This window comes from Schistocerca nitens, chromosome 4 (genome assembly GCF_023898315.1).
Source record: "Schistocerca nitens isolate TAMUIC-IGC-003100 chromosome 4, iqSchNite1.1, whole genome shotgun sequence".
Classification (NCBI taxonomy): Eukaryota; Metazoa; Arthropoda; class Insecta; order Orthoptera; family Acrididae; genus Schistocerca; species Schistocerca nitens.
The window spans coordinates 374,854,610-375,114,176 of NC_064617.1; the positions used below are offsets into that span (position 1 = coordinate 374,854,610).

A 259,567-nucleotide genomic window follows, 5' to 3' on the forward strand; every position below is an offset into this window, starting at 1 on the left:
AGAGTTGAAAGTATATGTGGTAAGCGATCTGACGACGGGGAACTTATTTTGTTTCAGAGACCCCCATTTAGCTTCGTTTCGTTGCTTCATACAATCTTAAATAATACAGATAACTCATATGTTGAACATTTAGCCACATGAAGAGGAGATGTGGTGGAAAATATTTCTGAAATAATAATGAAATGTTTAATAGTAAAACAACGAAAGAAATAAATTTTAATTATGTAGCACTACCAGCCCTTCTAAGGAAGTTCAAAAGGCACTGAATCTCCGATGACATAACAGCTAATGTTCAAATGTGTGTGAAATATTATGGGATTTAACTGCTAAGGTCATCAGTCCCTAAGCTTACCCGCTACTTAACCCTAATTATCCTAAGGACAAACACACACACCCATGCCCGAGGGAGGACTCGAACCTCGGCCGGGACCAGCCGCACAGTCCATGACAGCAGCGCCTGAGAGCGCTCGGCTAATACCGCGCGGCCATAACAACTAAGGGAAGAACTGAATGCGAAACCAGACGCTGAACCAAATTTGAACAAGGAACTCAAACTTCAGTGTGAACAGAAGATAAAGGAATATAGACAGCATAAATTAAGTTGTAGTTAGTTTAATGCGGTTCTTATAGCCCTGTTGCCTCTGCCTATAAACCCATTTGCAGTTATTATGTTTCCAGTGCTTCTTATATATTACACCCAAAACAGGTTTAATCACACTTTTTCTCTTGATTCACTCATAGTTTCATTTCGAATTTTCGTGAGCTCACTGGTACAGTACCGTGTGTATAATAATGACCTCATGGGAAAATGAGTTGCATTCAGTTAAAGCAACTGAATTAGTGATTCACGATGTTCCGATGATAATGAGAACATATTAAATGAACTATGCCGTTAATCGTCGAGATATCTGTTGTTTTGTAATCAGCATACAATGTTTACCCAAAATCAACTGTCGGTAACTGGCACGGAACTGTCATGTTCCAATTTACAAGTTCACGAGAACTACAGAGGAACGCCAAAGCCATTTGACGACGGAGTGACTTCGCCTTGTAGTATCTTCTCCATTTCCTTCTAAATTATACGATATTTGGCTTAGGACACCCCATAAAAGCATTTACGGTCTGCGACGTTGTTAAACGCCAAGTTTTTTCGAAAATGCCTATTCAACGTATTTCTGAATGTTATATGCTTATTCTTCTGATCAGTGCGGCCGTTATGTTTCGCTGCCTCACAACTGCAGACAACACTAAGAATCACGAGTGACTGTCCAGTATACTGCTAGTTTTTCGTTGATCTTCTATGACGGTGACGGACTGCTGAGAATAAAGCCTTCAAGCCGTCTGTGAAGAGATACGAGTTTTCTTAAAAAGGAACTGGCTGCACCACAAACTTGTGAAACCCGGAGCTGAGTCTCAGCCCAGGTAACCTACATAGCATTTTCATAACCCATCCCCCACAATCCGGATGGTTCACGGAGATGTCTATCTGTGAAAAGAGCAGTGTTTTTGGAAGAATCTTCTTAGAAAGATAAATATTTATCCAGCTGTCGCTTTTCATAGGCTAGCATGAGAAACGCCATTGATTCAGCAGCTACGTTACGACAGAACGTTCCATTAAAACTTCTAGAAACAAGCGCTCCTATTGTTTCATAGTATTATTTGCCATTGAGTGTCCGCTTTCTCATTTTACATGTGAGCCTTTCAGTAGGTCTCCTGTACAATCACATCATGGTGTGGGTAAATGTCCTAGCTTCCTCTTCACGCCACTGTACTTTTGGTTAATAATAACGAAATCCGCAAGAGTAGGAATTTGTCCAACCCCATTACTAAACTTTTACTATATTTAACTCACAAATCTGCCACTATTGGCCAGCGAGATTCCTTCTTTGGCAGAAACTGCTAGGTTTCAGAGAGATAGGTGAGAGAACTCTTACTGGCCAACAACAGAAGAATAAAGACGACTAGTGAGGTGAGCGAGCATTGCTGTCGTATAGAAGGAAGTCTCCTCCTTAGCGCTGAGTATAGAGGGTGTACTGAGCTCACAATCTGTAGCCGCTACAGTTGCTGCCGTCTACATTCACGGTACAAGAGTTTGGTAAGAATGGGCTAGCATTGAAAACTATGATGTGGTAGGGACGCGATGTTAGTTAACTCTCATCAGGACACAACTGCACAGTCTTAACATATCGCAGCCAGATAGCTCTTTCATTATGCACTCTGGCGATGTTACTGATGTTCATATCCATTTTTCCGTGTTTTTCCTGTAATTTGCGGACCGTACTTACAATATTTGGTCGAATGTGTGAATTATTCTCGTAACTGTGCCTTTATTGTGCCTACCCACCTAACTATGCCTTTATTGTGCCTACCCACCTGTGCCAAGTTTACATTTTACAATTTTAATCCCTTGTCCAGTTATAAAATGTTCATTCAGTTATATCTCTGGGTAGCTCATATGTTAATGTTTTACAACTAAGTACCTGAATATTATAGTGGCCTCTTGCTTCTGTTATTGACAGATGATCCATCCCTTCATTAATAAGTCCATGCGATTGGTGTTGTACCCGTATCTTCACCACCCCTGCTATTTATCATCCAGTGAGACGCTTCCATTTTCGAGACCCTACCATTTCCTTTAAATTAATTTGCCTGATCGTATGGCGTGATTCCCTTCTATGTAGGTCACTGGAGATCAGACTTCTACGAGCTCAATTGATGATATGTGTTTTTCTAGTCTGTTTTCTGTTCTGTAAGAAGTTAAATGCGCCTGTACATTGAAGCAGACAGACTAAAACTTACCACTATTGACAGCAGGATAGTAGATTCATCCTGTGTGTAGACTACAATTCCAAGGTTCGAACATAAGCCAAAGACTTAGACTTCTTCTGTGAACATACGTACCTTTTGAAAATCGGCTAGCAGCTAGGAAGTTGTGTTACAGGCAAAGTGAAAATTAAACTGCAGGTGGAATGTATCATTTGTGTTCAAGTTTCTGTCGGCGAAGGTTCCAGCTTTCGAAGAGGCTTTTAGAGTCATCCACATTTAGAAGTTGGGTTTTCCGACAAACTACACTCCTGGAAATGGAAAAAAGAACACATTGACACCGGTGTGTCAGACCCACCATACTTGCTCCGGACACTGCGAGAGGGCTGTACAAGCAATGATCACACGCACGGCACAGCGGACACACCAGGAACCGCGGTGTTGGCCGTCGAATGGCGCTAGCTGCGCAGCATTTGTGCACCGCCGCCGTCAGTGTCAGCCAGTTTGCCGTGGCATACGGAGCTCCATCGCAGTCTTTAACACTGGTAGCATGCCGCGACAGCGTGGACGTGAACCGTATGTGCAGTTGACGGACTTTGAGCGAGGGCGTATAGTGGGCATGCGGGAGGCCGGGTGGACGTACCGCCGAATTGCTCAACACGTGGGGCGTGAGGTCTCCACAGTACATCGATGTTGTCGCCAGTGGTCGGCGGAAGGTGCACGTGCCCGTCGACCTGGGACCTGACCGCAGCGACGCACGGATGCACGCCAAGACCGTAGGATCCTACGCAGTGCCGTAGGGGACCGCACCGCCACTTCCCAGCAAATTAGGGACACTGTTGCTCCTGGGGTATCGGCGAGGACCATTCGCAACCATCTCCATGAAGCTGGGCTACGGTCCCGCACACCGTTAGGCCGTCTTCCGCTCACGCCCCAACATCGTGCAGCCCGCCTCCAGTGGTGTCGCGACAGGCGTGAATGGAGGGACGAATGGAGACGTGTCATCTTCAGCGATGAGAGTCGCTTCTGCCTTGGTGCCAATGATGGTCGTATGCGTGTTTGGGGCCGTGCAGGTGAGCGCCACAATCAGGACTCCATACGACCGAGGCACACAGGGCCAACACCCGGCATCATGGTGTGGGGAGCGATCTCCTACACTGACCGTACACCACTGGTGATCGTCGAGGGGACACTGAATAGTGCACGGTACATCCAAACCGTCATCGAACCCATCGTTCTACCATTCCTAGACCGGCAAGGGAACTTGCTGTTCCAACAGGACAATGCTCGTACGCATGTATCCCGTGCCACCCAACGTGCTCTAGAAGGTGTAAGTCAACTACCCTGGCCAGCAAGATCTCCGGATCTGTCCCCCATTGAGCATGTTTGGGACTGGATGAAGCGTCGTCTCACGCGGTCTGCACGTCCCGACGAACGCTGGTCCAACTGAGGCGCCAGGTGGAAATGGCATGGCAAGCCGTTCCACAGGACTACATCCAGCATCTCTACGATCGTCTCCATGGGAGAATAGCAGCCTGCATTGCTGCGAAAGGTGGATATACACTGTACTAGTGCCGACATTGTGCATGCTCTGTTGCCTGTGTCTATGTGCCTGTGGTTCTGTCAGTGTGATCATGTGATGTATCTGACCCCAGGAATGTGTCAATAAAGTTTCCCCTTCCTGGGACAATGAATTCACGGTGTTCTTATTTCAATTTCCAGGAGTGTATGTCATACAAAACGTAAAGCCAAATATCAGTTGCGATAACAGGGTCGTCAACTGGAACTAACCCTTTACACTGAATGCTCGTTTATTAAGCATGCAGACGGAGCTCAACTATCTGCCTCAGCAGAGGGTGAATTTATACCGCCTGAGTCAATCACCCAGAGGACGTATTCTTACGTCATTGTAACTTTGAACATGTACATACCATCGGCGACTATGTACAGGGTGGTCCATTGATAGTGACCGGGCAAAATATCTCACGAAATAAGCATCAAACGAAAAAACTACAAAGAACGAAACTCGTCTAGCTTGAAGGGGGAAATCAGATGGCGCTATAGTTGGCCGGCTAGATGGCGCTGGCATAGGCCAAACGGATATCAACTGCGTCTTTTTTAAAAATAGGAACCTCATTTTCTATTACATATTCGTGTGGTTTTAGTTGGACCACTTTTTTCGCTTTGTGATAGATGGCCCTGTAATAGTCACAAACATTTAAGTACGTGGTATCACGTAACATTCCGCCAGTGAGGACGGTATTCGCTTCGTGTAAAAATGGATCGTTTACCAACTGCGGAAAAGGTCAATATCGAGTTGATGTATGGCTGTTGTGATCAAAATGCCCAAAGGGCGTGTGCTATGTATGCTGCTCTGTATCCTGCACGACATCATCCAAGTGTCCGGAGCGTTCGCCAGATAGTTACGTTATTTAAGGAAACAGGAAGTGTTCTGCCACTTGTGAAACGATAACCACGACCTGTATAAAATGATGATGCCCAAGTAGGTGTTTTAGCTGCTGTCGCGGCTAATCCGCACATCAGTAGCAGACAAATTGCGTACGATTCGGGAATCTCAAAAACGTTGGTGTTGAGAATGCTACATCAAAATCAGTTGCACCCGTACCATATTTAAATGCACCAGGAATTGCATGGCGATGACTTTGAACGTCGTGTACAGTTCTGCCACTGGGCACAAGAGAAATTACGTGACGAGGACAGAGTTTTTGCACTCGTTCTATTTAGCGACGAAGCGTCATTCACCAACAGCGGTAACGTAAACCGCCATATGATGCACTACTGGACAACGGAAAATCCACGATGGCTGCGACAAGTGGAACATCAGCGACCTTGGCGGGTTAATGTATGGGGCGGCATTATGGGAGGAAGGATAATTGGCCCCCATTTTATCGATGGCAGTCTACACTACTGGCCAATAAAATTTCTACACCACGAAGATGACGTGCTACAGACGCCAAATTTAACCGACGGGAATAAGATGCTGTTATACGCAAATGATTAGCTTTTTAGAGCATCCACACAAGGTTGGCGCCGGTGGCGACACCTACAGCGTGCTAACATGAGGAAAGTTTCGAACCGATTTCTCATACACAATCTGACGTCCCAGGATTTCTTTCTGTGGGGAAAGTTGAAGGATATTTGCTATCGTGATACACAGACAAATCCTGGCAACATGCGTCAGCGAATTGTCAATGCATGCGCGAACGTTACGGAAGGCGAACTACTCGCTGTTGAGAGGATTGTCGTTCACGTATTGCCAAATGCATTAAGGTTGACGGGCATCAGTTGAAGAAACGTCTTACTGGTGCTCTTACAGTCATGTTCTTTGTAAATTTGACTCGATTTTGTAATCACCGAAAAAACATCACATACCCTCTTTATCCGTGAAGTTTAATCTTACTTCCTCTTGCACTTGGAGTTTCTCTTTTTTGTCAGGCAGTGTTTTGTACAGGCAAGCAAAATTCTACTAAATGCTATTCCTCCAGATACATGTCCCAGCACATACCAGATATTGATAATCTTAAATTATAATTACAGCAGGCATGATTCGACCGGGAGACTTCACGTCGACAGTGACCTGTAAACGTTTAGCGTTGACGGAAGAAACACAGCAGGCGACGGTATTCAATTGCCAGCGTATAAGAAATTTAAACGTCGAAGAATAATGTTGAAAAACCAGTGGTATTAATTCCAAGGTGTAAGGTTTCAAGAGTATCGAAACAAGTGATAAGTTTTCTAAAGACACTAATGAATGTTTATCCTTTAAAATCGCAACTTTGGTGTTCACATAAAAGGTGCCATTTTAATTACGACCATAATAATGAAGAAACATGAGCAGTTTGAAATAAACATACTACATTCTTTCCGATCATGTGTGATAGTCCTTATCATAACTTGGAGAGGTGAGAATTGAAGAGAATTTTGCGAACGACTGTAGCTCCTCCGAAACGCTGCAAGAAGACTTACGCGAAAGAAGAATTCCATCCCTGAAAATTTATAGATTTTTGCGTCATTTTTGGTAGACATATTTCCCATTTAAGTTTCAAAAACAAACAAACTACGTTTAGTGGTACTAACATTTATTTATTTCGAAGCGCTTATCTAATTATTTGGCCATAGTAGGGAATCAACTATTTAGCGTTCAAAAGACACTGCGTGTACAAAACCAATCGTTAGAAACAAAGATACCTTCAACACACTGAGAGCCTTTGCTCGTGAAATTAGATGGGAAATATAATATCGAATGGTAATCACTCATATTATGCACCATGTAAGTTAAATGACAGTATTAAATTAAAATTTATAATACTGATAATATCAAACATATTAGGTAACGAACGCACACATCATTAAAATGTTCAAGTCGTATGAATTGAATACTAGAAGTTGAGAGGAAACGATCATTCAGAGCCAGGTGGCCGTTTTGAGCTAAATACTATTTACGACAAACACTTGTAACAGGTTAAGATTTTTCCGTTTGTTGATCGTATTTAGTACTTTTGTGCATTTTACAGCTTTCAATATAGGTTATTAATACTTTTTTTCTATGATTCACAAATGACAAGATGGTCAGCAGCATACCTCTTTCTAACTCAAAACGTACAGAGCATTTCGTCACAGTTACAACGTATACAATAATGGTTTAATTGTGTCGACTGACCACAAGTGGTTTGTCAAACGCGGAAAACAAAAATATTCCCAATCGGAAATCAATTACGCAATGAAAATGCCAGAAACTGTCACTTACAGAATACTTTCTACACTCTATTTACCACACCCGGAGCGGACTCTCCCCTTACAATAAAGAGAAACCTTCCGAATATCTTGTTCAGACCTTGGGTACTATTTTGTCTTTCTTTCTTTTAATTTTTGTCCACTGAGGCACATGGAAATAAAACTGGAATTTAACGTTCCGTGTGAGAATTTAAGAGCCAGGTTAATAGGTTTACAGCAGAGCACCAACGTACCTCTAAATAATCTCCGACATCTGTTTCCAACACGGATGCGGCCGTTCCTACACCTGTGTCTTGGTATGATGACTGCATGATTTCTGGTATTTATTAACTGGAAACGCTGCGTTGACGCCATAGTTATAAGTGTTAATAATATCACTAAGGAACACAGCAAAATATTGAGCTTCATCGAGAGCCGTTGAGAATAAGCATGCGGCACGTAGCTGTGCACTCTTCGTCTGTCGCCAGCAAGCTCACAAGTACCCGGCGGAAGTGTCGAAGGCAGAGGTTTCGGCAACATTTCCTTCGTTTCCGGGAAGACAGCAAACATCTCGAGTGTCGTAATCAGTTCTGTCTCCTATCTCGTAGTATTACGCGTAAGACGGTTTTTCACAGCTCACTGCTTCATTGATCATCTCTGCGGACAGTTTTCTAGATGATTACGTACAATTAATATAGATGTAATTTAAACATAAATATCTGTATGAAGTTACGCTTTCAAAACGAATGGGGGAAACGATAATATGTGGTGGTATTGGTGTGTTTTTTTTCAGTTACTAACATTAGCTGTTAACTACCTGGGTGGTATCTTCACACAACGCTCTGTCGGGAATGTAAAATTATTTCAGTTTTTTAACTTTACCTTTGTCAGCATTCCATATAAATGTATTATTTAAATATTTTTATCGTGTATAGAACATAAGCGGGCAGGTATAGGTATTTTTTTAAAATCTTTGCAGCTTTAGTATCTACTGACGGGATTTGCATTTTAAGATCCCGTCGAAGACGAAGTCGTTAGAGCACAACCTCGCATTGGAGATGAATGGGAATTCAATGGACTGTGCCATTTCCGAAGAAACTAAACCCGACAATCACGACAATTTTTTGGAGACCAGGTAACATCTAAATCTGGTTATTTGATTCTCCATTGACACCTTCAAGCTACAATTGGATTCATACTTCTTTTATTTCATGTAAATATAATGAGCAATTATGGCATCAGTTACGAAGAGCACAAACATTCAGAATGTTCGCCATAAAAAGTTCCTCGGAATCTAACTAAGCCACTAAACGTGTAGCCGATAGGAAATAGCCAAGAATGAAATATTGTATTTCATATACTAGCCGTCGGAACATTTTGATTAATCAAAAGACAAACTGACAAGTGTCAGTTTATCAGTTGATTAATAAAAATGTTCCGATTGGCGGATGTACAACATCGAGTCAAAAAGAAAATACATTTTTCTTCCTCAATGAAACTAGTAATTCATTTGGCTAATTTTTGGCGCTCCAGGTGTCTTCCTGGCGCTTGTTATTATTTTCATCTGTGTGTTCTATATCCAACATTCTCTGTTATACGTATGTTGTGTTATATAAATTACGTCCATTCATGGCCTCCATAGGAGATGCTATTGTACGTACGTAAAAGACGTACTGTACTTAAAATTATTATTTAACTTTTGCGGGTACTATATCATTGCGTTTTATGTTTTCAAAATGCTTTAAAAAGTGATTAACATTGCAAAATCACAGCTTGTGTGAAACGCTGGTACATTAATAACCGGTGTTGAATCAAGCATGTAAACATGCATGCATTATATCGTATATTGCCGGCCAGTGTGGCCGAGTGGTTCTAGGCGCTTCAGTTTGGAACCGAGCGACCGCTACGGTCGCAGGTTCGAATCCTGCCTCGGGCTTGGATGTGTGTGATGACCTTAGCTTAGTTAGGTTTAGGTAGTTCTAGGGGACTGATGACCTAAGATGTTAAGTCCCATAGTGTTCAGAGCCATTTGAACCATTTTGTTGTATACTTTCTGGATGTCAGTTTGTGCAGTGGAGTTTCATGCCTGTTACACTTGGTCAGTCAGTAGAGGGACAGTTAATGCCTTTCGTGGATAATGCTGGAGCTGTCGTCCGATGATATCCCATAAGTACTCTTTTGGAGACAGATCTGGTGATCGAGCAGATCAAGAAAACATATCGACACTGTAAAGCATGTTGGTTTACAACAGCGGTATGTGGGCGAGCGTTATCACTTTGGAAAACACACGCTGTAATGCTGTTCATTAGTGGCTGCTCAACAGGTAGAATCACTAGATTGAGGCGTGCTAGGGTAATCGGTGCAGTTACAATGAGCACTGTGTCCAGATGGCGCATCAGCCCAGTAAACAGGAGACCCGGGTTTGAACCCCAATCTGGCACAAATTTTCCATCTTTCCCATTGATCTGAATCAAAAGCCTAGAGAATCATTTCTTTTGTCTCCATGGGATTATCCCTACAAAACATGAGGGTAAATCTCGACATTAAAATTAACCGCCACTAAAATTATTTAAAGTAGGTTACATTTGATCTGCGTAGCTGGCAGGAACTGTGTCGTTGTTTCTATGAAAGCTTTGCCTCGTGAGTTGACTGCAGTTCCTTTTTTAAAATCTACGTACTTGCGAGGTAAGGTGATCAAGATAACGTGGTTCTGTAACAATTATTTTATGAAATGGATTTTTGCCCGAAACGTAATCACCTGTAACAACTAAGTTTACACAGCATACACATAGGTGTATGGACGAGGTACCTTGTTTACAAGATGGTTTTGTAAACGTCTTATCTCTGTATTCAGTCACAATGGGAATATAAACTTGTTATCACTGAAGCAGTTTCCCACAGTAACTTCTGTAACCCCCAATAATTCAGAAGAAATTCATACTTTGAGCTCATAGCTTTCACACTCCTAAGCTAGTTTCGCCCAGAACGACCACAGTAGAACAGTGACATGGCAATAAAACAAGGCCACAATAGCAACTTCTATTCAACCATAAACTAATGAACAATTTCTTTTCCTCTGCCAATGACATTGATGTCATCATTAAATTGACTACTATACTAAACTCCGCCCGAACCGGCCTTGGAAGGCCCAACAGTACCGACCGGCAGCTATGTCATCAACAACTCACGGGCGTCACTAAATGTGGATATGGAAGGGCATTGTAGTGCAACGACGTAGGTTTTGTATAAATTATTTTCTTTGGACATATGACCATGTGCAGACTTCGTCACCTACGTCAGTTACAACACACTTCAAAATTATTTAAACTCTTTTTAAATTTGTCTCTGAATGGTTCTTGAACGAAACTGTAATTAAAACACCATCATTTGAGTCGTATGCGCAGAATTACGTCACTCAGGCTAATTGGTTTACGCAAACTTTTTCAATTTAGATGTCGTTTGTTTCTTCTCAGAAATTATACTAATGCAAGGGATCTGATTTAATAAATATTAGAACCAAATGGAATAAACTTTCGAGATTCAAACTCGCGATGAAAGTTGTCAAAATTAATAATCTTGTCATATAAATTACGTAACATAATTCTTCATAAATAAATTCTCGGAACACGTATTTAAACTTTAGTAGCATCAACTTGTTTATTATCTTCCAACAATATAGACGTGAACCTGAGCCTTGACATGACAGAACTGAACATTTACAACATGATTAAACTTTCTATGACGTCATTGTTGTAGAAACATTACAAATTCTTAATTTTCAATTTTTAGAAGCACGACGCAACAACTCGGTTTCAGGATCTTCCGTTGCTCTTTGGTTGTCGACCCGCGACGTATAGTGGCCACCAATTTTCTCTCTCTGGTCCCGGCAGCGAAGATGCTATCTCCGTTCGTTGCGCCGCCCTCTCCGTACATGAAACACAAAAAATAAATACAAAACTTTAGGTAGTTCACAGCCATTACAAATATTACAAATATATATAAACAAAACACTAAATTAAATTTATATTCACCTTCAAACTGGGCTGACACTGGTGGATGGGTGACGCTTCAATTTCGCGTTCCACTACATACTCCACCCACAAGCTCAGTTTGTCAGGTTTTAACCGTAAATTAAACTTCTTCTATATACAGTATTTAACTGTTCATACTATACGTTTTTCTCACATTTTCCGTAATCTAGAGTCCTTGCTCTTAGATAAATTTAATCCTTTTATGACAATATTGTTGCGACTATTCGTCATTTACTTTTAATTGTGCTATTATGGTAATTCATAACCGAATATATGGAGATTACTCCTTTTCATTTAATAGTTGCTAGTAAATAATAATTTAGTACGTTCTTTAACGTTGTTACATTAGGGCAGAGCGTTCAAATTGTGATAGGTTAGTTTCAGTTTTATTTATTTACTAGAGTTATTCTTTCCAAAAATGTATATTACTAATAAGTTTCTCACAATAACTAATAGTACTATTTACTTTACGTCGTTCTTTTCCCTAATGATTTATGTATGCCTGAGGTCAAGAAGAAATCAAGCAAAACTTTCTTTAGAACCTCGGCACGGCTTTCTTTACATTCGGACACTTTCTTAGGTAATGGCAATTTATTTAGCAGAAACAAGCGAGAGCCCCGTTTGGTGTGTTCTACATTAACACTATACAAATCTCTATTAAAGGCACTCTGCTATGTTCTCGTGAGCCATATAGCTCTGGGCGCCCATGGTCCCTAAAAATTATTAACCATCCCCTTTGGTTGCTACTATCCGAGTAAATAAAAAATATTCAAAATTCCTTCTGACCTAATAACAAAATTTCTTCCATATAAAACCCCTTTTAGTTATCTTTCCCTTTTTGAAGTACCGGTAGATTATTGTACAGCACTTGTTTAAACGTTCTGTTATTTCTTTAAAATAACACGTAACTATCACAAAACACTTCACATGAATAAACTATGAACGCTCGTCCATATGTAACATATACTAAATATTAACTTATTTAGGAATGAAGGGTTTCATTTGATCGACACTATATAATCCTTTAATTACACCTGATGAAGGTTCCATAAGAAGTAACGCTTTGGGATGTACAATCTTATGTACAACATATGGACCTTCAAAGATAAAGAAGAATTTTCTACATTCGTTATTGATCTTCGAACTTTTAGGATGAGATCGTACTAATACAAGGTCGCCCTTTTCTTGTTCGGATGGACAATTCGTAGAATAACATTTTTCTTTCCTTTACATAATACGGTAACCTACTAATCAGGACTCGTATTACATGACTTTCAATAATTGGTTCTTCAATTAATTTAGCACGGTTTAAATGCCATTTGAAATAATTCCTATAACCTCCCCACCGTTTAGAATAAGGAGGAGGGTCTAACAACTCTAAAGTTAAGTGTTGTTGTTTTCCTCTTGACGAATAATTTTGTTTAAACTGCTGAACGAAATCATCCCAGTGCCTACATTCAGTTCTATGCAGTACTGCCCATTCCGCAGCTTCTGCTTCTAAATGTCCTATTACAAATTGAATCCGTTTTTAATTACTCCATTTGGGAGATAATGAAGTTTCAAAAGCTTTAATAAACATTATAAGGTGAAGTTCGCCTCCTGGTTTGAATACAGGAAATCGATTTGCTACATTTGAATTTGTCGTTATATCATCCCAACATTCTGCGAGAGACATAGTTGGATTTTGTTTAGATTGCAGAGACGGAGTTGCGTCGGATTTGCTTGCTGTGATTTCTTTATTTGTATTGTTGTCGTCCGAGCTAGCAAACACGATGCGACTGTTGTCTCTGATTACGTTATTACTTCTACTGCTTGAAATGTTTTCATTATTATCTAATTCCGATTACTGTTTAGTAATTTCCTGTATTCGCATTTCTGTATTGGATACGCGGTTAGCAAATATCGATTCTTCACTGTGTTCACGATGTGAACGCTCTGTACCTTCGTCAATGTTATTATCTTTGGAAGTCTCAAGGTTACTGCATATTTCGGTAATTAAAAATTTCATGTTTTCTATTTCAGTATGATCTTTTTCTACTCGATGAGTTAATGTCTCTAATTCTACATTATCTATTGAAGAAATCTCTACAGGTTTGGTAAAAACCTCTTTAATAGATTCCAATAATTCTCTACGAACAGTTTCTGTTTGCATAGAAATTTCATCTCGTAAATTATCGTTATTTTTCTCTATTTCATTTACAACTAAGACATTGACATTATGTAGTCTCTTCGTTAAGTCAGTAATATCATTTCGCATGCGAGCTTTTTCCTCACGTGATTCCTGGATATGTTCTTCTAACCTTTTACAATTATCAGCAATCTTATTACTAAGTCCTACTTGGTTTTCCTGCATTTCAACTTTAGAAGCCTCTATTTTATCACTTAATTCTCGACTGGTATCATTAAGATGTTCCTGTAACCTGTCTGTCGATTTTGTTAGCTCCCCTTTAAGTTCATCTTTTAATCTAGCCGTAAATGCTTCGTTAGACTGTTTTAATTCTTGTTTTAATCTAGCAGTAGATTCTTCGTTAGACTGTTTTAATTCCTGTTTTAGTTCCTCTCTTAATCTAGCAGTAGATTCTTCGTTAGATTGTTTTAATTCAGCTAAAAAATCCCCGTTAGATTGTTTTAATTTAGCGATCGCCCTAAAAAGGGATCTCATGCTCCTATCGGACACAGACTGCTCTTCGTCTGACATTTCACTTCCCGACATTACTGTAAGATATTAACTAGTTACACACGCAGACTTGTAATCAACAATCCTATTAAAAGCACACTCCCTATGTACAACACTCCACTTCCAACTTGAAACAAACTCACCGGACACTAATATTGTAGTTTGTAGTTCTCCGTGATCAGTGTGCTGCTATGGGCTGCAGAAGTAACAGCCGTCGATGCAGCCGCTGAGATGCTGCGGCCCCGCTTCCGCAACCGGCAGGACGCTGAGTCGAACACCTGATACGTCACTGGCTGCAACCACGCCCGGCCGCACCGTAGACAGGCGAAGCCCTCAGCAACACCTCTAATACCAGCCGGAGGAACGCCTCCCAGCTGACGCACTGGGCATGTTAGTTTAGGGAGAAAAAGGTTGTCGGGGTTTGCAGCATTCAGCTGCTGCCCAACAGATGCGCCTTCTCGTGGAATAACTGCGTGACCGTACTGCTTGGCTGCGCTCCGACGGCTGCCCACACCCGCGAAGTCGCCGCTGGCTGGTGAAGGCTCCACGAAGACTCGCGTTGACTTCCGAAGGACTCTTGATGTTTTAATTGTCTCCTACCTGTGTGCCTTAGTTGCTCACAAGTCCTGTTTATAAGGTCGCCACGGTGTAGTGTAACGATGTAGGTTTTGTATAAATGATTTTCTTTGGACATATGACCATGTGCAGACTTCGTCACCTACGTCAGTTACAACACACTTCAAAATTATTTAAACTCTTTTTAAATTTGTCTCTGAATGGTTCTTGAACGAAACTGTAATTAAAACATCATCATTTGAGTCGTATGCGCAGAATTACGTCACTCAGGCCAATTGGTTTGCGCAAACTTTTTCAATTTAGATGTCGTTTGTTTCTTCTCAGAAATTATATTAATGCAAGTGATCTGATGTAATAAATATTAGAACCACATTGAATAAACTTTCGAGATTCAAACTCGCGATGAACGTTGTCAAAATTGATAATCTTGTCAGATAAATTACTTAACATAATTCTTCATAAATAAATTCTCGGAACACGTATTTAATCTTTAGTAGCATCCACTAGTTTATTATCTTGCTACATATAGACGTGAACCTGAGCCTTGACAAGACAGAACTGAACAATTACAACATGATTAAACCTTCTATGACGTCATTGTTGTAGAAACATTACAAATTCTTAATTTTCAATTTTTAGAAGCACGACGCAACAACTCGGTTTCAGGATCTTCCGTTGCTCTTTGGCTGTCGACTCGCTACGTATAGTGGCCAGCAATTTTCTCTCTCTGGTCCCGGCAGCGAAGATGCTATCTCCGTTCTTTGCGCCGCCCTCTCCGTACATGAAACACAAAAAATAAATAGAAAACTTTAGGTATTTCACAGCCATTACAAATATTACAAAAATACATAAACAAAACACTAAATTAAACTTATATTCACCTGCAAACTGGGCTGACACTGGTGGATGGGTGACGCTTCAATTTCGCGTCCCACTACAGCACGTGGTCAGCACACCGCTCTCCTGGGCGTGTGTGAGTTTACGAGACCGGCGCCGCTACTTCCAATCAAGTAGCTCCTCAGTTTGCCTCACAAGGGCAGAGGCCACCCTGCTTGCCAACAGCATTCGGCAAACTGTCTCACTCTCGAAACAACCGAACCACATATATAAGAGAAGCAGAATCGCTGCCAGGTAGTCAGTTTAAGTCGTCGCTATAACTTGGGAGTGATAAAAAGTGAACCACTGCGATTATTGGCTATTACTACGGACTTCAGTCAGTGTTGTGCTTAGTGATATTAGAAATACGTGGAAATGGTTCAAATGGCTCTGAGCACTATGGGACTTAACATCTGAGGTCATCAGTTCCCTAGAACTTAGAACTAATTAAACCTAACTAACCTAAGGACATCACACACAACCATGCCCGAGGTAGCCGGCCGGGGTGACCAAGCGGTTCTAGGCGCTACAGTCTGGAACCGAGCGACCGCTACGGTCGCAGGTTCGAATCCTGGCTCGGGCATGGGTGTGTGTGATGTCCTTAGGTTAGTTAGGTTTAAGTAGTTCTAAGTTCTAGGAGACTGATGACCTCAGATATTAAGTCCCATAGTGCTCAAAGCCATTTGAACCATGCCTGAGGCAGGATTCGAACCTGCGACCGTAGTGGTCGCGCGGTTCCAGACTGTACCGCCTAGAACCGCTCGGCCACCCCGGCCGGCAAATACGTGGAGTGTGCCTGTGTGTGTTTTAGTGCAAAGTCTACTAGTGTTGTATTTTTCAGTGCGAGTAAAGTGCTTGGGCCGTGCTGGTCCCGGCTTATGCGTTGGTTTAAACCTTGGCTGTTACTCTGCGTTTGGTTTCCCGCGGTTATTGCGGTTATGCCGTGGTTCTTCCCCTTTCTACGTGTGGCAGCAGCGGTGTGTATCGATATTCGCACCTTGTACTATCTTTGGTCTGGTGCTTATAGTTTCCGGCTAGCTGGTGTGCGGCAGTCGGTCGGTTGGTGTGCATCAGCCAGGAATTACCGAAACCATTCTGTTCACATTGTGCCGTTGGTTTTGATGGTTGGCTGTTCGGGGTATTCCCGTGAGCAACAGCGAGTATTCGAGTTGGTGAAAGTTTGGTCACCATCCGGTGGAGTTTAACTGTATTTTTGTTGTTTGAAGTCCAGCGGAAGTTTCTGCCATGTGGCCGATAGCGTTCCGGTTACCTGCCCTGGCCACTGACTTACAATTCAGGCAGTGTCCTTTCATCGCCGTGTTGTCACTGTCCAACACGTGTGTGTAGATTTGACAGCATATGCATACTTGGTGGTGGGCAGCTACGACTTTTACATCTTGGCATTGGAGTTCCTTGTGTACTGGTTGGGTCCTGTAGTTGCAGGATCTTTTTCCGGATGCAACGATGTCGGAGATTTGATGTTTTACCTGATTCCTGACATTCACAGCCCCACTTCATCGCTACCTCGGAGATGCTGTGTCCCGTCGATCGTGTGCCGACTATAAGACCACGTTCAAAATTACTTAAATCTTGATAAACTACCATTGTACTTTGGCGCTTCAGTGTAGTTAAAGTGTGAACTGGAACCCGTGTCTATCGTAATCTGCTGGGGCTAAAATGCAGAAGAGATAGCGTTTCTTTCTCACCGCGGAAATGTAATAAACAGGATCGGTAACAGACGTCAGTCTGTTGTCAAGTGGCAGTGTGTCAGACTGGAGAAACATCCTGTAGGGTGCTTAAATTCCCCGGTCTTTGGCATGCAGAAGCAGCGGTACTGAAGCAGAGACTTCTGTTGAATCGCTTTATTGGGGCGGCGTTGTCTGGGTGTTGTCCTTTCTTTCCGTTACACTTTACAAGTGATCCATTGCACTGTACCCATGTTTAAAGCCACCTTGTTCCTTGGTCTGCGAAACTCTGTTGTTCTTGATTGGATAGATATATTAGTCAGTATCTAGCACATTGTCGAGAGGAGGCTGATAGGTTAATAGGTTAATAGTTTTTAAATGCTATTTATCGCCTGTTCACCAAGAGCTGGCACGAAAAAGAAACAGTTTCACGTGATCGATCACCAGCTGTTCCAGTGTAAGCAGTGGTGTCGAAAATCCTTCGCACACGGTGAGCAATTGGTCACCGGGTTGAAGTCATAGTGAAACACTGAACTATTATGAATCTGGTCTACGATGTAATGAAAGAAAGTGTAGAAAACTGACAGGTGGTGTACAGATTCAAACATCAGAGATTTTAATAACAATGCCAGCTCCAGTAATGTTATAGGACAGAAAAAATTAAGTTCATTCCCTCGAACTTGAAACTACTTACATTCAGGTTCATAACAAAACGCGTTTCTGCCTCCTTTATAGAGCAGCCTGATTTCTACATTCGAGTTTCAACTGTTTTCACCACATGGAGGATATATTTATGCCACTCTTCTGCAGTCGCTGTTCTTTAACTTCCGACATTTAATATCTTCCGTTTTTTGCTGCAACATAGCCCCTGATTCTCGGCCAAACTAACTCGATGGCATTTAATCCGGAGACGTACGGAGGAATTCAAATGACAGTTTTCGCTGCAGTTTTAGCCATTTCATCTACTGCGTATTCGTTGTGTGGTACTCTGTATTTTTTAACGATTTCTGTCCTTTCTTTAACATACCGTCTTCAAAAGAGATATTTATCAATTTTAGGCATTCTCATATATCTTGCTTATTGGAATTAGCATTAGTAACTTTTTCTTCTCAGTGAGAATGGCACGTTGAGTTACTAAAAACAGTAACTGCGTTTTCCTGAATCCAAGGTAGAAGTTCTTGAAAATGAAAGGAAAAACTATAACTGTTGGTTGGACACAGAATTAACGAATGCTGAATCTGATTACAAACCACAGTAATACAGAACTGGTCTTTTAAACGTGTGAGCTTTACAAGTTCAAAGATCATCGCTGTGTAGCAACTCACACTAATGACAGCCTCGCAATGGACACGGCCACGCAGAGCGAGCGTTCCCTGTATTTTGTTCACTCCTCGACGGCAGCCCTGTGGTTACGCGCCTTGTGTTTACAGGCCTTCTCTCGTTTAGGTGAATGGAGTATATCGCCCAGACTAGGGCCGGCCACAAATTCTGCACACGTGCGGCGCTGCTGCCCATGTACAACTACTGGTCACAGTAACCAGGGAAACGGAACCGTCACCCTTCGTTTAGTCTATGTCTCTAAGCTGTCAACGCTTCGCCTTACCCATTAGCTGGGATACACTGTACCGGGGCAATTTTGTGCTCTTTTCACAGTGTGCAATATAATCATGGGAAGCTATTGTGTTATTACATCACCTTAACAACAAACTTCACAGCTTTAAAACAAAACATGAAAACAAATGAACTATAATTATGCCAGGTTGGCTTTACGCCCACATGAGGTACCTAAATACACGTCATGGTATGGGTTGTTGTTGTTGTTGTGGTCTTCAGTCCTGAGACTGGTTTGATGCAGCTCTCCATGCTACTCTATCCTGTGCAAGCTTCTTCATCTCCCAGTACCTACTGCAACCTACATCCTTCTGAATCTGCTTAGTGTATTCATCTCTTGGTCTCCCTCTACGATTTTTACCCTCCACGCTGCCCTCAAATGCTAAATTTGTGATATGGTATGGGTATTAAACATGTATCTCAAAAATAAAAGTGTACTTTTTAAGCATGTAAGCATGTCCTTGAACAACCGGTTTAATACCAAATTTTCCATAACATGGAACACGATGACGCACATTTAGTAAATAACAATTTTAAGTTAGAAAAAGAAAGGAATCCGAAACATGTTTATCATTGGTGATCATTAACGATAAAGTTAAACTCGGGCACAAGAATAGGGCACATTTATAAACTCAAGCAGTTGGGAAGATTTTAGTCACTAATATGCGATCGAAACTTTGATTTACTGATTTTCATTATGGAGAAAAATCTTTCACACACACGTAAGTAGGTCAGAAATGGACATTCTCGCAGCTTCGTGATGCCGGCGTGGAAATTCTTACTGTGGGAAGTTTTCGTAGAATTCTTTTGTACTTCGTTATGCAAGGAACTTGTCCGTCAGCTCTGTACTGCAGTGCAGGTCCATCAGTTCCATTTATACATGATTCGGAGCACCCTCAACTCATGCTGAGAACGGTCGTGCAAAGCAACGGATGGCAGGAGGCATACTCGTAACACCTGCAAATCGTGCTCGAAATGACTCCTTAATTTTTGCTGTTATTGACACTTGTCCTTGAACTCCAGCACTTTCGTGGATCCACACAAGGGTAGGGAAATGTGCAATGTTCTCGGGCGATGGTTGGCTCTACCAAAGAGGAGACTTTTTCTCAAAAGCAGAAATTAAATTATTTTCACCCAGCAAACTGACGTTCAGTCTGTTCACGTGGGACGCAATGTGCACGAGAAATGCAAAATCTGATATCCAGCAAGGGTCTTCTAATTTAGGTTCACTCTTTCCCATCTCATGTAAGAAGTGTACTACGGCCAAACGCTAATCCAAAAATCTTTTCACTATATTACTTCGACTGCGCCAGTGCACTTCTGCATAGCAAGGTATGTCGCGGCACTCTTCTCCTTATTCCTCAAAGAACTGCTGAAAGTGGCGATGCGTAAGCCCATGTGTTTTCAGACAGTTTACACTATCACAACAATTTGCATGACGATTACTAAAGTTAGCGATTTTGCGCAAAGTGCCTCTCGCTGCAGAATGCAGTGAATTCCATACAACATCTCTTCTGTGCGTCCTATCATTTTGCCCATCAGTGCTATGAGCCCTCTTTGATGGCCTCGCATTGCCTGTGCTTCAACGGTAGTCACTAAGGTTAACAGATTCCAGTTCATACCGGCACCATCAATCGCTTGCTCCACAGCTTGAAGTATGCCTACACCTGTCGTAATTCCATTCAAAGGCACTAAGTCCAAAACGTCCTCTGTTACACACAGAGCCTTATCGACACCTCATATGTATATCATTGCCTGAGCTGTACATCTACATCTACATCTACATCTACATCTACGTGATTACTTTGCTTTTCACAATAAAGTGGCAGGCAGAGGGTTGAATGAACCACCTTCAAGCTGTCTCTCTACCGTTCCACTCTCGAAGGGCACGCGTGAAAAACGAGCACTTAATTTTTTCTGTGCGAGCCCTGATTTCTCTTATTTTATCGTGATGATCATTTCTCCGTATGTAGGTGGGTGGCAACAGAATGTTTTCGCAATCGGAGGAGAAAACTGGTGATTGAAATTTCATGAGAAGATCCCGTTGCAACGAAGAACGCTTTTGTTTTAATGATTGCCACTCCAATTCACGTATCATGTCTGTGACACTATCTCCCCTATTTCGCGATAACACAAAACGAGCTGCCCTTCTTTGTACTTTTTCGATGTCATCCGTCAGTTCCACCTGATGCGGATCCCGCACCGCAAAGCAATACTCCAGAATAGGGCGGAAAAGAGTAGTGTAAGCAGTCTCTTTGATAGACCTGTTGCACCTTCTAAGTGTTCTGCCAATGAATCTCAGTCTTTGGTTTGCTCTAGCCACAGTATTATCTGTGTGATCGTTCCAATTTAGGTTATTTGTAATTGTAATCCCTAAGTATTTAGCTGAATTTACAGCCTTCAGATTTAAGTGACTTACCGCGTAATCGAAATTTAGCTTATTTCTTTTTGTACTCATGTGAATAACTTCACACTTTTCTTTATTCAGCGTCAATTGACACTTTTAGCACGATACAATCTTATCCAAATGATTTTGCAATTCGTTTTTGTCATCTGATGACTTTACAAGACCGTAAATGACAGCATCATCTGCAAACAATCTAAGAGGGCTACTCAGATTTGTCTCTTATGTCATTAATTTAAATCAGGAACAATAGAGGGCCTATAACACTATCTTGGGGAACGCCGGTTATTGATTTTGTTTTACCCGATGACTTTTCGTCTATTGCTACGAGCTGTGACCTTCCTCACAGGAAATCACGAATCTGGTCGCACAACTGATGCGATATTCCATAAGCACGCAGTTTGGTTAGAAGACGCTTGTGAGGAACGGTGCGAAAGCCTTCTGAAAATCTAAAAATATGGAATCAATTTGATATCCCCTGTCGGTAGCACTCATTCCTTCATGAGTATAAAGAGCTAGTTGTGTTTCACAAGAACGATATTTTGATTACGTGTCAATAAATCGTTTTCTTCGTGATGCTTCATAATGTTCTAATACAATATATGTTCCAAAACCCTACAGCAATTCGACTTGAGTGATATAGGCCTGTAATTCATCGGATTACTCCTACTTTCCTTTTTGGGTATTGGTGTGACTTGAGCAGTTTTCCAGTCTTTAGGTACGATCTGTTCTGCATCCAACGCAACAGAGAAAGCAACGAAGTCATTAGACTTATTTATTAACTGCCTGTGCACATCGTCGGCCATAATACTTAGACGTCGTGTTACTGTTTGGAAAGGCCGATTTCTTAAAATCTGCTAACGTACGTGAGGCAAGTTCTGCAGCATCAGTGAGACAATCTTTCTTCCCCTTCGTCGGAATTTACGGGGTTAGGTGACTTGTGTGTACAGACGTTGTGTCTACTCCCTCCTATGACCCATCAGGGCCTCATTGCTTCCACGCCACGAAGCGTCGCCGATGTTATCCGTGCCAGAGGTGGACATACCGGCTAGGTGGTCGTAATGGTTTGGGTGATCAGTGGGATCATGAAACATAATTGTTTAGGAGGTCACGCTAAGCAGAACACAGACCGTCTGCGACGACTTTCTTAATGAGCAGCAGAAGGTACGTCGGCGTTCCTTGCAGCCAAGTGCCTATTGGAAACTAATCATATAAGTAAACTTATGATGTGCACTTCTAAATCAAGCACAACATCGAGCAGATCAAGTAAGACAATATCATCAGCTGAGTACTCAAAGGCATGGTAGCGATTATTGAAAACTACCAGAAGGAGCGTAATCATTCACAGCCGAAGTTAAGCTTCCACGGCTCATGGAAGTTTCACGGAGATTTGGTTATATATTCAGGTTTTTGGGGTAACTAGGGGAGCCTAAGCTCTCTATAGAAAGTGACACAGCCATTAAAATCATAAAACATTTTTTGCTTAACGATCGGGTTATACGGTGCAGGGGCAACAACATCCACATTTCAGACACACTACGTTTTCCTAGGTTCTTTTCCAATTCTTAACAATAGTGTATTTGAAATATTACTATCAAGGTATACGGTCCTTATGTTACATTGAGGGTTATAGTACCTCCGGTTGATTAAAGATTTGTTTTCGCTCTCTCATGGGATAGATCACTCCCGTAGCGGTGAGATTAGGATTCAGCTTCACGCAGCAGGTAGATCCATCGAGAGTTGCTGTAGCCAGGAGGGACACCAGTGTGGTCCTGACAATAGCTTTTCTCCGTCCTTCCCACTCTACAACCTATTTTTAACCGTCTTTGCAGGCTGTTTTCATCTTTTAGTAATTGACCCACAAGGTGTTAACAGATAGATAGGTGAAGAGGGATAACACTCCGACCGTGACGTCAGCTTAATGATATCACGCGTTTCGATAAGCATTAGCTTTTTAACTTAATGGTACTGCTACTTTGCCATCAACTTCTCCAAATAAACTGTTGAAAATGATACACTGAACACTTGTCTCCACATGTTCATATCCATTCTTCTGTCTGCGTGCGTCTGTAGCCTCGTGCTGTGGTCTTAATGTAATTCAGATTGAAGATCGTTAAGCTAGTTTATAGTGTACAAGGTTCCTCGTCTTTTAATGACTTCTGCAACATACACCTACTTTGCTTACTGTAGTCAAACATTCGTCTTCCTCTACAATTTTTACCATCCAAACGTTCCTCCATTTCATCTACATCTAAGACTCTAGTGTACAAGCGACCCTAAGGTGTGTGGCAGAGGGAGCGATGTGAACCGCTGTCGCTTCCCTTATTCCTGTTCCAGTCTCCGATGGTTCGCGGGATTTCTGATTCCTCGTAAGCTTTTGTGGAGCTCGAATCTCTCTCATTTTATCTTCATGGTCTTGAGAAAGCAAATACTGGTTGACTCTTCAAGGAATATGCGCTCTCGGAACTTCAACAGTAGATCACACCCTCTTGCAGAACGCCTGTCCTGCACGCTCTGGGAGTGGAGTTGACGGAGTACTCTCGTGACGCTTTCACTCTTACTAAGTGAACCTGTAACGAAGCTTGCTGCTCTTAATTGTATCGTTTCGAATTCCTCTCTCTGTCCTATCTAATACGAATCCGTGACTGACGACCTGCTCTTATTTGTATGCACTCTAATTCTTCTACCTATCCTATCTGATATAGATCGGTCACTGACGAACAGTATTCATGTACTGATCGAACGAGAGTTTTGTAAGCTACTTTCTTGTTGATGGACTGCATTTCTTGATGATTTATCAAATTAATCTCAAACTGCCATCTGCCATACTTGCAGTTAATTTTATGTGGTTTCAGTTTCATATCACTCCGTATTCATACTCCTAGGTAATTTATGGTTGTGTGTCCGCCCCGCTACCGGGGGAATGTCAATCCAAAGGGCCCGGGTTCGATTCCTGGCTGGGTCGGAGATTTTCTCGGCTCAGGGACTGGGTGTTGTGCTGTCCTAATCATCATCATTTCATCCCCATCGACGCGCAAGTCGCCGAAGTGGCGTCAAATCGAAAGACTTGCACCAGGCGAACGGTCTACCCGACGGGAGGCCCTCGTCAAATGGTTCAAATGGCTCTGAGCACTATGGGACTTAACTGCTGAGGTCATCAGTACCCTAGAACTTAGAACTACTTAAACCTAACTAACCTAAGGACATCACACACATCCATGCCCGAGGCAGGATTCGAACCTGCGACCGTAGCGGCCTCACGGTTCCAGACTGTAGCGCCTAGAACCGCTCGGCCACACCGACCGGCAGGCCCTCGTCACACGACGTTATTATTATTATTATTTCTGTGATTGTTCTGCAATTGTGTAAGCATAGAGTAAAGGGTCTTTCTCTCCATGAATTCGCAATACGTCCCATTTGTTTATGTTGAGGGTCACTTGCCACTCCCTGCCCAAGCGTCGATCCTCTGCAGCTCTTATTCCATTTCAATACAATTTCCTAGGTTGCGACTTCTCTGTATACAACAGCGTCATCTGCAGAAAGACTTCTGGGCTTTCCGACGTTATCTGTTAGGTCGTATTCAGATAGTGTGGAAAGTAATGGTCTTATAATAGTCTTCTTTATCACATCCGAGGTTACTTCTACGTCTGAAGACTTCTCTCCGTTGAGAATGAAATGCTGCATTTTGTTTGCTAGAAAATCTTCAATCTAACAGCACAGTTGATTTTATATTTCGCACGTCAAGGAGCACACGTCTACATGGGGACCCATCTCTAGTGCTTTCTGTGTCTAGAGGACGAATAGAGCGATCTGGATTTTACTCGATCGTTGTTTCGTTCTCCTACAAAGGACATTTTCGCTCTCCAGAAATGTCTAATGCGCGAACAAAAAACGTGTTCCAGAAGTCTAGAACAGACCGACCACAGAGCTATAGATGCGTAGCTTTTTGCGTCTTTTCAACGACCCTCCTCGAAAATGGGAATGAATTGTGCTTGATTCTTTGTTCCTACTACCCTATACAATGGCTCGAGCCTACCTGTCTACAGCTAGTCTACAGCTGGTAGGTTGAAATCTCCACCTAATAATATGACCCGCTGGCCAATGACCACAGATGTTAAGTCCCACAGTGCTCAGAGCCAATAACATGACCAGGAAGTTTACTCCAAATTTTCCTTTCAGATGTTGTGCCGCTACTGCTACTGAGGCAGGGTGCTTACAACAGCATCTGATGATCAAGTTTGATCCACTTTCAACTCTTATATTCACCCAAATTATTTTACTCTCTGAATCGGGGCCAATATCGCTACATGTTACAGTATTTTTCATTGCTGTAAATACCTCTCCACCACCAGCGTTCAATCTTTCTATATGATATACATTCCATTTGTAGTTTAGAATTTCATTGCTACTGACATCTGGCTACAGCTAGCATTTGAAAAAAAAAAAAAAAAGTGTTCCTTGGTGCCTCAGGACCTGCCCTGTCAACCAAAACCATCTTTAACTATGGTTTTGCCATAAATTTTAGTTCTCACTAACTCACTTCAGGACTTCAGTACAGCAGCAGTCGCCAAATCGAACAGAAGCAGGATTAACGGCCTAAGTTACTATTTTATAGACTGGATTTACTTTGGTTTTTATTTTCAGAAGTTTGTGTGGACAAGTGAACTGCATATTTGTATTTTACTGCGTAGACTTTCTTTGCCCTTTCCTCTTAGTGTTAATTGGCGGGAAATCCAATTCTGCTAGGTTGGGAATTGCGCTATAGGTTGAAAATACTAGTTGGCTGATTATGGGTTACTGAGTCAGCCCTCATAGTTAACCGATTTTCCCCTACAGTAGGCAGTCAGAATCCAAGACGGCATACCTGGGGATATTGAACCAGATAAGAGAGTTTCCACATATTCCCCGGTCCTTTGAAGTGAGAAACCAAGATGATGTACCTAGGTATATTGGGACATCCTGCACATATGTCACATTACATGTCATAAGTTTAAAATGGTTGTAAGCTAAAAAATCATTGGTCTCACATGTTACATTTCAGTGCCCACTAACCTGAAGTTTAAAATTAAGTGCTGTTTGAATATTTACTTTAAGATACGATGTGAATAACTGCGTCGTAATGTAACGTCTAAGCAATTTTCCCCACACCTCTGACGTCACTCATTTCCATTTGTGCTAAGTTTAAGACCACCTGTGCTATTATCATATTTAACGTTTAAACCGCTGAGGCCACTGATAGTATACTAAACTAATGTTTATGTCTATTTAAATAAATACCACACTGCTGAATGCTCTCATGCGAGCTGCCAAGTTTGCTCTGATGGTGTATTCAAATGTATGAGTGCTACCCCATCCCATGGCAGAACGTGGGATACTAGGCCACGCTGCATGTTTGTGAAATATTCCCAAGCCCTTAGTAGTCAGAATTTAAGGCGGTGCGGCTAGGGGCAGGGCCAGGATAGGCTAGACTCAGTTCATGTGGTCTGTGGAGGGTAGCTCAGCTTGATGCACTGAAGTGGCTATAGGCTCAATTCATTGGGCGTTTCTCTACATGTGGCTCTCTCTGGCTACACCTCACATATGCGCTGTATGGAGCTGGGCCAGCAACCACCTCAATGCAGGGAGCAGAGCGAAGTCCAGCACTTTCAGCCACCCCCAAAGACAATGGACACCGAGTCACAAATTTAGAGTACAAGGTCCCATTTAACTGAAGTATATATTGATGGGAGATTAAAAAATCTGAAACAGTAATTCCGAAATCCTGCTCTAGTATACTGTTCATGATGACGTTGCAGTCATTTCCATCACCCCTCTGATGCCACACCCCAAGTGATCGAAGTTAAAATAGCGGTGGAAACGTTGAACCTACAAGAGTCACATGTTGAAAAATCATAGGAAATTTAAACTTTCCCGATATTTAAAATGATTAAAATGACAGCCCAGCCACTCTTTTCTCAGGAATATAAAAAAGTTCAAGCATGTTTATCTTCTCAGAGAACATATAGTTGCTCAGAATACAAAAGTGAGGTCTTACGGTTTTTTCTTTAAAAATCACCATAAAAATTTGTGGCTTTGAAACGAACAATAATCTACGTTATTCATACCCAACTCAAATCCGTTAATAAATTTCTTTCTCTACTGTTATTTCATCCCTCCCTCTAACATATATAGGGGCTGTCAGCGGATACATGTCGTCGTTCTACAACAATATATAAGTAAAAGGTTTTAAAAAATGTTATAAAATGTACATGGCAGTTGAAAAAATTAATTTTTGATATAATAAAAAGACATATATTCAGTTGTATAGCTTAAAACGTAAAAGGTGGATCCGTTGATCAATTAATAGATTGAGACAGACTAAATGACAAATGAATGTTTTACAAAAATGAATGTTTACGCGGTAAGTCACATAAATCGGAAGGCTTTAACTGCAGCTAAATACTTAGGAATTACAATTACAAATAACCTAAATTGGAACGATCACATAGATAATACTGTGGCTAGAACAAACCAAAGACTGCGATTCATTGGCAGAACACTTAGAAGGTGCAACAGGTCTATCAAAGAGATTGCTTACACTACTCTTGTCCGCCCTATTCTGGAGTACTGCTTTGCGGTGCGGGATCCGCATCAGGTGGAACTGACGGATGACATCGAAAAAGTACAAAGAAGGGCAGCTCGTTTTGTGTTATCGCGAAATAGGGGAGATAGTGTCACAGACATGATACGTGAATTGGAGTGGCAATCATCAAAACAAAGGCGTTTTTCGTTGCAACGGGATCTTCTCATGAAATTTCAATCACCAGTTTTCTCCTCCGATTGCGAAAACATTCTGTTGCCACCCACCTACATAGGGAGAAATGATCATCACGATAAAATAAGAGACAGGTGAACATTTGCATAAGTTAGAAGGTAAAAGTCGATATGCTGAGTGATTAAGGTAGAGACATCGATAAGTGAGGTGATGAGTTGGCCTCCATTGCCAGGAAGAGGGATATTATGGCAATTCAGAAGTTGGGGTAGGACATAAGAGGCAGCTTTTGTGGGAGGATGTTTGGAGGAGGAATTCGGGAGAGGGAAGAGAGATTCCATGTGGATCAAGCTTTAGGATGTGGATGGAGAGGAGAGGAAGGGAGCCCTGACTGGTCAACGTGGGATGCAATCTGTTAGTTCTGGTAGCATGGATGTAAGTGCGGGTTTCCTGGTTGCGTAAGGGAAGGTGATTTAAGTTTTGATCGAGAAGGATGTGGAGAGTATGGACGTGTAGCAGTGGGTTAACTTGGTGGTAGAGGCCTAACAGAGTACCAGGAGCTGTTATCAGGGGGGAAAGGGCACGGCCGACTTCCTTCCCCGTCCTTCCCCAATCCGCTGAGACCAATGACCTCGCTGTCTGGTCTCCTCCCTCAAAACAACGCCAACACACCATAAAATTTATGAACAGCACAAGACAAAACTCATTTATATCGTCGTAAGAGTAAAGTTAAGTAATGTGAAAAGTAATTCATAACTGTAAAAAAAATAATAAAAAAAACCTGAGAAATAAAGTGATCTTACGAGGTTAACAGTTTGGAATGTGGACGCTTGCAACATTTCTGCGTATAAAAATGTCAATAGTGCTATGGGTAACACTCCAGCGCCACCTCTTGCATGTATGCAGAACACAGCCGTACACAGCGCAACCTCAGTTCCAGTGATTCATGACAGCCTGTCATCCATTTTGTAAACACAACCTGAAGACATGTGTCTTGCGTCCCTGCCTAGTGTACTCCTTTGTCAGCTCCCACACTAGCTCCAGGTAGCAGTGGTGGGAGGAGGGGGGGGGAGGTGTTCCTGTGTGTTGCAGAGACGCAATCTGCTGGGCACTTCTGCTATATGAAAGTGCACAACTACCTCCATAGCCCCCGAATCTTGAGCGATTAAACCTTTAAGTAAAGTTATCAAAAAGGGAGATAGGTAATGACAAAATATGAATGCTCTGATCGTTGTTTTCTGTATGTACTGCCATATTAATACAATGTTATGGGAACTTCACCAGGCATAGACAGCAAATGTAATACCGTTTCCTCATCTCTTTTCGAAATATTTCCTATGAATAGCTGGTATGGAATTTCTGTTTATAATAGTAACACCAGCAGACTTACATATAGCAAACATACATCCACTTATACACTTGTCTAAGTCCTACTCCTCATTGTAAACTTTAACTTCGAACTCGCATGTGCCAGCACCATCAAAGAGCGGTGTAGCATCTGCTCTTCACATATCGAGTAGGTCCATGGCGATCTTTATTGCAGTGTTCAAGCCGCACAGGTTGAAAACAAATGGCCTCTTTAAATATATGCTCCGTCTTTGGTCTTGTGATGTCAGCTTTATCGTATCACCTTCAGTCATGTTGACAATGGTTGCATTGCTGCTGCAAAAGTTATCGATGTGTTCGTCTACATCTATATACATACCCCACAAGACACGGTATTGTGCAGGGTGGAGAGTGCCTTGTTCGATTACTGGTCATTTCCTTCATGTTCTATCCGCTAACGAGGGAGGAATTATTTATATGTCTCTGTACAAGCCCTAATTTCTCTTATCATCGAGGTCCTTAAGCAGTCGGTGGCAGTAGAGTTGTTCGGCAGTCAACTTCAGATCCTGTATCCCTAAATTTTCTCACTAGTGTTCCGCAAAATCACAGTCGTCTTCTTTCGAAGAATACACATTTCAGTCAAGCAGCATCTCTATGTCACTCGGATGATAGTCGTATCTACTGATAAAAAATCTGGTAGCACGTACCTGAATTACCTCAATGTTTTCCTATGACCCGACGTGGTAGGGATCCCAACCGCTCGAGCAGTACTCATGAATGGCGTCGCACTAGTGTTGTACACGTTAACGCCTTGTTAGGTGACCCGTACTTACCAAAATTCTTCCGTTAAATCGAAGTTGACCATATCCCTTTTCTACAACTGTCATTATGTGCTTGTTCTATTTCATACGCCTTAGCACTTTAGAGATTTAATCGACGTGACTGTGTCAAATACCACACTACTAATGCTGTATTAGAACATTATTAGATTATTTTTCCTACTCAACTACATTAACCTATATTTTTCTACATTGAAAACAGGCTTCCATACATCACACACCAGTAATTTTATCTAAGTAATCTTGTATCCTCCTGCATTCACTCAATGGTGACAGCTACCCTTATACCACACCATCATCAACAAACAGTCATAGAGTGCTGCTCACTCTATCCGTCAGATGATGAATAAGAGCGGTCCTGTCACACTTCCCTAGGTACGCCTGACGATATTCTTCCCTCTGATAAAGACTCTCCGTCGGGAACAATGTACTGGAGTCTATCACTCAGAAAGACTTCGTGCCACTCACATATCTTGGGACCTATTCCATATGGTCATACCTTCGTCAAGAATGTGCAGTGGGGCGCTGTGTCAAACGCTTTCCGGAAATCTAGGAGTATTGAATCTGCCTGTTGCCCTACATCCATGATTCGCACGATATCACGTGCGAAAAGGGCAAGCTGAGTTTCGCACAAGCGCTACTTTCTAAAAAAATGGTTCAAATGGCTCTGAGCACTATGAGACTTAACTTCCGAGGTCATCAGTCCCCTAGAACTTCGAACTACTTAAACCTAACTAACCTATGGACATCACACACATCCATGCCTGAGGCAGGATTCGAACCCGCGACCGTAACGGTCGCGTGGTTCCAGACTGTAGCGCCTGGAACCGCTCAGCCACCCCGGCCGGATACTTTCTAAATTCGTGTTGATTTGTTGAAAGAAGCTTCTCGGTCTGAAAAATATTTATTATATTCAAAATGAGAACCTGTTGAGGAATTGTGCAGCAAATAGATGTTATGGATAGTGGTCTATAATTTGGTACTTTCATTCCTCCGTTCTTCTTCTGCACAGAAAACACCCACGCATTTTTCTGGTCACTCAGGACTATGTGCTGGGCAAGAGATTTGCGATAAATGTAAGCTAAATAAGGCATCTAAGCAGTCGAGTAATCACTATAAAGCAGAAATGGAATTCCATCTAGACTTGGCGATCGTTTTGTTTTCAACTCTATCAGTTGTTTCTATACACCAGGGACGCCAGTTACTGTTTTCTCCTAGCGGAAGTCTGTGCGACAGCTAAGCGATGGTATGTTTGTACAATCCTCCTGCGTGAATTATTTCTTAAAACTTCAGCTTACCTCTTACTGTCTTCTATTGCCACGCCATACTGGTCAGCGAGTGACTAGATAGAAGCCATCGATCGGATTAGTGATTTGCCATAGGGAAAAAATTTTCTTGTCTTCTTTCCAAGATATTTTGCTACGTTATGACGTTGGTATTTGTATGGTTTCGCATCGATCTGTTCACAGACGCCCGAATTTCTGCTAACTTGGGTATATCGTAATTTCCGAGTTCTTTTTTTAGGACCGAGACTACAACAGTCTGTACTTCCTTAGCATTCTACGATGTTTCTTTATTAGGCACTGTGGGATTTTTCCTATCCTTAATCCACTTACTCGGCCCATATTTCTGCAGAGGGCAATTGTCAAACAGTATAAACTGTGCCCATAATTCGTCTTCGTTCCTCACATTGTAACTTTACGCTCCCTCGCAGGTGGTAGCTCGCCGGCGTTGCCTACGACCGGTCTCATGTTGTTTAGAGTAGTGGTAGCCTGCCTGTTGGCACACAGCGAGTTCCTTACCGACTTACATGCAGACTTTGTTAAGAAAAGTCCGTGATTGCGTCTATGCGCCCATCCCCTACATTCCTGAGCTGCCAGGAATGCTTTAGCTTAGCGGCTAATCCGTTTGTTTGTGACGGAAATAACTTTAAGTATCCCGGTCAAGCGTCGTAAATCCAGATGAATTGAAAGAATTTCTCTGATGTAAGATCTCCCAGGTTCTTTAGAAAGTAGCTGCGTACCTCAGCTATCAGGCAGTCCCCCGCCCGTAGCAAAGTCCGTTACCCGTACATCGCCTGTCGGTCTTCAGTGGCTTAGGGAAACTCTCGCCATAACAGGGGGCCGATTAACTGGAACTGTTTTGTCCAGGGCATTTTCCGTGAAGCACTGCAGCGTTACGGATATAACTTCAACTCAGTACAACTTGGGTACAAGTATTAAGTTTTAATTACTAAAATAAACGTGTAAATGCTGTACGACAGTATTCCACCGATGCATCCACTATAAGTTACGTATCACAAACTGTGGCAAATACAGGGTGGCGCACGAAATGTGTTACCAATTGTTTCCTTCACAATTTACGACGCACATTAGATATCCCGCTGGGATCTCTACAGCAGTACCAGCAGAACTTGGAAAAACAAACGAGTTACGAAATGACGTGTAATTCACGATACTGCCGCTAGCATACTAGTAAGCAGCAATGGCTGCCATTGGAAGACTGACAACACAGCGACGATCAGCCTTTGTGTTACTTTTTCATGAAACGAAAAGCCTTGTTATGACTCAGAGGCGTTTTCGACAACAGTTTAACACACAATGGGTCCCTTGCAAGAAGACCATCCACAGGTTGTACAGGAAGGAACAGTATTGGAAGCGAAGTGACTTCGGCCTAAGCCTGTTTGTTCGCTGGAGAATATTGAAGCGGTGCGAGTTCAAATGGCTCTGAGCGCTATGGGACTTAACATCTATGGTCATCAGTCCCCTAGAACTTAGAACTACTTAAACCTAACTAACCTAAGGACAGCACACAACACCCAGCCATCACGAGGCAGAGAAAATCCCTGACCCCGCCGGGAATCGAACCCGGAAACCCGGGCGTGGGAAGCGAGAACGCTACCGCACGCGCGGTACGAGTTGCTGTACAGAGAAGTCCCGGGAAATCGTGTAGAAAGGCAGTAGTGCAACTGGGAATATCCAGACGCTCCGTTCAACGCATTCTTAAAAGTGACCTCCATATGTACCTATACAAGATGACCTGTGCGCAGAAGCTCACTGAAGAACAGAAGCAGCAGAGACTACTGTTTGCTCAGTGGGCGGAGGAAAGGGAAGAAACTTTCAACAACGTTTGGTTTTCAGACGAGGTGCATTTTCATTTAGACGGTGTGGTTAACAGACAAAATGTACGCTTTTGGTCCACTGAAAACCCACAAGTGCTTCATGAATGACAACATTATGCTCCGAGGATTACAGTGTGGGCAGCAATTTCCAGTCACGGACTTATTCGACCCTTTTTGTTTGAAGAAACTGTGAACAGCGAGCGTTATTTGAGCATGTTTTTCAATAGCTTTATTCCACAGCTTCTTGCTACTGCCTTGCCCTTCAACACGCAGTGGTTCATGCAAGACGGAGCAAAGTCACAAACTGCAAACATTGTGTTGGAGTTTTTACACGAGCATTTCGACATGCGGATTATTTCAGTCAGATTTCCAGGTCGCTTCAATGACGGACAAAATTGGCCTCCCAATAGTTCAGACCTCAATCCATGTGACTTTTTTCTTTGGGGGTACCTAAAGGAAAAATTTTTCCCAAAACGTCCACGTGATTTAATGGAGCTGAGAAGACTTATTCTTCAAGCTTGCAGTGAAACTGTGGAAGAAATGTGCCGTAGGATAATCACTAACTTCAGTGTTCGCTTGAAGGAAGTTAAGAAACGAAATGGTGGATATTTTGAGCATGTGCTGAGTTAGAACAAAACTCCATGGACGGCTCTTCATTGTAGTATGAAGAAACTGTGAACAGCGAGCGTTATTTGAGCATGTTTTTCAATAGCTTTATTCCACAGCTTCTTGCTACTGCCTTGCCCTTCAACACGCAGTGGTTCATGCAAGACGGAGCAAGGTCACAAACTGCAAACATTGTGTTGGAGTTTTTACACGAGCATTTCGACATGCGGATCATTTCAGTCAGATTTCCAGGTCGCTTCAATGACGGACAAAATTGGCCTCCCAATAGTTCAGACCTCAATCCATGTGACTTTTTTCTTTGGGGGTACCTAAAGGAAAAAATTTTCCCAAAACGTCCACGTGATTTAATGGAGCTGAGAAGACTTATTCTTCAAGCTATCTCAAAGGAACATATTTCATTTTATTCACTAATGAAATATGTTCCTTTGAGATTGTATTGACAATAAAGTTTATATTCATAAACAAAATGGTAACACATTACGTGCGTCACCCTGTACTTGGCAAGGAAATGGGAAAATTATAATACTTTTATTAAACTGTATCTCAACGGTCGTACCAAAGTACTGTAAATCAATAGGAGTACTGCAGAATTGCTGCATTAGTCAGTAAATAAGAAGCCAACAGCTGATAAACCCATCCTTAGACTGCCACGAACAACCTACTGATCAGATGTGCACTGAGGTGATAAATGTCACGTGATACCTCCCAATATGCTGTCGGACTCCCTTTTGCCTGTCATAGTGCTGCAACTCGATGTGGTATGGACTCAACAATTCGTCGCATGTTCCCTGCTGAAGTATTGATCCACGCATCCTTTATAGCCGTCCGTGAATGCGAAAATGTTGCCCGTGCAAAATATTGTGCACAGACTCACCACTGCACTACGTTCCATAAATGTTTGTTAGGATTCATGTCGGGGGGTCTGGGTGGCTACATCACTCGCCTGAGTTGTCCAGATTGTTCTCCAAACCAATCGCGAACAATTGTGAGCCGGACACATGTCGCATTTTTTTCCATAAAAATTCCATCATTTTTTGGAAATATGAAATTAATGAATGATGGCAAATGGTCTCCATGTAGCCGAACATGATCGTTACCAGTAAATTATCGGTTCAGCTGGACAAGAGTACCTAGTCTATTTCATGTAAACACAGTCCATGCAATTATGGAACCACCAACTGCTTGCAGAGTGCCTTGTTGTCAGTTTGGTTCCAAGGCTTCGTGGGGTCTGTGCCGCACTCGAATCCTACAGTCAGCTCCTACCAACTGAAATCGGGACTCATCTGACCAGGCAACAGTTTCCCAGTCGTTTAGGGTCCAACTTATAGGGTCACGAGCCCAGATAGGCGCTGTAGGCAATGTCGTGCTGTTAGTAAAGACACTCGTGTCGACGCTGCCATAACCCATTCACGTCAAATTTCGCCGAACTGTCCTAAAAGATAGATTCGTCGTACGTCCCACATAGATTTCTCCTGTTACTTCACTCATTGTTGCTTGTCTGTTCGCACTGACAACTCTACGCTAACGCTGCTACTCTTAGTCGTTAAGTGAAGGCCGTCGGCCACTCGTTAACTGTGGTAAGAGGTAATGCCTGAAGTCTGTTGTTCACGGCACATTCTTGACACTGTGCAGCTCGGAATATTGAATTCCCTAACGATTTCCGAAATGGAATGCCCATGCGTTTAGCTCCAACTACCATTCCGCCTTCAAGACAGCTAATTCCCGTCGTGCGGCCATAGCCACGTCCAGAACCTTTTCACGTGAGACTCCTGAGTACAAATTAGAGTTTCGCCAACGCGCTGCCCTGTTATGCCTTATGTACGCAATACTACGGCCATCATTGTTCGGCATGCACATATCACTAGTACATGATTTTTTTCATTTCCGTCAACAATGACCGTAAGTAACAAACGAAGCTGTCAGGGGAGACTTTATTTTTACATACTGTCTTTACATATCTAATCAGCAAGATGGTCATCACAATGTGAGGGTGCGCTCTACCCGAAACGCATCGTTTTAAGTTATTAGTTCGTCAGCTGATGGCTTCTTATTTAATGACCAATACAGCAACTGTGCCGTACTGATACAGATTTGCTGTATGGTCACATTATTCTGCGTGACTATATGTCACAATTACAAGCAATGTACTGCAACTAGTACGATCACGATGTCACCGACATAAGTTTAATTAATGGTTTCCTAGGCATTGTTAGACCGTCGAACCAGTCACGATTGATTTCTACATTATTTACCAACAACTAATAAGAACTGTTCGCAGAAATGCTGTTCACTGGAGGGACATACTAAGGGACAAATGATCAGTACAGAGTTTGGAGTAGCGCTTAATAAGCAATTCAGGAAGTTGATTTGACACCGTAACTTCCGAGTAGCACAGTCAGATGAGTGACTACACTTGTTACGAGCAGAGATGGTTCTAGCCTTTCTATCGCTTTACCTTGAGGTATAAAGTCGAGTCTACTAATTACTCGTACATTGACGAACTTATACATAAAAACAAATGTAGAGACTATTCGTTTGTTATGACACTTACGAAAATACGACATATAATTGGTTATTCAGTTTATATTTACAGAAAATTCACTACCAGCCGCTGAGAGTCTCAAATGTTTAGAAATCTGTCACTGATATGAAATGCTGCCTCCTTAGCATTTTCGTATAAGAGGGATGAGACCAATCAGGACGTTTATAAACGTCCTGAAAAACGAGGTATTATTGAAACATGGGGGTAATGCATATGTTCCGTTGTGTGTATGAAGTCATTGTAGACATTAAGATCTGTGTTCTCATACATCCCAGATACGTTTTATTTTTTGGTCCATCATCTCTTATTCTATTCTGTTGTCTTTCGATAAATTCTACATGCCTATTTCACTTACAAAATGGAGAATGAGAACAATATCTCACGAACTCTACAACAGAGTGGTTGAAAATGGCTTTTCTTACATTAATACCGCTTTCTATATACATTATACATTTGGGACCACGTATGTCGTTGAAAAACCAAATGTAAATGTGAAGCAAATGCAAAAGCTTAAGAAAACGGACGCAAACTGACGATTGATATTGAGATTTATGGTTTATCATATATATATACTTGATATCAATGATGATTGTGACCTTTTAATAGGCTCTGATGTGACAGTTTCATAAACAAATAAAAATTAAACACTCCATTTTATTCCATTGACTAAAAATTGAGTCATAGCTTCATAATTTTGACTGTTCACAAAGCATACCAAGAAACGTTTTTCATGCACTAAAGACGCTATGCCAAGTATCGTTAACGTGTTGTGCAGCTGGTGAGCCGTTCAGCCTGCAACAGAAAAGAAAACGTTCCTTAAATGTCTTAACCACATTAACACAGTAGAATTTACATCGAAAAATTGCGGAAGTTATCGTTTCATTTTTCTGCTCCCTCCAGTCACACGTATATTTCAACATAAACCACTAGAGCAATATGTAACAAGAAGTACGAAGCATTCAGTCGAAAAATACCTTTCCCTGGTTAAAAACCTTAAAAATAGGTACCAAAATTAATTTTAAATTTGGTAAATCGTGCCTATAATACTTATTAGACTGCGATTACTGAAACACAGTGTTATAATTTGAGCATGTAACGCTAATTAATATGCAGTCGGTGAGCCGTTTAAGTATTGTGAGAGTGTAATACCGAAGGAGAGTTACTAAATAATAATCAAAATGATATAATTATAGATTTGAATGGATGTTGGCTAAGGACCTCAGGACAGAGAACGTATTTTGCTTCACAGACCCGTTAATGTAGTTGGCTTCGTTACCTCATATATCTGAAATATAAAAAGTGACCATAGTTATGTACAATGGCAGTGATGCGGGAAAGTTTGTTAACCAACAGCGAAAAAAATTTAAATAAAAAAAAACAATGTGGTTGTTGTTGTGGTCTTCAGTCCTGAGATTGGTTTGATGTAGCTATCTATGATACTCTATCCTGTGCAAGCTTCTTCATCTCCCAGTACATATCGCAACCTACATCCTTCAGAATCTGCTTATTGTATTCATCTCTTGGTCTCCCTCTATTATTTTTACCCTCCACGCTGCCCTCAAATACTAAATTGGTGATCCCTTGATGCCTCAGAACATGTCCTACCAACCGATCCCTTCTTCTGGTCAAGTTGTGCCACAAACTTCAATTCTCCCCACGCTTATTCAATACTTCCTCATTAGTTATGTGATCCACCCATGTAATCTTGAGCATCCTTGTGTAGCACCACATTTCAAAAGCATCTATTCTCTTCTTGTCCAAACTATTTATCGTCCATGTTTCACTTCCATACATGGCTACACTCCATACAAATACTTTCAGAAATGACTTCCTGACACTTAAATCTATACTCGATGTTAACAAATTTCTCTTCTTCAGAAACGATTTCCATGCCATTGCCAGTCTACATTTTATATCCTCTCTACTTCGACCATCATCAGTTATTTTGCTCCCCAAATAGCAAAACTCCTTTACTACGCCGGCCGAAGTGGCCGTGCGGTTAAAGGCGCTGCAGTCTGGAACCGCAAGACCGCTACGGTCGCAGGTTCGAATCATGCCTCGGGCATGGATGTTTGTGATGTCTTTAGGTTAGTTAGGTTTAACTAGTTCTAAGTTCTAGGGGACTAATGACCTCAGCAGTTGAGTCCCATAGTGCTCAGAGCCATTTGAACCATCCTTTACTACTTTCAGTGTCTCATTTCCTAATCTAATTCCCTCAACATCATCTGACTTCATTCGACTACATTTCATTATCCTCGTATTGCTTTTGTTGATGTTCATCTTATATCCTCCTTTCAAGACACTGTCTACTCCATTCAACTGCTCTTCCAAGTCCTTTGCTGTCTCTGACCAAATTACAATGTCATCGGCGAACCTCAAAGTTTTTATTTTTTCTCCATGGATTTTAATACCTACTCCGAATTTTTCTTTTGTTTCCTTTACTGTCACCCATGACTATTAAATTTTCGTCTCCCTTCACTATCTGAATAATTTCGTTGATCTCATCATACATTTGATCAATTTGTTCGTCATCTGCAGAGCTAGTTGGCACATAAACTTGTACTACTGTAGTAGGCGTGGGCTTAGTGTCCATGTTGGCTACAATAATGCGTTCACTATATTGATTGTAGTAGCTTACCCGAACTCGTATTTTTTTTAACTTCATTATTAAACCCACTACTGCGTTATCCCTATTTGATTTTGTGTTTATAACCCTGTATTCACCTCACCAAAAAGTCTTCGACCTCTTGCCACCGAACTTCACTAATTCCCACTATATCCAACTTTAACCTATCCATTTCCCTTTTTAAATTTTCTAACCTACCTGCCCGATTAAGGGATCTGACATTCCACGCTCCGATCCGTAGAACGCCAGTTTTCTTCCTCCTGATAACGACATCCTCTTGAGTATTCCCAGCCCGGGGATCCGAATGGGGGACTATTTTACCTCCGGAATGTTTTAGCCAAGAGGACGCCATCATCATTTAACCATACAGTAAAGCTGCATACCCTCGGGAAAAATTGGGTAATGCATGTTTTTAGAGACAAATGCACAGAAATTTAAACCTGGAGTTTGTTGATAGATACAGGAACGAGTACGGCCGCCACCACGGAAGTGATGTCTGCACGCAAGCTTACCACAACAGCGGCCGCAGGCTCATCTGAAGGACCTTTCGACACAAGTCGTGTCCCTGATGCTGAGCACGCTGCGACAAGCTTGACGCAACAAGAGGAACCCTCTTCACACATCTCGTCCTTGACCAAACTCCGAGAAGTGTGCAGACATCTGAATCAAGTAAAGAATAAAATGTTTGGACCATTTTTACCGGAGCTCTGCAAGCACGTCGATGAATCAGGTACAAACTTTGCCCTACGAGATTAATGTTAATATTAACAAAGATGCATACTTCTTATTGAATTATTAGGATGGAACTTAAGTTTGTATCGTTATTGTTTCGCTTGTTGGATTATGGTTGCTACGTTTTTATTAATCGATTTTTACTTATTATTTGTAGTTCACTGTTGTTACTGAGTTTACACAATGTCATTTTGTCATTTGGAGATTGTGAATCGTGTCGTAGTGGCCCCATATCAGTTATAGGGCCCGCACAATAGACATGCAAGGTGGGCTGCCGACCTCCCTTCAATAGCTCATATCAAAGTATGGCCAGTGAATGTTAACATCAACAGACCTTCTGCATAAACAGGGCACTACCTCATGAAATTCTTGTGACAGAGTTCCACCAATTGGAATTAATGTGACTAAGTGTAGCACTCCGCACAATCAGTGTTACAAGCATGCCAGCAAAGTGAGACCAGCAATGCGTACCTATAGCTAGGACGGCTCTGGCCAATACCTACGCCAGCTCCAGCCCACTAGAAACTCGCCGTATTCTTCTCTAGAAATTTGTATCTTCTTGGGTGTAACGCCACTTTGGAATTGTGTAGTGTAGTATTTAGCTTGTTATTATTTCTTTTCACTGTCTTTTAACTTTTATCTGGTTTTGCTCTACAAGAATTATTGTGTTTCTTGTTGTTCTTGAGATTGGAAATCAGTGCACGCCAAGAAGGCGTTTTAGTTAATAAAGTGTATTCAAACTTGATCGTTAGTTCTTTCCTGAAGACAGTAGGACACTAGAAACGGACTTGTGGACGCTAGAAAAGAAGCGCCAATTAGAAAAATCGGAACATTTTCGGCATATTATTTGTTTCAGTTCAACAGAGGGGCTACAGCAGCGGTGGCAAACAGAAACATTTGCACCGATAATACCATCCCGCAGAGCATGGTTCATGGGAGAGGGGGGGGGGGGGGAAACCATGAAGGAAACAAAATTTTAATCTTGTAACTCTATGAGCATCCTATCGGTACATTAAAACTCTGAAAAGAGGAAGCTGACTTTTAAATATAGGCGACAGGCATTAAGCGACTAAGGAATGTAAAAAATAGTATATCTCAGATAACATAGCAAATAAGGAATGAACTGAATTCGCAAGCACACGCTGAATCATGTTTTAGCCAAGAAATCAATTTGACTACACCGTGAACAAATGATAAAGGAATGAGGACTGCATAAAGTAAATTGCATATCTACTTTTGTTGCCGTGGCCAGTTTTTTTTTGCCTGTATACGCGATTGGTGTTAGTATTCATTCTGCAACTCCTACATATTACATGTAAAAAGACAATTTATCAAATATTCTGTCTTGATTTATTCGTCGTTCTAGTTCGCCTTCCCATAAGTTCAATGATGGTACAGACCGCCTTGCAGGTAGGGCAATCACAGCTTTGAGTAGTCATCTTAGATATTAATAAACCGCTTCAGTTGTATTTAGTCGTTTATTATTAGATCACTACCGATTTCGTGGCGCTAAAAGCCTAATCTTCAGGCGGAAATATAACTAAATCAACTCGATATGCCGCCTTTTAGCCGTGTTCTGACGGACAACAGATTTTGGGTGCAAGGGTTCCGAGCTTTTCAGTTCTAATGTTTTTAGTTGTATGTTCACCAGAAGACGCGGCTTTTAGCACCACGAAACAGGTAATGATGCAATAAGAAAGGACTAAATACAGCTGAAGTGGATTGTTAATACTCAAGGTCAATGATATTAGCTTATGTGTGATATTGGTCTGAAGGTGATGTATGACATAGGCAGTTTAAGCAAGTGAATGTGTTGCTCGTGCAATCCTGGACGGATGGTGATGATTCTGAGAATATTCCTTCATGAATAACGCTGTTAGTCGACGAGATGTCTCTCGTTTTTGTGATAAGCATACAACGTTTACTCAAATGCAGAATTTGGTAGCCGGCACGGAAACTGCGCTTTCCATCTTCCTTCTTCACTAGAACCGCAGGGAAGGGCATACCATTTTCTGATGACTGAATGATGTCATTTTGTAGCATATTCTCTCTTTTCTTCTGGTTAATGGGGCATTGAACTGGAGAAACACCCTATATGAACCATTAGTAAGGGGGATGAAACCTACAAGGGTTGATATGGTATTTCGTATTGATTGGTCGGTCTGTCTTCTCTTCTCTAAGGATTTACAACGCGCCTGAAAATTGACACAGAAAGGCTAAAACTCCCGTCTTTCCTCGCTCATATTTGTAGACGGACGTTAGATTTATCCTTTGGTTAATAACAATGTTGCTTTTTTTCTCCACTGATCAACGAGTATAGGTTCAGTTAAAGTTTTGCACATGCCTTAGGAACGAGTTGCGTAGATTCATGACGATTCATGACTTTTAGCTCTTCTTGTCCACTAGCAATGATTATGATCGTCGTCAGTGTATAAATTTCACCTTGGAAAATCAGTATCTTTCGGAAATGGACTAGAGTATCACAGTTTGTCTGAGGGTCCAGACAGTTGACTAGAACTGGTGTCGTTGCTGACGGTGTGGTAAGTGTGTGTTCAGTGGTAGACAGTCGCTCAGGGCAATTGTTCCTGGGTGAACTAGTTGGAGTAGCTGCGTCAGTCCCGAGCTCTCCTCTTTCTTTCAGTCTATGGATGCTTTTGACGGCTCTGCGAAGTTACAACTAGGGATAATATCTGATTGCTTTGTTGTAAAATGACAAATAACAATGACTGTGTGCTGTGCAATTATTTGCACAACGCTGATTCCTACTGGCTAGAGGCATTTCGGTTTTGCAGCCTTCAGCACAACAGCCCTGGAATCTCGGAACATAATCGCATGTAGGTGGAGAGAATAAACATCCAATTTCCCAGCCCCAGAATCTGCTGGTAACTTTACAAGTTGTTTGTAAATAATGACGTAGATGTGAATTTCCGACGTCTTAGCAAGTGTCGTCCACGAAGGTTTTCATTTGCGATAGCTTCACGTCCGTAAAGGGTCACCTCGTTTAGTTTTTCCTGATTTGGATGGATGGACGTCGGCTTTAGTCAGTTGCTATTATCTAGGTGTGCATAGGACTTCGTAAAACAAAAAGAAAAAAAAATTCCATACCTAACTCGTATCTTGCTCCACAAGACAGTACCGTTTTGAAGCGCGGCAGACCTGTGAAGGCTGTGACAACTAGTTCGGATATCCAGAGCTTGTGAACTCTCAAATAAAACTCATCGTGCAATGCTCAACTGGCAGGAATTTCTGCCACCTGTCCTTCCCCCTTCCCCCTTCCACCTGTCTTACGGGAAAAACTCCTAGGTACGATCAGGTCATCGAATACACAGATGTGTTGTTTTCTTTTCTCTAAACTCCTGTTTTCCTTCGCAGTGATGGAATAGGTGACGGCTCCAGATGGACTTCATTGTCCTGATCTTTGTGTCTGGTGCGACAATTCCGTTACCTCGGGGTTTCCGACTCCATTTCTAAATGTTAGTTTGCTTGTCGAGGTCGACGCTAATGGTCGACGAACCTTTTCCTGAATTAACTATACATCCTCCCCCTGGCTTGATTGGACAGTCAACGCTGCTACATCCAACGGTGCGTTACATATTTCCTGTTACTACATGCATGAAAAAAAGTTTTGCATCACCTCGGTTCCAATAGTTCCGGAACCTGTACAGAAAATTGGAATAGAGATCAACATAAACATCACTTTCGCCCTTTTTATTGCTCTTGAAAACCACACATTGGATGTTGTACCACCATAGAGCGAGACCTTCAGAGGTGGTAGTCCAGACAGCTGTACACGCCGGCACCTCTAATACCCAGTAGCACGTCCTCTTGCATTGATGCATGCCTGTATTCGTCGTGGTATACTGTCCACAAATTCATCAAGGCACTGTTGGTCTATTGTCCCACTCCTCAACGGCGGTTCGGCGTAGATCCCTCAGAGTGGTTGGTGGATCACGCCGACAGTAAACAGCTCTTTTCAATCTATTCCGGGCATGTTCGATAGGGCTCATGTCTGGAGAAGACGCCGGCAATTCTAGTCGTGCGATGTCGTTGTCCTGAAGGTTGTCATTAACAAGATGCGCACGATGGAAGCGCGAATTGGTGTCCATGAAGACGAATGCCTCGCCAATACACTGCCGATATGGTTGCACTATCAGTCGGAAGATGGAATTCACGTATCGTACTGCCTTTACGGCGCCTTCCATGACCACTAGCGGCGCACGTCGGCCCCACTTAATGCCACCCAAAAATAGTAGGGAACCTCCACCTTTCTGCACTCGCTGGAGAGTGTGTCTAAGGCGTTTAGCCTGGCCGGGTTGCCTCGAAACACCTCTGACAATTGTCTGATTGAAGGCATGTGCGACACTCATCGGTGAAGAGAACGTGATGCCAGTCCGGAGCGGTCCATTCGGCATGTTGTTGGGCTCATCTGTACCGCGCTGCATAGTCCCTTGATTGCAAAGATGGACCTCGCCATGGACGTCGGGATTGTAGTTGCGCATCATTAAGCCTATTGTACACAGTTTGAGTCGTAACACGACGTCCTGTGGCTGCACGAAAAGCATTATTCAACATGGTGGCGTGGTTGTCAGGGTTCCTCCGAGCCATAATCCGTAGGTAGCGGTCATCCACAGCAGTAGTAGCCTCTTTGCGGCCTCAGTGAGGCATGTCATCGACAGTTCCTGTCTCTCTGTACCTCCTCCATGTCCGAACAGCATCACTGTGGTAGACTCCGAGACGCATGGACACTCCCCTTGTTGAGAGCCCTTCCTGGCACAAAGTAACAATGCGGACGAGATCAGACTGCGGTATTGACCGTCTAGGCATAGTTGAACTACTGACAACACGATCCGTGTACCTCCTTCCTGGTGGAATGACTGGGACTGATCGGCTGTGGGTCCTCGTCCGTCTAATAGGCGCTGCTCTTGCATGGTTGTTTACATCTTTGGGCGGGTTTAGTGATATCTCTCAACAGTCAAAGGGACTGTGTTTGTGATAACAATATCCACAGTCAACGTCTATCCTCAGGAGTTCTGGGAACTGGGGTGATGCAAAACTATTTTTTATTTGTGCATATGGCACATGGCGAGGTCCTGATGGTTTTCCATGACCGTCATCAGTACTGGAATCGGCAATCTATTGAACGTAGTTCGGTGCATTACTCCCTGGAGCATAGCAACTGTGTTCTGGCGTCGCTTGATGAAAGTAACGCTTGATAGATATCTCCTGCCACGTTCCTTATTCGGGGTGACACTTTGTTGGGTTCTGGCGTACTTGTTTTCAGCGAGTGACACAGCACCTAAACAGTTTATATATATTTATTACTTTGCCTTCCCTGTACAGCGTAGGACTCTCTTCTTTAATTTTTCTTCTGCTATAAGGGCGTGCCGCTGATTTTGAAGGAATGTTTTGTAATCTACATCTGAAATTCGTTCTAGCTAATGCCTGTTCACCGTTGTTTCTCTCCAATACTCTGAATAAAAACAAACATGAGGAAGACATATCACGACACGCCAAGCATCGTATATTACGACACGGTTAAATTGCTTTGGTCATTTCATCGGATACGCCCAAAAGCCTCCCAAAAACAGCTGCATGCCTGACGCACATCCACCTCACCGAAGCTTTTATTCCGGTACTTCGAAAATTTGGACTCCAAGAGAAATGTGCTGTTTGAAAAAAAAAAAAAATGGTTCAAATGGCTCTGAGCACTATGGAACTCAACTGCTGAGGTCATTAGTCCCCTAGAACTTAGAACTAGTTAAACCTAACTAACCTAAGAACATCACAAACATCCATGCCCGAGGCAGGATTCGAACCTGCGACCGTAGCGGTCTGGCGGTTCCAGACTGCAGCGCCTTTAACCGCACGGCCACTTCGGCCGGCTCTGTGCTGTTTGAATTCAAGTTCTTACCCTTAAAGGAGATTGGTTTTTTCGAGCCATATTATAGTCATGCCGAAGTCTACGCCTGAGATATCCGCCTTTTCTCGGTTACTACGTCACGTGGAATCAGGAACTATGTACCATTAGCGACATTAGGGTCATCAACCTGAACTAACCCTTTACAGTGAAACAACATTTATTAGGTACACACTAAAGAACAGATGAAACTCAATTACCACCCTCAGAAGAGTCTTATTTATACATATTCTTTGTACGTATAGGTATAAAAGGTAAACGACTGAGGACGAAATACGACACGCATCAACGTTAAACAGATACTTATAAGAAATTCAAATGAAGAACAATGTGATAGGGCTGAAGGTGTAAATTCGCGGTGTGATAATTGAAGAGAATGAAACAAGTGGTACGATCTGTTTTGTCAAGTGATTAATAAACCGTCACTCCTTAAAATGACCACTCTACTCTTCCACTGACATGTGCCATTTTAATAATGATCTTAATAATGAAGAAACCTGAGCTCTTAAAACAATATCGTATATTCTTCGCCTTCATGTATTGTAGTGCTTACCATGGTGAGGGGAGAGAAGTGAATGACGACCAATTTGGAGCGGACACCTCTCATGAACTGCACAATTGTTACACATAAGCCGTAAGTCACTTATTTGGTCACAGATATTCAGTCACGCTGGCCTTTGTCTGCCGTAGGTATCTTTGCTCAAACGAGAAGTTACCAGTCTTTTCCTAACGCGAGTGGAGTGCTTTGGCCGGTTCTGCTTAGCGGCAGGATTCGGTTCTGTACCACCTTTTACTGCCCGACAGAGGCACATCATCATTCTTCATTTACAGAGCAGCAAGTAGTAGTAAATAGTCCGGCTTACGTTTGTGTAGTGTGAGTATGAAAGCAATCGACCAGCAAACATCGCTATAAAACACCGAAGAGCCGGAGAAACTGGTACACCTTTCTAATATAGTTTAGGGCCGCCGCGAGCACTTGAAATTGTCATAACACGTTGGGGCATAGACTCGACTAATGTCTCAATTAGTGCTGGAAGGAACTGACACCATGAATCCTGCAGGGCTGACCATAAATCCGTTAGAGTAAGAGGGGATGGAGATCTCTTCTGAATAGCTCATTGCAAGGCATACCAGATATGCTCAATAATGTTCATCTCCGAAGAGTTTGGTGGCGAGCGGAAATGTTTAAACTCAGAAGAGTGTTCCTGGAGCGATTCTGTAGCAGTTCTTGACGTGTAGGGTGTCGCCTTGTCCTGCTAAAATTGCCCAAGCCCGTCGGAATACACAATGGACATGAATGGATGCACGTGATCAGACAGGATTCTCACGGACCTGTCACCCATCAGAGTCGTATCTAGACGTATCAGGGGTCCCGTATCACTCCAACTGCACACACCCCACAGCATTATAGAACCTGCACTAGCTTGAACAATCCCCTGCTGACGTGCTGGGTCCATGGATGCGTGAGGTTGTCTCCATACCCGTACATGCCCTTCCGCTCGATTCAATTTGAAACGATACTCGTTCCACCAGACAACATGTTTCCAGTCGTCAACAGTTCAATGTCGGTGTTGATGGGCCAAGGCGACGCGTAAAGTTTTGTGTCGTGCAGTCATCAAGGGAACACGAGTGGTCCTTCGGCTGCGAAAGCCCACATCGGTTGTGTTTCGTTGAATGGTTCGCACGTCGACACTTGTTGATGGCTCAACATCGATATCTATTGCAATCTGCGCAAGGGTTGCACTTCTGTCATGTTGAACGATTCTCTTCAGTCGTCGTTGGTCACTTTCTTGCAGGATATTTTTCCGGCCGCACCGCTCATGGAGCATTAATGTTTCACCGGATTCCTGATATTCACTGTACACTCGTAAAATGGTCGTACGGGAAAATTCCCACTTCATCGCTACCTCGGAGATCCTGTGTCCCGTCGCTCGTGCGCCGACTATAACACCATATTCAGACTCACTTAAACCTTGATAAGCTGCCATTGTAGCAGCAGTTACTGATCTAACAACTGTGCCAGACATTTGTTGGCTTATATAGGCGTTGCCGACCGCAGAATCGTATTCTGTCTGTTTACATACCTCGGTATGTGAATACGTATGCCTATGCCGGTTTCTTTGTCGCTTCAGTGTACTACGTGGAAGTTATCGGATCTTTGTGGACACTTCTATCGATTCAGAACACATGTAGTTCTGAATTTGTCTTTGTGCTAAGCATATGTAAAGTGAAGTTATTTCCATGCAGCCTTTCTGATTCAGATATTCAGGAGATTTGTAATATTATTTCTCTCCTGATTCTAAGAAGTTCGGAAGCAACGTAAGATAATTCACTTCGATGTTCATTCACCGCCAAGATGCCAAAGATGTAACTAATTTATTGGTAAATTGTTGTTTATCTATTGCATTCAAATTTCGCAAATTCATTAATTTATACCTTTACATGATATCAGAATTTGCAGGCACGTACATTTCCATCCATGTCAGAATCCTCCTCTACTTTCGTGGGATGGTATGCCTCTTGCATTTGTATTGCACTTGATTCAGGATTACACTGCACGTGTGTTCCCCATTAGAATTTCTTATTTAGTAAAAAAATGATCAGTACACATGGTAAGTTGGTGCCGATGCAATTGGTCTGAGATTTCGTGCTACTCAAACTACGTAAACGCTAATAACTGCATGTTCACAAGTGACTAGGGAGAGTAGGTGACTTACGACAAATATGTCTATCCTTGCACAAATCGCATCTTTACGGTTAGTTTATTACACTTGTAATTTTTTAGTATGTGTTTAACAGTGTTACGTACTTGTTCAATATTCAGTTGTGTTGTTTCAGAATAACATTATCCCTTTTCGTTATGATTTCTGTTAGTTTCCTTTCTCCTGCCATTAGTTAAAAGATCAAATCGCGTTATCATTGAGTCATATTCACAGTACGGAGGTAGATTGCAGGACATGAGGCGTTTTCTTCACATTGGCTGATCGCTCGTACATATTCAATATAGGAGGGCCGCCTACGGAATAAAATACAGAAGAGACGAGACGGAGGCTCCGGCATCTTAGAATCATGCTATTCAGATGAACTGCTCGGGGAAAATACAATCTAATTTTGAGAACGGAATTAGCTGCTCCGAGAAGAAGCAAGAAGGTGCACAAGACCCGAAAGACATCCTCGAATTAAAGGGTTTGTACAACCATATTTTAAGCTCAAAAACAAACTACGTTCTGTTCTGCTAATATTTATTCGTTTGAACCGGTTTCTGGCTTATTGGGCCATTGTCAGGAGGCAACTGATTGGGGTCCACAAGAGACACTTCTGTGTAGAGAACCCATAGTTAAGATGAGAGATACTGTCAACACACACAGAATCTTTGGTCGTAACGTTACTTGAGAAATGTGAGATCAAGCAATCATCACTCACATTATGCAGCTAGTAAGTTAAATTACAATATAAAACGACAATTTATGATCTAGTATTAAACTCAGTACATAAAGAAAATCCACAACATTGAGCTATGTAATTCGTAAACATATAGTAATGAAGGTTGTGAGGAAAACTATTCAAGGCACTGATATGACAAGTCCACTATCATGTTACTTTGTGGATATGAATGTTATCACTGGGACTGAGGTCTCAAAAGTGTGTTACTGGCTGATTGGATCATGTGAAGCTTAACAGTCGATATGTGCTCAACTGTAGCTGATCATCCAGAAGCAGGTAGCGGTTTTAATCTAAGTGGTTTTAATAGTCTAAGTTTTCTCCATTTGTTGCGTCTATGCCATACTGTTCTGGTTTATGCAGTGTGAATATTTTTGGTGTCTACATTCCACGAATGACAAGTTCGAAATAAGCACATCTCTTCGTAAACCGTGTGGTACAAAATACATCTAACAAGCATGCCAGAAACTAACACTGACTCTTACGCAGTACTTCCTATACTCCAAGGACTAGTGCGGATACCCCTATTTATGAGTCGCTATTTCTTTCAGCAAATTACGAGGCGTGCGGGAAGTGAGGCAGTGAGCTTTTCAGTTGGGAGTAAACGAGAGGGGACTGCTAGTTCAGGAGTCTACCTTACAACCAAGAAAAACCTCCAGAAAATCTTGCACAGGAATTAGTGATCGCATCTATTTTTTACTTGTTCTCTTGACATTGTTGTCCGTTATTAAACAAGAAAGAAGGAAAGAGGCAAACTGCAATTAGAGGTTGCATGTGAGAACTCAAGGGTCAGTTTCTTAGGCTTACAGCAGACCGCCTACGTACCTCTATATCTTCTCCGACATCCGTTACCAACACGAATGTAGCCGCTCCTGCATCTGTTCCTAAGCATGATGGCAGCACCTGTGCTGAGACTATTTAACCCAAAACGCTGCGTTGACGCCGAAGATATAAGCGTTAGTAAAATTACTAACAAACAGAACACATACTTCAGCTTCATCTTGGAACGTTGAGAATAAGCATGTGACACCACTGAATTACTTTGTGCGTTCTGCGGCTGCAGACACCCAGCTTCCAATTCTGTGGCGGAAGTGTTGCAAAACAGGGGTCCCGGGGAGACCGCAGCAGCTCCACTGTCGTAATCATTTCTTGCGCCTTTCTCCTTGCTTTACGGCCGAAACGATAATGTGCGATAGTATTAGTATTTTTTCCGTTATTTACATTAGACGCATTCTACTTGTGCGCCATCTTCACACAGCGCTGTTAATGCTTCGATCCGTTGGAGATGCAAAATGCTTACTAACAAACTATATTCAGTTTTTCTGTTTATATTTGGCAGCATACATAGTGGTATTCCTGCTAGTCCTAGGAAGTGTTGCAGGCCACTGTGGCCGAGCGGTTCTAGGCGCTTCAGTCCGGAACCGCGCTGCTGCTACGGTCGCAGGTTCGAATCCTGCCTCGGAGGAGGAGGAGATTACTGTTTAACGTCCCGTCGACAACGAGGTCATTAGAGACGGAGCACAAGCTCGGATTAGGGAAGGATGGGGAAGGAAATCGGCCGTGCCCTTTCAAAGGAACCATCCCGGCATTTGCCTGAAACGATTTAGGGAAATCACGGAAAACCTAAATCAGGATGGCCGGAGACGGGATTGAACCGTCGTCCTCCCGAATGCGAGTCAAGTGCGCTAACCACTGCGCCACCTCGCTCGGTTCCTGCCTCGGGCATATATGTGTGTGATGTCCTTAGGTAAGTTAGGTTTGAGTAGTTCTACGTCTAGCGGACTGATGACCTCAGATGTTAAGTCCGATAGTGCTTAGATCCATCTGAACCATCTAGGAAGTGTTGAGGGAAGAATGTTAGTCTTACTCCAATAACTATAAATTGGGATTTTAATCCTGTACTGGTTACAGTTAATAGTTAGGAAGCATTTCATTGAAATGTATTATTTGAATACTTTGTCATGTATAGAACATACTGTGGCAGGTACAAAAAATATTTATGTATAGTGCAATATTGGTATTCAATTGAAGAAAAATAGTGTTGAACGTACCTTAGATTATGAGGTCATTAACTCAAATCGGAGAAGGACGGAAAAACAATCGACCCTTAGGATATTTACCATATTGCAGTGCCTGTGTTTTTCCGTATTACGACGCAATATTCCTTAATAAATGAATACGTTTCCCGTCCGGCTTTCGTATCCCTGCAGTGCGAAGGTGCAACGTGATTCCGTCTGTGGAGCGTCCGCATTTGCTGTATTTGCTGTGTTCGCTGTCAGCGGCTTTCACTTACTTGTCACTCAAGTGTACTAGAACCATGACTAAACTTTTTCAAAAATCCACACTACGTTTCGTTTTCTATAATGATTATACGCGACTAAAAGCTTTGCAAGTAGAACGCTTCCTACCTTCTGGGAATCCATTTGTCCATCTTAAGCAGCACGTTGTACGTCAAAGTCATCAACTATGCGGCGAGGGAACGAATAGTTCGTGACACCAAACACGGACTACGCTTTTGCCACGCCGACGGTACTGTCGACGCTGTTACTGTCGATCACGCAGGCTTGGGTACCATAATAGTCTTCGAATTATTGTTCGAGCTCCCGGATGAAGATGTTACTGCGGCTTTCCGCCGCTATGACACTGTACATGGTCCTACTGCCGATCGCTCAGCGCAGTTCCAAACGTATCCGGTTCTTAACTGTGTGTGACAGATCACCATCGATCTCCGTTGCCACCTGCCGTCTCGTACACAGGTCAGCGCGTGCAGCGCAGCCTTTATTTACGACGGGCTGTTCTCGGTGTGGCAAAGAAGGCCACCTCGGAATTGCCTGCTGCTACTGGGGCACCTCCTACTCTGACGACGGTTTTACGGATCACCTACGCACCCGCTCTCTCTTCTCCGTTTGCCGACCGTCGTCATCCTGACCATGTACTAGTACCCCTTCGAGGTGCCACGGATAACTCTGGAATCGACATGTCACCCTCACAACCTGATGCGTCTTAGGCGCCACTACCAACAGCGACTGCCGATCCCCTCGCAACCCATGATATGAGCGTCGCGCCGCTCATCGTCCCCACGACGCCCTCCATCCCAAACAGCAGTGACTCTTTCCAGTCTTCCGACACAGAATGGCGGACAAGTAATCAACGTTCACCTAAACGGCGCTAGAGTAGGTGTCGTATGGTCTCGGAACGAGGAAGCTACCCCCCCCCCCCCCCTCTTGACGCTTCATGGCCGCCCGGCCAGACGAGCCTCAGAGAACCTGCACGACGAGAAGAATAACGACAACGCGATGTCGGTTATAGCGATGCCAGCACCTACTCCGCCGGCTCGACCAGGAGCATCTGCTCCGATGGACCCTACCGCTACGACTGCCGCTGAGATGTTATCCACTCCTACAGAGGAGGTGGAACATATGGATGCCACAAAGGCAGCACTCTCGACGGCGTGGAGTGACACCGACGATGACCCGCTGGGGACGGGTTTACCCCAGAGGGAAACCTTGTTACGATGCCAACGCCGTCAGAAGGCTTATAGTACGGCTCGAGGCTACCTCGTGCCATTTCAGTCTCTCTGAACGAGTGCCGCTCCAGACGTACCATACTGCAACGATTAACTATAAACTTCCGTAAAAAAAAAAATATAGCTGCACCAAGAGACAATATGGGAATCGGACGTCAACATCACATTGCTACAAGAAGTGCACTAGACTACACTTCCGGATGTCGCTGACTGTACCACTTATCCCTCACCTGATGACGACCTTGTGCGTGACGTAGATATCTATGCCCTCGACGGCATCCCGGTAGCTGATATCAAATACCAGAAGCGTGGCGATCACCGTCGTGGGGACATGTATCGTCAACACTTCACCCACGGACACGACAGAGCATATTTCTACTCAGAAGAATCCGCCTCTTTACTTCTTGGTCACTGTGACCATTGTATGCTTGGAGGGTGGTTTTAATAGTGTCCTGCACCCTAAGGATCAAATACTCCATTCCAACACCTCTCATGAACTCCACCTTGTCCTCAGTGCTATGTTGCTCCGTGATAGTTGGGAAGCTGGGCATGATGACGGACCTGAACATGTATAACAAACAGGTCACTCTGCGAGTCAGAGGATTTACGTCTCTTGAGAACTAACATCTGTACTCCAATGTGCAGAACTTCGGCCCGTGGTCGTTTCGGACCACTGTGCCTACATCTGTAATATTTTCTTCCTCGAACAAGTGGACTGGCGCAGTCGTGCGCCATGGAAGTTAAACACCTCTCACCTTCACAATAGCAAATGCCTTCAACACGGTACCGAATACGTGACCCATCAGTGAATGTCACTTGCCGACGTATCACAAAACCTTGACTTGGTGGTTATAATGTGCCAAACATGCAATCAGATGAACCTTGATTCGTAATGGCAAGGAAGTAGCTGCGTGGTGCCAGATCAGTACCGGCTATTACTACGCCTTTGTCCGCAGCGTAGACACTCAGACGCCCACCTCTGAAACCCAGAGCGAACACAGCAAGATTAAGGCGTAAATCGTAATACTGGCACGCCGTAGGCTGCAGAGGCTGCGGTAAGGAGCATACACCAAGTTTCGGCGGAACAGGAACACCCCACCATGGATAGTACCACCTCCGATGTGAAACGACGACGACAGGGACTGGTTACCGAGGTCTACACGTGATATTATAGTTTTCTCTATCAGGGGGCGCGTACCACCACCCGTGTTCACGGGGTTGTGTTATCACCCTCACCGGCTACTGGACGGACGAGCTAACAAAGCTGGTTACTTGCAATTAAAGTGCTTTGAATAAATCGCCTCGCGATGGAATTACATAGCGGCTTCCTTGCGCTAATGGCGTAGCTGTGGACGAGTGTTTAATAAACTGTTGACAACGCTGTACCATCATACTTTGTCACGGTAACCATTATACCCATTGACAAACCGACAAGTGGAATGACGGTTGCACGTTACCATCCCCTAACTCTGATTCATACAGACAAAAATGTTTTTCATGACTCCTTGAGACCTGTTGCCGCAAGAAATATCCTTGCGTTCTATCCCCGTAACTGACAACTCTGGGTGACCCATTTAATACACAAATGGCTACAGGGGGATGTTGCGATTTAATCGCACTGGGAGCAGTGTGCACACTCCGCACCATGGTGGTTGCCATTGACATTGACTACGCATTCAAAAAGGTGCGGCATAGTTTTCTATTCTCCCTCATGGTCCGAATGTGGTTTCCACCCATATTTATTGTTATCAATTAACTCCTTTACTGCAACGTCGAATTCCTGATGGCGGTCAGTGGCTGTGTGGCGGGACTAGTGACCATATGCCGCTCTCATAATCCAGGAGCCACTCATCGGGACCCTGATGACCCTCCTTTCTTGTCTCACTTGACACCAGCACACTTTTAGTTGTCGTGCATATGCGGATGACCTCCTCTTAGTATGCACGTGGGCCGAAAGACGAAATGTACTCGATCTGATATCAACGTACGTAACTGCAGGGTGTAGCATCACCAATGTGGCTAAAATCTCGGCGATGCCCGTTGGACGCGGCATCTTATAGGACAACTTAACACGCCTCCTGTGTACACAGAACCTTCGATTCCTTGGTGTCATTTTCACCTCCACTGCCCATTGCTTTGATGCCATCGATTTTCGTCGTGCCCTTCAAGTCACCCGCATGACAGTATGAAAAAATGTCCTCTGCCAACTCGATTCATTACAATATGTGAAATACGTCAGTCAACTTGTCCAGGATGGTCCACATCATGCCGATGTTCCATTGCCATCAACTTTTGAACGTACGCACAGCTTGCTCGACATTCTTACAGCCACGTCTATCTACCTCTCTGTCTACGACGTCACACCTCTTTGCTTACTTTCAGTTTATCGTCTTTAAGGCTGCTGGTATTTTCATTGCCCCCACACCTTGTGATGAAAGACTTTTCATGCCTTGTCCCCCACCGCCCCTTCCGCCGCGACAAAAGCAAAATCGGTAGAAAGGTCTGCGGACTCATTTCGCTAGTTATGTATCTAATGTTGGTTCCACCGGAAGGGCGGCATTTCCGTTTTATTTAATCTTGAACCAATGAAGATGTTTTGTTCAACCTGCTTCCTATAAAAAAAATGAGATTAAAGTGATAAGGTGATCGCTCGCGGTAAGCGGGTAATCGTCTTTTTTTTTTTTTTTTTCCTTCTTCATTTTGTCCGATATCGTTCGTTGTGTTTGATCTGGGCGGACGTCACAAGACATCCGTTCAAGTTGATCGTTGGTTCCTTTTCTCAGTTTTCTTATTACAGAGGGCTGACCGAACACGCTGAGCTATCGTGACGGCTGGGGTTCGAGCTCCGGTCCGACAGAAATTTTCATTTTCGTCATTCCGTTACACCGCTGATGGTTGTTCACATTTGTAGCTGAGAATGCATTTCGTACAGCCATTGACTCTGTCTTTTTAAAGAAACTAACCCGACACTCCTCATTACCAGGTAGAACGTAAACGAGGGTGGCCAGACTGTGACTGATATTCGACGGGGCTCTCAAGCTACAAATGGCTTTAATCATTAAGTTTCTGTCTCTAATAAATGTAAGGCTTGAAACACTGTGTGTAACCGGTAAATTAATAAACTAACAAGATTTGGGGTTCCTGAAAAGCTGGATATGTTGAAAGAAGAATCGTAAGAAAAATACTGGGACTGGGACCTTGAAGTAATTGTAATGTCGAATTCAAATTAAGATCAAACAGAGAGCTCTATTTGAAAATGAAAAACATAGCTGTGATAATAAGGAAAAGAAGAATCAAATCTTCAAATGTGTGTGAAATCTTATGGGACTTCACTGCTAAAGTCATCAGTCCCTAAGCTTACACACTACTTAACCTAAATTATCGTAAGGACAAACACGCACAAACCCATGCCCGAGAGAGGACTCGAACCTCCGCCGGGACCAGCCAGCCGCACAGTCCATGGCTGCAGCGCCCCATACCGCTCGGCTAGTTCCGCGCGGCAGGAAAAGACCACCCTTTAATGGCCACATATATTGAACGGATAGTAACAGACCAAACAATCAGCTCTTCAACTTTCTAAAGATCTGCAAATTCAAATCCACGTGGTTCCACGAAACTGACAAACACCGTAATGACAAGTACAGTGTTTCGTCTGATCATTTTTACCGAGTGCTCTTGCCTACCTTACTTCATCTGTTAAGTTATTTTTTAATGTAGAGCTTCTTTTACTGTCCATTTGATCCTATCCATATTCTCAGTGGCTTACCTTTCATTTTCTGATAATGATTTGATCCAGAAACATACCTACAAGAAATTCTGTGCCTACGCCCTTATTGGCCTAAATATGGATGGGAGGGATCTGAAACATGTTCTTCCCGAATGCGAGTTCTGTTTAGTAGAACTGGGCCATTTCTCTCAGCCATACGTCTCGACATTACGAGCATTGTGACGCGTCCTCTTACATGTCGTATTTGCCTTATTTTGCAATTTTCTCTTCAGTTGATCATTTTGAGAGTACAGTTTTACACATACAGTCAGAAGTTCCTGACTTTCCATCTCCCAACAGATATGAAGAGACGAGGGAGCTTCTGAAGGATATCACACGCCAGCTGCGTCAGATGTAGTCTATGAACACTAAGAGATTCTATAATCCGTCTTATTCTAACGTACCAACACCTTCCCACCCCTCCTTCACTCACCCAGCTTCCACTACAACCTGGTCCATACCTATGCCACTCCCACTCCCAAACCCCTGCCACAAGGATAATACCACAGTGAAAGATCCAGGTGCAAGATCTGCCAAATCCACCCACCTATCACTTCTATTCCAGTCCTGTCACAGGTTTATCCTATCCCACTTGGGGCTGGGCCACCTTTGAAAGCAGCTTTGTCATTTACCATCCCTGCTGCAATCATTGCACAGTCATTTATATTGGTATGACTACCAACCATCTATCCACAACAATGAATGACTACCGGAAAGCTGCGGCCAAGAGCAAAGTAGACCACCCCGTGGAACAACTTACAGTTGGACATAGCAAGTTTGGTATATTGTACCACCAACAGCCCCCCGTGGATGTGTGGTGAGGCGTATGAAATAACGTTAAAGAAAAGTAATTAGACAGATGTGGATTTCGGCTATGAACCAGGAAGGTCACTGTATGGTTAAAGGCTGCTGCCCAATAGGCAATTATTATTTGTGGTGACTTTGTAAAAAATCATGTCTACTTTTATTTTGTATTCTGAGCCGTTACATACGTTCGTTCTCTGAGAGAAAAAATTTGCTTTAGTTTTTGAATTCTCTGGCTGAAGTTGTATGGCGCTGGTCTTTTTAAACTTAGGAATTTCTCAGAATAAGCATTCGCATGTCAAAAACACTATGTAGATGTGTGAGTTATGCCATTATCACATTCTTTATACCACAGTTCGAAAGATCGACACAGTAGTTCAAGGAGTATCAGCTGTTACTTCGCAACTCTCCTTTCTTTTACTGGTTCACAAAGTAACCATGAACATACTGTAAAGGGGATGTTCTTTGAACTTCTTCGTGGTGTAAATTGCATAAACACATTAGATTTCGTGATACGTCCCCACAGAACTGTACTTATGAGTGTCCCTCTCGACTCTGTCATTGAGGACACAGTAAATCGTGTTACTCGCGGTTAACCTGTTCATAGACGTGTAAATGCGTATAATCGCTATTATCTATTGTGTTGTGAATATGCATTGTTGCTCAGATGCTGTAAGAGCTGAAGACAAAATGCTCGTCCAGTACAGAATTAATAATGAACTTTTGGAAAGTCTACATTGACTTCTCGATAGCTTTTACTTTTCACAAGGGTTTACTACCACTTCCGTGTAACTGTATCGCCGATTTTAGAATATTACCACTGTCGCTAATTAGCACTCTCAAGACAGACTCACAATAGTGTGCTTACTACAGCTACCATTCACATTGTTTGCAGTGGCAAAAAGTAGTTCATTCACCGTATTGCACGTTTAATCCAACGATTTCCTCGTGCAAGCGATGTTGTACGGTAAACTACTGTGTAGAAGTGATGAAGCGTGGGCACACTGTGAAATTTGCAAAGTGGGGTGATGTAGTTAGTAGTGGGTACAGAGAGGTGATACGAGGTTGAGTTTCATATTGACTTGATAAGTTAGGAAGTACATAAATACCAGTTCAGTTATTCTAATTTTTAATATATATCCTGATCTGTGACGTAGAAAATTGCAAAATAAGTATTTTGAGATAAGTAACTCATGGATGTAAATCAGTGTTTGAGGTGGTATGAAATGTTCAATGAGTTGCGGTGTGTGGCACATTTTGAAAACCTGGTATGATTCATAACATACAGCTTTCTGCAACATTTCCCCATTTGGAGCTACTATCTAGTAAATAAACATCCTAACTTGTAGTAATTTATCCGTCGTGGAAATGTTTGAGGAACTGGGTCTTTCCAGGCAAGTAGATTTTGTCTCGTCCCAAACCGGTTTTCATCTTGGACCATATTGAAGTGATAAATAAATAACGCAAACACAGAAAAATTATGTGACTTACACATGTAATATGTGCACAGGACATAAAAAGGTGACGAAGACAGTTTACAGAGGAAAAACTTACATTTCTTATGTTACATAGAAATAATTAGATTGGCTAAAACCGATGAAACAATTTTTTACGTGGTTATACATTTAACAAGTCATGAGAAATAAGTTAAATTTACAACTGGAATCTAGTATTTGTAATGAAATCTTAATTTGACAAAAGGGTAAAAGACAACTGGGTATGATCACTTAACACTAAGCTGGCATTCTGTGTCAATTGTTTGTCAATTTCTAACATTTTCTGTAGCGCCATCTTTCTGATTTTCTTAACAGAACGTAAAATTTCACTCTGTAGATAATAAAGAATGGTTTCCTGTTAAAAAAATAATCGGCTAAGATTGAATCGTTCTTGCTTAACCTCCAGTTCCTTTCGTGTTTGGATAACCTGAGAGCCACAACTCTGCCTGACTGACGAGTATATATTTTTCCACGTTGCTGGTATGTGATTTTATACATGCCAGTCTGTGCCAACTATTGCAATTTGCCTTCACCACTGAATAAACATTGTGATAGAAAGCTGATATTATACAATTTAGGTCCGTACATACAACACCTTAACTTACTTTTGTAAGGATGTATGACCTGTCGCCAGTATATGGATGTTGCACCTGTTTTTGTAACTACTGACTGATTAATGGTGGCCAGTGTACAGAAGTAACGTAATGTTTTTTTTCATAGTAGATTGTTGATCGGGGCAGAGTTATGCTTACTGTAAGTGTTATGTGTGATTACCTGTGACTTTGCTTAAAATGGTGATTCAGATAAAAGAACTGATGTGAGGTGATACACCATCCTATGGACAGCTGCATATATGTGGGTGTGTGGGTGCTAGGAGCTTTAGGGAATTACCGTATCTGGTGTTATTGTTTTTACGTAAATGCTAAATACGCGTATCGTTTGGCTAATATCTACTGTAATCTCCAAGAAATTTATAGAAGATTCTTCCAGTTTGACTGTAAACTGAATTTTCTTATTTTGTAAGTTCAATTGTTGTAGTAATGTATCTAATTATCTAATGGTAATGGTCCACAAACAGAGAACATATTCACTGTATCTGGAGCACTCCGTCATTTTGAAATTCAGTGGCTCTTTCTGTCAGAAATTTTTTTTCAAAATTTCAAATAAAAATTTTAGAATTTTAAAGATGGCTGAAGCAGCAACTGTTAAAAATCTTCTCGTAAATGATAACAGCCAAACAGTTGCAGGATAAAGTTTTGTTGAAATCCGTGACCACGGTCTCGGTGTATCTAAATATCATCAGAAGCAAAAGTACACTAAAATCACATCCTGCAGTGGTGATGCATAAAACAATCGTGCCAAAGGCGCCACCAGTAGTTAAAATTAAAATATCAGCTCCATCTGTACAGCATAACTATGAAGAGATGATCGATGCGAACGCGGCATACTATCAGTACTTAGCCTGTGAACCAGCGTGAAGAGGTTGTGAAAGCCCTCTCTCGGTGAAACTGTCTGCCCTAGTTCTTCCACACCATCTTCACGCTGGTTCACAGGCTAAGTACTGATAGTATGCCGCGTTCGCATCGATCATCTCTTCATAGTTATGCTGTACAGACGGAGGTAATATTTTAACTTTAAATACTGGTGACGCCTTTGGCACGATTGTTTCATGCATGATTTTAGTGTACTTTTGCTTCTGATGAAGCCAGGATTTCAATAAATCTTTATCCTGCAACTGTTTGGCTGTTATCATTTACCGCGAAAATTTTAGGTATAGGACTAACAGTTAAACGCATAGGTAGGGCATCTGATTCACTATACTGCTTATTTTGAAACTGGAAGTAACTCTCTTTTAAGGTAAGAAGGCGAAGAGCGAAACTGCACTACAGTAGAGAGCCGCCGCACGACGCGGCTGTATGTAGTGCATCGAATTGGAACTGCAGCGGTGTGGCAATACGAAGCTTAGTTTCTATGTAGTCAGTCGGCAATCTCCGAACAAAATGGACGAAAGTAAAATGGATGTGATAATTTCTTTGTTACGTGAGGCAGAAGACTATAGATTTAGGGAACCTTGGTGATCTTGCAAAGAGTAGCGATGCGGAGATCTTTTCGCTGTCAGATTCAGCAAAATAACAGGAAATAAATACTATACCAGGCCCAGAATAATTACCAGGCACGAGACTTCGACTGCTTCACGCAATTATTAGAGCTGAAGCTTCGCCATTAGAAACGTATTTGACGAGATCTTAACCTGGTACAAACAGATGACCAACTGAAAAAAAGTATACGTTTACAGAAATAAAAGAGCCCGAAGAGTTTCAGAAATTACTGTGGAATACCGTGTCAAAGATTTAGGAATTGCTATCAGAAGATCTGCCTCGATGTGGAACATATAGAGAACGTGACTCTCGCCACTTGTGCCTTCCACAATTTTCTCAGACACAATACAGTGTTGTTTGACAGTAAAGAGTCTCAAGAGATACAATTATGAAATCTTACTCATTACCCCATGAACCATGGACCTTGCCGTTGGTGGGGAGGCTTGCGTGCCTCAGCGATACAGATGGCCGTACCGTAGGTGCAACCACAACGGAGGGGTATCTGTTGAGAGGCCAGACAAACATGTGGTTCCTGAAGAGGGGCAGCAGCCTTTTCAGTAGTTGCAGGAGCAACAGTCTGGATGATTGACTGATCTGGCCTTGTAACATTAACCAAAACGGCCTTGCTGTGCTGGTACTGCGAACGGCTGAAAGCAAGGGGAAACTACAGCCGTAATTTTTCCCGAGGACATGCAGCTTTACTGTATGATTAAATGATGATGGCGTCCTCTTGGGTAAAATATTCCGGAGGTAAAATAGTCCCCCATTCGGATCTCCGGGCGGGGACTACTCAAGAGGACGTCGTTATCAGGAGAAAGAAAACTGGCATTCTACGGATCGGAGCGTGGAATGTCAGATCCCTTAATCGGGCAGGTAGGTTAGAAAATTTAAAAAGGGAAATGGATAGGTTAAAGTTAGATATAGTGGGAATTAGTGACGTTCGGTGGCAGGAGAACAAGACTTTTGGTCAGGTGATTACAGGGTTATAAATACAAAATCAAATAGGGGTAATGCAGGAGTAGGGTTAATAATGAATAAAAAAATAGGAGTGCGGGTTAGCTACTACAAACAGCATAGTGAACGAATTATTGTGGCCAAGATAGACACAAAGCCCATGCCTATTACAGTAGTACAAGTTTATATGCCAACTAGCTCTGCAGATGATGAAGAAATTGATGAAATGTATGACGAGATAAAAGAAATTATTCAGGTAGTGAAGGGAGACGAAAATTTAATAGTCATGGGTGACTGGAATTCGTCAGTAGGAAAAGGGAGAGAAGGAAACATAGTAGGTGAATATGGATTGGGGGGAAGAAATGAAAGAGGAAGCCGCCTTGTAGAATTTTGCACAGAGCATAACTTAATCATAGCTAACACTTGGTTCAAGAATCATAAAAGAAGGTTGTATACCTGGAAGAATCCTGGAGATACTAATAGGTATCAGATAGATTATATAATGGTAAGACAGAGATTTAGGAACCAGGTTGTAAATTGTAAGACATTTCCAGGGGCAGATGTGGATTCTGACCACAATCTATTGGTTATGAACTGCAGATTGAAACTGAAGAAACTGCAAAAAGGTGGGAATTTAAGGAGATGGGACCTGGATAAACTGAAAGAACCAGAGGTTGTAGACAGTTTCAGGGAGAGCATAAGGGAACAATTGACAGGAATGGGGGAAAGAAATACAGTAGAAGAAGAATGGGTAGCTCTGAGGGATGAAGTAGTGAAGGCAGCAGAGGATCATGTAGGTAAAAAGACGAGGGCTAATAGAAATCCTTGGGTAACAGAAGAAATATTGAATTTAATTGATGAAAGGAGAAAATATAAAAATGCAGTAAATGAAGCAGGCAAAAGGGAATACAAACGTCTCAAAAATGAGATCGACAGAAAGTGCAAAATGGCTAAGCAGGGATGGCTAGAGGACAAATGTAAGGATGTAGAGGCTTGTCTCACTAGGGGTAAGATAGATACTGCCTACAGGAAAATTAAAGAGACCTTTGGAGAGAAGAGAACCACTTGTATGAATATCAAGAGCTCAGATGGCAACCCAGTTCTAAGCAAAGAAGGGAAGGCAGAAAGGTGGAAGGAGTATATAGAGGGTTTATACAAGGGCGATGTACTTGAGGACAATATTATGGAAATGGAAGAGGATGTAGATGAAGACGAAATGGGAGATACGATACTGCGTGAAGAGTTTGACAGAGCACTGAAAGACCTGAGTCGAAACAAGGCACCGGGAGTTGACAACATTCCATTAGAACTACTGATGGCCTTGGGAGAGCCAGTCATGACAAAACTCTACCATCTGGTGAGCAAGATGTATGAGACAGGCGAAATATCCACAGACTTCAAGAAGAATATAATAATTCCAATCCCAAAGAAAGCAGGTGTTGACAGATGTGAAAATTACCGAACTATCAGTTTAATAAGTCACAGTTGCAAAACACTAACGCGAATTCTTTGCAGACGAATGGAAAAACTGGTAGAAGCGGACCTCGGGGAAGATCAGTTTGGATTCCGTAGAAATGTTGGAACACGTGAGGCAATACTAACCTTACGACTTATCTTAGAAGAAAGATTAAGGAAAGGCAAACCTACGTTTCTAGCATTTGTAGACTTAGAGAAAGCTTTTGACAATGTTGACTGGAATACTCTCTTTCAAATTATGGAGTTGGCAGGGGTAAAATACAGGGAGCGAAAGGCTATTTACAATTTGTACAGAAACCAGATGGCAGTTATAAGAGTCGAGGGGCATGAAAGGGAAGCAGTGGTTGGGAAAGGAGTGAGACAGGGTTGTAGCCTCTCCCCGATGTTATTCAATCTGTATATTGAGCAAGCAGTAAAGGAAACAAAAGAAAAATTCGGAGTAGGTATTAAAATTCATGGAGAAGAAGTAAAAACTTTAAGGTTCGCCGATGACATTGTAATTCTGTCAGAGACAGCAAAGGACTTGGAAGAGCAGTTGAACGGAATGGACAGTGTCTTGAAAGGAGGATATAAGATGAACATCAACAAAAGCAAAACGAGGATAATGGAATGTAGTCGAATTAAGTCGGGTGATGCTGAGGGGATTAGATTAGGAAATGAGACACTTAAAGTAGTAAAGGAGTTTTGCTATTTAGGGAGTAAAATAACTGATGATGGTCGAAGTAGAGAGGATATAAAATGTAGACTGGCAATGGCAAGGAAATCGTTTCTGAAGAAGAGAAATTTGTTAACATCGAGTATAGATTTAAGTGTCAGGAAGTCGTTTCTGAAAGTATGTGTATGGAGTGTAGCCATGTATGGAAGTGAAACATGGACGATAACCAGTTTGGACAAGAAGAGAACAGAAGCTTTCGAAATGTGGTGCTACAGAAGAATGCTGAAGATAAGGTGGGTAGATCACGTAACTAATGAGGAGGTATTGAATAGGATTGGGGAGAAGAGAAGTTTGTGGCACAACTTGACTAGAAGAAGGGATCGGTTGGTAGGACATGTTTTGAGGCATCAAGGGATCACAAATTTAGCATTGGAGGGCAGCGTGGAGGGTAAAAATCGTAGAGGGAGACCAAGAGATCAATACACTAAGCAGATTCAGAAGGATGTAGGTTGCAGTAGGTACTGGGAGATGAAGAAGCTTGCACAGGATAGAGTAGCATGGAGAGCTGCATCAAACCAGTCCCAGGACTGAAGACCACAACAACAACACAACTCATTACCCTTATAGGAAGTAATTTTGTAAATAATGTTTTCCATTTAAGACATGAATTCAAAGATTAGATCAATTCCTCGCAAGATATTTTGGTCTGGCAAAACGACACCGAAAAGACGATGTCGTCGAGGAGAAAATGAAAACTAAAGCACTAAGCACATACTCATAAAAATAAAGACCTAACTGTTTTTTAAAAAAATGTAAAAAAAAGTTATTTGTAGGTATTCCTATGTTGTTTACTCCCATTTCCTTGGCAGTTTTTTTCCAAATGTTGCTTTTTTCTGGTACTATTTGTATAATGTTCATCTTGAAGCTCTTGTAACCCTGGATATTCAGTTACACACAGTTAACTTTTCCTCGCCTAGCACCATTTTAGTAAACAAAATTCCGTTTCACGCGTCAAAGGAGCTGCGGTTTGGATGACGTGTACCGTCGCGACGCTTGCTGTACCTCACTGGCGGAACTGCGCGACGCCGCACTGCGCCCCATAGCTCGCCAGTTGGTCGGGCTTTGCTTCACGCTGCTGCTCTGCGCCACTGACACTGTTGTTGCTGGTCTCATTCGACTTCGTATAAGCAATATTAGGTGGCGCTGCGCCGCAGCGCGCTCCTGCACTGCACTTCAGCTCATTGCGGTCTTACCTTTACACAAATTTGATTATCAGCGATTATGCCATGTATTTCTACAGCCTTCACTTTGGAAGTGTGCAAAATATCTATTAATTATACATCCGTCAGTAGTAACACATGTAAGTAAGCTGGTGGCATTAACGATACTAGTTTAGAACTGGGAGGGCTTTGTATATTATTAATGTTATCAGCAAGAGCCATAGGAATGTTTGACATGATGTTTAGATTTAAAATTACTTTTAGTTTTAATGACACAGTCTAGCCCCTTCGCTAGTAAGTAACAATGAACAGAAAGCAATGTAGTACTGGGTGTACTTTATGTAATTTAGGTAAGCCATACAATATAGGTGCAATAGGATTCAGCAGTATGGTGAAGTAGTTTGGATTAACTTTCTGATGTTAACACTCCCTGTGGAACTAAATATGTTGCGTTGCAGTTAGCTTCTGTTGCTATAGTCATTAGGGTTGAGGAGACCACACCCTGCCTATCTGACCCATGCTAATTTAGGCAAATATGTGACCAATTTCTGAAAAAACTATTTGATGCATGACCTTAATATTTTTACTGTATGCTAATAGAGTCAACTGTACTATAATTTACCGTATCCATTTTATAGTTTTTAAGAAATACTTTTTTAATAAACTGCGGAAGCTATGGCTCTCAAAGTTATTTGTCACTGATTTGTTGTGGAAGTGGGACGATGACGATTATACTGCTGCTTACCTAGTGTATAGTTAAAATAGTCAGTGCCCTATCTGTAGTGCAGTAGCTGTCACATTAATAACTGACTTCTATCTTTTCAGTCCTAAAGTATGGAGATTTCAGTAATGAAAAGTAGAGTTAAGACGGTGGTTTTAATGCTTTAGGTTTTCTACATTGTCTCTACTTCCCTCTGACACAACGCACGTAACGTTCATTCAACCATGTGGAATTGTCAGGAATGTCCTCTTTTGTGATGTTGTTGCATCTTGTTCAGTATTGGCGGACCATGGGAGACCCATTCATCACTTTATTGTTCGTATTGTTAACACCAAATCTCGTCACCCATAGTGATATTTTCCCGAAGAGAACTGTCCGCGTTTTCGTTTTAGTCAAGGTACGGCAGGCGTCCACGAGTAATTCTTTTTGCTCGGGGGCCAAACTTTGCTCACACTTCCTCTTCTTCAAAACACTGTATAGAATGCTTAAACCATTGACTTAGAGATGTTCTGTACATTGCTTCAATGCCTTTTGTGACACTTTGTACAGCCTGAACACAACTGATTCGTCGAATACACACTGTTGTTTACAGCTGTTAGTTCAAGCTACCGCTGTAGTTACTGCTCTGCGTCGCTTACACTCAAGTCTGGGATCTCTTAGGCCTGATGGTGTATGTTCAACACTGCATTACGTATCAGAGGATAGTGCGCTGTACTTGGAACAATCGTCTCCAAGGTTCGAAACCGCGATAAGGTGTACAGTCCCGATGCATTGACATGGTATGACAAGAACCTGCAACGTTGTCTCAATGAGGAGTATAGTCTAGAGCATAGAGGTCCGAATCTCGATGTCAGGACTGTTGCTCCGATCTCTTGGTACGAAACACGGGATCAATACTAGATCCCTCTATATCTTGGGGTAGCAGTCTTAGCAGCCAATTTTGAAAGAAAAATCTTTTTTCTGCGGACTCAGTTCGAGATCTGGGGCCCAATGGTGCTAAGCAGAAGTACAGCAGAAGTACAGATTCAGAGATCGGCAAAATTTGCTACAAACTAACGACACTGGAATTTCCACTCACGCCATGAGATGCAATCACAAAATATGACGGCAGTAAAAAAAATTATAGTGATATTAGTTTCATAACTCAAGTTCAGAACCGATCAAACTCTACTGCCTGCGTGATGAGAGGTCACGCTTGTGTACTATTCTGAATCTCCATCCTCCCCTGGGGGTGAGAACGGAAGGGAAGATGAGACGTGGGCGGACGAGAGGGTGATATAATGAGTAGGCGACCTCTGCGTGAGATAGTCTAGTCAAGGCGTTACATTCCACAAACTGCACTTAGGAAATTTGTCCCAGCATTGAATTTTCTATGATGCTCGTCATCACGGTGGTGACTGTTGATAAATGATGATCGTTGTCATGGGGAGCCCAAATGGGATAAAGTGAACAAAGCGCATGGTGAATTTAATTAATTAATTTATATACTGCTTCGAAGTACTGTAACATTTCCGTAAATAATACTTGCTCTGTCTAACGAAACGACAGGAACGATCCTATGATGCCATGTCTGGTACAGTCGTCGGAAGTAATTATTTTTTAATGGAGCTGTCCGCAATCCGAAGTTTTATTGGGACAATAGACTGGTCTAGTTCGTAAGTGATATACAGATGGTGAGTTCTTGGTTCAAACTCGAGAAGTGAGTCACCCATGTACTTAAATCATGGTCTAATTTTAACATAGAATTAGAAAGACTGAAAGTTGATTGTCTCACACACTCTAAACGTCACCAGAATAGCTGTGACGGAATAACAGGCAACAGCTGGAAAAGGGTGTCAGAAACTGCTACTAACTAAATTATTTTTTTAAAAATGTATGTTCAATGTTAAAAACATAGTTGACGACCAGAATAACTGTCAACAGTATTTCATAAATCATCAGTTCTACAAATGAAGTGTCGTTGCTTAATACGCAATTAGTGTTGTGAATTGACGATAATGCTGCAAGTTGTTTAACTGGTAATTAACTATTTCTGTTCGCAATGACCAGTAATTTGTTTTTTGTTGACATATTTAATCTGTGTGATTACAGAAATGAAAAAGCCAAGTATCTGAATATATAAAGTATATTTTAATAAGTTACAATATCATCATATAATTCAAGATCACATTCTTCATGCGATTTATTAATAGATTCATCAATAGATTCATGACGACGAGTATTTGTCATCAGCGTGGTTGGTTGTGCGGCTTCATCAGTAGACTCATCAACGGCTTCGTCAACAGATTCGTCATTAGATTCTTTAATAGGTTCGCCACTAGGTGAGCTTGTCATCAGCTTATATGGCTGTGCAGTCGAACCTGTTGACAACATAAATATCATATCGGTTAAATGAATAATGCTTACCTCCACAGACAGTATAGTGAAAACAAGCAAAGTAAACTCGTAAAAGCATCACAGTGTCACTGTTTTAACCCCATTCTAAACATTATCATCATCAGTGGCCATTTTACACCCACTACTGAATAAAACCGTCCTGCTGCTCCCAACAGTTTCCAGTCTCTCGTTTCCATGTTACAGTAGGTCGGTGTCTCAGTCTTCTCTTATTCGTTGGAATTCAGCAAAGAACTTATTTCGTTCATCTACACATTCTGAACACATACATTTCATTTACATTACAGTCATAATTAAGTCACCACCGCTTTTGTGGCACTAAAGCTACATCTTCAGGTGAAGATATAACTAAAACGTTAGAGCGGAAAAGCTCGAAACCTTTTTTCCCCAGAATTCGTTGTCCGTCAGAAGAAAACACCTCTAAAAGCCGGTATGTCATCGAATAAAACAGCCGGTACTGTTCTAATAATAAAGGACTAATTACCGCTAAAACGCTTCACTAATACCCAAGATGACTACTTACAGCTGTGTTTGCCCTACCTGCAAGATTGTCTTAGCCCCCCCTTTTTATCGCCCACTGGGCAACCCACCGTTTCCTACTCGATCTGTACTATTTTCCTGCAACAGTTAATAACAACTAAAATACATTATTTAAAAAACTTCCCAGTTTCAAACATGGTCCCTTAATACGGCTTAAATTTTCATTTTCTTTGAAATAATTCACAGTAATAAAGGAAATTTTCCCGTGTTCTATGCCAATGCCTCCATCGATTTTTGCATAGAGGAAGAATATTCATTGGTTTCTGTTGACATTTTATCACCTGTGGAGATAAAACAATAAACATCATAGAGTGGAAGGTGCGTGGCAGAGAGTCTTAAATACATAAAGTAACAGCAACATGCATCAGATCACTTATGTTCTCCACATTAACTTTTGAGAACATTTCTTCTCTATTATTCATGATCAGATGCACCTCTGTTTTGTATCTGTCCTTTCTGCTGCATCAATTTTGGATTGATGATCTATACCTCGTAGATTAACTAGATTAAGTTCTACTTGTAGATCATTTCCGTCTTTATGGGGTCCAATTCCTATTTTAATAAGCTACCGTATGTACATTTATTTAGCCCAGCCCAGAGATCACTTCCTCAGAATGCTAAGTTTATCTCAAACAATTCAAAATTATGGATATAATTCAAAAAGTATGAATATTATTGCACGCCGGTCGAAGTGGCCGTGCGGTTAAAGGCGCTGCAGTCTGGAACCGCAAGACCGCTACGGTCGCAGGTTCGAATCCTGCCTCGGGCATGGATGTTTGTGATGTCCTTAGGTTATTTAGGTTTAACTAGTTCTAAGTTCTAGGGGACTAATGACCTCAGCAGTTGAGTCCCATAGTGCTCAGAGCCATTTGAACCATTTTTGAATATTATTGCAAATCAGTATAATGAGTCATGGTGGCAAATTAATAACGCGAATTCTTTACAGAACAATGGAAAAACTGCTAGAAACCAACGTTGGGGAGAATCAGTATGGACCTCGGAGAAATGCAGGAACACATGACGCAATACTGACCCTACGACTTACGTTACAAGATAGGTTTAGGACACCAAACTTATATTTATAAGATTTGTAGACTTAGGGATAGCTTTCCACAGCGACAACTGGAATACTTTATTTGAAATTCAGAGAGGTTAGAGGGGTAAAATACACAGACCGAAAGGCTATTTGCAACATGTACAGAAACAAGACGGCAGTTATATGAGTCTATAAGAATGAAAAAGGAAGCAGTGATTGCGAAGGGAGTGAGACAGGGTATTAGCCTATCCCCGATGTTATTGAATGCGTACATTGAGAAGCCAGTAAAGGAAAGCGAAGAAAAAATTTTAGAAGGAATTAAAATACACGGAGCATAAATAAAAACTTTGAGATTTGCCGATGACATATAATTCTGTCAGGGACGGGAAAGGATTTGGAAGAGCAGTTGAACGGAATGGGCAGTGTCTTGAAAGGGCGATATGAGATGAACATCAACAGAATCAAAAAAAGAATAATGGAATATGGCCGAATTAAACCGGGTGATGCTGAACGAATTAGATTAGAAAAAAGAGACACTTAAAGTAGTAGATGGGTTTTGGTATTTGGGCAGTGTAACAATTTAAATGGTTCAAATGGCTCTGAGCACTATGGGACTCAAAATCTTAGGTCATAAGTCCCCTAGAACTTAGAACTACTTAAACCTAACTAACCTAAGGACATCACACACACCCATGCCCGAGGCAGGATTCGAACCTGCGACCGTAGCAGTCCCGCGGTTCCGGACTGCAGCGCCGGAACCGCTAGACCACCGCGGCCGGCAGTGGAATAATTGATGACGGTCGAAGTAAGGAGTTATAAAGTGTGGAATGGCAATGGCAAGGAAATCGTTTCTGAGGAAGAGAAATTTGTTAACTCGAATGTAAATTTAAGAGTTAATAAGCCTTATTTTGTGAATTCGTCCATTGCTTTTTGGTAGAACAATTCCGTACTTAGGACACTGTTTTTGTTCTACTGGAGAAGAAAAACAGTGTATTTCTTTTCAATCTTAAATGTTACAAAGTCTTTTCTGAAACTATTGGTATTGGGTGTTGCCATGTATGTAAGTGAAACATGGGCTATAAACGGTTCAGACGAAAAGAGAATAGTAGCTTTTAAAATGTGGTGTTACAGAAGAATGCTGAAGATTAGATGGGTAGATCAGATAACTATTGAGGAGGTACTGAATAGAACTGGGGAGGGAGGGGGGGGGGGGAGAATTTGTGTCACAACCAGACTAGAAGAAGGGATCGGTTGATTGTAGACGTTCTGCGACATCAAGGAACCCCCAGCTTAGTGCTGGAGGCAAGTGTGGGAGGTAAAAACCATAGAGGAAGACCAAGAGATGAATACAGTTACCAGGTTCAGAAGGATGTAAGTTGCAGTAGTTATTCGGAGATAAAGAGGCCTGCACGGGGTAGAGTAGCGTGGAGTTCTGCATAAAACCGATCTTCCACCTGAAGACAACGACACAGTACAAAAGGCTGAAGATGCATCTGAAAACTGACAGTCATAGAGGCTCAGAGCTCTCCGTTTCTCTTGGGCTGCCAAAGGGACGGCGCCTACTCGTTATCAATTTTTTTTCCAAATTTATTGTATTCGTAACGCCTTCACCAGAAATGAAACTGACGGAAATAGGAACTCCCGATGGCCTAGGTTAAAAGAAAAAAAGGAGCGTTTTTTGCCCGGATCGGCCGAGACATTAGCCGTTTATGTAAGCGTCGATTCCGTGCCGAGATTGGCTCCTAGGAAGGAGTAGAGACAGGTGATGCAGGGGACAGGAGATCGTAACATTATGCAGAAACTCTTAACTTTATTTTCAGTTTTTACCTTACTTGCTTTTCAAATAAACTGAAACAATGCTCATTATATTGTGTCTACTAATATTTTCACAAAAGGCATGAAAAGGAAAGACAAATTTGGGACTGCAAATAAATTTCGACGAAGCGATTATAAGTCGTCCACGAGAACTTCGTATACAAAAGTAAATAATTTTATTATTTTACAATTGATAATTTGCACGCGATGGGATAATATTCATCATAAAAATAGGGGAAGTTGTAGTTTACTTGCCTTTTGCGCGCGTTGTAAAATCCTCATTTTTGCCGTTATACTTTTTTTGAAAGTTTCTAATTGAAAACAAACTTCGTTTACGTTCCTAAAAAGTTGTCTCTTGTCGCATAGTTTGACAACAAAATCATGCGTAACGGATCACTTCGTCAAATATTGGTGAGGATAGCTCGTGACTAACAATGGAATGTACTTCAATCAAGTCTTCTACGAACATTATGTCTTTTCTTCTCGCGAAAGATAGAACCAATTTTAAAAACTTTCTGGCCAATCACCTTAGCTGATGGTAAAAAATAGACGTTTCCAGGTGGCATCAGGGGTGTGAATTACAGGGGGGAAACGCTTTAATACTGTACGATGACAATCTTTCTTCATCTTGAGAAATCCCGCCGTATAACTGTGGATCTCTTGTTCTCCCCTCTAGTTGATTAACATAAAAGATTGGTCATAGGGCTTCATAATGTCAAATACAATACAGTACGGACTATCTCGTTTCATTTGTGGTGTAAGTAAACTAAAAATAAAAACATTAAAATAAAGCTTCCGTAAAGGAACTCGAACACACGACCATTAGATTACCCTTCTGCCCTTTTCCGCATCTCCAACCACTCCCTGGAAGCTACACCGACATAAATGGCATACCTCATCCAGCACGCAGCAATACGGCTATTTTTTCTAAATGCTTGGCGGTCTGGAGCTCCGCTTTCTGTGACTCGTTTTTTTCCAAGTGTCCGTGTGAGTCAGGAAAAAAGGTGCAAGCATTGAGGGACGTCGGTATTAGTGATTCCGCACAAGAAACTTCGTATAGTAAATTCCCTGTTCCGAATTGTTTTCACGATAGAATATTTGATGTACTTTATTATTTTCTGTATTATTCAGACATTGTCATTGTTTACGATACACCACATGAGTGTAGAGGAAGTTAAGGAGAGCAATTTGATACAAGAAGGGAAACTCCCTGAAATTGGCCTATCAAATCTACCTAAGCTACAGTGCATTAGCATCTTGCGAGAGCTTAAATATAGTCGAGCTCTATTCTCGGAAAATATTAGTCCTAGAAAAAAATGGATACTACCTTTTCTTGTAGGAAGTTTAATGTAGTATAATATTGTACTGTGATACGTTTTCCCTGTAGATTGTGGTTTTCGTGTTATTCAAGAAAAACGTACTAAAGTTGTTGAAATGCGTACTATCTCGTAAACCATTCGGAATAAGTCATATGATCCTATGAAGTTTTCTGTTCAGAATTACTAATACTGCCATTCGTCAAAACATTTACCTTTCCTCCTGACTCACCTTGTACTTAGATGAAATCAGTGATGAGTAGCCACACCCACTTGTTAGCCAACGCTTCGTGCGCCAAGTTTAGCTGTTTACGGCCAGGCTTGTTACATCACTTCCTCTGTGGTGTCAGCCTCGCCCCCACACCTCGTGTTGAGTGTGTTGTTGCCCAGCCACGCGATCATAAATCGTGTGGATATTTTGTACACGGACACATCTCCTTATGTATAGAAGTATTGGTCCTTCAGCAATAAACAGAGTTGTGTGACATTATTGCAAAATTACAAAAAAGAAATTAATCCAAGATTACCCTTACACTTTGAGCTATAAGAGAAACTGAATGCGAAACAGGGTAAGCAGACTTAAAAAAAATTGTAGAAGAGCTTTTACTTTATCTTCTTCACACTCACTTTAAGAAATACTTAATAACTGCTTCAGCAATGTCCAATGTAGTTAACTGAGATCAAGTAAAAATCAGACTTAAAGGATAAGTTGAGTTAAGCGGATGTGCCTAGATTTTACACTACTGGCCATTAAAATCGCTACACCAAGAAGAAATGCAGATGATAAACGGGTATTCATTGGACAAATATATTATACTAGAACTGACATGTGATTACATTTTCACGCAATTTGGGTGCATAGATCCTGAGAAATCTGTACCCAGAACAACCACATCTGGCCGTAATAACGGCCTTGATACGCCTGGGCATTGAGTCAAACAGAGCTCGGATGGCGTGTACAGGTACAGCTGCCCATGCAGCTTCAACACGATACCGCAGTTCTTCAAGAGTAGTGACTGGCGTGTTGTGACGAGCCAGTTGCTCTGCCACCATTGACCAGACGTTTTCAACTGGTGAGAGGTCTGGAACATGTGCTGGCCAGGGCAGCAATCGAACATTTTCTGTATCCAGAAAGGCCCGTACAGGACCTGAAACATGCGGTCGTGCATTATCTTGCTAAAATGTAGGGTTTCGCAGGTACTGAATGAAGGCTACAGCCATGGGTCGTAACACGTCTGAAATGTAACGTCCACTGTTCAAAGTGCCATCAATGCGAACAAGAGGTGACCGAGACGTGTAACCAATGGCACCCCATACCATCAAGCCAGGTGATACACCAGTTTGGCGATGACGAATAAAGGCTTCCAATGTGCGTTCACCGTCATGTCGCCAAACATGTATGCGATCATCATGATGCTGTAAACAGAACTTGGAGTCATCTGAAAAAGTGACGTTTTGCCATTCGTGCACCCAGGTTCGTCGTTGAGTACACCATCGCAGGCGCTCCTGTCTGTGATGCAGCGTAAAGGGTAACGGCAGCCATGGTCTCCGAGCTGATAGTCCATGCTGCAGCAAACGTCGTCGAACTGTTTGTGCAGATCGTTGTTGTCTTGCAAACGTCCCCATCTGTTGACCGAGGGACCGAGACGTGGCTGCACGATCCGTTACAGCCATGTGGATAAGATGCCTGTCATCTCGACTGCTAGTGATACGAGGCCGTTGGGATCCAGCACGTCGTTCCGTATTACCCTCCTGAACCCACCGATTTCATATTCTGCTAACAGTCATTGGATCTCGACCAACGCGAGCAGCAATGTCGCGAAACGATAAACCCCAAGCACAATAGGCTACAATCCGACCTTTATCAAAGTCGGAAACGTGATGGTACGCATTTCTCCTTCTTACACGAAGCATGACAACAACGTATCACCAGGCAACGCCGGTCAACTGCAGTTTGTGTATGAGAAATCGGTTGGAAACTTTCCTCGTGTCGGCACGTTGTAGGTGTCACCACCGGCGCCAACCTTGTGTGAATGCTCTGAAAAGCTAATCATTTGCATATCACAGCATCTTCTTCCTCTCGGTTAAATTTCGCATTTGTAGCACGTCATCTTCGTGGAGTAGCAATTTTAATGGCCAGTAGTGTATAAATAATGAACAATTTTCAGATACAATTCACCCGTGAGTTTGAAATTCATTTTAGTCTATTTTAGGTGCTGCTCAGTATGCATGAAAATCAATACTTAGCACCGCAATTCAAGTACCTACCGTCTTATAGCATTCACAAATTGAATGTCAGTTGTTTAGTACCCTTGCCCTTTCACATTACAAAAAAACGTTGGGAAACTTGCAATAAAATCTTCTCCGGATTCGTGCCACGCCTATCCGCAGTGTGTTTGTTATGTTTCGAAAACATAGAGAAAACTGGGAAGAAGAAGAAGAAGAAGAAGAAGAAGATCGGAAAAGAGGAAAATTGATAAGGGGAGAGACGGTTGTTGAGAGCGTGGTAGTGGTAGTTGAAGGACTGGGCACTTGGCGAGACAAAACGTTGAGAGATGGACTAATGACATGCTGTGCTGAATTCCTCTTGCTAAGCAAAGGTGAAAGGCCTATTGGCGGACGAATGAAGGACATAACGAAGTAAGAAGGACAAAACTGAAATGTGTAAAGTGGAGTCTCATAGTGTAACGGGAGACCTAGAGGGAAAGGTAACCGAACAGAAGAACTCCCATCAATGATAGGGCTGTGTTAGGGAACGTCCAGAAAAATTTAGCTCATATGACGATTAATAATGTTCCAGTGAACTTGAAGATGAGAGCCTCCAATACTTTTGTCCGACCAGTAACAACTGTAGAAACACTGCCGCGAGCTGGACTGTTTGCAGTGGGGCGTAACGGCTGGCGCCGCTCGCTGTCGCGCAGCGAAACGCCAATTCAAACCCGACCATAGATAACTACTAGTTATTCAGTATTTACCATGACGCACAGGAGAAAGGTCGAGAAAGCTATAACGCCAGACAACGGCTACCGAGATACATCCCGCGAGACGTGATATGGATTGTTACACGGGTGGAGTAAGTGGAAATGTCGGACAAGTTAATAAAGTGCAACATTTGGCCGCATCATGTCCTTCGTCGCTCGTCGGGCTCTCATACGAAGTAGAGGATAATGACTTCATCAAGAAGACAGAAGTGGAAAGACGTCATCTATGTCCTCCGTATGAAGCAGGTCGGCGATGAGGATCTCTCGTTCAAGCAAAAGCTTAGAGACGGGGCGCCTACCTTCGATGTTCGTCGTAGCGAAGAGGATGTCACAACACGACAGAAGGCGAGGATCCACCAGCGCTGCCGCCGGAGGACTACTGACAACATCCAGATCCAGGGTGCCGTTGTCGGCTCCGATAAGGTCTTATGAAACAGCCAGTCACTAGCTGTCACACTAGGTTATCATAACAGGAAGAGGGGAGTAAAGACGTGGCGCGACTGACATAAAGTGAATTAGGGTATAATTTCGAAACATATTTATTAAGATAAGCTTTTGACGATGTTGGCTGGAATACTCCCTTTCAAATTCTGAAGGTGGCAGGGAGCGAAAGGCTATTTACAATTTGTACAGAAACCAGATGGCAGCTTTAAGAGTCGAGCGACACGAAAGGGAAGCAGTGGTTGGGAATGCAGTGAGACAGGGTTGTAGCCTCTCCTCGATGTTATTCAATTTGTATATTGAGCGAGCAGTGAACGAAGCAAAAGGAAAATTCGGAGTAGGTATTAAAATCCATGGAGAAGAAATAAAAACTTTGAGGTTCGCCGATGACATTGTAATTCTGTCAGAGACATCAAAGGGCTTGGAAGAGCAGTTGAACGGAATGGATAGTGTCTTGAAAGAAGGATGTAAGATGAACATCAACAAAAGCAAAACGAGGATAACGGAATGTAGACGAATTAACTCGGGTGATGCTGAGGGAATTAGATAAGGAAATGAGACACTTAAAGTAGTAAAGGAGTTTTGCTATTTGGGGAGCAAAATAACTGATGATAGTCGAAGTAGAGAGGATATTAAATGTAGACTGGCAATGGCAAGAAAAGCGTTTCTGAAGAAGAGAAATGTGTTAACATCGAGTATGGATTTAAGTGTCAGGCAGTCGTTTCTGAAAGTATTTGTATGAAGTGTAGCCATGTATGGAAGTGAATCTTGAACGATAAACCGTTTGGACAAGAAGAAAATAGAAACTTTTGAAATGTGGTACTACAGAAGAATGATGAAGATTAGATGGGTAGATCACATAACTAATGAGGAGGTACTGAATAGGATTGGGGAGAAGAGAAATTTGTGGCACAACTTGACTAGAAGAAGGGATCGGTTGGTTGGACATGTTTTGAGGCATCAAGGGATCACAAATTTAGCATTGGAGGGCAGCGTGGAGGGTAAAAATCGTAGAGGGAGACCAAGAGATGAATACACTAAGCAGATTCAGAAGGATGTAGGTTTCAGTAGTTACTGGGAGATGAAGAAGCGTGCACAGGATAGAGTAGCATGGAGAGCAGCATCAAACCAGTCTCAGCACTGAAGACAACAACAACAACATTTATTAAGATGTACCAAGTACAGACAATCTTAACAAAACAGTAATAAACTGCCGCATACTGTAAAAAGAGACTAGACTTGAACAGACTGTGAATCAGAGTCAATACCCAAGCCGATGAAAAACGTGTAAACTAATAGCCACTGATATGGCAGATCGAAAGACGTATCAATCATATTTTTTTTTAGAATTCCAAAAATAACTGGAAAACATATATGCCGCAGAAAATCATTAACTGACATTAACAGAAATACTAGCCATCAGGCAGCAAAATTACCCGCTCCTCATAACAGCGTTAATTTCAAACCATACGAAAGGATTTAACGAAACCTTTGAAATGTACCAATATTCAAAATGGGATACTAATAATTAACATCAGTGCGTTAAAATAACAGTTAGGAAAATCATTATGTGAAGCACTCAGTAAGCCAGTCTTAGCCAACTATTTGGAACAATACGTCCAACTCTTTGAAACGCGCAGCCTCCAAGAATCCTTGACAGGCAATTAACATGACTGCATTAAAATGATCCCGTCAAATGCATCGTCACCTTGAGTACTTCAGGAATTAGACTTTGCAGAATAAGTATGTACTTAAACAGTACCTTGAAGTTTAAAACACGAAACATATCTTCCCTTGTTCTCTGCTGGGTCACAAGGCGCCATGTTCCTCTAACAGTCACAACAGATCCGCTCCAGCTGTGTTTCACGAAAGTTACATCACTTCCGCCATAATTTACTTTTTCATCACGTTGTGCATCCACCACCTTCAAGTCTGAAGAGCAGTAGAGTGCTCCACCGGATAAGTCATAACTACAGTGTGTAAACTTTTAGATGGCAGACCTCTCCCTAGTCCTGAATCGGTAAACGTCGGGAGACTTCGGTAGGCACGCAGTTTCGACTGCTGCCAAAATTACGTAGCTGACTGTGTTGTACAAGGTAGCCATTGTCGTCGGCTTCGTTATTGTTTTGCGCTGTACTGTTCTGCGTGTCTTTATTGTGCAGTTGTGCTAAACATGATCAAAATGAGTGAAGAGGCAGTTCCTGGCCCATCTCTGGAGTCGCCAACAACCCCTACCGGTAGGCCTACGGTTAGAAGGAAACCAGTATTACGTAGCGATGCTCGCAAAATTATGTTGCGTGTGATTGAATGCTGCGAAAGGGAAAGGGAGCAGAGAAAATTGCTTCACCCCATTTACAAATCTTCATTGAGAGCTGCTACATACACGGTGTGGCCGTGCGGTTCTAGGTGCTACAGTCTGGAACCGCGTGACCGCTACGGTCGCAGGTTCGAATCCTGCCTCGGGCATGGATGTGTGTGATGTCCTTAGGGTAGTTAGTTTTAAGTAGTTCTAAGTTCTAGCGGACTGATGACCACAGCAGTTAAGTCCCATAGTGCTCAGAGCCATTTGAACCATTTTTTTTGCTACATACACAGGACAAAGCATGCGTAGCATTGGAAGATTCAAACAGTTTTCCAAGAATCATCCTGGCTTATCACCACAAACGCCTAGCAAGAAAAGGTGAGTTTCCATTTCAGATATTTTGTTCGTGATCACTTTGAAGGAGCCCCCTATTTCGTCCGAATTACCTTATATTTCATTTTTCCTTGCTACCGTATTGCTGGTTACTGTATTATTTCGAAACACATTCATATTACTGTACATTTCCAAATTCAAAACGTACAGAGGGCAGACATACATACATTCATTTATATACCAGGGCTATTCCGAAAGTAAGGTCCGATCGGTCACGAAATGGAAACGACTATGAAAATCCGATAAAGCTTAGCACAGATGTGTTGGGTAGTGTCTCTAGTATAACCCCAGTTAGCACCACGTCTCTCTTCTCATTTCTGAGCTCGCAGTGAGTGCGTAAAGATGTCTAGAAAATAGTGTCCGCCGCCAAGTACGAGGGCCTGGTGAGAAATTTCCCCTGAAGCTATGCAGCTAACATTACATAACTGTCGTGCTGTTTCGTCTTCAAGACAATTCTCAGCCGCATTCTGCAGGGGCAATGAAGATGCTCCTGCATCGTTTTCAAATGGAAATGTGAGATTACCCACAATACAGCCCGTAATTGTCTCCCTCTGAGTTTCAGCTCAGGTCACATGAACCGCTGGTTATGAAGACAACATTTCGGCACAAGACAACGAGCCGCAGGCCAGCGTAGAGAATTGGCGGAGAGCACTGGCGGCTGCCTTCTATAGCGAGGGTATGGGAAAGTTGGTACAACGCTACGATACACGTCTAAGTCGGGTCGGCGACTATGGAGATAAGTAGCTGCAAGGTGTATCTAACTGTTGCAAATAAAACATTTTTGATATTTACCGTGGTTTCCATTTCGCGACCTATCGGACCTTACTTTCGGAATAGCCCTCGTATATAGAGATTGACCGTTACGTTATACTATATGACCTGTTTAAGTACATTTAAATTTCATAATTAATAGTTTAACATTGCGGGGAATGAAATAAAAAATTGCGAGCAGTGGGAATCAAACCCGGGTCCGCTGCATGACAAGCCTTTACCTAATCAGTTGGGCTACGCATGCAACAGTAATCTAAATGTTGAAAGATTGTCTATTACTCTTTTCGGGCGTCCGGAGAATAACTCACGAAAGTTTCATTGCAATCAAATGAACGGTTTGTGAGCGCATAGTAGATAAACATACATACATTCATTTTTATATACACTGTGTTACAGAAAGGTACGGCCAAACTTTCAGGAAACATTCCTCGCACACAAATAAAGAAAAGATGTTATGTGGACATGTGTCCGGAAACGCTTAATTTCCATGTTAGAGCTCATTTTAGTTTCGTTCTTCCACCTACGCTCAATGGAGCACGTTATCATGATTTAATACGGGATACTCTACCTGTGCTGCTAGAACATGTGCCTTTACAAGTACGACACAACATGTGGTTCATGCACGATGGACCTGGTGCACATTTCAGTCGAAGTGTTCGTACGCTTCTCAACAACAGATTCGGTGACCGATGGATTGGTAGAGGCGGACCAATTCCATGGCCTCCACGCTCTCCTGACCTCAACCCTCTTGACTTTCATTTATGGGGGCATTTGAAAGCTCTTGTCTACGCAACCACGGTACCAAATGTAGAGACTCTTCACGCTCGTATTGTGGACGGCTGTGATACAATACGCCATTCTCCAGGGCTGCATCAGTGCATCAGGGATTCCATGCGACGGAGGGTGGATGCATGTATCCTCGCTAGTGGAGGACATTTTGAACATTTCCTGTAACAAAGTGTTTGAAGTCACGCTGGTACGTTCTGTTGCTGTGTGTTTCCATTCCACGGTTAATGTGATTTGAAGAGAAGTAATAAAATGAGCTCTAACATGGAATGTAAGCGTTTCCGGCCGGACACATGTCCACATAACATATTTTCTTTCTTTGTGTGTGAGGAATGTTTGCTGAAAGTTTGGCCGTACCTTTTTGTAGCACCCTGTATAGATTTCAATGTACATGACGATTTCAGTTTCGTTTACGAACACCATTTAAAGCGAGTTTTACTTCCAAGCCTTTCGTCTGCTTTCGTGTAAGCATGACGCGCAATTTATAGTGCCAGCACTGCAACTGGTAGGCGTGCCTTGTCCCCCCCCCCCCCCCCCCCCCAGCGGCTCCTCACTCCTCGCCAGCCAATGCTTGCTTCCTCCTCTCCCCGCACTCCCCTCGCAACTCTGCCGTCTTACAGTTAACACACTGTATTAAGCTAGTGCTAATGCAGTTCATACACCAGGACTGAGACAGCTAGGGCACGTAAGACCAGTACTTGCACACTGCACAATCCACGGTCCGCCCAAGTTCGCTCCTATATCGCAACTGTCCACTTTCGTCCCAGCCGTCACTCCCAGCCCCACCCACCACCGCGCCTTCTAGCGGTAGCCGGTGCCACGTCATCTCGTCGAGCCATTTAGAAGCACAGACCATGAAATGCACCCTTACAGAAACAGAAAGTCAGAAAATAGGCGGCACCAGTGCCGATAGGGCACAGTACGTAGGCTAAATACTACGAGGTGTAGAATCCCAATCACAAGCGTCGTAAAAACCTTAGACAGAGACAGAGGACGTCGGGGTTTTCTCCAGAGAATTTAATGGCAAAGATCGTCTGCTTATAGACGGATGAGCAGGAAACTACCTGGATAGCTACTTATAGCGTCAAATGTGATATGGAGGAAATGGGGCAGCAACAGCACACACGCATGTGGACTATCAGACCAATTGTGTGATGGGATTGAAGAGTTCCTAGATAACAGAACTCAGCATGTCATTCTCAATGGAGAGAAGTCTTCCGACGTAAGAGTGATTTCAGGTGTGCCGCAGGGGAGTGTCATAGGACCGTTGCTATTCACAATATACATAAATGACGTTGTGGATGACATCGGAAGTTCACTGAGGCTTTTTGCAGATGATGCTGTGGTGTATCGAGAGGTTGTAACAATGAAAAATTGTACTGAAATGCCGGAGGATCTGCAGCGAATTGACGCATGGTGCAGGGAATGGCAATTGAATCTCAATGTAGACAAGTGTAATGTGCTGCTAATACATAGAAAGAAAGATCCTTTATCATTTAGCTACGAAATAGCAGGTCAGTAACTGGAAGCAGTTAATTGCATAAATTATCTGCGAGTACGCATTAGGAGTGATTTAAAATGGAATGATCATATAAAGTTGATCGTCGGTAAAGCAGATGCCAGACTGAGATTCATTGGAAGAATCCTAAGGAAATGCAATCCGAAAACAAAGGAAGTAGGTTACAGTACGCTTGTTCGCCCACTGCTTGAATACTGCTCAGCAGTTTGGGGTCCGTATCAGATAGGGTTGATAGAAGAGATAGAGAAGATCCAAGGGAGAGCAGCGCGCTTCGTTACAGGATCGTTTAGTAATCGCGAAAGATAAAGACAGCTCGGTACGGGCTTTCGTTGAAGTTTCGAGAACATACCTTCACCGAAAAGTCAAGCAATACATTGCTCCCTCCTACGTATATCTCGCGAGGAGACCATGAGGATAAAATCAGAGAGATTAGAGCCCACACAGAGACTGGAATAGAAGGGGGAACCGATAGGGGTACTCAAGATACCCTCGGCCACACACCGTCAGGTGGCTTGCGGAGTATGGATGTAGATGTAGATGTAGACGTGTGGAGGTGTGGCTGCGCCATGCCCCGGGCTTGCTTAACAGCAATGTAGAGAAAAAGCTGTATCTGTTGCTGCAGCTGGGTATATACAAACATAGCCTAAAACTGAATATGGGGGGGGGGGGGGAGTGGGAGGGGGAGGACAATTAAAATGTGTTCAAATGTGCGTGAATTCATAGGGGACCAAACTGCTGAGGTCATCGGTCCCTAGACTTACACACTATTTAAGCTAACATATGCTAAGAACAACACGCACACACACATGCCAGAGTGAGGAGGCGGGGGGCGCAATCCGTGACATGTCGCCTCTAACCCCGCGACCATCCCGCGCGGCGGAGGACAATTAGTTAAGCCTCTCGTAGTAAGTGGAATGGGGGCTAAAAGCACGGAAGCCAAAATCCCTTTGATTATTGGACTCCGAATGTACATTTATAGAAGTCAGAAAGACGCTACACACAGAATATCTTGGAAGAAAGCAGAACAGAACAGGACCGCAATACACCTACGTAACACATTAAATGTATTCGCAGTTACGAACTTGGACAACCGTCAGCAGGAGAAAGGAATGACGCCAATGAACATTTGTGCCGGACTGAGATTCCAACCTGGATTTCCAGCTTATGGCGAGCGTTCGCTTGTATTATTCTGAATTACGATGCTGTGTTGCTTTGAACATGCATGTCTGTCGAAATGAACTTTGCATCGTAATTCAGTAAATTTCACCACTTCTTATCACAACTTGTTTCTGTCTCTCTCTCTCTCTCTTTCTCTCTCTCTCACGCACTCACTCTCTCTCTCTCTCTCTCTCTCTCTCTCTCTCTCTCTCTCTCTCACACACACACACACGCGCACACGTTTTTGCATGCACACAATTATTATGGAAAAATATGGACAAAATTTGCCGAACTTAAAGAATTTCTCGTCCAAAATACTAGTATTATGCTCAGATATAGAAAGGCAGCTCAGAAACATACACACATATGTGCAGATAGAATTGTCACAATTTTATTTAAATATTTCAGTATTTATTTATCAAAAATACATAACGCTGTTGACAGTTGTAGTGTAAATTACGATATTCCCTTTTCCAAACGTCTTTATTATTTATCAAAAATACATATGAGCTTTGTCAGCAACATGCACACAACGATTTTGTCAAGTGTTACGACGTTATCTTCACGTCTAACTTTAATATGCATTTGGAAAAAAACAATGATTGGTGTTTGTATAAGAATTAGTGCAGGACACAACGACCCCCTCCACCCCCCCCCCCCCCCCCCCCAAAGTAGATGAAAGTATCACTAAGTTGTGTGTATTTCTGATCTATTACTACAAAAACCGCAAATTGCCTAAAATCATACGCTAAGCAGGAAAGGCAATGATAATTTTCAGTTCCCACTAAATAAACACGCATTCAGAACTCAACTCAATTAGTATTCCAGTCAGAAGCTGACTGACATTTTGAAAACCCCATAGTATGTACAGATATAGACAATACTTGTTGAACTTAATGTATTTCCACCCCTAAAAAGTTGTATCATTTTAGAAAAATACATAAACCTTTAGAGCAACTCAGACACACAGCTGCGCAGACAAAAATCTCATAATATCATTTATACATTCAAAATATCTGTATCATTTACCAAAATTACGTGATGTTTTTGATAATACTGGTGGAACGTATGGTATTTCCGCATCCAAAATGTCTTCATTATTTATCAAAAATCTATAAGCTTTGCAGCAACATGCACACAACGCTTATGTCAAGAGACACAATGTTATTTCCACATCTAACTGTAATCTGCGCTTGGAAACAGGCAATGGTTGAAGTTAGCAACACAAGTGGTACAAGAAATAACCCCCCCCCCCCCCCTAACGTCAACAAAGGACATCTCTGCCATCAACTGTGCAATGTCTACATCTAAATCCTACTTGTTCTCCTACTTTCATGAAATATAATTTTCTTTCATCTATGTTGAAAACAATTTTCAAAAATGTGCAAATGATAGAAGCAAAGGATACAGATCCGCAATTTTTCTGTGATCACAGTTTTTTGTGTCACCTCTCTTGTGAAAACTAAGTAAGTAACTAAATAAACACGCTTTCAGAACTCAACTCAATTTGTATTCCGGTCAGAAGCTGACAGTGTGTGTGCGTGTGTGTGTGTGTGTGTGTGTGAGAGAGAGAGAGAGAGAGAGAGTGTGTCCCATAACCAGACAATGGGCGTCAGCCTGTGGATGGTCAGAGGTAAAGGTAGAATTTATGCTTGAAATATGATGGTAGACGGCCAGCTTAAGGTTCAAAATGTTATTTACGCGTCGAAATTGCCTGCCTTATTGTTCTATAATAGACCAAAACATATGCGTCTAAAATAACATGCTAATCAAGCACTGCAGAAGTAGCTAAAGGTCCTCTTACGCCTAAACGAAGTTTCGTTTGCTTAGCATATTATTTTGGATAATGTGTTTTGTGCAGCTATAGAACAATAATAAAAGTAATTTCGATGTGGAAATATTTATGTTGGGGAAACCAATGTGCCCTCTTCCATGGTTCAAAGATCGAACATCGCTTGCTGCGAAGTTGATCTTTAGACGTGAAAATAATACTGTGACACTTAACATTGTGTGTGTACTGTGGATGTAGCTCACGTACTCTTGAAAAATAACACATCATATCAGATGAGCAAATTTTGTACATTGCTCCAGTATGGTCAAAGTCTTAATGTAATTTTGATAAATAATAGAGATAGCTTAGGTGTGGAGTTAACATTGTACACTTGACATAAATAATGTGTATGTGAGTTATTGACGTAAATTATGCAGTTTTCACATATAATGCTAACATTTTAATAGTGCTAACACCGTAAATCACAAGCATTGAAAACATCCTTACCTAATTTTCACAAATAATACAGACAGTTTAGATAACTATGGAAATAACATTGTTGTGCTTGTGAGTGTTGCTGACAAAGATTAATATGTTTGATAAATAATACAGACATTACAGAATTGGGAATACTGTAAGATACGCTAATCGACAAGATCTTTATTAATTTCTGATTCTGTGTTCATGCACTTGTAAGAGGGAGGGGGGAAAGAGAGAGAGACAGAATGACAGGTTGTGAGAAACTGTGATGAAATTTACTGACATGGCAGAACATTTCTTGACTTAACTGTGTCAGATGGCTGCTGACAAAGCATCTCTCAACCTGTACGACTCTCAGCCCATTAATTTGATGTCGTGAGTACAGTGCTAAGCACCAAACATTAGGTTTATACGTAACCTAGAGTGTGCCGTAAGTCTTGTAGTTGTACTACCAGCATCTTCGCTATAAAGGGCTCTTACTTGAGAATCTGCCAGAATTTTCTGTACATCTGACTCCCATTCAAAACAATGGTTCATTTTCAGTCACGGGCTGCAATTAATCAGTTGTGCTATCGCCAAAGCTAAATGTTGCATGAAATCTTGATTTCGTGAAATCTAATTGTTTTTGTACGAAGTTGGAGATAATTGTAATGCATGTCGTAAGAACTACCGGAGGAAACGATGTAGAACGAAGCTTTTCTGAGTCCTCAGATGTTTCTGTGTCATCTCTTTTATCAAATGGAGTGATAACTCCTAAATTCCAACCTTGGCAAATAGGAAATCCATTTGTTAGCAAGGAAAATCTGGTCGTACGACCATCATTTACAGAATTGTTAATTAATGTTATCAGTTTTGAATATTATTTTCCGTCAATCACAAGTAAGAGATTTTCTGTAATATCTTTGAATCATAAAGCGTTATTATTGTTATTAGTTTCTATGTCACAAATGATCATTAGCCACTTTATCTTGTAAACAGTCACATCGTTATGATGATGACTGACAACAACCGTAACCTTTGGCTGTAATAAAAGTTTTCATAGCTGCTGATGGGACATTACTAAGATCTTCCATAAATATCAATCACAACTAACTTAAACAATACACACGCTTCTAATGACAGCCAATATCATACCCTCATTGGATCTTAGTTCTTAAATTTTCTTCTGTAACTGGATCACAGTCTGAAGATCTTGTATGTGCAACGTCTTAATTGCTGTCCTGCGTCACCACATATCTTTTCACGTCTCTTCATAAATACTGCAGATAAAAAATGCATTTGTTTCTCAGAATCGTAGTGGGCCTCGACATCTGTTCATGTCAAGAGCTGCTTCCAGGTGCAAAACAGCTATTCCTCGATGCTGCTGACCCATGCTCTCGCCCTGTCAACTAATTAAAGTTTTTCTTAGACAATTCAGATAACCTATAATCTCTGGTAAGATCATTGGGGATTTATGAGTTTCAGTGATGTTCATTGAAACAATAAGATGATCCTGACCCTATAGAGTCACCAAGGTCACATCGATCCTCTTAAAAGGAGAAAACTATTTTCTTGCCATGCTCTGCGGGCTGGTATTAAAGGTGCAAATGTTTCTGTTTGCCATCGCTGCTGTAGCCCCTCGGTTGAACTGAAACAAAGAATATGCAGGAAATGTTCCCCTTTTTCTAGTTGCCGCTTCTTTTCTAGCGTCCACAGCTCCTTTTGTAGTGTCCCACTGTCGGCAGGAAAGAACTAACGATCAAGTTTGAACACACTTTATTTAACTAAAACGCCTTCTTGGCGTGCACAAATTTTCAAACTCAAGGTATACAAGAAACACAATAATTCTTGTAGTGCAAAACCAGATAAAAGTTAAAAGACAATGAAAAGAAGTAATAACAAGGAATATACTACGCTACTCAATTCCAAAGTGGCGTTACACCCAAGAAGATATTAATTTCTACAGAAGATGAGGGCGAATTTCCAGTGGGCGGCAGCTGGTGTAGATATTGGCCAGAACTGTCCTACCTACAGGTACACATTGCCGGTCTGACATTGCTGGCATGCTTATAACACCGATTTGGCGGAGTGCTACACTTAGTCACATTAGTTTCAATTGGTGGATCTCTGTCACACGGCTTTCATGAAATAGTGCCCTGTTTATGCGAAAGGTCTCTTGAGGTTTACATTCACTGGCGATGCTATGATATGAACTATTGAGGGGAGGTCGGCAGCCAACCTTGCAAGTTTATTGTGCGGGCTCTCTAACCGATAACGGGCCACTGCGACACGATTCACAATCTCCAAATGCGAAAATGACAATGTGAAACTCAGTAGCAACAGTTAACTACAAATAAGATATAATAATCGATTAATAATATCGTAGCAACCATAATCCAACAAGCGAATAATTCAATAAGCAGTACTCATCTCTGTTAATATTAACATTAATCTCGTAGGGCAACGTTTCTACCTGGTTCAGCGACGTGCTTGCAGAGCCCCGGTAAAAATGGTCCAAACATTTTATTCTTTACTTCACTCTGATGTCTGCACAATTGTCTGAGTGTGGTCAAGGACGAGATGTGTGAAGAGGGTTCCTGTTGTTGCGTCAAGCTCGTTGCAGCTTGCTCAGCATCAGGGACACGACTTGTGTTGAAAGGTCCTTCAGATGAGCCAGCGACCGCTGTTGTGGTAAGCTGGCGTACAGACATCACTTCCGTGGTGGCGGCCGTACTCGTTCCTGTACCTAACAACAAATCCAGGTACATATTTCTGGGCATTTGTCTCGAAGAACATGCATTACTATATTTTTAATGTTATGTTGGAAGAACAAGCAGTAAAGTGAAGTGACCATACAGGACGGAATGAAAACGGTTCTACCTAGGCAGTGGCGGATACATATGGCTGGTGCGCGAGGTTCCCCTCAACCCCTATGCGGGGACGGTAGCATTGCCACAAACGGCCGTCCCCGCCAGTCAGACCGCACGGTATTCAATTATATATTTCGTGATTCGACTCGGCCGAATAGAGTAGTTGTACTTTCCTAAGTAGCATTATCATTTAAAATTCAACATACTTTCGCCATCACAACTACTGAATCATAACGGTAAAGATCTGGCACATAATTTGAACCAATGCTTAACCTAAATACCGTTTTTTGAAGAACAATCTCTCTTGATGATTAAAAAAGAGACTAATGGGCGAGATTCTTCAGTACATGCAAACGAGCATAAACGCTCTTAATGATCGAGATTCTGTTATGCAAGCGTTGTCTGTCTGTCCTAGATCTGACTATCCCATTTTTCACAAGCTGAACAAGATATTTGCTTGTCTACCTACATTTATTGCTGCAATAGTTATTCACCACTGCGACGTACAAAGACATGGCTGAGGTCGACATTGAAGGAAGATCGACTTAATGGCTTAGCTCTTTCGAACACTCACCCTGACATTGACTGTCCTATTGGCGAGGTAATTGACCAATTTCAAATGAAGGATAGGCGCATGAAATTAATCATTTAAGGAAGAGGACCACAATTGTAACTCTTCTATAGTGTAAAATGGCCTTGTCTTGTATATATGTTTAATCAGTTTATATAAAACTTTCTTAAACTTTGAGTGTGACTTGATTATTTTTTATTACAGTAAAAGTAAAGGTAGCCCAACATATTTTTATCGCCCGCTCCCTGAGCCTTTTATGTATCCACTACTGTACCTAGGACACAAAGTCACCTCCTGATGTTCATAATTTGGGCTTGGTGAAAATAAGCTTTCACTATAAATGACGATATTGATGAAACATGTGTGCTTGCTTTTATTGTGCTTACTTGAAAACATTCAACAAAAAAAACAAAACAAAAATAGGAATATAATAGTGAAATTGTCACTCATTGTTTTCAGCCTTAATTTGAATTCTCCCTTCGAACCTATGAATCATTTACTTTTGATTCCTTTCTTTATTTGCATCTGTAACATACAGATTGAATATAATAGAGGAAGGATTTAATTCCTGCATCTTGACCTTTTTATCTGAATACATCTCTTTCCAATCGTAATTCTCCCACTAGAATTTCATACCTATTGTATATCGTCTGCTTTTCCTTCAAGATAATAACTAACGTTTTATTAGTTTAATTTTTGGAGCACCTCGAACCGTGCTAAACTTTTTCTAGGTCAGCTGCTTCCTAGACAGTATCATGATTTTTATTTGGTGTTGCTTCCGTTATGAAGCATAAGAGCCAAATTTCCGTTACACTCTTCAGGTTTATACCTTCAACCTCAATTGTTCGTTTTATCCATCTGACAACCGTGCATTTTATATCACATTTTTCCTACGTCCGTTTAGCCTTAGGTTTCTTGAAAATAATACTGATTCATTCGTAAATGACTGGTGCTACACTACATCGTGTAATTTTTTTCTGCTCTTCTCTACGTGCACCTGTATTATATCTTGTAGTATCGAAAATTTTTTGTACTTTCCTTTCTACATCCTAGATTTGCCTACGCAACATTGTGATACCCCTTAATAACGATACATATTGCTCCTTAAAGAAACAAACTGCTGTAGTATGCACTATCGCAATATGTATTTCAGAGCCTTAAAGTGCTTAAAAATATCCTCACCGCTCAATACTCCAAGATTTTATTACTGGCAGTGACAGCTATGTAGAATGCTATGTGTGTCTTGACACTTGCTTTCATTCCTTCAGAATTTTGGAACTGTATCCGCCAATGACATGCAATTTTCACAATTGATATATTATTAAAACATCCCCATTTGCACCATAAATGTTCGTATAAATTTACTGTTAATAGATAACATTAAAGTTTTAGTCCTTTCGAAATTACGAGGGGCGTTCAGAAAGTAGCTCCGATCGGTCGCGAAATGGAAACGACTATGAAAATCCGATAAAGCTTTGCACAGATGTGTTGGGTAGTGTCTCTAGTATAACCCCAGTTAGCATCACGTCGCTCTTCTCATTTCTGAGCTCGCAGTGAGTGCGTAAAGATGTCTAGAAAATAGTGTCTGCCGCCAAGTACGAGGGCCTGGTGAGAAATTTCGCCTGAAGCTATGCAGCTAACATTACATAACTGTCGTGCTGTTTCTTCTTCAAGACAATTCTCAGCCGCATTCTGCAGGGGCAATGAAGATGCTCCTGCATCGTTTTCAAATGGAAATGTTAGATTACCCACAATACAGTCCGCAATTGTCTCCCCCTGAGTTTCATCTCTGGTCACATGAACCGCTGTCTTTTGACACAGACAACGAGGTGTAGGCCAGCGTGGAGAATTGGCGGAAAGCACTGGCGGCTGCCTTCTATGATGAGGCTATTGAAAAGTTGGTACAACGCTATGACAAAAGTCTAAGTCAGAACGGCGACTACGTAGAGAAGTAGCTGAAAGGTGTAGCTAATTGTTACAAGTAAAACATTTCTGATGTTCACTGTGGTTTCAATTTGGCAATCAATCGGAGCTTACTTTCTGAACAGGCCTCGTAGATGCATATGGTAGCACATGTGAGCATCACCATATTCATTACCTGACCACAAAGGCGTCGTCATGTTAACGTCGCATGTATGGAATTTCAGTAAGTTGTAACCACCATGTAGGTGCTCTACAGTTTTTCACACACACACACACACACCAAGATTATTCTTCTATGACTTTATAAATAAAGGACGACTGTGGCGGTTAGGTTTTCAGTAGCGCTACTGGCAAAGAGATATGTGCTATATGAACATTACTAAGTGCCACGAGTTTACAAATAGAAAACACGATCGATGTTCTATTAGTGCAGGGTGACACTGAACTATACAAAATAAAATTGTCATGACTTCTGAACGGTTTGCGTTAGGATGTTCAGACTGCATGGTTGGCCGGGAAGCACGATGGGAAGTAGTATGCGTATGCGTGGCTTGCTTTAGCGACGCAACTCACTTTCATTTGGATGGGTTCGTCAATAAGCGAAATTGGCGCATTTCGAAGACTGAGAATCCGCATTTCGCGACCGAGAAGTCTCATCACGCTCAACGGGTGCGGTGTGCTATGTCCAATCACAGAATAATGGGTGCGATTGTAATGGCACGGTTACTACCGAACGGTACGTGTTGATTTTCAAGATGATTTCATCCACCACTCCACCCCCCCCATCCTTATATCGACAAAATGTGGTTCACGCAAGAGGGAATTTTAGCCCATCGAAGCAGGAAAATGTTTGATGTCCTGGAGGAGCACTTTGCGGAACCCATTCTGGCCCTGGGGTACCCTGAGACAGTGGCATGGGCCCCGATTGGTTGCCAAATTCTCCGGATCTGACCATATACAACTCCTTGTTGTGAGGGTATATTAAATACAAGGTGTACAGCAATTACCTCAAAACGATTTCTGGGTTGAAAAAGCCCATTCAGGAGGTCAGGAGGTCATGGACAGCGTCCATTATCCGATACTTTAGCGGGTCGTGCACAAATCCGCTATTCGTCTGTACCACATCATGTCCAATTAGGGCAGGCATATCGATCATGTCATAACCGAAATTAGAAAATAATAGTGTCGTTTGCATGTTGAAGAAAGTTTGTACACACCGCAGTTTGTCACTAATTTACGTTTTCCTTTTTGCACTGTTTTCACACACTTCAATAATTGTCTCCCTCTAAATGGCAGAAACAGCAGCTGTAAAATATATACATTGCGGAAACATTTAAAGCCATAGCGTTTGCGGCTGTATTTCACTTGATACCACCAGTTTGTATGACTCAGCACCAGGTGCTGACAATTAACGGCATCCAGTATTTTGTCAACATCATTCAGTACAGTGGAAGAAAACTGAAAAATGAAACCTAAAGAAATAAATAATGTACCTGATATTCAAGGTAGCACTATAAGTAACAAATATTCGAATGATGTTCGATTGTTTTTATTGATCAACATATGCTAAATGAATATTTAACACATAAAACCCATTGTCGTGTAGCTTCCTGTACTGTCATGTACTGTCACTGCTTGAATAAGACAGACGTTTCGAATGCGGTAAAGTGCAGATCCAGGGAAAGGTAACACCACACGATATCGAAACGTCAGTCTCATTGACCCGGCAACAGTTATTTTGTAGCAAGATGCGGCTTGTCTGAAAACCTTAATGTTAACTTACGCAGGCGCTAAAGCCTATACACCTACGAAGAACCTCATTTCACGTAATTTTGCCATCAACACAGTCAGCATCTGTGTGTAACAAGGAAAGTACATACCTGTAGGATTCATAATTTTACAATAGTGTCCTAGAGTCCGTCTCGCTATAAAGGACACGGAATTATCTAATAAAAGAAGGTTCTGACACACTAATAGGCCAAGCTCCGTGTCAGAAATATTGTATGTCACTCCCGTCTCTGGTTCCACGCTGGTTACTGTTGACTGTGCACCGTAAGTGTTGGCTGTGTTCAAGGTCACAGCAGTTACAGCTTCAGTAATGGCATCGGCGTCTTTAGTCACTAGGGTAGCAGTGACGGTCCCAATCGATTCCGCTGACAGATCTGTGTCTGCAGCAGAGAAAAGTGAGCAATTTCAATATGTCATCGGAGTGAAGCAGAAGACGAACGCATTGTGGTGCAATGAAATTTAAAATTTTACGTGTACAGTTAATCTATGACATGATTTCTTACTAGATATACTAGGTTAGCGAAAATGTCCGAGGAACAGTTTGAATAGTTGAGAGGATGAGACCATGAATCCACATCACCGACGAATAGCTGCATTGCAGCTGGAAGCAGCTCATGAGGGGAAAAAATGTGGAAAAGGAGCATTGTCAATCTTTGAAACAGATGTATCTCTGCAACATTAATCAAGAGACATCGAAACATATGAGAAGGGACCGAACAGTAGTTAAGACGTCGTATATCTAAGATTTTCAGACAGTCGTCCAGTGACATGAAAATTTAAGAACTAACGCTCCTATTTGAGTATGTTATTGCCTGTTATTAGAAGTGCGTCGGTTATTTTCGTTGGTATTACAGTGCTTATCGATTTTTGTCGAAGATCTTAGTAATCACCATAAGCTGCTATGAAAACATCAATTATATCCGCAGTCTACGATTGTGTCAATCATATTTAAGAAAATGATAGTCTTCAAGATGCCGTGGCTAATGATAATTGAAAACATTGAAAGTAGTGGCAATAATAATGGTTTTCAAAGTTAAAGTTTTGGTAGATACTACAGAAAATGTCTTACTGGCGTTTTACGCTATGTAACAACCATAACTGATAACATTAATAAATGTTTTTGCTGTAGTTATTCGTAGCACAATGTGAGTTTCAGTACAAACCAATATATTCTCGAATTCCGGAATTTGGAACTTTTGAATTATTATTCCGTTTGATAAGAGAGATCACATGAAAACAACGGTGAACTCTGAACAGCTGCAGTTCTGCATCGTTTCCTCTGGTAGTTTTCATGATATTCGTTAAAATTATCTCCAACTATATAGAAGGAAAATTTGGTTTTGTGAAGTCAAGGGAATAGTTAGATGTGCGAATAGTTCAGGTGATTAATGGCATACCAAGACGGTGAATGAAAACCTATTTTGAACTGGAGTCAGATACTCAGTCAAATTTGACAGAATCTTAAGTAAGACCCCTGCTGAGCCAAGTCGTTAGTAGTACGTGTACGACTACAATACTTCTGACACACTCTTCGGTGGGTGTAAAGGAGGTGGACCGTGCTCAGTATTGTACCCACCACATCACATGAACTGGTTGCCTTGTGTTACGATTTGCGAAATGATTTTTTGGCAGCAATCTAATAGTTTTTCCAGGAAAAATTCTTCACCATCAGTAATTTCCACCTCCTTTCCTCACAACCTGTCCCTCTAATGCTACTCCCCCACTTCACTCTCTCTCTCTCTCTCTCTCTCTCTCTCTCTCTCTCTCTCTTTCTCTCCCTCTCTTCACTTCCACACATACGCAGTGCCGTATGATTGTTAGCCGCGCGTGACGTATGCAATCCAAACTCCTATTTACACGTAGTGAAGTGGTTTCTCATTCATATACAATGGATTTGCAATACTCCACATACGAGAATTTGGTGAGTTCATGTACCAGGATAAATGAAACCACGCCTCATCACTTAAAAAAGGTTTCATTAAGAATATTGAACCCATTTTGTTGAACGAAATTTTTGAACCATTTGCAATAATGCAGTCTCTTGCCATGATCAGTATTTTTCATTTGTTGCACGACTGTCACTTTGTATGGGAAAAGTTCTAATTTTTTCCTTACAGCTGTGTGGGCGAGTTTTCTTACTGACTTGTTCGAAGTCATGGATATTTTATCGGAAATATCGAGTTGTTTATCCTTAGAAAAACCCTAGGACTACCACTTCTCGGTGCATCTTCACTGAACCCGCACTTCGAAATTTGTTAATCAAATCTCGCACAGTATCGCGATGTGGGAGTGTTGACTCCGGAAAACTGAACTAAATGTTCGACTAACTGAAACTGTGTATTTACCGCTAGCTTTGAATACTTGTTCGACTAAAAACACACGTTCTTCATTATACCAGTGACACAAAGGAAACGAACGAACGAAGGAACTAAACTTAAACGTTAACGACAACACGTAACGACACACACCAACGGTGCTACTGAAGCTGGCTAGCATAAACGAATCAGTGGAATGTTGGCACACTCCACTTGAAGGGAAGTAACACATGCAGGCCAACAATCATACGGCACACGCGGCTAACAATCATACGGCACTACGGAGAGACTTTTTGAGCACCCCATAGTATGTAAAGATATAGACAATAATTGTTGAACTGAATGTATTTCCACCCCTAAAAAGCTGTATCACTTTTCAAAAATACATAAACCTCTAGAGCAACTCAGATACACACCTGTGCAGACAAAAATGTCATAATATCATTTATACATTTAAAATATCTGTATCATTTACCATAACTACGTAAATTTTTTGACGATACTGGTGTAACGTATGGTATTTCCGCGTCCAAAATGTCTTCATTATTTATCAAAAATGTATAAGCTTTGCAGAAACATGCACACAACGCTTATGTCAAGAGTCACAATGTTATTTCCACATCTAAAATCTGCACTTGGAAACAGGCAATGGTTGAAGTTAGCGTCACAACTGGTACAAGAAATAACCCCCCCCCCCCCCCCCGTAAACAAAGGACATCTCTGCCATCAACTGTGCAATGGCTACATCTAAATCCTTGTTCCCCTACTTTCATGAAATATAATTTTCCTTCTTCTATGATGAAGATAATGTTTAAAAATGTCGTGCAAATGACAGTCGCAAAGGATACAGGTCTGCAGATTTTCTGTGATCACGGTGTTTTGTGTGTCACTTCTCTTGTGAAAACTAACTAAATAAACACGCATCCAGAACGCAACTCAATTAATATTCCGGTCAGAAGCTGACAGTGTGTGTGTGTGTGTGTGTGTGTGTGAGAGAGAGAGAGAGAGAGAGAGAGAGAGAGAGAGAGAGAGACTAACTGTGTCCCATAACCTGACAATAGGCGTCAGCCAGTGAATGATGCAGTCATCATGCAAGTCACAGGTTAAGGTAGAGTTGGTGCTTCAAATACGATGGTTGACTCCCAACTAAAGGTCCTTAATGTTATTTACGTGTCTCAATTGACTTTCGTGTTTTTCTATAAGAGTACAAAACATATGCGACTGAAATAATACGCTAATCAAGCAGTGCAGAAGTAGCTGAAAGGTCCTCTTAGGCCTAAACGAAGATTTGTTTCCTTAGCATATTATTTTGGATATCGTGTTTTGTGCATCTATTGAACAATTTTAAAAGCGATTTCGATGTGGAAATATTTATGTTGGGGAAACCAATGTGGCGTCTACCAAATTTCAAATATCCAACATCGCTTGCTGCGAAGTTCAAGTTAATCTTTACACGTGAAAATAATATTGTGACACTTAACATTGTGTGTGTTCCGTTGGTGCATCTTTCGTACTGTTGAAAAGTAACACATCATATTAGATGAGCAAATTTTGTACATTACTTCAGTATGGTCAATGTCTTAACGTAATTTGATAAATAATACAGATAGTTTAGATGTGGAGTTAACATTGTAACTCTTGACATAAATATTGTGTATGTGAGTTACTGATGAAAATTGTGCAGTTTTCACATGTAAAGCTAACATTTCAATTGTGCTAATACCGTAAATCAACACCAGTATCGAAAATACCCTTACCTAATGTTCACAAATAATACAGACAGTTTAGATAACTATGGAAATAACATTGTGGTGCTTGTGAGTGTTGCTGACAAATTTAATATGTTTGATAAATAATACAGACATATCAGAATTGGGAATACTGTAAGATAGGCTAACCGTCAACATCTTTATTAATTTCTGATTCTGTGTTCACGCACTTCTAAGAGGGAGGGAGGAAAGAGAGAGAGACAGAATGACAGGTTGTGAGAAACTGTGATGAAATTTACTGACATGGCAAAATATTTTTGACTCAACTGTGTCAGATGGCTGCTCACAAAGAATCTGCCAACTCGCACGACTCTCTGCCGAAGTCATCCAATTCATGTGATGTCGTGAGTACAGTGCTAAGCGCCAAACATTAGGTTAATACGCACCCAAGAGTGTTCTGGAAGTATTGAAATTGTACTTCCAGCATCTTAGCTATACAATTCTCTTACTTGAGGATCTGCCAGAATTTTCTGTGCATCTGATTCCCATTCAATGCAATGTTTCATTTTAAGTCACGGGTTGCAATTATCATTTGTGCTATGGCCACAGCTAAATGTTGCATGAACTCTTAATTTCGTGAAATCTAATTGTTTTTGTACGAAGTTGGAGATAACTGTAATGCATGTCGTAAGAACTACCGGTGGAAACGATGTAGAACGAAGCTTTTCTGAGTCCTCGGTTGTTTCTGTGTCATCTATTTTATCAAATGGAATGATAACTCCAAAATTCCAACCTCAGGAAATCGGAAATACATTTGTTTACATGGAAAATTTTCGTTGTGCAACCATCATTTACTGCGAAATTGTTTATTAATGTTATCAGTTTTGATTATTACTTAAAGTCAATCACAAGTAAGAGATTTTCTGTAATATCTTGGGATCATAGTCTTTGGAAAGCGTTATTATTGCTATTAGTTTCTATGTCACCAATCATCATTAACAACCGTAACCTTCAGCCGTATTAGAAGTTTCAATAGCAGCTGATAGGAGATTACTAAGATCTTCCATAAATATCAATAACAACTACCTTAAATAATTCACGCGTTTCTAAAGACAGTCAAGAACTTAGTTCTTACATTTTCTTCTATAATTGGATGACAGTCGGAAGATCTTATATGTGCAACGTCTTAATTGCTTCCTGCCGATAATGTTCCGATTTTTCTACTTGGCGCTTTTTTTCTAGCGGCCATAACTCCGTTTGTTGTGTCCTACAGTCGGCAGGAAAGAACTAACGATTAAGTTTGAACGCGCTTAATTTAATTAAAACGCCTATTGGCGTGCACTAATTTCCAATCTCAAGAACAACAAGGACGACAAAAATTCTTGTAGTGCAAAACCAGTTAAAAATTACAAGACAATGAGAAGAAATAATAACAAGGACAATACTACGCTACACTATTCCAAAGTGGCGTCACACCCAAGAAGATACAAATTTCTACAGAAGACTACAGTGAGTTTCTAGTGGGCTGGAACTGGCATACGTATTGGCCAGAGCTGTCCTAGCTATAGGTACACATTGCCTATCAGACTCTGCTGGTATGCTTATAACACTGATTTGGCGGAGTGCTACACTTAGTCACATTAGTTCCAATTAGTGGATCTCTGTCACACGGCTTTCATGAAGTAGTACCTTGTGGATGCAGAAGGTCTGTTGATGTTTACATTTACTGGCGATGCTTTGGTATGAGCTATTGAAGGAAGGTCGGCAGCCCACCTTGGATGTCTATTGTGCGTGCCCTCTAACTGATAATGGGCCACTACGACACCATTCACAATCTCCAAATGACAAAATGACAATGTGTAAACTCAGTAGCTACAGTGAACTACAAATAAAAAATAAAAATAGATTAATAACAACGTAGCTACCATAATCCAACAAGCGAAACAATAACGCTACAAACTAATGTTCCATCTTAATAATTCAATAAGAAGTATACATCTCTGTTACTATTAACATTAATCTTGTAGGGCAACGTTTCTACCTGGTCCATCGACGTGCTTGCAGAGCCCCGGTAAAAATGGTCCAAACATTTTATTCTTTACTTGATTCAGATGTCTGCACACTTCTCTGAGTTTGGTCAAGGACGAGATGTGTGAAGAGGGTTCCTGTTGTTGCGTCAAGCTCGTCGCAGCTTCCTCAGTATCAGGGACACGACTTGTGTCGAAAGGTCCTTCAGATGTGCCAGTGGCCGCTGTTGTGGTAAGCTTGCGTGCAGACATCACTTCCGTGGCGGCGGCCGTATTCGTTCCCGTACCTAACAACAAATCAAGGTTAAAATTTCTGGGCATTTGTCTCGAAGAACATGCATTACCATATTTTTAATGCTCGATTGGAGGAACACACAGTAAAGTGAAGTGACCATACAGGACGGAATGAAAACGGTTCTACCTAGGCAGTGGCGGATACATTTTGGTTGTGCGCGGTGCGAGCGGCCCCCCCCCCCGCCTCTTCATCACTTGCTGGGGCCGATCACATTGCCACAAACGGCCGTCCCCACCAGTCAGATTGCACGCTATTCATTTATTTATTTCGTCTTTCAACTCGACCGAATCGAGTTATCGAGTAGTTGTACTTTCAAATGTAGCATTATCATTTTATATTCAACATACTTTTGCCATCACAGTTACTGAAACATAACGGTAATGATCTGGCACATAAATTGAACCAGTGCTTAACCTAACTACTTTACTTTGAAGAAGAATCATTCTTTGTGATTAAAAAGAGACTAATGGGAGAGATTCTTCAATACAAGGATACGAGCATAAACACTCTTGATGATCGAGATTCTGTTATGCAAGCGTTGTCTGTCTGTCCTAGATCTGACTATCCCAGTTTGCACAAACTGAACAAAATATTTGCTTTTCTACCTGTATTTATTGCTACAATAGAAAGAGGTTTTTCATCACTGCGACGTACAAAGACATGACTGAGGTCGACAATGAAGGAAGATCGACTTAATTCGCTTAGCTCTGTTGAACACTCACCCTGACATTGATTGTCCTATTGGCAAGCTAATTGACCAATTTGACATGAAGAAGGGGCGCATGGAATTAATCATTTAAGCAAGAGAACCACAATTGTAACTCTTTTATAGTGTAAGATAGCATTGTCTTGTATGTGTGTATAATCAGTTGAAATAAAACTTTCTTAAACTTAGAATGTGACTTGATTATTTTTTATTATAGGAAAAGTAAAGGTAGCTCAAGATATTTTTATCGCCCCCTCCTTGAGGCTTCTCTGTATCCACCACTGTACCTAGGACACTGAGTCACTTACTGATGTATATAATTTGGTGATGATGAAAAAAAGCTTTCTCTATAAATGATGATATAGATGAAAGATGTGTGCTGGCCTTTATTGTTCTTACTTATAAACATTAAACTGACGAAAAAAACTGGATCTAGGAATATAATAGTGAAATTGCCACTCATAGTTTTCACCCTTAATTTGAATTATCCTTTCGAACCTACAAATCATTTACCTTTGATTCCTTTCCTTATTTGCATCTGTAACATACAGATTGGACATAAGAGAGGAAAGGTTTTATCCCTGCATCGTGACCTTTTAATCTGAATACATCTCTTTTCCAATCGTAATTCTCCCACTAGGACTTCATACGTATTGAATTTCGTCTACTTTTCCTTTAAGCCCATAAATAACGTTTAATAATTTTAAATTTTGAAGCATTTTGAACCGTTGCCAAGCGTTTTTTCTAGGTAAGCTGCTTCCTTTACAGTATCGTGACTTTTATTTGGTGTTGCTTCCATTATGACTCGTATCAGCCAAATTCCTGTTACACTCTTCATATTCATGCCATCATTCTAAATTGTTCCTTTTTATCCTTCTGATAAGAATGTATTTTTTAATCACATTTTTCCTATGCCCACTTAACCTTAGCTTTCCTGAAAATAATATTGATTCATTCGTGAATGACTTGTACTACTGTATATCCGTTTATTCCTGAACATTTTTTTATCTCCTCCTTTCTATGTCCATCTGTATTGTATTATCGAGAATTTTTTTGCACTTACCTTTTCATATCCTACATTGGCCAACGCAACATTGTGATAGCCCTTACTAACGATACATATTGCTCCTTAAAAGAAACGAACTGCTGTGGTATGCACTACACTACAAACGATCGAACAGCGGAGGAGTGGTACTCAAGCGTCAACTTTCGGTTACAATATCTCCGGATGTAATTAACATTTTACAACGCAACAAACGGCACTGATTACGTATTTGTTTATATGTTCAGATGTGTCAACAAAACTAACGGGGTTCCATTTAAAAAAAACGTAGGTTTGTGTTAAAAAACATACTTCCATGCATTTTTTTATGGTTTGTATTAACGAATTACACTAGCCCCTCTCCTCACGTTCGGTCTGTGGAATCGATTCGTCAGTATTTGATAAGGTTTACGAAATGTATCCAGCGGTAATGTTAGGTGACTCACCCTATATATATATATATATATATATATATATATATATATATATATATATATATATATATAGCGGTAAAGCATTTGCGTGTACAGCTGTATTTCACTTGATACCACCATTTTGAATGACTCAGCATCACGTGTTGACAATTAACGGCATCCAGTATTTTGTCAACATCATTCAGTACAGTGGAAGAAAACTGGACAAGTAAACCTAAATAAAGAAATAATGTACCTGATATTCAGGGTAGCACTTTAAGTAAAAAATATTCGAATGATGTTCGATTGTTTTTATTGATCAACATATGCTAAATGAATATTTAACACATAAAACCCATTGTCGTGTAGCTTCCTGTACCGTCATGTACTGTCACTGCTTGAATAAGACAGACGTTTCGAATGTGGTAATAGTGTAGATCCAGGGAAAGGTAACACCACACGATATCGAAACGTCAGTCTGATTGACCCGGCAACAGTTATTTTGTAGCAAGATGCGGCTTGTCTGAAAACCTTAATGTTAACTTACGCAGGCGCTAAAGCCTATACACCTATGAAGAACCTCATTTCACGTAATTTTGCCATCAACACAGTCAGCATCTGTGTGTAACAAGGAAAGTACATACCTGTAGGATTCATAATTTTACAATACTGTCTTAGAGTCCATCTCGCTATAAAGGACACGGAATTATCTAATAAAAGAAGGTTCTGACACACTAATAGGCCAAGCTCCGTGTCAGAAATATTGTATGTCACTCCCGTCTCTGGTTCCACGCTGGTTACTGCTGACTGTGCACCGTAAGTGTTGGCTGTGTTCAGGGTCACAGCAGTTACAGCTTCAGTAATGGCATCGGCGTCTTTAGTCACTAGGGTAGCAGTGACGGTCCCAATCGATTCCGCCGACAGATCTGTGTCTGCAGCAGAGAAAAGTGAGCAATTTCAATATGTCATCGGAGTGAAGCAGAAGACGAACGCATTGTGGTACAATGAAATTTAAAATTTTACGTGTACAGTTAATCTATGACATGATTTCTTACTAGATATAGTAGGTTAGCGAAAATGTCCGAAGAACAGACTAGTTGAGAGGATGAGAGCATGAATCCACCTCACCGACGAATAGCTGCCTTGTAGCTGGAAGCAGCTCATGAGGGGAAAAAAAATGTGGAAAAGGAGCATTGTGAATCTTTGAAACAGTTGTATTTCTGCAACATTAATCAAGAGACATCGAAAGATATGAGAAGGGACCGAACAGTAGTTAAGACGTCGTATATCTAAGATTTTCAGACAGTCGTCCAGTGACATGAAAATTTAAGAACTAACGCTCCTATTTGAGTATGTTATTGCCTGTTATTAGAAGTGCGTCGGTTATTTTCGTTGGTATTACAGTGCTTATCGATTTTTGTCGAAGATCTTAGTAATCACCATAAGCTGCTATGAAAACATCAATTATATCCGCAATCTACGATTGTGTCAATCATATTTAAGAAAATGATGGTCTTCAAAATACCGTGGCTAATGATAATTGAAAACATTGAAAGTAGTGGCAATAATAATGGTTTTCAAAGTTAAAGTTTTGGTAGATACTACAGAAAATGTCTTACTGGCGTTTTACGCTATGTAACAACCATAACTGATAACATTAATAAATGTTTTTGCTGTAGTTATTCGTAGCACAATGTGAGTTTCAGTACAAACCAATATATTCTCGAATTCCGGAATTTGGAACTTTTGAATTATTATTCCGTTTGATAAGAGAGATCACATGAAAACAACGGTGAACTCTGAACAGCTGCAGTTCTGCATCGTTTCCTCTGGTAGTTTTCATGATATTCGTTAAAATTATCTGCAACTATATAGAAGGAAAATTTGGTTTTGTGAAGTCAAGGGAATAGTTAGATGTGCGAATAGTTCAGGTGATTAATGGCATACCAAGACGGTGAATGAAAACCTATTTTGAACTGGAGTCAGATACTCAGTCAAATTTGACAGAATCTTAAGTACGACCCCTGCTGAGCCAAGTCGTTAGTAGTACGTGTACGACTACAATACTTCTGACACACTCTTCGGTGGGTGTAAAGGAGGTGGACCGTGCTCAGTATTGTACCCACCACATCACATGAACTGGTTGCCTTGTGTTACGATTTGCGAAATGATTTTTTGGCAGCAATCTAATAGTTTTTCCAGGAAAAATTCTTCACCATCAGTAATTTCCACCTCCTTTCCTCACAACCTGTCCCTCTAATGCTACTCCCCCACTTCACTCTCTCTCTCATTCTCTCTCTCTCTCTCTCTCTCTTTCTCTCCCTCTCTTCACTTCCACACATACGCAGTGCCGTATGATTGTTAGCCGCGCGTGACGTATGCAATCCAAACTCCTATTTTCACATAGTGAAGTGGTTCCTCATTCATATACAATGGACTTGCAATACTCCACATACGAGAATTTGGTGAGTTCATGTACCAGGATAAATGAAACCACGCCTCATCAATTAAAAAAGGTTTCATTAAGAATATTGAACCCGTTTTGTTGAACGAAATTTTTGAACCATTTGCAATAATGCAGTCTCTTGCCATGATCAGTATTTTTCATTTGTTGCACGACTGTCACTTTGTATGGGAAAAGTTCTAATTTTTTCCTTACAGCTGTGTGGGCGAGTTTTCTTACTGACTTGTTCGAAGTCATGGATATTTTATCGGAAATATCGAGTTGTTTATCCTCAGAAAAACCCTAAGACGACCACTTCTCGGTGCATCTTCTCTGAACCCGCAATTCGAAATTTGTTAATCAAATCTGGCACAGTATCGCGATGTGGGAGTGTTGACTCCGGAAAACTGAACTAAATGTTCGACTAACTGAAACTGTGTATTTACCGCTAGCTTTGAATACTTGTTCGACTAAAAACACACGTTCTTCATTATACCAGTGACACAAACGAAACGAACGAACGAAGGAACTAAACTTAAACGTTAACGACAACACGTAACGACACACACCAACGGTGCTACTGAAGCTGGCTAGCATAAACGAATCAGTGGAATGTTGGCACACTCCACTTGAAGGGAAGTAACACATGCAGGCCAACAATCATACGGCACACGCGGCTAACAATCATACGGCACTACGGAGAGACTTTTTGAGCACCCCATAGTATGTAAAGATATAGACAATAATTGTTGAACTGAATGTATTTCCACCCCTAAAAAGCTGTATCACTTTTCAAAAATACATAAACCTCTAGAGCAACTCAGATACACACCTGTGCAGACAAAAATGTCATAATATCATTTATACATTTAAAATATCTGTATCATTTACCATAACTACGTAAATTTTTTGACGATACTGGTGTAACGTATGGTATTTCCGCGTCCAAAATGTCTTCATTATTTATCAAAAATGTATAAGCTTTGCAGAAACATACACACAACGCTTATGTCAAGAGTCACAATGTTATTTCCACATCTAAAATCTGCACTTGGAAACAGGCAATGGTTGAAGTTAGCGTCACAACTGGTACAAGAAACCCCCCCCCCCACCCCCCCCGTAAACAATGGACATCTCTGCCATCAACTGTGCAATGGCTACATCTAAATCCTTGTTCCCCTACTTTCATGAAATATAATTTTCCTTCTTCTATGATGAAGATAATGTTTAAAAATGTCGTGCAAATGACAGTCGCAAAGGATACAGGTCTGCAGTTTTTCTGTGATCACAGTGTTTTGTGTGTCACTTCTCTTGTGAAAACTAACTAAATAAACACGCATCCAGAACGCAACTCAATTAATATTCCGGTCAGAAGTTGACAGTGTGTGTGTGTGTGTGTGAGGGAGAGAGAGAGAGAGAGAGAGTGAGAGACTAACTGTGTCCCATAACCTGATAATAGGCGTCAGCCAGTGAATGATGCAGTCATCATGCAAGTCACAGGTTAAGGTAGAGTTGGTGCTTCAAATACGATGGTTGACTCCCAACTAAAGGTCCTTAATGTTATTTACGTGTCTCAATTGACTTTCGTGTTTTTCTATAAGAGTACAAAACATATGCGACTAAAATAATACGCTAATCAAGCAGTGCAGAAGTAGCTGAATGGTCCTCTTAGGCCTAAACGAAGATTTGTTTCCTTAGCATTTTATTTTGGATAACGTGTTTTGTGCATCTATTGAACAATTTTAAAAGCGATTTCGATGTGGAAATATTTATGTTGGGGAAACCAATGTGGCGTCTACCAAGTTTCAAATATCCAACATCGCTTGCTGCGAAGTTCAAGTTAATCTTTACACGTGAAAATAATATTGTGACACTTAACATTGTGTGTGTTCCGTTGGTGCATCTTTCGTACTGTTGAAAAGTAACACATCATATTAGATGAGCAAATTTTGTACATTACTTCAGTATGGTCAATGTCTTAACGTAATTTGATAAATAATACAGATAGTTTAGATGTGGAGTTAACATTGTAACTCTTGACATAAATATTGTGTATGTGAGTTACTGATGAAAATTGTGCAGTTTTCACATGTAAAGCTAACATTTCAATTCTGCTAATACCGTAAATCAACACCAGTGTCGAAAATACCCTTACCTAATGTTCACAAATAATACAGACAGTTTAGATAACTATGGAAATAACATTGTGGTGCTTGTGAGTGTTGCTGACAAATTTAATATGTTTGATAAATAATACAGACATATCAGAATTGGGAATACTGTAAGATAGGCTAACCGTCAACATCTTTATTAATTTCTGATTCTGTGTTCACGCACTTCTAAGAGGGAGGGAGGAAAGAGAGAGAGACAGAATGACAGGTTGTGAGAAACTGTGATGAAATTTACTGACATGGCAAAATATTTTTGACTCAACTGTGTCAGATGGCTGCTCACAAAGAATCTGCCAACTCGCACGACTCTCTGCCGAAGTCATCCAATTCATGTGATGTCGTGAGTACAGTGCTAAGCGCCAAACATTAGGTTAATACGCACCCAAGAGTGTCCTGGAAGTATTGAAATTGTACTTCCAGCATCTTAGCTATACAATTCTCTTACTTGAGGATCTGCCAGAATTTTCTGTGCATCTGATTCCCATTCAATGCAATGTTTCATTTTAAGTCACGGGTTGCAATTATCATTTGTGCTATGGCCACAGCTAAATGTTGCATGAACTCTTAATTTCGTGAAATCTAATTGTTTTTGTACGAAGTTGGAGATAACTGTAATGTATGTCGTAAGAACTACCGGTGGAAACGATGTAGAACGAAGCTTTTCTGAGTCCTCGGTTGTTTCTGTGTCATCTATTTTATCAAATGGAATGATAACTCCAAAATTCCAACCTCAGGAAATCGGAAATACATTTGTTTACATGGAAAATTTTCGTTGTGCAACCATCATTTACTGCGAAATTGTTTATTAATGTTATCAGTTTTGATTATTACTTAAAGTCAATCACAAGTAAGAGATTTTCTGTAATATCTTGGGATCATAGTCTTTGGAAAGCGTTATTATTGCTATTAGTTTCTATGTCACCAATCATCATTAACAACCGTAACCTGTAGCCGTATTAGAAGTTTCAATAGCAGCTGATAGGAGATTACTAAGATCTTCCATAAATATCAATAACAACTACCTTAAATAATTCACGCGCTTCTAAAGACAGTCAAGAACTTAGTTCTTACATTTTCTTCTATAATGGATGACAGTCTTAATTGCTTCCTGCCGATAATGTTCCGATTTTTCTACTTGGCGCTTTTTTTCTAGCGGCCATAACTCCGTTTGTTGTGTCCTACAGTCGGCAGGAAAGAACTAACGATTAAGTTTGAACGCACTTAATTTAATTAAAACGCCTATTGGCGTGCACTAATTTCCAATCTCAAGAACAACAAGGACGACAAAAATTCTTGTAGTGCAAAACCAGTTAAAAATTACAAGACAATGAGAAGAAATAATAACAAGGACAATACTACGCTACACTATTCCAAAGTGGCGTCACACCCAAGAAGATACAAATTTCTACAGAAGACTACAGTGAGTTTCTAGTGGGCTGGAACTGGCATACGTATTGGCCAGAGCTGTCCTAGCTATAGGTACACATTGCCTGTCAGACTCTGCTGGTATGCTTATAACACTGATTTGGCGGAGTGCTACACTTAGTCACATTAGTTCCAATTAGTGGATCTCTGTCACACGGCTTTCATGAAGTAGTACCTTGTGGATGCAGAAGGTCTGTTGATGTTTACATTTACTGGCGATGCTTTGGTATGAGCTATTGAAGGAAGGTCGGCAGCCCACCTTGGATGTCTATTGTGCGTGCCCTCTAACTGATAATGGGCCACTACGACACCATTCACAATCTCCAAATGACAAAATGACAATGTGTAAACTCAGTAGCTACAGTGAACTACAAATAAAAAATAGAAATAGATTAATAACAACGTAGCTACCATAATCCAACAAGCGAAACAATAACGCTACAAACTAATGTTCCATCTTAATAATTCAATAAGAAGTATACATCTCTGTTACTATTAACATTAATCTTGTAGGGCAACGTTTCTACCTGGTCCATCGACGTGCTTGCAGAGCCCCGGTAAAAATGGTCCAAACATTTTATTCTTTACTTGATTCAGATGTCTGCACACTTCTCTGAGTTTGGTCAAGGACGAGATGTGTGAAGAGGGTTCCTGTTGTTGCGTCAAGCTCGTCGCAGCTTCCTCAGTATCAGGGACACGACTTGTGTCGAAAGGTCCTTCAGATGTGCCAGTGGCCGCTGTTGTGGTAAGCTTGCGTGCAGACATCACTTCCGTGGCGGCGGCCGTATTCGTTCCCGTACCTAACAACAAATCAAGGTTAAAATTTCTGGGCATTTGTCTCGAAGAACATGCATTACCATATTTTTAATGCTCGATTGGAGGAACACACAGTAAAGTGAAGTGACCATACAGGACGGAATGAAAACGGTTCTACCTATGCAGTGGCGGATACATTTTGGTTGTGCGCGGTGCGAGCCGCCCCCCCCCCCCCCCCTCTTCACCACTTGCTGGGGCCGATCACATTGCCACAAACGGCCGTCCCCACCAGTCAGATTGCACGCTATTCATTTATTTATTTCGTCTTTCAACTCGACCGAATCGAGTTATCGAGTAGTTGTACTTTCAAATGTAGCATTATCATTTTATATTCAACATACTTTTGCCATCACAGTTACTGAAACATAACGGTAATGATCTGGCACATAAATTGAACCAGTGCTTAACCTAACTACTTTACTTTGAAGAAGAATCATTCTTTGTGATTAAAAAGAGACTAATGGGAGAGATTCTTCAATACAAGGATACGAGCATAAACACTCTTGATGATCGAGATTCTGTTATGCAAGCGTTGTCTGTCTGTCCTAGATCTGACTATCCCAGTTTGCACAAACTGAACAAAATATTTGCTTTTCTACCTGTATTTATTGCTACAATAGAAAGAGGTTTTTCATCACTGCGACGTACAAAGACATGACTGAGGTCGACAATGAAGGAAGATCGACTTAATTCGCTTAGCTCTGTTGAACACTCACCCTGACATTGATTGTCCTATTGGCAAGCTAATTGACCAATTTGACATGAAGAAGGGGCGCATGGAATTAATCATTTAAGGAAGAGAACCACAATTGTAACTCTTTTATAGTGTAAGATAGCATTGTCTTGTATGTGTGTATAATCAGTTTAAATAAAACTTTCTTAAACTTTGAATGTGACTTGATTATTTTTTATTATAGGAAAAGTAAAGGTAGCTCAAGATATTTTTATCGCCCCCTCCTTGAGGCTTCTCTGTATCCACCACTGTACCTAGGACACTGAGTCACTTACTGATGTATATAATTTGGTGATGATGAAAAAAAGCTTTCTCTATAAATGATGATATAGATGAAAGATGTGTGCTGGCCTTTATTGTTCTTACTTATAAACATTAAACTGACGAAAAAAACTGGATCTAGGAATATAATAGTCAAATTGCCACTCATAGTTTTCACCCTTAATTTGAATTATCCTTTCGAACCTACAAGTCACTTACCTTTGATTCCTTTCCTTATTTGCATCTGTAACATACAGATTGGACATAAGAGAGGAAAGATTTTATCCCTGCATCGTGACCTTTTAATCTGAATACATCTCTTTTCCAATCGTAATTCTCCCACTAGGACTTCATACGTATTGAATTTCGTCTACTTTTCCTTTAAGCCCATAAATAACGTTTAATAATTTTAAATTCTGAAGCAATTTGAACCGTTGCCAAGCGTTTTTTCTAGGTAAGCTGCTTCCTTTACAGTATCGTGACTTTTATTTGGTGTTGCTTCCATTATGACTCGTATCAGCCAAATTCCTGTTACACTCTTCATATTCATGCCATCATTCTAAATTGTTCCTTTTTATCCTTCTGATAAGAATGTATTTTTTAATCACATTTTTCCTATGCCCACTTAACCTTAGCTTTCCTGAAAATAATATTGATTCATTCGTGAATGACTTGTACTACTGTATATCCGTTTATTCCTGAACATTTTTTTATCTCCTCCTTTCTATGTCCATCTGTATTGTATTATCGAGAATTTTTTTGCACTTACCTTTTCACATCCTACATTGGCCAACGCAACATTGTGATAGCCCTTACTAACGATACATATTGCTCCTTAAAAGAAACGAACTGCTGTGGTATGCACTACACTACAAACGATCGAACAGCGGAGGAGTGGTACTCAAGCGTCAACTTTCGGTTACAGTATCTCCGGATGTAATTAACATTTTACAATGCAACAATCGGCACTGATTACGTATTTGTTTATATGTTCAGATGTGTCAACAAAACTAACGGGGTTCCATTTAAAAAAAACGTAGGTTTGTGTTAAAAAACATACTTCCGTGCATTTTTTTATGGTTTGTATTAACGAATTACACTAGCCCCTCTCCTCACGTTCGGTCTGTGGAATCGATTCGTCAGTATTTGATAAGGTTTACGAAATGTATCCAGCGGTAATGTTAGGTGACTCACCCTATATATATATATATATATATATATATATATATATATATATATATATATATATATATATATATATATATATATAGCGGTAAAGCATTTGCGTGTACAGCTGTATTTCACTTGATACCACCATTTTGTATGACTCAGCATCACGTGTTGACAATTAACGGCATCCAGTATTTTGTCAACATCATTCAGTACAGTGGAAGAAAACTGGACAAGTAAACCTAAATAAAGAAATAATGTACCTGATATTCAGGGTAGCACTTTAAGTAAAAAATATTCGAATGATGTTCGATTGTTTTTATTGATCAACATATGCTAAATGAATATTTAACACATAAAACCCATTGTCGTGTAGCTTCCTGTACCGTCATGTACTGTCACTGCTTGAATAAGACAGACGTTTCGAATGTGGTAATAGTGCAGATCCAGGGAAAGGTAACACCACACGATATCGAAACGTCAGTCTGATTGACCCGGCAACAGTTATTTTGTAGCAAGATGCGGCTTGTCTGAAAACCTTAATGTTAACTTACGCAGGCGCTAAAGCCTATACACCTATGAAGAACCTCATTTCACGTAATTTTGCCATCAACACAGTCAGCATCTGTGTGTAACAAGGAAAGTACATACCTGTAGGATTCATAATTTTACAATACTGTCTTAGAGTCCATCTCGCTATAAAGGACACGGAATTATCTAATAAATGAAGGTTCTGACACACTAATAGGCCAAGCTCCGTGTCAGAAATATTGTATGTCACTCCCGTCTCTGGTTCCACGCTGGTTACTGCTGACTGTGCACCGTAAGTGTTGGCTGTGTTCAGGGTCACAGCAGTTACAGCTTCAGTAATGGCATCGGCGTCTTTAGTCACTAGGGTAGCAGTGACGGTCCCAATCGATTCCGCCGACAGATCTGTGTCTGCAGCAGAGAAAAGTGAGCAATTTCAATATGTCATCGGAGTGAAGCAGAAGACGAACGCATTGTGGTACAATGAAATTTAAAATTTTACGTGTACAGTTAATCTATGACATGATTTCTTACTAGATATAGTAGGTTAGCGAAAATGTCCGAGGAACAGACTAGTTGAGAGGATGAGAGCATGAATCCACCTCACCGATGAATAGCTGCCTTGTAGCTGGAAGCAGCTCATGAGGGGAAAAAAATGTGGAAAAGGAGCATTGTGAATGTTTGAAACAGTTGTATTTCTGCAACATTAATCAAGAGACATCGAAAGATATGAGAAGGGAACAGTAGTTAAGACGTCGTATATCTAAGATTTTCAGACAGTCGTCCAGTGACATGAAAATTTAAGAACTAACGCTCCTATTTGAGTATGTTATTGCCTGTTATTAGAAGTGCGTCGGTTATTTTCGTTGGTATTACAGTGCTTATCGATTTTTGTTGAAGATCTTAGTAATCACCATAAGCTGCTATGAAAACATCAATTATATCCGCAATCTACGATTGTGTCAATCATATTTAAGAAAATGATGGTCTTCAAGATGCCGTGGCTAATGATAATTGAAAACAATTAAACTAGTGGCTATAATAATGGTTTTCAATGTTAAAGTTTTGGTAGATACTACAGAAAATGTCTTACGGGCGTTTTACGCTATGTAACAAACATAACTGATAACATTAATAAATGTTCTTGCTGTAGTTGTTCGTAGCACAATGTGAGATTCAGTACAAACCAATATATTCTCGAATTCCGGAATTTGGAACTTTTGAATTATTATTCCGTTTGATAAGAGAGATCACATGAAAACAATGGTGAACTCTGAACAGCTGCAGTTCTGCATCGTTTCCTCTGGTAGTTTTCATGATATTCGTTAAAATTATCTGCAACTATATAGAAGGAAAATTTGGTTTTGTGAAGTCAAGGGAATAGTTAGATGTGCGAATAGTTCAGGTGATTAATGGCATACCAAGACGGTGAATGAAAACCTATTTTGAACTGGAGTCAGATACTCAGTCAAATTTGACAGAATCTTAAGTAAGACCCCTGCTGAGCCAAGTCGTTAGTAGTACGTGTACGACTACAATACTTCTGACACACTCTTCGGTGGGTGTAAAGGAGGTGGACTGTGCTCAGTATTGTACCCACCACATCACATGAACTGGTTGCCTTGTGTTACGATTTGCGAGAGGATCTTTGGCAGCAATCTAATAGTTTTTCCAGGAAAAATTCTTCACCATCAGTAACTTCCACCTCCTTTCCTCACAACCTGTCCCTCTAATGCTACTCCCCCACCTCACTCTCTCTCTATCTCTCTCTCTCTCTCTCTCTCCCTCTCTTTTACTTCCACACATGCACACACACACATACACATTCACAAGCACACACACACATACACACAAACACACGGTGTGTCTTTGCACTCATCATAAATACGGGGTGTTGAAAAAGTCTCACCGCAGTGCCATATGATTGTTAGCCGCGCGTGACGTATGCAATCCAAACTCCTATTTTCATATAGTGAAGTGGTTTCTCATTCATACACAATGGATTTTGAATACTCCACATACGAGAATTTAGCGAGTTCATGTACCAGGATAAATGAAACCACACCTCATCACTTAAAAAAGGCTTCATTAAGAATATTGAACCCATTTCGTTGAACGAAATTTTTGAACCATTTGCAATAATGCAGTCTCTTGCCATGATCAGTATTTTTCATTTGTTGCACGACTGTCACTTTGTATGGGAAAAGCTCTAATTTTTTCCTTACAGCTGTGTGGGCGAGTTTTCTTACTGACTTGTTCGAAGTCATGGATATTTTATCGGAAATATCGAGTTGTTTATCCTTAGAAAAACCCTAGGACTACCACTTCTCGGTGCATCTTCACTGAACCCGCACTTCGAAATTTGTTAATCAAATCTCGCACAGTATCGCGATGTGGGAGTGTTGACTCCGGAAAACTGAACTAAATGTTCGACTAACCGAAACTGTGTATTTACCGCTAGCTTTGAATACTTGTTCGACTAAAAACACACGTTCTTCATTATACCAGTGACACAAACGAAACGAACGAACGAAGGAACTAAACTTAAACGTTAACGACAACACGTAACGACACACACCAACGGTGCTACTGAAGCTGGCTAGCATAAACGAATCAGTGGAATGTTGGCACACTCCACTTGAAGGGAAGTAACACATGCAGGCCAACAATCATACGGCACACGCGGCTAACAATCATACGGCACTACGGAGAGACTTTTTGAGCACCCCATAGTATGTAAAGATATAGACAATAATTGTTGAACTGAATGTATTTCCACCCCTAAAAAGCTGTATCACTTTTCAAAAATACATAAACCTCTAGAGCAACTCAGATACACACCTGTGCAGACAAAAATGTCATAATATCATTTATACATTTAAAATATCTGTATCATTTACCATAACTACGTAAATTTTTTGACGATACTGGTGTAACGCATGGTATTTCCGCGTCCAAAATGTCTTCATTATTTATCAAAAATGTATAAGCTTTGCAGAAACATGCACACAACGCTTATGTCAAGAGTCACAATGTTATTTCCACATCTAAAATCTGCACTTGGAAACAGGCAATGGTTGAAGTTAGCGTCACAACTGGTACAAGAAATAACCCCCCCCCCCCCCCCCCGTAAACAAAGGAGATCTCTGCCATCAACTGTGCAATGGCTACATCTAAATCCTTGTTCCCCTACTCTCATGAAATATTATTTTCCTTCTTCTATGATGAAGATAATGTTTAAAAATGTCGTGCAAATGACAGTCGCAAAGGATACAGGTCTGCAGATTTTCTGTAATCACAGTTCTTTGTGTGTCACTTCTCTTGTGAAAACTAACTAAATAAACACGCATCCAGAACGCAACTCAATTAATATTCCGGTCAGAAGCTGACAGTGTGTGTGTGTGTGTATGTGTGTGTGTTTGTGTGTGTGTGTGTGTGTGTGTGAGAGAGAGAGAGAGAGAGAGAGAGAGAGAGATTAACTGTGTCCCATAACCTGACAATGGGCGTCAGCCAGTGAATGATGCAGTCATCATGCAAGTCACAGGTTAAGGTAGAGTTGATGCTTCAAATACGATGGTTGACTCCCAACTAAAGGTCCTTAATGTTATTTACGTGTCTAAATTGACTTTTGTGTTTTTCTATAAGAGTACAAAACATATGCGACTAAAATAATACGCTAATCAAGCAGTGCAGAAGTAGCTGAAAGGTCCTCTTAGGCCTAAACGAAGATTTGTTTCCTTAGCATATTATTTTGGATATCGTGTTTTGTGCATCTATTGAACAATTTTAAAAGCGATTTCGATGTGGAAATATTTATGTTGGGGAAACCAATGTGGCGTCTACCAAATTTCAAATATCGAACATCGCTTGCTGCGAAGTTCAAGTTAATCTTTACACGTGAAAATAATATTGTGACACTTAACATTGTGTGTGTTCCGTTGGTGCATCTTTCGTACTGTTGAAAAGTAACACATCATATTAGATGAGCAAATTTTGTACATTGCTCCAGTGTGGTCAATGTCTTAACGTAATTTTGATAAATAATACAGATAGCTTAGATGTGGAGTTAACATTGTAACTCTTGACATAAATATTGTGTATGTGAGTTACTGATGAAAATTGTGCAGTTTTCACATGTAAAGCTAACATTTCAATTGTGCTAATATCGTAAATCAACACCAGTATCGAAAATACCCTTACCTAATGTTCACAAATAATACAGACAGTTTAGATAACTATGGAAATAACATTGTGGTGCTTGTGAGTGTTGCTGACAAATTTAATATGTTTGATAAATAATACAGGCATATCAGAATTGGGAATACTGTAAGATAGGCTAACCGTCAACATCTTTATTAATTTCTGATTCTGTGTTCACGCACTTCTAACAGGGAGGGAGGAAAGAGAGAGAGACAGAATGACAGGTTGTGAGAAACTGTGATGAAATTTACTGACATGGCAAAATATTTTTGACTCAACTGTGTCAGATGGCTGCTCACAAAGAATCTGCCAACTCGCACGACTCTCTGCCGAAGTCATCCAGTTCATGTGATGTCGTGAGTACAGTGCTAAGCGCCAAACATTAGGTTAATACTCACCCAAGAGTGTCCTGGAAGTATTGAAATTGTACTTCCAGCATCTTAGCTATACAATTCTCTTACTTGAGGATCTGCCAGAATTTTCTGTGCATCTGATTCCCATTCAATGCAATGTTTCATTTTAAGTCACGGGTTGCAATTATCATTTGTGCTATGGCCACAGCTAAATGTTGCATGAACTCTTAATTTCGTGAAATCTAATTGTTTTTGTACGAAGTTGGAGATAACTGTAATGCATGTCGTAAGAACTACCGGTGGAAACGATGTAGAACGAAGCTTTTCTGAGTCCTCGGTTGTTTCTGTGTCATCTATTTTATCAAATGGAATGATAACTCCAAAATTCCAACCTCAGGAAATCGGAAATACATTTGTTTACATGGAAAATTTTCGTTGTGCAACCATCATTTACTGCGAAATTGTTTATTAATGTTATCAGTTTTGATTATTACTTAAAGTCAATCACAAGTAAGAGATTTTCTGTAATATCTTGGGATCATAGTCTTTGGAAAGCGTTATTATTGCTATTAGTTTCTATGTCACCAATCATCATTAACAACCGTAACCTTTAGCCGTATTAGAAGTTTCAATAGCAGGTGATAGGGGATTACTAAGATCTTCCATAAATATCAATAACAACTACCTTAAATAATTCACGCGCTTCTAAAGACAGTCAAGAACTTAGTTCTTACATTTTCTTCTATAATTGGATGACAGTCGGAAGATCTTATATGTGCAACGTCTTAATTGCTTCCTGCCGGTAATGTTCCGATTTTTCTACTTGGCGCTTTTTTTCTAGCGGCCATAACTCCGTTTGTTGTGTCCTACAGTCGGCAGGAAAGAACTAACGATTAAGTTTGAACGCACTTAATTTAATTAAAACGCCTACTTGGCATGCACTAATTTCCAATCTCAAGAACAACAAGGACGACAAAAATTCTTGTAGTGCAAAACCAGTTAAAAATTACAAGACAATGAGAAGAAATAATAACAAGGACAATACTACGCTACACTATTCCAAAGTGGCGTCACACCCAAGAAGATACAAATTTCTACAGAAGACTACAGTGAGTTTCTAGTGGGCTGGAACTGGCATACGTATTGGCCAGAGCTGTCCTAGCTATAGGTACACATTGCCTGTCAGACTCTGCTGGTATGCTTATAACGCTGATTTGGCGGAGTGCTACACTTAGTCACATTAGTTCCAATTAGTGGATCTCTGTCACACGGCTTTCATGAAGTAGTACCTTGTGGATGCAGAGGGTCTGTTGATGTTTACATTTACTGGCGATGCTTTGGTATGAGCTATTGAAGGAAGGTCGGCAGCCCACCTTGGATGTCTATTGTGCGTGCCCTCTAACTGATAATGGGCCACTACGACACCATTCACAATCTCCAAATGACAAAATGAAAATGTGTAAACTCAGTAGCGACAGTGAACTACAAATAAAAAATAAAAATAGATTAATAACAACGTAGCTACCATAATCCAACAAGCGAAACAATAACGCTACAAACTAATGTTCCATCTTAATAATTCAATAAGAAGTATACATCTCCGTTACTATTAACATTAATCTTGTAGGGCAACGTTTCTACCTGGTCCATCGACGTGCTTGCAGAGCCCCGGTAAAAATGGTCCAAACATTTTATTCTTTACTTGATTCAGATGTCTGCACACTTCTCTGAGTTTGGTCAAGGACGAGATGTGTGAAGAGGGTTCCTGTTGTTGCGTCAAGCTCGTCGCAGCTTCCTCAGTATCAGGGACACGACTTGTGTCGAAAGGTCCTTCAGATGTGCCAGTGGCCGCTGTTGTGGTAAGCTTGCGTGCAGACATCACTTCCGTGACGGCGGCCGTATTCGTTCCCGTACCTAACAACAAATCAAGGTTAAAATTTCTGGGCATTTGTCTCGAAGAACATGCATTACCATATTTTTAATGCTCGATTGGAGGAACACACAGTAAAGTGAAGTGACCATACAGGACGGAATGAAAACGGTTCTACCTAGGCAGTGGCGGATACATTTTGGTTGTGCCCGGTGCGAGCCGCCCCCCCCCCCCCCCCTCTTCACCACTTGCGTGGGCCGATCACATTGCCACAAACGGCCGTCCCCACCAGTCAGATTGCACGCTATTCATTTATTTATTTCGTCTTTCAACTCGACCGAATCGAGTTGTCGAGTAGTTGTACTTTCAAATGTAGCATTATCATTTTATATTCAACATACTTTTGCCATCACAGTTACTGAAACATAACGGTAATGATCTGGCACATAAATTGAACCAGTGCTTAACCTAACTACTTTTCTTTGAAGAAGGATCACTCTTTGTGATTTAAAAGAGACTAATGGGAGAGATTCTTCAATACAAGGATACGAGCATAAACACTCTTGATGATCGAGATTCTGTTATGCAAGCGTTGTCTGTCTGTCCTAGATCTGACTATCCCAGTTTGCACAAACTGAACAAAATATTTACTTTTCTACCTGTATTTATTGCTACAATAGAAAGAGGTTTTTCATCACTGCGACGTACAAAGACATGGCTGAGGTCGACAATGAAGGAAGATCGACTTAATTCGCTTAGCTCTGTTGAACACTCACCCTGACATTGATTGTCCTATTGGCGAGCTAATTGACCAATTTGACATGAAGAAGGTGCGCATGGAATTAATCATTTAGGGAAGAGAACCACAATTGTAACTCTTTTATAGTGTAAGATAGCATTGTCTTGTATGTGTGTATAATCAGTTTAAATAAAACTTTCTTAAACTTTGAATGTGACTTGATTATTTTTTATTATAGGAAAAGTAAAGGTAGCACAAGATATTTTTATCGCCCCCTCCTTGAGGCTTCTCTGTATCCACCACTGTACCTAGGACACTGAGTCACTTACTGATGTACATAATTTGGTCATGATGAAAAAAAGCTTTCGCTATTAATGATGATATGGATGAAACATGTGTGCTGGCCTTTATTGTTCTTACTTATAAACATTAAACTGACGAAAAAAACTGGATCTAGGAATATAATAGTGAAATTGCCACTCATAGTTTTCACCCTTAATTTGAATTATCCTTTCGAACCTACAAGTCACTTACCTTTGATTCCTTTCCTTATTTGCATCTGTAACATACAGATTGGACATAAGAGTGGAAAGATTTTATCCCTGCATCATGACCTTTTAATCTGAATACATCTCTTTTCCAATCGTAATTCTCCCACTAGGACTTCATACGTATTGAATTTCGTCTACTTTTCCTTTAAGCCCATAAATAACGTTTAATAATTTTAAATTCTGAAGCATTTGGAACCGTTGCCAAGCGTTTTTTCTAGGTAAGCTGCTTCCTTTACAGTATCGTGACTTTTATTTGGTGTTGCTTCCATTATGACTCGTATCAGCCAAATTCCTGTTGCACTCTTCATATTCATGCCATCATTCTAAATTGTTCCTTTTTATCCTTCTGATAAGAGTGTATTTTTTAATCACATTTTTCCTATGCCCACTTAACCTTAGCTTTCCTGAAAATAATATTGATTCATTCGTGAATGACTTGTACTACTGTATATCCGTTTATTCCTGAACATTTTTTTATCTCCTCCTTTCTATGTCCATCTGTATTGTATTATCGAGAATTTTTTTGTACTAACCTTTTTACATCCTACATTGGCCAACGCAACATTGTGATAGCCCTTACTAACGATACATATTGCTCCTTAAAAGAAACAAACTGCTGTGGTATGCACTACACTACACATGATCGAACAGCAGAGGAGTGGTACTCAAGCGTCATCTTTCGGTTACAATATCTCCGGATGTAATTAACATTTTACAACGCAACAAACGGCACTGATTACGTATTTGTTTATATGTTCAGATGTGCCAACAAAATTAACGGGGTTCCATTTAAAAAAAACGTAGGTTTGTGTTAAAAAACCTACTTCCATGCATTTTTTTATGGTTTGTATTAACAAATTACACTAGCCCCTCTCCTCACGTTCGGTCTGTGGAATCGATTCGTCAGTATTTGATGTGGTTTACGAAATATATCCAGCGGTAATGTTAGGTGACTCACCCTATATATATATATATATATATATATATATATATATATATATATATATATATATATATATATATATAGCGGTAAAGCATTTGCGTGTACAACTGTATTTCACTTGATACCACCATTTTGTATGACTCAGCATCACGTGTTGACAATTAATGGCATCCAGTATTTTGTCAACATCATTCAGTACAGTGGAAGAAAACTGAACAATTAAACCTAAATAAAGAAATAATGTACCTGATATTCAGGGTAGCACTTTAAGTAAAAAATATTCGAATGATGTTCGATTGTTATTATTGATCAACATATGCTAAATGAATATTTAACACATAAAACCCATTGTCGTGTAGCTTCCTGTACCGTCATGTACTGTCACTGCTTGAATAAGACAGACGTTTCGAATGAGGTAATAGTGCAGATCCAGGGAAAGGTAACACCACACGATATCGAAACGTCAGTCTGATTGACCCGGCAACAGTTATTTTGTAGCAAGATGCGGCTTGTCTGAAAACCTTAATGTTAACTTACGCAGGCGCTAAAGCCTATACACCTATGAAGAACCTCATTTCACGTAATTTTGCCATCAACACAGTCAGCATCTGTGTGTAACAAGGAAAGTACATACCTGTAGGATTCATAATTTTACAATACTGTCTTAGAGTCCATCTCGCTATAAAGGACACGGAATTATCTAATAAATGAAGGTTCTGACACACTAATAGGCCAAGCTCCGTGTCAGAAATATTGTATGTCACTCCCGTCTCTGGTTCCACGCTGGTTACTGCTGACTGTGCACCGTAAGTGTTGGCTGTGTTCAGGGTCACAGCAGTTACAGCTTCAGTAATGGCATCGGCGTCTTTAGTCACTAGGGTAGCAGTGACGGTCCCAATCGATTCCGCCGACAGATCTGTGTCTGCAGCAGAGAAAAGTGAGCAATTTCAATATGTCATCGGAGTGAAGCAGAAGACGAACGCATTGTGGTACAATGAAATTTAAAATTTTACGTGTACAGTTAATCTATGACATGATTTCTTACTAGATATAGTAGGTTAGCGAAAATGTCCGAGGAACAGTTTCACTAGTTGAGAGGATGAGACCATGAATCCACATCACCGACGAATAGCTGCATTGCAGCTGGAAGCAGCTCTTGAGGGGAAAAAATGTGGAAAAGTAGCATTGTCAATCTTTGAAACAGATGTATCTCTGCAACATTAATCAAGAGACATCGAAACATATGAGAAGGGACCGAACAGTAGTTAAGACGTCGTATATCTAAGATTTTCAGACAGTCGTCCAGTGACATGAAAATTTAAGAACTAACGCTCCTATTTGAGTATGTTATTGCCTGTTATTAGAAGTGCGTCGGTTATTTTCGTTGGTATTACAGTGCTTGTCGATTTTTGTCGAAGATCTTAGTAATCACCATAAGCTGCTATGAAAACATCAATTATATCCGCAATCTACGATTGTGTCAATCATATTTAAGAAAATGATGGTCTTCAAGATGCCGTGGCTAATGATAATTGAAAACATTGAAACTAGTGGCAATAATAATGGTTTTCAAAGTTAAAGTTTTGGTAGATACTACAGAAAATGTCTTACTGGCGTTTTACGCTATGTAACAAACATAACTGATAACATTAATAAATGTTTTTGCTGTAGTTATTCGTAGCACAATGTGAGATTCAGTACAAATCAATATAATCCCGAAATCCGGAATTTGGAACTTTTGAATTATTATGCCGTTTGATAAGAGAGATCACATGAAAACAACGGTGAACTCTGAGCAGCTGCAGTTCTGCATCGTTTCCTCTGGTAGTTTTCATGATATTCGTTAAAATTATCTCCAACTATATAGAAGGAAAATTTGGTTTTGTGAAGTCAAGGGAATAGTTAGATGTGCGAATAGTTCAGGTGATTAATGGCATACCAAGACGGTGAATGAAAACCTATTTTGAACTGGAGTCAGATACTCAGTCAAATTTGACAGAATCTTAAGTAAGACCCCTGCTGAGCCAAGTCGTTAGCAGTACGTGTACGACTACAATACTTCTGATACACTCTTCGGTGGGTGTAAAGGAGGTGGACTGTGCTCAGTATTGTACCCACCACATCACATGAACTGGTTGCCTAGTGTTACGATTTGCGAGATGATTTTTTGGCAGCAATCTAATAGTTTTTCCAGGAAAAATTCTTCACCATCAGTAATTTCCACCTCCTTTCCTCACAACCTGTCCCTCTAATGCTACTCCCCCACCTCACTCTCTCTCTATTTATCTCTCTCTCTCTTTCTCTCTCTCTCTCCCTCTCTTTCACTTCCACACATACACACATACACATTCACAAGCACACACACACATCCACACATACACATTCACAAACACACACACAGATACCCACAAACACACGTTGTGTCTTTGCACTCATCATAAATACGGTGTGTACAAAAAGTCTCCGCAGTGCCATATGATTGTTAGCCGCACGTGACGTATGCAATTCAAACTCCTATTTTCACATAGTGAAGTGGTTCCTCATTCATACACAATGGATTTTCAATACTCCACATACGAGAATTTAGCGAGTTCATGTAAAAGGATAAATGAAACCATGTCTCATTAGTTAAAAAAGTTTAATTATGAATATTGAACCCATTTTGTTGAACGAAATTTTTGAACCATTGGCAATAAAGCAGTCTCTTGCGATGATCAATATTTTTCATTTGTTGCACGACTGTCACTTTATATGGGAAAAGTTCTAATTTTTTCCTTACAGCTGTGTGGGCGAGTTTCTTACCTACTTGTTCGAAGTCATGGATATTTTCTCGTAAGTATCGAGTTGTTTATCCTCAGAAAAAACCTAGGACGACCACTTCTCGGTGCATCTTCACTGAACCCGCACTTCGAAATTTGTTAATAAAATCTCGCACAGAATCGCTTTGTGGGAGTGTTGTCTGCGGGAAAACTGAACTAAATGTTCGACTAACTGAAACTGTGTATTTACCGCTAGCTTTGAATACTTGTTCGACTAAAAACACACGTTCTTCATTATACCAGTAACACAAACGATACGAACGAACGAAGGAACTAAACTTAAACATTAACAAACAACACGTAACGACACACACCAACGGTACTACTCACACTGGCTGGGATAAATGAAACAGAAGAATGTTGGCACAGTCCACTTGTAGGTAAGTAACCCAGGTCAGGCCAACAAACATACGGCATGCGCGGCTAACAATCACACGGCGCTGCGGAGAGACTTTTTGATCACCCCATAATATGTAAAGAAATAGACAATACTTGTTGCTGTTAATGTATTACCACACCTAAAAGGCTGTATCATTTTTCAAAAATACATAAGCCTCTAGAGCAACTCAGAGACATACCTGCGCAGACAAAAATATCATACTATCATTTCTCCATGTAGAATATCTGTATGATTTACCATAACTACGTAAATTGTTTGATGATACTGGTGTAACGTATGGTATTTACGCGTCCTAAATGTCTTCATTATTTATCAAAAATGTATAAGCTTTGCAGAAACATGCACACAACGCTTATGTCAAGAGTCACAATGTTATTTCCACATCTAAAATCTGCACTTGGAAACAGGCAACGGTTGAAGTTAGCGTCACAACTGGTACAAGAAGTAACCCCCCCCCCCCCGTAAACAAAGGACATCTCTGCCATCAACTGTGCAATGGCTACATCTAAATCCTTGTTCCCCTACTTTCATGAAATATAATTTTCCTTCCTCTGTGTTGAAGATAATGTTTAATAATGTCGTGCAAATGACAGTAGCAAAGGATACAGATCTGCAGCATTTCTGTGATCACAGTTTTTTGTGTGTCACCTCTCTTGTGAAAACTAACTAAATAACTAAATAAACACGCATTCAGAACGCAACTCAATTAATATTCCGATCAGAAGCTGACAGTGTGTGTGTGTGTCTGTGTGTGGGTGTGTGAGAGAGAGTCAGTGTGTGTCCCATAACTTGACAATGGGCGTAAGCCAGTGGATGATTGCAATCATCGTGCAAGTCACAGGTTAAGGTAGAGTTGATGCTTGAAATACGATGGTTGACTCCCAACTTAAGGTCCAAAATGTTATTTACTCGTCTAAATTGCCTTTCTTATCTTTCTATAAGAGTACAAAGCATATGCGACTAAAATAATACGCTAATCAAGCAGTGCAGAAGTAGCTGAAAGGTTCTCTTAGGCCTAAACGAAGATTTGTTTCCTAAACATATTATTTTGGATAACGTGTTTTGTGCAGCTATTATGCAATATTAAAAGCGATTTCGGTGTGGAAATATTTATGTTGGGGAAACCAATGTGGCGTCTACCAAATTTCAAATATCCAACATCGCATGCTGCGAAGTTCAAGTTAATCTTTACACGTGAAAATAATATTGTGACACTTAACATTGTGTGTGTTCCGTTGGTGCATCTTTCGTACTGTTGAAAAGTAACACATCATATTAGATGAGCAAATTTTGTACATTGCTCCGGTGTGGTCAATGTCTTAACGTAATTTTGATAAATAATACAGATAGCTTAGATGTGGAGTTAACATTGTAACTCTTGACATAAATATTGTGTATGTGAGTTACTGATGAAAATTGTGCAGTTTTCACATGTAATGCTAACATTTCAATTGTGCTAATACCGTAAATGAACACCAGAATTGAAAATGCCCTTAGCTAATGTTCACAAATAATACAGACAGTTTAGATAACTACGGAAATAACACTGTTGTGCTTCTGCGTGTTGCTGACAAATTTAGTACGTTTGATAAATAATACAGACATTTCAGAATTGGGAATACTGTAAGATACGCTAACTGTCAACATCTTTATTGATATCAGATTCTGTGTTCATGCACTTCTAAGAGGGAGGGAGGAAAGAGAGAGAGACAGAATGACAGGTTGTGAGAAACTGTGATGAAATTTACCGACATGGCAGAACATTCTTTGACTCAACTGTGTCAGATGGCTGCTGACAAATTATCTCCGAACTCGCACGACTCTCTGTAAGGCAGCCAATTCATGTGATGTCGTGAGTACAGTGCTAAGCACCAAACATTAGGTTAATACGCACCCAAGAGTGTGCCTGAAGTATTGTAGTTCTACTACCAACATCTTCGCTATAAAGGGCTCTTACTTGAGAATCTCCCAGAATTTTCTGTACATCTGATTATCATTGAAAACGAAGTTTCATATTCAGTCCCGGGTTGCAACTAATCAGTCGTGCTATGGCCACAGTTAAATGTGGCATGAACTCTTGATTTAATTAAATATGATTTTTTTTTTTACGAAGGTGGAGATAATCATAATGCATGTCGTAAGAACTATCGACGGAAACGATGTAGAACGAAGCTTTCATGAGTCCTCAGTGGTTTCTGTATCATCTCTCTTATCAAATGGAATGATAATTCCAAAATTCCAACTTTGGGAAATCGGAAATAGATTTGTTTGCAAGGAAAATCTCGTTGTACGACCATCATCTACAGCAAAACTATTTATTAATGTTATCAGTCTTGATTATTACTTACAGCCAATCACAAGTAAGAGATTTTCTGTAATATTTTGAAATCATAATGCGTTATTATTGTTATTAGTTTCTATGTCACAAATCATCATTACCTACTTTATCTTGAAAACAGTCACATCGTTATGGTGATGACTGGCAACAACCGTATGCTTTAGCCGAAATAGAAGTTTTCATTGCAGTTGATGGGAGATTACTAAGATCTTCCATAAATATCAATAACAACTACCTTAAATAATTCACACACATCTAATGACAGTCAATATCATACCCCAATTGGATCTTAGTTCTTAAGTTTTCTTCTGTAACTGGATGAGAGTCTGAAAATCTTACATGTGCAACTTCATAATTGCTGTCCTGCGTCACCACATATCTTCTCACGTCTCTTCATAAATACTGCAGATAAAAAATGCATTTGTTTCTCAGATTCATAGTGGGCCTCGACATATTTTCCTGGCAAGAGCTGCTTCCAGCGGCAAGGTAGAGGTGCTGACCCATGCTCTCATCCTGTCAACTAGTTAAAGTTTTTCTTAGACAAATTGTATAGCCGCGTGGTAATAGCCGAGGGGTCTGAGGCGCTGCAGTCATGGACTGAGCGGCTGGTCCCGGAGTAGGTTCGAGTCCTCCCTCGGGCATGGGTGTGTGTGTTTCTCCTTGAGATGATCTAGGTTAAATAGTGTGTAAGATTAGGGACTGATGAGCTTAGCAGTTAAGTTCCATAAGATTTCCACACATTTGAACAATTTCGATAACCTGTTATGTCTGCTAAGATCATTGGGAGTTAATGAGTTTCAGTGATATTCAGTACAACAATAAGATGATCCTGACCCTATAGAGTCACTAAGGTCAGAACGACCCACCCTAAAACGTGAGAACTATTTTCTTGCCATGCTCTGCGGGCTGGTATTATCGGTGCAAATGTTTCTGTTTGCCATCGCTGCTGTAGCCCCTCTACTGAAACAAAGAATATGCCGAAAATATTCCGATTTTTCTAATTGGCGCTTCCTTTCTAGCGTCCACAACTCCGTTTGTAGTGTCTTACTGTGTTCAGGAAGGAACCAACGATCAAGTTTGAACACAATTTATTTAACTAAAACGCCTACTTGGCGTGCACTAATTTCCAATCTCAAGAACAACAAGAAACACTATAATTCTTGTAATGCAAAACCAGATAAAAGTTAAAAGACAATGAAAAGAAATAATAACAAGGACAATACTACGCTACACTATTCCAAAGTGGCGTTACACCCAAGAAGATACTAATTTCTACAGAAGATGAGGGCGACTTTCCAGTGGGCGGGAGCTGGTGTAGATATTGGCCAGAACTGTCCTATCTATAGGTACACATTGCTGGTCTGACATTGCTGGCATGCTTATAACACTGATTTGGTGGAGTGCTACACTTAGTCACATTAATTCCAATTGGTGGAACTCTGTCACAAGAATTTCATGAGGTAGTGCCCTGTTTATGCAGAAGGTCTGTTGATGTTTACATTCACTGGCCATCCTTTGATATGAGCTATTGAAGGGAGGTCGGCATCCCACCTCGCATGTCTATTGTGCGGGCCTTCTAACTGATATGGGGCCACTACGACACCATTCACAATCTCCAAATGACAAAATGATAATGTGTAAACTCAGTAACAACAGTGAACTACAAATAATAAATAAAATCGATTAATAAAAACGTAGCAACCATAATCCAACAAGCGGAACAATAACGATACAAACAAAAGTTCCATTCTAATAATTGAATAAGAAATATGCATCTCCGCTAATATTAACATTAATCTAGTAGGGCAACGTTTCTACCTGTTTCATTGACGTGCTTGCAGAGCCCCGGTAAAAATGGTCCAAACATTTTATTCTTTACTTGATTCAGATGTCTGCACACTTCTTTGAGTTTGGTCAAGGACGAGATGTGTGAAGAGGGTTCCTGTTGTTGCGTCAAGCTCGTCGCAGCGTACTCAGCATCAGGGACACGACTTGTGTCGAAAGGTCCTTCAGATGTGCCTGCGGCCGCTGTTGTGGTAAGCTTGCGTGCAGACATCACTTCCGTGGCGGCGGCCGTAATCGTTCCTGTACCTAACAACAAATCAAGGTTCAAATATCTGGGCATTTGTCTCGCAGAACATGCATTACTATATTTTTAATGTTATGTTGGAAGAACATTCAGTAAAGTGAAGTGACCATACAGGACGGAATGAAAACCGTTCTACCTAGGCAGTGGCGGATACATATGGCTGGTGCGCGAGGTTCCCCCCAACCGCCATGCGGGGACGATCGCATTGCCACCCACGGCCGTCCCCGCCAGTCAGACCGCACGCTATTGATTTATTTATTTCTTGATTCGACTCGGCCGAATAGAGTAGTTGTACTTTCCTAAGTAGCATTATCATTTAAAATTCAACATACTTTCGCCATCATAACTACTGGAACATAACGGTAATGATCAGGCACATAAATTGAACCAGTGCTTAACCTAAATACCGTTTTCAGAAGAACAATCGCTCTTGGTGATTAAAAAGAGACTAATGGTAGAGATTCTTCAATACAAGCAAACGAGCATAAACGCTCTTAATGATCGAGATTCTGTTATGCAAGCGTTGTCTGTCTGTCCTAGACCTGACTATCCCAGTTTGCACAAATTGGACAAGATGTTTGCTTGTCCACCTGTATTTATTGCTACAATAGAAAGAGGGTTTTCATCACTGCGACGTACAAAGACATGGCTGAGGTCGACAATGAAGGAAGATCGACTTAATGGCTTAGCTCTGTTGAACACTGACATTGATTGTCCTGTTGGCGAGGTAATTGATCAACTTGACATGAAGAATAGGCGCATAGAATTAATCATTTAAGACAGAGAACCACAATTGTAACTCTTCTGTAGTGTAAGATGGCATTGTCTTGTATATGTGTATAATCAGTTTAAATAAAACTTTCTTAAACTTTGAGAGTGACATGACTATTTTTTATTACAGTAGAAGTAAAAGTAGCCCAAGGTATTTTTATCGCCCCCTCCTAGAGTCTTTTCCGTATCGACCACTGTACCTAGGACACAAAGTCACTTACTGATGTACATAATTTTGTCATGATGAAAAAAACCTTTCACTATAAATATTGATATGGATGGAACACGTGCGCTGGCTTTTGGTCTTACTTGAAGACATTCAACTAACTAAAAAAAAAAAAAAACTGAGTATAGCATTATAATAGAAAAATTTCCACTCATAGATTTCACCCTTATTTTGAATTCTCCCTTCGGACCTACGAATCATTTACCTTTGATTCCTTTCCTTATTTACATCTGTAAGATACAGATTGAACGTAACAGAGGAAATATTTTATCCCTGGATCGTGACCTTTTCATCATCTCTTTTCCAATCGTAATCCTCCCACTAGGTTTTATGAGTATTGTATAGCGTTTGCTTTTCCTTCAATCTAATAACTAACGTTTTATTATTTAATTTTTGGAGCATCTTGACCGTTGCCAAACTTTTTCTAGGTCACCTGCTTCCTTTACAGTATCATAATTTTTATTTGGTGTTCCTTCCGTTATGAACCATAACAGCCAAATTCCCGTTACACTCTTCAGGTTCATGCCTTCAATCTCAATTGGTCGTTTTATCCTTCTCACAAGCGTGTATTTTCATATCACATTTTTCCTACGTCCACTAAGCCCCAGTATTCTTGAAAATAATACTGATTCATTCGTAAAATACTGGTGCAACACTATATCCGTCTTTTCCTGAAATGTTTTATCTCCGCGTCTCCACGTGCACCTGTATTGTATCTTGTTGTATCGAGAATTATTTGTACTTACCTTTCTACATCCTAGATTTGCCTACGCAACATTGTGATTGCCCTTACTAACGATACATATTGCTCCTTAAAGAAACAAACTGCTGTGGTATGCACTATCGCAATATGTATTTCAGAGCCTTAAAATACTTAAAAATATCCTTATTGATCAATACTCCAATAATTTACTACAGTTATGTAGAATTCTATGTGTGTCTAGACACTTATTTTCATTCCTACGCTATTTTGGAACTGTATCGGCAAATGACATGCAGATTTCACAATTGATATATTATTAAAACATCGCAATTTGCACCATAAATGTTCGTATAAATTTACTGTTAACAGATAACATTGAAGTTTTAGTCCTTTCAAAATTAAATGCATATGGTAGCACATATGAGCATCACCATATTCATTACCTGATTACAAAGGAATCGTCATGTTAACGTCGCATGTACGGAATTTCAGTAAGTTGTAACCACCATGTTGGTCCTCTACAGTTTTACACACACACACCACGATTAATCATCTATGACATTATAAATAAAGGACGACTGTGGCGGTTAGGTTTTCAGAAGCGCTACTGGCGAAGAGATATGAGCTATATGAAAATTACTAACTGCCACGAGTTTACAAATAGAAAACACGATCGTTGTTCTTTTAGTGCAGGGTGACACTGAACTATACAAAATGAAATTGTCATGACTTCTGAACGGTTTGCTTTAGGATGTTCAGACTCTATGGTTGGCAAGGGGGCACGATGGGAAGTAGTATGCGTATGCATGGCTTGCTTTAGCGACGCAGCCCACTTTCATTTGGATGGGTTCGTCAATAAGCGAAATTGGCGCATTTCTAAGACTGAGAATCCGCATTTCGCGACCTAGAAGTCTCATCACGCTCAACGGGTGCGGTGTGCTATGTCCAATCACAGAGTAATCGGTGCGATATTCCTTAATGACACGGTGACTACCAAACGGTACGTGGAGATATTGAAGATGATTTATTCCCCCCCCCCCCCCCTCTTATGCTTATTTCGACAAAATGTGGGTCATGCAAGACGCAAGTTAGCCCATCGAAGCAGGAGAATGTTTGATGTGCTGGAGGAGCACTTTGCGGACCTGGGGTACCGCGAGGAGACTCGCATCGGCCCCGATTGGCTGCCAAATTCTCCGAATCTGAACATATGCAACTCCTCGTTGTGGGGCTATATTAAAGACAAGGTGTGCAGCAATAACATCAAAACCATAAATGGGTTGAAAAAAGCCATTCAGGAGGCCATCGACAGTGTCTATTATCCGACAGTTCTGCGGGTCGTGCAGTGTTCCGCTATTCGTCTGCGCCACAGCATGTCCAATTGTGGCAGGCATATCGAGTATATCAGAACCAAAATCAGAAAATCATAGTGCTGTTGGCATGTTGAAGAAAGACTGTACACGACGTAGTCTGTCACTAATTCACGTTTTTCTTTTTCTTACTGTTTTCATACACGTCAATAATTGTCTCCCTTTAAATGGCAGAAACAGCAGCTGAAATATATATATATTTTTCAATGACGGACAGGTACACGTACGCACGTGGTTTCCGTTTTCAATTACGGAGTGGAATAGAGTGTGTCCCGACATGTGAGGCCAATAGATGTTCAATGTGGTGGCCATCATTTGCTGCACACAATTGCAATCTCTGGCGTAATGAATGTCGTACACGCCGCAGTACATCTGGTGTAATGTCGCCGCAGGCTGCCACAATACGTTGTTTCATATCCTATGGGTTTGTAGGCACATCACGGTACACAGTCTCCTTTAACGTACCCCACAGATAGAAGTCCAAAGGTGTAGGATCAGGAGAACGGGCTGGCCAATTTATGCGTCCTCCACGTCCTATGAAACGCCCGTCGAACGTGTACCTCACCCCTCATGGTAATGTACATGTGCGTCAGTGAAAAAGACCAATAAAAAGGTGTTAGCATGTGGACGTAATGTGCTGTTCCAGTCTCTTCTGTACCTAAGGTCCATCACAGTTCCCTTTGGATCCCCACGTAATTCGGTGCTCTCCGATACACACGATCGAACAGCGGAGGAGTGGTACTCAAGCGTCAACTTTAGGTTACAATATCTCCGGATGTAATTAACATTTTACAATGCAACAAACGGCACTGATTACGTATTTTTTTATGCGTGTACAGCTGTATTTCACTTGATACCACCATTTTGTATGACTCAGCATCAGGTGTTGACAATTAACGGCATCCAGTATTTTGTCAACATCATTCAGTACAGTGGAAGAAAACTGAACAATTAAACCTAAATAAAGAAATAATGTACCTGATATTCAGGGTTGCACTTTAAGTAAAAAATATTCGAATGATGTTCGATTGTTTTTATTGATCAACATATGCTAAATGAATATTTAACACATAAAACCCATTGTCGTGTAGCTTCCTGTACTGTCATGTACTGTCACTGCTTGAATAAGACAGACGTTTCGAATGCGGTAATAGTGCAGATCCAGGGAAAGGTAACACCACACGTGATCGAAACGTCAGTCCCATTGACCCGGCAACAGTTATTTTGTAGCAAGATGAGGCTTGTCTGAAAACCTTAATGTTAACTTACGCAGGCGCTAAAGCCTTTACACCTACGAAGAACCTCATTTCACGTAATTTTGCCATCAACACAGTCAGCATCTGTGTGTAACAAGGAAAGTACATACCTGTAGGATTCATAATTTTACAATAGTGTCCTAGAGCCAGTCTCGCTATAAAGGGCACGGAATTATCTATTAAAAGAAGGTTCTGACACACTAATAGGCCAAGCTCCATGTCAGAAATATTGTATGTCACTCCCGTCTCTGGTTCCACGCTGGTTACTGCTGACTGTGCACCGTAAGTGTTGGCTGTGTTCAAGGTCACAGCAGTTACAGCTTCAGTAATGGCATCGGCGTCTTTAGTCACTAGGGTAGCAGTGACGGTCCCAATCGATTCCGCCGACAGATCTGTGTCTGCAGCAGAGAAAAGTGAGCAATTCAATATGTCATCGGAGTGAAGCAGAAGACAAACGCATTGCGGTGCAATGAAATTTAAAATTTTACGTCTACAGTTAATCTATGACATGATTTCTTACTAGATATACTAGGTTAGCGAAAATGTCCGAGGAACAGTTTCACTAGTTGAGAGGATGAGAGCATGAATCCACAGTACCGACGAATAGCTGCATTGCAGCTGGAAGCAGCTCTTGAGGGAAAAAAATGTGGAAAAGGAGCATTGTGAATCTTTGAAACAGTTGTATTTCTGCAACATTAATCAAGAGACATCGAAAGATATGAGAAGGGAACAGTAGTTGAGACGTCGTATATCTAAGATTTTCAGACAGTCGTCCAGTGACATGAAAATTTAAGAAGTAACGCTCCTATGTGAGTATGTTATTGCCTGTTATTAGAAGTGCGTCGGTTATTTTCGTTGGTATTACACTGCTTATCGATTTTTATCGAAGATCTTAGTAATCACCATAAGCTGCTATGAAAACATCGGTTATATCCCCAATCTACCATTGTGTCAATCATATTTAAGAAAATGATTGTCTTCAAGATGCAGTGGCTAAGGATAATTGATAACATTGAAACTAGTGGCAATAATAATGGTTTTCAAAGTTAAAGTTTTGCTAGATATTACAGAAAAATCTTACTTGCGTTTCACGCTAAGTAACAAACATAACTGAAAACTTTAATAAGTGTTTTTGCTGTAGATTTTCTTAGCACAATGTGAGTTTCAGTACAAAACACTATATTCTCGAATTCACGAATTTGGAACTTTGGAATTATTATTCCGTTTGATAAGAGAGAGCTCATGAAAACAACGGTGAACTCCGGACAGATGCAGTTCTGCATCCTTTCCTCCGGTGGTTTTCACGACATTCGTTGAAATTTTCTCCAACTTCATACAAGGAAAATTTGGTTTTGTGACGTCAAGGGAATAGTTAGATGTGCGAATAGTTCAGGTGATTAATCGCATCCAGCGAATGAGAATGAAAACCTATTTTGAACTGGAGTCAGATACACAGTCAAAGTTGACAAATTCTTAAGTAAGACCACTGCAGAGCCAAGACGTTAATAGTACGTGTACGACTACAATACTTCTGACACTCTCTTCGGTGCGTGTAAAGGAGGTGGACCGTGCTCAGTACTGTACCCATGACATCACGTGAACTGGTTGCCTTGTGTTACAATTTGCAAGAAGATTGTTTGGCAGCAATCTAATAGTTTTTCCAGGAAAAATTCTTCACCATCAGTAATTTCCACCTCCTTTCCTCACAACCTGTCCCTCTAATGTTACTCCCTCACCTCACTCACTCTCTCTCTCTCTCTCTCTCTCTCCCTCTCTTTCACTTCCACACATAGACACACACATACACATTTGCAAGCACACACACACATACATACACAAACACACACACAGATACACACAAACACACGGTATGTGTTTGCACTTAGCATAGATACGGGGTGTTCAAAAACTCTCTCCGCAGGGCCGGATGATTGCTAGCCGTGCGTGCCGTATGCCTCAGTCAATATACCGAAATGAATCTCAGTAAAATACAATTTATTAATTTATTGAATATTCATTTTTACTTACAAATTTTTACGTTCAATGTGGAAAGTGTCCTCCCCCCCCCCCCTTTTGTTGAATACACAATTCAATTCGACTAATCATGTTTCCAAACACAAGGTGTAACATTTCTTCTGTAACACAGTGAGTGAAAGTGGAGATTGCAGTTTTCAATTCATCGATGGATTTTGGACGGTTTTTATAGACAGTTGCTTACGCTGCACCGCAGAAGAAAAAGTCAGGTAGTGTTAGGTCAGACGATCGTGGAGGCCAAACTCTATGTGAAATTGTGCAATCACCAAAGAAATCAGCCAGCAGTGACATTTAAACGCGAGCTGTTTACGCGGTTGCAACAATCTTGTTGAAAATAGCCGTTCAGTAGTTCACTTAAAAGAAGTTCTCCTATGAATAGGTACAAAATATCACTGCAGTATCGTTGAGCGTTTATTGTTTCGTTGAAAAATATGGGACCCACAATCCCACGTCTAGAAATTGCAGTGCAAACTGCTATTTTCCCAGAATGAAGTGGTGCCTCATTAATACACAATGGATTTGCAGTACTCCACATACGAGAATTTTGCTAGTTCATGTTCCAGGATAAATGAAACCAAGCCTCATCAGTTAAAAAGGGTTTCATTAGGAATATTCCTCCCATTTTGTTGAACGAAATTTTTGAACTATTGACAATAATACAGTCTCTAGCCATGTTCAGTATTTTTCAGTTCTTGCACCAGTGTCACTTTATATGGGAAATGTTCTAATTTTTTCCCTTACAGCTGTGTGGGAGAGTTTTCTTACTGACTTATTCGGAGTAATGGATATTTTATCGGAAATATCGAGTAGTTCGTCCTCAGAAAAACCCTAGGACGACAACTTCTCAGTGCATCTGTCACTGAACCCATACTTCGAAATTTGTTAATCAAATCTCGCACAGTATCGCGATGTGGCAGTGTTCTCTCTGGCTAAACTGAATTAAATGTTTGAAGAACTGAAACTGTGTATTTACCGCTAGCTTTGAACACTTGTTCGACTAAAAACACACGTTCTTCATTTTACCAGTGACACAAACGAAACAAACGAATGAAGGAGCTAAACTTAAACGTTCACGGCAACACGTAACGACACACACCATCGATACTACTGACGCAGGCTAGGATAAACGAAACAGTGGAATACTGGCAGAGTCCACTTGAAGGTACGTAAGCCAGGGAAGCCAACAATCATACGGCATGCGTGGCTAACAATCACACGGCACTGCGGAGAGACTTTTTGAACACCCCTTAGTATGTAAAGATATAGACAATACTTGTTGCTGTTAATGTATTACCACCCCTAAAATGTTGTATCGTTTTTCAAAAAAACATAATCCTCAAGAGTAGCTCAGACACACACCTGCCCAGACAAAAATGTCATAATATAATTTATACATTTAACATATCTGTATCATTTACCAAAACGACGTAACGTTTTTGATAATGCTGGTGGAACGTATAGTATTTTCGCATCCAAAATGACTTCATTATTTATCAAAATAGTATAAGCTGTGCAGCAACATGCACACAACGCATATGTCAAGAGACACAATCTTATTCCCAGATCTAACTGTAATCTGCACTTGGAAACAGGCAATGGTTGAAGTTAGCATCACATCTGGTACAAGATGTAAGAGCCCCTCACACCGTAACAAAGGACATCTCTGCCATCAACGGTGCAATGTCTACATCTAAATCCTGCTTGTTCCCAATTTGCATGAATGTAATTTTCCTTCTTCTAAGGTGAAGATAATTTTAAAAAACATCGTGCAAATGACACTAGCAAAGAACACAGATCTGCAGTTTTTCTGTGATCACATTTTTTTGTGTGTCACCTCTCTTGTGAAAACTAACTAAATAACTAAATAAACACGCATTCAGAACTCAACTCAATTAGTATTCCGGTCAGAGGCTGACAGTATGTGTGTTTGTGTGTGTGTGTGTGTGTGTGTGTGTGTGTGTGTGTGTGTGTGTGTGTGTGAGTGTGAGTGTCCCACAACCTGACAATGGGCGTCAGCCAGTGGATGAGTGCAAGTCACAGGTTAAGGTAGAGTTGATGCTTGAAATATGGTCATAGACTCCCAACTTAAGGTCCACAATGTTACTTACGCGTCTAAATTGCCTGTCTTTTTGTTCTACAACAGTACAAAACATATACGGCTAAAATAATATGCTAATCAAGCACTGCAGAAGTAGCTGAAAGGTTCTCTTAGGCCTAAACAAAGATTTGTTTCCTTAGCATATTATTTTGGATAACTTGTTTAGTGCAGCTGAAGAACAAAAATAAGAGAGATTTCGATGTGGAAATATTTATGTTGGGGGAACCAATGTGCCCTCTACCATGTTTCAAACACCTAATATCGCTTGCTGCGAAGTTCAAGTTAATCTTTAGACGTGAAAATAATATTGTGACACTTAACATTGTGTGTGTACTGTTGATGAATCTTACGTACTTTTGAAAAGTAACACATCATATTAGATGAGCAAATTTTGTACATTACTCCAGTGTGGTCAATGTTTTAATGCCATTTTGATAAATAATACAGATAGTTTAGATGTGGAGTTAACATTGTAACACTTGACATAAATATTGTGTATGTGAGTTACTGATGAAAATTGTGCAGTTTTCACATATAATGCTAACATTTCAATTGTGCTAATACCGTAAATATTCACCAGTATTGAAAATACCCTTACCTAATTTTCACAAATAATACAGTCAGTTTAGATAACTATGTTAATAACATTGTTGGCTTTTGTGAGTGTTGGTGACAAAGATGAATAAGTTTGATAAATTATACAGTGATTTCAGAATTGGGAATACTGTAAGATACGCTAACCGTCAACATCTTTATTAATTTCTGATTCTGTGTTCATGCACTTGTAAGAGGGAGAGGGGAAACAGAGGGAGACAGAATGGCAAAACATTTTTTGACTTAACTGTGTCAGATAACTGCTGACAAAGCATCTCCCAAATTGCATGACTCTCTGCCCGAGGCAGCCTATTCATGTGATGTCGTGAGTATAACGCTAAGCACCAAACATTAGGATAACACGCAACCAAGAGTGTTCCGGTTGTATTGAAATTCTGCTACTAACATCTTCGCTATAAAAGGCTCTTACTTGTTAATCCGCAAGAATTTTCCGTAGATCTGATTCCCATTCAAAACAATGTTTCATTTTCAGTCACGGATTGCAATTAACCATTTGAGTTATGGTCTCAGCTAAATGTTTCATGAACTCTTGATTTCGTGAAATCTAATTGCTTTGTACGAAGTTGGAGATAATTGTAATGCATGTCGTACGAACTACCGGACTAAACGATGTATAACGAAGCTTTCCTGAGTCCTCAGTTTCTTCTGTGTCATCTCTCTTATAAAATGGAATGATAATTCCAAAATTCCAACTTTGCGAAATCTGAAATTCATTTGTCTGCATTGAAAATCTCGTTGTACGATCATCATTTACAGCGAAATTGTTAATTAATGTTATCAGTTTTGATTATTACTTACAGTAAATCACAACTAAGAGATTTTCTGTAATATCTTGGATTCATAAACATTGAAAAGCATTATTATTGCTATTAGTTTCTATGTCACAAGTCATCATTACCCACTTTATCTTGAAAACAGTCACATCATTATGATGATGACTGACAACAACCGTAACCTTTAGCTGTAATAGAAGTTTTCATAGCAGCTGATAAGATATTACTAAGATCTTCCATAAATATCAATAACAACTACCTTAAATAATCAACAAGCTTCTAATGACAGTCAATATCATTCCCTCTTTAGATCTTTGTTCTTGAATTTTCTTCTGTAACTTGATGGCAGTCTGAAGATGTTACATGTGCAAAGTCATAATTGCCGTCCTGCATCAACACATATCTTTTCACGTCTCTTCATAAATACTGCAGATAAAAAATGGGTTTCTTTCTCAGATTCATAGTGGGCTTCGACATTTTTTTCTGTCAAGAGCTGATTCCAGCGGCAAGATAGCTGTTCCTCGGTTGCATCCTGTCAACTAGTTAATGTTTTTCTTAGACAATTTCGTTAACCTATTATGTGTCCTAAGGACATTGGGGATTAATGAGGTTCAGTGATATTCATTAAAACAATAAGATGATCCTGACCCTACAGCGTCATTAAGCTCAGAACGATACTCCTTAAAACGAAAAAAATATTTTCTTGACATGCTCTGCGGGCTGGTATTATCGGTGCAAATGTTACTGTCGGCCACCGCTGCTGTATCCCCTCTGTTGAACTGAAACAAACGATATGCCGACAATGTTCCGATTTTTCTACTTGGCGCATCTTTTCTAGAGTCCACAACTCCGTTTGTAGTGTCCCACTGTCGGCAGGAAAGAACTAACGATCACGTTTGAAAACATTTTATTTTACTGAAACCCCTTCTTTGTGTGCACTAATTTCCAAACTCAAGAACAACAAGAAACACAATAATTCTTGTAGTGCAAAACCAGATGAAAGTTACAAGAAAATGAAAAGAAATAATAACAAGCAAAATACTACGATTCACTATTCCAAAGTGGCGTCACACCCAACAAGATAGAAATTTCTACAGAAGACAACGGTGAGTATCCAGTGGGCGGGAGCTGGTGTAGATATTGGCCAGAACTGTCCTAGCTATAGGTACACATTGCTGGTCTGACATTGCTGGCATGCTTATAACACTGATTTCGTGGAGTGCTACACTTAGTCACATTAATTCCAATTGGTGGAACTCTGTCACAAGGATTTCATGAAGTACTGCCCTGTTTATGCGGAAGGTCGGTTGATGTTTACATTCACTGGCCATGCTTTGATATGAGCTATTGAAGGGCGGTCGACTGCCCACCATGCATGTCTATTGTGCGGGCCCTCTAACTGATAAGAGGCCACTACGACACCATACAAAATCTCCAAATGACAAAATAACGATGTTTAAGCTCATTAACAACAATGAACTACAAATAAGAAATAAAATCGATTAATAAAAGCGTACCAACTATAATCCAACAAGCGAAACGAAACGCTACAAACTAATGTTCCATCCTAATAATTCAATAAGAAGTATGCATCTCTGTTACTATTAACATTAATCTCGTAGGCCAACGTTTGTACCTGGTTCATCGACGTGCTTGCAGAGCCCCGGTGAAAATAGTCCAAACATTTTATTCTTTACTTGATTCCGATGTCTGCACACTTCTCTGAGTTTGGTCAAGGACGAGATGTGTGAAGAAGGTTCCTCTTGATGCGTCAAGCTCGTCGCAGCTTGCTCAGTATCAGGGACACGACTTGTGTCGAAAGGTCCTTCAGATGTGCCAGCGGCCGCTGTTGTGGTAAGCTTGCGTGCAGACATCACTTCCGTGGCGGCGGCCGTACTCGTTCCTGTATCTATCAACAAATCCAGGTTCAAATTTCTGGGCATTTGTCTCGAACAACATGCATTACTATATTTTTAATGTTATGTTGGAAGAACACAGTAAATTGAAGAGACCATACAGGACGGAATGAAAACGGTTCTACCTAGGCAGTGGCGGATACATATGGCTGGTGCGCGAGGTTCCCCCCAACCGCCATGCGGGGACGATCGCATTGCCACCCACGGCTGTCCCCGCCAGTCAGACCGCACGCCATTAATTTATTTATTTCGTTATTCGACTCGACCGGATCTAGTTATCGAGTAGTTGAACTTTCCTATGTAGCATTATCATTTTATATTCAACATACTTTTGCCATCACAATTACTGAAACATAACGGTAATGATCTGGCACATATATTGAACCAGTGCTTAACCTAACTACTTTTCTTTGAAGAAGAATCACTCTTTGTGATTAAAAAGAGACTTATGGTAGAGATTCTTCAATACAAGCAAACGAGCATAAACGCTCTTAATGATCGAGATTCTGTTATGCAAGCGTTGTCTGTCTGTCCTAGATCTGACTATCCCAGTTTGCACAAACTGAACAAAATATTTGCTTGTCCAACTGTATTTATTGCTACAATAGAAAGAGGTTTTTCATCACTGCGACGTACAAAGACATGGCTGAGGTCGACAATGAAGGAAGATCGACTTAATGGCTTAGCTCTGTTGAACACTGACATTGATTGTCCTGTTGGCGAGGTAACTGACCAACTTGACATGAAGAATAGGCGCATAGAATTAATCATTTAAGAAAGAGAACCACAATTGTAACCCTTCTGTAGTGTAAGATGGCATTGTCTTGTAAATGTGTATAATCAGTTTAAATAAAACTTTCTTAAACTTTGAATGTGACTTGATAATTTTTTATTACAGTAGAAGTAAAAGTAGCCCAAGATATTTTTATCGCCCCCTCCTAGAGTCTTTTCCGTATCGACCACTGTACCTAGGACACAAAGTCACTTACTGATGTACATAATTTTGTCATGATGAAAAAAACCTTTCACTATAAATATTGATATGGATGGAACACGAGTGCTGGCTTTTATTCTTACTTGAAGACATTCAACTAATTAAAAAAAAAAACTGAGTATAGCAATATAATAGCGAAATTTCCACTCATAGATTGCACCCTTATTTTGAATTCTCCCTTCGAACCTACGAATCATTTACCATTGGTTCCTTTCCTTATTTGCATCTGTAAGATACAGATTGAACGTAATAGAGGAAATATTTTATCCCTGCATCGTGACCTTTTCATCATCTCTTTTCCAATCGTAATCCTCACACTAGGTTTTATAAGTATTGTATAGCGTCTGCTTTTCCTTCAATCTAATAACTAACGTTTTATTATTTAATTTTTGGAGCATCTTGAACCGTTGCCAAACTTTTTCTAGGTCACCTGCTTCCTTTACAGTATCATAATTTTTATTTGGTGTTCCTTCCGTTATGAACCATAACAGCCAAATTCTCGTTACACTCTTCAGGTTCATGCCTTCAATCTTAATTGTTCGTTTTATCCTTCTGACAAGCGTGCATTTTCATATCACATTTTTCCTACGTCTATTTAGCCTTAGGTTTCTTGAAAATAATGCTGATTCATTCGTAAATGACTGGTGCTACACTACACCCGTCTTTTCCTGAATTTTTTTATGTCTTTCTCTCTACGTGCACCTGTATTATACCTTGTAGTATCAAAAATTTTTTGTACTTACCTTTATACATCCTAGATTTGCCTACGCAACATTGTGATTGCCCTTATTAACGATACATATTGCTCCTTAAAGAAACAAACTGCTGTGGTATGCACTATCACAATATGTATTTCAGAGCCTTCAAGTACTTAAAAATATCCTCATTGCTCTATATTCCAAGATTTTATTACTGGCAGTGACAGCTATGTAGAACGCTATGTATGTCTTGAAACTTATTTTCATTCCTTCTGTATGGACTGTTGCTAATTTCGAACTATAGACATTTTCAACCGATTCCGAAAATGTCATACAAGTTTCACAATTGATATGTTATTAAAACACCACAATTTGCACCATAAATGTTCGTATAAATTTACTGTTAATAGATAACATAAAAGCTTTAGTCCTTTCGAAATTACATCCATATGGTAGCACATGTGAGCATCGTCATATTCACTACCTGACTATAATGGAATCGTTATGTTAACGTCACATGTATGGAATTTCAGTAAGTTGTAACCACCATGTTGGTCCTCTACAGTTTTACATACACACACACGCCAAGATTATTCTACCATGACATTATAAATAAAGGGAGATTGTGGCGGTTAGGTTTTCAGAAGCGCCTCTGGAAAATTGATATGTGCTGTATGAACATTACCAACTGCCACGAGCTTACAAATAGAAAGCACGATCGTTGATCTTTCATTGCAAGGTGACAATTACTAAACTGTATAAAATGGAACTGTCATGACTTCTGCACGGTTTGTGTTAGGACGTTCAGACTGCACGGCAGCACGGTTGGCCGCGGGGGGAGGGGGGGGGGGGCTTGATGGGAAATAGTATGAGCATGTGTGGTTTGATTTAGCGACGCTGCCCACTTTCATTTGAATGGGTTCGTCAATAAGCAAAATTGACGTATTTGGTGGAGTGACAACTTCGCTGTCGACAACTCTCTTCGCCCTCAACAGGAGACTGTGTGGTGTACAATATCCATTCACGGAGGAATCGGTGCGTTATTCCTTGATGGCGCGGTGACTACCGAACGTTACGTGGAGGTTTTGGAAGATGATTTCATTCCCATTAACCAAAGTACCCTTATTGCGACATAATGTGGTTCATTTAAGACGGAACTGGAGCCCATAGCAGCAGGAGAGTGTTCGATGTCCTGGAGAAGGACTTTGGGAACCAAATTCTTTCTCTGAGGTACTCAGAGAACACTGGTATTTTGTCCGGGTTGGCTGCTATATTCTCCGGATCTGAACACATTCAACTCCTTGTAGTTGGGCTATATTAAAGACAAGGCGTACAGAAGTAGCCTCAAAACGACTGAAGGGCCTAAAACAGCCATTCAGGAGGTCATCTGTATCATCAATGTTCCGACGCTTCAGCGGGTCAAGCAGAGTTTCGCTATTCGTCTGCGCCACATCATCGTCAATTATAGTAGGCGTTTCGAGCATCTGATAACCTAAATTAGAAAGTCTTTAGTGACGTTTACATGTTGAAGAAAGTGTATTCACCCCGCAGTTTGTAACTAATTTACGTTTTTTTCGTATTGTTTTCATATAGTTCAATAATTATGACCCTGTAACAGGCAGAAATTGCATATGTAAAATATATAATAAGGGAATTAGATAAAGTAGTCGCGTGTACAGTTGTATTTCACTTGATAACACCAGTTTGTATGACTTAGAATAAGGTGCTGAAAATTAACGGTGTCCCGTATTTTGTGGCTCGAACTACCGAAATCTACTCGCTTGCACGCATTCATTTCAGGCTGCACTCCAGACACTGTCAGTATAATGTAAGAGAACTCAATAATTAAACATAAAGAAAGAAATAATGTACTTGATTTTGAAGGTAGTACCATAAGTAACATATATTCGAATGGTGTTAGATATTTTTTTATTTACTGTTCCATGCCAAATGAATATTTAACACAACACCTCTTGTTGTCACGCCGCTTCCTGTACTGTCATGTACTGTCACTGGTTGAAGAAGTTTCGAACACAGTTCCAGGGGAGATCCACAGAGAGGTAACACCACGAGCCATCGAAATCGTAGTCTCATTCATCTGACAGAAATCATTTTATAGCATGACGCTGCTTAACAGGGTGAAAACCTTAATGTGAATCGACGAAGGCGCTAAACCCAACGTATTTAAAAAGAACCATTTATTTCACGAAATTTTGCCTTTAACACAGCTAGCATCTGGAATGTACTTACCTGTAAGATTCATAATTTTACAGTGGAGTAATAGTGCCCGTCTTGCCATAAAGGGCACGGAATTATCTATTAAATGGAAGTTCTGACACAGTAATAGGCCAAGCTCCGTGTCAGAAATATTGTGTGTCGCGCCCATCTCTGGCTTCAGGCTGGTTACTGCTGACTGTGCATTGTAAGTGTAGGCTGTCTTCAAGGTCACAGTTTCAGTCATGGGATCCGCATCTTTAGTCACTTGGGCAAAAGTGACGGTCCCATACGATTCCGCTGACATATCTGTGCCTGTAGCAGAGAAAAATGAGGAATTTATATAAAGCAACGAAGTGAAGCAGAAGTTGAAAGCATTGCGCTGCAATGAAATGTAAAATTTTACTTCTACGATTAAAGTACGAAATGGTTTACGTACTAGACATACTAGGTTAGTGAAAACGCCCAAGGAACACTTTTACTAGTTGACAGGATGAGAGCATGAATCCACAGTACAGAAGAATAGCAGTATTGGTGCTGAAAGTATCTCTTGAGGAAAAAAGATGGAGAAAAGGAGGTTTGGGAATCTAAGAAACAGATGTATTTCTGCAGCATTAATCAAGAGACATCAAAAGATATGAGAAGGCACCGAACAGCAGTTAAGACGTCGTATATGTAAGATATTCAGACAGTCGTCCAGATACACATGAAAATTTAAGAAGTAACGCTCCTATGTGAGTACGTTATTGCCTATTATTAGAAGTGTGTCAGTTATTTTCGTTGGTGTTACACTGCTGATCGATGTTTACCGAAGATCGTAGTAATCATCATCAGCTGCTGTGGAAACATCTATTATGGCCACAAGTTACGATTGTCTCAATCATCAGCAAGAAAGTAATGGTCTTCAAGATGCAGTGGCTATGGGCGCTTCAGTCCGGAACCGCGAGACTGCTAAGGTTTCAGGTTCGAATCCTGCCCCGGGCATGGATGTGTTTGATGTCGTTAGGTTAGTTAGGTTTAAGTAGTTCTAAGTTCTAGGGGACTGATGACCTCAGATGTTAAGTCCCATGGTGCTCAGAGCCATTTTTTTTTCAGTGGCTAACGATAATTGACAACATCGAAACTAGTGGCAACAATAATGGTTAAAGTTTTGCTAGATATTACAGAAAATAACTTACTTGAGTTTCACGCTAAGTAACAAACGTAACTGATAACATTAATAAACTTTTTTGCTGTAGATTTTCGAGGCATAATGTGAGTTTCAATACAAACCAATGTATTCTCGAATTTCCAAATTTGGAACTTTGTAACAATTACTCCATTTGATACGAGGGATGACACGAAAACAACGGTGAACTCGGGACAGATTCAATTGTGCATCCTTTCCTCCGGTACTTTTCACGACATTCGTTAAAATTATCTCCTACTTCATGGAAGGAAAATTTGGTTTTGTGAAGTCAGGGGAACAGATAGATGTGCGAAAAGCACGGGCGATTAATCGCATCCCGCGAATGAGTATGAAAACTTATTTTGAATTGGAGTCAGATACACCGTAAATTTTGACAGATTCTTAAGTAAGACCCCTTTAGAGCCAAGACGTTAATAGTACGACTACAATAATTCCGGCACACTCTTCGGTGCGTGTAAAGGAGATGGTCCGTGCTGAGTATTGTACCCACGTCATTACGTGAACTGGTTGCCTAGTGTTACGATTTGTGAAATGCTAACCTAACAGTTTTGACAGGAAATATTCTGTCCCATCAGTAATTTTCACCCCTTTTCCCCACAAGCTCTCCCTCTCCTACTCCTCCCCCCACCTCTGTCTGTCTGTTTGTCTCTCTGTCTCTCTCTTTCACATTCACACGTACACACACACACACACACACACACACACACACACACACACACACACACACAAATACACGTAATCACAAACACAGGTGTGTGTTTCCAGTGAGCATAAATTGTATGTAAAGTTATAGACAATACCTGTAAAACTTAATGTATTTCCACCCCTAAAATAGGTCTATCATTTGTCTAAAATACATAAGCCTCTTGAGCAACTCAGACACACACCTGCGCAGACAAAAATGTCATAATATCATTTATACATTTAAAATATCTGTATCATTTATCAAAACTACGTAAAGACGTTGATAATACTGGTGTAACCTATTGTATATCTGCGTGCAAAATGTCTCCATTATTTGTCAACAATGTACAAGCTTTGTCAGCAACATGCACACAATGCTTATGTCAAGAGTCACAATGTTATTTCCACGTATTACTGTAATCTGCACTTTGAAACAGGCAGTGGTTGAAATTAATATCACAACTGGTACAAGAAATATCAGCCCCCACTCTCCCCTGCCCCGTCAGCAAAGGACATCTCTGTCATCAACTGTGCAATGGCTAGATCTAAATCCTGCTAGTTCCCCTACTTTCAGGAAATATAATTTTCCTTCGCCTAAGGTGAAGATAGTTTTTGCAAATGTCGTGCTAATCACAGTAGGAAAGGACATAGATCTGCAGTTTTTCTGTGTTCACTGTTTTTTGTGTGTCACCTCTCTTGTGAACTCGAAAACACATTTGTTTCTATCGAACCTCATATTGTACCTGTCATTATCTACAGCGAAATTATTTATTAATGTAATGAGTTTTGATTGATTCTTATCAGCGAACAGAAGCAGGGTATTTATTCTGTACTATCTTGGAGAACATGAAAACATCAACTTGGGGAACCACTATTATTGCTACTAGTGTCGATGTTAAAAAGCGTTGTTAGGTACTGACTGCATCATGAAAAGAGCAATTTCCTTGATGATGATTGACAACAATCGTAACTTGTAAACATAACAAAATCTTGTGTGTGTGTGTGTGTGTGTGTGTGTGTGTGTGTGTGTGTGTGTGTTTATGTTTATGAGAGAGACAGAGACAGAGAGAGAGAGAGAGAGAGGGAGTGAGTGATGAATAGAGAGAGAGGCATGGAAAGACGTGATGGACTCAGGAAATAGAATTTTTGGTTTAGAAACTGTGTCATATTGTTGTTGAAAAAGGAATTTCGCCTCTCTTATGCTGCATCATGCCAGCAAACAGCGCCTGTGACGTCATGGGTAGAGTACCTAGTACAGGACGGTACGGATGTAAGCACCAAAAAGTACATAACATCCGTGTAGCTATACGACTGACGTTGATTCCACCTTAGCTAGTACACCAAGGAATTTGTACTTGATTGCTACATTTTCAGTTACACCGCATACCTATGGTGGGAATATGTGAATGAAATCGAAGTTTCATGTCACAAAACGTTCCCAGAATTGGTAGAAGAAGCTTCAGATATATAAACTGAGAAAACGAAAAAAAAAATATTGCTGGAATATATCTGAGCCGTTGTTGTACTGACTGATGCGGTATACTATTACACTACTGGCGATTAAAATTGCTACACCACGAAGATTACGTGTTACAGAAGCGAAGTTTGTACGACAGGAAGAAGATGCTGTGATATTCAAATGATTAGCGTTACAGAGCATTCACACAAGGTTGGTGCCGGTGGCGACATCTACAACGTGCTGACATGAGGAAAATTTCCAACCGATTTCTCATACACAAACAGCAGTTGACCGGCGTTGCTTGTAAAAAGTTGCTGTGATGCCTCGTGTAAGGAGGAGAAATGCGTACCATCACGTTTCCGACTCTGATAAGGTCGGCTTGTAGCCTATCGCGATTGCGGTTTATCGTATCGCGACATTGCTTCTCGCGTTGGTCGAGATCCAATGACTGTTGGCAGAACATGGAATCGGGGGGTTCAGGAGGGTAATACGGAACCCCGTGATGGATCCCAACGGCCTCGTATCACTAGCAGTCGAGATGACAGGCATCTTACACGCATGGATGTAACCGATCTTGCAGCCACGTCTCGATCCCTGAGTCAACAGATAGGGACGTTTGCAAGACAACAACCATCTGCACGAACAGTTCGACGACGTTTGCAGCAGCGTGGACTATCAGCTCGGAGACCATGGCTGCGGTGACCCTTGACGCTGCATCACAGACAGGAGCGGCTGCCATGGTGTACTCAACGACGAACGTGGGTGCACGTATGGCAAAACGTCATTTTTCGGATGAATCCAGGTTCTGTTTACAGCATCATCCGTGTTTGGCGACATCGCGGTTAACGCACATTAGAAGCGTGTATTCGTCATCGCCATATTGGCGTATCACCCCGCGTGATGGTATGGGGTGCCATTGGTTACACGTCTCGGTCACCTCTTGTTCGCATTGACGGCACTTTGAACAGTGGACGTTACATTTTAGATGTGTACCGACTCGTGGTTCTACCCTCCATTCGATCCCTGCGAAACCCTACATTTCAGCAGGATAATGTACGACTGCAAGTTGTAGGTCCTGTACGGGCCTTTCTGGATAGAGAAAATGTTCGACTGCTGCCCTGGCCAGCACATTCTCCAGATCTCTCACCAACTGAAAACGTCTGGTCAATGGTGGCCCAGCAACTGGCTCATCACAATATGCCAGTCACTACTTTTGATGAACTGTGGTATCGTGTTGAAGCTGCATGGGCGGCTGTACCTGTACACGCCATCCAAGCTCTGTCTGACTCAATGCCCTGGCGTATCAAGGCCGTTATTACGGCCAGAGATGGTTGTTCTGGGTACTGATTTCTCAGGATTTACGCACCCAAGTTGCCTGAAAATGTAATCATATGTCAGTTCTAGTATAATATATTTTTCCAATGAATACCCGTTTATCATCTTCATTTCTTCTTGGTGTACCAGTTTTGATGGCCAGTAGTGTATTTATTAAAGCAAATACCATTTTTCGATCGGTCTTTTAGCTTAATTTCTATTTGTTTAATTATGAAAAAATATGTTAAGGAGCGATATGTTCTTCTCCTCTGGAGGTTTGTTTAGCGTACGAAGTATGTCATTTCGTCCGTAATATTCAATCTTTCTCACTGAGGGTTATACTGATAAGTTGCTGTTTGTAGCTATGTTCAAATGAAAAAAAATAATATATTTGTCTTACCACCCTCATCCGAGACCGACAGACCAGCTCCCGTTAAGGACGTTTCTTACGAACGATAATTCCTTTAATTTTTGATGTACTTTTGTATCAAATTCCTGCGTCAGCTCTTACAGTTATATTCGCCGTCATTTGTTAGGTTCCTCGATCTTCTTATCAGAATGTGAGCAGGGTGCATGATCGTGAAAATTTTTGTGGTTTCGTACATCTTTGAACTACAAATTATTCTGAAGTGAAAGATTCCGTCAATATCTCTGAAATTGCTTCTGTTTCTCTGAACATAGCGTACTGTACATAATACCTCATTTTAACTTCATGTGGTCTATGTTTTCCGCCCTACTTCCAATACAGATTAATACATTTCATTTGTTATTACGTAACTATTTTCCCTTCTTCTGAGCCCCCAAAGTAGTACACAAGGTAACTGAAAGAAAAACGCAATGAGACGGAGTTAAATGACACATTTAATCAAGGACAGAAGCTACACAGAAGTCACCGCAATTTATGATGAACACTTGGGCGCTAAAATGTCGGAAATGGTTGTTCACGGGGTGTCTTGTCACCACGCATAGCAGTGGATGTTTTGAAACGTACTCACATACTGGCCACAAGGTTGGTCAAGAATTCTTGTTGTGAGGCGTTCCATATCTCCAGTGCGATTGACGACGGCTGTGTGTTCACAATGAGGCAGTGACGAAGAGTTGGCTGAAGGTTAAGAGATTAGTCATGAGGAATCAATACAGAAAAAAAGTGCGATACGAAACTACAAAGGAAATATGAGATATGCTTGAAGTTCTCTAAGGTTATAGATACTGCAATAAGAAATAGCTCGGTAGGCAGTACAGTTGAACAGGAACGGACATCTCTAGAAAGGGCAATCACAGAGGTTGGAAAGAAAAGTATAGGTACCAAAGCCGAACTGGGAAGAAACCATGGGTAATAGCAAAAATACTTCAGTTGATCGATGAAAGAAGAAAGTATGAAAATGTTCAGGGAAATTCAGGAATACAGACATACAAGTCGCTGAGGAATGATGTGAGTAACAAGTGTAGGGAAACTAAGAGAAATGGTTGCACGAAAAATATAATACGAGGAAGAAATGATTGTCGGAAGGACTGATTCAGCATATAGCAAAGTCAAATTAAACTTTTGTGAAAGCGAAGCGAGGGTGGTAAAATTAAGAGTGCAACGGGAATTCCACTGAAAGCAGGGGAGAGAGTTATTAATATAATGAAACTGACCATTTATTAATATTTGGCGACGTAAATGTATCAGTGGAAAACTGCCAGTAGTAGATACAGTAGACACATTTGGTGAAATAATCTAGTAGAAAGTGATTAGACATTTAAAGATTTTCCTGCATTTAATCAGTTAAAGCTAAATGTTATCTTCTTTAGAAAGGAAGACATAAATAAATATATCAGAAACACAAGAAATTCGAATTCAGTGTTTTATTGTGTAATGCCTAATAACAAAATGGATTCCCAATTCGAGACAATCATGCACATAGAGGAAATGACATAAGCACTTAGCACCTGTGATTCCGTTCAAAGATTGAAATATGAATAATGCAGAGAAAGAAATCAAAACTGAAATTCATCTTCCAGGGATGCGAAGCATAAGGAACTTTTGTCACGAAGATTGCCAATAGAAATGCAATTAACTGAAATTGAAGACAATAACTAAGAATAATGGGATCGATTGAAATAAGCCGCTTTGAATATAACTAATAAGGAAAAATCAAAATATCAATCGGAAAACGGTAATAAAATTAAACAAAAACCAATGGTTAATAACACATATCTGACGTTATTTCTACAACTAACTGATGCAAAGAAAAGAAACAGGAAATCTTGTTGTTGTTGTTGTTGTGGTCTTCAGTCCTTAGACTGGTTTGATGCAGCTCTCCATGCTACTCTATCCTGTGCAAGCTGCTTCATCTCCCAGTACCTACTGCAGCAACATCCTTCTGAATCTGCTTAGTGTATTGATCTCTTGGTCTCCCTCTACGATTTTTACCCTCCACGCTGACTTCCAATACTAAATTGGTGATCCCCCGATGTCTCAGAACATGTCCTGCCAACCGATCCCTTCTTCGAGTCAAGCTGTGCCACAACCTTCTCCCCAATTCTATTCAATACCTCCTCATTAGTTATGTGATCTACCCATCTAATCTTCAGCATTGTTCCGTAGCACCACATTTCGAAAGCTTCTATTCTCTTCTTGTCTAAACTATTTTTCGTCCACGTTTCACTTCCATACATGACTACACTCCATATAAATACTTTCAGAAACGATTTTCTGACATTTAAATCTATACTCGATGTTAACATAGTTTTCTTCTTCAGAAACGCTTTCCTTGCCATTGCCAGTCTACATATTACATCCCCTCTACTTCGACCATCATCAGTTATTTTGCTCCCCAAATAGCAAAACTCCTTTACTACTTTAAGTGTCTCATTTCCTAATCTAATTCCCTCAGCATCACCAGACTTAATTCGACTACATTCCATTACCCTCGTTTTGCTTTTGTTGATGTTCATCTTATACCCTTCTTTCAAGACACTGTCCATTCCTTTCAACTGCTCTCCCAAGTCCTTTGCTGTCTCTGACAGAATTACAATGTCATAGGCGAACCTCAAAGTTTTTATTTCTTCTCCATGGATTTTAGTACATACTCTGAACTTTTCTTTTGTTTCCTTTATTGCTTGCTCAATATACAGATTGAATAACATCGGGGATAGGCTACAACCCTGTCACACTCCCTTCCCAACCACTGCTTCCCTTTCATACCCCTCAACTCGTATGACTGCCATCTGCCTCTGTACAAATTGTAAATAACCTATCGCTCCCTATATTTTACCCCTGCCAACTTCAGAATTTGAAAGAGAGTATTCCAATCAACATTGTCGAACGCTTTCTCTAAGTCTACAAATGCTAGAAACGTAGGTTTGCCTTTCCTTAATCTTTCTTCTAAGATAAGTCGTAGGGTCAGTATTGCCTCCCGTGTTCCAATATTTCAACGGAATCCAAACTGATCTTCCCCGAGGTCGGCTTCTATCAGTTTTTCCATTCGTCTGTAAAGAATTCGCGTTAGTATTTTGCAGCTATGACTTATTAAACTGATAGTTCGGTAATTTTCACATCTGTCAACACCTGCTTACTTTGGGATTGGAATTATTATATTCTTCATGAAGTATGAGGGTATTTCGCCTGTCTCAGACATCTTGCTCACCAGATGGTAGAGTTTTGTCAGGACTGGCTCTCCCAAGGCTGTCAGTAGTTCTATTGGAATGTTTTCTACTCTGAGGGCCTTGTTTCATCTCAGGTCTTTCAGTGCTGTGTCAAGCTCTTCACGCAGTATCATATCTCCCATTTTATCTTCGTCTACATCCTTTCCCATTTCCATAATATTGTCCTCAAGTACATCACCCTTGTATAGACCCCTCTATATACTCCTTCCAACTGTCTGCTTTCCATTCTCTCCTTAGAACTGGGTTTCCATCAAAGCTCTTGATATTCATGCAAGTGGTTCTCCTTTCTCCAAAGGTCTCTTTAATTTTCCTGTAGGCAGTATCTATCTTACTCCTAGTGAGATAAGCCTCTACATCCCTGCTAAGCCATTTTGCACTTCCTGTCAATATCACTTTTGAGGCGTTTGTATTCCTTTTTGCCTGCTTCATTTACTGCATTTTTATATTTTCTCCTTTCATCAATTAAATTCAATACTTCTTCTGTTACCCAAGGGTTTCTACTAGCCCTCGTCTTTTTACCTATTTGATCCTCTGCTGCCTTCACTATTTCATCCCTCAAAGCTACCCATTCTTCTTCTACTGTATTTCTTTCCCCCATTCCTTTCAATTGTTCCCTTATGCTCTCCCTGGAACTCTGTACAACCTCTGGTTCTTTCAGTTTATCCAGGTCCCATCACCTTAAATTCCCACCTTTTTGCAGTTACTTCAGTTTTAATCTACAGTTCATAGCCAATATATTGTGGTCAGAGTCCACACCTGCCCCTGGAAATGTCTTACAATTTAAAACCTGGTTCCTAAATCGCTGTCTTACCATTATATAATCTGATACCTATTAGTACCTCCAGGGTTCTTCCATGTATACATCCTTCTTTCATGATTCTCAAACCAAGTGTTAGCTATGATTAAATTATGCTCTGCGCAAAATTCTACCAGGAGGCTTCCTCTTTCATTTCTTAGCCCCAATCCATATTCACCTACTATGTTTCCGTCTCTCCCTTTTCCTACTCTCGAATCCAGTCACCCACAACTTTTAAATTTTCGCCTCCATTCACTATCTGAATAATTTCTTTTATCTCATCATATATTTCATCAATTATTTCGTCATCTGCAGAGCTAGTTGGCATATAAACTTCTACTACTGTAGTAGGCGTGGGCTTCGTGTCTATCTTGGTCACAATAGTGCGTTCACTATGCTGTTTGTAGTAGCTTACCCGCATTCCTATTTTTTATTCATTATTAGACCTACTAATGCATTACCCCTTTTTGAGTTTGTATTTATAACCCTGTATTCACCTGACCAATAGTCTTGTTCCTCCTGCCACCGTACTTAACTAATTTCCACTATATCTAACTTTAACCTATCCATTTCCCTATTTAAATTTTCTAACCTACCTGCCAGATTAAGGGATCTGACATTCCACGCTCCGATCGGTAGAACGCCAGTTATCTTTCTCCTGATATCGACGTCCTCTTGAGTAGTCCCCACCTGGAGATCCGAATGGGGGACTGTTTTACCTCCAGAATATTTTATCCAAGAGGACGCCATCGTCATTTAATCATACAGTAAAGGTGCATGCCCTCGGGAAAATTACGGCTGTAGTTTCCCCTTGCTTTCAGCCGTTCGCCGTACCAGAACAGCAAGGCCGTTTTGGTTAGTGTTACAAGGCCAGAGCAGTCAATCGTCCAGACTGTTGCCCCTGCAACTACTGAAAAAGCTCGTGCCCCTCTTAAGGAACCACACGTTTGTCTGGCCTCTCAACAGATGCCCCTCGTTTGTGGTTGCACCTACGGTACGGCTATCTGTATCGTTGAGGCACGCAAACCTCCCCACCAACTTCAAGATCCATGGTTCATGGGGGGAGAAAATCATAGAGAAATAATTTTATTAAATACTTTACATAAAATTTATTGCAAAGGGATGGTAACAGTTGCGGAAAACTGTTGGGGCAATAATTTCAGAAGAACTACAGTGCGTTAGCAAAAGATGTTTGTGTAACGATAATACGTTGTGGCTTTAGAAGAGAATCGAATTTGTCATTTAATGTTTATGAGAATGCACTGAATTTAAAAAAAAAATCACCTTCTTTTCGAAACGTTAGCAATATAAGAGTTTCGTAAACACCTTATTAATTTTGTACAGACTCTAGATGTAGATACAAAAATAATTATAAGTTTAGCTTCGAAAATGTACGATGAAAGTATAATAACTGTATGAGCTTGAGAAGGATTCTATCAATCAGCCCACATATTATTAATTAAAATAGGATTTAATTAAAGCAATATGTAATATACCATTAAATACTCCGTTATATACTGACAGATAATAATAAAGGAAACGGAAGGTACTTACAAAGGACAGTATACAGGTTGATCCAAAACGAAATATACAACAGTTTAAGTAAAACTACAACTAAGACAAAGATAAAAATTTAAAAGGAAAGAATCCAGTCAGATCGAAAATAATAATAAATGAAAAGGGTTTTGAGCAAATACGCCACTTCAGTTATCTAGTTTCAACTTAACAAAGACATTCAGAAAACTGTACATCAATTTCAAGTTATTTCCGGGGCAATGGGAAGATCTTTGAGAAGAAGAAATGATACAATAGTAAATTGCATGAATGTGTGGCTGCACTTTCATTTGTCTATGATTCCGAATAATGGGCGGTGACAAACGAAGAAAATCACGTATACAGGCAGCAGTGATGAAGTTCATATAATGCGTAAGAGGCTGTAATGAATTGGAGAAAATAAGGAATGCGACAATTTGAGTGGATTCAAAAATCTTTTCAGTTACTGACATGATTTAACACAATGGGATTAAATGGAGGGTTGAGGTTTTTTGAAGGAGAGAAAATAGATTGCCAAAAATTTAATGAACTACTGGCAACTGGAAAGGGAGAACTAGACAGACCTTATAAGAAGTGCATGGATGACATGGATGACAGATTAGAACAGGTGACTGTGATACCTAATATGTGAAAGGGAATGATGGTAACGATGAAAGTTGCTTCGATGGTGAGTCCTAAATAAGTGTCTCTACCACAGGAACATTGGGCATCTCAGTTTTCAGTGTGAGCCAAATAGAAGATAGCTGGTGCTCACTGACCTCCTGGGCAGAGCGCTGCGCCTTCAGCAGAGACTCGTTTCGCCTCTGCTCAACGCGTCAGCAGGTGAAAGTAAGTTATGGTTTTCTACTACGATGCAGTTGTAGATGATGGAGCAGTAGTACCTAAGGTTTGTATCACTGTTGCCGCTAAACACATTTCCCAGGATTCTGACGGTAAAAATCTGCATTAAATGAATTTATTAATAATGTGATCAAAACTTTCGAATTAGCGCGTGATCTGACCATCCAATATCGTTAAAATCCCTAAAAGTTGTATTCAGGTTCCTGCATAAAGGAAACTGCTCGTGCATGCGAAGAAGTATGAAATATGTTGTTAAAAAGTACGCATGTAAGCGTACATTGAATTAATAAGCTCGTAATACGTTTTCTAGTAGGAAATTAAAAGGATAATCGATTGCTATTGGGCCAATAAAGTAGATACATTTCAGCATCAGTTTTGTGGAAGTGTTCTTGCTGCAATGCCACCATAGTGGTTCTGAGCACTATGGGACTTAACTTCTTAGGTCATCAGTCCACTAGAACTTAGAACTACTTAAACCTAACTAACCTAACGACATCACACACATCCATGCCCGAGGCAGGATTCGAACCTGCGACCGCAGTGGTCGCGCAGTTCCAGACTGTAGCGCTTAGAACCGCTCGGCCACCCTGGCCGGCGCCAGCATAGAACTGGAGAGATCTTTGTCATTCGTACGAAAATTAAGCAGAGTAGTAATCATTCAGAGCATCTCTAATGAGGACATACAGACACTCATTTGTGCAAGAGGCCAATAGATCTCCCTCACTGACGCGGTTGAAGTGCCTCTGACGAAAGAGACAGCAGTTTTGTCCACTAAGGAAAAAGGATTTTTTTATAAAAGTTACCAGGGCAAGATGAGGAAGGTCTCCCTTAAGCAGTTCTCATGTGGACATGTAGAGCATATGTGTAAGGATTGCAGAAGTAGTGTTAAGTGTAAATGCTATTTTGAATCAGGGGGCTTGAGCCAAGACATCCAGCTTGAGACATTAATTCTCAATGTAGACTCAGCTCAAGCATGTCGAGAGTCAGAGACGCCTAAGACAGTCAGCTGTCGAAGTTTCAATTTCTTGAGACACTGTGGTCCTTATAAGTAAGCGAAACCAGTTATGTGTTTTGAATGTCAAGGCCACAGCACATGGCTAAAGACTGTACCGAGAATGCAGGGCATTCTGTGAAAAATAATAAACAGGGAAACGAAAGAATGGCATAAGATTACAGTCGCCTAGTGCTGACCTGGGAATATTCAAATTCGACCGTGAAATTAAAAATCAGTTCGGAAATACAAAGACAAAGGTATCAAAATCCAGTCATATATATATATATATATATATATATATATATATATATATATATATATATATATATATATATACACAGGGTGGTCCATTGATCGTGACCGGGCCAAATATCTCACGAAATAAGCGTCAAACGAAAAAACTACAAAGAACGAAACTGGTCTAGATTGAAGGGGAAAACCAGATGGCGCTATGCTTGGTCCACTAGATGGAGCTGCCATAGATCAAACGGATATCAACTGTGTTTTTTTGAATAGGAAACCCCATTTTTATTATATATTCGTGTAGTACGTAAAGAAATATGAATGTTTCAGTTGGATCACATTTTTCGCTTTGTGATAGATCACGCTGTAATAGTCACAAACATATGGCTCACAATTTTAGACGAACAGTTGGTAACAGGTAGGTTTTTTTAAATTAAAATACAGTGTGTAGGTACTTTTGAACATTATATTTCGGTTGTTCCAATGTGATACATATACCCTTGTGAACCTATCATTTCTGAGAACGCATGCTGTTACAGCGTGATAACCAGTAAATGCCACATTAATGCAATAAATGCTCAGAATGATGTCCGTCAACCACAATGCATTTGCCAATACGTGTGACACTCCTCTCAACAGCGAGTAGTTCGCCTTCCGTAATGTTCGCACATGCATTGACAATGCGCTGACGCATGTTGTCAGGCATTTTAGGTGGTTCACGATACCAAAAATCCATCAACTTTCCCCACAGAAAGAAATCCGGTGACCGTGCGGGCCATGGTATGGTGCATCGACGACCAATCCACCTGTCATGAACTATGCTATTCAATACCGCGTCAACCGCAAGCGACCTATGTGCCGGACATCCATCATGTTGGAAGTACATCGCCATTCTGTCATGCAGTGAAACATCTTGTAGCAACATCGGTAGAACGTTACATAGGAAATCAGCATACATTGCACGGTCCGGACACTTGGATGATGTCGTCCAGGATACCGAGCAGCACACATAGCACACGCCCGTTGGGCATTTCGATCACAATAGCCATACATCAACACGATATAGACCTTTTCCGCAATTGGTAAACGGTCATTTTAACACGGGTAGTGTATCACGAAGCAAATACCGTCCGCACTGGCGGAATGTTACGTGATACCACGTACTTATACGTTAGTGACTATTACAGCGCCATCTATTACAAAGAGAAAAAGTTTTTCCAACTAAAACATTCATATTTCTTTACGCAGTACACGAATATGTAATAAAAATAGGGTTTCCTATTTTAATAAAACGCAGTTGATATCCGTTTGACCTATGGCAGCGCCATCTAGCAGGCCAACGATAGCGCCATCTGGTTTCCCCCTTCAAGCTAGACGAGTTTCGTTTCTTGTAGTTTTTTCTTCAGATATTTGGCCCGGTCACTATCAATGGACTACCCTGTATATATGGGATGGCAGATTTAGATCCTGGAATAGATCAGAAATCAACAACGAACCGTGAGATTCACCTAGTACGACTGGAACTAGATATTCCCTACGCCAGTTTACTTATTATTGATTACTCCAAGGGAGCCCTGTGGATGGTGGGTAGTGAATTAGTAATGTAGGAGATACGTCCTCGCGCTTAATGAAGTTCACATTGAAATGAGAGGAGTATGACTAAGAAATTTTAATAATAAAAAGAATCGAGAACAACTTTATAGCAGATGCATTGCCGAGGGTAAGGGAAGCTTAATCAGTTGATACTGAAACACTGGCAAATGAAAGTGAAGAAGTGCAAGACGAATAGCAGGAGATAACTGACAAAGAAAAGCCAGAAATTATGCGGGAATTCCATGATGCACCCACATGTGGTAATCAAGGGATCCTAATAATTAGTAAACACGAAACGATCTGGTATGAAGAAATAGAAGGATATTAAAGACTACATCAGAAAACTTCCTGGTTGTAAGTCTAACAAAGTAGCGCAAAATAAGACAAAAATCCTGTTGGTAATACCACCACGACCAGAAGGAGTGCTTGATAGGTATGATACTAACATCGTCGGTCTACTGACGAAAACAGACAGGTATAACAGTGTGGTGTGCGTACTGTAAGACCTTCAGTACACACACCATCAGGTTATTTGACTTGTCGCTCTAACGAAGTAGGCGAGTGTCAGCAATATGTCTCGTGGTCTTATCGTGGCGTGTTTATCTTCTGCCGTTAGGTCAGACGATAGAAATGCCACTTCCACGCTTAGAGTAGCAGATTGATGGTGACCAACTTTAAACAGAACTTGATTAATTTTCACACACATTTATTAAAATAATAACAAGCATAAACATTACTTAAATTGGTTCTCGATGCTATTTACAATTGACAATCTGAAGTTCCTTTGGTACTGGTACGTTAATCTTATTCTCACATATATCTTTGTTACTTGACAAAAGTGTCTATACATTTATCTTCATGGCTATGTACAGGAATATGGTAATTTTATTAGGTGCAGACTGAAACTTGACTATAGACTGGTACAGACAAATGCAGAAGTCATACCAACTGGTAGGGACTAATGCAGACTGGTACAGACTGGTGCAGACAAAGGCAGACTGACCAATCGGAAGTCTGTACACTCGTTATAATACCTCGCGCGTTCATGTATCACTGCACCAGTGCGATCCGTGAGGAGAAAAGGTTTTACGTTAGCAGCAATTTCATTGGCTGCGTTACATATTAATACGCGGATCGGCGGAAGCAGAGTTTGGTCTGTCTCTATGGCAGCGCCATCTCGTAGTGCGGAGACGGACGAGCGCTGCGCCTGCACTGTAGTGCTTAGTGGGGCGCGCTCTAGTGGGAAAGTTGTGTACGTGCTGACTACGCGGAACTATGTACACAAAAAAAAGACGTATACTCTCATTCCAGGATGCTCTAACAAACTTCTTTGTATTAGAACTAATAGAAAAGGAGGATACAAATACAGTAGCTCCTGTCCTGATGGAAAGAATAATTCTGAGATTTCGGATGCCCTCCGTAATTCTCAGTGACAATGGTAGCAGTTTTTTCAAAAAATGGTTAAAATTATTCTGAGCACTATGGGACTTAACTTCTGAGGTCATCAGTCCCCTAGAACTTAGAACTACTTACTACCTAAGGACATTACACACATCTATGCTCGAGGCAGGATTCGAACTTGCGACCATCGCGGTCGCGTGGTTCCAAACTGTAGCGCCTAGAACCTCTCGACCACCCTGGCCGGCAGCAGGGTTTTTGAGTGACACACTACAAAAAATGGTACAAATGGCTCTGAGCACTATAGGACTTAACTTCTGAGGTCATCAGTCCCCTAGAACTTAGAACTACTTAAACCTAACTGACCTAAGGACATCACACACATCTATGCCCGAGGCAGGATTCGAACTTGCGACCGTCGCAGTCGCGTGGTTCCAAACTGTAGCGCCTAGAATCGCTCGGCCACCGTGGCCGGCGACACACTACGGAGAGCATGAAGACTCTTATCACTCTTGTTGCCATTTCCAGTCAAAGGTAGCCTTGGAATCATTAAACCGAACTATAACAGAATTCTTGAGAATCTGTATCAATGGCGCTCAATCAAATTGGTTCGAGTGGCTCCCTTTGCGGTATTCCTGTACAATGCAACGACCCGTAGAGCTACGTACTATAGCCCACATGAGTTATTTCTCGGTATGGAATGTAACATACCAGGTATTTTGCATAGAATTTCCGTTGGTGTTACTTCCAATTACAATGATCATGTACTCAAATTGAAAGAGAAAATGAGACAGATGTACCAATATGCCAGAGATTATAAGAAACAGTGTAAGAAGAAGAACAAGCAGTGCTATGATAGATACCAAAATCCGAAAGATTTTAAAACAAGTTATCAAATGAAACTTCCTGGCAGATTAAAACTGTGTGCCCGACCGAGACTCGAACTCTGGACCTTTGCCTTTCGCGGGCAAGTGCTCTACCAACTGAGCTACCGAAGCACGACTCACGGCCGCTACCCACAGCTTTACAGAAGCCCGCGAAAGGCAAAGGTCCCGAGTTCGAGTCTGGGTCGGACACACAGTTTTAATCTGCCAGGAAGTTTCATATCAGCGCACACTCCGCTGCAGAGTGAAAATCTCATTCTCCAAATTATCAAATCTTATTGTACAATCAAAGCGTTAGGAGTGGCGGAAGCTGCAATCTCGGCACGCAGCGGCGTGGCCCGCACACTGTAGAAGGAGAAATGTTCAAATGTGTGTGAAATCTTATGGGACTTAACTGCTGAGGTCATCAGTCCCTAAGCTTGCACACTATTTAACCTAAATTATGCCAAGGACAAACACACACACCCATGGCCGATGGAGGACTCGAACCTCCGCCGGAACCAGCCGCGCAGTCCACGACTGCAGCGCCTCAGACCGCTCGGCTAATCGCGCGGCGTAGAAGGAGAAAGAGCCCCAATGTTGTCATTGGTTTGCAGAAAAACAAATTTTTAACGGTGCATGTCAATAGGTTAAAGCATTTCTACTGAAATAGATGAATTTCAGCCTGCCTTCACTGGAATTCGTCTTTCTGCATTTGCTCTTCACAACTCAGAAGCTGCAGTCTGACCTCAAACCCCCTGTGTTCCTTCTATCCTATGTTAGGACACGAGAACATCACTTACATTTTTCTTCAGCACATGTCATATTTCAAACTCCTCCTGCACGTTTACATGTTGTCGTCAAAAACAGACCACGTCACTGTAGAAATACAGTAACATCACTCGAGTGGGAAGCTCTGTACTTCGTAAAATGGGGTAAATTACGTGAAGTATTAACAATGTTAACGTCCTTCACATACATCGTTATAAATCAATGTTATAATACATTGCTTACATGGGAACAATGGGCCACTGGCACTAAAATACATTCACAAGTCAGATTGTCGGTACACTATCTCTGATTAGTGTACAGAGAGGCTTTTGGATGTATTTTCGTGCCAACGGACTCTCATTGTACCACCATCACGTACAGGAAAACATTTATTAATATGATCGCTTCTGATTGTCAAGTATCATCGAATAAAAGAAGTAAATAAATTCTGTGTTATCTCGGAAATCTTCAACTTCGGAAACCATTGTCATTCCTACTACTTCCGATGTTAAAAACCATCATTTCGTTTTATGTCTTGAATACTGTCTTTTCCTTAAAGATGACTGAAAATATTCTTAACTTGTAGCAGTTATGAAAGACTATGTGTGTCTTTGTGTGTGTGTGTGTGATAGAGAGAGAGAGAGAGAGAGAGACGAAATGGTTCAAATGGCTCTGAGCACTATGGGACTCAACTGCTGTGATCATAAGTCCCCTAGAACTTAGAACTACTTAAACCTAACTAACCTAAGGACAGCACACAACACCCAGCCATCACGAGGGAGAGAAATTCCCTGACCCCGCCAGGAATCGAACCCGGGAACCCGGGCGTGGGAAGCGAGAACGCTACCGCACGACCACGAGATGCGGGCAGAGAGACGAAATGTAGCGGGGAGGCATAATTTTTGCTGTAGGAACCGAGTCGGTTTGACAAAGAATTTCGCCTCTCTGCTGTTGCCTCTTTTAGGCATCCCGCGCATGTGACATGGGTGCGGTGCCAAGCACGGTATGGTTCGTAGAAAAGCTCTAAAAACTGGGCGGAGGCCCTCTAGCTATAGTACAGACTTTGATTCCAGTTTAGTTACGACATTCCTCCGTCGGAGGTTCGAGTCCTCCCGCGTCCATGGGTGTGTGTGTTGTCCTTAGCGTAAGTTAGATTAAGATAGATTAAATAGTGTGTAAACCTAGGGACCGATGACCTCAGCAGTTTGGTCCCATAGGAACTTCCCCGCAAATTTCCAGATTTGTGTGCCTGAATGCTGGATCTTCCATTTTTAACTTCTGAAGATATCGAATTTCCATGTCACAACACTATTCTCGTAACTGGTAGAGTAATCTTCAGTTATGTAAAGTATAACAACACTGATCTGTGGATGACAGGGCATTAAGAGTGAAGTATGTGTCCTACTAAAGAATCTGTACTTTAGTTGTTGTCGCCGGCCGAAGTGGCCGTGCGGTTAAAGGCGCTGCAGCCTGGAACCGCGAGACCGCTACGGTCGCAGGTTCGAATCCTGCCTCGGGCATGGATGTTTGTGTGTCATTAGGTTAGTTAGATTTAACTAGTTCTAAGTTCTAGGGGACTAATGACCTCAGCAGTTGAGTCCAATAGTGCTCAGAACCATTTGAACCATTTTTTTTTAGTTGTTGTCGTACATTTGTATTAAATTACTGCGTTTCATTTGCTGTCATTTGTGGGGCTCTTTGATTCTTCGTAGAAGCATTCATCTGCATCTACATGATTACTCTGCAGTTCTCAATTATGTGCCTGGCAGATTGTTCATCGAACCACATTCAAGCTATTTCTCTATCATTCTATCCTCGAACTGATAGCGGGTAAAACGACTAATTAAATCTTTACGTCACAGGGCTGATTTCTCTTATTTAATTATGATCATCATTTCTTCGCATGAAGGTAGGTGGTAATAAAATATTTTCACACTCTGAGGAGAAAGCTGATGATTGAAACTGTATGGGAAAGATGAGGCCGCAACGTGAATCGCCTTTGCTTTAATGATTGCCGGCCTAATTCGTGTGTTATATACGTGGTACTATCTCCCCTACTTCGCAACAACACAAAAGGAACTGCCCTTCTCTGGACTTTTTCGATGTCCCCTTCATTCATATCCGATGTTGACCACACGCCAAACAGAGGTAACCTAGAACAGGTCGGACAAGCCTAATGTAAGCCGTCTCTTTAGTAGACCTATTGCATTTACTAAGTCATTTTTTGATCAATATATGGCAGTCTTTCGTTTACTTACCCTGCAATACAGTCTAATAACCTCCTAATCAGAGTATGAGCGCAATTTGTATGAACTTTAAAATTTTTCACATTTTCATATATCTAGTAAACACCTGTTTCTCTGGAGTGAAAAATTCCTTCAGTATCCGTGAAATTTTCTGTAGAGAATTTAGTCTACACGAGACATTTTAGTTCTACGTAGTCTTTGTTTTCTGCCACACTTCTGATAATAACCAATACTTTTCGCTTGTTATCACTTAACTCTTTCGCAATTTAGGTAACTAAAGGGAATACGCAATAAGACGAAAACGAATTATTCTTTTCTTCAAAGGCAGTAGCTACATAGAAGCCACTGCTATTTACGGTGATCCCCTGTTCGTTAAATGGGGCAGGATATAGTTTTCATGGGACATACATCCGAAAGGAGTGCAGTTCACATTGATCGGTGAAGGTACCATGTCCAAAGATTTGGAGGTTAGTACTTCCATGCAACATTTTCATTCCTCACAAAATGTATCCTCGATCATAAAAACGATCATGTTCGGCAATTTTCCTGGTTGCATTGCCTTATCTGACGTCTCGCCGTCTGAGGGTACGTCGACAATCATTAGTTAAACTGAATCTGGTCTCACACAAGAATATCCCGCCACCCGAGTCCTCGTTAGTCCAGTTCTTATATATTCACACTGCCACGAACGCTGACGCCGATGTGCAGTTATCTGCAGAACACAGCGAAGTGGTCAAAGAGAACACCCCTTGCGCTCGCCCGTCACTACCGATCATGAGACCTGTGCCTGTCAGTCGCGTTAAATGTGGTTGCCACTGTACCCGCTATTTGACACACGTCTCTTCTCGTCTGTTGCACAGTGTAGCGGCTATCTGCTACTGAGCTGACCGTGCTCTAAACCTGCTATCCTTCGAGCAGCAGTGACTGTAGTCAGGAATGCTCCCAATGCATGTGAAACACTGCTGTCAGCAACAGCAAATTCCTGGGCTAATCACACTTTGTCCGTCCTCCAGTTTCCCCATGATTCTTCCCCACCTAAGGGTATCCAGATGCTATCTCCGGGCCACGACGTAAAGAAACACACCACCACACTGCACCGTAACGCTCGTTGATTAACATACATCGTCTTTTCCCGACACTTAAATAGCTTCGTGTCGCAAGACCAGCCAAATTTGTCGCTATAGTCACGCCGACCTCATGCCATTTGACGTAAAGACTTCAGAGAACACTTTTCCTATGAAAACGAGATCCCACAATTCTATTCATTCCCACTAAGTGGTTAACCTATTCCGTCCTTAAGTTTTCCATTATACTTACTTAAAGGTAGTAGAAGCAGTTACGTTTCTAATTTAATTGTTAGCGTGCAATGAGCTAAAGACCGTGTGGCAAGGTGCCATTACACAAGTGGCTGTGGCTGCCCTATAGCCTGTAGACTTTGCCTGTCCCCCCCCCCCCCCCAGTCGAATACTTCCAACATTCTTTCATCCATGCTAAAATATCGGCCGTACCCCGCAAGGTCCGAACACTTTGACATCTTGAGCAGAGGTAAACCACGTCACAGATATGCGCACATTTATCTCAATTCAGATCGGATTCCTTCTTTACATAACAGTCCTAAGAAGACAAGATCGCTTCCCTACTGATAACTTTCGAAGGGAGACCTCATATCTCCATTGAATGCTATCATTTACCTGTCAGTCTGTGTAAGTGTCACATTTCGACTCATCCGTGAGCATTCAGCCGGCCGGAATGGCCGAGCTGTTCTGTGCGCTTCAGTCTGGAACCGCGCGACCGCTACGGTCGCAGGTTCGAATCCTGCCTCGGGCATGGATGTTTGTGATGTCCTTAGGTTAGTTAGGTTTAAGTAGTTCTAAGTTCTAGGGGACTGATGACCTAAGAAGTTAGGTCCCATAGAGCTCAGAGCCATTTGAACCTTTTTTTTTTTTTTTTTTGAGCAGTCATCCATCTATTATTCCCAGATAGTGTCTCATAAAGATCTTTATTTTATGGGCACTTTCAGCATGACAGCACTCCTAATCAATAAGGATGCATAAAGCATTACTAAGATTTGTTTAAGTAGTCTCTGTCAGTTTTCAATAGAATCAATTTATCTAAGGTATTCCTGTTTAGATGAGAAATACATGGTACACATCACTGGTATCGAAGTGTTTAACTTTTAGCTCAATGTACTTACCCTCATTAGCTAAATCTTTGCAGTAACTCGGCAAGTTGCTTGATAAAAATTTTAGTTCCTTTGCTTGTTCCAGATGAGGACAAACTCTAAGTTTGAAAAATCTCCTATGCTGAGCCTTGAGATCCGAAGGCTGCGTCGTGTTTGATGTACCTCCCATGGCCATGACCGCTTTATTTTCTGTACACAACAAAAATAATATTAGAGTTCTGAGTACCTGAGTCGATGATCATAGCCCCCCCCCCCTTATTCTATTTTTAAGATCCTTCGTTATCGAGCTGCAGGAACAGGCTTCAAGGTGCAGTGACTATGCAGGACGAAAGACAATACTATTTATTATTACGTATACTTGCCTAAGGATAAGTCACCTGAGAATTAAGTAATGATGCAGATTGCAATGCACAAGTCAAAACCTGAGTCTGGTTATTCTTAAACACCAGATCAAATCGTCTACTACAGACGACAAATGTACACCTGCAATTTTACAGATGTGATGGCTCTTTCACAGACAAAGCTGACAACAGAAAACGTTTTCACATACATTAGAATGGGACATGAGTACAAAAACTGATCAAATGAGATATCCTCAGCAATATTTGACAGACAGTCAAAGCACGATTTCCTTCAGTTTACTCATTTTGAGCCGCAAGGGACGATCCGTGACAGTGCATTAAAGATAAACTTCTTTGGCAATATCCCAATAATAATATTTATTCTCGATAACTTGTTTCAGTTATCTGAGGATGGTAACACTGATTACCGAAATTGGCTATCAAGAAAAACGTATAGTATTATCGATCTTGGCAAACTAGTTTATCTTCTCTGATGTAATAATGATTTGTCTAGCTACTGAACTTCGTGACTTTGCATGGATGGCTTCGGAGGACCGAGTAGAAACTTCACGGTCGTAATGATGTTCTGCTATTTTTCCGTCACAACTTAGTCCACCAAATGTGAAGTATATTGAACTGATGTCCCGCGGCACTCCTTTCTGCCATCGAAAAGAGTATTCGCGCTAATAGAATACACTAGCGCTCGACTAATTATTTCTGGCCCGAAAGAATATGAAGATATTTTTGCATTGCATGCTCAACTTTCTAACTTGGCTGTGAACTGCACATTTAAGAGTTTGGAAGAAGATTGTAAATGTAATGGGGAAGAAACTAAGTGGCTGTCATTACAGATTTTCTTCAACTAACCGCTTCGTTTCCTGCAATACTTCTGAAGGAAATGTGACAGTGGTAGGAGAACCAGATTATCTCAGATTGCAGTTCTGGAACGTCGGTGCTGAAGAAAGATAAACGTTTGACGAATATGGATGCTACGCAAGTTGTGTCATCTCGCGGGTTGTGTCATCTCGCGTGCCCTAGAACTTAGCCAAGTTTCTTCACTTTAAGCATTTGCTAGAGAAAGAATTTTGCATTAGAGTGGAAACTGAATGAACAACTGCCTTTGTACAAGGATTTGTTTGCATCTAATACTGTAGAAACGAAAGAAGAGAGGCCTACGAACGACGTGAAACACAACAGAATTTTACAGACTTTGCTGTCTGAATTCAGCGCAAAAAATTATTATTTCGATTCCTTACATTTCACTACACAATGCCTTTTTTCAGTACCAATAATTGTGACTACTATCCTAAACACTTAAAAAGGAACCACAGTGTAACTCTTTACTTATTATGACACTGTAACTTTACTGACTTCCCCATGAACCAGGGACCTTCCCGTTGGTAGGGAGGCTTGCGTGTCTCAGCGATACAGATAGCCGTACCGTAGGTGCAAACCACAATGGAGGGGTATCTGTTGAGAAGCCAGACAAACTTGTGGTTCCTGAAGAGGGGCAGCAGCCTTTTCAGTAGCTGCAGGGGCAACAGTGTGGATGATTGACTGGTGTGACCTTGTTACACTAACTAAAACGGCCTTGCTGTGCTAGTACTGCGAACGAATGAAAGCAAGGGGAAACTACAGCCGTACAGCTTTACTGTATGGTTAAATGATGATGGCGTCCTTTTGGGTAAAATATTCCGGAGGTAAAATAGTCCCCCATTCGCATCTCCGAGCGAGGAAGTTGTTATCAGGAGAAAGAAAACTGACGTTCTACGGATTGGAGCGTGGAATGTCAGATCCCTTAATCGGGCAGGTAGGTTAGAAAATTAAAAAAGGGAAATGAATAGGTTAATGTTAGATATAGTGGGAATTAGTGAAGTTCGGTGGCAGGAGGAACAAGACTTCTGGTCAGGTTACTACAGAGTTATTAAAACAAAATAAAATAGGGGTAATGCAGGAGTAGGTTTATTAATGAATAGGAAAATAGGAATGCGGGTAAGCAACTACAAACAGCATAGTGAACGCATTATTGTGGCCAAGATAGATACGAATCCCACGCCTACTACTGTAGTACAAGTTCATATGCCACCTACCTCCGCAGATTGAGATTGATGAAATGTATGATGAGATAAAAGAAATTATTCAGATAGTGAATGGAGACGAAAATTCAACTGTCATGGGTGACTGGAACCCGACAGTAGGAAAAGGAAGAGAAGGAAACGTAGTAAGTGAGTATGGAATGGGATTAAGGAATGAAACAGGAAGCCGCCTGGTAGAATTTTGCACAGAGCATATCTTAATCATAGTTAACACTTAGTTGAAGAATCGTAGAAGGATGTATACACGGAAGAAGCCTGGAGATACTGGAAGGTGTCAGGTAGATTATATAATGGTAAGACAGAGATTCAGGAACCAGGTTTTAAACTGTAAGACATTTCCAGGGGTAGATGTGGACTCTGACCACAATCTATTGGTTATGAACTGTAGATTAAAACTGAAGAAACTGCAAAAAAGTGGGAATTTGAGGAGATGGGACCTGGATAAACTGAAAGAACCAGAGGTTGTAGAGAGCTTCAGGGAGAGCATTAGGGAACGATTGACAAATGCAGGGGAAACAAGTACAGTAGAAGAAGAATGGGTAGCTTTGAGAGATGAAATAGTGAAGGTAGCAGAGGATCAAGTAGGTAAAAAGTCGAGGACTACTAGAAATCCTTGGGTAACAGAAGATATATTGAATTTAATTGATGAAAGGCGAAAATATAAAAATGCAGTAAATGAAGCAGGCAAAAAGGAATACAAACGTCTCATAAATGAGATCGATAGGAAATGCAAAATAAGTAAGCAGGGATGGCTAGAAGACAAATGTAAGGATGTAGAGGCTTATCTCACTAGGAGTAAGATAGATACTGCCAACAGGAAAATTAAAGAGATCTTTGAAGAAAAGAGAACCACTTGCACTTGTATGATTATCAAGAGATCAGATGGAAACCCAGTTCTAAGCAAAGAACGAAAAGCAGAAAGGTGGAAGGAGTATATAGAGGATCTATACAAGGGCGATGTTATTGAGGACAATATTATGGAAATGGAAGAGGATGGAGATGAAGATGAAATGGGAAATATGATACTGCGTGAAGAGCTTGACACAGCACTGAAAGACGTAAGTCGAAACAAGGCCCCGGTAGTAGACAACATTCCATTAGAACTACTGACAGCCTTGGGAGAGCCATGCCGAACAAACCTCTACCATCTAGTGAGCAAGATGTATAAGACAGACGAAATACCCTCAGACTTCAAGAAGAATATAATAATTCCAATCCCAAACAAAGCAGGTGTTGACAGATGGGAAAATTAAGGAACTATAAGTTTATTAAGCCACGGCTTCAAAATACTAACACGAATTCTTTACAGACTAATGGAAAAACTGGTAGAAACCGACCTCGGGGAAGATCAGTCTGGATTCCGTAGAAATATTGGAACACGTGAGGCAATACTGACCCTACGACTTACCTTCGAAGAAAGATTAAGGAAATGCAAACCTACGTTTCTAGCATTTGTAAACTTAGAGAAAGGTTTTGAAAATGTTGACTGGAATACTCTCTTTCCAATTCTGAAGGTGGCAGGGGTAAAATACAGGGAGCGATAGGCTACTTACAATTTGTACAGAAACCAGATGGCAGGTATAAGAGTCGAGGGACATGAAAGGGAAGCAGTGGTTGGGAAGGGAGTGAGACAGGGTTGTAACCTGTCCCCGATGTTATTCAATCTGTATATTGAGCATGCAGTAATGGAAACAAAAGAAAAATTAGGAGTAGGAATTAAAATCCATGGAGAAGAAGTAAAGACTCTGAGGTTCGCCCATGACATTGTAATTCTGTCAGAGACATCAAAGGACCTGGAAGAGCAGCTGAACGGAGCGGACAGTCTCTTGAAATGAGGATATAAGATGAACGTCAACAGAAGCAAAACGAGGATAATGGAATGTAGTCGAATTAAATCGGGTAATGTTGCGGGAATAAGATTAGGAAATGAGAGGCGTAAAGTAGTAAATGTGTTTTGCTATTTGGGGAGCAAAATAACTGATGATGGTCGAAGTAGAGAGATATAAAAATGTAGACTGTCAATGCCAAAGAAAGCGTTTCTGAAGAAGAGGAATTTGTTAACATCGAGTATAGATTTAAGTGTCAGGAAGTCGTTTCTGAAAGTATTTGTATGGAGTGTAGCCATGTATGGAAGTGAAACGTGGACGATAAATAGTTTAGACAAGAAGAGAATAGAAGCTTTCGAAATGTGGTGCTACAGATGAATGCTGAAGATTAGATGGGTAGATCACGTAACTAATGAGGAGGTACTGAATAGGACTGGGGAGGAATTTGTGGCACAACTTGCTTAGGAGACGGGATCAGTTGGTGGGGCACATTCTGAGGCATCAAGAGATCACCAATATAGTATTGGAGGGCAGCGTGGAGGGTAAAAATTGTAGAGGGAGACCAAGAGATGAATACCCTAAACAGATTCAGAAGTATGTAGGTTGCAGTATGTACTGGGAGATGAAGGTTGCACAAGATAGAGTGGCATGGAGAGCTGCATGAAACCAGTCTCAGGGCTGAAGACAACAAGAACAACCACCTCACCGATAATGCTTTTGCAAGACTGAGACAAAACTCAAAATCAATGAGTAATATTACACATCATGCAACAGGGCCACTAACGCACTGACTCAGTAAAGATATAGGAATTGCCTTTATTTGCGGAGTCAATCGTTAGGTTAAGAAGGAAAAGACAATTAATCTCTCACAATTCTCGCAGACACGCATGAGAATCAAGTTTCTCTGAATATCAACGTACACCACGCTGGTGAAAAAGCAGGATAAAACACGACTGGCGCGAAAATGAAATATGCGGATACTTCTATTTAACTAAAAATCTCTGTTATAGAGATTAGGCATTCTAGTACGAGCGTATTCTCGCGATTTGCTGGATTGTAAACTCGGTGCTCTCCACGACAGCTAAACCAGTAGCACAAATGTTTCTAGCAGTGAAAACCTGGAAGTGGCCAAATTCAGGTCAAAGGTTATATAAGCAGTGTTTATCTGTAAACAATTGTATAAACTGCCTTATATGTATTTTTCTGACAAGAGAATAATAATAATTTCCAAACCAAATTTTGATGTTTAATTGTCAGATGTTAATGACGTATCATTGAATACATAATTCCAGATCACCACATTTCTGGGTGTAACTCTCTCCACCTTCACTTGACCATCAAATAAAATAAATATGTAGAAAAGAAACTGCACCTTTATAACTAAAGAGAGGATATTACGACTTTCGTTTTAATCAGCCAGTAAGTAATCAGTTCTCGAATTTTCTTAAATGTTCCTTTCGATATGATTCCACACCAAATAAAGAGTCGCTTAACACACATGTTGAAGCCACTTGATGTCGTAGGATTGGTCGAACGGTACACGTGATTCAGACAAGGTTGCAGTAGCGACCAAAATATAGGAGACAACAACCATTACTGAAATGTTCCTTTCATTCATCTAGAACCAGTTATTTTGTAACGGGACGTACCTCCACACACACACAACTCTAAGATTAATTGGCTCTGTCTACAGAAACTATGGTTTTGCAGAGACTTGTATGTTTGGCGTCATTCTTCGGTTAACACGCAACACAGAAAGCACTTACCTGTACGATATTGAAGTCTGCAGAAGATACCCATCACACGTCTTTCTGGCTGTGGAATATCTAATATGTGCAGGTTCTGGCATATTTCTATGGCAAGGTCTATGTGAGAATAATTGGACGCCCCGCCCATCTTTGGCTTCACGCCGCTTACTGCTGGCTGCGAAGCGTAGGCTCCTTTCGACGTTACGTCCGTTTCTGCTTCAGTTGTGGGATCAGTTGTGGTATCTGCCGTGACGGGTCCAAATGATTTGGCAGGTAGAGTTGTGGGCGCTGTAGAGAAATGTGCGGAAATTAAGTGTGCCAATGAGAAGAAAGTACAGCTGGAAACACTTGAAATGAGCGTCTCAGACATATGTAAAATGTAAATGCTATCTATAAATAGCAACTCCAGCTTACCATGACCTTGAACTGCCTGGTGTAGGGAATCACAAACCTGTCACGTGTCGCCCATTATAACATCCACGATATATATATATTTCTTTTATTACGAGTGGAATATGAACGTGTTGATAATATTCATTCAATTATGTAATTAATTCTTAAAAAGATGGTAATTATGTAAAACAAAGACAATATTTGTCTCACATTCTTTATTAATCTATGTCATTCTTTTCTTTTGTTTTGTACCCTTGTGTCATCTTCTTCTGATATACATCGTCGATTCAAGACGCGAATCGATTTGAGGTCTGTTAAATGAAAAACATTTAATGTAAAATTATTGCACTTTTATATTCATTTGCTGGTAAAAACAAATAGAGCCAAATGCGTTAAAACTATTTATGATTAATTATTGAAAATTGGCTTCCTGTTTTAATTATAATTTATCATAGCTGCAAGAAGCGCAGCCATTGTTAGTTGCGATTATATAGCAACTTCGTCTGTACTTCTAGTTGAAAATAGCATGGGTTTGTGTTAATCTAATTTTAAAAACAATTTAATAATTTTTTTATTGGTGGCATCAATTTAAATGATTTAAATGATTTACTGGGAAAAGGAAAATCTTAATCAAAAAAGAAATCATCTATCTTTCCTTGGCCGCCATCTTAACTTTTATTACAGCGGCAAATTTACATTACTTGAAACTGCCAACTTTCAATATTCCGATGTGTAAGGAATAAATGTGCACCGGTGGTACCAAACTCTATTTATAAAAGAAAAAATTAAACGAATCAGACAGCATTTTCTAAGAACAGTGCTGATGGTATTTATTGTTGAACAAGATTTCATTGCTGATGTATGTGGCCAAAATTAAACTAGGCACGAATCACGGAGAAAAATATTTCTGGTACCATACGTCAGTGTTGTGTGCGCGTGGTATTCTGTGGTTCCCTTTCATGATCAATTTGCTAAGAATAATTAAGTCCATCGAAGACAAAAATTATAAAAGCTTTGATGTACGATCTGTAATTTTAGTGATATGAACACAGCTTACAGTCAACATTATTACACTACGTCAGGTGGAATTCTTGTGCCATTTGAACAAAATAATTATCCGGGAGAAGTTGTGGTTTGAACAATGCATTATATATTTGTATAATATTGTCAGTATCACTTACAAAAATCAAATCAATGCAACTGCTAAAAAAAAATTAAAAACTGAGTGAATTCAAACCGCAAAATACCATAGAGTATCGTATCATCCATATTCATTGCACTTGTCGATGTTGATGATACACAAAATCATCCACACCATGCATGACATCATAAGCCGCGTCTACCTTGTTTATAATATATTTGTACACGCTTTGCATAAAAATGGCAATATGTTTACACAGTTACCAAACTAGCGCTACTATAATTCCAACTAGCTACACTAAGCAACAAAATTATAGGGTCACTTTTCCGAAACCCCGTAATTCTCACCCATTGCGACGGACAATCTTGCTCTGTAATGGCGCAAAACACGGTGCTTTGCGGCGAAAACCTCTGGCTCGCCGACACTTAAAACAGCCAGGTATCAACAAATGCGGGAAAAAAGGCCACACCTCGGAATTTCGTGTGATGTGTAGGGTTGATTAATGATGTCACATTATCACCATGTTGCACCACAATTCCGCCCAAAGACACCGTGGACATGTCACACTATCGGAAGGTCGTCACAACCCGTTCTACCCATATTTCTACCCTTGTCTTGACGCCTCTGCCATTGAGGTCACCACTTCGGTAGGAAAAATTGAAAACATGTGCTTTTCTTATTAACGACCGAGGTAAACATTCCAGACATGTTGCCGCTAAGAAATGGCTCGAAAAGGCCGCAGTGTGTTAGGTCAAAGGGCGTCAATGTAACCACCACTTCCCCTGTGGCGTTCATTCCCACACATTTCGCCTTCAGCCATGGCAGTTCGCAGTGCTATGAGCAACAGGAAGCCGTCCTTCACAATCTTTCACAGCACTGACACTCTGGGGAGTCTCAACCCTTCCTAAGGACAGTGTTTGGCTGCATCACCATCGAACGTGCTCACGCAGCGTGACTTTCGCGTTTGCCCTCGTGTACAGGTGGACCTACTAGGGACCGTTTAAAACCATTTCACGAGATCCGAACGTGATCCGAAGCAGCTAACAAGGAGACTGCACGACCGTGGGATCGGGGATTTGTCCGCAATTTTGTGTGGTGAAAGAGGACCCCTAACACCTCACGTGGGTAAAATATTAGGACGCACTACCCGGGAAATCCCGGGAAAAATCGCTCCAATGTTTCTTAGCTGCTTTATGAGTATAAAATGTAGGTAAGCTGCAGAGCGGCCGTCTGGCCTCGGTGTTTAGGGCTCGGATTCTTATGCCAGAGGTCTCGTGTTCGATTCCCCCTGTGGCACTTTTTTTTCTGTTTCATTTTCTTCGGTTATTCCACCAATTATTCAGAAAGTTTCCAAACCTACATTATCTTTAACAAATTAGTTACATTATTTAATAAAAATTATTTTCTTTTTGTCCAACAACACAATTCATGGCGGTGGGTTTTCCATTTTTCATTGTAAAGTATATGAGGAGAAACATTGCCTTTTTAATCATAATAACAAAGTCGATTGGGACACATTCAATTTTTATACATATAATAATTATAAACAAGAACCACAGTGGTAATTATCGTAAAAACAAACAAAACAATAATTTTTGCGACATCTTGCGCAACTTATAAAAGCGGATTTTTTAGAATCACAGGGCGTTTGCAATAAATATGTACAAAAACATGCCCCATTAACGTTTACGAAAATGTTTCGAGTTTCTGCCAATTTGGAGGGGCATATTAAATCATGTCTCGGAATTTTGGTGACGATAATTGATGGTGAATTATAAAATGAATTTTTATACAATCTTCCCGGGAATTAATTTCACGATTCTCCTGTAACAATGCGCTGCAATTTTGCAAGCAACAGAGGAAAAAAAAGTACTGGAGGAGAAATCGAACCCGAGATCTCTGGCGTAAGGGTCCGAGCGCTCACCATGTAGGCCAGACGGCGGCACGATAATGGATTAACATTTTATGCTCATAAGGCACCTAAGAAACTTTGGATCGATTTTTCTCGGGATTTTCCGAGTAGTGCGTCCTAATATTTTACCCACGTGAGGTGTTAGGGGTCCTCTTTCACCACACAAAATTGCGGACAAATCCCCGACCCCACGGTCGTGCCGTCTCCTTGTAAGTATGCTTATGCTGTTTCAGAACTTCTATTTTGTGTCCACCTGTGGTGTTGACATGGTGGGATGCCTGATAAAAACGGCGAACGAACTCTCTCAGACCTCAAGTTTGGCGAAGCACTCCTTAGCACTCTCCCAGCTTTATTGAGCATTCCAAAAGTGTCTCTGTAACGAACAGAACCTTCGACGGCGTCCTAGGCCCTAGCAGACCGGCAACCGCTTTGACGCTCTCCAATTCTCGATGGCCTATAGTCAAGTACAAGAGCAACATTGTAGTAGCGAAAGAACAGCGCGGTAGTCTGCCTGATGGTGCTTCTGCTAGACTGTAGTTCAGGAGATGATGTTTGAGACATTCCCGACGTAATGACTGCTTCATTAGTTCACGGGCTTCTCGTCGGATAATGTTGTGGAAGCTGCACAATATTTTAACGAAACATACGCTCGTAATATTCAGGTGATTACTAACGTGCTGCTGCAGTGGCTCGCCATATTATATATTTCTATTTGTATACGTGAAATATTGTGAGGCTTGCATAACATAATTTGACGTGATGCCCGTGAATCAGTGAAGCAGTAATTCAGACTGCCTATTTCTTGGTGTTGTTGCCGGCTTAGCATAGTAGTTTAGCCAACATGAGTATTCCGCGGTTGTAGACGTCGTCAGGCTCGATGTGGTACATCCACTGATTTAGGCTTAAAAATGGAATGTCAGCTATTTGCTTGCGATGGTAGTTTTTAGCCACATGCTTTTTTAACTATTTAGAAACGGGAATAACATGGCAGGCACTTAGTTTCAGGCTCTGCTGCCATGTTTTAGGCATAATTTTTGACAGATATATGTTTGTTTGTGTGTGTATACGTTAGAGAGAAAGAGAGAGAGAGAGAGGGGGGGGGGGAGAATGAAGGAGGGACAGAGAGATAGAGAGTAAATGCAGAATGGTAATCGAGGGAAAATCGCTTGTCTATGTTTGCTTGCTACATTGCTCGGGACACAATTCAGATACGATCAGTACAGAAAACGGACCACACTGACTTGGTCATCCACGATTATTCGAGCCGCATCTGCTCTTATAAGTTGGGTACTTTCAGGTTGTTACTCCATAGGTTGTATAGTGTACCATATAGTCATGAAGCGTTCAACAGAGAAATGAGAGTCATTCCGTACATTGCCTATACCGCTGGTTACAGTGAGAAGTTATTTAACAATACCCACAGAGTAATTATTAGAAAAATAATGAGTAACTCAGGTAGTGGTCTGCTACGACCAACTCGGATCAGTTTATCACTGTAAATCTTGAACAGCTTCTTGATCACAGAAGTTACCTCCGATGCATTATCTGAGTAAAATGTCTGATGGAAATGGCAAAGTATTGAGAGAAAAGAATGTTTTACTCACATTTCCCATAGACATTAGACACATAAACGTCGGAATCAGAACCCTTCAATGGTGCTGGTGCTTATAGTACTTGTTGACTGTTCCCATTCTGATAAGACAAAGTCGAGAACGGCAATCAGCGCACACCTACACTCGGGGAAGGATACTATTTACTAAAATTTCAAAAAAATAATAAACATTTACATAAAGGAAATTAAGGAACATTTGCTCACTATTTTAGAAGAGGTAGAAATAATGAGATGACTTAGAACTACTCTTGAGCTTACCCTTATGGGCAGGTAGAATTAAGAGTGACGTTTGCCTGCTACTGTGATGCTGACTTCAGTTACTGTAATGTCTGCTTCTTAACTGTTATGCTTTATGACCTGATATCTAGTTTTGTTGTGTGTACAGGGCTTTCCCTGTCTTCCAGCGCTTACCTGTACCTATATGTCGGTGTAGTTATGCCATTCCTTATCGAGTTTTTTGTGGCCTCTGGTCCGTTACATAACTGCCCTACGTTTTGCACATCTGCTGCTGAGTGTTGTTCAAAGGGCGGACCCTGTTTACTCGTTCTATGTTGTACCAGTGTTTCTGGCCACTATACCAGAGGTGACGTAACACATATATCCAGTAAGCTCTTTTAGCGTCAATTTGTGTTTTTAGATCTACGAAGTTCTCTAATACTTGTGTCTTATATTATTCATGACGGTTACGTACTTTGTGAAGCCAGTTTTGTGCACTAGGATGGATTACTCCCGTTATTTACCTTTACAGACATCTTAACGATATTACGTAATGAGGATTCCATATACCTCATTTGCTAATCACAATTACATTACTTTGGTAGTTCACGTATTACGATAGTTCAATTACAAATTTTAATATCTTCTTCAAGTCAGTGGTTTGTTAACTGATGACGTGACTAGAATTTGATGAAACTAGTCGTGAGTAACAAACCACTTTATGGTTATCTTTATTTGAAAAGATATATAAACTATGACATAAAACTGAAACAAAGAAGAAACTGAGAGGAGCAAATGGCTTAAGCAATTACACACTAGCTTACAGTGAAGCCGAACAAAGCCAACTATCAATTAGTGGACTATTTATTCTTATAGGTGAGGAATGGGAATGAAAGGTAGATTTTTATGACTATAAATGAAAGTTTTGTAACTAATAGATATAAAATTGGTAGAATACCACTATACATCAAAGGAGTCTATGGACCTGAAGAAGGAAAAAGCGAAGAGTCTGAAATAACTGCGAAAAACCGCAAGAGCAAGTTATTAATATAATGAAACTGATCATTAATTAATATTTGGTGACGTAAATTTATCAATGGGAAAGAGCCAGTAGCATATACAGCAGACACATTTGGTGAAATAATCTAATAGAAAGTGGTTAGACATTTAGAGATTTTCCTGCATTTTATCAGTTAAAACTTACTTTTATCTTCTTTAGAAATGAAGACATTAAAAAATATATCAGAAACACATGAGGTTCCCATTCAATAATTTATAAATTAATAGTTAATAACAAAATATACTCCCAATTGGAGACAATCATGCATATAGAGGTAATGACATAAGCTATTAGCACTTCTGATTCCGTTCAAAGTTTGAAATATGGGTAAAACAGAGGAAAAAAATCGAAACTGAAATTGATCTTTCAGGAAAGCAAAGCATAAGGAATTTTTGTCAATAAAGATTGCCACCAGGACTGTAAATAATCGAAATTGAAGACAATATTTAAAAATAATAGCCACTTTGAATGACGCTAATAAGGGAAAATCAAATTATCAACCTGAAAACGGCAATAAAATTAAAAAAAACCAATCGCATTTAACACATAGTTGACGTTATTTCTGCAATTAAGACATGAGAAGGAAGAGAAACAGGAAATCATAGAGGAATAATTTTATCAAACTCTTGACATAAACTTTATTGCAAGGTGATTAGTCACAACTGTAGACAATTGCTGGGGCAGTAATTTCAGAAGAAGTACAGGGCTTCAGAAAAGATGTTTGTGTAACGACAATACGTTGGAACTTTAGAATAGAAACGAATTTGTCATTTAATGCTTATGAGAATGCACTGAATTAAAAAAAAAAATCGCCTTCTGTCCAAAACATTAGCAATGTAACGTTTTCAGAAACATCTTATTAACTACATAAATACACTACATGTAAAAAAAATTATAAGATTAGCTTCGAAAATGTAGTATGAAACTATAATAAACCTATTAACTTAAGAAGGGTTCAATCAGTCACCACACATATTGTTAGTTAAAACAGGATTTAATTAAAATAGTATCTATGATACCATTAAATACTCCATTATATGCTGACAAACAGATAATAATAAAGGAAACGGAAGGTACTTGCAAAGAACAGTATACAGATTGATCCAAAACGAAATATACAACAGTTTAACTATAACTACAATTAAGACGAAGATAAAAATTTAAAAAGAAAGAATCCAGTCAGAGCGAAAATAACAATAATGAGAAGGTTCTTGAACAAGTACGCCTCTTCAGTTACCTAGGACATGATGTTAGTTTTAACTTAACAAAGACATTCAGAAGACGGTACATCAATTTCGAGATATTTCTGGAGCTATGGGAAAATCTTTGAGAAAAAAAACAAGAAATGATATAATGTGTCAGATAGCCGTACCATAGGTGCAACCACAACGGATGGGTATCTGTTGAGAGGCCAGACAAATGTGTGGTTCCTGAAAAGGGGCAGCAGCCTTTTCAGTAGTTGCCAGGGCAACAGTCTGGGTGATTGACTGATCTGGCCTTGTAACGCTAACCAAAACGGCCTTCCTGTGCTGGTACTGCGAACGGCTGAAAGGGGAAACCACGGCCGTAATTTTTCCCGAGGACATGCAGCTTTACTGTATGGTTAAATGATGATGGCGTCCTCTTGGGTAAAATATTCCGGAGGTAAAATAGTCCCCCATTCGGATCTCCGGGCGGGGACTACTCAAGAGTATTTAACAGGATAGATTAGCATGGAGAGCTGCATAAAACTAGTCTCAGGACTGAAGACCACAACAACAACAGGTGCTGGCCAACCCTGTTGCCTCCAAAATGGCTCTCTGGTTCAGGCAATGGGATTTTGATCTCGTTTTGACTAAAAGATAGACTGAATCACGAGAAAGGTGCAGTTATATAATTTCTAATCATTTTGTGGAAACTGGCTGAATTAAAACGAGAAAAATTATCGCGAGAAAACGACGACATTGCGCTCTAGTGCTACAGCCGTCGCATCTCCAGACCGCAGCGAAGCTTGAGCAGAATCCGAGACGTGTCTTTTGATCTAGATCGGGCCTGAAGACCGAAAGGCCGCGGGATTTAATGAGGGTCTTTACACGGATGTCTAATTTTTAACCTCGTACTCACCTCTCAGTGAAACGTGGCTCGGATTCCCGGTTAAACTGTAGGTCTCATTTACGCAGAACACTATCGAAGATATGTTTGATGGTCTGGCCCGCAAGCACACACTTGGGTTAAAAAATACCCCGCTGCAGCTTTGATACATTGCTAGCGTTGTTAGATAAATTTGATGTTCTTCCATATAGCTTCCAGCTAACTGCCTCTCTTGTAACGATGTGTAAGTTCCTCAGTTTCACCCATTGTCTTGTTGAGTAGAAGCGCGTTTTCAAGTGCTTGCCTAAAAAATACCCCGCACGTAGCTACTGAACTTCGGGAATACACTGAAAATTGGAACATGATAAGGACATAGCCTCCTATGTAGAACATGGTCCAAACGAGTATAAGAGAAAAAATAACGGGTATTACAGAGAAAATGGCCACTTTTCAGAGATTTGAGTTCTGAGCAAGAGGTACAGAAGATGGGACTCTAGTATCTCAAACAAGCACTCTGTGGAAAAGGAACTGCATCAAAAAGAAAAATTGGCCCTCATTTATCAAATCTGGTGTGTAGGCCATCATTGGAGGGGAAGAGACAGCCGCGCGGGAATAGCCGAGCGGTCTAAGGCGCTGCAGTCATGGACTGTGCGGCTGGTCCCGGCGGAGGTTCGAGTCCTCCCTCGGACATGGGTGTGTGTGTTTGTCCTTAGGGTAATTTAGGTTAACTAGTGTGTAAGCTTAGGGACTGATGACCTTAGCAGTTAAGTACCATAAGATTTGACACACATTTGAACATTTTTTTGGAAGAGACAAGACAAAAGAAAGCTGGATTGTCTTCTCGGATGTATGAGGAATGTCTTTGAGAAATGGAGCGGAAAACCAAAACACGGTGCGAGACTTGCTTCAGGTTAATATTTATGGAACATTAATTTTCCGTTTGCCAAGAATGTATCGGTAATAATTCTCATTGGATATAAGGAACTATCTGCAGAATACAATGTCTTAGATTTAATTTTTAGCATTATGAGAAGTGGGTGCTTCTACGTAAAAAAATCATTAAATATGTCGTGAAAGTACGCAGATTCATTCCAATTAAATAACTGGTTTCATTAAAATGTTTTCATTTTATAACCAGGGTACGAAATACCCCATGCGTGTAATAACGCTATAAAAATACGAGCGTTTACATGCAGGCTGTGGTGAAGTGCAGACTTAGCTAACCGAAAGGTTGCGGGAGCAAATCCTGGGCGGACGATTGATTTTTATCTGACTTATTTTTTTATTTTCTATTTTTTAACATAGGAACCACTTCTGAACAATGTGGATATCCCCCAGATACAAAACGTGTTTCGGTTTCCGCATTATTGTCTAGGTCTCCTTTTCCTACTTAGGAAACTGGCTTGTCAGGTGCAAGTCGCCAAGTGGCGTCCAACAGAATGATGTGCACCTGGATGATGAGCCACACTCAGTTATTGTTACCGGAGTCCACATACACACATTCTCCGCCTACGTGCAGTAAAGGTCCTGTAATTCGAGCTAATTGGGGCTGAGGCTACCCCGAATTACAAAAAATTCAGATAATATGGAAAATCACTAAATCAATGGGTAAACCGCGAATAAATGTTTAATGAGCACAATGATGATTAAAAAATTTAAAAAAGAATAGTATATTACATACCTGCGTTATCCGTACATATATGAGCACACATTTAGTGTCTCCTCCTTTATTTCAGACCATGAATCAATCAGTTATCCAGTAAATTACGTCTTTTATCGTACAGTTGTTGCTAGACAACCAACTACAGAGCAAACAACAATCGTCAGCCAATGTTGTAAAATGCGTTCCGTTTTGTTACTTAGGCGTACCGCATTCTAACGACCACTGTTGCTGAGTACGCATAGCAATAGGAGTTACAATGAGAACGGTGTAACTGATTGTCAGGCCCTCCCAATTTGTCAAGGGTCGACAAAGAAAGAGCAAGAGCACTCCTCGAAAGTTAATATATCTGTGGTTCCGTAATGGGAATCCATTAACAGTCTGACACCACGGTTATTTCTGTGCATTTTGAACGAAAAGCCTAACTGGGACTGTTTTACCTGTAGCGCACATGGAAAATTTGTAATAAAGTTCAAAATGTAACAAATTCGAAAGTGCGTAAAACGAACACGCAGATAACGTACACACATCAAAAAAATGTTTGTATCATGTCGGTTCCGAGAGTTCTGAAACCTGTACAGAGAATTGGAATAGAGATCAACGTAAACATCATTTCCGCCCTTATTCCTCATGACAACCACACATTGCATGTTGTACCACCATACAGCGAGACCTTCAGGGCTGGTGGTCCAGACTGCTGTACACGCCGGTACCACTAATACCCAGTAGCACGTCCTCTTGCACTGATGCATTCCTGTATTCGTCATGGCATACTATCCATAAGTTCATCAAGGCGCTGATGGTCCAGATTGTCCCATTCCTCAACGGCGATTCGGTGTAGATTCCTCAGAGAGGTTGGTAGGTTACGTCGTTCATATACAGCCCTTTTCAATCTATCCCAGGCATGTTCGATAGGGTACATGTCTGGAGAACATGCTGGCCACTCTAGTCGAGCGATGTTATTATCCTGAAAGAAGTCATCCACAAGATGTGTGCGATGAGGGCGCGAGTTGTCGTCCATGAAGACGAATGCGTCGCCAATATGCTGCCGATGTGGTTGCACTATCGATCGGACAATGGCATTCCCGTATCGTACAGCCGTTACGGCGCCTTCGTTGACCACCAGCGGTGTACGTCGGCCCCACGTAATGCCACCCCAAAACAGCAGGGAATATCCACATTGCTGCAGTCCTGTGGCTGGATGAAAAGCTTTATACAACATGGTGGCGTTCCTCCGAGCCATAATCCGTAGGTAACGGTAATCCACTGCAGTAGTAGCCCTTGGGCAGCCTGATCGAGGCATGTCATCGACAGTTCCTGCCTTTCCTGTCTCTCTGTATCTCCTCCAAGTCCGAACAGCATCACTGTGGTACACTCCGAGACGCCTGGACACTTCCCTTGTTGACAGCCCTTCCTGGCACAAAGTGACAATGCAGACGCGATCGAACCGCTGTATTGACCGTCTAGGCATGGTTGAACTACAGACAACACGAGGCGTGTACCTCCTTCCCGGTGGAATGACTGGAACTGATGGGCTGTTGGACCCCCTCCGTCTAGTAGGCGGTGCTCATCTTTGGTCGGGTTTAGTGACGTCTCTGAACAGTCAAAGGGAATGTGTCTGTGATACAATATCCACAATAAACGTCTATCTTCAGGAGTTCTGGGAACCGGGCTGATGCAAATTTTTTTTGATGTGTGTATAAAAACGGGTTTTTACTCAAGTTTTACCTAAAATCTTAACTTTCTTACGACCAACTTGAATTACATAGAACCTCAACAACGGGGTTCGACTTATAGGAGGTCTGCTGCATTTATAAATTAAACTCCATCACATCTTTTTTCTGCTAAACTCAGGAACCATTGTAGAAGTTTAGATAAAATTTTAACTAATAAGTACTCTCATTCACGAGGGAGGTTTAAGGATTTTGAAACTCGCGACAAACAAACGCGAACGCCGCGCCGACAAATGAGCAGCCACGAAGCGCAGCGCCTATGATGCACGGGTAACATTTTTAGGAGTTTGCATTCGGTCAGTCCCAGCCAGAAAGTAGTGTGTGCTGCTTAAATAGTTTAATTTATCTGAATTTGATGATATTCTGTTACTTGACGCTGTTTTCTGATTTTCAATTATAACTCTACACAGTGTCCCGTAAACAATATTACGGCTACGTAGACACGTCGCATCACCGTATATTTCCACAAGGGAAATTCCCTATCGCACTCCTCTCACATTTTGTGGTAAGAGGGCCCAGTGGACAGACCGTCAAGAACTCAATCAAAACATATCTACTGGAATGTGAAAAAGAAAGCGAAATAGAAACAGTGAAAGGTCCAACAATAAGAAATACAATGTAGAGTAGTCGGTAAAAGAAATGGTGCCGTGGTTAAAGGGTTACAGTGGTGGAGAGCGGTACGGGTGAGCTGTGCCAATTTCTTTTTCTTTTATTTCGCTGTCTGCTTCATTCAAATTTGTGTCTGTGTCGTGGTGTAATGTCCGTTTGGAACAACAGGTTGCAGGGTAGGAAGCTGTAATGACTTGATTCTGCACTACTACTCTATTGGCAGCGAAAGGAAGAGGTTTTCGAGTGCGAACCACAAAACTTCTGATGACAAGGAGAGAAGTCAACGGAATCCTCCACCGAAAAACACGTCAGTTGTGTCTTACATAGTGTTAATGTCAGTACGTATGTCACATAATAGGAATCTCTTATCGACGCACTTAATTTTGCGGACGGTGAGTGAGATATACCTTCAAGCCCTATATAGGTGTTCGTATCAATGTTAATGTGATCACTCCCAAGGAAATGACGATAACAAACCATTTGTAACACAAACTGCAACAAATGAATGCAACAGTTTCACAATCACATGGTTTTCTGTGCTGTCGAAAAGACATGTTTTAACGGGTTTCAAATTGCGTTCCGTTCTGGAAGTTTTAACTCTTGATTTCCTTTGTTATAACATACGTTGTAGTTCACATAAGTTTATATATTGTTTTCATTTCTGTGACACGTCTATGTGGTATCTTGTTTGCTCTCACTATTTTCCACATTTCCATGTGACGGTAACGTATTGTTAACACATGACTCATATTCTATAACCAATGAATGATTCTACTTGTCATTAAAATTGCTACACCACGAAGATGATGTGAAACAGATGCGAAATGTAACCGACAGGAGGAAGATGCTGTGATATGTAAATGATTAACTTTTCAGAGCATTCACACAAGGTTGGCGCCGGTGGCGACACCTACAACGTGCTGACTTGAGGAAAGTTCCCAACTGATTTCTCATACACAAACGGCAGTTGACTGGCGTTGCGTGGTAAAACGTTGTTGTGATGCCCCGTGTAAGGAGGAGAAATGTGTACCATTACGTTTCCGACTTTGATAAAGTTCGGATTGTAGCCTATCGCGATTGCGGTTTATCATATCGCGACATTGCTGCTCGCGTTGGTCGAGATCCAATGAATGTTAGCAGAATATGGAATCGGTGAGTTCAGGAGGGTAATATGGAACGCCATGCTGGATCCCAACGGCCTCGTACCACTAACAGTCGAGATGACAGGCATCTTATCCGCAAGGCTGTAACGGATCGTGCAGCCACGTCTCGATCCCAGAGTCAACAGATGGGGACATTTGCAAGACAACAGATATCTGCACGAACATTTCGACGACGTTTGCAGCAGCATGGACTATCAGCTCGGAGACCATCGCTGCGGTTACCCTTGACGCCTTGACGCTGCATCACAGACAGGAGCGCCTACGATGGTGTACTCAACGACGAACCTGGGTGCACGAATGGCAAAACGTCATTTTTTCTCATGAATCCAGGTTCTGTATCATGATGGTCGCATCCGTGTTCGGCGACATCGTGGTGAACGCACATTGGAATCGTGTATTCGTCATCGCCATACTGACGTATCACACGGCGTAATGGTATGGGGTGCCATTGGTTACACGTCCCGGTCACCTCTTGTTCGCATTGACGGCACTTTGAATAGTGGACGTTACATTTTAGATGTGTACCGACACGTGGCTCTACTCTTCATTCGATCCCTGCGAAACCCTACATTTCAGCAGGATAATGTACGACTGCAAGTTGTAGGTCGTGTACGGGCCTTTGTGGATACAGAAAATGTTCGACTGCTGCCCTGGCCAGCACATTCTCCAGACCTCTCACCAATTGAAAACGTCTAGTCAATGGTGGCCGGGCAACTGGCTCGTCACAATACGCCAGTCACTACTCTTGATGAACTGTGGTATTGTGTTGAAGCTGCGTGTGCAGCTGTACCTGCACACACCATCCAAGCTCTGTTTGACTCAATGCCCAGGCGTATCAAGGCTGTTATTACGGCCAGAGGTGGTTGTTCTGGGTACTGATTTCTCAGGATCTATGCACCCAAATTGCGTGAAAATGAAATCACATGTCAGTTCTAGTATAATACATTTGTCCAATGAATACCCGTTTATCATCTGCATTTCTTCTTGGTGTAGAAATTTTAACGGCCAGTAGTGTATTACACCTGCCAAGACTACAGAAAGAGAAAAAGCAGTTCAATGACTGGACGGACAGTTCATAATGCGGCGAAAAAAATGAGGCAAGGGAGTTTTTAACACGGCTCACCCGCTTGGCAGTCCCACACCATGACCACATACCCACGACGCTGTTGTTGTTGTTTCAAGGTGCTCTTTGCAGTACTTCTTGTTCCAACCGTTCACTGTTTCTATTTTGCTTCATTTTCATAGTCCAGTACACCGTCTTCCTGTTTCCATGCTTGATCAGTGTTCAATTTTTGACGGGCTTTCCACTGGGTCATCTTATCACTAAATCTGAGAGGGATGCGATGGGGAGTTTCCCTCATTAGTGGCACCTGTGCGAATCCGGGGTGGACCGTTTGGGCGAATATAAGAGATTGGGCCACGTACAGAAGCACGTGGGCATTTTTCCCCAATCAATACTCGAATGAAGTAGAAATGGAAAAAAAAAACAAATATTTCTGTTAGGATGCACCGTTCTCCATGCCCTGTACAATGCCTTCCGGGGAATAGATGAAGATGTAGAAGGATTAAACTCGTATGCAATCTGCGTACCTGTTTTACCCAAGTTGCTGCAGATATCTGGTAAATATACTCGAACCAGTTTGTTGTCTATATGCTTCCGATGCTTGCACCATTCTGTGAGTTTCTTCAGGTTCAGTGCTTCAGCAGAGGGGTGCTGTCGTTCCGCCAATCTCGCTTCGGCACGCAATGCTTTACCAGACTCGCCAGTAGCGGTGACGTCAAGTACGGACGTCACTTCCGTGGCAGTTGCCATCTCTTTTCCTGCAAGCATACAAGAGTCCAACTTTAGCAGAATGTATACGCGTATCGGGTACTTCATTTACGACATATTCAAATACCATAGTTTACGAGCTGCAAGAACATGTTGAAGACAAGGTTTTTACAAACTAGAGTTTACGACCGGTTGGGGCAAAAGTACATAGTTACAGGTAGTAACTATAAGGCTGTCTCTACTTAAATCGTAGTTAGTAGGTTTGTTGTTTAAACAAAAAGCCTTCGACAACGTAGACTGGAGTACACTTTATGAACTTCTGAATATATCAGAGGTATAATAGAGAGATCGAAAGGTTTTCTGTGACTTCTACAGAAAACATGTTACAATTATTAGACTCGAAGAAAATGAATGGGCATCAGTAATTGCGAAAGGAGTGAAATAAGGTTGTTGCTAAATCTGTATGTTGACGAAACAGTAAACGATTCTAAGGAGGGGTCCACAATATCAATTACACTTCATCGAAAACAAAAACAATCACGTTGACCGATGTCTTTATAATTCTATCCTAGACGCAAGGGAATAAGAAGTTCTGTTTAACAGAATAGGGAGTGTATTCAAAAGAGGTAACAAAACAAATATCATCAAAAGTAAAACAAAATAAATAGTACTCGAATAAAATTTGGCAATGCTCAGGAAATTATATTAGGAAATGAGACACTGTTAAAAATAGATAAGTTTCATTGCTTTGGCAGAGGAATAATTGTCCACAAGGCAATGAACAATGCAGAATGGCAATCGCGAAAGATGCTATTCCGATTAAGTTCAAATGGCTCTGCGCACTATGGGACTTAACATCTATGGTCATCAGTCCCCTAGAACTTAGAACTACTTAAACCTAACTAACCTAAGGACACCACACAACACCCAGTCATCACGAGGCAGAGAAAATCCCTGACCCCGCCGGGAATCGAACCCGGGAACCCCGGCGTGGGAAGCGAGAACGCTACTGCACGACCACGAGTTGCGGACTCCGATTAAGTGAAATATATCGACATGTAATGAAACTTGAGTGTTAAAAATAGTCTTTTTTAAGGTATTATTGTGGAATGTGGCTTTCTACAGAAGTGAAACAAAAGCGATAATCAGTGCTGAAATGAAGAGAATAAAAGCTTTTGAAATGTGGTGCTACAGAAGAACGTTGAAAAGTACTTTGGCAGATAGTATAACTACTTGATAGGACACATCGTGAGGTTTTAAGGACTCGTCAATATAGTTGTGAGAAAAATGAGAGCGTAAAAATTTTAGAGGGAGACCAAGGCTATGGTAAGTAGGTTTTAGTTTTTTATGCATTACTGAGGCATGTTCACGATGCACTAGCTTGAAGAGCTGCATTAACTTGTGTTCGGGCTGAAAAAGGAGCAACAACATGTAGTGGCACTGACGGTCTTGGGTATGTTGGTATTAAGATGAGCGCTAAGGCAAAGAATGAGCAAAAAGAAGAAAAAGTTGGGTAATAATAGCAACTGGATTACTCAGAGGGCGAGGGGAGGGTGGGCGGTCATTACTTATTTAGCGTGACGGCGTGTGATATCCAATATCATCATCATCAGTTATCTGCTATGTTAGGAGGTCCTTTGCCTCTCCATTTTCTGTGATCCATTGCTTCCTTTTTAAGGCTGCTGTATGTTGTACCGTCCATCATGTCATCCAGTATCTGGAATCTCTTCCTTCCTCGCTGTTTTTATCAGTCCGTCATTCTTTCTTAATATATGCCCAATCCAATTTCTTTTTCTTTTCTTTATCACATCTAGTAACTGTCTTTTCTCTCCCACTCTTCTCAGTACCTCTTCATTTTTTACTCTGTCCATCCTACTTATTCTTTCCATCCTCCGCCATGTCCATATCTCAAAAGCCTCCAGCCTTTCTCTGTCTTTCTTCGTCATAGTCCATGTTTCAGCGCCATGTAGAACACTCCATACAAGACATTTTATGAGTCTCTTCCTGAGTTATCTGTCCAGACCGCTGCAGAAAATTCTCCTTTTCTTATAAAACGCCTCTTTTGCCATTGCTATCCTTGTTTCAATTTCTGTGGTGGACTTCCAGTCAGTGTCTATCCTGCTTCCAAGACACTTAAAATTTAGCACCTGTTCTGGTATTTTTCCTTTCAGAATAATTTTGATTTCCTTATTTCCTCCTAGTGCCAATACTTTTGTTAAGTTTCACTCCATATTTTTTCCGTTAGTTTCAATGGTGTCCACCAAATCCTGTAATTCATTTTCCCCTATGGCTAGAAGGACCATGTCATCAGCAAACCTCAAACACCCTACCCTTCTTCCTCCAATTTCTACGCCTTTGTCATCTAATGAGCATTAGTCAATCATGTTTTCCAAGTAGAGGTTGAAAAGAGTAGGTGATAGACAGCATCCTTGTCTTACTCCTTTTCCTCGTCCGATCCAGTTTGCACTTTCTCTTCTCACTTTAACTGAAACTTTTTGATTAAGATATAATGAGTTTACAAGTCTTCGGGTTTCCAGGCCACTCTCTTTTCCCTCATTATTGTCGCCTGCTTGTCCCAAACCACATTGTCAAATTCATTTTCTAGGTCGATGAAGCACATATATAGGTCTCTTTCTTTTTCAGTATACATTGCTCCCAAGATTCGTAGGAGCCCTATTGCATATCTGGTGCCCGTATTCCGTCTAAAGCCAAACTGCTCCTTGCCTAGATTCTCCTCCATTACTTTTTCAAGTCTTTTATTCATTATTCTTAACATCACTTTGGCTGCATGTGAAATGAGTCTGAATGTCCTGCGCTCCCTGCATTTGTTGGTTCCTTGTTTTTTCGGTAATGGAATCATTACTGTTGTCAAAAAGTCCTCAGGCCATTCACCACTGTCATATATTGTATTACATAATCACAATATTTCTCTTAGCCCATCTTGGTTCAAGCATTTTAATATTTCTCCCGGTATCGTATCTGTACCTACCGCTTTCCCATTTTTCATTGCAGCTACGGCAGAGTTTACTTCTTCCATTATGATGGTTGGTCTTTTCTCGTCATCACTTACACTGTTGTGTGATTCAAGTTCCAGAGTTTCTGGTTTGTTTTTTGTGTCATATAGGTCTTTTAGATATTCTTCCCATCGATGGACGACATCGTCACGATCTTTGTACACTACCTCTTCGTCTTTACTCAAAATTTCCATTGTAGCACTTCCTGCTCTTTCTTGTTCCAATGTCATAGTCTTTACATTGTTGTATAGTAAGTCGTAACTTCCCTCCCCGCCCAGTTCTTCAATTTCATCACATTCCTCTTTTAGCCATTTTTTCCTAGCCTGCTCTGTTTCTCTTCACAGTTCATTATTTAACCTTCGGTATATCTTTCTTGCATCTTCAGTGCTCTTGTTTTTCAATTTTCTTCTCTCCTCCATCTTGCAAATCATTTCTTGTGTGACCCATGGTTTTTTGACCTTTTCCCTTTTACATATCCTATATTTTGCTATCGTGCTTTAATGATTCCTTCTTTCAGCATATTCCAGTACTCGTTGGCATTATCAGGTGGTTCTTTGTCTCGTAATGTGTTTAGAAATTCCCGAGACAGCATGTCTGTAATTTGTTCTTTGTTGGATCTTATCTTCTCTAGATTCCACTTCTTCACCATGGTCGCCTTCTTAAGTTTTTTCATTCTTATTTCTATTTCTGCCATAAGTAAGTTGTGGTCACTATTAATATCTGCACCTGGTAAAGCGTGCACCTTCTTGATTCCATCCCTGTATCTTTCTTCTACCAGTATAAAATCGATTTGGTTTCTGTATTTATCCCCTGGTGATTTCCAAGTGTAGATCCTGTGGTTCTTGAACCATGTGTTTGCCGCTATCAGCTGCCTTTCCCTGCAGAAGTCAATTAGCCATTCACCTCTATCATTTCTCTTTCCAAGACCATGACTGCCTACTATTTTCCCCTCTTTCCGTTTTCCCACAATATATCCAATACAGCGGAATGTAAAATAAGTTTTGGTGTTGCTTCGACTGATAACATAACTAACTGTGACAAAGCAAAGCACTCATATTGCTATCTCGTCGTGCGTCTGGAAATTTTAGGATATTCTCACAATTTCACATGCACACATTCACACTGTTCTTTTCGTTCACTGGTAACTTAGAACGTGATGTGTCCACAGGGAAGGCACGAACTAGAAGTATGCCACATAACTGGCACGTGTAGTGATGGAATGCAGGCAAAGTTTAATATTCTACTTTTCACATATCGAAGTACATGAAAGGAGAGCAGCAATTGCGAAGGCAGTGAAATAGAGTTGTAGCCTACGAACGTTGCTCAATCGTTCTTTGATGAATCAGTAAGGGACAGTACGGAAGTGGGGCTGTTTGGTCAGGGAGCAGCGCTTCAGTGTCGTGATATTTACGGATTCCCATCACGTTGAAAGATTACTGTCACGACATGGTTCTCAAGTTCCGTTCAAGCATCCCGATAATTCCGTGAATATGGTGCCACTCGCAGATGCTGAAAGTGACTATACCAAAGTTCGGATGCTCAACCGCCCGCCGCAGGCTGATGACAACTTTCTAAAGGATGTATTGACTCCTTATGGTAACGTGAAAAAAGTCCGTCGCGAACGTTGGTTTACACAACAGGGATTACAGTGTAACAGTGGAATTCGTTCCGTGGAAGTGCATGTCAAACGCAATATTCCATCACATTTACAAGTGTGTGGTTACCGCGTGCGTGTCATGTATACTGGTCAAGACGGAGCCTGCTTTCTGTGCAATGAAAGAGGACCGTTCGGTCTACTTTCTCGCAGAGTATTTTTGAATTGAATCCTTCATTAGTGCAGCGTCGCAAATTGACAGTTGCTGATCCTGTTCCTTCCACTCCACTCTGCTTAATCCTATTGACCCCGGGATAGAACCTGTAAATGTGACAAACAAGCGACGTTGCACTCAAGATGGTGAGTGTCAGGATTTGGCTGTACCCTCTGCCGCAACCTCCACCACATCGATTGTGCCCCCTGCTTCTCTCGATGCTACGGTACCTTTCGTCTGTGGTACGGTGAGTGGCGAGGAACTTATCTCTAAAATCCCTCCTGCTTGCGAAGTTGCTCCTTCTCAGCTGCCTGTATGTGGAGACGGAGCGGAGTCCCTCCCTCCGTCTTTGTGACCTCCGTTACAGCAAGAGACAATGCAATATCCTCCTGCCCTTCTTTTTCAGCCCCCGACGGTTTCCCAAATTTGCCTCTTACAACAACTCCCGAGGGAAATAAAATTAACTGCCAAGTATCACCTGCTGCACTAGTAGTTCTACAGAATGCTTCCGTCTTGGTGACTAGACTCGCGTTACATGTCCCTTGTTCTGAGGGGCAGGAAGCTGTGCCTATGTCCCCTCCCATGTCTGCAGAGGCCGCCATGCCATGTAGCCGATGTTGTTGTTGTTGTTGTTGTTGTGGTCTTCAGTCCTGAGACTGGTTTGATGCAGCTCTCCATGCTACTCTATCCTGTGCAAGCTTCTTCATCTCCCAGTACCTACTGCAACCTACATCCTTCTGAATCTGCTTAGTGTATTCATCTCTTGGTCTCCCTCTACGATTTTTACCCTCCACGCTGCCCTCCAATGCTAAATTTGTGATCCCTTGATGCCTCAAAACATGTCCTACCAACCGATCCCTTCTTCTGGTCAAGTTGTGCCACAAACTTCTCTTCTCCCCAATCCTATTCAATACCTCCTCATTAGTTACGTGATCTACCCACCTTATCTTCAGCATTCTTCTGTAGCACCACATTTCGAAAGCTTCTATTCTCTTCTTGTCCAAACTGGCTATCGTCCATGTTTCACTTCCATATATGGCTACACTCCATACAAATACTTTCAGAAACGACTTCCTGACACTTAAATCTATACTCGATGTTAACAAATTTCTCTTCTTCAGAAACGGTTTCCTTGCCATTGCCAGTCTACATTTTATATCCTCTCTACTTCGACCATCATCAGTTATTTTACTCCCTAAATAGCAAAACTCCTTTACTACTTTAAGTGTCTCATTTCCTAATCTAATCCCTTCAGCATCGCCAGATTTAATTTGACTACATTCCATTATCCTCGTTTTGCTTTTGTTGATGTTCATCTTATATCTTCCTTTCAAGACACTGTCCATTCCGTTCAACTGCTCTTCCAAGTCCTTTGATGTCTCTGACAGAATTACAATGTCATCGGCGATAGAAACAGCTTAAACAACCTGACTGTGCAATGCCACGTAAGGAATCTAAGAAACAATGTTATAGTGGTGGGGGTTCTGGTCCTCCGATGTCTAATTCATCTCTGGACTCCGCAATGGACCTTGACGGTCATCTGACTAGCTAATTCTGCTTGATACATTCCGTACGTCCCTGTATAGCTGTGATCAATGACCCACGCCTACACGTTCCTTTCCTTAGATGTTAATCGTATGGAATCAGAATTGCAACAGGCTTCACTGTGTCAGTGCATTTATGATACAGGAGGTGTTATTAGGAATTTCTGCTTACCTGGTTTTCGTATGATTTTTAGTATAGCAACCGAATATTCTACGGGGACCGCCTTATTCTTTCGCGAACGCATTCCTATTGCTGGGGTGGAAATGTTGTTTTCTGACATGGGCATAGGTTGTCAACTTTTTAATTTTGCCTTGGTTCTTTTATATGTCCCTTCTGGCACTGCTCGCACAGTAGATCGTTCGCGTTTTTACAACGAGGATGTTGCTTATCGCCGGCCGGTGTGGCCGTGCGGTTAAAGGCGCTTCAGTCTGGAACCGCGTGACCGCTACGGTCGCAGGTTCCAATCCTGCCTCGGGCATGGATGTGTGTGATGTCCTTAGGTTAGTTAGGTTTAAGTAGTTCTAAGTTCTAGGGGACTGATGACCACAGAAGTTCAGTCCCATAGTGCTCAGAGCCATTTGAACCATTTTTTGTTGCTTATCCGTTGCGTAAGAGTTCTCCGGTTATTCCGTTCAGTGGTGATTTTAACTGTGTGTTGTTTCCTGTCGATCAGTCTCGAAATTTTAATTTCTCTCTTGAATTACATGAATTGGGCCGCTTCGTGCGTCTGAAAAACGTCTGGATATGTAAATACTCGAATTCAGTTGAAGTTACCAATTTACTGTGACTTGTACGAGCAGGTTACATAGGTTTCAATTGTCAGACTACCTTAATGTTGAAGTCATCCCAGCTTCCTTTATGGATCTCTGTGCTGTGACTACAGCACCCTCTGTGGATGTTAAACGTCGCTCACCTTGCTGTCCCCTCTCCCGATGGGGTGATGCGAGCCGTGTGGGAGCGTACTCTACGGTCCACTGAAACTTATGATTATTACTGTTCCACCCCGCGAGAACTTAGTGCTGCTTCGGATCATGCCCCTCTGCGAATTGCGGATGTCAGGCGTGTAGAGGCAAAATTGTTGACCCTGAAGGGAATACAAATGGAAAGTTTAAAAATTAGATCCAAGCCGCGTTCATTGGTGATGGAAGAACTGGCTCTCGTATATCATTTGCTTCGGTATCAGACCCGTCGCCGAAGCTCTTGAGTTCATTCTCTTCCGACAAATAATGGACGTACCGTAATAGCGCAAGCTGATATAGTGCGTATCTTACACCAATACTACGTAGACATCGATGAGTCCTATGAAACCTTTTACGACCTTCTTGGATACGACAGTTACATCTGACCTTAGCTGCCTCTCAGTCTAAGGAAGTCTACAAACTCATTGTGAGACCTCCTTCTCAACAGATCCCGGGCCTTGGTGGACTTCCCAAGGAATTTTACGTGCGCTTTGGGCCGTTGTTGGGTGCTACCTTTACGTCCGTTTTAATGAAGTGTTACAGGATAGAGTAGTGCCGACCTCGTTCAAATTAGGAAAAATTGTTTTAATCCCGAAACGCCCTGGACCGACTGCCCCTTATAGCTTTCATCCAGTTACTTTATTCAAACTTTGATTGCAAGACAGTGTCGGCGGCAGTTAGTAGTAAGATGTCGGCTCTGATGGAGACGATTGCAAAACATCAAAGCTGTGTACCTGGTCTAACCATTCTTACCCCTATAGTCGAGTGTCGTGACGTGGTTTCGGTTGCTGCTGTAACGTCCGTCTCTTGTACCCTTGCTTTTCTAGAGTACGATAAGGAATTTGATAGTGTTAATCATGACTTTTTGCTTCGGATTCTGCAGTCAGTTGGTTTTACTGTTGACACAAGGCGAGTGCTCTCAAATCTGTTTACGGGTATATTTGGCTTCGGTGGCTGTTAATGCCCAACTGACGCCCCCGATAAATATCCATAGAGGAGTGCCTCAAGGAAGCCCGCTATCAATGACTTTGTTTGTGTTGTCTCTGGTGCCCCAACTTCGGATGCTTCCTACCCAGCTTACAGGTTGGACGCTTTCTGGCGGGACTACAGATGATCGTGCATACATGATGGTTCTACTTCGCTGCCCTGCGGAGATACCTCGACTGAAGTCAGAGTTCAGGAGCACTACTTAATGAAGGTAAATGTAGGTCTGTTACCTTGCCAGGTTTTGATGACTTACTTTTTCCATGGGCTACTGCAGAGGATCGGAATACGTCTCTCGGTATCATCATTGAGCGTTGTTCACTCAAAATGGCGACGCTAAACTGGAAGTCTCTTACCGAAAAAATTCAGGGAGCTACACTAAAGCATGAAAGGCGTTCTCTTACTCTGCTCCAGAAAGTCCGAATACTCTTATGCGAAGTTTATTACGTGACCCACTTTTATCCGCTTCCCTCGATGATAGCGAAGGAACTATAACAATCGTCTGGTCGTTTCTTATCGAACAGATACATATTTCGCTTAAGGCATGAGGTGATCACGAAGACTCGTTCAGTTGGGGGGTTGGGCCTGACTGATATACGAAGGAAGACGCAGATGCTATATGTGCGTCGTACTGTTATGACGATGACTCAAGAAACACACACATTCACGTCTCGTTTATTTCTCTGTGTCCATCCTGCTAGTCTTGAACCCCCTATTGATGTTGGTCGCATAAATTATAGGTTAATACAAATTCGTGAATTCTGTCTTGCGTTGAGCTATTTATTTTATGGAGACCCGTCCTCACCATGAAATTCCTAAAGATTCGTTGGGAAGCAGTCCCTTGCCAGAACCTCGTTGAAGTACAATCGCCGCAAACAACCTGGACGACAGCTTGGTCCAGTATCAGTCTTCCGATTATGCCGATGCGTCCTCGTGGTATAAGGTACTAAATAACTTGATTCCGACGAATGAGCGACTTTTCCGTATTGGGCTTAGCGACACGAATTTATGTAGTCGTTGTATGTCTACAGATACGATACGAAATCGCTTTACTCGTGGAGGTAGGTCATGTGGCAAATTGGCCTTGTATTAGAACACAAATGACCTTCCTTACTCGATCTTCTGAGACTGTATACACTACGGACATCATATTGCACCCAGATTCTTCCTTCTGTCGACGGTCGGAAACCCATACCGTTATGTTGTTGATGGGACAGTTCGTTTATTTTCTTGTACAAGGCGAAGGGGAGATCATACGAACTTCATGTACAACATGATCACTGCCTATTGGACATGCTTGCGAATGCCTCGATTTCGAGACCTCTTTGCCAACATGTTGCTTCTTGTTTTCAGTCGGCAAGGTTTTGGTTAATTTCATTTTTCTTATGATAGGTGTTTTTCTTTCTCATGTATGTTCCCGTTTGATTTACTTCCGCTTGTTCTCTACTAGTTTCTCTGTTCGTTTTGTTTTGTGTTTGGACTCAGCAACTCTCCGGTCCTATTGAAAATGTGTATAGATTAAGTGTATATGCACATGGGCGTATACAATCCGTGCAACCAACTTGGGATTTTTCTGATTTAGTTGTCCTTATGCTTTTAGATTCTACATAAAAACTAAAATATATATACATGAAATAAAAAATTTAAAAAATTACTAAAATATAAAAAACTATATAAAAACAATTGTCGATATACACTCCTGGAAATTGAAATAAGAACACCGTGAATTCATTGTCCCAGGAAGGGGAAACTTTATTGACACATTCCTGGGGTCAGATACATCACATGATCACACTGACAGAACCACAGGCACATAGACACAGGCAACAGAGCATGCACAATGTCGGCACTAGTACAGTGTATATCCACCTTTCGCAGCAATGCAGGCTGCTATTCTCCCATGGAGACGATCGTAGAGATGCTGGATGTAGTCCTGTGAAACGGCTTGCCATGCCATTTCCACCTGGCGCCTCAGTTGGACCAGCGTTCGTACTGGACGTGCAGACCGCGTGAGACGACGCTTCATCCAGTCCCAAACATGTTCAATGGGGGACAGATCCGGAGATCTTGCTGGCCAGGGTAGTTGACTTACACCTTCTAGAGCACGTTGGGTGGCACCGTATACATGCGGACGTGCATTGTCCTGTTGGAACAGCAAGTTCCCTTGCCGGTCTAGGAATGGTAGAACGATGGGTTCGATGACGGTTTGGATGTACCGTGCACTATTCAGTGTCCCCTCGACGATCACCAGTGGTGTACGGCCAGTGTAGGAGATCGCTCCCCACACCATGATGCCGGGTGTTGGCCCTGTGTGCCTCGGTCGTATGCAGTCCTGATTGTGGCGCTCACCTGCACGGCGCCAAACACGCATACGACCATCATTGGCACCAAGGCAGAAGCGACTCTCATCGCTGAAGACGACACGTCTCCATTCGTCCCTCCATTCACGCCTGTCGCGACACCACTGGAGGCGGGCTGCACGATGTTGGGGCGTGAGCGGAAGACGGCTTAACGGTGTGCGGGACCGTAGCCCAGCTTCATGGTGACGGTTGCGAATGGTCCTCGCCGATACCCCAGGAGCAACAGTGTCCCTATTTTGCTGGGAAGTGGCGGTGCGGTCCCCTACGGCACTGCGTAGGATCCTACGGTCTTGGCGTGCATCCGTGCGTCGCTGCGGTCCGGTCCCAGGTCGACGGGCACGTGCACCTTCCGCCGACCACTGGCGACAACATCGATGTACTGTGGAGACCTCACGCCCCATGTGTTGAGCAATTCGGCGGTACGTCCACCCGGCCTCCCGCATGCCCACTATACGCCCTCGCTCAAAGTCCGTCAACTGCACATACGGTTCACGTCCACGCTGTCGCGGCATGCTACCAGTGTTAAAGACTGCGATGGAGCTCCGTATGCCACGGCAAACTGGCTGACACTGACGGCGGCGGTGCACAAATGCTGCGCAGCTAGCGCCATTCGACGGCCAACACCGCGGTTCCTGGTGTGTCCGCTGTGCCGTGCGTGTGATCATTGCTTGTACAGCCCTCTCGCAGTGTCCGGAGCAAGTATGGTGGGTCTGACACACCGGTGTCAATGTGTTCTTTTTTCCATTTCCAGGAGTGTATATCATTAGAGCTTGGTGGTGATCTGTCAGCTATGTTCCCGTTTTTTTTTCTCCTTTCTCCATTTATTTATTATTCTGTTATGGTAGTTAATTTTTTCTCCGATTTGCAGCTTGTATTATATGATGATTTACCTATGTTCTACTGATGTGTCATGAAGCCGTGTGTTTGCTTCTGAAGCAAAGACTGCTTTGGGTCATGGTTACAGTCTCGCTGAAGGCTGGATTTTTATGAGACTGGTTAATATCCGGGCATGGTCAGCTGCCCTTTATATGGGCAGTATGTGGAAACAATGGATCAGTCAACACGCCTCACTTACGGGTCCTCTATTGGAGGTCCTGATGGTGGTCTCTCACGTCCTGCATGTCGCGGCACAGCTCTCCCATCTACCGACATTCATTCTGGAATAGAGCTATGTGGCCTCGGATCTCCCGACAACGTGCCCGCCCATCGCGAAAGACTTTTACATGACCCCTCAGCGTTCAGTTCCGCGTAACGTGGTAGAAACCAAGTGCGCAACTGTCAGTTGGTCACGATTATGGTAAACGATACACCACCACTTTCCGCCAACCACCGTGCTTGCGATGTGGTGTCAAGTCAGAGATAAAAGATATGCGACGAGACACCGGCTCTGCGCTATCGGACATACTTTGCCTCGACTGTCGCCTCCTGGACAGTCACCAACATCGCGTTACGTGTGTGTCGTCGTCCATCGTTTGGCGACTGACACGGAAGATCTTGGCATGTTACCTATGTGTTTCACTTGACGCAATTGAGCCTCGATCTAGATGACTATTAATATCCGCTGGCCAAACATCATGCGCTTACGTGGCTCAAAGGAATGACAATGGATTACATTTTCGGCGAAGGGGAAAAAGTGGAACTTGGTTACTGGTGGTACCCACAAAATGCTCACACCGCTCTTGGGCTTACACCAAGGTATCGTAGGCTCTTTGAAAATTATTTATGCAGCGTTTTCGTAAACACCCCGCTATGTGGGGGAGGAGGGGGGGGGGAGCCAGGGACAGTGTAACTGTAAGTAGGCTGTTTAGGTTTTTTTATTGGTAACGCCACCTCTGTATAAAAATCACTGGCTGTGCTGTGTGCAGTCTGTGGCTGCTTTGCATTGTTGTAATACTCGCCATTGTAGTGTTAGGCAGCTGGCTGTGAACAGCGCGTAACGTTGCGCAGTTGGAGGTGAGCCGCCAGCAGTGGTGGATGTGGGGAGAGAGATGGCGGAGTTTTGAAATTTGTCATGAACTGCTATATTTATATATGATGATATCAAGGTAAATACATTGTTTGTTCTCTATTAATATCTTTCATTTGCTAACTATCCCTATCAGTAGTTAGTGCCTTCAGTAGTTTGAATCTTTTATTTAGCTGGCAGTAGTGCCGCTCGCTGTATTGCAGTAGCTTGAGTAGCGAAGATTTTTGTGAGGTAAGTGATTTGTGAAAGGTATAGTTTAATGTTAGTCAGGGCCATTCTTTTGTAGGGAATTTTGAAAGTCAGATTGCGTTGCGCTAAAAAATATTGTGTATCAGGTTAAGCACAGTCCTGTATAAATTGTTCTAAGAGGACGTTTCATAACATATGAAGCACAATGACCTGAATTGCAAACAGTGACAAAGGAAAGAGCTTATCTGATTCCCGGAACGCTGCATTCATTGAGGGATTAACAATGCAGCTTGCTTTTGTTGTAGGTGTTTTAGACGGGATTCATGGACACAGAAAACGCTTGTGGCAGTGAATAAGAAACTCCTGTAGCACCATATCTTGAAGAAAGATTCTTTTCCCTGATTTAGAGCAAGCAATATACAAAGCTATTTTACTTTATATTTGAATCACTTTTCATTGTAACATTTTGTTTTATAGCATTTTCATTTGTACACATTTACTAATTATAATCAACTAATTACAATAATAAATAAATAAGAAAAAAATAATGGAAATGTGGAACCTATTCCTTTGGAGAATTTTTGGGAGTATTAAGGAGTGACGGTTCCAAGTATGGGATATCTGATTTTTGTTTCTTTTATTATTGGAGACTAAACTTGGATGAGAAGATAGACTCACGAGAAAGAAAGGGTAGAGTCTTAAAAAACATAGAAGGGGTAGCGTCTGTAATTAGTAAGTAAAGATCTTTACACAAACCTTTGGCGTTCAGTTCCTCGTAACGTGGTAGAAACCGAGTGCCCAACTGTACAGTAAAGGACCCTAACCCCACCACAGCTTACATTTTTAATGAAAATCATCGGCATTGCCGACTGATGACATAGGGCATAAAAATTCATTCTCATTCTGCCAACGTCCTTGTCAGAGTGGGCGCAGGAGTGGGAAGAGTTTCAGGGCTCTTCCTTGCCTTTTGAATGAGAAACTGACCCTAAGGCCTGATGAACCAGTAGTGGTCGTGCTGTAATCGAAGAAATGTCATGATGATCTCTCCATTGGCAAAAGATTCCGGAACAGTGCCCCACTCGCCACTGTAAAGTGGGAGGTGATCATGAGAAGATTGAATGACCAACGAAACGATAACATTCTACGCGTCGATGAGTGGAAAGTCAAAATCCGGCCGGTGTGGCCGAGCGGTTCTAGGCGCTTAAGTCTGGAACCGCGCGACCGCTATCGTCGCAGGTTCGAATCCTGCCTCGGGCATGGATGTGTGTGATGTCCTTAGACTGGTTAGGTTTAAGTAGTTCTAACTTCTAGGGGACTGATGACCTCAGCTGTTAAGTCCCATAGTGCTCAGAGTAATTTTAACCATTTTTTTGGAAAGTCAAAAGTTTGAACGAGGTAGGAAAGGGCAATGATAAGACTCAATATAAATACAGCGGGATCAGTAAAAGTGAAATGGAAGGAATATAAGAATTTTTGATAAGATTAGTATAGGGTAATACCAACACCAACAGAAAATGGTATAACGAGAGTTGGATTCGTTATGGGTAAGAAGGTACCGCAGAAAAAGTATTATTGTGAACAGTTCACTGATAGGGTTGTTCTTATCAGAACCGACAGCAAACCAATACTAACAACGAAAGTTCAGATATATGTGACGACGACGCAAGCTGAGAATGAAGAGAGAGAGAGGGGGGAAGTATATGAGAATACTGGACGAGTAATTCAGTACATAAAGAGAGTTGCAAATCTAATAGTCACAGGGGATTGGAATAAGGTTATAGGGGGAGGAGCAGAAGGAAGTGTTACGGGAGAATACGGACATGGTACAAGGAATGAGAGAGGAGAAAGACTAATTGAGTTCTGTTCAAGAGTCGCAAGAAAAGGAGGTAGACTTGGCAAAGGCCAGGAGGTACAAGAAGATTTCAGCTAGATTACATCATGGTGAGGCAAAGATTCCGAAATTAGATACTGGATTTAAGGCATATCGAGGAGCAGATGTAGACTCAAGTCCAAGTTTAGTGCTGATGAAGTGAGACACGGAAGTACTAAGGGACGTAGAGATACGCTTGAAGTTCCCTAAGGCTGTAGATACTGCGATAAGGAATAGCTCTGAGGCACCTCAGCTGAAGCGGAATTGGATATCTCAAAAAAGGGCAAAGGTAACTGCGGAGAAACCATAGGTAACAGAATAAATACATCAGTTGACCGATGCAAGAAGGAAGCATAAAAAAGTTCAGGGAAATTCAGGAACACAGAAATACATGTCGCTGAGTAGTAAAATAAATAGGAAGTGCAGGGAAGCAAAGACGAAATGGCAGCATGAAGAATGCGAAGTAATCGGGAAAGAAATGATTGTCGGAAGGACTGACTCAGCATACATGAAAGTAAAGAAAACTTTCGTTGAAATTTAAAGCGAGGGTGGTAACATTAAGAGGGCAATGGGAATACCGCTGTTGAATACAAAGGAGAGAGTGAATAGGTGTGAAGAGTAAGCTGAAGGCCTCCATGAGGGGAAAGACTTGTCCGATGTGATTGAAGAACAAATAGGAAAAAAAAGGAAGATTGGGTTTCACGTCTCGTCGACAGTGAGGTCATTTGAGACGGAACGTAAGTTCGGATTACGTCAAGGACGGGGAAGGAGATCGGCTGTGCCCTTTAAAAGAAACCATCCCGGCATTTGCTTGGAACTGCTTCGGGAAATCAGGAAAACATTTCCGGATGGTCGGACGCACTTTTGAACTGTCGCCCTCCCCAATGCGACACCAGTGTGCTAACCATTGCGCCACATCAGTCGGTGAAAAAAGAGAAATAGAAGAAATGAGACCAGCGAGAAACTCAACATCAGGATTGATGGTCACAAAGCAGATGAAGTTAAGGAACTGTGCTACATTGGCAGCAAAATAACCCACGACAGCCGGAGAAAGGAGGACTTCATAATCAGGCCAGCACGGGCAAAAAGGGCATTCCTGGTCAAGAGGGGTCTACTGGTATCAAATATAGCCCTTAAATAGCCCTTAATTTGAGAAAGAAATTTCTGAGAATGTATGTTTGGAGCACAGCATTTTATGATAGTGAAACATGGGTTGTGAGAAAACCAGAGCAGAAAGTAATCAATAATTTTGAACTGTGGTGTTACAGACTAATGTTGAAAATGATGTGGACTGATAAGGTGGCGAGCTTCTGTGCAGAATCAGAGAGGAGAGGAATATTTAGAAAACACTGAGAAGAAGGGACACAATGATACGGCATTTGTTCAGACACCAGGGAATAAATCCCGTGGTACTAGAGCGAGCTGTAGAGGATAAAAAGCGTACAGGAAGACAGAGATTGTAATACATCCAGTAAATAATTTAGGACGTAGGTCGCACGTGCCACTCTGAGATGCAGAGGTTGACAAAAAAAAAAAAAAAAAAAAAAAGGAATTCGTGGAGAGCCACATGAAACCAGTCAGAACACTGATGACTCAATTTTAAAAAAAAATTGTGGCACTACCAATCATAACCTATACAACAACTCGTGACCCTACATGTGAGACAACGGCTTCCTCTTCTAACTGGGAACCTACGGACTTATTTTCAAATATGCGTCTAATGCCGGTGTCATGGACAAGCGGACTGATCTGAAGCCCTTTTAATGGAACTGCTGGGAGGACTACAAAAACCAAACACCAAAATCCTGTATGGTCAAATTCATTTTCTTTCTGGAGTCCTCAGTTATTTTCTAGATGTATTCCAATCTGTGTCGTCCTCTACAGTTTTTGCCCTCTACAGCTCCCTCCAGTCCCTTGGAAGTCATTCCCTGATGTCTTGTCTGGAGCCGCGCGACCGCTACGGTTGCAGGTTCGATTCCTGCATCGGGCATGGATGTGTGTGATGTCCTTAGGTTAGTTAGGTTTAAGTAGTTCTATGTTCTAGGGGACTGATGACCTCAGATGTTAAGTCCCATAGTGCTCAGAGCCATTTGAACCTGTTGTCTTAACAGGTGTCCTATCATCCTGTCCCTTCTCCTTGTCAGTATTTTCCACATAGTCCTTCCCTCTCCGATTCCGTACAGAATCTCCTATTTCCTCACGTTATCAGTCTACCCAGTTTTCAAAATTTGTCTGTAGCACCACATTTCAAATACTTCGGTTCTCATTTGTTCCAACAGTCAATGTTTCACTACCGTGCTATGCTGCTCTCCAAACGCACATTATCAGATATGTCTTCTTCAGATTAAGGACTATGTTTGAAACTAGTAGACTTCACTTGGCCAGGAATACCCTTTTTGCCAGTGGTAGCTTTTCAAGTCCTCCTTTCTCTGTCCGTCACTGGTTATTCTGCTGCCTATGTGGTAGAATTCCTTAACTACGTCTACCTCGGGACCTTCAATCCAGATTTTAAGTTTCCCACTGTTCTCATTTCTGCTACTTTTCATTACTTCCGTCTTTCTTCGATTTAGTCTAAATCCATAATCTGTCCTTATTAGATTGTTCCTTCCATGCCGTCGATCTTGTAAGTCTTCTTCACTTTCGCTCAGGATAGCAGTGTCACCAGCGAATCATTTCACTGGTATCACTGGGATCCTTACAGCTTGAATTTTAATACCACTCTTGAACCATTCCTTTATATCCATCATTGTTTCTTCGATGAACAGATTGAACTGCTGGGGTGGAAGACTACATCCCCGTCTTACACTCTTAGCAATCCGAGCACTTCGTTCTCGGCCGTCCACTCTTATTATCCCCTCTTGGCTCTTGTACATATTGAATATTACCCGTCTCTTTCTATAGCTTACCCCCATTATTCTCAGAATTTCGAACATCTTGCACCATTTTATATTGTCGAACGCCTTTTTCAGGTCGACAAATCCTATTAACGTGTCTTGATTTTTCTTAAATCTTGCTTCCATAATCACCCGCAACGTCAGAACTGCCTCTCTGATGCCAATATCGTTCTTAAGCCAAACTGATGATCGTCTAATGCACCCTCAATTTTCTTTTCCATTCTTCTGTTTATTTTTTCTGCAAGCAATTTGTATGTATGAGCAGTTAAGGTGATTGTGCGGTGATTGTCGCACTTATCGACTGATGCAGTCGTTGGAATTGTGTGGATGATATTGTTCCGAAATTCAGATTGTATGTCTCCAGATTCATACATTTCACACACCAACGTGAACAGTCGTTTTGTTGTCACTTCCTCTAATGATTTTAGAAATTCTGATGGAATGTTATCTGTCCCTTCTGTCTTACTTCATTATAACTCTTCCAAAGCCCTCTTAAATTGTGATTCTAATACTGGATGCACTATATCTTCTATGTCGTCTCTTAATTCTTCTTATATTACATCAGACAAATCTTCCCCCTCATAAAGGCCTTCAGTGTACTTTTCCACCTATCCGCTCTCTCCTCTGTATTCAACAGTGGAATTCCCGTTCCACTCTTAATGTTACCACCTTTGGTTTTAATTTCATTTCACCGAAGGTTGTTTTGGCTCTCCTATACGCTGAGTCAGTCTTTCAAACAATAATTTCTTTTTCAGTTTCTTCACATTTTTCATGCAGCCATTTCGTCTTGGCTTCCCTGTGCTTCCTATTTATTCATTCCTCAGCGACTTGTGTTTCTGTATTCCTGAATTTCCCTGAATAATTTTATACTTTCTTTCGTCGATCAACTCAAGTATTTATTCTGTTACCCATGGCTTCATGGCAGTTACTTTCTTTGTGCCTACGTTTCTTTCGAACTTCTGTGATTTCCCTTCTTAGAGATGTCCATTCATCTTCATTTGTACTCCCTACTGAGGTATTCTTTATTGCTACATCTGCAGGCTTAGAGATCTTCAAGCGTATCTCGTCATCCCTTAGTACTACTGTATTCCACTTCTTTCGATAATGATTCTTCCCCACTAATCCTTTAAACTTCAGCCTATTCTTCATTACTACTTCATTGCGATCTGAATCCATATCTGCTCCTGCGTAGGCCTTACAATTCAGCAATTGATTTCGGAATGTTTGCCTCACCGTGATGTAATCTAACTAAAATATTCCCGTATCACCCGGCCTTTACCAAGTGTACCTCCTCCTCTTGTGATTCCTGACTTGAGTATTCGCTATTACTGGCTGAAATTTGTTACAGAACTCAGTTAGTCTGTCACCATTCTCATCCCCTGTCCCAAGCCCTTATTCTCCCGTAACCTTTTCCTTTACTCCTTCCCTAGAACTGCGTTCCAGTTCCCCATGACTACTAGATTTCCGTCCCTCCTTCCGTACTGTATTCCCCTTTCACTATCCTCATATACTTTCTTTATCTCTTCATCTTCAGCTTGCGACGTCGGCATGTATGCGTGCGCTGTTGTTGTCAGTGTTGGTTGGCTGTTGATTCTGGTCAGAACAAACATATCACCGAACTGTTCAAAGTACCACACTCTGAGGCCCACCTTCCTGTTCGTTACGAATCCTACTCCCGTTATACCATTTTCCGCTGCTGTTGATGTTGCCCTATACTCATCTGACCAAATATCGTTATCTTCTTTCCATTTCACATCACTGACGCCCCACTATAGTTAGACTGAGCATTTGCATGTCCCTTTTTCAGGTTTTCTAGCTTCCCTACCATGTTCAAACTTCTGACATTTCATGCCCCAACTCGTAGGACGTTACCCTTTCTTTGGTTATTCAATATTTTTCTCAATTTCAACTCCCCCTTGACAGTTCCCTCCCAAAGATTGGACTGTGGAACTATTCCGGAATCTTTTGCCGATGGATAGATCATGATGACACCTTTTCATTTACAAGCCATATGTCCTGGGGATACATTTTATGTGCCGTTAATGCAGTGGTTTCCGTTGCTTTCTGCATCCTGAACCGTTTAACATTGCTGATTATTCCGCCTTTAGGGCCAGTTTCCCACCCGAAGGACAAGAGAGTGCCCTGAACGTCTGTCCGCTCCTGTGCCCCCTTTGGCAGAATGAGGGTAACGAAGCCGGGACCGTCGACATTTTGATTACTGATCAATGACGCTACACCTTTAACTTGGGTGCACTGTTTATGCTCTACACATGCTTTATTATAAGGGAGTCTATTGACGATTCTTCACCCTTTGCTAGAACTCTTCATAACACAAGGATGCAATTTCGAGGGAGCGACGACGAGCACGCGAACATTCTATAATATAATTGTGCAAGCTAGAAGAAACGCAGAGTAAGATTATCACTAAAGAATAGTTCACACCACGAAACTCAGATTTTTGGCAACTCATCATTTTCACCGACTGACAATTTTTGTGAACAAGGATACATAACATCAGTGGCCATTATTAGTGTTTTAGCGATATTTGAAACTAAACCACAATTCTTAATATAGATGGTATAAACCTCTACAGAGATTTTTACATCACACTGTTTTAACAATAATATCATTGTTACTTTGCGTATAGAAAGAAGTCTGTGAGAGGTACAACTTAACCGCCACTAAAACTAAATGGGCAGGCTATATACTAGACTTAAACTGAATCTGTAAATCTGATATATGTAAAAAATAAGCATTTACTTATTTATATGATTTTTTTTGTTGTCCTTTACGATGAAGACCATAAAAGGTGTGGAAAACAAGCTTACATTCCACTTGCTGTTATAAAGATTACTGCTTCAATTACAATCGCAGAAATCAATCAAACCTGTGTATTACTTTCAAAGGCTTTGAGTAAGCAAAGAGATCACATGTATCATGGAATGAGTATCAATTACTTCAGTGATAGGTGTTAAAATAATGTTTCGAATTTCCTTTCACATACTACGGCCAGGACCACCACACCCCACACACAAATTGCGAGGTTCTCATCATGATTATGACATGCGGGGAAATAGTTCCCATATGTGGAACATATTGTGTGTTTGTAACGACGGAAATGCATATCCTCCAATTTCCATCTATTGTACTATAATTTAATTCTCCTTATTTTGTTACCTGAAGATATGACATCTCTGTGTCTTTATATATTGTTATTGTTTTACTATTTGTATATATATATATATATATATATCTTTGTTACTTATATATATATACAGGGTGAGTCACCTAACATTACCGCTGGATATATTTCGTAAATCACATCAAATACTGACGAATCGATTCCACAGACCGAACGTGAGGAGAGGGGCTAGTGTAATTGTTTAACACAAACTATAAAAAAATGCACGGAAGTATGTTTTTTAACACAAACCTACGTTTTTTTAAATGGAACCACGTCAGTTTGGTTAGCACATCTGAACATATAAACAAATACGTAATCAGGCCGTTTGTTGCATTGTTAAATGTTAGTTACATCCGGAGATATTGTAACCTAAAGTTGACGCTTGAAACCTCCGACGTTCAGTTGCTTGTTGTAACAAACACGGGCCACGGTCGGCGAGCAGCATCTGCAGGGACATGTTAACGATGACGACCGTGTTTACGAGTGTGGCTGTAGTGCACTGTTGTGGTTTGGTCTAGCTGTCGCAGTGTCCGCATGTAGCGCTTGCTGCTATTGTTCTTCTGCATTCGTCTCCGCACGCAGACCAACTGTAGTACACCGTGTTACCAGACGTCCGTGATAGTGTAGTGTCGTAGGAACTGTGACCATGGTGTATTCGAACTCTGAAAAGGCGGAGATGATACTCATCTATGGCGAGTGTCGACGAAATGCAGCTGAAGCCTGCAGGGTGTATGCAGAACGGTACCCGGACAGAGAGCATCCAACGTGCCGCACATTGAAAAACATCTACCGCCAACTGTATGCAACAGGTATGGTCGTAGCACGCAAACGGGTCCGTAACATGCCCGTCACAGGAGAAGCGGGTGTAGTTGGTGTGTTAGCTGCTGTTGCCATGAACCCACACATGAGTACACGGGACATTGCGAGAGCCGGTGGAATGAGTCAAAGTAGTGTCATGCGCATACTGCATCGCCACCGCTTTCACCCGTTTCATGTGTCGCTACATCAGCAATTACATGGTGATGACTTTAATCATCGAGTGCAATTCTGTCAAAGGGGATTAACAGAGAATGCGTTGCAGTTCTACCTGTTTACCGATGAAGCGGGTTTCACAAACCACGGGGCAGTGAATCTACGGAACATGCATTACTGGTCCGTGGACAATCCTCTCTGGCTCAGACAGGTAGAGGGACAGCGACCGTGGACCGTAAATATATGGTGCGGAATCATTGGCGACCACCTCATTGGTCCTCACTTCATTGCAGGGGCCCAAACAGCTGCAACATACATCGCGTTTCTACAGAATGATCTGCCAACGTTGCTCGAAAATGTCCCACTAGAAACGCGTCGACGTATGTGGTATCAGCATGATGGTGCACCTGCACATTCCGCAATTAACACTAGGCTGACCCTTGACAGGATGTTCGACGGGCGTTTCATAGGACGTGGAGGACGTATAAATTGGCCAGCCCGTTCTCCTGATCTTACACCTCTGTACCTCTTTCTGTGGGGTACACGTGTACCGTGATGTGCTACAACCCCAAAGGATTTGAAACAGCGTATTGTGGCAGCCCGCGGCGACATTACACCAGATGTACTGCGGCATGTACGACATTCATTACGCCAGAGATTGCAATTGCGTGCAGCAAATGATGGCCACCACATTGAATATCTATTGGCCTGACATGTCGGGACACACTCTATTCCACTCCGTAATTGAAAACGGAAACCACGTGTGTACGTGTACCTCACCCCTCATGGTAATGTACATGTGCTTCAGTGAAAAAGACCAATAAAAAGGTGTTAGCATTTGAACGTAATGTGCTGTTCCAGTCTCTTCTGTACCTAAGGTCCATCACCGTTCCCTTTGGATCCCTACGTAATTCGGTGCTCTCCAATACATACGATCGAACAGCGGAGGAGTGGTACTCAAGCGTCATCTTTAAGTTACAATATCTCCGGATGTAATTAACGTTTTACAATGCAACAAACGGCACTGATTACGTTTTTGTTTATGTGTTCAGATGTGCTAACAAAACTAAGGGGGTTCCATTTAAAAAAAACGTAGGTTTGTGTTAAAAAACATACTTCCGTCCATTTTTGTACGGTTTGTATTAACCAATTACACTAGCCCCTCTCCTCACATTCGGTCTGTGGAATCGATCCGTCAGTTGTTGTGGTTTAAGAAATATATCCAGCGGTAAAGTTAGGTGACTCACCCTGTATATAGGGTGTTTCAAAAAGGTACGGCGAAACTTTCAGGAAACATTCCTCACACAGAAAGAAAATATGTTATGTGGACATGTGTCCGCAAACGCTTACTTTCCATGTTAGAGCTCATTTTATTACTTCTCTTCAATCCACATTAATCATGGAATGGAAACACACAGCAACAGAACGTACCTGCGTGACTTCAAACACTTTGTTACAGGAAATGTTCAAAATATCCTCCGTTAGCGAGGATACATGCATCCACCCTCCGTCGCATGGAATCCCTGATGCGCTGATGCACCCCTGGAGGATGGCGTATTGTATCACAGCCGTCCACAATACGAGCACGAAGAGTCTCTACATTTGATAAATGAAAGTCAAGAGGGTTGAGGTCAGGAAAGCGTGGAGGCCATGGAATTGGTCCGCCTCTACCAATCCATCGGTCACTAAATCTGTTGTTGAGAAGCGTACGAACACTTCGACTGAAATGTGCAGGAGCTCCATCGTGCATGAAGCACATGTTGTGTCGTACTTGTAAAGTCACATGCTCTAGCAGCAAAGGTAGAGTATCCCGTATGAAGTCATGATAACGTGCTCCATTGAACGTAGGTGGAAGAACATGGGGCCCAATCAAGACATCACCAACAATGCCTGCCCAAACGTTCACAGAAAATCTGTGTTGATGACGTGATTGCACAATTGCGTGCGTATTCTCGTCTGCCCACACATGTTGATTGTGAAAATTTACAGTTTGATCACGTTGGAATGAAGCCTCATCCGTAAAGAGAACATTTGCACTGAAATGAGGATTGACACATTGTTGGATGAACCATTCACAGAAGTGTATCCATGGAGGCCAATCAGCTGCTGATAGTGCGTGCACACGCTGTACATGGTACGGAAACAACTGGTTCTCCCGTAGCACTCTCCATACAGTGACGTGGTCAACGTTACCTTGTACAGCACCAACTTCTCTGACGCTGAAATTAGGGTTATCGTCAACTGCACGAAGAATTGCCTCGTCCATTGCAGGTCTTCCGCAGTCGCGAGTCATAGGCTGGAATGTTCCGTGCTCCCTAAGACGCCAATCAATTGCTTCGAACGTCGTCCTGTCGGGACACCTTCGTTCTGGAAATCTGTCTCGATACAAACGTACCGCGCCACGGCTATTGCCCCGTGCTAATCCATACATCAAATAGGCATCTGCCAACTCCGCATTTGTAAACATTGCACTGGCTGCAAAACCAAGTTCGTGATGAACACTAACCTGTTGATGCTACATACTGATGTGCTTGATGATAGTACTGTAGAGCAATGAGTCGCATGTCAACACAAGCAGCGAAGTCAACATTACCCCTTCCTTCAATTGGGCCAACTGGCGGTGAATCGTGGAAGTACAGTACATACTGACGAAACTAAAATGAGCTCTAACATGGAAATTAAGCGTTTCTGGACACATGTCCACATAACATCTTTTCTTTATTTGTGTGTGAGCAATGTTTCCTGAAAGTTTGGCCGTACCTTTTTGAAACACCATATATATATATATATATATATATATATATATATATATATATATATATATATATATATATATCGATGTATAATTGTTTTGTAAATACTATTTGTATTTTTACACTGGGTCTTGCCTAGGGAAAACTGAGCTATCGAACGATTACATCGATAGGTCGTGTGAAGAATCGAAGTGTGTAGGGTCTTTGGTAGGGTTAAGGGGCTCCGGAAAGGCTCAAAATCATGAAAAGTTCAATATTTACTTTTTTGCGTTTTCTGAATCTGCAGACTATTACCTTTTAATAGATATATAATTTATTCAATTCCGAAGACTATAACTATTTTTAAATTTTTTTTGCAATGTGTTCTACATGGGCGTGACCCACTGTGGCGCTGTTAAACTGCTGTCAAATGGTGTTATTATTAACGTCCGTGTTCATCAGGTACATTTTAGTGATGTGAGATAAAGTATGTGTTGTGGCTAACCTGTGATGGTCCAATATATATCGCTGGTGTGATTGTCGATTGTTTCATGATTATTTACTCTGTCGTTATCTCGAAAATATTCGTAATTAATTCTGTTTCTTGAGTCTCTGTTTTGTTGAAGTATAATAATGAGTAAAAGTAAAGTTATTAGAAATCCTCTGAAGGCTTTTAAGAAAAGGAGAAATGTTGGAAAGCCAAAGGTATTTAGAAATATGGGAATGAAGATAGGTTCTAACATGGTACGAGCGATGCTTGCTTTAGACAAGGAACGCCTTCGGGCTGCAGACAGGCCTTTTTCCAAAAAAACTGTATATTTTTGAATATATAAATAAAAATTGCAAAAAAAATTGTGAATTTTCATTACAATTGAAAAAAAATCATCTTTAATAACTGAACTAAAATTTTGTAAAATCCATGTGTTAAGTTGTAGCCCATATTCTAATAAATAATCTGTAAAAAGTTCAACTTCCTACCTCAAATACTTTGTGAGGAAAGATGTAATTTATAAGCGTTATTTTAACATTGCAAGTATAGGGCGTTCCGGAGCCCCTTTTAACTCTGCCACATGGACCGCGGGCAGAGAGAGTCTGGCTGGAGTAGGGCGGTGGAGCAGGTGTGTTGAGTGACGCTCCCGCGAATTTCTGCGCTTTCAGTGTTCGGCAGCATGTAATTGCGCTCGAATTGCTATGATAGTTTCTGATACGGTGTCGCGGACGGGAAGCTTTAGCTGGCGCACGTCAATAGCCCGTTTCGCCTGGTGACCGTGTCGAGAAGAAAGCGCGCCAACATCCAGCTTCTGCAACAGCGACGGCCGACAATGAGTGACTGTCGCCACCTCCTCGATCGACGACTTCAAACCTTCAATCAACCAACAAGGAAGACTGGAAGCACGTAAACTTTTAGAACTGTATGGCTGACCTCAGCTTTTCAAACTGTTAAATTTTTCTCACTAAATTACAGCAACATAGCAAGAACCTTTGTTGCTCATTGTCCCAATTGCATTACCAAGTAGGGCCCCTTCCTTTTCCGGGATGAACTCGAGTGTCGTTGAAATTCAAACGCCAGCATTAAAGTAATATCATTCCATTGCACTGCTTTAATTTCAAAGTTCAGTTAAAGTATTCATAGCTGGCTACAATATTTAGATTACACAAGCACAAATTAAGAGTGCGACTTTTGTTACCATATTTTACCTTCCCTGTGACTGCAGCTCAGCTTGGTACGTACCAAATTTTACTATTGTTAATCGTTCAGAATCATTTAATTCAAGTTCAAAGTTAAATCTCTTATTTCTAAATTGCGTATATTCAAGTAGCTTTTGAAATGATTGTTGAGGTAGCCCAATACTAACCCTATGTTATTGAATTTCGTAGTGCTTCAGAAACAAAGTTCACTATTAATTTCAGTCACTAAATTAACTTTCAATTTTCCTTTTTTATTAAGTCAGAGTGAAGCGAAATTTATTACTTCTGACAAACATTCAGTTTTCACACAACACGCGTCATCCTTCAGCTGCCACGCTTTTAGTGCTAAACATATGTGCATTAATCTTTCATTTTCAGTTATTATACTAGTTATCCATGGGACTGGCGACCGTAATTTTCCCCAAACCTCAAATATCTAATTAACGCCAATTAATTGTTAACGTAACGACGGCACATTTACTTTCTTTATTAACTTTACCCCTTTTCAAAATAAATTTCCACTAATTTCATTTCCATTTTTCCTTTCATTTAGATGTAACCCTTTTCTTCCCCTTTACCAACAGATTAACTTCGGTGACGATTGCTTTTCCCAAATTTCCATTAGGTACACGCGGTTTGATTTTTCACTGTCATTAAGGTCGATAAGTGAGGGGGAGGTTACACGTGGCGACCTGGTGTCAGGACAAGCTTCGGATTTGAGGTCGTTCTGGACACGAATTTTGCATTGCGTAAATCTCGTAACAAAGTACTGGTTACGAAATGGTCGATACGTCAGCGAGAATAAGTAGTGTGAGCAATCCTAATTAGAGTTGAGATTTGGGATTCATATTGAAAATTGGTAAAATGAGTGAAGGCAACAGTTACCAGAATTTGGTAGACTTGGGTACGGAACAATCGGTCGAAAAGTGGGAAACGCGCACCGCGGATCCCATTGTTCAGGGGCAGGCGGCTAGCATGAAAGACGCGACCGCCGAAACGCAACAAAGAGCAGAAATGGAATTCCAAACTTTAGAAAATGTTTCGGAATCGGAACTGAAAATCAAATCTGAACCCCTTGATGACGAATACGGGGGGACAATTAAAGAGGAAGCCGGTACGGAAGTGAAACCGGTAGTTTCCGGGAATTTAACTGATTTATTGATTGTTTTGATTAACGAAATCAAGAGTCAATCGGCATAAATTAAAGCTCTGTCTGCCAAGCAACAAGCTTAGTCTGAAAAAATTGACAGGAAGCTAGACACTCAGAACAAAGCTATTAATGTTGTGGACAACAATGTTGGAGTTGTTAACAAAAGTTGATAAAATCAAAGGAGATATTGTTGCAATTAATACCGAAATGGCTAATGGAAATGATAGGCGTTCAGGCGGAAATTGCGAGCATAAATACTCGTTTGGATTCCGAAATTAGCAGAATCGAGAAAAGTGTAGGAGAAGCAGTTGCTCCGATCATCGAGAATAAGGTGACGGAACAAATTCAATTAGTGAAAAAAGAGGATCAACAAAAGGAGGGAACTTTAAAGGCTTTAGTGTCCGAAGTAGATACTAAAGTGAGGAAGCAGGCTAATACCTGCGAAGAGAAAAAGAGGGAAGTGGAAACGCTTGCGACAACCACTTGCCAAGTAATTACGAGAGTGTCGGAAATAGAAAAGAAACTTGATGAAAAACAGAGCTATGTGCCAATCTGTGCACATAGTTCGGAATTGTTGAGGAAAGAGGAGCAGTTAGACCCCTTGAAAAAAGGCGGTATTCACACGACGGATTTCATTGAAAATTGTGAAAGGGTTTTACCCAGATCATGGACTAATGAGAGAAAAGTTAATGCGGCTATTGACGTGTTGGCTGGTGATGCCAAGCGTTGGGGCTTATACCTCAACATCACGAATCTGACTTTCGACGAGTTTAAAAATTTTTTTCTGGCTGAATACTGGTTAGAGCAAAAACACAGTGTCTGGCGCGAATTTGCCGTATCGAGGCCTTTCGATGCGAATTCGCGTGGCTCGATGAAGGAGTTTTGTGAGGGCTCGATCCGCAAGTTGGAATATTTGCGTGATCGCCGCACGAAATCCGAAATAGTCTGGGAACTCTACAAGAAACTTCCAGATGATACATAACGCTACGTGGGAAGCAATTACAAGACAATCAATGATTTCCTGGAAAGAGTTGAGGACGAGGACAATTGGCGCAATAATCGCGACAGTGGTAGAGGCCGTGGTAATAACAACGGGAACCATAACCACAACAACGATAACCATGGGAATAATGCATACCGCAACCGTGGCGGTAATAACAATAATGGTTCGGACCGTAATAACAATCGGTACAAAGCAAATAATAACATGAATGACACAAACTAATATCATACTAACGTGATACGGGCTTCGCAGAATAGTAATAACGCCAGAGGGCGTGATCAGCCACCTAAGCAGCATGCGGGGAGCGGATCTGCTGGGACGAGACAGGGAAACAATTAGCCGCGCCGGTGAGGGGCCGACTGGGCGTGGGGAAATTTTGGCGGCCCAATAACAGGAGAAAACCGAGGTGTCGTCGTTATGAAAATTCCGTGTGGAATAATCAACGGCGGGAGAGTGCGCCAGTGTTAGGAGAAAGTAGTGCGCCCACAAGTAGTAGATCAGCTGTAGACACGGCAGTAGAAAATACATTCACTGTCACTGAGAACAATTTAAGTAGTGTTCCGGAAATCGGTTACAAAGTGCGAGCTGTAACACCCACAGCGAAACTGGAGATTGATTTTAAGAATGATTCGCAAATGTTGAGAGAAGACCAGATGTCGGATAACACGTCCGTCATCGAGCGAGGGGATGCAGAGAGGGATGAGGTCTGGTTAACGCAGTTCGGTCGCTTATGCGACGAACTAAGAGATTATAAGGGTCTCGACGGGAGAAGTATTTATGGGGAACGCGGGCAGGATTTGCCGCGTCTCGCCCCGCAGGAAGATAGTGTTTGTGAAGTGATGGAAAGTTTTGGCCCTAACCGGCAGACTTTACCAGAAATAGTTGATGTTAATGGGGAGCACGAGCAAGATTCGTAGTGTTTCGTCCCGCAGGAGTTGGATGTTGAGGTAGTAACGGAAAGTTCTGGCCCTGACCGGCAGACTTTACCGAAAGTTATAATGGTAGAAGTAGCCGACCCATCCGACGCAAAACTCCAGTTGAAACATTGCGAAAGTATTAAGGAGAATTATTATGAGAATTTTAGTGACAGCCGGACACGATTGGTAGAAAAGCACGTAGATTACAGCGTGTATGAGGTTAGAGCGGACGTTATACGGTTGGACGGTAGCAGTGTGTGTTGTGCAGATCCAGAGGAAGTAATTTCAGATACTACTGGGCACATTCCTCCAGGTAGATTGGCAGATCAGATCAATCTGGCCAAAGAGGAATCAACGAAGGTGACAATCAGTGAATTGATAGCAAAGCTACACTCACTAGTTGACGAGTTACAGGAAAAGGTTTCGGTATTGGAGGCGAAGCTACAGACTAAGCCTCAGGACAAACGTGTTGAAATTAAAGCTGTATGTGAACAGAGGCTGAAAAAGCCGCCAGATAAGCCGGATTTAGGATCAAAGCCGGATGGTTTTTTTCTGGAATGACCTGGATATAGATGAGGATTTATTGTGGGAAAATAAAGAAACATTCGAGGATAAGTGTAGGCAGATAGTAGTGTCTGTTAATATGCACGGCCTACACGTGATGATTGACACAGGTGCAGAATTGAGTGCTGTATCTGAGAAAATATTTGAGTTACTGAAACACAGACCTGGTATCGTAGTTATGCCAGTAACAGGAGTGAAATCGGTGCTACTGGGAAGGCCAGTAAACCGGTCACAAAACAGATTGTTGTCAACCTCGAGATATGTGGGTCACAATTTGAACAAGAATTCGTCGTCGTGTCAGACTTAACTATGGAAGTAATTATCGTGTTAGATTGGCTATTAGAGTATCGTGCAGTGATTAATTGCGAAAGCAATACTTTGGCATGAACGTCACAAGATAGAACAATAGTAGTTAGTTTTGACGGGCATGAGATGGTGTGCATAGGCAATACCAGCCTATACACATTGTTAACTGCCCGGATGCCATTGACGTAGGTATGAATTTGAACTACTGTAACGTGAGGAATCTCGGCATTGACGATAGTGTAGAAAGTGAATTGAGAAGTATTGTAGACGGTGTGTCAAACGTAACACACGAACAAAGAAGAGGCCTGTATGAAGTAATAATGAGGAATAAGAGTGTGTTTTCAGACAAACCGGGACTTATGGAAGAGATAATCAAATTCCATCCACGGATTGACATTAATATTGGTGTTTGCGAGAAATAATGAAGCTAAAAGCCGATGCTCGCATACGTCGTCATGACGCTAAAGCGCGTTTTGCTAAGTTTACAATCGGAGACTTAGTACTTGTAAAAGCTCATGAGAAATCGAGCGAGATAGACAATGAAATCTCTAAATTTAAGTTTGTTTATAATAGACCATATAAAGTCATTGGTATACCTCACACAAATTCTTATTGCTTAGAGTATCCAAGGACTGGAAAACTATTAGGTATACGGAACATTGTAGACTTGAAATTGTACCAACCTAGTTTTGATTAATACCACGGAATGGGTAATTTGTACAGTATGTAAATATAGAGTGTAAGATTTAACGATTTGCTAGATTGCCATGTCTTTGTCTGACCAAGAGGTCATTAAAGAGATTGTAATTAATTTTGACTAAATGATTTAAGAGTAACTGATTATTAATCACTTGAAAAGTCCAAGCTGCTAGTTTAAGTTTTCAGCTGAGTCACAGTAGATTAAGGAATGTGAATATGATTTTGTAACTAGCTGTCAGATTTCATAAATATGTGATTTACTAGTCATTGCCGATGTACTTAGACGCTGTTTTAAGTTTCAGGCTAGTACATGTGTGTGATGATGGACAGTGTTGAGTTATTCACTGTGATAGTATTAATGAACTCCTTGAGATTACTCGGGAGTGAGTTTTTTCCGAAAGAATTCAGTGAAACGGACGTTCTGGAAATGCCGTTACACAGATGAGTGAGATCAAGCGTGCCGCACAGGCGGGCGCAACAATACTGGCGAGGCGGAGCCGCTGTCGGCTCTTGAGCGGCTCTCGGCATTCTTTGTACTTGCGGGTACGGAAGGCGGAGTTGTGTGTCTTCCTGGACAGCTGATGTGAAAGAATTCTGCTGTCAGTATTTTTTTTTCAATCTGCTGTATATTATTCTCTTGTTTAGCTTTAAGTGGACTCTCATGAGAAGAATATTAATTACGAAAGGTTATATAAAAATGTGTATTCTATGTAATTAATTATTAATTTGCGTATTTTGATCTACCTGTTTTTATGACCATGTACTCTGATTAATTTTCTATATAGTATTCCATTTCTTGATACTGTTAGGAAGTTTGCTGATTTTAGAATAGCTAAACCATTTTGTATGTTTTCTATGAATTTCAATATATTGTCAACCTGTTTTCCTTTGTGTAAGATGACAGAGTGGAATAAGGTTAGGAGCGTCTCCACTCAACTGTTGTGGTCTAAAAATTGGTTTATGGTTAATTAGTCTAATGCTAAATTTTCTTGATGTTTTGAGCATATGCATTTCCGCTGTTTTTTTTTCCTTTTTTGGACATTTTCTGAGTCTGTTTAAGTTACACGAACATCCTCAGACAATGTGGGGCACGTATAACGCCGGAAATGCTAATTCTTCTACTTCCATCTATTGTACTATAAATTTTTTTTCCTTATTTTATTACCTGAAGATATGACATCTCTGTGTCATATGTCGATGTATAATTGGTTTGTTTTCTGAATACTATCTGTATTTTAAGCTGGGTCTTCTGTTACTATTGTTAACAGTTCAGAATCATTTAATTCAAGTTCAAAGTTAAATCTCTTAATTTCTAAATTGCGTATATTCAAGTAGCTTTTGAAATGATTGTTGAGGTAGCCCAAGACTGACCTTATTTTATTGAATTTCGTAGTGCTTCAGAAACAAAGTTCACTATTAATTTCAGTCACTAAATTAACTTTCAATTTTCCGGTTTTATTAATTCTTTTGCTAAATAAAGTCAGAGTGAAGCGAAATTTATTACTTTTGACCAAGAGCCGAGGGCGCCGGGTCCTGGTGTCGCGTCTCTGTGCGGCCTCTTTATTCTATCTGTCGCCACCAACCTGTCTCCATCGGTGTGCTCTCGTTTTATTCTCGATAATGTAGTGTCCCCCCATGAACCATTGACCTTGCCGTTGGTGGGGAGGCTTGTGTGCCTCAGCGATACAGATAGCCGTACCGTAGGTGCAACGACAACGGAGGGGTATCTGTTGAGAGGCCAGACAAACGCGTGGTTCCTGAAGAGGGACAGCAGCGTTTCAAGTAGTTGCAGGGGCAACAGTCTGTTTTTTTTACTGATCTGTCCCTGTAACACAAACCAAAACGGCCTTGCTGTGCTGGTACTGCGAACGGTTGAAAGCAAGGGGAAACTACAGGTGTAATTTTTCCCGAGGGCATGCAGCTTTACTGTATGGTGAATGATGATGGCGTCCTCTTGGGTGAAATATTCTGGAGGTAAAATAGTCCCCCATTCGGATCTCTGGGCGGGGACTACTCAAGAGGACGTCGTTATCAGGAGAAAGAAAACTGGCGTTCTACACATCGGAGCGTGGAATGTCAGATTCCTTAATCGGGCAGGTAGTTTAGAAAATCTAAAAAGGGAAATGGATAGGTTAAAGTTAGATATAGTGGGAATTAGTGATGTTCGGTGGCAGGAGGAACAAGACTTTTGGTCAGGCGAATACAGGGTTATAAATACAAAGTCAAATAGGGGTAATGCAGGAGTAGGTTTAATAATGAATAAAAAAATTGGAATGCGGGTAAGCTACTACAAACAGCATAGTGAACGCATTATTGTGGCCAAGATAGACACGAAGCCCACGCCTACTACAGTAGGACAAGTTTATAGGCCGACTAGCTCTGCAGATGACGAAGAAATTGAAGAAATGTATGATGAAATAAAAGTAATTATTCAGATAGTGAAGGGAGACGAAAATTTAATTGTCATGGGTGACTGGAGTGTGTGTGTGACTGGAATTCCGTAGTAGGAAAAGGGAGAGAAGGAAACGTAGTAGGTGAATATGGATTGGGGCTAAGAAATAAAAGAGGAAGCAGCCTGGTAGGATTTTGCACAGAACACAACTTAATCATAGCTAACACTGGGTTCAAGAATCATAAAAGAAGGTTGTATACATGGAAGATGCCTGGAGATAATGACAGATTTCAGATAGATTATATAATGGTAAGACAGAGATTTATTCACCAGGATTTAAATTGTAAGACATTTCCTGGGGCAGATGTGGACTCAGACCACAATCTATTGCTTATGAACTGTAGATTAAAACTGAAGAAACTGCAAAGAAGTGGGAATATAAGGAGATGGGACCTGGATAAACTGACTAAACCAGAGGTTGTACGGAGTTTCAGGGAGAGAGTAAGGGAACAAATGGCAGGAATGGGGGAAAGAAATACAGTAGAAGAAGAATGGGTAGCTTTGACGGATTAAGTAGTGAAGGCAGCAGAGGATCAAGTCGGTAAAAAGACGAGGGCTAGTAAAAATCCTTGGGTAACAGAAGAAATATTGAATTTAATTGATTAAAGGAGAAAATATAAAAATGCAGTAAATGAAGCAGGCAAATAGGAATACCAACATCTCAAAAAGGAGATCGACAGGAAGTGGAAAATGGGTAAGCAGGGATGGCTAGAGGATAAATGTAAGGATCCAGAGGCTTATCTCACTAGGGGTAAGATAGATACTGCCTAGAGGAAAATTAAAGAGACCTTTGGAGAAAGGAGAACCACTTGTATGAATATCAAGAGCTCAGATAGAAACCCAGTTCCAAGCAAAGAAGGGAAAGCAGAAAGGTGGAAGGAGTGTATATAGGGTCTATACAGGGGCGATGTACGTGAGGACAATGTTATGGAAATGGAAAAGGATGTAGATGAAGATGAAATGGGAGATACGATACTGCGTGAAAAGTTTGACAGAGCAGTGAAAGACCTGAGTCGAAACAAGGCCCCGGGAGTAGGCAACATTCCATTAGAACTACTGACGGCCTTGGGAGAGCCAGTCCTGACAAAACTCTACCATCTGGTGAGCAAGATGTATGAGACAGGCGAAATACCCTCAGACTTCAAGAAGAGTATAATAATTCCAATCCCAAAGAAAGCAGGTGTTGACAGATGTGAAAATTACCGAACCATCAGTTTAATAAGTCACGGCTGCAAAATACTAACGCGAATTCTTTACAGACGAATGGAAAAACTAGTAGAAACCGACCTCGGAGAAGATAAGTTTGGATTCCGGAGAGATATTGGATCACATGAGGCAATACTGACCCTACGACTTATCTTAGAAGCTAGATTAAGGAAAGGCAAACCTACGTTTCTAGCATTTGTAGACTTAGAGAAAGCTTTTGACAATGTTGACATTAATACTCTCTTTCAAATTCTGAAGGTGGAAGGGGTAAAATATAGAGAGCGAAAGGCTATTTACAATTTGTATAGAAAACAAATGGCAGTTATAAAAGTTGAGGGCCATGAAAGGGAAGCAGTGGTTGGGAAGGGAGTGAGACAGGGTTGTAGCCTCTCCCCGATGCTATTCAATCTGTACATTGAGCAAGCAGTAAAGGAAACGAAAGAAAAGTTCGGAGTAGGTATTAAAATCCATGGAGAAGAAATAAAAACTTTGCGGTTCGCCGATGACATTGTAATTCTGTCAAAGACAGCAAAGGACTTGGAAGAGCAGTTGAACGGAATGGACAGTGTCTTGAAAGGAGGGTATAAGATGAACATCAACAAAAGCAAAACAAGTATAATGGAATGAAGTTGAATTAAGTCGGGTGATGCTGAGGGAATTAGATTAGGAAATGAGACACTTAAAGTAGTAAAGGAGTTTTGCTATTTGGGTAGCAAAATAACTGGTGATGGTCGAAGTAGAGAGGATATAAAATGTACACTGGTAATGGCAAGGAAAGCGTTTCTGAAGAAGAGAAATTCGTTAACATCGAGTATTGATTTAAGTGTCAGGAAGTTGTTTCTGAAAGTATTTGTATGGAGTGTAGCCATGTATGGAAGTGAAACATGGACGATAAATAGTTTAGACAAGAAGAGAATAGAAGCTTTCGAAATGTGGTGCTACAGAAGAACGCTGAAGGTTAGATGGGTAGATCACATAGCTATTGAGGAGGTATTGAATAGAATTGGGGAGAAGAGGAATTTGTGGCACAACTTGACTATAAGAAGGGATCGGTGGGTAGGACATGTTCTGAGGCATCAAGGGATCACCAATTTAGTACTGGAGGGCAGCATGGAGGGTAAAAATCGTAGAGGGAGACCAAGAGATGAGTACACCAAGTAGATTCAGAAGGATGTAGGTTGCAGTAGGTACTGGGAGATGAAGAAGCTTGCACAGGGTAGAGTAGCATGGAGACCTGCATCAAACCAGTCACAGGACTGAAGACCACAACAACAACAACAACAATGTTGTGTCCCACGCGGTGCTGAGTTGAAGCCACTATCCCGATTGACCAGGTTACCACTGATCCGTATCTCCACTGCCTCTTAGAGTCCGAGAAACCTTTCGCTCTAGACTGTCTCTTGGTTTCTTCAAATTGAAACGTGTGTTCTTCACTTAGGCAGTGCTCCACTACCGCGGACACTTCGCCTGAAGATGGCAAGTGAGAAACTGGCTGGAACGTTGCTGCAGAACAACGCATTGACTCGGCTGTCAATCCGAGAAGATTTTATTATCAAGATTCGCCGAGAAAGTCTGCATTCTCATGTGCTACTGAAATGTTAGTCCACTTTAGAAACATGACTGCCTCAAACGGACATTGTACACTTTGTGTAACCTGTCCCTGGTATATAACCGTACCGACATGTTGTATAGATTAACGTTTCGGCCACTGCTGTTAGTGAAGTTTCTCAGGCTATTGTTTCGTATCCACCTAAGTTTTATTGGAGGTGACAACGATCAAGGTGCCATACATTCCCGTGTAACATGGCCGATATGTGTACTGTATAATTTTAATATTACAATGGTACATTCTGCTTCTAGAAACACACAATGGAATGTAATATACGGAAGCAATGAAACACGTAAAAGCTCAATCACTTGAGTACCGTATTAATATAGCAGGTGTCTAAAACAGTAGGAGACACGATATTTTCAAGAAACTTTTGGGAAAGAAGGTCCAGAATGCGACAAAATTTACTACTGCTTTCAGCTACAGTGAACTTTTATCATACAGGGAGTAGTCGTATGTGATTCATAAATGGTGAGCCGCATACAGTAAACAATCTTAGGAGACGAAGAGTGTATTGTTTCTACGATAATATGCCCTTATCGTAGCAAGTAATTAGTGGAATTTTTAGCACTTCGTTTGCTACCAGTGAATGTTCACAGTAGTTGTATCCCGATGGTAAATGATTTAGGATGTAGCCCCTGTTGTATGGTGTGTTTCTAGTGATACTGTCATTGCCTTGCGTGGAAGGTAATGGGCTGGAATCCTATCGTCGGATTGGGTCGTGTGTCGGAAGACTGGGATACTTTCTCAAAGTCACTCCTGCTCTGGGCTGTTCCCTGTCTCCAACTAAGATACAGGACCCACAAAACCCAAACAGCTGACATAAACTGTATATCAAGACCATGGCGACAAAACAACAAGCAGCTTCACAGTCAGCACAGTATCCCACTTTGAAGGTGCCATATAGAGAGTATGTTCAGCAGATATCCATCTAAAAAAAACATTACTGACGGATGAAGACTAAGTTCCGAAACTGCACGCGACTGTGACCTATCAAAACTTAAATTGTTGAGTCTCAGTCCAGCGTCCAGATTAACCAAGAAACCAGATATTTTCATAACAATATAATGAAAGTAAAATCTTATATCGGGAAAAAAATTGAGTCTTGCTGTTCTGAGGAGCATTGTTAGGACACGACATTCGAACGCTCTAACGTCTCTGGGGATACCTCTTCCTGTCAACGTCATATTCATTCTTTCCACACAGTCTTGCAATTTACTTTAGTTATCAGAGAAATGTTACGCAGAAATTACTTACCTGACTGGCGTATCGATCTGCAAAAGTCTTTTACTGCCCGTCTTGCTGGTACACGCCTCAATAAATGCTTGTTGCTCCATATCACCGTACAAAACTCCAAGTTAGATACCTTCACCACTACGTACGGTTCTTGCTTGATGCGGATCACTGTTGACTGTCTACTGCTGTCGATATCTGCCACATAACGAAAGTATGTTTCAGGAGGCACATTAGGGTCCGGTACATATCTTAGAAACACGCCAGTAGCGGTCCCATACGCCACGGCTTGCAGTAGCACCACAACCAGAAGCGCACCAGTCCGAAACGCACATTTCAGCTTGATCTGTTCTGCAGCCATAGTGCGAGTGAGTATTGACTTTAGGCTTCTTCTTATAGCGCTCCTGAAAGCTTTGGGGCAGAGGTTATCCCTCACGGAAAAGTTGTGTACTTATTTTCGCAGAAGCGGGAGATAATACACCAGCTGTGGCTCAAGATACACGATATCATACGGTTATTCGTCGAAATCGTTTGTATATGCTCCTAATATTATACATAAATTATTTCTTGTTGTAACATAGTATGTTATAATACGTACATTCGGCGATCTCGTTTCCTTTACACACATTGGGCTAAATTTTCGTTTGCAAGCAAAAAGAAAACAACAGAAAACGGAATGCAATATAGTTGACAGCTACCTTTTGGTAAACATATCGACATCTGGCTACGGTACTTCCGCGTTCTCGTCAATACGGTATCAGAACGTTTAAGTTCTACCACTGTAAAGATGGAAGATCCGCGATTCGGAATGTCAGAACTGTGTAGTAAGTAGCGGCAGGAACACCACCACAAAATTACGCAGCACTAATACTCCAAACCTTCAACTCTCGGAAAGAGATTTTGACCGTATTCAACCTAATGGTAAAGTATCGAACTATTTTTCTCCGAATCATAAAGTTTGTGGGAAAAGCAGTGAGAATAATTACTTTTGGAAACCTTTTACCAGACAAAGCCTGTTATAACAATAAACTGTTTCGCTTAATAAAACCGCCGCCAGCCCAAAAGATGAAGTCAATTTTCGACACTGAATAAATAACTACTTTCACTTACTACGTAATTTAAACACAACCACTTAATTTACATTTACTACGGTCACTTGGCAGTAAGTACTATTAATCCCACTTTCTGTTACTTATGGATTTTATCACTATACTTCAGTAATTATTTAAAGAAGACACACATATGTTTCAACAAGGATACGAAAAAAATATTAAACTTATAGCTATCATTCATATGACCAAAACTATAATTTAACACGACTAAATTTCATTTCTTTAGGACTGTTATTTGTTAACGTTTTACTAACACAAATATCTGTCTGGCTTTCTTTGACATGGAGAAGCAACACGAACAATTACTGTTAAACAATTATGTTACTTTACTTTCAGAAATGCTATTGAAAACTTATCCTCATGGTCACGCAAAGCGGTGGCCCTTAAACTGATACGTGCAAACTTTAGTATTTAATAATGATTTTCAGAATTTACTACCAAAACAGTACTATTGCCAGTAATTTACTATTATTCAAGCTTCAATAAACATCAGGATACTCGGAATAAATTCGTTTAGGTAAGGACTCTACTGAGGTAAATGAAATAGGAAAATTACGGCCGGCCGGGGTGGCCGAGCGGTTCTAGGCGCTTCAGTCTGGAACCACGCGACCGCTACGGTCGCAGGTTCGAATCCTGCCTCGGGCATGGATGTGTGCGATGTCCTTAGGTTAGTTAGGTTTAAGTAGTTCTAAGTTCTAAGTGACTGATGACCTCAGATGTTAAGTCCCATAGTGCTCAGGGCCATTTGAACCATTTTTGAAAATTACGGTTAAACACAAAGGTACATTTAACACTTATATTCCACTGATTAAAGATGGATGGTTCATACTGTGATACTCATCTAAATAAAGTACTTTGCCTGTTACTGATGTCGAAGGTGGCGTGAGGCGGTGCTGCGTAGTAACAGTGCGCAGGTACGGCTCTTGATGTACATAGCTCTGTCTTCCTCTTGGTGGCGACGATAAAATTGCAAATTTCTGAGTTATTAATTTATTGCCGTACTGCGCCAATCATGTAGAACACGCCCGAGGCCAAATCCCAGTCTAGTGCTTGACCAACGTAATGCGTATTCACCACTTACAGGACAGCTACCGACTCTCTGAGCCACTTGCGCACCAAATCCCACTCGCGCGCCCAACTACCTTTTCCATTCCACCATAGAACGGAGTTCCGTTCTACTTATGATCCCTACACCATTTCAATTTACACTTCTGCTTACAAAGACCCTAAGTATGAACCACCTAAAATTACATGACAGCGTATACATACAAAATTAACATAATTAATTCAAAAAATGGTTCAAATGGCTCTGACCACTATGGGACTTAACATCTATGGTCATCAGTCCCCTAGAACTTAGAACTAGTTAAACGTAACTAACCTAAGGACATCTCGCAACACCCAGTCATCACGAGGCAGAGAAAATCCCTGACCCCGCCGGGAATCGAACCCGCGAACCCGGGCGTGGGAACAAATAGTTAATTACAGTAGTACTTGAAATATTACATAATTATTTAGAAAATATGTTTTAATAGGTTTATTCCACCTACTTCAAAGAAGTTATTTTAAACAGATAAACTACACTTAACAAAAGCTTACTCTCGTTAGAGGATTTGATTAATTTTTCGAAATTATTACAGAGCAGAAAATTTTAATATATACAGATTAATGGCAGTATTATATTTACAATAGCAGTACAAGCTAACTCAACATTCTAAATATGTTTCACAGGAATAGTTCTCAATTCGCTACAGAAGAACGTCTGAACTTCGTCTAGAAAATAAACAAATGAAGAAGAAGCGACAGAATGTGAGAAACACTTATTTCAACCTCCATAGAAGAGCTATGGGCGATAAATACTCGCGGTGAAGGGACGGTGTTCTCAAGTACAATTGTAACACATCCGTATTGCATTTATAAGGGACAGTCAAATAAAAACGAGAAAGATGTAATAAGTATGTAAACTGTTCATTATTTGAATAGAAATCGCCATGTATTGACTCCGGACTCCAAAAATATGGAAATCGCATGGGGAGGATGTGTAAGGGCTTCCCAGCGAAACGTCTGCAGCGAAGTCGTAACAACCTTGACAACATGTGGGCTGGCATTATCCTGCAACAGACTGATGCCGTCCGTCAGCATTCCTGGACGTTAGGAGTTCATGGCGCGATTCAATTTTTGTAAAGCGTCCACGCTCCACTGAACTATACTTTTGGCGCCGTGTTCGAGAAAGACAATGAGCAGCACGCCCTAGCAGTCAAAAATAACGCTCATAATGACCGTTGCCGTGTGTGGCTTTGGGCTTTATTTTTTGCTGGGGGTGAGTCGATGTGTTTTCATTGTTGGCTCTGACGCCAGCTTTGGGACTCAATAGACCACTATGTTTCATCTTCCAAGACAGTGCAGGACAGGAAACGATATTCTTCATTGTGATACCGTTCCAGGTGCTGCAGTGATGTCGATTTTCTGTTAAACTTCCGCCTTTCCGTCAGGCTATGGGGAACCCACTACGCATAGATTTTCCGAAACCTCAAATGCTCTGTCCAGATGGCATGAGCGCTACTGTGGCTGATGTCCAACATGAGTCGAATATCTTATGCCGTGCACCTCCGCTCATTTGTGATAGCAGCATCCACCGGAGCAATGACAGGATAAGTTTGTGTTGGTAGACTGTTGTCTTTCAATGACACCAGACTTTCTCGAAACAGCACATTCTACGTAAATAAATGCGCACGTGACATACTAAGTCCATCATACACAGCATACATACGAGAAATGAATTTCACTTCTTAACACACTTTCCGAACTCAAAAACGATGTTACATCTCGCTGATCTTTTCCGGCCTTCGTCGTGATGTCGAACGAACAAACGACTCTTTGACCTCACGCAGAGTACCTCTAACAAACAAATGGCACAGCGGTAATGTCCGTTCTGTACGTTCGTGATTCCGAACAGAGGGCACTTCTTTTCACTCATATACCTGTGTTATCAACGTTCTCACCACGCTTATTATACACTGAACAGCCAGAACATTATGACCACGAATGACAGCGGCAACGAGTTGTGGCGTCGAAGCAATGAGGCCTTGGTATGTCGCTAGAGTGGGCACCACATCTGCACACCACACCAAGAACACAGTACGTTGTCCTCGATGGTGAGAGTTCATCGGAGGTGAGGGTATCATCTGGAGTGCCCCAAGGAAGTGTGGTAGGTCCGCTATTGTTTTCTATCTACATAAATGATCTTTTGGATAGGCTGGATAGCAATGTGCGGCTGTTTGCTGATGATGCTGTGGTGTACGGGAAGGTGTCGTCGTTGAGTGACTGTAGGAGGATACAAGATGACTTGGACAGGATTTGTGATCGGTGTCAAGAATGGCAGCTGACTCTAAATATAGATAAAGGTAAATTAATGCAGATGAATAGGAAAAAGAATCCTGTAATGTTTGAATACTCCATTAGTAGTGTAGCGCTTGACACAGTCACGTCAATTAAATATTTGGGCGTAACATTGCAGAGCGATATGAAGTGGGACAAGCATGTAATGGCAGTTGTGGGGAAGGCGGATAGTCGTCTTCGGTTCACTGGTAGAATTTTGGGAAGATGTGGTTCATCTGTAAAGGAGACCGTTTATAAAACACTAATACGACCTATACTTGAGTACTGCTCGAGCGTTTGGGATCCCTATCCGGTCGGATTGAGGGAGGACATAGAAGCAATTCAGAGGCGGGCTGGTAGGTTTGATCATCACGCGTGTTGCGGAAAAGCTTCAGGAACTCGGGAGGGAGTCTCTAGAGGAAAGGAGGCGTTCTTTTCGTGAATCGCTACAGTGGAAATTTAGAGAACCAGCATTTGAGGCTGACTGCAGTACAATTTTACTGCCGCCAACTTACATTTCGCGGAAAGACCACAAAGATAAGATAAGAGAGATTAGGGCTCGTACAGAGGCATATAGGCAGTCATTTTTCCCTCGTTCTGTTTGGGAGTGGAACAGGGAGAGAAGGTGCTGATTGTGGGACGACTCCGCCACGCACCGTATGGTGGATTGCGGAGTATGTATATAGATGTAGAAGCCACCTAAGACCCGTAAATTCCTGGGAGAGGGACTAGAAGCACTGACGTCCTGGCCAGAACATCAACTTTAAATCGCCACGGTGTTCCTACAACCACCCCATCACACTCCTGGCCTTGTAATGTGGCGCATTGTCTTATTGGAAAGTGGCACTACCGTCGGGAAACATGATCTTCATGATCGTGGTTTACAACCAGTATAGGATACTCCTTGGCCGTCAGAGTGGCTTGTACGAGCTCCACAGGACCCATGGGTACACACGTGAATGTTCCCCAGAGCATAACAGAATCGCCGCCAGCTTGTCTCCCTCCCGCCGTACAGGTGTCAAGGAGCTGTTGTCATGGAGGACGACGGATTTCTGCCCTCCTATCGGCGTGATGAAGAAGATACCGGCATTCATCAGCCCGTGCAATGCTCTGTCACTGCGCCAACGTCCAGTGCTGATAGTCACGTCCCCCGTGCCCTTTTCAAACGTAGTTGCCGATGTGTTGCTGTTGTTTTGGTCTTCAGTCCTGAGACTGGTTTGATGCAGTTCTCCATGCTACTTTATCCTGTGCAAGATTCTTCATCTCGCAGTACGTACTGCAACCTACATCCTTCTGAATCTGCTAAGTGTATTCATCTCTTGGTCTCCCTCTACGGCTTTTACCCTCCACGCTGCCCTCCAATGCTAAATTTGTGGTCCCTTGATGCCTCAGAACATGTCCTGTCCTACCAACCGGTCCCTTCTTCTTGTCAAGTTGTGCCACAAACTCCTCTTCTCCCCAATTCTATTACATACCTCCTCATTAGTTATGTGATCTACCCATATAATCTTCAGCATTCTTCTGTAGCACCGATGTAGTGGCTTTAAAATTGGCACATGCATAGATCGTCGGCTGTGGAGGCTCATCGTTCGGAGTATTAGGTGCACTGAGTGTTCATACTTTACTCAGCCAAACATTAAAGTCTGATGTTCGTTCCGCCACAATTTGCCGCCTGTTCTGTTTTACCAGTCTGCCCAGCCCACGACGTCCGACATCTGCAGTGAGGAGAGGCCGCCCAACCCCCAAACGTCTGGACGTGGTTTCACCTTGGTTTCGCCACATGCAGAAGACAGACACCATAGCACTCCTTGAACACCAGACAAGTCAAACAGTTTCCGAAATGCTTGTTCCGAGCCTCTGTTCCATCACAATCTGCTGTCGGTCAATCTAAGAAAGATCACGTGCCTACACCACCTGCACTCCGACAGCACCCTCACTGATACAACAACATGCACCGTGCATGTGTCTGATTAGCAGTCACTTGTCGCCGGGTGACGCTGCTATCGCCTGGACGGGTTTATATCGACAGTAGGTCGGTGGTCATAATGCTGTGGCCGATCAGTGTATAGTCTGCCTCGTTTTCATTTGACTGCCCCTTTTGTGATGCCAGTGTACACCACAGATACTGCTAATGCGATAGCGACCGAAATGATAATCGATGACTATATCTGAGCTAATGGATCGGCTGTATTGTGCTTTAACTGATAACGTTGATTTTCACCCAAGAACATAATGTAACATAATATTTGAAGCAGCTTAGGGATCAGCTCTTGCTGATCACATCAGCCAATTATGAAATATTAAACATAGGCCCTTTTCCTAAATCAGCTGGTTCAAGACTTGTCTGATTTACCTCTGCTCTTGCAGAACTTCCAGATGTATAGCGGAAAAAAAATCCAAATGTTGAAACTGTCAATGCGTGTTACATACTTATAGCAGAAATAGTAAAGATGATGGATACAGCTCAATTTGCAGTCACGTACTTTTGTGAAATCCAAATTCTGCTAGGAAAAAAGCCGAATACCCCCCAATCCCTATACCTGACTTGCCTGAGGCAAGTTCGCGGTTGATGCGTCGGTGGTTTAATTTCGCTATTTATCAGTACTTTCACACTTCACCAACATTACTCAACTGACAGTTACTATATCTGACAAAGATTATGTCTTAACTGCCGAAAAGTGTAGCAGTATTCAGTAATTCCATGGTTTTTATGTTATATTTTGTAATTTTAAAAGCGTTTTTGGTACGTTTACACTTATCGAGTATAGTTTAATTACATAATCTCGAACTTGAAGTTCACGTTACACATACGTGTGAAAAACATTGCTAGTCCCAAAGGTATATCTACATTGCAACCAACTGAAATAGCGTTTGCTGCCTTGAGTGCACTGGCCACTGTTACTCTTAACGCTGATTCTATTTAGTCGTTGTCGACTCGAACAATCTGCCTCTCGCATTAGTCGCAATTAGTAAGTTTCTCAATTACATGTTTATTAGTTTCCTTATTTCACAAATTTTCGCTTATTTCATAAATATCCTTGTATCACGACTCTTTTTTTATAACTTGCTGAGCAAGTTTCTCTATATGAAACAAAATTGTGAAAAGCGATCATAGTTACACAGAGGTTTGCCTTTATTAACTGATGCCTAGTATCGGACATTTTATGTCCATTTTCAAATCACCCACGTAAATCGTACAACGTGCCAGCATTAGGTTTATCTCCGTTGTGGAGCCTCACCCTTCAGACTGCGACAACTGCTAAAGTTTGAGACAAGGTGGTTATATTAAAGAATTTTATACAGTACGGTTTACAGCACATAAAAATGTGGAAGCACACATTGTACCATAAGCTGGCTAACTCAGTGCCAGCAATAGAAGGGAACTTTCTGGACCGGTATTTTTCTTGCGAAGTCCGTACGTGCACAGGGGTGTTTACTTTGGTCATTGAAACTACGAGAGGCATTCAATGAGTAACACAACGCTATTTTTCTTCTGAACGCGGATTGGTTTAACACTACTGGCCATTAAAATTGCTACACCACGAAGAAGAAGTGCTACAGACGCGAAATTTAACCGACAGGAAGAAGATGCTGTGATATGCAAATGATTAGGTTTTCAGAGCATTCACACAAGGTTAGTGCCGGTGGTGATTCCTAGAACGTGCTGACATGAGGAAAGTTTCCAAACGTTTTCTCATACACAAACAGCAATTGACCGGCGTTGCCTCGTGAAACGTTGTTGTGATGCCTCGTGTAAGGAGGAGAAATGCGTACCATCACGTTTCCGACTTTGATAAAGGTCGGATTATAGCCTATAGCGATTGCGGTTTATCGTATCGCGACATTGCTGCTCGCGTTGGTCGAGATCCAATGACTGTTAGCAGAATATGGAATCGGTGGGTTCAGGAGGGTAATACGGAACGCCGTGCTGGATCCCAACGGCCTCGTATCACTAGCAGTCGAGGTGACAGGCATCTTATCCGCATGGCTGTAACGGATCGTGCAGCCACGTCTCGATCCCTGAGTCAACAGATGGGGACGTTTGCAAGACAACAAGCATTTGCACGAACAGCTCGATCGTGTACTCAACGACGAACCTGGGTGCACGAATGGCAAAACGTCATTTTTTCGGATGAATTCAGGTTCTGTTTACAGCATCATGATGGTCGCATCCGTGTTTGGCGACATCGCGATGAATGCACATTGGAAGCGTGTATTCGTCATCGCCATACTGACGTATCACCCGGCGTGATGGTAAGGGGTGCCACTGGTTACACGTCTCGGTCATCTCTTGATCGCATTGACAGCAATTTGAACAGCGGACGCTACATTTCAGATGTGTTACGAGCCGTGGCTCTACCTTTCATTCGATCCCTGAGAAACCCTACATTTCAGCAGGATAATACACGACCACATGTGGCAGGTCCTGTACGGGCCTTTCAGGATACAGAAAATGTTCGAGGCTACTGGGGTGCGAATGTCTGTAAGTCCTCTCTCATGTCTGCAGCAATGATGCCTACGGAATCCTTGTTCTGCTTACAGTACTCTGCGTCAATCACACACCCTGCAACACTCAAGGAACGCGCGGCACATAATCAGAGGAACTGTTATTCGACAGCGCCGTCTACCGTGGCAACGATGCGTTTCCGGACACGTGTTCATAGGACCTTTCTTCCTTCATTTCTAGGCAGGAATCCGTCCCTGCAGTTTGTCCAACTCCTACATGACAATAAACAAGCACAGCATCAATGACTAACCAAGCGGCGTGGCCGCGGCGTCTGGGCGCTATGTCACGGAATGCGCGGCCCCTCCCGACGGAGGTTCGAGTCCTCCCTCGGGCATGGGTATGTCTGTTGTTCTTAGCATAAGTTAGTTTAAGTAGTGTGTAAGTCTAGGAACCGATAACCTCAACAGTTTCGCCCCATAGCAATTAACACACACTAACACATCAACGACTAGGAGTTAAGACTGATGTTACGAACGATACGGAAAATTTTTTGCTTCACAGGAAGTAAATTGCTGAGTATCTGACCAGTCAGTATTAAACATTCAGTATTGTGCAATATGCCTTAGAAATTTTCCACCTGCCTCCAAAAGCTGTCTTAGACGGTGCTACGAAATATTGTTTCATCACACTCTGGAATCGATATCTTCTTATCAAGCGATGTATGATCGAAGGAGTGTAAGGAGGATAATGCGATAAACCTTCAGCGGATGTTGCCAAAAATCCAAAGATATGTTTGTCTCATGTATGTTAAGTCAGTAAACAGATCAAAATAAATTTCTCTGTGGCTCCCGATCGTACTGACACCGCGAAATGACATAGCAAGCAGGGATAAAATACTGATTTGATTGTTCCGAATTTAATTCATGGCGGAGGATCACTATACGGTTCATCTACTTAACCACCAGAAGAACTCTGAAATGGCGATCGCGGAACAGAAAATAAACTAAATCACTCAACACAGGAAAGACATCTGGCTCGTACAGTTCTGCATTCACAGATTGTGCGAAAGAATTTGATCCCCTCCTAGCAGCTACACTACGTGATCAGAAGTATCCGGACACCCCAAAAATATACGTATTTCATATTAGGTGCATTGTGCTGCCTTCGGCCAGTTACTCCATATCAGAGACCTCAGTAGTCATTACACATCGTGAGAGAGCACAATGGGGGGCTCCGCGGAACTCATGGACTTCGAACGTGGTCAGGAGATTGGGTATCACGTCTGTACACGAGATTTCCACACTCCTAAACATCCGCAGGTCAACTGTTTCCGATGTGATAATGAAGTGGAAACGTGAAGGGACAGGTACAACACAAAAGGATGCAGGCCGACCTCGTCTGTTGACTGACAGAGACCGCCGATATTTGAAGAGCGTTATAGTGTGTAATAGGTAGACATCTATCCACACAATCATACAGGAATTCCAAACTGCATCAGGGTCCCCTGTAAGTACTATGTGAATTAGGCGGGAGATGAGAAAACTTGGATTTCGAGGTCGAGGTGCTCTCAAAAGCCACACATCACGCCGGTAAATGCCAAACGATGCCTTGCTTGATGTAAGAATCGTAAACATTGGACGATTGAACAATGAAAAACCGTTTTGCGGAGTGACAAATCACGGTACACGATATGGCGATCCGAAGGCAGGTGTGGGTGTGGCGAATGCCCGTTGAACGTCATCTGCCAGCGCACATTGTGCCGACATTAAAATTCGGAGGCGGTGGTGTTCCGGTGTGGTCGTATTTTTCATGGAAGGGGATTGCAACCCTTGTTTTTTTGCGTGACACTATCCCATCACGGGCCTATGTTCATGTTTTAAGCACCTTCTTGCTTCCCACTTTTGAAGTGCAATTCAGGGATGGGGATTGCATCTCTCAACACGATCGAGCACCTGTTCATAATGCACGTCCTGCGGCGGATTGGTTACACGACAATAACATCACTGTAATGCACTGGTCTGTACAGAGTGCTGACTTGAATCGTATAGAACACCTTTGGGATGTCGTGGAACGCCGACTTCGTGCCAGGCCTCACCGACCGCCATCGATACCTCTCCTCAGTGCAGCACTGCCATTCCCCAAGAAACATTCCAGGACCCGACTGAACGTATGCCTGCGAGAGTGGAAGCTATCATGAAGGTAAGGATGGGTCAACACCATACTGAATTCCATCATTACCGATGGAGGGCGCCACGAACTTGTAAGTCATTTTCAGCCAGGTGTCCGAATACTGTTGATCACATAGTGTATATGTCATCGGTCACTGCAGCAACTTAGAGCACCAAGCGAAAAGAAGGAAATCGCGTTTTCAAAAACTGTCATCGGACAGTTGCAGATGTGTTCAGTCATACACTCAAGCGCCAAGGAAAATGGTATATCCATGCATATTCAAATACACGGCGCTGAGGTCGGCAACGCCAATATAAGACAACAACCGTCTCGCGCAGTTTTTAGATCGGCTACTGCTGCTACAATGGCAGTTTATCAAGATTTAAGTGCGTATGAACATGGTTTTATAGTCGGCGCACGAGCAATGGGACACAGCATCTCCGAGGCAGCGATGAACTGGGGACATTCCCGTACGACCATGTCACGATTGTACCGTGAATATCAGGAATCCGGTTAAACATCAAATCTCCTACATCACTACGGTTTGATATAGATCCTGCATGAAATGGACCAATGACGACTGAAGAGAATCGTTCAACGTTACAGAAGTGCAACCCCTCCGCAAATTTCTGCGGATTTCAATGCTGGGCCTCCAACAAGTTTCGGCGTGCGAACCATCAAACGAAATTCTATCGATATGGGCTTTCGGACATTGGACTGTCGATGAATTGAATCATGTTTTCTGGTCGAACGAGTCTCATGTAAGATAGTATCGAGTGGATGGATGTGTACGGGTATGGAGACAATATCATAAATCCATGGACCCTGCATGTCAGTAGGGGACTGTTCAAGCTGGTGGAGGCTGTGTAATGGTGTGGGGCGTGTGCAGTTGGTGTCATATGGGGCCCCTGATACGTCTAGATGCGACTTTGACAGATGATACGTACGTAAGCATCCTGTTTGATTCCCTGCATCCACTCATGTCGATGGTGCATTCCGACGGACTCGAGCAATTCTAGCAGGACAATGCGACACCCCATACGTCCATAATTGCTACATAGCGGCTCCAGGAACATTCTTCCGAGTTTTAATACTTTCGCTCGCCACCAGACTCCTCAGACATGAGCATTACTGAGCATATCTGCGATGCCTTGCAAGGTGCTGTTCAGAAGAGATCTCCCCCTCTCGCACTCTTATAGATTTATGGACAGCCCTGCAGGATTCATGGAGTCAGTTCCCTTCAGACGTTAGTCGTGTCCATGCCACGTCGTGTCTCGGCGCTTCTGCGTGCTCGGGGATATTAGGCAGGTGTATCTGTTTCTTTGGCTCTTTAGTGAATACCGCTGACATCAGTCTGTTGTAGAGTTATGAAACAAGAATTACGAACGCCGATGCAGAGTATGAAAAATCCTCTGTAGGACAGAATATGATTTCCGTTAACAGAGAGCTTGTGAAACTCAGCTCTTTGAGATCCAGAGCGCTGTAACCCACGGCAACAATGTTGATGCCGTGTTCCATGACTTCCGGCTGGCGTGCGCTACAGTTCCCCACCGAAGTTTGGTAGACAAAATACTACCTTACTACCGAAAAATCAGACCACATTTGTGACGGGATTCAGTACTTAATATCAAACAGAACTCAACACAAATGTTGCTGTTGTCTGTAGACCGGTTTCGACGTCAGACGGGTACTGTATTCAGGAAGACTGAACGAACGTCCACGATTGATGTAAGGACTGGAAGTCGACCATGATTTGATCAAAGATAACATATCGCGCCTACGTAAGCGTGTATAAACAACTACACCTCTGTCAAAAAGTGACTGGAAACAGTAAGCGATATATAATAGTTGGAGTAACGTCGACTTAAAGGGAAATGATAAATCATAACAAGTCGTACGAAATTCGGAGTCCAGTCTTACAAATAAGGGTATAATTCCAAGAAAATGTAGTTTATCCTCGAAGATATAGCTTACCAAACACCCGTATGACTACGTCTTGTGTATTACACGTCATGTTTGGATTCTTACGAGGTAAGTTTAAGAAACTCAAGAGAAATAAAATATGAAAAGTGGCTCGTTCTGTTATTGCTTTGTTGGTAAGTGTGAGAGCGTCATGGATGCAGTTAGGTGAGTCGATGCTTCTCTGAAATTCCACAAAAAATTTTTGTCTTTGATCAGCGTACCAATATACCTCCTCATGTACGGGGTGAACATAAATAAAACTGACAATCTGCAGGGGTGGCTTTCTGAATAGAAATTGGGAAAAAATGTCCGGAAATGCATTGTTGTCACGGGAGACGGCGCTGACGAATGACGGTCCGTTTGACCACATTCTGTATGTTCCTTGTGTGTTACAGGTGGTAGGCATAGAAGCGGTTGTCATGTAGTATACACGTAATCGCACTTTGGCTTACACCATGTTGGCGGGCCACTTGCTTGGATCTTGTACCAGAGTTCGTCTCAATGCCCGATAGAACTCGTTCCTCCAAGTCTGGTGTAAGCACAGTCCGCCGCTTCCCTGCATGTTTATGCATCTGGAAGGACACGTGAGCAAGGAAACCCCGAAAAAGGGGTGGGAATGTTGTGTACTTATTCTGCTTGACACTTTTATACACTGCGGTTTCATCTATCGAAACAACTATTTCCTCCAATCCATACCATCCTCGTTTGTTTTGTAGCATTCCCAGTTGATATTATGCTGTTGAATATTGCTGGAACAAGCTAACGATTTACAGTTTGACATTACTTGGTTTCCTGTATGGTTCAAAATGGTTCAAATGGCTCTGAACACTATGGGACTTAACATCTATGGTCATCAGTCCCCTAGAACTTAGAACTACTAAAACCTAACTAACCTAAGGACAGCACACAATACCCAGTCATCACGAGGCAGAGAAAATCCCTGACCCCGCCGGGAGGTTTCCTGTGTGTTTGAAGGTCTGTAAATAGTTGTCACAGAGGCGTCATCCCGTTCTGCAGATAGCAATATAACTGTCGCTTATGACGTTCGTTGGCAGAACAGCTAGGTGCGCTCATGCGTAAACAGTGCGACTGTATGATTGCCAAACTCATACCATTCTGTCCATAACTTCATTACTATGGTCTTCGGTACTTGCATGTACAAGAATATCACGCTTTGGAGTCAGCAGAGATTGACCGGAAGTGTATTCTTGTTAGATGACATGCTCATCGCACTTCTATTCACCATTGTCAAGATTGGCTCTGATATGAACTGATCGCTCAAACTGCTCACCCCTATTCACCGGAGAGCATGACTTATTGTTACAACTATTCTCCAGGATTGTACTCAGATTTTATCAACTTCATGCGAGATTTAGTTTATTAGATTTATAGTATATTAATTAAGAGTCTACTAATTTCAGAAAAGGTCGTTAGTGCTACTTTCGTATGGTAGCTAAATACACTACTGGCCATTAAAATTCCTACACCAAGAAGAAATGCAGATGATAAACGGGTATTCATTGGACAAATATATTATAATAGAACTGACATGTGATTACATTTTCACGCAATTTTGGTACATAGATTATGAGAAATCAGTACCCAGAACAACCAACTCTGGCCGTAACAACGGCCTTGATGCGCCTTAGCATTGAGTCAGACAGAGCTTGGATGGCGTGTACAGATACAGCTGCCCATGCAGCTTCAACACGATACCACAGTTCATCAAGAGTAGTGACTGGCGTATTGTGACGAGCCAGTTGCTCGACCACCATTGACCAGACGTTTTCAATTGGTGAGAGATCTGGAGAATGTGCTGGCCAGGGCAGCAGTCGAACATTTCCTGTATCCAGAAAGGTCCGTACAGGACCTGAAACATGCGGTCGTGCATTATCTTGTTGAAATGTAGGGTGTGGCAGGGATCGAATGAAGGGTAGAGCCACGGATCGTAACACACCTGAAATGTAACGTCCGCTGTTCAAAGTGCCGTCAATGCGAACAAGAGGTGACCGAGACGTGTAACCTACGGCAACCCGATACAATCACGCCGGATGATACGGTAGTATGACGATGATGAATACACGCTTCCAATTTGCGTTCACCACGATATCGCCAAACACGGATGCGACCATCATGATGCAGTAAACAGAACCTAGATTCATCCGAAAAATGACATTTTGCCATTCGTGCACCCAGGTTCGTCGTTGAGTACACCATCGCAGGCGCTCCTGTCTGTGATGCAGCGTCAATGGTAACCGCAGCCATGGTCTCCTAGCTGATAGTCCATGCTGCTGCAAACGTCGTCGAACTGTTCGTGCAGATGGTTGCTGTCTTGCAAACGTCCCCATCTGTTGACTCAGGGATCGAGACGTGGCTGCACGACCCGTTACAGCCATGCGGATAAGATGCCTGTCATCTCGACTGACACCAGGCCGTTGGGATCCAGCACGGCGTTTCGTATTACCCTCCTGAACCCACCGATTCCATATTCTGCTAACAGTCACTGGATCTCGACCAACGCGAGCAGCAATGTTGCGATACGAAAAACCGCAATCGCAATAGGCTACAATCCGACCTTTATCAAAGTCGGAAACGTGATGGTACGCATTTCTCCTCCGTACACGAGGCATCACAAGATCGTTTCACCAGGCAACGCCGGTCAACTGCTGTTTGTGTATGAGAAATCGGTTGAAAACTTTTTTCATGTCAGCACGTTGTAGGTGTCGGCACCGGCACCAGCCTTGTGTGTATGCTCTGAAAACCTAATCATTTGCATATCACAACATCTTCTTCCTATCGGTTAAATTTCGCGTCTGTAGCACGTCATCTTCGTGGTGTAGAAATTTTAATCGCCAGTAGTGTATATGTTAAGCTGGATTGCTTGATTCTATCTGCTCTACTGCATGCATGAAATGATTATTATAAATACCTATACCTTCTGAATTACAACTCGTAATTTTAGTCACTCGGTTAAATTATTACATGATTTTATACACGGGATGGTTGTTCTGTCTTACATGACCATATTCCGTATGTGAATGGTGCGAGAAACTTTATCGATACCTGTCCTACCTGCATAACATCTCTGGCCTGTTGCCTGGTAACTGTGGCTCAGGCGTTTTACTAGGGGTAGCTGGTTACTGCTTCCCTTGGATAAAAGTTCACACACGAACTACGGCACGGCAGTTGGTTGAGGCACTACTTGGGCTCTACATTTTACTGGCGGCTGCGGGTAAGGGCCAAGAGACTGGCTCCAGCTGTTACGTCCGCTTGGAATATGGAAGGGGACGTGTTGGCCACTGACAGGCCGGCTGCACTCCTAGACGTGGCTACTTCCAGCTTGCTAGCGGCGAGTCACAGGAATGAGACCGAGTCCCTAAAAACGCTGCCTTGCCTGTGAACAGAGGATTTGTGGCGTTTTTAATTTCATCCAAGAACAACGTCGAACCTACGGTAAACATTTTCTTTGCAGTCATCGGGTGCGAAGGAGGGGAATTTGGGAGAATTCCCGTTTTTTGCCGTAATATTCTGTCATCCTGGTTATAGAGGCACAAATAGTTCTATAATGCTTTGCGGCTCCGACCTTTGTGGGTGCATTGTCAACGCTGCGTTCATGTAGTAATTATGTGTGGTACTGCTTGTTAAATTTATATAAAGTTCTGCCTCACATTTTGTTAAATTTATATAAAGTGCTGCCTCTCATTTAGCGGGAGGTTGCCTTGTCAACACACATTAAGTAGGCTGGCAAGGTACATTATACGTTTGTAATCTATTCGTCCACTGAAGTACCAAAGAAACTGGTGCTTCCGACTAATATCGTGTAGGGTCCCCGCGACCACGCAGAAGTGCCGCAACACAACGAAGCATGGACTAGACTAATCCCTGAAGTAGTGCTGGAGGAAACTGACATCATGAATCCTGCAGGTCTGTCGGTAAATCCGTAAGAGTACTACGGGGTGGAGCTCTCTTCTAAACAGAACTTCGCAGGGCATTCCTTATACGCTCATTAATGATCATGTCTGGGGAGTTTGGTGGCCAGCGGAAGTGTTTAAACTCAGATGATTATTCCTGGAGCCACTCTGTAGCAGTTGTGGACGTCCGGGGAGTCGCATTGTCCTGCTGGAATTGCCCAAGTCTGTCGGAATGCACAATGGACGTGAATGAATGCAGGTGATAAGACAGGATGCTTACGTGCGTGTCACCTGTCAGAGTCATGTCTAATAAACGTATCAGGGGTCCCCTATCACTCCAACTGCACACGCCCCACTCCATCACAGAACCTCCACCAGCTTGAACAGTTCCCTGCAGACGTGCAAGGTCCATGGATTCATGAGGTTGTTTCCATAGCAGTACATGTTCATTCGCTCGATACAATTTGAAACGAGACTCGTCCAACCAGGTAATATGTTTCCAGTCATCAGCAGTCCAGTGTCGGTGTTGGTGGGCCACGGCGAGGCGTGAAACTTTGTGTCGTGCAGTCATTAAGGGTACCCGAGTGAGCCTTCACCTCCGAAAGCTCATATCGATCATGTTTCGTTGAATGGTTCGCTCGTTGACACTTGTTGATGGCCCAGCATTGAAATCTGCAGCAATTGGCGGATGGGTTACACTACCGCAACTTTGATCGATTCTCTTCAGTCGCCGTTGGTCCCGTTCTTGCAGGATCTTTTCCCGTCCACAGCGAAGTCGGGGATTTGATTTTTACCGGATTGTCGGTATAACTGTACACACGTGAAATGGTCGTACTGGATAATCCCCACTTCATCGCTACCTCGGAGATGCTGCGTTCCATCACTCGTGTCCGACTGTAACACCACATTCAAACTCACTTAAATCGTCATAACCTGCCATTATATCAGCAGTAACCGATTTAACAACTGCGCCAGATAGTTGTTGCCTTATATAGGCGTTGCCGGCCGAAGCACCGTATTCTGCCTGTTTGCATATGCCTATACCAGTTTCTTTGGCGATTCACTGTATATGTTTACACTGAAATTGCGTGACACCAGTGACATTGACATAAGTACTGGTGACGGTTATCATTACTTGTTTTTCGATTTGTTTTGCTGCACTTCGGCGTTAACTGCTATTTAAATTTTGATTGTATTTACCTCCCACGCTGCCGGCCATTTGGTGTAGTCTTTATTTTTGTTTTTGAGTCAGAAGACTAAATAGTTGACCTGCTTTATGTGTTATAGATTCAGGTTAAATTATGTGTCCTTGTCGAAGTAACATATAAAAGCCTTAAACATTTTTGATGTGTTTCAGGTAGCCTCTTACTGTTTAAATATCAAGAGGCAGAGCAGTTGAGGACCTTGTTTCCTGCTGGTTTCTTTTCAAATGATGCTTTCTAAGTTCAGGTAATTCATTTGAAACGTAGTTGGTCACGTGAAGTGGATATTTAAATTCTGATATTTTCTATTTTGGTAATTTAATCTAAATGCGTCACGGCTAGCTGCCAAATACTTTTTTTTTTTAAATTACTTATTTTAGTGGCCGAATAAGGCTAGCTACGAATTAGAACTGTTTTAGAGTTGTATTTAGACATAGAGGTCGCCGTGAAGGTGCCTAGATAATTACTGTTTTTATCTTTAATCTGTGCCTTTATTTATTCTGTTGCCTTTCAAGGTGGTTAGTAGATGCTACTGTTTTCCGTATGCTATTGCTTCTTTCCTAATTATTCTGAATTTGTATCAAAGGGGAAAAGTTAATACTGTGTGTATCACTTTTGCTAATGTGTTCGTCTGGAACATTCAGAGAGCTAAAGCTTATTGTTGTCTTTTATGTTTGAAATTACTTTTAAGTAAGCTAATTGCAAGTGTATCAGTTTCGTAGAGCCAACCCATACCGTTCACCACCCTAGCTTCCTACCGTTTCAGTTCTGTTACAATTCTGTTATCAGCGTTATTAATTTCTTTCGCGAAGTGCGTATTTCTATCTCTTTGAATAAAATTTTAGAGCTATAGGAAAAATTCGTGATGTAGTTCATATAATATACCGTTATTTGAAGAGATGAGAATATAAGTTTCATACGCGTCGAAGCAGACAGCAACCCTTTGTCAGAGACACAGTGAGGCACGTCTTTATAACAGAACACAGACTCATTGTGAAACAGCACTATTTTTCATCAGTCTTCTGACTGGTTCGATGTGAAAGACGAAAACTTCCTCTCTGTTATGAGTCTCTTCGTTGCAGAGTCGTACGTACATTCAACGTCCTCAGTTATTTGTTGAATATATTCTAATGTTTTATTTGCTTACAGTTTCTGTCCTCTGAGGCTACCTCTAGTAGCATGGAAGTTATTCCTTGTGTTTTAACGCACCATTAATCGCCCTATCCTCTTTTGTGCGCAGTGGTTTCCACATATTCCTCCATTCGCCGACCCCGCAGAGGACCTCCTCATTTCTCACGCTCCTATTATCCGTTTCGCCATATGGAATAGTCTTTGATTTAGAATCCAATGCACACCTAAAGATGCTGCAGCAGATAAGGATTAATCTGATGAATAAGTATCTCCTCTAATATTCCTGAAGGTCTACCCCGATGCATGATCACCGGGTACCAGTCAATTGTTGCCTACCTAATGGCTACCAGTGGCAAAAAATTTATTTTAAGTGTTACACATAATTATTTATCGAACTTAAAAATCTAAGGTGTTGTCATAATTTACGCATTACGAGACACAATATTATTTTCACAAGTCGCGAACTGATCAGTGACCAGAACACAGAATAAATTTTCTTCACTTCACGTCACAAATTTTTTATCATGAGGCTACCGCTTTCGGTCTATAATGACCATCTTCGGATCTGTTTTATAAAAACATGTCGTACTATACTGGAGCCGTAGTGGCATTGTCAAATGTTAAACACAAAATCAGAACCGACATTGTCAAATAAACGTAGAAATAACAGCATACGCAAGAGTCATCTTGTCAGCAACGCTACTGTTCAAAACAAAATGCAGTTTGTTTGGTACAGTACTGCCACTATGGCTCCAGAATATTAGGACATGTTTCGGAAAAGTATCATCCACACAATTCGGAAGACGGCAAGAGCTGACAAGTGCGAGAATCATCGCACAATGAGCTTAACAGCTCATGCATCCTAGTTGATTACAAAAATATTATACAGAAGAATGGAAAAGAAAATTGAGGATGTGTTAGATAACAATCAGTTTTTTAGGAAAGGTAAAGGCACGAGAGAGGCAATTCTGACGTTACAGTCAATAATGGAGGCAAGACTAAAGAAAAATCAAGACACGTTCACAGGATTTGTCGACCTGGAAAAAGCGATCGACAATGTAAAATGGTACAAGATGTTCGAAATTCTGAAAAGTAATTGCAAGCTATAGGGAGAGACGGGTTGATATACATTATGTACAACAGCCAAGAGGGAATAATAAGATTCGATGACCAAGAACGAAGTGCTAGTATTAAAAAGGGCGTAAGACAGGGATGTAGCCTTTCGCCTCTACTGTTCAATCTGTACATCGAGGAAGCAACGATGGAAATAAAAGAAAGGTTCAGGAGTGGAATTAAAATTCAAGGTGAAAGCATATCAATGATACGATTCGCTGATGACAGTGCTATCCTGAGTGACAGTGAAGAAGAATTACATGACCCTCTCAACTGAATGAACAGGCTAATGAGTACGGAGTATGGATTGAGAGTAGATCGAAGAAAGATGGAGGTAATGAGGAGAAATTTAACATCAGGATTGATGGTCATGAAGTAGATGAAGTTAAGGACCTCTGCTACCTAGGCAGTAAAATAACTAATGACGGACGGAGCAAGGAGGACATCAAAAGTAGACTAGCAATGGCAAAAAGGGCATTCCTGGCCAAAATAACTCTGCTAATATCAAATATCGGCCTTAATTTGAGGAAGAAATTTCCGTACAGCATTGTAAGGTAGTGAAATATGGACTCTGGGAAAACCGGAACAGAAGAGAATCGATGAATTTGCTACAGACGAATGTTGAAAATTAGATTGATAGATAAGGTAAGAAATGAAGAGTTTCTACACAGAATCGGAGAGGAAATGAAATGGGAAAAACACTGATAAGGAGAAGGGACAGGATGATAGAACATCTGTTAAAACATGAGAGACTGACTTCCTTGGTACTAGAGGGAGCTGTATATGGCAAAAATGTAGAGGAGGGCAGAGATTATAATACATCCAGCAAATAATTCAGGACGTAGGTAGCAAGTGCTACTCTGAGATGAAGAGGTTAGCACTGCGATGCGTACCAAGCTAGCTTTTGCCTGAAACGGAGGACAAATTACCCACACTATCGTCATCCAGTGTTCGATAATGAGAGGTCTTAGCGGCTTCCATCAAACTTTAAATATAATTTCAAACGTTTTCTAAGCTATCTCTATTACATGCTCAACGTTTGATTTAACACATTAACTCCGTTGTAAAGTAGCGCTAATCGGAGGCCTGAGGCAGGTTTTATAAGACGAAGTTCAATTCTATAGAGAATCATGGGTCTCTTCTGCTTGGATTTCCTGGTTGGACAGCAGATTCTGACCTCCGTGTATCCTGCCCATCATGCTATTCTGTAGTTAGGATAAACATCTGTTTCTCCATCAAAATGTACAACTATGAAATTACTCTGAAGTTCACAATTAAGTGCTTGGTAGAGTGTTCAGCGAAACACCTTAAAGTTATTTCTCTACCGTTCAAATCTCGAATAGCGGACGGGGACAATAAGCAGTTTAATATTTCTTTTCGATCTCTGATTTTATCGCGGTAATCATTTCTCCCTATGTAGGTGAGCACCAACATAACGTTTGCACAATTACAGGAGAAAGCTGGTAACTGAAATTTCAAGAAAAGCTCTTGCCGGAAGGAAAACTGCCTCGGTTTTAATAACTGCCATGCTAATTCACCCAACATGTCTGTATCACTTTTCTCCCTATAATAAAAATCGAGTTGTCCTCCTCTGAACATTTACTGTGTCCTTCGTCAGTTCGATCTGATGGAGAACGCACACCATACACCAATACTTCAGAATAGGGGCGGCAAGTGTGATGATGTAAGCAGCCTCTTTATTAGATATGCTGCACTTTGTAAGTGTTCTGCCAAAAAATCGCAATCTATGGCTTGCTTTCCTCACAACATTATCTATTTGATCGCTCCAGTTTAAATTATTCATAATTGTAATCCGTAAGTATTTGCTTGAATTTACAGCCTTTAGATTTGTGATTCATTGTGTAGCAGTTTCTACAGTGAAAGGAAAGAAAATGTAATCTATTGCTTAGTACGACATGGGTGAATACCAAGTGGACATATTTGACAGACCTTGCTTGCTGAAGTACACCTTTTTGTTGTCTGTCGACGAGGAACACACGCAAGATGTATGTTACTAGAAATTAAGATTGACAAAAGTGACTTGTAATACCCGTTTCCTATAAACTATATTTTATATAAAAATTCTTATCTAGAAAGAGAAAAAGAGGAAATGCAAGAGAAATATGCGAATAAGAACTTCTAATAATAAAAATCTGGAACCAGATGAAGAAATTCAAGCCAAGAGACAATTCACTATAGCCCTTTGCCACTTGGAATAGTGAGTGCTAGACTGCAATGGTATGTTTTTTTTTTTTTTTTACACACATCAATATTAAATTACTTTTGTAGCTTGGTTTTTGACATACTGTCACACGACGTACTAAAGTATATTCAGCAGGCACAAGATGGAAGACCTTCCATTTCACGCCTAGTGGAACATCCCATTACAGAGATAAATGTCTTACGTGTTGTTGCTGTTCAGCAGCAGTGCTCATAGTTTTATTTTCAGTTAATGTCACTTATTCAAAAAACGCTTTATTGCGGTTCGTCAGTCTTTTGTTATTATGGCCTAAATAGGCAAAAATACGGAATATGTCAGCAACTTGGTGCCTCTTCTTCACACGAAGAAGAAAGTAACAAGGCCGAACTGAACGTAAATATGTAAGATATATACGCTGCTATGGGCGAAAGCAATTTGCATTTCGAAAATGTCACACAGCAACAGAATGTGCAAACATCCAATAGCAATTAACAGATCGCAAACACAGTTGTTCGGCCTTCAAACCTATCTTGCATAACTGCCAGGAGAAGCCTTTAGCGGAATAAATATGGAACAAAAGTTGCAAAAGATATTAACGAATATGACTACTAAAGTCGATATGCCAGCAATCAAAAAGGAAATGAATAACATAATGTCCACTCTTGAAAGTAATATGACTACTAAAACTAATACCATCATGTTCAAAGATGAGATCAAACCTGTATCTGCTATGGTGGCGTCTGCTGAAATGATCATGAAGTTCGATGAGGTAACACTAAATATCACAAACCACCTTCAGAACTGTCGTTAAATGTAGCAAGCCTGGAGACACAGTTTGGTAAATATTTACTAGAGCTACACTATATGATCAAAAGTATCCGGACACCCCCAAATTCATACGTTTTAATATTAGGTGCATTGTGCTGCCACCTGCTGCCAGGTAATCCGTATCAGCGACCTCATTAGTCATTACACATCGTGAGAGAGCAGAATGGGGCGCTCCGCGGAACTCACGGACTTCGAACATGGTCATGTGATTAGTTGATAGAGAAGTGGAAACGTGAAGGGACACGTACAGCACAAAAGCGTACATGCCGACCTTCCCTGTTGACTGACAGAGACCGCCGGCAGGTGAAGAGGGTTGTAATGTGTAATAGGCAGGTATCTATTCAGACCATCACACAGGATTTCCAAACTGCATCAGGATCCACTGCAAGTACTATGACAGTTAGGCAGGAGATGAGAAAACTTGGATTTCATGGTCGAGCGGCTTCTCATAAGCCACACTTCACGCCGGTAAATGCCAAACGTCGCCTCGCTTGGTGTAAGGAGCGTAAATATTGGACGATTCAACAGTGTAAAAACGTTGTGTGGAGTGACGAATAACGGTGCACAATGTGACGACCCGATGGCAGGGTGTGGGTATGGCGAATGCACGGTGAACGTCACCTGCCCACTTTTGTAGTGCCAACAGTAAAATTCGGAGGCGGTGGTGTTATGGTGTGGTCGTGTTTTTCATAGAGGGGGCCTGCACCCCTTGTTGTTTTGCGTGGCACAACAACACCACAGGCCTACGTTGATGTTTTAAGCACCTTCTTGCATCCCATGGTCGAAGAGCAATTTGGGTACGGCGATTGCATCTTTCAACACGATCGACACCTGTTCATAATGCACGACCTGTGGCGGAGTGATTACACGACAATAACATCCCTGTAATTGACTGGTCTGCACAGAGTCCTGACCTAAAACCTGTAGAACACCTTTGGGATGTTTTGGAACGCAGACTTCGTGCCAGGCCTCACCGACCGCCATTGATACCTCTCCTCAGTGCAGCACTCCGTAAAGAATGAGCTGCCATTCCCCAAGAAACGTTCCAGCACCTGACTGAACGTTTGCCTGCGATACTGGAAGCTGTCATCAAGGCTAAGGGTGGGCCAAGAACGCAATGAATTCCAGCATTAATGATGGAGGGCGCCACGAACTTGTATGTCATTTTCAGCCAGGTGTCCAGATACTTTTGATCACATTGTGTAGGACACAGGTATATATAAATATCAATATTTTTTGAGACATCAGTCTACTGTCTGGTTCGATGTGGCACGCCACGAATTCCACGCCTGTGCCAACCTTTCCATCTCACAGGACCAATTGCAACTTACATCTTCAATTATTTACTGTATGTATTCCAACCTCTGTCTTCCTCTTCAGTTTTTACCCTCCACAGCCTCCTCTAATACCATGGAAGTCATTCCCTGATGTCTTAACAAATTTCCTATCATCCTGTCCCTTGTCAGTGTTTTCGACATATTCCTTTCCTCTCAGATTGTGCGTAGAACCTCCTCGTTCCTTACATTAATTTTGAATATTCGACTGTAGCACCACAAAGAAATGCTTCGATTCTCTTTCTTTCCGGTTTTCCCACCGTGTTTCACTACCATACAAATCTGTGCTCCAAACGTACATTCTCAGAAATTTCTTCCTCAAATTAAGGCCTATGTTTGACACTGGTAGACTTCTCCTGGCCATGAATGCCCTCTTTGCTCCGTCCGTCATTGGTTATTTTACAGCCTAAGTAGTAGAATTCCTCAACATCATCTACTTAGTAACCATCAATCCTAATGTTAAATTTCTCCCTGTTTTCATTTCTGCTGCATCTCATTACATTCGTCTTTCTTCGATTTATTCTCAATCCATATTCAATACTTATTAGATCGTTCATTTTATTGAACTGATCATGTAATTCTTATTCACTTCCACTCAGGATAGCAACGTTTTCCTCTGAATTTCGAACATCTTGCATCATATGACACTGTCGAACGCTTTTTCCAGTTCACTAAAATCTATGAACGGTTCTTGATTTTTCTTTAGCCTTGCTTCCTTTACCAACCGCAACGTCAGAATTGCCTCTCTGTGCCTTTACATTTCCTGATGCCAAACTGATCTTCACCAACACATCCTCAATTTTCTTTCCATTCTTCTGTATATTGTTCTTGTCAGCAAATTTGATGCATGAGTCGTTAACCTGATTGTGCGATAATTCTCGCAGTTGTCAGCTCTTGTAGTCTTCGGTATTGGCTGTATGACATTTTTCCGAAAGTCAGATGATACGTCACCAGACTCATACATCCTATACAACAACGTAAATAGTCGTTTTGTTGTCACTTCCCTCAATGATTATAGAAATTCTTATGACCTCTTGAAACGTCTCGGGTTTTTTTTCTCGCCGTGCAGTCCAAGTGCCTTCTGAAATTCCTCTCTCACTATCTGACGAAGAACATTTGTGAAATCAGTTGCTTCCTCCATCACAGACATCGATACGACGTCTCTTATATTTTTTAGTATCAACAACTTTCATTGTTCATAGTTAGTCTTAGCACTGAACAAATTACCAAAGACTCTGCATTTACAACATTGCACTTGTCATTAAGACTTGTCAGCTGTTCGAATTATCTACTGTTTCTGTCCAGTTTCAATTTTGACACTGAGTTCTCTATCGATTGTGATCAGTCTGAATTACAACATCATGGCGGTTACATCGTTGACTGATGCTGGATTGGAAAAATTACCAAATACCTCAACAGACGAAGAATAGCTTTCCAAGTTCGAAGTTCGTGCCAGTAATGCATCTGAAAGCAAGTGTTCTTTCGGTAATGACAGTCCACAGCCAATCTGAAACGGAGTACAGACTTCTATTTCTAAAATAGCGAACACGTAATGGCAGTCGCAACCACCAGCACAACACGACAGTTAACCTAACTCGAACGTCATCAAGCTTACCCCAGGAGCTACCAGATACACGACCAGCAGAATAAGTGATTTAAAATGTTCATCTGAAGTAGTATTTTGTACATCGCTTCAGAATAAAATAAGAGATTTCGAACACTGAGGGACAACGAGTTTGTGGTCAACAAAGGAAAATAGATGATTCGGTTTTTCATGCTCACTTAGGTTTCTTATTCCTTCCTGATGTATATCGATCACATGGGGAATCTTCAAAACGTTTGTGGGATCAAGATGCTGGGCGGAACATATTTCAAACAGTCAAAGCCCTCGAAAAATTCTGTAACATATTTCGTCTTGCGATTTCATAAGAAATCCACAAGAAAGGAAAGACAAGGTAATCATAAACTTGCCAAAATTCGTACTAAATGGAGGAATCGGTTAGAAGTCCTTCCTAAACTACATAATAAAGTAGAAAATGTGACCGTTAACTATCAGTTAATAGCATTTAGAGGCCACTGTCCATTTAAAGTAGTATATTCCAAGCAAACTGCCAAAACATGGAATCGGGATTTGGACTCAGTGGGACAGCAAATCTTCATGTGAACTGAAAGCCCAGATTTATATAGCAAGGTGGCAACCTACATGGGCTATGCACTGGGAGTGCAATGCCCACATCAATCACAACTTCGCGGTTTCTAATAATTGGTTCAAATGGCTCTGTGCACTATGCGACTTAACTTCTGAGGTCATCTGTCGCCTAGAACGTAGAACTAATTAAACCTAACTAACCTAAGGACATCACACACATCCATGCCCGAGGCAGGATTCGAACCTGCGACCGTAGCGGTCGCTGTAGCGCCTAGAACCACACGGCCACTCCGGCAGGCTTTTAATAATTAATTAGGGTAGTAATGACAAGTAGCACTTATTTGTGGTTCATTATGCTATGCTAACAGAAGTGGCAAGGGATGAGCAATGAGAATAGACAGCATTGTGTTAAATGCAATCAGTTATTGTGGACAGAGTTCCCTGCAGTATTGTACTCAGGGAGCCAGTGGCGTGAAGCTAGCTGCGCGATGGGCCAAAAGTCGAATTTTAAAACCTTCAGCACCCCAGGAGGTGCTGGCACCACCAGTCTCCAGCAGCAGGGCTTTCGTGCCACCCGACAAGTTGGCGGGGTTTCCAGCCGTTCACTACGTTGCAAGCAGAATGTCTCCCCAAAGTGAGACGCTGAATCCCTCTCGCCCGTGTCGCCCTGGCCCCACGAAAGCGTCGTGGGCGACATTGCCAGCAAGGAATGTACCCCCACACATACCCAGAAACATATTTTGAGCGTGAGACGGAAGAACAGATTTCGTCTGTTCAAACACTGGCGCCAAGGAAGCGTCGGAAATTCTTCCGGCGAGCGGCGACTCCCACAGGCGACCGCCATTGGCCGGATCGACGTGACGTAAGCAGTGCTTCCCTCGCACTCACAGCCGAGCGGGAGTAAGGCTCATCGGTAAAAATTTTGTTAAAATGTTGCAATTGGACAGCCACAGCAGCAGAGTGGAATACCACACTAGGTTTTGTTAGAAATGAGACACTCTCATTCCAGCGTGCGTCCAATAATGACGCAGTACTCGGTACTGGGCGATACGGGGTAACTGCGGAGTAGCTGTGTACCTTGTCCGGAACTACAGATAATTTCGCGGTATTATGTCGTATACGCGCTGCGCTGTGGTTCCAGCTGCATCACACCTAATCGGCATAACAGCACGACGAAGAACAGCCAGCTGGGGCCCAGTCAAGGGGCAGAAGGGCTGAATATGTAATACATGCAGCTCCGGCACTAGCACGATCAGCCTTGCAGTTCATAGACGTTAAACGGGTGGCTATTGACTCATTGAGCATCACAGCACATTCTCGCCTTATTTCTGTGATTTAGTTACTGGTGGAAAGAACTTGACCCAGAATCTTCTGCTCTCATTCAGTTAAGGCGAAGTGTCAATCTGCATTGCTAGGTTTTATAGGTATAAATTCATGTTATACTCCTTTACTTTCATTAAGATATTAATCTGACGACACTCACTTTGTTAGTGTACGTAATTGTCAAATAGGATGAATCTGATCATCTTTCCCGATATTTCAAACTGCACGTATATCGACGCACCAACCATTTCCTAAAACAAAGTCACAAATTTTAGTGGGGTTAACTTGGTGTTAATAATTTACACGCATAATTACATTCTAGGAGACAAGTGACCTCACCCAATCCGATTCTTCAACAGAGGCCAGGATTGCATAGTCAGATGTCATTAAGTGCAAAAGAATCACATTAGGGGGAATTTATAATAGAATTCCATGTTCAGCGAATAGTTCATTTTCATATCGCCTCAAGGTAGCAAAGGGAACTCGGAGGTCGCTTTTCAAGGGAAAGAGAGCGGAGCGGCACCGGAAAAGAAAAGGAAACTCATGGAATGAGAGTCGTTGCTGGTCTCACCTCCGATTTGCGAGGTCAATTCTGACCTCGCAAACCAGAGGTCAGAGCAGTGTCAGAGACATGTGTCAGCTGCTTTTCATAATGCAGTTTGGGTCAGCTGCTCCTAAAAGAAAACTGACAATGTTTGGAACCATGTGGAAAAATAAGGCGGAGCTCTCACAATATATGACCAACAAGGAAGTTCATAACTTTTCATTTTACTTCACAAATAACGCTACAGTGGTCAGTTATATTCCTAAGAGAAAGAAGAATGTTGTACTTTTGAGCTCTCTCCACTGTGATGGCGAAATTACTGACATAACTGATAAGAAGCCAAAATGTTTATAGATTTTAATTCAACCAAAGGTACTGTAGACACGCTTGATCAGCAAACAATAGGCCTGTAGATAACCCCCGATACTTCTAGAATATTCTCTATTCTCAATGTTGCTGCTTATAACGCATATGTCTTGTGGACTTCGCTTGACCCTAATTGGGATGCAAGGAAATTTGCTAGAAGGAAAATATTTTTGGAGCAACTTAGAAAGTCACTGCTAGTAGGCTACGGCGCACTGCTTGAAGGAAGAAAGTTCCAAGAACAGATGATTCTCTGACAATGGTCAGCAGCATCCAAGAGCCTGAAGGATTGGCAGGTGTGCCCAATCACTAACAAGAACAAAATCTACGTAACATTGACGCTGCAAGTTCTGTCATTCAAACAATGACAATAGAAGAACATGTTCTCTGAAAAGTGTAATGAACATGTATGCAAAACACATGTCACCTACTTCTGTTCCAACTGCAATGGGTAAGAAGAAAGAAAATGATATGCACTGACAAAGAGATGGTTGGATGTTGACAAAGAGTTTTTAATGGAATTGTCTGCTATTTCTAATTCAACCTGTGTGAATATTAAAATAATACATTTTCTTTAGTGAAGTCTGTGTATTATTATTACTATGTATTCACTATTGTAATTATCATTATACTGTAATACAACAATGTCGATGGCTTACATCTCTATGAAACGTACGTGTGAGTAGAAGATTTTGCAGCATTTTATTGTGTCCTGTCACATTGACCCGAACTGTATATCGCTATAGTTTATGTGAATAAACATCCAGATTAAACCATGTACAAATCAAGCTTGTATTTTAGTCAGGGTGCTAGAAACTTTCAAAGGTTTATGGGTGGGTGCAACATGTTGTACAGAATAGGATGTGTTGAGATAGATGTTTATTTATTTGCCGTGTTCAAACAAGCGCCCATTTACCTAAACATACAACTCACCGTGTCTAATCGACTTGCAGACTATGGTATCCCACGGCATTAGCCTTGGCTGCTTCATCGGCATCGCCTCTACATTAATCGAGAGTCAGTTGCTCATATACAGGGTGATTCAGGAGTAATTTGTGAGGTGACTTTGCATGTGAAGATAAACCGAAGAAGTGCTATGAACATGAGTCCGATTTTTGATCGTTAGAGAACTGGAGATACTTGACGACTGCACACATACATGAACGATTATGAAGAGAAATGTGAATATTACCGAAGTACTATGTAGGCCCTATGATAGACGGAATAGGGGTAGGACGGATGACTGGTCAATCCTATAAGAGGTGTTGAAAGAGTCCCGCACCCAACCTAGTGCACTTGTCAACGCTTTGCAGGGCGTCTTGTGTTGCACATCAGACATCATTTCTGCTGGCGTTAATGCTGGCAACAGTGTCGGTGATGCGAGCGACAAGCACTTCACGTGTGTACACATTCGTAGAGTGCACATCGCCCTTTAACCAGCCCCATAAACAGACGTCTAACGAGGTCGGATGATCTGACAGGCTGGCTAATTGGTCCGCCACGGCCAATCCACCGTTGAAGATATCAGTTATTCAGGTAATGGGATATGTGTACAGTAAATCGATGATCCGCTATGTTGCAGGTACATTTTCCGTCGTTGCGTTGACGTCACGTCTTGTACAAGTGCAGGTAGATCTTCTATCAGGAATGTGCATCTGCTGCGACTGTTATGCGCTTTGGCAGTAACACAGACCCTATTACGAGGTCATCAATCACACCACACCTGACGTTCACTGAGAATATAACTTGAAAACTTGTTTCTTTAGTGTCATGTGGATTATCCATTGTCCATATACGAGAACTGCTGATGTAGCCTCATATGTAAATAAAGTGCATTGCTCGACCTCTCTGTGTACAGCCACCCATTCAGACAATTATTTCCCGTTTACTGAGTCACGTGGATGCAAATTCTGCACTGGCTGCACGTGGAATGGGTACAAGCCCTCGTAATGTAATGTACGTTTGTGGAATATCAAGCTGACGTCTAATGCGCCATGTACTGGCGGTGGGACTCCATTGTACCATTGCAATAATTTCTTCCTTTTTCTTTAAGTGGTTGAACGGCGTCAAGATCTGATGTTACGTGTACACCGGGTAATGTTCTGGATTCACATAATGTTTGAAAAACCCCGGGGGTATACCATGGCAAACGGGTTTGCTAATATGGGAGACTTCTCTAGTAATCTGCCACAGCTGCGCGGGCACTACCATTACAGTACCCGAACGTAGACAACATGTCAGCATATCCTGCACAGGTGAACGCATGTGGTGTGTTGTTATTCTTGGGCGCAGTGGAGTTGCTCAATTAAACAACAATCAAGCATGACATGCACAGCCTCATGATGCTCACTGATCCAACCCATGCTTACAAGCTGTGTACGCCTAAAGCTGTGCTTCGGTGCAGAGTGTTGGCATCTGTTAGAGAGCCTCCACGCCTTTTGTAGGATGCATCAGTCATCTGGCACCCCAGTATTCGGTCCACCACGGCGGCTACACAGAATTTCGGTGAGAAATATTCACACTTGTCTTCATAATCACTCATGTGTGTTCTTAGTCGTCAACCGGCTCCAGTTCCATCAAAGATCACACGCATGTTCATAGGACTCTTTCGGTGTATTTTCACATATAGAATCGCCTCATAAACTATGAGCCATTGCTCCCAGTGTATCAATTTACTTGCTGAATGTCTGTACCATCTTTATTCCACGTCAATATCCGTTTCTTCGTTTGTTGGTGCATACCGAGTTGCCTTATTCCGTTAAACGTTTAACTCTTAATGAGTAGATTATGATGGATTTTTAAATTTTTTAATTTGCTTAATAATCACGCGAAATATTGAAAACCGAAATTTTGTTGTTCCTGCTAGTTGCCTTCAATAAAATATGCCCTGCTCTGAACGCCTCAAATGAATTTCCTGTCACCAGAACAACCATCAAAACATTATGAATTATAATCGGTTGTCGGGCTTGGCTGTTCCTTATGACGTTCCTTTTCCCGTTTTTGCAAATTAAATTTGTCGTAACACCCTGTAATTTTTTTTCATATCTACATTACTACACGACTTACCCGAAACCCACAGCACAGTACCAAAACTCATTTCCAAGTTGCCTGTCTAACAACTTGCAGGGACAACAAACTTTCAGTTTTCAATATTATTATTATTATTAATATTCAATATTCTCGTGATTATTCAGCAAACTTAAAAATTTAAAATTCTGTCATAATATACTCATTAAGAGTTAAAAGTTTAACAGAATAAGGCATTAATTACAGTTAGAAGCTGTGTGTTTATCTCGAGGTAACGCAACTTTCGGCGCGGAAATGCCAGTATATTATTCATCCAGTATATGACAATGAGAGCACTTAGCTACTTCCAACAAATCTTACCCATAATTTCAAACCTTTTCGAAACTTTTCTCGCTGAAACCCCCTCGAAATGATGACAGGGAAAATGTTTATCACTTACTACATTTGAGTTGTTCCTGCAGTAAAATGGCAGCATCAGCAACGACGTTTTAACTTATTACTTATTTATTAGTAACTCCATTGGTAACACAGTTTGCAGACCGAACCCACATACACCACTGTTTGTAGGCTACCCGCAAAATTTATAACACTGTATGATTCATAGTTCAGGAGATAGACCGGGCGAGGTGGCGCAGTGGTTAGCACACTGGACTCGCATTCGGGAGGACGACGCTTCAATCCCGTCTCCGGCCATCCTGATTTAGGTTTTCCGTGATTTCCCTAAATCGCTTCAGGCAAATGATGGGATGGTTTCTTTGAAAGGGCACGGCCGATTTCCTTCCCCATCCTTCCCTCACCCGAGCTTGTGCTCCGTCTCTAATGACCTCGTTGTCGACGGGACGTTAAACACTAATCTCCTCCTCCTGTCTCTTCGCAAAGAAATGATCAGGAGATACGAATTCACAAACACTTAGATGCGTGAAAAACTAGCGATTGCTTGAAATGACGTGCAGTAAAACTTCAACATCACGTACGCCGCTTTAATTTATTACTCCAGCACTACTGACTCTATTGATAAAACACTTTGTAGGCAGTGTCTATACATATCACTGAATGTACCTGCAATACTGAATCACTGTAACACACATAAGTCTGGAGAAATGTCATAAACATTTAGATGCGTGAAAATGGAGAGCAAAATATGAAGCTTATATTCATCTAGTATTTGAGAATGAGTGCACTTAGTGACCTCCAACGACCTTTAAACATAATTTCAAAACTCTACTGAATTTTTCCTCGCTTGCATCCTTGAAAATAAATATTTAACACGTATCTAAAGCAATCAGACGTTTGAAGCTGCTTTTATATGGCAGTTCGATTCTTCAGAGAACCGGACGTTTACTGATATTTTAAAATATGTTTCGACGCTTATATGTCATGCTCTGTGTGTCTAGATTTATTTCTGTAAAAGTATTACCTAAAGGTCAAGGTTGTGTTTCTACTTTAGGCCTAAAAATTTTAACATGTGTTTTTTTTAATTTTCATTTGATTACTCCACAGAAGGTATACATTAAAACAACAGCCAATTTGATAGAGCATGTTGCAACCATCCCTAAAGCGAACAACGTTTCTAGCTCCATAAATAAACATGATAGAAATTTTACTTAACTATTTCGTCCACAGCTGTTTGGAATATTGGAATAAAACGGCTGCCTGATATAATTTGAAATACAATCTTTTCTTTGGTTTTTGCTAACTTACTGCTGTAACTCTCTGTAAAACGTACGTTCATAGCTCCGCAGAAAGAGTAACAGTTTTTTCGTTTACCTTTGTAAATAATATTCCTACCACTTATAGCCGGCCGAAGTGGCCGTGCGGTTAAAGGCGCTGCAGTCTGGAACCGCAAGACCGCTACGGTCGCAGGTTCGAATCCTGCCTCGGGCATGGATGTTTGTGATGTCCTTAGGTTAGTTAGGTTTAACAAGTTCTAAGTTCTAGGGGACTAATGACCTCAGCAGTTGAGTCCCATAGTGCTCAGAGCCATTTGAACCTACCACTTATTATTTTGTGAGCTACAGACAGTAAAACCTTGTCCCAAACACCCTGTAACTTCTAAATTAGCGATCGAACTACATAGTTACACTTATTGAGACATTCTAATCATTATCATAAGCGTGAATAGAAATCAACAGTATCAAAAGACTTCCTAATATCGAGTAGTCTTAGATGGGCGCATTACGACCCTTCATGGCATTTTTGTGTTTTCATTTATTTTGATTTATACAGTTCCTGTGCTAAGGCTGTTCGCATGTCTGATTGGTATTTATATCCTAGATGTTACAAGTTGTAGGGCGGTCCATCACCTGTTAATGAACAGTGCATTACAAGGCCTTGGATAAAGTGTGCTATATGGCAGTCACTCTGTTGTCAACCGGTTCTCAGTCTTGGGTACTCACGAATTTAACCTTTGTTTCTGTGTAATAGGATATATACCACTAATGGAGAAATACTAAAGACGTTTCTAAGAACTGAAAAACTAATATGAGAAGCGTTCTAGATACAGCTGTGAGCACTCTTATCGTTAGGCTACCAAAGGCTTCAGATTATTTTCCGTACTGTTTTGTACAGACGTGTTTTAACAAAAACCCCTTTGTCACATAGGTGCTATCTTATGACTCAGAATTTATTTCAACTTGATTATTGATAGCTGTTGTGAAAAAGTATCAACATAAGCTTCGAAAACAGCATCAAATTTTCTTTTACCATACTGAAGTTGCACAATGTCTTTTTCGCAGAACTGCAGGATTCAACTTGCAGTACAGAACGGAACACGCAAGCCTGATTTTGACCTGGCACACGTTTTGTTACACTTTGTTACACGTTTTCCTGTGTTCACTATAAAGTTCGCCCTATACTTGAACTTAATATAAGACTCTTCAGTGTATGATATAAAATTCTTGTTGTCTTAAAAATGGACATATATTCGGTGCCACGGGAAACCTATCTCTATACGGCAACAGTGGTTTCAACTGGCAGCAGAAGTGCATCGATGCAACGAACATTCTTCCCATGTACTATCCGTGAGCGGAACTGGTTTGGAGGGATCAGATAATGGTACCGAAAGTACCCTCCGCCACACACCATTAGGTGCCTTTCGGAGTATGATGTAGATGTATATGTAAATGAGTTTGCAGGGATTCACAAGCTCGCTATGAAAGGGCAACTGAGACGGGGAAATAAGGAGCTTGCTGTTATTCTGGGATGACTTACTTCACAATAGCAACCGCTTGATGCCTCAACAAATATAACCATTTTAAGTGTATATGAGAGAGGAATGGAGCAAATGGAATGGATGAAACCTAATATGAATGCACACCTGTGGGGAGGCTGGTGGAAAATTTCTGTTGTTGCCGTTCTCATCACAACCTCTCTAACTACAATGTTGGCAACCAGAAAGTGAATAGCAAAAACGTGATGCCTGTAATTAAAGTTCACTGTACCCAATCTGATGGAGAAATAAAGTTGTTGATCATTGAAGTTCTTTACGTTGAGGATTTAGGATAATGTCTGGGATTCACAGAAAATGCAGTTTAGTAATAACAATTTTCACTATATTCTGAAAACGGTAAAGTTCCAGACAAAAGTTTACCCAAGCAATGCTACTATCAGCTCTTGTACTATCAGAGCTGTTCAGAGTCTATTGCATGGATCCTATTATCCCTATATAACGAAACTGTTCAATAATCGTTGTCCATGTAAATGTTCAAAGTGAATGCTCGCCAAAATTTGATGTTAATGCTCATCAAACGCCACGCTAGTAATGGTAGAAGGTCTGTCCTACAGCGACACGTGAAAATGCGACATACGCAAACTGAGAATAAATCACTGAGGTCGTTCTGCAATTAACACTTCACCACAATGCGAACTCATTGTTACGTGCATACCGAGTTAGGTAATACAGCATCCAAGGCAGTTCCTTGCAAATGCACAGACACGACATGGCTTCCGACACGGAGTGCGCGCTGGTACGAATCTAGAAGAGGTACTGGGGCCTGACTCTAGCTCGCAGCGCTCTTATTTATATAGCCGCGGTGCGGACCGCCGAAAGGTGCAGCAGACAGAATTTGCCTTCCTGACTAGCTGCTGAGGC

At 41.4% G+C, this 259,567-nt stretch overlaps 2 protein-coding genes, 1 long non-coding RNA gene and 1 other non-coding gene across 19 annotated transcripts in view; all 4 read right to left on the bottom strand.

The window, feature by feature from the left end:
• Window positions 1-7,984, bottom strand: part of LOC126253018 (uncharacterized) — an 8,499-nt gene extending 515 nt beyond the window's left edge. The window contains exon 1 of the long non-coding RNA XR_007545883.1: window positions 7,752-7,984. This is a non-coding gene — a long non-coding RNA (uncharacterized LOC126253018). The remainder of the gene's footprint in view (window positions 1-7,751) is intronic.
• A 29,215-nt stretch (window positions 7,985-37,199) lies between these two features.
• Window positions 37,200-50,351, bottom strand: LOC126252914 (uncharacterized). Of its 2 annotated transcripts, XM_049953900.1 has the most exons (3): window positions 50,105-50,351; window positions 39,702-39,849; window positions 37,200-37,355 (listed from the first exon to the last, which is right to left on the bottom strand). In XM_049953900.1, exons 1-3 carry the CDS (start codon window positions 50,277-50,279, stop codon window positions 37,292-37,294), a joined length of 387 nt encoding a protein of 128 aa, XP_049809857.1. In that variant the 5' UTR covers window positions 50,280-50,351; the 3' UTR covers window positions 37,200-37,291. The 2 variants fall into 2 exon arrangements, 1 of the variants encoding a protein (XP_049809857.1); XR_007545868.1 differs by lacking the exon at window positions 39,702-39,849.
• Window positions 50,352-50,913: 562 nt separating this feature from the next.
• Window positions 50,914-50,986, bottom strand: Trnaa-cgc (transfer RNA alanine (anticodon CGC)). The gene has a single exon. It is a non-coding gene; the product is annotated as a tRNA-Ala (tRNA).
• A 17,117-nt stretch (window positions 50,987-68,103) lies between these two features.
• LOC126253313 (uncharacterized) lies at window positions 68,104-223,650 on the bottom strand. 15 transcript variants are annotated; one of them, XR_007545940.1, is made up of 15 exons: window positions 223,309-223,650; window positions 185,799-186,029; window positions 170,658-170,927; window positions 164,641-164,817; window positions 142,888-143,166; window positions 138,852-138,938; window positions 117,079-117,264; window positions 111,008-111,295; window positions 107,904-108,176; window positions 101,982-102,269; window positions 98,896-99,168; window positions 92,923-93,210; window positions 88,152-88,424; window positions 73,330-73,534; window positions 68,221-68,356 (listed from the first exon to the last, which is right to left on the bottom strand). XR_007545940.1 is itself a non-coding variant. In XM_049954548.1 (14 exons), the coding sequence occupies exons 1-14, from the start codon at window positions 223,643-223,645 to the stop codon at window positions 68,127-68,129; spliced, it is 3,480 nt and encodes a 1,159-aa protein (XP_049810505.1). In that variant the 5' UTR covers window positions 223,646-223,650; the 3' UTR covers window positions 68,104-68,126. The 15 variants fall into 15 exon arrangements, 14 of the variants coding, with proteins under 14 accessions (XP_049810505.1, XP_049810506.1, XP_049810509.1 ...); XM_049954548.1 differs by lacking the exon at window positions 73,330-73,534 and having other exon boundaries at window positions 68,104-68,356; XM_049954549.1 differs by lacking the exons at window positions 73,330-73,534; window positions 164,641-164,817 and having other exon boundaries at window positions 68,104-68,356.
• Window positions 223,651-259,567: the final 35,917 nt, after the last annotated feature.

What these genes read in the sequence shown, in the direction of transcription:
- LOC126252914 (XM_049953900.1), bottom strand. Translation starts at nt 50,279, where the DNA reads ATGAAGCTGAAGTATGTGTTCTGTTTGTTAGTAATTTTACTAACGCTT. An exon ending in ATGTCGGAGAAGATATAGAG is followed by an intron (nt 39,850 to 50,104) that starts GTACGTAGGCGG and finishes TACTTGATTCAG; the next exon opens with ATGTCTGCACACTTCTCGGA. An exon ending in AGCCTGCGGCCGCTGTTGTG is followed by an intron (nt 37,356 to 39,701) that starts GTAAGCTTGCGT and finishes TTTCTGTTGCAG; the next exon opens with GCTGAACGGCTCACCAGCTG.
- LOC126253313 (XM_049954548.1), bottom strand. Translation starts at nt 223,645, where the DNA reads ATGGCTGCAGAACAGATCAAGCTGAAATGTGCGTTTCGGACTGGTGCG. An exon ending in CAAAGATTTAGCTAATGAGG is followed by an intron (nt 143,167 to 164,640) that starts GTAAGTACATTG and finishes TCTCTGCTACAG; the next exon opens with GCACAGATATGTCAGCGGAA. An exon ending in TAAAATTATGAATCCTACAG is followed by an intron (nt 99,169 to 101,981) that starts GTATGTACTTTC and finishes ATTTGTTGTTAG; the next exon opens with GTACGGGAACGAATACGGCC.